The sequence below is a fragment of the Camelus dromedarius genome, chromosome 8, assembly GCF_036321535.1.
Source record: "Camelus dromedarius isolate mCamDro1 chromosome 8, mCamDro1.pat, whole genome shotgun sequence".
Classification (NCBI taxonomy): Eukaryota; Metazoa; Chordata; class Mammalia; order Artiodactyla; family Camelidae; genus Camelus; species Camelus dromedarius.
Genome location: NC_087443.1, coordinates 9,133,841 through 9,381,504, shown reverse-complemented (window position 1 = coordinate 9,381,504; position 247,664 = coordinate 9,133,841). Strand labels below are relative to the sequence as shown.

At 41.3% G+C, this 247,664-nt stretch overlaps 1 long non-coding RNA gene, 1 other non-coding gene and 4 pseudogenes across 5 annotated transcripts; 4 read left to right on the top strand and 2 right to left on the bottom strand.

Moving 5' to 3' along the window:
* Positions 1-50,441: 50,441 nt before the first annotated feature.
* LOC135321891 (formin-2-like) lies at positions 50,442-109,378 on the bottom strand (annotated as a pseudogene).
* LOC116156177 (U6 spliceosomal RNA) lies at positions 56,142-56,250 on the bottom strand. The gene has a single exon (XR_004140021.1). It is a non-coding gene; the product is annotated as a U6 spliceosomal RNA (small nuclear RNA).
* On the top strand, positions 73,301-74,123 carry LOC105102561 (protein sprouty homolog 2-like; annotated as a pseudogene).
* Positions 109,379-126,345: 16,967 nt separating the features above from the next.
* On the top strand, positions 126,346-241,153 carry LOC116156055 (uncharacterized). 3 transcript variants are annotated; one of them, XR_010381847.1, is made up of 7 exons: positions 126,346-126,574; positions 163,796-163,856; positions 167,714-167,806; positions 168,867-169,380; positions 237,510-237,746; positions 238,652-238,799; positions 240,785-241,153. It is a non-coding gene; the product is annotated as an uncharacterized LOC116156055 (long non-coding RNA). The 3 variants fall into 3 exon arrangements; XR_010381846.1 differs by lacking the exons at positions 238,652-238,799; positions 240,785-241,153 and having other exon boundaries at positions 237,510-237,917; XR_010381848.1 differs by lacking the exons at positions 163,796-163,856; positions 238,652-238,799; positions 240,785-241,153 and having other exon boundaries at positions 237,510-237,917.
* On the top strand, positions 192,261-200,403 carry LOC135321785 (cyclic AMP-dependent transcription factor ATF-5-like; annotated as a pseudogene). Its single transcript, XR_010381842.1, has one exon. The product of XR_010381842.1 is annotated as a cyclic AMP-dependent transcription factor ATF-5-like (transcript).
* LOC135321786 (cyclin-dependent kinase 16-like) lies at positions 203,251-210,987 on the top strand (annotated as a pseudogene).
* Positions 241,154-247,664: the final 6,511 nt, after the last annotated feature.

Genomic DNA, 247,664 nt, shown 5'->3' with positions numbered 1-247,664 from the left:
TTCAATTGAAATGTGACAGAGGGTGTATATTCTGTTGAGGGTTAGGAAAATGAAAGATTTGTAAAATCTAAAACTTAACATCGATACATTTCACTATTTTTTACTTTATATAGATCTAAACACAGAAGAAAGAGGTAAGAAAAATACCATTGGACAGTAATGGAGAGAATGACACTTTGGTTACAACCGTGCCCTCTGACACAGCCCCTCCCCCACACACTGGGTAACTGACCAATCCAGGATGTCAGTTGCTGGTTGGGTTCCAGGTGGAATGTTGGGGTGTCCCTCTGGGCTTGTTGTGGCTGTTGGGTCCACAGTAACTGGGCAGCGGCCTGGGTGGGTCAGTGCCATGGAGGGGCTGCTGTCTTCTGTGGAGCTTGGTTTTGGGCTGATCCTGAGGGAGCTAATTGCGGTACTGGTGTCCCTGCTCCCTGATGGCCTGTGTTCTCAGTTCATCTTCCAGAGCCTCCAGTGGGAGGCAGTGTTGAGTTTCCCAGTCTTCACCTCTTTGGTGGGTGTCTAATTTACCTGCAGACTTATTCAGTGTGTTAGAAGTCACCTTTATCAAAGCTATGAAAAGCAGCAGGCTGAAACACTGGCTGCCCAGATCGAAGTGAAGTGCCACCTCACCGACCAGCTGTATGCTGCTAAACAGGAGTGTGCCAGGATGGAGACGACTTTAAAGAACGCCGGGCTAGAGAAGGAGCCAGTAAACGTACCCAGCGTCGCTAACACTTACAGACAGTTGATGACGGTCAACCTGAGTTCGAGGAAGGAAATCAGTTTTCTCGTTGAAGAACTGAGGAAAGAGAGAGCCCTGCAGTCTATTGAAGCAGAGGTGGCGGAGATGCTGAAAGGGCGCACGTTCCTGGAGGAGGTCACGAGAATCAGCACATCACAAGGGGCTGTTACAAACCAGCCAGGGGACTGAGCACCAAGCCTTGCTGGTCCCTTTCCCAGGAGTGGGCCCTCGTGTTAAAGCCATGCTGTGCCCTCCGCTCCACCCAGGCCTCCCAAGTTGCCGGGCTGCATGCACTCACTCGGTCAGATCCCCACCTGCGCCGCAAGGAGGCCAGTGGATGGAGGAGAATCCCCTCCTTCGGACCAGAGTCCCTCCAACTTTAAAAGTGAGCACAGCAGTGAACTCCTTCATGGTCAACATCTCTCATCTAAAATATACTGGAATTCCCAGAACACAGCACGAAGTATGGGGCTTTTTCTATATTCAGCAAATGTGTGGATTCTCTCTTATTCATTTGAAAGAAATGCTGTAACTGAGACTGATCTTCTGCTTAGTTGGAATCTACATTAAGCCTCATTTCTCAAGACAGTTTGGGTAACTATTATATATCAGCCATGTAAGAGAAGTACACATAGAGTTATTCTGTGCACAAATGTTACATTATAATTTGAAATTGTATGCAACTTGTCAATATAAACTTTTAGATGGCCATAGCATTTATTTCTAGAGTTTAATTCTGAATTCATAAGTTTAAGTCGAAGAGCCTTTTTTTCACCTGAGTATGTATAGTTTTAAAAAAACAAACGTCTTTAAGATGAAGTTAAATTGTACTCTTAGAAAAAATTTTATAATTTAAGTTTTATATTCTGCTATAACAATATCCATATTAAAACTGAATTTGATAATTATGTGAGATTGTTTCATTTCTCTCCCTGCAAGAAATCTGCAACATGAGTTTCTGATCAAGAAGAATTTCAACTGGACAATTTGGAAAAATCATCACATCCCTGCCCCTCCTCTCTCATTCACCATCCTGCACTCAAACTTTGGTGGAAAACTAGGGCAGGGAGGTTTTTTTCATACAAAATTTAGTCTGAGGCCCACAATTACTATCTTTGTTTACACATCATGCACTCTTCTAAGGCAATGAGCACAAATTGGTTTTTACTATGTCAGAAGTGAAGGAGACACAATAGTTTTGTAACTGGAGGGAATCACATGAATAAATGATAGAGGTAGTATCATAAGATATGTCACATTTCCTAAAATTGATAAATGTATGGTGCTTGGGCTGGGGAAGATTAATTAAAATTAAAAACTATGTCCATTTCTTTGTGGTACTGACACTGAAAGGAGGAAAGAAAGATTCTAAAGAGGAAAATTAAAGAGAAGATATTGCCTGTCAGGACGGCATAAGTTGTGTAAGAAATAGAAACAGGGAAAGAGGCAGCGGTGGAGTGGGGGCTGGTGGTCTTGGCAGAAGTGGGACTGGAAGGCCCCTCCGAGGAGGGGACACCTCAGCATGGCAGACACCTGGAGAGACACCCTGTGGGATGAAGGCACAAACAGGAGATACAGTGCTGATCATGCTGGGCGTGAAGACCTGTCAAAATCTAGCCTGGCCAGAATGCAGTGAGTGAATGGCAGAAAAGGGGGTAAATGCCACCAGGCATCAGAAGATGGAGGGAACTGTCACCACAATAAATAGCTTGATTTCAAGTAAATTGGTCTTTGGCTGCCACTCTGGAAAGAGGATAAACCGAGTGTGAGAAGGTGACAGTGATTTGAGGCTGAGGACAGAGATGACTGGACCCAGTGGAAGCAAAAGAAGTGGAGATGGAGAGATGGAATCAAATCAACCAGGGGCCCTGCAGGCAGGGAAAATGTGATAGATGATGGTTGTGGGTTTGAGGGAAGAAAGGAGTGGGGATGAAGACAGAATTCTTATCTGAGCATCAAGATCAGAACCAGTGTCTTCCAGTGAAATGCAGATGAATTCAGAGGGGTGTATTGGGAAGGGAAATTGAAATGTGAGAGTTTGGAAGGAGACTTTTGACAAGGTTCCATGACAGCAGAGTAGAAATAAGATGTTCTAATGGGGATGCAAGGGTCTTGGGGTTACAGCGTAACCAGAGAGGCAGCTATAAATATGAAGGGTCATTGGTGTGTGAAGTTACTTTAGCAGAGATGGAGTCCAAGTACTGGGTTGACGTCACTGGATAAACTCCATGGGCCTGTTTGTGTTCACAGGTCAACTTAGGTTTCCCAGGATCAAAAATAAACCAGTGATCACAGTGGTGGTCTTCTTCAGTCTGTACACATGTTGGGGCTTGAGTTGTGCATAACCTGGTCCCCAAACTGGTCCCTTTCCACCACAAGGGATGGGACACCTCACGTAGTCACAGGGCTCTGAAGAGAAATGAGGAACCTGGCTGGAACCATCACACAAGAGTCATGGTACACAGAGTGCTTCTCTTGTCTTTGGCTCTTGTAAAATGATGCCAACCTGTTTTTGAGCTGGAGGCTCAGCCTGTGATTGGGTTTAGAACTCTGGGATCTGCCTCCAGGTACCCTGTTCCCCTCTCTATCAAGTGAACTTCAGATCCTAAGAGATCCTAACTACTCTTGTGCTTCAGGAGCGTGAATTCAGGCACTGTCATCCTATGAACCATTGACACCATCACCTCCCACTTCAGAGCTGGGGTTCAGTGCTCTTTGGCTAGAAAGTCAGAGCCCATACAGGCCACAGGAGCCCGCCACATCTGCCTAGCACTTAGCCAGAAACTGCCTAGCCTTGCTGTGAGAACAGATTAGAAACATACTCATTATTTGCATTATCCCACTCCACCCTCGTGAGGACAAAACAAGGCAGTATCTGCTGTGGCCTCATAACACCTTGGTGGAAACTGAGATACAGGAAAGTTCACTCATTCCTAACTCGCCAAGAAAGGGCTGATATTCACAGGGCTGTGTGATGAATACTCTGCATGTGAATTCTGAACTCACGTATCCAGTGGGAGCCGATGGAATTAAAAGCGGTGAGAGATTTTCTAAACTACCTTGAAAAGTAAAGTTGGCATTAGAAGCATTTGTGATTATGTTGATTGGGTAACTGAAACTGATATATGTACTGAAGAGTGCATTTGGGGAATCCTTTTAGGGAGCGTAAATCCAGGTTGTTCTGTTCAAATTCTCGCAATAGGCCAGGACATTTCTTTCAATGCTGGGATGGAGAGCTGCAACTGAGTGTAACAAGCCTGTTGGTGGAAACTTCTGGATGACTGGGCAACCTTATTCATATACATATTATGTGTATATATATATCTGTACATGAATATATACACACATATATGTAATATATAGAGTGTTGTATGTAAACAACAGTGTCATTGTATAAAATACCTTCTCTATTTTCTTGAGATATATTGACAGATCATTTATTTCATGTTTTCCTATGATCTTTTCATTCTTTTCTGTTCCTTTGTTACCTCACTTCAATGAAGTTTTTTCCTCCATTTTTCATGCTAGAAGACATGCTCTCATATCACATAGTCCTACCCTGCCCTTACATGTTTATGAGATGCATAGAAATCAGCTGCACATGACTTCTGTGTGCCTGCGTCTCTCAGTGTTCCTCCCTGCGTTACTTACGGGCTGCACATGCAACTGTGAGGCTTTGCCTTGGATGGCCCCCGATGTCTCAACAAGTGGTCCGTGATCTTCTGCGGCAGTGTCGGGAGAGTCTGCCAGGATTCTGGAAGCTGACCACGGAAAGGGGAGGTGAGGATTCAGGTTACAATCTGTAATGGAGGCTCTTATTTTCAACAGGACAGCATGTCCTGCCACCTCACCATTGCTCTCAGCATGATTTTAATGAGATTGTACCATTTTGTTGTATTATAAAGCTGTGAACATATTAATCATGTGTATTCCAGTTTAAAACTTTAGATGGCTGTACAACGTCTATGTATTCTCCCATCGTAGGATATTTAGTCTGTCTCCAGTTTTGGAGGGAATGAAAAAATTATCTACTATAAATATCTATGGACACATTTTTTGTTTACCTACTTTTTCCTTGAGCAAAATCCTGGGGGCAGAGTTGCCTGTTGATGCGGAGTTTGTGCGCTTAAATTGATTTTTTCCAACATGTTTGTACCATTAAAACATCTCATCACCAAGACAAAAACTCAGATTGCTCCATACCATTCCCAATGCTTGGTGTTTTTCCTTCTTAGCTGTTATAATGAATCATGTTGTTAGTCTTATTTAACATAAAAATGAGTATGTTACTTTTGTTTTTATTGTGTTTTCCTCAAGAAAAAATACTGCCCATTGATTCATCTACCGGGATCAGGGAAGTCTTGATGACAAGAAAGTGCCCCATGAGCAGGGTTGAAGCCCAGATGAGTTACTTTTTGGTTCTCCAAGGTGAGTACAAAGAACGAAAAACAATTGGTTGACTCTGTCTTCTTAATTTTACTCTTCGCTGCTAAATTACTGTTTCTGGGTTTTTCCTACATTTAGAGGCAATAAGCTCATGTCCATTACTGGCAAAAATGGTTTCAAGGGGTTTTTTTAATTATTATTTTTGATAAAATTCAATATATAACTATTTTAAAGTATTCAATTTGGACATCAAGGCAAAAGCAGAACTGGAGGCTCCTGACTCCCTCCTCCCATGATATAATAAATAAAGTGCTACACAAGAATCAATTTCCTGTGAGAGGAATCTAAAAATGGGTTGGTTCTCCTACACACTGGATTACAGGCAAAATACTCACATGTTAGGAAAAGCCGACATACACGAGGGCCATAAACCCAATGCCCAGCAGTGGCCCTTGCATTCAGGATGTAAACCCTGGCTCTCATCTTTATTCTAAGAAACACAGGATTTGGACAAGACATCTAGGGCACCAACATTTATAGGTGCCTTCTGAGGTCCCTAGATCACCTTGTTCTTGGAGGTCAGAGGGCTCAATATTCATGAGTCACCCAGGGACCACAGGTAATAAAGCGGTGATGTAAAACAGGTGCGCAAGGTCCTTCAGGGGTTATTTCTCCTATCTGAGAACAGAGGAAGCGGGCAAAAACACAGCTCCCATTTTCTCCAGTGCAGGGTGTAGACTACACACTTAAGTCCAATGTTTAGAAATGCTGCCTGAAAGTCAGACATCAAATGACATTGCACATGGGAGCACTTCCTGTCAATCCTTCCTCCAGTGTGTGTGTGTGTGTGTACATGTGTGTGTGCGTGTGTGTGTACAGGCTGGGATCAGGCTTTCAGGTTTCTCTAGGAGGAGGTGAACTATATATTACTCTGACTGTTTTGGCTGCCACCTGAGGGTCTGACTTCTAACTCACCTATTTTTTTCACTGTGAGCTCATGACGCCCTGCGCTCACTAGGATGCTCAGTGAGTACAGAGAACAAGTCAGCGGTCTCTATCAGTCTCATGCCCTCTACGTGACTCCCTTCCCCGGCTCACGTCTGAAGTAACTCCAAGATCACAGCCCTTTCTGGGAAGACACTTCCCTTCACCACTGCTGCAGCAGCGTTTCCAGCTACTGAACGAAGGGGTCTCTCCCAGTTTGTCTCTCTCTGGAAATGATGAAAAAGACAACCCCCAGTCCTCTGATAACTTTCATGGGCAGGTGAATACTTAACGCAGCTCCTTCCCCACCCAGCTCCACAGATAGACCCCAGCCTCCAGCTACCCCACCCACCTCTGAGAGCCGACAGAACCCAGCAGCCACCAGATTCCTGGCAGTGACAAAGTGCAAAGAAACGTCTTGAAAGAGTATGTGGTCTGAACAAAAGTGCAGGCATTTTCCATAGGTCCTGCCCCCAATTTAGTGTAGAATGTATAGGAGATAAATTCCAGTTCCCTGTAATTAAGGGTGAGGAGAAGAGAAGATGGACGTCACACAGGGCATCAACTTTTCTGGCTGCTACTGAACAGAGAGGTGTCTATCTCGTTTGCTAAGGATACTGGCAGTACTTGGCACAACCTAGTACCCTGTGCACACTATGAACATAGGTGGCCATTTGGACAAACACTAAGCTTTGAGGAAAGCAAAATTCATGGACTAGCTGATTAGTGAGGTTTATCTGCCATACGAGGCCAGTCCGTGAACATTTGAAAGGTGGTTACTTGTCAAATGTACAGAAACCAAAACAGAGATTTATAGAAAATGAAGAAACAAGGAAATATGGCCCAAAGAAAAGCATAAAGTCAATCTTCAGAACCCAATTCTAATAAAAATGGTGATAACTGATTTAACCAAAAGAGAGTTCAACATAATGGTCATAAAGATGTTCATCAGAATCATGAGATCAACACATAAGCAAAGAGAGAAGTTCAAATGTAGAAAGAAAATACTTTTAAAACACCAAACAGAAAAGTTACATAAGCATCATGGCAATGTGATTTGTACATTTTGTTCTTTCTCCTATGATGTAAACAGAATGGGACATCCATAACCAAAAAATTGCCTCCACACAGCACACAAGGGAGCCACTCACCTACAGATCCTCAAAGAGGTAGACGGGACCTCAGCATGTACTGGAGAGAAGGGGCGTGGCAGTGACGGTGGCAGCAGCACAAGTGGAAGCAGCAGGCGGCAGTGGGACAGCTCAGCCTTTCTGGGAAAGCAGGTGGAAGGGGAAGCTGGGGAGTCAGAGGTCAGCTGTGCATGCTGCAGCTGGAAGGATCTGTTTCTCTCCATAGGAGAGATTGCACCACACTGGGAGAGGAATGAAAGGGAAGAAGGCAGACAAAAAAACTGAATGAATACCCTCCTGTTCACCCTTGGATGATCCCAAAGGTCATCCCATTGGCTTCTGGGACCACATCCCCAAACTAGGATTTACCTATTGGTATGTGGGCACATCCAAAACCCAAGCCCCAAACACACATCTTCCTACTACTGAGTAGCACCCCCTTTTGTTTCCCTCCATGAGCTTTTTTTTTTTTTTACATGTTCCCACTCTTAGTAACAAATCACTTCTAGTAAGAGAAGCCAAAAATGTATGCTACAGTGAGACTTTGGGAAAAAAAGGTGGGGGGAACTACTCCTTACCAAAACACAAAATCCCAGTATCAGACGGCTTCACTGGAGAATTCTTCCAAACATTTAAAGAAGAATTAATACACATTCTTCTCAAATTCCTCAAAAATATCAAGGGACAAGGAACACATCCAAACTAATTCTACAAAGCAAGAATTACTTGAATACCAAAAGTAAATAAGGGTACCACAAGTAAACTATAGAGCAGTATCACTGAGGAATGTAGATACAAAATTTCTTAACAAAATAGTAGCAAATCAAATTCAAGTACATCTTAATAGGATTATACACATTACCCAAGTGGGATTTCACCCTGGGATCCAGGGATGGTTCCACATATGCAAATCAATAAATGTAAAATATTGTATCAATAACTGAAGAGTTAAAACAACCATCTCAGTTGATGCAGAAAAAGCATTTGATAAAATGCAACAGCCTTTCACAATAAAGACCCTTAACAAATTAAGGATACCTCAACATCATAAAGGGAATATATATCAAACACAGAGCTGGCAATATACTCAGTGAAGAAAAATTGAAAGTGCGTCCTCTAATAACACGAAAAAAAATAAAAAAGGATGCCTACTCTCACCACTTCTCATCAATAAATATAGTACTGAAAGTCCTAGCCAGAGTAATTAAGCAAGACAAAGAAATAAAAGGCATCCAAGTCAGAAACAAAGAAATAATATCATCACTATTTGCTGATATGTTGTTACATCCCAATGAGCCAAATAAAGCACTGTTGGAATTACCTAACGATTTCAAAAAAGTGGCTCAATACAAACATCAACATACAGAAACCAGATGTATTATTTCGTATTAATGATGCAGCAGCTGAAAAAGAAATAAAGGAAATGATCTCATTCAGAAGAACAAATGAAAAGAAAGCAAAACAAACAAACAAAACCAGTAATGAGTAGAGAGATTACTTTAAGAGATTAAATATCATAGGGGTAAATTTATTCAAGGAAGTGAAGGATCTATACAACAAAAACTACAAATTTTCTGAAAGAAATACAAAAAAAAAGTAACAACAAAAAAACAACATTTATGTATGTAGAGCTGGAGAATTAATACTATTAAAATGGCCATAGTACCCAAAGCTAACTACAAATTCACTGCAATCCAAATCAACATAGAAAAGGCAATCATTACAGAAATAGCAGAGTTTTAAAGTTTGTGTGTAAATGTGAATGTCCCTCAGGAGCCAAAGCAATGCTTAGAAGAAAAGGAAGCATGGAGGTATCATGCTTCCTGACTTCAAACTATCCTACAAACCCAATCTACTAAAAACAATACGGTACTGTCAAAAAAAATTGTCACATGGACAAATGGAATAGGAGATGCCAGAGTTAAATCTGGCTATATACGGTCAACTAATACTAGACAGGAAAACCCAGAACACCCAATGAGGCAAGATAGGCACTTCAACAAAGGTGCAGGGGAAAACTACACAAATGCATGCAATAAAAATATTGAACGCCTGTCCCACACCATTCGCAAACAATTAACTCAAAATGGATTAAACACTGGTATCATAAAACTCCTTGAACACATTTTAAGAACCGCATTGATATTGTTTTTTGCAAGGATTTGTCTTGACATAATGACAAAAACACAAACAGCAAAAGCAGAAATCAACACATGGGACCACATCAAACTCAAAAGGTTTTGCACCACAAAAGAACAAGTAAAAATTCAAAAAAGATAATCTACAGAATTTGAGAAAATTTTTGGAAATGTGTATTCAAGAAGAGGTTAATATCCAAAATATATAAAAGCTCATACAACATAAAAACAAGAACAAGGAACAAACCCACCAATTCAATTAAAAAATAGACAGAATAAATAAATAGATATTTTTGCAAAGAGCTCCAAAAGTCACATGAAAAGATGTTCAATATCTCTATCGATCAGAGAAATACAAACCAAAGCCAAAATGGGATATGACCTCACACCTGTTAGAATATCTATCATCAAGAAGACACAACAGGTGGGGCAAGAATGTGGTGAAAAGAGAACCTTACAAATTGTTGTTTGGAATGTAAAATGGCCCAAACACTTGGAAAACAATATGACTGTAGCAAAAAAATTAAGAACAGATCTACTATACAACCTAACATTTCCATTTCTGCATATATATAACCAAAGAGTATGAGAACTTCGATGTGCATTTTGGTGAAGTATATGCATGCCCATGTTACAGCATTATGTACAACAGCCCAAATTAGGGAAACGCAAATGCCCATCAGCAGATGAATGGATAAAAGTATGTGGGATGTGCACAATTGGACAGTGTGCATCCAAGAGAAAGAAGGATATTCTTCAATTTGCTAAAACATAAATGGAGTTTAAGCACATTATGTAAACGAGATAATTTGGAAATAAAAGACAACTGGTATATAAGATCAGTCATGTGTAGAATAATGGAAACATCATGAAAATAGATATAAATATACTATATATAATACACATGTATAAAATATATATGCAATATCATATAATATGAGGGGTGAAAAGGTAAATTTTATCATTACTTTATGCAAGTGACGTTCAGATGTTACCAGCTTAAAATAAGCCATTGTTATAAGACATTTTATATAAGAACCTTGGTAATTCCAATATAACTGCCTACATCATTTTTACAACTGAAAAAGATACAGGAATCAAAACTTATCCATGCAAAAACAGTCATTAAACACAAAATAAGACAGCAAAAGAGAAGAGGTATAAAGAATACAGGACAGGGAACAGTTAGCAAAACAGCAAGCTCAAAACTTTTCCTATAAATACTTACTTTAAGTGGAAGTGAATGAAACTCCCCAATAGAAAGATAAAGCACAGCTAAATGGATAGGGGAAAAAAAGAGCCAACTGAACCCTGTCTTCAAGAAACTCACTGTAGATTCAGGGACAAATAGATCAAAAGTGAGGCGATGGAAATTTATATACTATGCATATGTAACTGAGAGAAAACAGAAGTGGATATATTTATAACAGAAAATATCAGCTTTACATGAAAAACTGCCCCTAAAAGAAAAGAATGTCATAACATAAAGATAAATGGGTAATTCAACAGGAAGATAAACAGCTGTACATATAGATATACCAAATATCAGAGCAAACACATATTTAAAACAAATGCTGACAAATCAGAAAGGAAAAACTGTCTGCACTATAACAGTAATAGGAGACTTCAATGCCTGACTTTGAGTCATTGATAGTTTATCCAGATAGCAAGTTCATAAAGAAACAGTGGACTTGAACTACACTATAGTGCAAACAAGACTGACTAACATATACGGAAGTTTCTGCCCAATAGCAGAAAAATACACATGTTTATTATCAAGCACACACAGAATGTTTCCCATGAAAAAATGTATGCCAGGTCACAAAACAAGACGTAACCATTTTAAGAAGTTTAAAAACATTCCAAATATCTATTTTGGCCACAACAGAGACAAAGCAGAAATTGTTAGCAGCAAGGAAACTGATAAAAAATTATCAAAACATGGAAACTAAATAACACACCCTTGAACAACAAAGTGTCAAAGACAAAATCAAAAGGGAAAGTTAAAAATGCCCACAGACTAAAAAAGATGAAAACACTACTTACCAAAAGTTATGGGATGCAGCAAAAGCAGGATGTTTATATGGATATTTTCTTATATTATAAAAAGAAGAAATGTCTCAAATAAATGACGAAGGTTTACACTTATGCACTAGAAAATGAGAACAAAATATACCTGAAGTTAGAAGGAAGGAAAATGTAAAGATTAGAGCAGAGACAAAGAAAATAGAGAAATCAAAATGTCAAAAAAATCAACAAAATTGAGGTTTTGGTTTTTTTGTTTTTAAATAAACAACACAGAGAAAACTTTAGCTAGACTGTGAAAAAGTGAAAAGTCTCAAATAAATAAAATCAGAAATTAAAAAAAAAGAGAAATTACAACAGATGCCTCAAAAAGTGAACAGTTATGCAACAACAAATTAGAGAACCTACAAGAAATGGGTAAGTTCTTAGTCTCATACATCCTACCATCCTACCTTTTTTTCTGAATAAAGAAAAATAGAGAGGCTAAACAGCCCAATAAGAAAGAAGAAGATTGAAATCAGAATAAAAAACTTCCTAACAAGAAAAGCCCAGGTCCATAACGTTCATGGATGAAGTCTCAAAACATTCAAAAAATAATTGTCACCAATCAAATAGGATGATAATGGTACACAATCAGACACAAAAACCAATGGAATGGAAGAGAAAGCCCAGAAATAAGTGCACACATTTGATCAATTAACCTATGACAAAGGAGGTAAGAATATATTATGGAGAAAAGACAGTCTCTTTAATAAATGCTATGCTGGGAAAACTGGACAGCTCCCTGTAAAAAATGAAACTAGAGCATCTCTTAACACCATAAACAAAAATAAACTCAAAATGGATTAAAGACCTAAGCATAAGACAAGATGCTCTAAAATTCCTAGAGGAAAGCATAGGCATGTAAATCACAGCAATAACTTTTTTTTCCCCAACAGTGCCTAGCGTAATGGAAATAAAAGCAAACATAAGCAAATGGGACCTAATTAAACCTAAAAGCTTTGCATAGCAAAGGAAACCATAAACAAAGTGAAAAGACAACGGACAGAATGGGAGAAAACATTTGCAAATGATGAGGCTGACAAGGGATTAAATCCAAAATATATGAGCAGCTCATACAACTTAATATAAAAGGAAACAACCAACCCAATCAAAAAATGGGTAGAAGACCTAAATAGACAGTTCACTAAGAAGACACACAGATGGCCAACAGGCAAATGAAAAGATTCAAAATATCGCTAATTATTAGGGAACTACATATCAAAACTACAATGAGGTGTCACCTCACACCAGTCAGAATGGCCATTGTTAAAATGTCTACAAAGAATAAATGCTGGAGAGAGTGTGGAGAAAAGGGGACCCTCCTACACTGTTGGTGGTAATGTAAATTGGTGCAGTCATTTTGGAGATGAGTACAGAGGTTCCTGAAAAAACTGAAAACAGAGTTAATATATGACTGAGCAATCCCACTCCTGGGGATGTATCTGGGTAAAACTATAACCCAAATGGACACATGCCCCCCAGTGTTCACAGCATCGCTCTTTACAATAGCCAAGATATGGGGGCAACCTACATGTCCATCAACAGATGAGTGGATAAAGAAGATTGTGTGTATATATACACACAATGGAATATTACTCAAGCATAAAAAGAATGAGATTATGCCATTTGCAGCAACACAAGTGGACCTAGAGATTATTATATTAAATGAAATAAGTCTGACAGAGAAAGACAAATGTTATTTCATGATATGATTAGTGCTATCTAAAACAAAATGACAAAAGTGAATTTGTTTACAAACCAGAACTAAACTCACACACACAGAAAAAAATAATGGTTACCAAAGGGAAAAATGGTGGGGGGAGGAATAAACTAGAATTTTGGGATTAATATATACACACTACTGTAAATAAAATATAAACAAAAGGGCCTGCTGTGTAGCATATGGAACTATGTTAAATATCTTGTAATAACCTATAATGGAAAAGATTTGAAAAAGAATATATATATATATATATGTATATATATAATTGAATCCCTTTGCTGTATATCAGAAACTAACACATCATTCTAAATCAAATATACATCAATTTTAAAAACTCATGATAATTATTCTAAACAAAATAGTTACAGGATAATTTACCTTAACAAAATTAAGGACCTTTATGAAAGCCCAATTTAACATTTCCAACAAAGAGAAAAAACTGCATACTTTCCCTCTAAGTTCTGGTAGATGGCACAATGTCCACTCTCACCACTTCTATTCAATCTAGGAAGTCTAATTTATAGCATTTTAGAAATAAAAAATAATAAAATGAACCAAATCATAAAGGAGGGAATTGCAAAGGGAATCCTGTATGCAAAGGGAATAATCCTATATAGAAAAAAATATATATATATATAGAACCACCAAAGACCCTAAATCCTTAAAGCAATTCTGAGCAAGAACAACAAAGATGGGGGGATCACGTCTCCTGATTTCAGATTATATTGAAAGCCATCATCCTCAAAACACGATTTGACTAGCACCAAAACAGGCAAGGGGACTCACAGAATAGAATAGAAAGCTCAGAAATACACCCAAGAATAGACAGTCAACTAATTTTGGCAAAGGTATCATGAATACACAACGGGGAACCAATATTCTCTTCAATACATTTCATTGGCTAAAGGGGGAATATACACTTGCAAGAAAGTTGAACCCTATTTACACCACACACAATAATCAACCCAAAATGGATTAGAGACTTAAACATCACAACTGAAAGTACGAAACCTCTTGAAGGAAACGTGCAAAAAGCACACTGACCTTGGATGCCTCAGGTGGGCTCTGGAACCCAGGGGGGGCCGCGTGGTATCCCCAGCCAGGCTGGGTCCAGCCCAGGTTGCTGTGCGCTGTGCTCTGGGTCAGCGGGGACCCGGCCTCAGCCTGCCTGCGCAGCTGCCACTGGGAAGCACGCCGGCCCAGGTCAGCAGGCGTCCAACGCTGCCAAGCCCAGGGCCCAAGGGCCCCCCAACTCCAGGTAACAGAAAATGTAAAAATACACCTTCCGATCAATGTCAGAAGATCACAAAGACCCAACAGTATAGTGAGAAGACAACGCGAACAACAAGAAAGGCCAGGAGGCTGAGAGACCTTCTGAGAGGTAACTCACCCGAAGCAGGGCCAGGTGAGAGGATCCCAGCAGCACTGCAGGGCAGGACGCCAGGAGACAGGGCCACCGGGGAGGTGACAGCGCTCCCTTCTGCGGGAGGGTCCCAGCCACCATGGTAGCTCCAGGTGACCTACATCAGCCTCCACTTTCAGTGTCGTCCCCAGGTCACCACCACCCAGCCAGGCAGGATTCTGATTGGCTGCGTCTTATCTGACGTCACCTGTGCGCACTGTGTGCCGCCTGAGAGTCAGCAGTGCCTGTGATTGGCCGCCTCCCTGCCCTTTCCCAGCCAAAGTCACTCCACACATCCCTTTAATCAGTCCCCTTCTCTCTCCCTGGCCCTAACCCAAAGGTCCCTGCAGGAGCCTGGAAAGAAAAGCATCCTTATCCAGTTCTGGATCTTAGGGGATTAGAAGTTTTTACCATTAACTGTGCTGTTATTAGCTGCAGACTTTTTCTTTTTCTTTTTGTTAATCAAACTATGGAAGTTCCCGTCTGTTCCCAGTGTATAGGGTTACATTATGATTAGATATTGAATGTTGTCCTATTCTTTACCTGCAACTATTGTGATAGTAGTATTCTTGTTCTAAATACTGCTATATGGTTATTATATTCATGTATAAATATCAACTCGGCCTTTAATAGTTGAATTTTCCCTATTAGGTATGGAATTTTTTGTGGTTTTTGTTGTTTTCATATTGTTTTTCATTATAGGTTTCTACAAGATATAGAATATAGTAACTGTGCTATAAGGAAGAAACTTGTTTATCTGTTTTATATATAGTAGTTAGTGACTCCAAATCTGGATTCCAATTTGTCCCTTCACATCCCCTTAGTCCCCAGGTAACCATAGTTGATGTTCTGTCTCTGAATCTGTTGCTGTTTTGTAAATAAGTTCATTTGTGTCATTTTTTTTTTTTAATTTAGATTTCACATATGAGTGGCATTTTTTTTTTTCTCTTTCTGGATTACTTCATTTAGAATGACAATCTCCAGGCCCATCCATAGTGCTACAAATGACATTATTTTATCCATTTTATGCCTAAGTATTATTCCATTGTATAAATATACCACAATTTCTTTATCTAGTCACCTGTCAATGGACATTTAGGTCATTTCAATGCCTTGACTATTAAATTCTGCTGCTGTAAACATTGGGGTGCATGTATCTTTTCAAAATAGAATCCCCTTCAGAAATATGCCCAGCAGCGGGATTGCTGGACCATATGTTTAAGTCTATTTTTAGTTTTTGGAGGAATACCCATATTGTTTTCTATAATGGTTACACCAAACTACATTCCCACCAACAGTATAGGATCATTCCCTTTTTCTCCACACCTTCTTTGGCATTTATCATTTGTGGATTTTTAATGATGACCATTGTGACAGGTGTGAGGTTATATCTCACTATAGCTTTCATTTTGATTTTCATTTTGACAATTAGGGATATTGAACATTTTTCATCTGCCTATTGGCCATTTGGCTTACTTCATTGGAAAATTGCTTCTTCAAGTCTTTGGTTCATTTTTAGACTGGATTGTTTGTTCTTCTGCTATTCAGCTGTATGTGCTGTTCTTATATTCTGGAAGTTAGGCCCTTGTCATTCCCATCATTTGCAAATATTTTCTCCCATTCCATAGGTTGTCTTTTTGTTATGCTTATGGTTTCCTTTGCTGTGCAAAAGCGTATGAGATTAGTCAGGTCCCATTTGTAGTTTTTTTGGCTTTTATTTCTATTGCCTGGTGGATTGTCCTGGTAAAACATTGCCAAGATTTATGTTAGAAACTGTTTTACCTATGTTTTCTTCTATGAAGTTGATCATGTCTTGCCTTATGTTTGTAAGTCTTTAAGCCATTTTGATTTTATTTTTGTGTATGGTGTGAGGGAGTGTTCTAACTTAATTTACATGTCACTGTCCAGTTTTCACAATACCACTTGGTGAAGAGACAGTCCTTTCTCCATTGGATATTCTTATCTCCTTTGTCAAATATTAATTGATTGTAGGTTTGTGGCTTTATTTCTGGGCTGTCTATTCAGTTCCATTGATCCATATGTCTGTTTCTGTGCTAACACTACACTGCTTTGATTACTGTATCTCTGTAGTATTGCCTGAAGTCTGGCATGCTTATTCATCCAGCTTCATTCCTTTTCTTCAGTATTTCTTTAACAATTCTAGGTCTTTTGTGATTCCATATAAGTTGGCAGATTATTTGTTCCAGTTCTGTCAAAAATGTGCTGGGTAATTTAACAGGGATGGCATTAAATTTGTAGGTTGATTTGGGTAGTATGGTCATTAGCAATATTTATTCAAATCCAAGAGCATAGGATATCTTTCCATTTTTTTAAGTCTTCTTTAATGTCCTTAATCAATATTTTGTAGTTTTCTATGTGTAAGTCTTTCATCTCCTTGTCAGATGTATTCCTAAGTATTTTATTTTATTGGATGTGATTTTGTTTTATTTTATTTTTTATAGAGTTATAATCAGTTTACAATGTTGTGTCAATTTCTGGTGTAGAGCACAATTTGTCAGTCATGCATTTGTATATATGCATTCATTTTCATATTCTTTATCACCATGAGCTACTACAAGATCTTGTATATATTTCCCTGTGCTATATAGTATAATCTTGTTTTTCTATTATATATATACCTGTCAGTATCCACAGATCTATAACTTCCAGTCTGTCCCTTCCCATTCACCTCCCCTGTGACAACCATAAGTTTGTAGTCTATGTCTGTGAGTCTGTTTCTGTTTTGTATTTAAGTTCATTTGTTTGTTTCTTTGCTTGTTTGTTTGTTTTTTAGATTCCACATATGAGTGATATCATATGGTATTTTTCTTTCTCTTTCTGGCTTACTTCACTTAAAATGACATTCTCAGGGACATCTATATTGCTGCAAATGGCATTATGTTGTTTTTTATAACTGAATAATTTCCATTGTATAAATATACCACAACTTCTTTATCCAGTCATCTGTTGATGGACATGTAGGCTGTTTCCATGTCTTGGCTATTGTAAATTAGTGTTGCTATGAATATTGGGATGCAGAAGTCTTTTTGAATTAGGGTTCCTTCTAGACATATGCACAGGAGTGGGATTGTTGTGTATTTTGGTAGGTTGATTTTTAGTCCTTTGAGGAATCTACATACTGTTTTCCACAATGGCTGGACCAAACTGCATTCCCACCAATAGTGTAGGAGGGTTCCCTTTTTGCTACACACGCTCAAGCATTTATTACTTGGCGACTTTTGAATGATAGCCATTCTGACTGGTGTGAGGTGATACCTCATTGTAGTTTTGATTTGCATTTCTCTAATAATTAGTGATATTGAGCATTTTTTCATGTGCCTATTGGTCATTCATATGTCTTCACTGGAGAATTGCTTGTTTAGGTCTTCTGCCCATGTTTGAATTGGGTTGTTTGTTTTTCTCTTATTAAGTTGTATGGGCTGTTTATGTATTCTGAAGATCAAGCCTTCATCAGTTTCATCTTTTGCATACATTTTCTCCGATTCTGTTGGTTGTCATTTTGTTTTGCTTATTGTTTCCTTTGCTGTGCAAAAGCTTATAAGTTTAATTAGGTCCCATTTGTTTATTTTTGCTTTTCTTTCTTTTGCTTGGGTAGACTGCCCTAGGAGAACATGGCTGAGATATATGAGAGATAATGTTTTGCCTATGTTTTCTTCTAAGAGGTTTATTATGTCTTATCTTATGTTTAAGTCTTTAAGCCATCTTGAGTTTATTTTTGTGTATGGTGTGAGAGAATTCTAACTTCATTGATCTACATGCAGCTGTCCAGTATTCCCAACACCGTTTGCTGAAGAGATTGTCTTTATTCTATTGTATGTTCTTGCCTCCTCTGTCAAAGATTAATTGACCAAAAGTTTGTGGCTTCATTTCTGGGCTCTCTATTCTGTTCCATTAATCCGTATGGCTGTTTTTGTACCAATATCATTCTGTCTTGATTACTGTACCTCTACAGTATTGTCTGAAAAATGGAAGGGTTATTCCTCCAGCCTCATTCTTTTACTTCAGCAATACTTTGGCAATTGTGGGTCTTTTGTGATTCAATATAAATTTTAATATGCTTTGTTCAGTTCTATGAAATACGTCCTGGGTAATTTGATAGGGATTGCCTTAAATCCACAGATTGCCAAGAACATTAATCATTAACATTATATTCTCAATTTTGCCAAGGATGGTCCTCAGCTAGCACCAGTACAAACAATGACTGCCTTATGGCAGTAGGACTCAACTGCCTATTTTAGAGCAGAGATGAGGGACATTCCTAAGAGGTGTTTAAGTGGAGGCCATAAAATCTTGGCTTGACTAAAACTGGGAAGACAGGGAGTGCAGAAGTGGGTGGATCAGTGGATCATAGGGTTAGATGAAATCTGAGACTCTTGGAGTGTGGTCCAAAAACCACATAATAGCTTAGTTACAAGAATAAGAGAAGTTTCTATTATATTTCGGAAGCTAATGAAATGAAAATATCTGGTACAGTCTTAAATTGTAGGAGACATTGTTTAGTTTTTGAAAATGAGGTGCATTAAAAAAACTTTTACAGGGGAGGGTATAGCTCAGTGGTAGGAGGTCCTGGGTTCAATCCACAGTACCCCCATTAAATCAATCAATCAATAAACTTAATTACCTCCTCTCCAAAAAAAAAAAAAAAAGGATTTATAAAAGCATAAATATACCTCTGTAAGGTAATTTGAGCCCATAGGTTACTGTAAGAAAACTACTTCAATACTGCAGAAAGTCCAGTTGGAACCAAACATTTGGCATATATTATTTGTACTAAAGTGCAATGCTTTTTTTACTATATAAATTTAATTTTAGAATTTTGTCCTGATGACTAGATGAAATATGGGACAAAAAAATTGGCTACATTCCTAGAGAAATGTATTTTGAAATCCATTGTTTTCATTATATGTCACAGAACACAGGCTCATGAACAATGATGTTTAAAGCTGGACTGGTTTCTTTTTCTTCCAGATTTTGGACACATTTGATCTACATAAGTTTTTCTACAGGATTGCTGCTGTCATTATGTCTTTCAGATAACATACAACATATGGTCCACTGAGACACATACATTTTCCTCTTCACTGCTCTAACTCAGTACCACAAAGAATGTCTGGGCAGATAGTAGGCATTCAAATTTTTTTCAATGAACATATAATCACAGAACACTTAGAGTGGATTAGGGAAGAAATAAAAAAGCAAATGAAGAGACATGAAGACTCATATAATTGGGGCTAACCTAATGGGAAAAAGGTGAAGTATTTCATACCTGTAAGAATATATAGGTTATTTCCCTTATAATAGTTACAGTTTCGTTTGTCATGGAGAGTTATAAGAATTACTGACACCTCAATTTCATAGTAAAGTGGTTAAAATATCTTCATGGAAGACCATTAAAATATGAATAAATACTTATCCATTTACTATGGCCAGATATGGCCTTCCGTGCAAGTGAATCACTAGACAAATCCTGAAGGCCTATGCACACCCTGGGAGTCATTATGAATGATTTCCAAAGGTATCAGATATGGCTGACCATGTGTGGTATGTAAGCACAATTCCTAAATTCCAGCTAGGCTGCAAAAAAAAAAAAAAAAAAAAAAGTGAGATAGAATCAAAAGATAATTTCAATGCCTGGTCTGAAAAATACAGATTCAAAATATTATATAATATACCACATATTATGTGAACCATATGAATGACACACTCATTAATGTTTTAGATGCAAAACTCTAGCAAATTCTTTGACTTCTTTTTTTTAATGAGTTATAGAATTAAGGAGTCATTTCTACCCTTAAGTAAAAAAGAATATTTCACCCTTTCCCTATATAGGTTGCTAAAATTACATGTTCTTGGTCCTAAAACCCCACTGGATGGAAAAAGCAAGACTCATTTGTATTCAGTATTAACAGTGGAGTGAGCTTACAGGATCCTCTAATATGTAACTACAGGACACTGACTTCGGTCAAGGACTATTTAGGACTCAATGAGTAGATTTTCCACTCTCAGTCATGAGGACCTCAGAATGTGGAAATGAAAATCACTCTGATTTATGACTGACCAAATTTCTGTTTCTATCTTCATGATTATCTTAAAAGATTAAATGATATTTTCCCAACTAAAAAAGAGCTGTGCTTGACATTTAATCAAATTCTGGTATAACTGTATAACTCATTCATTGTGTGTATCATCATTAATGACACTTAAACAACCTGTAAAAACCACATCCTAATAAAAGGATGGAGCCAGTCTTCAGAATATCATTTGGCCTCAGTCTCATGCAATGTCAGCCTCTAGGAGAAGTCCTGAAATAGCAAGAACTTTCCCAGAGCCTGGGATGATACTAAAATCTGAACTTCAGAAGATATGTAACATTCCAAAGCAGATATGTTTGGAGTAGTAAATGCTCTGATATAATTATAAGTTTCAATGATTTCAAAGAGAAAGGCTTTTAATAGATTTTTTTCTTTTAAAAATGTCTTTTGATGCTTTAATATTATCTGAAATTTCCATCCTTGCTTATTTCATAGGAATATAGGAAGAATCAATAAAATAATATTTATATAGCTTTTAAAGTTACTGGAAAAATGTGTTAAATATCCAGAGAAATTTATACTGCCTATAAAAATAAGATAGAATGTTTTAAAGATCTGAAAAATATCAATATACTTTGTTTTGGGGCACAATGTTTTGAGAAAGCAAATAAATACCACGTTGAACTCAAATCATAAGTGTAGACAAAAGTTACAAGAATATCTAACTTTCCATCAAAAGCATAACGTTTTGATGCCTTTATAAATTTATGCTATTTTAACCAATAATTCTTGTATTTACTGTCAGAAAAAAACCCCAGTAATTATGAGCAAAATCCACAAAATAGCATGTTCAGCTAAATGCTAGGCTCTTGAAACTCTGTGATTCATGAATAAACAATTTGTTTTTCTGTGATGTCAGAATAATCCTTTTAAACCAATGCCTATTTTTAAAAATGCCTCCTAACTTTCTGCTGAAAAGAGGGGGGAAACGCAACATTTCACTTCAGAATTTATCTTCAATAATAAATTGTTCCGTGTTTTCTTTGAAAGGCTGGATGTGCCCTTTTGAGGATACCTGGTACACTTTCCCTACTTCAACCTCACAGGCTGAAATTAGAAAGAGACATTGTGCAGAGTGTCACACTGTTAATGGTGCATTTAAAACAACTAAAACATATATCAGAGTTAGAAAATCCTGTTAATCCCAATAATTGACATAAGTCCAGACATACTTTGGAAACATCCAAATACTGACAAAGAAAGCCTATGAACAAGACTTCATCTTTTAGGGGATTGTAAAAATACTTTTTTTTTTTAAAGAAATTAAAAATATATTTGACATACAACATTGTGTTAGTTTCAGGTGTACAACATAGTGATTGGACATTTATATACATTATGAAATTATTACCACAATAAATCTAGTAACTGTGGCCATACAAAGTTATTATAGTATTATTGACTATGTTCCTTATGCTGTATATTAGAGCCCTATAATTTATTTTATATTAAATATAAGATTGTACCTCTTAACCACTTCAACTTTTTCAGCTGTATCTGCACCCCTACCCCTGGCAACCATGAGTTTATTCCCTGTATCTATGAGTATATTTCTGTTTGGTTTTGTTTGATCATTTGTTTTGCTTTTTAGAATTCATGTATAAGTGACATCATGTGGCATTTGTCTTTCTCTGTCTGACTTATTCTCCTTAGAATAATACCGTCTAAGTCAGTCCATGCTGTGGCAAGTGGAAAGCTTTCCTTTTTATGGCTTAGTAATATTCCACTGTGGGTGTCTGTATATGAAATATATATATGTAAAACTAATCTTCATCCATCCAGCTGTGGTGGACACTTCATAGGCTTTCATATCTTAGTATTATAAATAATGCTTCAATGAACAGAGTGGTGCCTCTATCATTCCAAATTACTGGTTTTATTTTTAAGGGGTGAAATACCCAGAAGTGAAATTGCTGGGTCATATGTTAGTTTTATTTTTAATTTTGAAGAATCTCCATGCTGTTTTCCATCGCAGTTGCACACATTTACATTCCCACCAACAGTGCACAAGGGATCCCTTCTCTCCACATCCTCCCCAATACCTGTTATTTCTTGCCTTTTTGATAATAATCATTCTGTCAGGTGTGAGGTGACATCTCATTGTGGTTCTGATTTGCATTTTCCTGATGAGTAGTGATGCTGAGCATCTTTTCATGTGTTTGTGGGCCATCTTTTTGTCCTTTGGAGAAATGTCTATTCAGGTCCTCTGCACAATTTTAAGTCAAATTCTTTGTTTTTCTGATATTAAGTTTTGTGATTTCTTTATACAATTTGGATATTGACTCTTCATCAAGTATATTATTTGCAAATATCTTCTCCCATTCAGTAGGCTGTCTTTTCATTTTGTTGATAGTTCCCATTGCTATGCAAAACCTATTCCTTTCATATTGTCCCATTTGTTTATTTTTGCTTTTCTTACCCTTGCCTGAGGAGACAGATCCAAAAGAAAATCCCTAGAACTAATACCAAAGAATGTCCTACCTATGGTTTATTGTAGTTGCTTTGTGATTTCAGGTCTTACATTTATGTCTTTAATCATTTTGAGTTTATTTTTGTGAATGATGTAAGACCGGTTTCAATCTTTTGCATGTGGCTGTCCAGGTTTCCCAAAGGCATTTATTGAAAAGGCTATTATTTCCCTATTGTACAGTATTAACTCCTTTGTCATAAGTTAATTGACCATAAAACTATGGGTTTATTCCTGGGGTCTCCATTCTGTTCCATTGATTTGTGTGCCTGTTTTTCTTCCAGTACCATACTGTTCTGATGCTGTAGCTTTTTGTTCTACTCTTTGTACGATAGTGACAGTTTTACTTCTTCCTTTCCAATTTGGATGCCTTTTATTTCTTTTTCTTCTCTGATTGCTATGACTAGGACTTCTCATACTAAGAGGAATAAAAGCGGTGAGAGTGGGCATCCTTGTCTTGTTCCTGATCTCATAGGAAATGATTTCAGCTTTTTACCATTGAGTATGATGTTAGCTGTGGCTTACTCATAAATGGCTTTCATTATGTTGAGGTATGTTCTCTCTATGCCCACTTTCTGGGAAGTTTTTATCATAAACAGACGTTGAATTCTGTAAAAAGATTTTTCCGTATATACTGAGATATCATATGTTTTTTATTCTATTTGTTAATGTGATGTATTACATTGACTGATTTGAAATAGTGCAACATCCTTGCATCTCTGTGATAAAATCCACTTGACCATGGTGTATGATCCTTTTAATTTTTTAATGCTAGACAGCCACAGGCATAAGATTTTTACTGTTGAATTCAGTTGGCTAATAGTTTGTTGAGAAATTTTACATCTATATTTATCAAAGATATTGGCCTACAGTTTTCTTTTTTTGTGGTATCTTTGGCTTTGCCCAGTAACTCTGGCCTTGAAGGAGGACCTTGAAAGCATTTCTTCCCCTTCAATTTTTTGGGAAGAGCTTGAGAAGGATAGGTATTAACTTTTCTTTAAATATATGGTCGATTCCCCTGTGAAGCCATCTGGTTCTAGACCTCGGTTTCTTGGGAGTTTTTTGATGACTGATTCAGTATCATTACTAGTAACTGGCCTGTTCAGATTTTCTATTTCTTCCTGATTCAGCCTTGGAAGATTTATTTATTTATATACATATTTATATACATAAGTAGAGTTAGTTTACAATATTTCATCAATTTGAGCTTACAGTACAATGCTTCAGTCATATAGGAACATAAATATATTTGTTTTCATATTCTTTTTTGCCATAAGTTACTACAAGATATTGAATATAGTTCCCCACATTATACAGAATAAAATTGTTGTTTACCTCTTTTACATGTATCAGTACAAAGAAATCTTGAACTACCAATTTGTGCCTTCCCACCTGCTTTTCTCCCTGGTAAGTTTGTTTTCTATGGCTGTGAATCTGTTTCTGTTTTGTAAATAAGTTTACCTGTCTCCTATTTTTTTTTAAAGATTCCACATATAATTGGTAAAATATGATACTTTTCTTTCTCTTTCTGGCTTAATTCATTCACAATGATATTCTCCAGGGACATCCATAGTATGGCAAATGGCATTATTTTACTTTTATGGCTGAGAAGTATTCCATTGTATAAATATACCATAAATTCTTTATCCATTCATCTATCAAGGACATTTGGGTTGTTTCCATGTCTTGCTATTGTAAAGAGTGCTGCTATGAACATTGGGGTGCATGTATATTTTCAAATTAGAGTTCCCTCTGTATATTTGTCCAGGACCTGGATTGCTGGATCATGTGGTAAGTCTATTTTTACTCTTTTGAGGAATCCCTATACTATTTTACACAATGGTTGCACCAAACTACATTCCCACCAACAGAGTAGGAGAGTTCCCTTTTCTCCACACCCTCTCCAGCATGTACCATTTGTGGACTTTTGAATGGTGGCCATTCTGACTGGTGTGAGTTGATACCTCATTGTAGTTTTGATTTGTATTTCTCTGACAATTAGTGCTATTGAGCATTTTTTCATGTGCCTGTGGGCCATTTTATGTCTTCATTGGAGAATTGCTGGTTTAGGTCTTCTGCCTATTTTTGAATTGGGTTGTTTGTTTTTTCCTTATTAGGTTGTATTAGCTGATTATATTCTGAAAATTAAACCCTACTCAGTCTCATCTTTTGCAAATATTTTCTCCTATTTTGTAGGTTGTCTTTTTGTTTTGCTCATGGTTCCCTTTGCTGTGCAAAAGCTTATAGGTTTAATTAGGTCCCATTTGTTTATTGTTGCTTTTATTTCTATTGTCTGGGTAGACTGCCCTAGGAGAACATTGCTGAGATTTATGTCAGAGAATGTTTTGCCTATGTTCTCTTCTAAGAGGTTTAGAGTGTTTTATCTTATGTTTAAATTTTTAATCCATTTTTTAATTCATTTTGTGTATGTAGTGAGAATTGTTCTACCTTCATTGATTTACATCCAGCTGTCTAGTTTTCCCAACATCATTTGCTGAAGAGACTGTCTTTACTCCACTGTATGTTCTTACCTCCTTTGTCAAAGGTTAATTGACCAAAAGTTTGTGGATTTATTTCTGGACAATCTATTCTGTTCCACTGATACACACAGCCTTGGAAGATTGATATTTGTAGGAATGTATCCATTTCTTTTAGCTAATTCAGTTTCCTGGCATATAATCCTTTGTAGTAATCTCCTATAATCCTTTGTATTTCTGTGATATCAGTTGTCACTTTCCTTGTTTTAGTTCTGATTTTGTTTATTTGGGCCATCTCAAAATTTTTGTGATAAGTCTACTTAAAGATTTCATTTAGTATTTTTTTTTCTGAGATTCTATCTTGGTCTTTCATGTGGAGGGCATTCCTTTTTCTCCTCATTTTGCCTAGTATCAGTTTGTTTCTATGTATTAGGGAGATCAGATACAATTTCCAATTTTGTGTTGAAGGTGTTATATGTGGCCAGGAGCATAGTCCCCCATGGTTGCCAGAGCCAGGTGCCCCAGGAGTGTCCCCTGTGAAGGCTGCAGGTGCCTTCCTGTTCTGGCTGGGATGTACTTGCTGCAGGTACACTGCTGTGTGAAGACAGAGCCACTTTCAGGGGCACTGGTGCTGGCTAAGGATGCTCACTGGCCTGGCAGGGCTGGGAGCCACTCTGGAGGAGTGCAGGCTGGGTTAAGTCTGTAGGTCAACCTGCATTGGGGCGAGGATGCTGTTACTTCAGATGTGTGAATAAGAAATGGTGCCCACCAGCACTAGTCCAGCTAGATAGAGGGCAAAAAAAAGACAAAAATCACCAAAGCCCCAAACAAAAAAATGGCACATATCAAAGACAGAGTTCCTGGAAAACCTGTGTTACAGTCAACTCTAAAGGCTGTTGCTGCAACTGAGTAATTCGAATCATGCTAGATTTTGTTTCATTTAAAGAACTTTCTGATCCAAAATGGTTATGTAGTATGTTAAAAAGGTAAGCATGAGTTAGGCTTCCAAATACAGAGAAAAATCCAGCCAGAGGATAATAAGAACAAAAATGTCTCAGGCATTCCCAGTGGAAAACTGGTTCCAATACATGAATGCCACCATATTGGCATGTTTAGGGGGACAGAGCAAATACCGTCTCATTAATATGTCATTAAAGCAGGCGCACTGCATGTGCATGCCATTCTCCGAACTGAACCATTATCATGAGGAGTCTGATTGCTTTTTAGGGAATGGAAGTATCCCAGCTCTAACATCTACAAGTCTCCAAGTTCAGTCAATGTTTGTAAGTTTCCAGTCAGTGCTTTTCTGTGAGTTTCCAGATCATTGGTATCTATAAGTCTGTCCCCAGCACATTTGAAGGAACCACATAACAGACACAAAAAACAATGTTGATTATATCAGAAATTATTTCGTCAAAAAACAAATTGTTTCCCATGAGAAAAATACAATTCAAAAAGACACATGCATCTGAATTTTCATAGCAGCACTATGTACAGTAGACAAGACATGGAAGCAGACCAAATGTCCATCAACAGATGACTGGATACACAAGATGTGGGGGGGGGGTGTATATATACATACATACATACATATATATATACACACATATATATCATATATATACTGGAATTCTACTCAGCCATAAAAATAATAAAATACTGCCATTTGCAGCAGCATAGATGGACCTGGAGATCATCATTCTAAGTGAAGTAAGCCAGAAAGAGAAAGAAAAGTACCAAATGATATCACTTATATGTGGAATCTAAAAATAGGACACAAATAAACATATCTATAAAACAGAAACAGACTCACAGACACAGAAAACAAACTTATAGTTACCAGGGGGTAAAAGGGGTGGGAAGGGATAAACTGACAATTTGAAAATTGCATCTCTTGGGGAGTGATGGAAATGTTGGTATTCTTAATTGTGTTAGTGGTTTCATGGGTGTAGACATCTATCAAAATTCGTGAAATTGTACATTTGAAACATGTGTAGTTTACTATACAGGAACCATACCACCATAAACATGTTAAAAAATAAGTTAATGATGAACTCAAAGAAGAAACTAAAAAATACCTTGAGAAAAATGCAATGAAAGCACCACCACACAAAATCTGTGGGATGCAGCCAAAGTGTCCTAAGAGGGAAGTTCATAGCAAACCAGGCCTTCCTCAAAAGACAAGAACAATCTCAAATAAACAACCTATCCCACTGCCTAAAACAATTAGGAAAAAGAAGAAAAAATAAAACTAAAAGTTAGCAGAAGGAAGGAAATAATAACGATTGGGGGGGGAATAAATAAAACAGAGATTTTAAAAAAATGACAGAAATAAAATCAATCAAACCAAGAGCTGGGTTTTTGAAGAGTAAACAAAATCAACAAACCTCAGCCAAGCTCACCAAGAAGAAAATAGAGAGGTCAAAAATAAACAAACAAACTAAGAACTGCAAATGGAGAAAATGCAACAACACCACAGAGATACAAAAATAATAAGAAAATACTATGAGCAACTATATGGCAAGAATCTGTACAACCTACAAAAATGGACAGGTTTCTAGAAACATAGTCTGCAAAAACTGAAGTGAGAAAAACTAGATAATTTGAACAGACAGATCACTAGAGGTGAAATCGAATCAACAATAAAAAACTTCCCAGGAAACAAAAGTCCAGGACCAGATGGCTTCACTGGGGAGTTCTATCAAACATACAAAGAACTCATACCAATCCTTCTCAAGCTTTTCCAAAAGACTGAAGAGGAGGGAACACTGCCAAACTCATTCTATCAAGCCACCGTCACCCTGATACCAAAACCAGACAAAGACTCTATCAAAAAAGAAAACTATAAACCAATATTATTGGTCAACATAGATGCAAAACTCTTCAACAAAATATCAGCAAAGAGAATCCAACAACACCTAAAAAAATTATACACTATGATCAAGTTGGATTCATCTAAGGGACACAAGCTTAGTTCAACTTATGCAAATCAATCCCCATGACACACCACATCAACAAAAGAAAAGGGAAAATTTACATGATCATCTAAATTGATGTGGAAAAAGCATTTGATAAAATTCAACACCCACTTATGATAAAAACTCTTACCAAAGTATGTATAAAGAGAACATATCTCAACATAATATAAATTATTTATGACAAACTGACAGGCAACTAATACTCGATGGTGAAAAGTTGAAAGCTTTCCCACTAAAATCTGCACAAGAAGAGGATGCCCATTCTCACTACTTCTATTCAACACAGCACTGGAAATCCTAGCCATAGCAGTCAGACAAGAAAAAGAAAAGGGATCCAAATTGTAAGAGAAAAAGTAAAACTGCCACTAAAGGCAGATGACATGATACTATATATAAATAACCCTCAAGACTCCACACAGAAACTACTAGAGCTAATAAAGAATTTGGCAAGGTAGCAGGACACAAGAGTAACATACACAAATCAGTCACATTTCTTTACTCTTACAATGAAATAACACAAAAGAAAAGAAACAATCCTTTTAAAATCATATCCAAAAAATAAAATACTTCAGGAACAAGTTTGATCAAGGTGGTGAAAGACTTATACACAGAGAACTACAAAACATTGATTAGGAAATTAAAGAGTACTTAAAGAAATGGAAAGATATCCCATGCTCTTAGATTAGAAGAATTTTTGTTGAAATGGCCATACTACCCAAAGCAATGTACAGATTTAATGTGATCCCTGACAAATGACCCAGGACAGTTTTCACAGAACTAGAACAGATTATCCTAAAATTTATATGGAATCACAGAAGACACAGAATAGCCAAAACTCTACTGAAGAAAAAGAATGGAGCTGGAGAAATAACCCTCCCAACTTCACATAATACTCTAAACTACAGTAATCAAAACAGTGTGGTACTGGCACAAAGACAGACATATGGATCAATGGAACAGAATAGAGAGCCCAGAGATAAATCCATAGACTTATGGCCAATGAATCTTCCACAAAGGAGGCAAGAATATACAGTGAAGATCATCTCCTGAGAAGTGGTATTGGGAAAGCTGGGCAACTGCATGTAAGTCAATGAAGTCAGAACACGCCTTCACTCCATACACACAAATAAACTCAAAACAGCTTAAAGATGAAAATGTAAGACACCCTAAATCTCCTAGAAGAAAACATTAGCCAAACATTCTCAACATAAATGTCAGCAATGTTCTCCTAGGGCAGTCTACCTAGGCAATAGAAATAAAAGCAAAAATAAGCAAATGGGACCTAATTAAACTTATAAGCTTTTGCACAGCAAACTAAAACATAAACAAAACAAAAAGACAACCTATGGAATTGGAGAAAATACTTGCAAAAGATGACTGACAAGGGCTTAATTTTCAGAATATATAAACAGCTCATACAACCTAATAAGGAAAAAATAAACAACCCAGTCCAAACATGGGCAGAAGACCTAAACAAGCAATTCTCCAATGAAGACACACAAATGGCCAATAGGCACATGAAAAAAATACTCAGTGTTGCTAATGATCAGAAAAATGCAAATCAAAACTACAATGAGGTATCAACTCACACCAGTCAGAATGGCCATCATTCAAAAGTCCACAAATGGTACATGCTGGAGAGGGTGTGGAGAAAAGGGAACTCTCCTACCCTGTTGGTGGGAATGTAGTTTGGTGCAACCATTGTGGAAAATAGTATAGAAATTCCTCAAAAGTAAAATTAGACTTACCACATGATCTAGCAATCCCAGTCCTGGACAAATATACAGAGGGAACTCTAATTTGACAATATACACACACCCCAATGTTCATAGCAGCACTCTTTACAATAGCCAAGACATGGAAACAACCCAAATGTCCTTGAGAGATGAATGGATAAAGAATTTGTGGTATATTTACACAATGGAATACTTCTCAGCCATAAAAAGAATAAAATGCCATTTGCCGCAATATGGACGGACTTGGAGATTGTCACTTGAAGTGACATAAGCCAGAAAGAGAAAGAAAAATACCATAGGATATCGCTTATATGTAGAATCTTAAAAAAAAGATACAAATGAACTTATTTAGAAAACAGAAACAGATTCAGACACATTTATGGGTAAAAGAAGGGATATATTGGGGGCTCGAGGTTTGCACACACTAAGTACTATATATAAAGTAGATAAACAATAAATTTCTTCTGTATAGCACAGGGAAGTATATTCAATATCTTGTAGTAATGTATAATGGAAAAGAATATGGTAAGGATTATATATATATTTATATATATATATATATATACACACACACACATATAAATGAATCATTATGCTGTATATGAAAAATACAACATTGTAAATTGAGTATACTTCATTAAATATATATATATATATATATTCTCCCATTTTCTAAATATTTATCTTTTCAATGGTCAACAATGCAATCAAAAAGGTAAAAGCATTACAAAACACAACACTTCTCGGTGTTGGACATTTGCTTTTCCCTAACTTCAGAAGGCAACGTGATCCCGCTTAAAAATAGATGTTTTGCCACATGTTTCCTTCAAAGGTACATATATAAGATATTCACATACTTCTGCCACTAAAATGGATCATGCGTCACCTATACTATGAGAAAAGAAATGAAAAAAATTATCTACAAAATCAAAAACAATCTATTTATATTTCCATCACTGTGCCTGTTCTGAATTACAACCATCAGCAAACTAGCCAAAGGAAAGGTCTTAAGGAATTTTGATACTCAACAATAGAGCTCTATACCTAAGTTCATGCATAAATTCAACTTAATTTTTTTAAAATAATGCTGCTTTTTGAATACATTAATGTGATGAATCATGACATAATGTGTCACTTACTAAAGACTGTTTCCTACTGAAAATAGAATAGGACTATTTCTAGCCATTTCCCTTTCCAAATCATATGGCTCTTCATGGGAACAACTTTTGATTTCTGAGAATAAACAAATTGTTAAATAAACATTACTATTAGCTCAGAACTTCTCATAGGAAAGCAAAATAAATTGTAGAAGTTTACAGGAATTCTAAAGATGAGACTTAGAGACTACAAGGAAAGGTAAACTGGGTTTTCCTATAAACTTAAACTTTCCTATACGCTATAACTATAATTAATTAGTTAATACTGATGAATGCTTCTCATAATACATTAAAGACCAAAGTAGCTTAAAATGGAATTAGTTATACCAGACTTGTTTAAAGAGATGTATACACAAGAATGACAAGCTTCAACCAACAGAGAAGGAATAAGGAAGTTAGAAGTTTTAACAGATGCTCAGTCTAGTGGGTGAAGGAGGATGAGGACAGGGTATTTAGATACCCTCAAAGAATCACCACACAAGTGATTTACTGATTCTAAATGGAAAAAAACATAACTTCATAGTGGAGGAACAGGCAGACACCACCTAGACAAAGTGACCAAAGTGTTTATCCTCATTAGCAGGAATGAGACCGACAGCCCTCGGACACAAGTCAGCCAACAGACAGGACACGGATCGCTCGGCAGACAAACCCAGAAGAAGAGACGTGTGTGTACAAAACAAGCCGCTGTGCGCGCCCCGATGGCACCGTCAGAAAGACAAAGACTGTGGAGCTGCCACAGGTTCAAGAGGCCTCAGGAGACGTGACAACTAAACGCGATGTGTGATCTTAGATCTGCAAAAACAGCTATAAAGAACACTTCTAAATGCGGGCTGTGGATGAGATAATTGATCGACGTCAAATTTGTCCAATTTGATCATTATACTGTGTACATGTCAAAGGACATCCCCGTTCTCAGAACATATGCACCAAAGTATTTGGTGGTTAAGGAGCATGGCATCTCTGACTTGCTGGCACGTGGTTCAGGAAAAAATCATGCACAGCTGCATATGTACATACCAGCACGCATACATACAGGTCTGTATGTGAGGGAGGGAATAGTAGAAAAAATGGGAAATAGGAAAATTAGGCAACTGGTTGTCCAGGTAAAGCAAATAAAGGATTTCCAAGTCCCAGCTTGCAACTTTCCTGTAGGCTTGAGTTACATCAAAATAAAAAGCTATATACAAACAACAACAGTAAATAACAAGGAGTCCCAGTTTGTCTAACCTGGAATTGTACTAATTCTAATGAAAGAAGCCGAGGCCAGGGCGCTGCTACAGAACTCCTGGTTTAGAGTTAAGGGCAGTCAAACACACCTCACAGACAGTGTAAGGCTTGGCTTTCATCTGCATCTGACTTAAGTTTTACAGGCTGAAGGTTCTGTAGCTGCGGAGACAAGTATCTCTTTAACTGATGGTGTGGCTGCCACTTCAGAGCGACAGCAGACACACTGGGAAGGCATAGTATGAAAGATGATTTACAAGCTCAACTCTTCTAAATAAGTAAAAATATTCAACTTTCCTAAATTGGTTGTGAAAAGTTATTACTTCATTGATTAAAACCATATTTAAGATGACATGAAACATCTTACAATAAAATAATAAAAATGTTCTTGTCACATACGAACTTGCTGGTTGTAACACTTCACATATGGATCTAGAATTCTTCAAATACGTCCATCCTTAACCATAATATATTGAAAAGTTAAAAGGTTGCTCTAACATTTAGGACTTGTACAAATTAATTCTTGGTTAAAATCTACAAATAAAACGGTATAATGCTTTGAGTATCAGAGTGATTTGTATACAATTGAAAATATTATACAATATACACCAGCACACTACATATATAAATTTATTCAAAGTGAAGCCTCTGACATTTTCTAAGGGTATCACAAAATTAACTTCTATGACTAGGTGATAATGCTTACCAAGGGCAGAAATGACTATCCCAGAAGCTTACACAGGCTCTTCATAATACTGGCCAGGGGCTTGGCCACATACTGGCTGCCCCTAAAATTGTCATTAAATAATGACTTAAAGTGTAATTGCAGGCATCTCTGACTGGCCTAGAAACCTCAAGAGACGCCATCAGAGCTTCTGGAGTAGTTCTGTCACTATAGATGCCAATATCTTCCAATTCTGAAATACACTGATGCTGGAACTGGAATAAATATTGGACCCAGCAAGTTTTCACTGACCTAAAGGAGTTTAGTAAATGTTCCACACAATCAATCAAACGGCAATGAGCAACACCCATCAACTGAAAGAGACACCACTGTTATTTGCTTCACATGCCCTGATTTCAAACTGTATTACAAAGACATAGTAATCAAAAGAGCATAGTATTGGCAGAAAAATTTAAACATACATCAGTGTAACAGAATTGAAAGCCTGCAATGAAACTCATACCTGTATATGCAATTAATTTCTGACAAGAAAAGAACGTACAATGGAGAAAGGAGAGTCTCTTCAAAATCATGTTAGAAAAACTGGACAGCCAGGTTTAAAAAAAAAAATGAAGCTAGACACTATCTCACATCATGCACAAAAATCAACTCAAAATGGATTAAAATCTTCAATGTAACGTCCGAAACCATAAAACTTCTAAAAGCCAATATAGGCACTATACTTTGGACATACAGGTGGCCAACGGACTCTTGAAAAGATATTCAACATCACTAATTATTAGGGAAATGAAAATCAAAACCACAATTGCCTCACTCCTATTGGAATGGCTATTATCAAATAAATAGGAAATAACAATTGTTGGTAAGAATGGGGAGAAAAGGGAAACCTCATGCACTATTTCTGGGAATGAAAATTCATGCAGCTGGTATGGAAATGAGTAGGGAGATTCCTCAAAAAATTAAGAATAGAATTACCATATGACCTATTCTACTTCTGGGTGTTTATCCTAACAACACAGAAACACTAATTCAAAAAGATACATGCAGCCCTATGTTCACTAGCATTACTTATAACAGCCAAGATATGGATGTAACCTAATCACTACCAATACATGAATGGATATAGAAGATATGGTACATATATACACAATGGAGTATTACTCAGCCATAAAAAGATGAAATTTCACCATTGCCAACAACATGGATGCATCCTGAGGGTGTTCTGTGAAGTGAAATAAGTCAGTGCAGAAAAACAAATACTGTATGATTTCACTCATATGTGGAAAATAAAAAAACTAGCAAACAAAAAAGCAAAATAAATGAACAAACCAAACCAACTAAAAATAAACATGTAGCTACTGAGAACAGAGTAGTGGTTACCAGAGGGGAAGGACAAAATGGGTAACGGTGGGACAACTGGATAGTGACACACGGAAACTATTTTTGGTGATGAGCTCACTGTAGGGCATCGAGAAGTAGAAGTACAATGTTGTATACATGAAACTTACATAATGTTACAGACCAATGTTAATTGGATAAAAAATTTGAGAAAAGAAATTTCAGTGAAGTTGCAACTTTTAGGACACAGCACAAGAACTCTAGATGTTTTTGTGAAATTATCAATTTCTTATAAAAATTGATGAGGGCTTATCAGAAGCCATGAGTTCCAACATATATACATTCAAAGCTTTATGATACAGAAACAAAGACAACATGTAGCACAGAAAGGTGGCGAAGGTATAATAAGAATGACCTGCAAATCACGTGGACAATTGAGTTAACAAGTAACTATTACTAAAACTGAAGAGGATGTGGGTTATGGCTACATGAGGTGTGCTACTCAAACAAGCTCAGCACCTTTCTACTGCTCCAGACACTGGTCAGAATCCTCCATCCGTGCTCTGTTCTGACTTTTTCTTCTCTGAGTTTTGGCAATGGGTATGGTCATCTGTGAGGCTGTCTAAAAAGCAACAATGAAAGGACTAAATAAAGTGTAAAGATAACACAAAGAACTGTTAACCAGGAGATGACAAGGTACAGTGCGGTGTAAGTATCACCACAAGTGATGCATTTCTTCCATTTATTCTTAACTTTGAGAACCAAAGAGAGACAGGTGGGGTCACATTAGAATAATGGAAATAAAAATGTAAATTAAAGAATTAAAAACAGAAAGAGACTCACAGACATAGAAAACAAACTTATGGTTACCAAAGAGGAAAGGGAGGGAGAAGGGATACACTGGGAGTCTGGGATTAGCAGATACAAACTACTATATACAGAATAAATGAACAACAAAGTCCTATTGCAGAGCACAGGGAGCTACATTCAATAACTTGTAGTAACCTCTAATGGAAAAGAATATAAATATGTGTGTGTGTGTGTGTGTGTGTTTGTGTGTAACTGAATCACTATGCTGTACACTAGAAACTGACACAAGATTGTCAATCAACTATACTTCAATAAAAAGGAAAATAAAAGAATGGAATAAGTAGTTAAGATATTGTCTTTTAACCCCAAACTCCCTTTCTGTACTAAGGCCTGGGATGCAGGTGCTAGGAGTCAGCCAATTACCTTTGTCCTTTGCCATCTGGCTCCCTGACAGGTTTCACCAAAGAGGAGGGAAGAGAGGGCTTGGAGGAGGGGAGGGGCAGCAGAGTGGCTTGCTGCTCTGGTGAGCTCTGCTCCCAGACACTTCTCACAAATCAGCAGGTGGCTCTGGTTCCCCGCTTGGTTTTACAGGCCCAAACCCAGCATCAAAGCACCCTTCAAAGTACCAGCACAGTCAGTATGACCTCCTCAAAGCTCCCAGGCTCAGCTCTGCGAGGCTCATTCTCTGAGCTCCTGGGGCACTGTTTGCACAGGCAGCATCGTCTCCACAGACGTCTGGGTCTGAGCCCCACGGAACACTCTCCCTCATGCCAGGTTCCTGGAGAACTCCAACCTCTTCATCTCATTCCTCTGCCCTAGGGATGATGGCGCTCCCAGTATTTACCTAAGAGTTCCCTTTTTGCTCTAACATGTGGTAACCTAATTACCTGTGTAAACTGATTTCTGTTAAACTAACAAATATAGTTTCTGTTTTCCTGACTTTACTCACAACTAGTAGAAACAATAATCCATTAATCTAATGGATTATATTTTTCTAAGTACTCAACAGCTTTCTGACACTAGTATTTAATTTTGCTTTTATTTAACTGCTTATACATGATATCTGTTTTAACTGTTTACCAGAAAATTTGCCAGTTTTTCAGGTTACTATTTCCCCAAAAAAGGTTTTACATATTACTACAATTCATATGCAAATTTGTATTTAAAATCTTCTTAAACACAGTTTGTTCTAAACGGTCCTTAATTGTATTTACTCTTGAATATGCTAAGCTGTACAATTTCTTCATAAACAATAAAAAAGGCTGAAGTGGTCACACATTCTAAATTAGTAAGTCCAATGATTAGATTTCAACTCTAATTCAAACAGATTCTTGGATGGTTGCCTAATCTTATTTCTTCTTAAATACAAAGATTAAAGAGTTATATGCACAGAGGAGCATACATAACATGTATACAACATATACCCAATTTCCAACTTAAGAAACAGAACATAATTAGTACTTTGGAAGAGTCCCATATGCTCCTTACATCCCACCCTCAGGCCTAGAGACAATCACTACCTTCAACTTTGTCTTTTTCAGCCCCTTGCTATCCCTAAACAAGTAATTATATATACATATATTTAATGTTGAAAATTGAAATTATAGTATTTGTATTTTCCCATGCCTTGTTTTTCTCCAGATTGTATTAAGAGTTAACTATTTTTAATTCAGATAAATGCAGTGTAATCAGTTTCACTCTTCAACAGATGTTCTTTGAAAGAAGGTATTTATACAGCAATTATTTTATTGAAAAATATATGAGGGGTTTTGATACTGCTGCTGTAAATATAAACAGCTATGTAGTTAGCCTGGTACCTCTGCACTGGTATATACATCTAGGGACCAAATGCTGGGTCAGAGAATATGAACTTTTAAAACTTAATGAGATATTGCCAGACTGTTTCCCAAAGAAAGTGTGTCAATTTATATTTCTGTTGTCAGTGTAAAAGAGTTCTCACTAATTCAGATCTTTGTCAATATTTCACATTCTCTGACTTTTAAAATTTTTGAAAAATACATTAATCAGTAGTATTTCCCAAGATGAAATCCTAGGTGTAATTTGAAAAAGTATTGATATTTACACCCTCACTTTTAACATATTGCTTGTCATTCACCTCTGTAAATATCTACTTATAAAGCTACAGGTGTATTTTTACCAATGTTCTTCTGAAGGTCAAGTTCATCCAGACAGCTTTATTGAAAAGTCACTCTAGCTGAGTACAAAGGGTGAGCAGGAGTATGCAAATGGAAAATGGAAAAAGAAATAATCACAGGACCTCATTCACAGAGAATGAAACATTCACAAAGAGTACTTTTAATGACTTGAATCCCATGGTGACAGTTTACCCCATATGTGAAGATGATACTTTCATGTGATAATTTGTTTATTGGGTCCCTGTGTGAAACAGCATCTTACAGCTTTGAATTAATCCAAGTTGATTATTGCATGAAAAGAAAACACTTTTGCAAAGTACACATTGTAACACAATCAGGGATAATTTCTAAAATAAAATAAGTCTTCATTTAAATGTCAGATAAATAATCACCATTAATTATTGTGGTTTTTCTCAAGGCAGTCAGGTCCGAAAAGCAAAAGATTAGTGAAAATGAGGAAATACAACTTACTTTTTTTTTTGTAATGTGAATAAATGGCATAAAATCTTAAAATTAAATGACCAATGACGTGATTTTCTTCTCATTAACTCTCCGTTCCACTAGCAAAATTACCACTGAAAGTAATGAGAGTCAAGAGATTTACAGCATAAAAAGTCTAAACATCCTAGAAAATGTTTATCTGAATTGAGTACATGTTCATATTGGTACAGGGAAGGGGAGGGAAAATGAGAAGAGAGAGAAAGATAATTAAAGCTTACTGACTTTGGAAAAAAATCACAAATTAAAATGTTTCCTTCAAAGCTTATGTAAAGGCTTTTAAACATCTCAAACAGAAAAACTTTACAGTAATCTAATGTTCACCTGGAGGAAATTATGGAGCGATCAAATTTTTAAGAAGCAGTTATATATTAGCTTCTACACAGAAACATTTAAATAGTTTATACCACCCTCACTGGCCCTAAAATTGGAATCATTTTTTAAAGTTCTTTCCATCTCTTCTGTCCCCCTCCTTTGTCAAAATGATTATCATCTTTTATTTGAGTTTCTTACCAACATGTCTCTGAAATTCTATGCTTGCCAGAGCAGTATTTTCAAGACACAAACTATATCACTCCAATTCCCTAAACAGAATTCTACAGTGGCTGGATATTGCATTTGGAATAAAATGTAAATCCCTTCTAAAGCATATGAACTTGTGTGTTCTGCATGATCAGAAAACTTTCTCATCTTATGTTTATTGCATTCTATGAATACAGGGGTATCTGGACTATTCATTCCTCCTGGATTCCCTTCTGGAATAGTATTAGCATCCAGCCCGGTATACAAGCTATTAAAGAGTCATCTTATCCCTATTCCTTACTCTCTGTATCTGTTTGCTTAGAATCTTGTTGTAATGCATCTCCAAGTACTCCCAGATCCTTTTCATACTAACACAGGGACCTCAGCTTGTGCCCTCAACGACTGACTGTCTAGGTCTGCTGCTTCAAGTCTCCCCTCTAAACCATCATTCACAAGTGCCGCATGATGGCCTTTCAGAAACGCCTATCTGAGTGCACTGCGTCCTGGCCTAGAAGCATTCCCGTGGCTAAGCAGTGATTGCAGAATGGAGTCCAAACTTTTCAGTAGGTCCTTAAGACCCTTTGCAAGGATGGCTTGTCATCTTCTGATTCCATGTCCCTGAGCAACTTATGTTCTAGCTGTATCAGATTTTGCAATCCATTTCTTGTCACTTTTTAGGTTACTTTTCAAAATCCGATTTACATATAATTTTCCAAGAATATTTAAACATTCCTTTTCTGTGTTTCTATATTATCTTATTTACATAACTAAAAGTACCTGTATACTGTATAGTGGTTATTCACATAAGTATTGGTCCTCTTATTAGTCTATGAACTAGAAGGAAGGGTCTATGTTTTTATTTTTTATTTTCTATTAATTTAATAAAAGTTGTTGAATGATAGGTATTAGACTATAATATCTCTGAGATTCCTTACTGATCTAAATCTCATAAATTTTATTTTTCAATTCTATTTTATGAGACATCCCACCCTTTAAATTCACAAGTTGCTTTTCTAGAAGGTATTTGGGTAATAAAAATCAAGAATCTGAAAACAAATATACATTGCCTCTGATCCCATAATTATCAGAATCTATATTAAAGAATAATCAGAGCTATAGTAAAAAGACTCTCAATAAGGATGTTCAACACAATGTTTCTCAAGAGCAAGGAAAACTGGAGTCTAATTTCTTACAAGAATCAAATGACAACTAAATTACAGCACAATCATAAGATGGATTATTATGAAATCATCTTAAAAAGTTTTTGAATTACATTAAATGACACGGGAAATGCTCATGTTATAATTTTCAGAGGGAAAAAAATGTATAAAAGTGAATAGAGATATCCAGTCAAATGGAATGATAAATTCATAGGCTGAGCCTTTGTGCTGCTGAAAACACATAGCAACGAATGAGAACGTAAAGAGAGAAAACCAAGCCACGCAGTGTGCTTTAAAAAAATGATAGTATCTCTTTGGACCAGAAATAGCAGAGAAGCCCAAGTTAATAAGCAGTGTGGAGGTGAGAGGTTACTGGAGTGTGCACAAGGAGGAGAAGGTAAAGATCTTGGCTTATGCAGAAACTGGTAGGGGGAGAGGTCACACAGCAGGGAATGGAACTGGTCTCACTACTGGAAATACAAAATGTGACTGGGCTCCACATTCATAAAAGGAGGGTCAAAACAGCTATGGTCCATACACAGCTGTGTGCCTAGGGCAGCGAGGCCCAGTCCCTCCCTCGGCCTCTGTAGAGGCGCCCTCCGCCCAGCCTCTGCAGACGCTCCTGGCCATTGTTTGCAGGGGACGCCTGTTAGAATGCATTGTTTCGGCTGTTTCCAACTTGCCCTGGCCCCTCCGGGGCAATCGCAGAGGACCCCATGCCGGCCCCCTCTGTTCCGCTCGCCCCCCACAACCGAGTGGGCAAACGGGGAGACCTGCTCGGAAGAGCCACCCAACTTTTCAGGAACAGCCTCCCACCCAACCACCCACGCAGCCCCCGGGCTCCCACCAGCGGGCCCCTCGCTCCCGACACGAGGAAGGGGTTGCTCCCCTGCCCCCAAGCCATCTAGACTGTTTCCAAGAGTGAGTGTGATGGTCAAACACGTCTGTACACACCAGGGGCTCCACGGACACCTGCTGGTGGATTTGCTCAGAAGATGGGTGGGGAGGGGCCGCCCTAGAGGAGCGGAACACATAGTATGGATGGGGGGCTGGGGGGCGGGTAGGACGGCAGGACCATCCCGGGGGACTGGGCGAGATAATGAGTTCCGGAGACTCGAGGGCGGGCTCGCAGGACGCCAGAGGGGACAGGCGAGGCGCCACCTGGGACCCCGCGCGGGCGAGGGGCGCGCCCACTATACCTGCGGCTCCGGCTCCATGGCCATTTCCTAGCTCAGACGCGCCGGGACTGAACTGACACCATCTGAGCGATCCAAGGCCAGGTCTGAAAGAGGAGGGAGCAGGCAGGAAAGGGAGGGGGCGAGGAAGGCAAGAGGGAGGGGAGGCGATGGGGAGTTTGTCTTGGCCTTTTGTGCGGACACCTCCCGGATTCCGCACCCGCACTGGCCTCCCAAAAGAGACGTGGGGCCACTGAGCGAGGCACGAGGCCGTCCCCCAGAGCACCTGTCGGCCTCACGCCTTGAAGTCCACCCAAAAAGAGCAGCCCCCTCCCCCACCCCGCCTGGAGGAGTTGGGGACCGGGCTCACCTCGGGGAGGGAGCTAAGGTGAGCTGAGCGGGGCGGGGGTGCTCTACTCGTCCGCGCGAGGACAGTGCAGGCTCGGGGTTCCTAGAGTAGATCTGGCGCGGCTTGTCCAGAGCAGGCGAACTGTTGGGTCAGAATGTGCTCCTGTTCCTCTATTCTTCCTTTACTGCCTTCTTTTGTAATGGATGGATACGTACATTAAGTAGATACTTAATTCGTTTATACTTTATTCACTATTTTAGCCCAAGTACTTTATACAGTAGTTGAGTCTTCTTAGTGGTTAGTCTAGGGCTTACAATATTTATTTTAATTTATAAGAATCTATCTCATATTTATACTGACTTAATTTCAAAAATATAGAAACTTTACTCCTCTATAGCTCCATTCACTTCCCACCTTTTTATGTTACTACTGTTATACAAACTATGTGTGTGATTTATATATGGTACAAACTTATAATTATTAGTTTATATAATCATTTGTCTTTTAAAGAACTTGAGAGAGGAGAGAAGTATATTTATAAACTATATTATATTAATCTTATTTACCCTTTATTGTTCTCTTCATTTTTTTTCTGTAGATTTGAATTACCATATGGTGTCACTTCCTTACTCTAAAACAAATACAGCTTTTGTTTCTACTAGTTCCTTTGTTCTCAAGTATATTACATGTCTATATGTCACAGGCTCAATAATATACATATTGTTTTATGTACTTCCTTTTAAAGTTAGTCAAAAGAATAAAGAAGAAATGTGCAGCTGTATTATATTGTGTGTAGATAAAAATTATGTCTACCAGTGATTTGTGTGTGTGTGTGCATGTAATTTCAAATTATGGTCTGGTGTCATTTACTTTCAGAAATATAAATTTATATTTTGGTCTAAATAAAAAAGTTTTAAATTAAAAACTAGGGATATAAATAAGAACATTAATTTTTCTTCTAAGTCTTAACTTTGTGTCCTCAAATAACTGGAGCTATTTTTCAGCTTAGGTCACACAGAGGCACACTGTGAGCAATCAGTCTAGTGTCACCAGCATCACCTCCTACAGGCAGAAGGTAGGAGCTGTCATAAATGTAACTACACTTTAAAACCAAAAAGAAATAAAGTTCTCCTTTGCACTGGAATAGTCCAAAACCCTGTTGCTGTCTCTAGTAAAGAAACATACATTCCACTATGTAGAACCAAGACATCAAAATTAACTTCAGGTCTAATTTATCTAAATTTAATTCTCAGTCTTATGTCTAATGTGAAAAACCTAAAGACTTTTGCTAGGAGGACAAGAAGGAGACACATTCAGCTAAGGGAAATGAATACCAACAGCCTGCATTCACATTCCTGAAACCATCACACGGGAACGTCCCACACACAGGAGAAGGCTGCTACTCTGCTGGCTGATTTACTATGGTTTTAAATAAGACGCAAGGAAATCTTTGCTCACGGTGCTATCTTCAAACGTAATCCCTTACTATATTTAATTTCTTGTAACAACATATAACGGAAAAGAATCTGAAAAGAAAATGATGTATGTACGTATGCATATGTATAGCTGAATCACTTTGCTTTACACCTGAAACTAACACTGTAAATCAACTACCCTTCAATGAATTTTTTAAATTCATCCTTTAATCCTCTGTACATATCTAAATAAAATAAACTCTTCAAGGCCCACTTCAAGTTTCATCTCTTCCAGTCTCACCCTAAGTCCAGCTGACTCGTTCTATTCAATTCCTGACCACAGGCAGCACATTTTGTGACGATTAGATAATGCTGGACCCCATGGGCTGTTCTGTAATAAATTAGCCCTCCAGAGAACCTCTCTGACATGGCTCTCCCTGACAACGCTCCTGCTTTTCTCTGCTGTTCTCCCTGCAGAAATGGATAAACCGTGTTCCCATCAGGTCAAGAAAGGGGTGCAGCCCTGAAAGTAATTGGGGCCCCCTCTCTTTCTAGTTTCCCAGGTTCTCTGCAGTAGCTGCGTCACTCCACATTAGCAGTATTGACAATACACACTCCCATCATCTGAACAAATCTTCCCTCACTTTTGCAAGGATGAATTTTAGTTTCCGTAAAGAATTTTAAAAGACAATAAATCTTAAGTAAATTTCCCCCAAGCCCTTTTTTTCAATGCTGATGGATCTTAATAAACAGAACACTTCATCTGTTGAAAATTAATACCCCTTTCTAATACATCTAGTCCAGCAGAACTTAATATCATCATATTAAATGTAATATAAAGTCCAAAAGAACTAAACATCACCATCATTGTTAAATTTTTTGCAATTCCAAAGTACAATTAATTAAATATAATTTTCCTAATACATCTAGCAAGGTCAAGGATCATCAGCCTAATTATATTTCCTTTTTAATATGCCGTTAGGCTCTTTGCTTGTTCAGTCTTTAGCCATTTATTTTGAAGTATAAAAATAATATTCTGGCTGAAAGAGAATTTTTTACAAACAGGTTATTTTTGCTGCATTCTTTGAATTGATTGGGTATGCTCTATAAATAGTTACAGGAAAAGCATCTTCAAAAAACAGTGATTTTTCAACATCTAAAACAGACTCAGATTCCACAAATCATGTGTTCATCTAACTTATAGCCTTGTATTTTGATGTGGTTTTCCATGTAAATACATTTTAAGGCTTGCAATAGGAATGTATTCTATTAAAAATAGATGTTATTGTTAAAAGTTACAAAGTACCAAACATTTATGATGCATTCCTCAAAACAAATCTAAATCGTCTTACTATAAAATGTTTGCTATTTCACACATTCTTTTAGGTCTAAGAGACAAATAGCACTGGCCAACCCAAACACACCCCTGCCAGCTACAACAGGACAAATGAACACCAATGCACAACACTAGACTTCTGCTACTCAGAGTGTCACTCAGGCCATCATCCTGTGAGCCCTGAAATACCCACTGATTATGATAAGACATATTTTTAATCTAAAAAATAAACATTTTCAATAAGTAAAAGTAAGCAGATTCACAGATAAAATTCATACCCCTCTTTTCCTTTTCCGACCAACCAATCTTACAGCAGCAGACAACATTTGAAGTACAGCACACATGATCTCCCAATGTCCCAACATAATAAGGGGAAGCTTTTTAACAGCAAATACTATTTCAGGTAAGAATACTTAGAGGCTTTACATTATACACTCTACATAGGAACATTTAAGCAATGAATGCTTCTTTTCCCATTGTTATTATGAACTTTAACAACACACAGAAAAGCCTTTCTGGAAGTTAGATGAGGGGGTGGGAAGGGATAAATTTGGGATTTTGAGATTTGCAAATGTTAACCACTATATAGAAAAATAGATAAAGACATTTCTTCTGTATAGCACAGAGAACTATATTCAATATCTTATAATAACCTTTAATGACAATGAATATGAAAATGAATATATATATGCATGACTGGGACATTATACTGTATACCAGAAATTGACACATTGTAACTGATATACTTCAATTTTTTAAAAAAGATTATGTTTGTAAAGTTCTGTATAGACTGGAATGTGCCAAACAAACTTAATAATGATAACCAATAAAAATAAGAACAACCAAAAAAAAATACATAAATAAACATTTGGCATATATGAAAATCAATACAAATTCAAATTATTTTTAAAATTATCTATTCTCATTCTGGTTTCCATATGAATAAAATACCAAACTTACACGCATATATAACAGGCCACATCCATACCTATGACTTCATGATTAAGAGAACAGACTCTGAAGCCAGATGGCTGAAGTCTGCACCCAAGCTCCACCCTCTACTCTCCTGGGAACACTGTGATCCCTCTGCAACTTGGTTTTCTGGACTATACACCAGGGACAATGGTGTCTACCTCACAGGATTATGAGGATGAAATGAGCTAATATTAGATTGCTAGGACAATGACTGGCAGGTGGTAAATAAAGCCCAATAGCCTGGAGGTTTCCGTGGTTGTTATGACTGTTGTTGTCATAATTACCAGTATGATTATTTCTGTTGCTGAAGCAGCTGCTACTACTACTGCTGTGTTTACCAAAATATATTTGCTCATGACCTCATTTGGCATAGGATGAACCAGAAACTTCTCTTTGAGGCCATTCTTACTATCTAAATCATTCCCATGTAAATTCTCCCATTTTCCTGCTCATAGGTCAGGTTAAATTTAATCTTTATTTGGACATGAAAGATCCCAAGCTGACTTAGGATCATTATCAACATTACAGTTAGTGAATTACCCTTTTGGGTGAGAGGAGACTCGGCTACATGTTTACTAGCTCTAGGGTATTCCTTCAAAATGGGCAAGTGAGATAAACAATGTTTCGACTGTACAGCACAGGGAACTATATTCAGTATCTTTCAGGAACCTGTAATGAAAAAGAATATGAAAATGAATATATGTATGTATGTGTATGACTGAACTATTGTGCTGTATGCCAGAAATTGACACATCGTAAACTGACTATACTTCAATGAAAAAAAGTTAGACATAAAAAATGGGCAAGTGTATACGTGTGTGATGTTTTAAGCATGGACCTCATATGAGACTGGTTTTCTATCTTCTTCTTGATTCCTTAAGAGACAGGGTTACTGTTGTGCCAAGTTAGCAGGTTGGTGTTTAATTCTGATCTGAGTCATGCTCGTTTGCTAAAGGAGAACTGTGTCAAATCACAGTCTGATAAACTCCCATATGCCTTCCCAGCTAATCTCATTATGCTTCATATACCTCAAAATGCAGAAGGGTAAGCTAAGAAGTCATCACAGAACTCAAATATAGATTCTATGAAAAGTATGAAATCCTCTGTCTTTGGTTCCTTGGAGGAGAAAGGGTTTAGAAATACAAGAGATCCATCATCGTTGCTACTCTAGGCATCCAGAGAACAACCTCTTCCTCCTGCCGAACAGCAGTGTGTCCAGCTAAGCAATCTTCTGTTATCGCACTGAAAACATCTTTTCTGAAAGTAAAAACAGCACAGCCACCTCCTTAAATAGCAGTGCATTCAGCCACAGTCTTACTTTCAAGAAGAGGACAGATCACAGAAAATTATTTGGCTATTCTGAAATATCTAAAGAAAACCAGAATTCATAGCTTTCATTGTATATAAGAATAATAGCTTGAAATACTTCTATAAACACATTCCAAGGCATTAAGGCTATTCATTTCCCTGGAAATGGGTCATGAGGTACTAAAATGTTTGCACATGAAAAGAGGAATTACAGGTCACACAATTTGAACTGTGCAGGTCCACTTACACACAGATGTTTTCCAGTAGTAAATTCTGCAGTACCACACGATCTGAGGTTGGTTGAATCTGTGGACGTGGAAATGAGGATGTGGAGGGACTCCGTACATGAAGGGCTGACTATAATTTACACAGAACTTTTTGACTACACAGAAGGCTGGTTGGTGCCTCTAACCTCGTGTTGCTCAAGGGTCAAATGTATTTGCATGCATCCTTTAAAATCTCAAGTAGATATAATGGATAGATTTTTATTCCAAATACAACACAGGTAAATAAAACTAGCTTTCTTCAGCAATATAACACTTTGCAGCAGGTTTTTCTCTCGCCAACATATGGAAAAAAAAATTCCTTATCTCTCCAAAAACAGACCTGACAGAGCTGAGTACAAGACCCAGGCCAAAGAGACGCCGAGCAAGCTCATCACGAGTCATGACGGAGACTGTTCCACAAACCCTCTCTGAGACAGAAGGTCAACAGCAGTGTCACCATCAACAGGTGTACATTACAGGACTGGCAAAGTCTTACCCCCACTTTATGAAATGTCCTAGTGACAGGGTTAGGCGACTGTGCTGAGATGATGTTCAACACAGACGCACTGTTCGTATGCTAAGACGCCATCTCATGCCAACTAGTTGAGTTTGAAGTCTTAATGATTTGGACATGAATCTTATTTCAGTAAGCTTAGAAATGGAATGTCAAAGAAATCATGAAATCCTATTCTCATGGACAACATATGAGGCATCCACCTTATTTCTGTTCACTTAACAGGAAAAGTGTGATGGGAGGCGGGAAGGGCATGGCTTGCCTTTTTGAGAATTTCATCTCTAAACAAGAGACATTTCCTATCATATCTGCCAGCTCGTCAGGTGACAACCCGGCTGCTTCCCTCTTCATGATGCCTGTGCTCCCCGCCTGTATTCCTTGCCCAGACAGATTTTCCATCTCTGATACAGCCCAAGAGAAGAGACATGAAGACTCAGCCTAAGCGTGCTATCTGCAATACACCGTAGAAAAGATTTTTTAAATGTTTCCCTCCGGCAGAAAAATGTGGTTTTCCATTTACCTTTATTCCACCAACAAACTCACCTTGGCCATATTGATTATTATGAGATGAATGTTTTTTTTTATCTTTTAATCATTATTGGGCATAGTCACTGATATTTATAAAGTCCTCCTCCTGCAGTCAGCTGGCTTATTTGTTCAACAGTATTTATTCAGTGCCTACAATATGCCAGGTTTACCATAGTTTCTGATCTAAATTCACCAGCAACCAGCTGTACCACAGTAAATGGTTCTGAAAAACTGAACTGCATAATATTTGGATTTGCATCATTCTCAGATTAACAGAAATGCCTGGGGTGAACCTGCCCACCTACTATAGAGGTTCCATTCGAATCCATCCCTTCCTGGCTGGATTTTGGAGCATCTGTCTGGTAGGGGTTGTCTGCTCTGAAATAAAATATTGAGAGGAAAGACTGTGGGTCACACGTCTAGCTACAGATTCCAGGTTAGAGGCAGAAACTCAAGGAATCACATCACCCCATTAGTTGTGGCTCATCTGGGGAGACTGCGCCAGGAGAACACTGGGGACTTCAGGTCTCACTTCTCTCCCTTTCCCTGACCTGAAAAATCTGAACTGCTTGCCACTCCTTCCTCTGTGCACTTCCTCCTCCCCTGCAAAGGTGAGAAAGGCAGCTACTCCCCATTTCAAGGTGAAGGAGGGCTGCCAGTAGCAACACCTTCCATCTGGGCTCATTATTCTGGGATTTTACTACATTTTCCTGATGGTTTACTAAGGACTGGGTTCCTTGCTTGGTTTTGTTTGTTTGTTTTTGCTCACTGTTACCTTTCTTTCCATCCATACTAGCACTCAGGTGGATTTCATTCAAGTGACAATTTATTTCTAGACAAGGTATTCTAGAAATAAGCAACTTCTGGAACTTTGAAAATAAGCTTTGTGAGACTAAGAATAAAATAGTCAGAATATTGACACTTGGTGGAGATGATTATTTGTTGTTTTATTTGGGAAGCTCTTACTTAACCACATGCTGTAAAATTCTATCCTCTGCACAGTGCTTACGGACTGTGCAGGTTACAGAGCCCAGAAAATGATTTCAAAGATTTTCTGTAAGGAAAGTTCACACTTATGCCCCAAATACTGTCCAACTTCAGAAAACACATGGGTACTCACTTGTTTAGCCTTGGTCTTTGTGATGGTATCAAAAATAATTTCTTCCTCTCTTTTATAGTAGTTTTGGAAAATAATTCCTCAAATCCATGACAATCTATGTATGGCTCTTCAATTTTTTCCCAAATAAGTGAAACACTGGAGTCTCTAAAGTTAAGCAAAAAACCAGTGAGAGAGCCATCAAGCCAAACCCCAAGACATCACGGGGAGCATGAACAGAAAGGACAAGGAGGAGAGGGTGGAAGAGAAAACAATAGTAATTTTGGAAAGAATAATTTCCAGGAATTCTCAGTTATCAAGTCATTATGTAAAAACATAAATGAAAAACCCCTCTCAGGATGGCTATCAAGGCTGGAAATGTTTGCTATCTCACAATTTCAACTTGACTCATCAGCTTTGTGGATTACTCATGGGCTAAAAAGCAATCATTTTATGACCCACAGTGGTCCCCTCCCTGTTTCTACCACTGCCCATCATTCCACGTGACCTGACCTTTCAATGACTGCCGACTCACGTGGTACCACCTAAAAAGGGTAGATCCATTTTTTTTAAAAGCAAAAGAACAACTAAACGAAACAACTTCATATAACGCATATGGATGAAGTGAGTTTGGGTCACAGTTTGAAATGATGTATCAGCATATATAATTGACGTGGCAAATTATTCAGAGAATGAGCTGCAAAGCATGAAGTATTCAAAATATATAGATTCTTCCCCTCAGAATGATTCAGTGAAAATAAATATGAGAAATGAGAATGAGCCTGGTAAATATCCTATTTCTAAATCTGTGCCACACCAGACAAATTTCAAAGAATCCTGAGAACTTAGGACAAAGACGTCCAGTAAAATTTAAAGTGCATGTTTTGTCTGCCACCAGCACATTCCACACCCACGTCAAAGCACTGTCCCAGAGATCAAGAACACAGGCTATGGTCTGTGCATTGATAAGCCATAAGCCAGTGGCATACCTGGTGGGAAGCAAAATGTAACTTTTATAAAAATCATATAAATGTATAATTTTATGACCTCACAGTGTTGCTGATCTTCTGTAGAAGTGCCACGAAGTGCTCAGAACTAAATCATTTCACTCATGGAGTGTGGGTGTGTGTATTTTTGTTTAGCATGTTTCCGAAAAGACTACTGCAAACAAAATGGAAGAGTAGTAATGTGCCTTAAAAGGGATGCAGAAAGCATCCTCAAGACTCAGTTTGTCTAAGGATTTGATTCACTTTTATAAGCTATTTGTCAGTGAGGTTCTGCAACTAGGCAACAGAGCATGTGTGCTAAGAAAAATATATCCCTCTATCTTTAAAAAGTCAATCAAAAACTAGACAGAAATCTGTACATTGATATATGTCATTTGTTTTATCCTTTGGATACTTCTGGGAAAAAGTCGAAAATTTTAAATAGCAGATTGCTTCATGGAATATTGATGTAAAAATCCACAGACAAGCTTTAGAGTGGTACTTAGAAACACATTAAATTGCCACTTTCCCAAAAGTTTGAAAGGAAAATGCTTCCTTCATATTGACAAATTGTGCAAAGACAGACTCCCATTCGTGTTACCTTTTACTGTGTAGCTGAATTCTGGTCCAACAGAGAGGCTTCATTGGCCGACAGGGTTCTACTGGCTGTTTCCTACTCCCTTTGTCCTGGTTCATCCCTAATCCAAACAAGCCAGTTGGCAATGGAGGACGAAGGAATCCACACACTCGTGGTGCTGGTAAAGTGCTGCTCCCAGCTTGTGGTGGGAGAGGGAGGCCTGGTCCAGGAAGCAGAGGGGCTGGTGGGGGAAGGGGGATGCCTGTTCCAGGATGGGGGTGGGGGAGGGGCTGGAGGAGGTGGAACCCCCATACATGGCAAAGGAGGAGGTGGGGGATTCCCAACTTCAGGAAGAGGAGGGGGAGGGGGGATCCCCACTCCAGGAAGTGGCGGGGAGGGATTCCCTCACCAGAAAGTTGGGGGGGAGGGCATGGCAGCATATCTGTGCCAGGCAGAGGAGGAGTTGAGGGGCCTGCTGTACTGGGCAAAGCAAGCCCTGTCATGCCAGAGCATATCCCATGTCATGGGAGAGGGGGGAGTGGGGGCCACTGGGGCCAGGCCAGGCATGGAGCTGGAGGACTCTGTACAAGGCAGAGGTGGTGAGGGTGGGATGTCATGGCTGTTTTCAAAGGAGGAGCAAACAGAGTGCTCACGGCTGGCTTCAGACTCAGTATGAAGAGAAGGATGGGAAGGCTGAGGTCCGGCCTGTCCTTGACCATCAGACCAGGGAAGTGTGGGAGTGGTGGAGTCTGGCTGGACTGATGTGCGTCGAGCTGTACTGATATTCGCCTTGGAGACACAACCACAGATATCTCTGAACAGAATTTTGTCTGAGGTCCAGAAGGTGAGGACGGCACCGCTGAGTCTCCACTTTCAGCCCGAGGTGGGCCTGGGGGACACTCAGGTGGGGCACTAACAGAAGGCAGCGTCAGTGTCCTGCCCTCTTCTGTCAGGGACGTCTGGATTGACTTTGCCTGTCAAACCCTTTTCTCCTAACCTGAGAGCTTCCAGACAGACGTCTTCTGAAGGTGCCACTCCATTCTGAACCCTGTGAGGGCCAGCTGCCACCTCCATGTCCACAGCAGGGTACTGCTTCTCTAGTTCAGCTATTTTGGTCCTCAGATCCTCAATGGTCTGTTCCAGCTGCTGAATGACAGTGGCCTGACCCTCAGACTTCTGCCAGAAACTTCCTGAGGGGCAACAAAGACATTAGAGATAAACATAAAGTAAGGAATACTCAAAATACCAAAAAAGAAAAAAAAAGGGGAAAAAAAGATAAAATTAAGCAAAATATATCTGTTTGGTTATAATACTTTGAAAAGATCCCTCCGTGGGAAGATACTATCAGCATTTCTATGTGTCGCCTCTTCTCCACCCTCGGATTTCAGAGTGGGGACACACATTACCATAAAGTCCTAAGGTCCTTGTCTAATCCTTGAATGAAAGCATGGAAGACAAGTAGACCCCTGAGCAGAGGGGAGACAATTCTGAGTGATGAACCAACTTACTTCCAAAATACGCTACTCGCTTCCCTGCCCGGTAACACCTGGTAGTAGAATGTTCCCTTAAGACACTTTAAATTCTAAGTTCTAAAGTTAATCACTTCCTTTAAGAGGTAATCTCTAAAAAGGTCTTCAGTAAGATCATGCGAGATACTTGTGATTTATATGGCCATGGGCGTATGTCTTATGTGCATGAATACAGCTTATATTATGTTCACTGTGATTCAAATTTTGACCCGAGGCATTTCAGAAAGTGGTACCCTGGACTCTTCACAATTTGTCAAGATAGCTGAGAACAACTGTGCCAACGTATGAATCACCCTCACATCCAAATGGTGCCCAGCCCTCCCAAGGCATGCAGTCGACCAGGAACAGTTTAAGGGAAAGAATGCTTTGCTACCCAAATCAAAGGGAAAAGCCCTATGGGTAAATTAAATAGGAATAATAGATGAGTAAAAATAAAAGAGAAGAAAGAGGAATGGGTAGAGAAAAAGGAGGAGAACAGGAACAAGAGAAGGTACCAGAGAAGGCAGCACAGACTCCAGCTGTGAAGCTGCAGTGTCAGGCAGCTGCTCACACAGGCTGGGAACTAACTGCTCAGTGGGGGCTGGACTGAAAGGATGAGAGGGAGCGAGTTCTCGTGCTGCGAACTGTTTCTCCAGAGCTTCCCAGGGCTTTTCAAAGATGATCCCAATAGAGGCCGCCGTAAAGAGCCACAGCCCACAGACACAGACATTACTATCTTCCCCACGTGGGAGCCTGAAGCTGACCCTGCAGACCTGCTCTTTATTTACTGAGGAAGAATAATTAATAGGTAATATAAAGATGATATGAAGTGTAAAACTAAACTTGTATCTTGCTTGTCAAAAACTAAATCAAAAACAAAAAACAAACAAAAAAACCTTATCAAATCTTTTTCTTTACTATTTATAAATCCAAAACAAGTACTTAACCCATTTGCAGTGGAAAAGCTACAGGCAGACAAGACAGAAATGCATATATTTACTATAAATGAAGTATTTTGGTGCTATGGGTATATTTGTTCAAAATCTTCAGAAGTAGTTTTTTTTTTTTTTTTAATGGGAATAGGAAAGGTATAAGCTTAACAGTCTTAAACCTAACCCATTACCTCTTCCCTAAAAACGCTGTATTTACTACAACATTTCACCTGCTGAAGGTCATTTATGCTGCTCACTGAGAGCTAAAGAGAAGCTGCACCTTCAGAGACACGGCCCTGCCAGGAGGCCCTTACTGCCCTGTAATCAAAGAACAGCAGGTAGCTCTTACTGTACAAGGAAGCTGCAAGGGAAACTCATTTACTGTTCAACTAATTAAGGAATATAACACACCTTACACAGGCAAAATTGTGAGGCTCTTATCATTTATATGTAAATGTAGGTATTCATACATATATTTAAAGAAAATCTAAGTCACTATTTCTCACCAATGTCTACACACAAGACTACAGTATTACAATGCATAGTTTGGGAAATTAGGCCATATATTCTCTAAATAGTCCATAGTAAAAGGAATAACTTTAATAAACAATCACTAATATCCTGAGAGTTAATTCCACTCTCCAATTACAATGCTACAGGAAATCACAAGCCAAAAATCTAGCTCCCAAATTCATCCAGAAAGTACAAATATTCAAAATTTCTTCCTGAACCTGCATTAGTAAAATATATAGAGTATTTGCATTTTTCCAGAATAGCCTTAAAAGTGACCATTAAGAATTAATAAGTATTTTTTGAGTTATCCTAGAATGTAAATAATGCTCTCATTTTCCCTTTTATGGGAACATATAAAAAATTACTTGAGGAAACACATTCTGTAAATTCTAGTAAAGTTTTCCAAAACTCAATTTAAAAAAATATTTTTATTGAGGTATAATAAAAATAGATTATATAAGTTTCAGGTGTACAACAGTGATTCACAATTTTTAAAGGTTATGTTCCACTTACAGCTATTGTAAGATATTAGCTATATTCCCTGTGTTGTACTATATATCCTTGTAGCATATTTGTTTTATACATAGTGGTTTGTATCTCTTAATCCCCTAAAACTATTTTGCCCCTCTCTACCTCCCTCTTCCCATTGATAACCACTAGTTTGTTCTCTATATCTGTGCTTCTGCTTCTTTTTATTATATGCATAAGTTTGATTTATTTTTTAGATTTCAAGTATAAGTGGTTTCATACAGTATTTGTCTTTCTCTGACTTATTTGAATAAGCATAATAAATTCCAGCTCCTTCCATATTGTTGCAAATGGCAGAATTTCATTCTTTTTTATAGTTGAGTAATAGTCCATTGTGTGTGTGTGTCAGTGTATATCATATATGGATGCTGAATTCAGTCAAAAGCTTTTTCTGCATTTATTAAAAAGATCATATGGTTTTTATTTTTCAGTTTGTTAATGTGTATTACACATTGATTTGAAGTTATTGAACCATCCTTGCATCCCTAGGATAAATCCTACTTGATCATGGTTCATGATCCTTTAAATGTATTGTTGGTTTCACTCTACTACTATCTTGTCGAGGATTTTTACATCAATATTCATTAGTGATATTGGCTTATAATTTTACTTTTTGTGTGATATCTTTGGTTGTGGTTTCGCGGTGATGCTGGCCTCATGGAACAAGGTCAGGAGTGTTCCTTCCTCTGCAATTTTTCAAAATGGTTTGAGAAGAATAGGTTAACTCTTCTCTGAATGTTTGGTAGAATCCACTTTTGAAGCCATTTAGTCCCGGACTTTTGTATGTAGGGTTTTTTTTTTTTTTTCCTTTATTACTGACTCAGTTTCATTGCTGGTAACTGGTTCTGTTCATATTTTCTATTTCTTCCTGGTTCTGTCTTAAAAGATGGTACATTTCTAGGAATTTGTTTACTTCCTCTAGGTTGTTCATTCCATTGGCATGTATTTGTAGTAATCTCTTATGATCCTTTGTATTTCTGTGTGTCAGTTGTAACTTCTCCTTTCTCATCTCTAATTTTATTGATTTGGGCCCTTCTCTTTTCCTTGATGAATATGGCTATGGCTTTATCAATTTTGTTCATCTTTTCAAAAACCAGCTCTTAGTTTCATTGCTCTTTTCTATTATTTTTTAACTCTATATTTCATCTCTTTCTGCTCTCATCTTTATGATTTCTTTCCTTGTACTAACTTTGGGTTTTGTTTGTTCTTCTTTTTGTAATCCTCTAGGTGTAAGGTTAGGTTGTTTACTGAGATTTTTCTTGTTTCCTGAGGCAAGTTTGTATCACTATAAACTTCTCTCTTAGAACTGCTTTTGCTGTATTCCAAAGGTTTTGGATCATTATATTTTCCTTTTCATTTGTTTCCAGGTATTTTTTTAAATTTCCTCTTAGAGTTCTTCATAGATATATTGGTTGTTTAGCAGCATATTGTTTAGCCTCCACATATTTGTGGGTTTGGGTTTTTTGTTTTTGTTTTTTTTTTTTTTTTTGGTAGTTTTTTCTTGTACTTGATTTCTAGTCTTGTAGCATTGTGGTCAGAAAAGATACTTGATATTTCATTTTTCTTAAATTTACCCAGACTTGTGGCCTATCATGTGATCTATCCTGGAAAATGTTCCACGTGCACTTGAACAGAATGTATTATGCTGCTTTTGGATGAAAACACTCTTTTCCATCCCCCTCCCTTTCAGTCTGTGTGTCTTTAGATCTGAAGTGAGTCTCTTGTAGGCAGCATATATATGGGTCATTTTTGTATCCATTCAGCCACTCTATGTGTTTTGATTGGAGCATGCAGCCCATTTACATTTAAACTAATTATTGATATGTATGTCCTTAATGTCATTTTGTTAACTGTTTTAGGGTTGTTTTTGTGGGTCTTTTTTTGTTCCTTTTTCCTTCTTTTGTTTGCTTCTCTTGTGATTTGATGACTATCCTCCAATATTATGTTTGGATTCTTTTTTTTTAATGTACCTATTATATATTTTTAGATTGTGATTACCATGAGGTTGTTTGTTTTTTTTTTAATTGAAGTATAGTCAGTTACAATATGTCAACTTCTGGTGTACAGCCTAATGTCCCAGTCATGCATATATATACATATATTCATTTTTATATTCTTTTTCATTAAATGTTATTACAAGATATTGAATATTGATATTCCCTGTGCTATACAGAATAAGTTTGGCTTTTTAAATCTATTTTTATATATAGTGGTTAAAATTCACAAATCTCAAACTCCAAAAAATATGGAATGCTTCACAAATTTGCATGTCATCCTTGTGCAGTAGCCATGCTAATCTTCTCAATATCATTCCAATTTCAGTATCTACATGCTGCCGAAGTGAGCATCCATGAGGTTTTTATTTAGCATGCAATATATACATGTGATTGTTATAAGTTTGTTGACCTCTTAATTTCAAATGCATTTTAAAAATCCTGCAGTTGTACTCTCCTCCCCTCATGATTATTGTTTCTGATATATGTTACATCTAATTACTGTTTGTATCCCTTAATTGCTTATTGTGGATACAGGTGACTTTACTACTTTTCTCTTTTAACATTCCTACATGTGTGGGTGATTTCCTACCTTTACTGTATGTTTGCCTTTACTGATGAGATGCTCACTTTGTGGGCAGTGTATCCTTAGTTGTAGGTTTTTCCCTTTCATCAATTTAAATGTTGTGTAACTCCCTTCTGGCCTGCAGAGTTTGTGCTGAAAAGTCAGCTGATAGCCTTATGGGAGTTCTGTTGTTTGTTATTTGTGGATTTTTCCTTGCTGCTTTTAATATGATCCATTTATCTTTAATTTTTGTCATTAATTTAATTACAGTATGTCTTGGTGTGCTCCTCTTTGGGACTCTTGTGCTTCCTGGACTTGGGTGACTGTTTCCTTTCCCAGTTAGGGAAGTTTTCAGCTAGTATGTCTTCAAATATGTTGTCAGTCCCTTTCTCTCTCCCTTCTCCTTCTGGTACCCTTATAATGTAACTGTTAGTGTGCTTGATGCTGCTCTAGAGGTCTCTTAAACTATCATCATTTCTCTTCATTCTTATTCTCTTTTCAGTTAAGCATCAGTGATTTCCTCTGTCTTCTAGCTCACTGATTCCTTCCTCTGTATCATTTAGTCTACTGTTGATTCCTTCTAGTGTATTTTTCACTTCAGTTATCATATTCTTCATCTCTGTTTGGTTATTCTTCATATTTTCTAACTCTTTGTAAAAACTCCTTTCTTGTTCTGTGAATCCATTCTCCTCCTGAGTTTCTGATCATCTCTACCATCATCACTCTGAACTCTTCCTCAGGTAAACTCTCTATCTCCACTTCACTTAGCTCTTCTTCTGGGGTTTTATCTTGTTACTTTGTCTGGAACATGTTCCTTGCTGCCTCATTTTGCCTAACTTTCTGTTTTTATTTTTATGTGTCTGGTACAGTAGCTGCATTTCAGGACCTTGCAGAGGTGTCCCTCTGCAGGAGACATCCTGTTCCAGCAGCACACTCCCCTCTCATCATCCAAGCTCTATGCTGTATGTTCCCTCTATGAGGGATGGATCATTCTACTGTGGTGGGCTGGCTATGTGGGTAGGTTTCATTGATTCCTGGTCCACTTAGATGCCAGGTTCTGCCTTGTACACAGGCTGCTGGCCACTGGTTGGCAGAACTGGGTCACAAGAGAGCTGACTGCAGAAGCTGGGGGAATGCTGGGGCTAATAACAGCTCACTGATGAGCAGAGTCAGGGTCCAGGTGGCCCCAGGGTTGTTGCCCACCAACTGGTGGGTGACCAGGTCCTGGGGCAAGTACCAGAGGAAAGATGACAAATCTATTTTATTCAGCATACTAAGTATTTTATTTTATATATCACCAAATTTGACATTATATTTTTTAAATATTGCTTCAAACCCATAAATTAGTATAAGTGGTAGAGTCTGCCGTCTACTTTGGCTGAACAATTGTGTACAATAAGTCAGCCAAAATTCTTTCATTTCTGTATAATCTTATATGTGTGATGTTGGTTATTTCTTATAAATTGCTTGATCACTTGAATATCACAAAATACAAGCTGCCATTAAAAATAATACATTCAACAAAGTATTTTCAAAATAAAGATTATCTGGTTCCCAGAAAAAGAAACATTACTATAATATTAAGGCCAAAACTGTCAAAAAGAAAGCTAAGATATATTCACGGAAACTTCTGCTGAAAAGTTAAATTTGCTCATCTTTGAAACTTTACTATGTTTACTATGTAATTCATTTTCTTTAATATTCAGATTTTCAAGTTCTGCAAAATTCTAAGGCCATGTTACTGGCAAGTTAGGATACCTCTAGATAGCTGTAAAATATGAATTCTACTCTTCACAGACACATACTTATTTCTTAACTCTTTATTTCTCAAGCTCTAAATTCTGAACAGTCTAAGGTTTTGGAGAAAACCTGTGAGATTCCAGATTTACAATAAGCTAATACATGCTATTATTCTATAGGAAAAGAAATCCAGATTTTAAAATAGAATAAAATTATGCACAGAAATAAATTACAATAAATTTCAATTTTTGAAAAGGATTTGCATTTCTCTGATAATTAGTGATATTGAGCAGTTTTTCATGTGCCTATTGATCATTTGTATGTCTTCCTTGGAGAATTGCTTATTTAAGTCTTCTGCCCATTTTTGGATTGGGTTGTTTGTTTTTCTTATTAAGTCGTATGAGCTGCTTATATATTCTGGAGATCAAGCCTTTGTCAGTTTCATTTGCAAAAATTTTCTCCCATTCTGTAGGTTGTCTTTTTGTTTTACTTATGGTTCCCTTTGCTATGCAGAAGCTTGTAAGTTTAATTAGGTCCCATTTGTTTATTCTTGCTTTCAAAATGTAGAATAGATAAACAAGATTATACTGTATAGCACAGGGAAATATATAAAAGATTTTATGGTGGCTCACAGAGAAAAAAATGTGACAATGAATATATATATTTTCATGTATAACTGAAAAATTGTGCTCTACATTGGAATTTGACACAACATTGTAAAATGATTATAAATCAATAAAAAAAAGTTTAAAAAATAAAAATAAAAGTCTCAAAGGTAAAATTCTTAAAAAAGAAAAAGCTACAAATTCTTGGGAAAAACTCAAATTATCACAAGGACAAAATAAATAAAACTTTCCTTGGCAATTCAAAAAAAAATTTCAACTTTGAAAAGGAATTTCAAGAAATAAGGGAATATCAGTACATATGGTAACTGGTAAAAAACATACCCAGGATGCCTTAAATGAGAACATTTTATGGAAAATCATTTCTCACAGAGCAGTAAAATAGCATTTCTGGAATCCTTACAATGGAAATGATGAGCTATTGAAATTGTAATATTTTTGAACTGGAATGGAAATGACAAATCACTTCCGAACCATTCACTGCCTAGATGAGAAATGTGAGGTGGAGAGGAGAGGGATAAGTCAGAAATCATAACTGGCTGGGTAACTTTAAACACCTATGGCAGTAGTTGATAATTTGATTGATGGAAAGGTTAAAGTCACCATCATTAGTGAATGACCAGAGTGGAGGTAATAAACAGCATGTTTAGGAAAGGAGTCAGAAAAAAATGGAAATAAACAGTCTTTTTGGTTCCCTCACATCTTCTGAATTTTCTCTCCCATGACCTGCGTTGTGGCAAGGTCCTGCACTATACTCCAAAGCAAAACATTCCTTAACTGTCCCAGTTCGTGCAAGGAAGAAAAACAGTCTGTCACAGCTTCCCTTCGTTGATGATCCACACAAACAACACAGCTTAGTGTCTCACCTCCCAGCTGCCTCCCTGCGTCAAAACCCAACTAGCCTCCAACATCATTAAAGTTCCAAACAACAAAGCTCACAGAAAATCGAATGCAATGGCTTGGGAATGTTACTCAGAGGGGCAGAGCTGTACCTTCTGACCCTGCTGCCACTCGGCTGGAACTGCTGTCCTGGTGACCCTCGTGTTCTCACTGCCAACACTACAGCTCCAACCTAGACTTTGTAAAGGCTGCGAAACTATTTCTCACTCCTTCCTTCTTAAAATCCTCTCCTCACTTGGCTTCTATGATTTTACACTCTCTCCTCCCCATTTGCTTTTCTCTTCTCTCTTTTGAATTTTTTTGGAGTACAGGACCAAACCTGAGTAATTCCCAAGACTCTGTCCGTAGCCCACAATCCTCTCTCTCTGTGCTAGAGGAGCTCAACAATTTTTTCATCTTAAATCTCTCATCTCTGTCCTGCAGATTTGCAAGTTTTTCCCTCTCAACAATACTTCACTTCCATATTGAGACTGCATAGTTATCATTGCTATTTTGTTAAATTTTATCTTTTATTGAGGAATAATTGACATAATATTTCTATTTGACTATTTTCCTTTTTCTTTATATTTAAAATGCATCTTATCCTATAAATAAATATCACCTCTCTGCCTTGCACTTTCTCAAGGCTTGGCAGTAGCTTTGATTAATGTTTCTAATTTATTAGCTCTTAAACTTGATGTGCAGCAGAATCCCCTGGAGGGGCTGTTTACACAGACTGCTGGGCCCCACCCCCCGCGTCTCCAGTTCAGTAGGCCTGGGGCAGGGCCCGGGAATTTGCATTTTGCATTGATGCTGATGCTGTTCCTCCAGGGACCACACTTTGAGAACCACAGCCTAAATTTATACTCTAGATATGGTTACCAAATCCATTAGTTCAGCCTTTGGCTGCTACTTTTTCTTTATCACATCAGCACTTTAGTTCAGAATCTCCCCACTTCATAATTGAGAGTTTTAGGATCTGGTCCTCCTGATTGGTTCTAGTCTCCCTCTTCTTATCAATACGACATTCTCTCACAAGGTCCTTAAACATGAGTTCATCATGGTACATCCTTGCTCAAAAACTCATGGCTTTTATGTTGAGCATAAAACATTATAAATTCTCTACCTGGCTCATAAGGTCTTTCATAGCCTGTAAAAAAGTGGATACCCTAATTACCTCCCCTGCCTACTGCAAAGGGCTACTGTGAGGGTTCTGTGGGATACAGTCAGCTCCCCTTATTCAGTTATGTTCTATGAAGTCACCGAGAACAATGAATTAGTGAGCACTGAACCGCTGCTTCTGGGGAAAAAGTGTCCAGTTCCCACAAGCCTCCAGTTACAACATTTTCTAAAGTCACCTTATTTAATATAATAAATATATTTAAATTGTATTAAATGTATACATTGTATGTAACACACACTTTCCCTATAAGGCACGCCACAGCCCTCCTGCACCTAGGACACTAAACAGCACTGCAGCCCTATGCTTGGGGGCATTTTAAATAGCAAAGTCTTCAGCAGAAAGCACAAAAAGGTGGAAAATGTGGCACTAAATAGGCAGCAGAAAAGACATTTATTTACAGAATTAGCTGAAGCAAGAAGGCAGAGTGTTCCTTCATCCCACCGTGGCTGGGGAAGACGCACGCCAGGTGACGCCAGTTTTTCGCCACTTTGCGCATGTCTGCAAATGAAGTGAAGGGCCTGCAAGCAGTGGTTTCAGGGCTGTAAATAAATTCTAGCTAGTTGTCAGGCTTGCAAATACAGAATCTCTAAATGATGAGGATCTACTGCACTAAGAAAGCAACTTTGGAAGCCAGAGTACTGCTCAGACATGACAATAATAATGACAAAATATCATCTAACAATTTGAGCACCTACCATGTGTCAGGAGCTCTTCTAAGCCCTTCATGAAAACTAATGTATTTAAATCTCACAGAAACCTATGAGACAGGAGTTATTATTATCCCCAGTTTGTAGATGAGGAAATTAAGGCATAGAGAATAAAAAGCATGGCTGAGGTTCCCCAGTTAAAAGTGGAATAACTGGGATTTGTGCCCAGGCACACTGGTTCAGAGCCCGATGCTCAATCACTATGTTGTGAATATAAGCAAAATTTCCACCTCTCCCCAATAAGCACCTCTGCTTGAGTCAGCGTGGTCTCCAGTATGTTTATTCATTCATCAAACATTTTCTGATCTGCCCAGAAATGTCAGACACTGTGTTAGATACTGGAGGGGCAAACAGAATATGGATAGTCTTAGCTCTAAGGAGCCCTACTGCCTCTGAGACATGCATGAGGCACCAATTATGGGAAAGTAAGGCAAGTGCAGGGATCCCAGAAGAGACATCAAAAGGAGTCTCTAGACTGAGGCCTCTCTGGGAAAGTGTCTAAGAGGGAGTGAAGTTTGACATGAGTTTAGATTAAGAAACAGAAATTCAGTGGATTAAAAAGGCCACTTGGAGTGCAGAAGAAAAAAATGTAAAAAGCAGACAGGAAGAATGCTAAAGTTTTCAGAAAACCTGACTGTCTTTTCAAGGCTAGAACAAACTAAACAGGCAGGAAATAGTAGGGGGTAAGGCTAATGGCAAGGGAAGGCAAGGGAAAGCCTTGCACATCAAACTCCGGAGTCTGACTCTTCTCTCAGACCCTATGAGCAGTCATCAAATGGGTCTGAGAAGACATCAGATACAAATAAATCTGAATTTCAGGAAGAAAGTTCTGGAGGACTGTGGGGGAAAGATCAGGAGGGGTTGGGACTGGAAGTGATGAGATCTGCTGGGAGACAGCTGTGGTGACCCGACACGGCTGAGGCTGGGCTGGGGCTGGGCTGAAACAGGGCTGTGGGGCTACGGGGTGGCAGGACAGGCAGGAGCACCAGAGGGGGACTGAGATGCTGGAGGAATGGAGTGAGCAGCCTCTCATGTCCCCTGGACCCTTGCACCTGTCAGTGTCTTCCCTGCCTCAACACCACATTCACTTCTACTTCTATATCTTCACTCTCTTCTCCATCTGCAATACTCTCTCTTCTTCCCTCCCTCTGTCCAGAAGTGATGACTTTGAGGACTTGATCTAAGTTGCACCTTTCCTAAAAAGCTGTCCTTAATTACAATTTCTCAACAGTTCCCTTTTTTTTTTTTAAATTCTGTAGTGCAACATACACTAAATACCTTGACAAAATCACATTACATCGAGCAAATCATTTCATATATACAGAAAAGCCCAGGACCTTACAATTCTTTGTATTTCCTTCTGTACCTATCACAACTACCTTGCACATAGTACATCAACAGATGTCCAACAAAGTTCAGTAAAAGATAAACATCCTTTATAAGCTAAGAACCTTTATCGGCCAGTTGTCAATTTAGATCAGCTGCTTGAACAATTTGCCTTTCTCCCCAGATCATTACCAACGTTGCCCAACGGAAAGGAACTTCATACCTTCTAAGGCTCTGTAGAGCAAACACACAGCTTCATTTCACGGTAAGCCCTATGGCCCCAGAGAAAAGAAAAACGTTGTGTGACCTCTAATGCTTCTTTCATATTCTCATCTCAAGTTGTAGCTGCTTTCCAGGGGCCTGCTGCTTTTCATTCTTAAAATTGACAGAATAGTTTCTCTTATTTCTTTATTTCTAACACTAAAATGTCTAATTTTTTTCTCTTAGAGTTTCCATAAAATAAATACTTTTCAGAAAAATCCTGTCTCTTTCTTAATGCATTATATTGAACACTTTGCCAAAGTGTTACCCATTTTCAAAACTGGTGCCTCCACAAGGGTGTCCTTGTGTCTCTGCCCTCCCCAGCCACACCTCGCCCTCCCCACACTCACTGAGCCAAAGTGCTTATCAAGCACCTAAGAATGAGCAGAGTCTGAGGTAAACTTCAAGGAAGAGTAACCGTGTTTTGGGGCCTCAGCCACGCCTTTGCCTCTCTTCTTGAACCCCTCTGTTTCTTACTCTGGTCTATATTTTAGCTGTATGCTTGTCTTGTGAATTGTGGTTTTGTGGTTTTATAATTAAGTTATGTGAATTCATATCCTTTTTTGCCTTAGAGTTTAGCAGGAACTTAACATTAAACAATGATTTTTCCAACATTTTGATATATCTAATAAATTCTAATAAAATTCAAGTGACTTGTTTTCATGTCTCCATTTCTTTTCTTCAGAATTGTGTTCCCCACACCTTTCTTTTGATCTGAACAATTCTTTTTTTACTCTTTGAACCTGTCTCTGCCAAGACACATGTGAGTAGTCCCTCAAGTACCACTGACTAGGCTGCTCCTCATCAGTCACATGCGTTTCCTTGATTTGTTCCTAAATAAAGATGTTTCTGAAACTGATAATACATTGTACTGAGGGGTCGTTGTATACAGAGCCCTATAGGAGATACTTTAAAAGGAATACCAATAGAAAAGAATATTCAATCCCTCAATTAAGTCTGCAGCCCAGTTAGGCACTGGGAGGTTGAGAGGGCCCAGGGGGACTGAGCAGAGCAGGACCCCAGGGTAAGAGTTTAAAGCCGATTTCAAATGAGGTTAAAACTGGAATGAGATAGGATTTTGCCACTCCCCTCAAATCAGAAGCATTTTTCTAACCTTTGAGAATGTATTTGCATATAAACTGTACAACATATGCGATAAGAGAGTATTGATCTTATTTAATTTCTTTTAATTATCTAGCACTTTGTCATAGATGTGGCTATTCACAATTAATAAATATCATAATGTGTGGGTAGACCTAACTTTAAATTGCTTGATCTTATCAATTCTTGCCCCAAAGCTAGAGTTTTTAAAGATCAAACTTTATTCTATTTACCTTTCAACTAGTCCATTTACATTAGAAAGATGCTAAGAGTTTTAGGGAAAAACTTGAAAGCACACATCTTATATGTAATTTCAAAAGCAAAAAATAAATTAAAAACTGGGTGGTAACCAGTTTTGCTACCATATATTTATCTTTAAGGTAGGAGCAAAACTTTCTAGAGAATGACATTTGGCTACAATATTTATATACTGTAAAAATGTAAAAGAATTTTCAGTTTATAAATGGTATTTCAAATGCCAAAGAATAAAAAACAGAATTGAGAATCCTATTTCAGTTTTATGAAATAACTCTTTAGACACAGCAGATTTTCAGAGCAAATTATTTAAAATTAAAATAATCCATAAATGAGGTGTAAAGAAAATAATTTTAATTAAAAACTTCCTAATTCCATAGGTGCATCAGTAAAAGCACCCAAGGAGCAACAGTAGTTCTCTCTCTTCGTGTGAGTGCTGACTGGGTTTGCTCTGAGCATCACTGCAGCCTTTGACTCCTTTCAGCTGAGGAAAGGCTTTATGAGTCATGTTTCTTCCAGGGATATGGAGCTCTCAGAATTATTAACTACAATGAGAGAGTCAAAGTCAAAACCCATTCAACAAATATCAGTGTGCTGCTCAGACTGAGAGAACAGGTGCCTGAACTGGCATCTGAAGAAAACCCCAGAGGGAGCCCGGCACCGGGCTCCACGCCCCGGCTCGGCAGTCCTGGGGTCTCGCGTTGCATCACAACTCAGAGAGGGCAGGCAGCCCTGGAGGTCACTGAAACCTCTCACGTTCATTATTCACACAGAGCAAATGGGCTTAAAACCCCCATTTCCTTCTGCAGGGGCAATTTACAGAGATAAAGACTGTCATCTAGCAACTAAGAAGCAAGGTGCTTTACAGGAAAAACAGAATTGTCAGGTTTCTTAAACAGTAATGAAGCGCCAGAGTTAGCACAGCAAAGTTCTGATGAAACTTAAACATGGACAGGTGACCTGACCGGTTTCTCTCTATGCCTCTGAAGCATCTTGACATCAGACTCTTATAAATGGTATAAATAGAATAGAATAACATAAACTTGTCACCTCATCCTTTGATGATTTTGGCATGAGACGGTATTCAGCAGCCACAGGGCAATGACCCATGTAAACATATAACTTTTATCACAGTGGAGACAACATGAGGTATAAAGTCAAACAGATCTATGTTCAAATCCTGGCTCTTACCCTTTTATCAGTTTTTTGACCTTAAGCTAGTGATATCCTGTAAACATCATTTTCTTATCAGTTAAATATTATAATAATTACTTTAAAGGATTATTCTAAGTGTTGCATAAGATAATACAGTAAAAGAATAGGTGCACAGAAGATTGGCAATTAATTCTGCTTTCCTGAACCCATTTTATGGCCAGTTATTCAGCCTCTTATGACACAGACAAACATCATCTAAAGAAAGAACGAGTCCCTAAGTAAACTTATGACAAAGAGTCAGTGATTCCAAGAGTAAGTGGAATCACTGCTGAGTGCTTGACCTCAATTACTTCCAAATACTGTCACCTCCCAATTAGTGTATTACATTTTCTAGCTTCCAGACAATTCACTGGCAACAAGGAAATGAGAAGGTGTGAAATTTAAATCAATCTATTTCACCATTGCATTTCCAAGCTGTAAAAGCAGCTGTTTTTAAATCACCCAGTTCATCAGGTTTTCTGCTTATTATTGGTTCGCAGCTTAAGAAAAATAGAAAATCACTATAATTTGATAGACACGAGTATCTACCTTGAATTATTATAGCTGGAATCTTAATATATAGAGCAATGTTGTATGTGTTGTATCATTGTTGATTGTGTAGAATACTTTTTGTCCAGGTTTTCTTTGGCATTATCATATATAACAGAGAATTCAGTAAGATATGGCCTGGAGATGAGAACTAGAAAAATCTAATACGTTAGCTCAGATTAGAACTTAGTCATGTTAGAAAAAGTGTCACAAAAATAATGAAAAGATATTATAAATATTTTTCTTAATTATATCTCACTTTATTTCTCTTTACCGCTCTTTATTTTTCTTCATCATATTCACTATCAGCTAATCATTACACAGTAATGAACATTCAGCTGAGCCCACCACGCCTCTCCAAGTCCCCTAGCATGATGTAGGTTTCTGCTCTAAAAAAAGAAGCTGGGAAAACCTGTTTTATGACATTACCCTTAAGAAAATCTTTACTCTTATGATAATGACCAATCTAGCCATATTTCTGAAAAGCACAGGAATGGACATATGAAATGAAGTTCTAAACTAATGTTATAGTCTTATTTCTCCTCCAGGAGGAGCAAACTTTCATGTATGATGCAGGGCTGCTTCACTTGAAGAGGGACGTCATTTTATATTTGGAAAAAGTCTCAAAAATCAGCAAACTATTTGATTTTACAGAGATGAACACTATGCCCTAGATGGCCTGAGTATGTTATCACAAAATAACCAGAAACAGACCTGAGCCTGGAACCCAGGAATAAACTGTTTCATTTTCTGCTTAGACCACACTCCAGAAAACATTCTTCTTATTCGCAATTTCAAATGCTAAGTTATTTTCAAAAGTATAGTAGGAGTATGTGTAAGTAAAATTTGCAAATGATTTTATACTCAAAAGAGCAATTGCTAACCACAATTATAAGTGTTTCCTATTATTGTAGGAGGTGCATATTTGTGCAGGGAAGAAAGTCATAAAATTTGGCCTCCTTATTAACAGAATAAAAAAATTTTGTGGAAATTAAACTAACGCTTTATCCAACCAAAGCAACTGAAGAATATTATTTGATTTTAGGAAAGCTCTAACACATTAAAAACATCTTATCCATGTGACTGTTAGCTCAATCAGGCACATTCTCCTGCACAGAGCGGCCGCTGCTCACTACTGGAGTGGCTGCTGCGGGCTCAGCTCCTTGGCTGGACACACAACGACACAGATTCTGAGACACCTGTATTCAGTTCCACCTCAAGGCTGACTTTCTTGGCAAAGTCTGAATAGAAGAAAGCATCCGCTTCCACCTGCCTGGATTCCCCTGCAGGCTGAGAAACAGGGCAGCCTAGCGAGCGGGCAGATGGAAAGGGAAATCACTTTGTCACAATTTTAAGACAAATAAGAGAGAAAGGGATCTGACATCCTAATCAAATCTTCTTACCTCCTGAACAGCATCTGATTATTTTTTCAGAGTTTCTACAACAGCAGATTGAGATTCTGGGTTAGAAAGGAAGAAGACAATATATTTAATAGCAAATTTTCTCATTTCTTTGATCAGAAAACAAAACTAACTAAAATATATCTTTTAACCATAAGTACCCAAAATATGCAGGTTATCTCCCAGTTATATCTCCATGTTATAAGACAAGACTGCTTTTCTGCATATTTAACACACAAAATATATAACCCTAATGTCACCAGTTATTTTTAAAATCAGATTAGCACTATGCCCTTCTTTACACATCAATCATGGTTATTTCCCTCAATTGCTAGTTTGTTTTGGGGCCAGGAAGTACCCTGCAAAGACATTCACTTTTTATATTAGCCACTTAAGTTTGTACAATGATAGAAGCCAACTCACCAGTCCTGAAGGACGGAATGATGAACGTCTTATCTGACTATTTGACAATCCACCTTCCACTTTAATGAGAGAGAATGAACACTCACCAAGAGGCACTGAGTAATAAGAGATTTTGCTCCTTTAAGTTTGTCATTTGAGAATCTACAAGACTGCAAATTCTTCATGTTGGAAAACCTAAAGGACACCCAAGTCCACATTTTGGTTTGGTTTTTTTAATGGTTTGGTTTTTTTAAACTCAGGATACTTTCTTCTAAGTGAAGCTTGTATGGTAGTTTGAAAACAAAAACATAACAGAGCCTCCAGGAACCCCCAGGGCTGCGTGGATCAGTCTGAAAATGACTCATCATGTCCATCCTGGGCATTTGCAGTGAGAGACCAGAGGCCCAGAACACAAGCATCTGGGCCAGATGAAGACTAGAGTCTGTCTCCTGTCACATTGCTCCCCACCACAAACTGGCACGCAGACCAGACACCTGATGAGACACAGCAGTCTCTCTTGGGGACACTTTAGACATTTCCACTTTAGTAGAATTTTAGTTGATGTATGTGACAATGTATAGGAAAAATAAGAGGCACTTATTTAAATCATACAGTATATTGTTAAACTATGTTGAAAGTTTTCACTTCACGTAGATTAAAGCACCATCTCCACACGGGCCCAAGGGCCTTCTTTCGTCCACCCGCACCCCGACCTCTCTAACCACCTCTGCTCCAGCCGCACGGCCTTCCTGCTGCCTTTGGACGCACCAGTCACACTCCCTGCACCAGATCTCTGCAGCAGGGGCATCTGCACACCCCTGCTCCCTGCCCCCTTCCTTCCGGGCTCTGTGCAGTCCTCCTGGGCCCTCTATTCAGCAGCAGCCCCGCCAGCTCCCCAGCTCTCCCCATTCCCTGGTGATTCCTTCAGTGTGGCTCCTCAAATGAAATACAACTCAATTCACTTGTTTGCTGATTTATTTATCAAATCCTATGAAGACAGAGATTTTGTAGATTTTTTTTCCCCTTATTGAACCCCTAGCATCAAGAATAGTGCCTGGCACACAGCAGATGTTTAAAGTATCTGTTGCGTACTTGTAGGAGGGAATGAGAGGTCAAAAGAATGATCCAGTGATTCCAACCACGGAATTGGGAGCCACCAGGAAGAGAGCGAGCTGAGCAGGGAGGGAGGGGCAGGGATCAGACAGAAGGCACAGGCACCACCTGAGCTCTGAGTCTCTTTCAGAACAAAAATCACCGAGAAGACCAGGAAATAGTCACTCACCAACAGGCATCACTGTGGCACAGAATTAGCAAGTGGCCTTAAAATACAAGCCCTTTCGCAGACAAATACTGTTTCACTGAGTTAAGTAAAAGGGCTTCTTTTCTCTTATACTGACAAATCTCGACTCTGAAATTAACACCTGAGTTAGCCAATTTGGAAGAAAGATCATTAACAGCAGGGCTAGGAAGAGTTAATATTAAATCCTGTCCAGACTGGAACATTTTTATTTTCTGCTGTTTTTAGTCACCTCCAAATCCTCCCAAGTACAATAGACTTGAGAAAAGGCCCTGGGGCTTTGCACTGATGAGAAAGTGTTCCCTTCCTCCTCTCTATGTGGATAGTGCAGGAGGAGCTCACAGGGTCCCCTGGTGGAACACTAACAGCCCTAGACCTGGTGACCTGCCCCCAAAAGCAAACTCCTGGACTCTGACGGTGAACAAGAATGTGTAAAGCTGACCAGAACAATGAACTAGAAAGATTTATCAGTCGATATTTTGAACACTGACATCTAAACAGTGGATTTCCCTCTGAATCAGTGTGACCTGAATTGAATTGATTTTCCCATCCCCATCCCTTTCACTATACTTCTTATTTCCTTGAATCAGTGTGTTACAACATCTAGGAGAATCTTATACATGAAAATATTCTCTTCAAAATCAGAAGCTGAACTATAGGAGTTCTAGAGGGTCAAGATTTTAAGGTGAAAGAAACATACAGAATAACTGTACTACAAAGTAAGGGGGGAATTAATGAGAATAGTCAGAGAAGAAAGAAAAATGAATGTTGAGGAGAAAGAAGATAGTAGAGAGTAAAAGTAAGAAAGAGGGAAGAAAAGGAAGGGAAAGAGAAACAGTAAAGATAAGATTGAGAAATTGCAAAACGTGGAACAAGCAGAGAGAAGAGAGCATGCTGGGGGCCGATGACCAGGAAGCTGGCTTGAGTAACGGCTCAGGTCTGGAGTAGGTGGGCAAGAGTGTGTGAGGAACCCACTCAGCTCTACAGCATCCTCGGGATCCTCGCCCCTCATGCAGACTCCCACGTTCTCCTCTCCCAGGGCCCAGGAGCACTTTCGGGAACTGCCTTCTACTCCAGAGCCGGCAGCTGGGTCCCATTCATTAACTAGGATGGTGGCTTTTAAAGAGTAACTGGTGACCTTACAGGGCAACATCTGCCAACTCCACTCTCCCTTCTTAAGAATCAGGAAACAAGCCTGGTTTGAACAAACATTACTGTGACACAAAGTAAGAGAACGAGCAGCCCTGACAGAACATTAAATGTTCCATTTCTTTTTTTTTTTTAAGTTCCCTCACAAAAATGCCTGGGCCCCCCCAACAACTCCAAATACGTTTCAGAAATGATTTCTTCATCACCACAAATAAGCCTATGACTTACAAAACAAAATGTACCTGGATGAGTTTCACATTTGCAGAGAGGACAGCAAGAAAAATGAAGAGGATGGGCTGTTCTGCAATGAATGGAAAATAAGCCACCCCTTTAACATATACAAATTATACCTTATGAAAATGAATGACGCAGTCTCTAACAAGTTCTACTTTTTTTTTTGGATGAAGCAGAAAAGAGTTTTATTTCTTTGCCAGGCAAAGGAGCTCACAGCCGGCTAGTGCCTCCAAGACAGTGAACCTGCCAAGGATAGAAGGAAGGGGGTTTTACAGTAAAAGTTCAAGAGTTCAAGGGGCGGCCCTAGTTTCCATAGAGACCGCATACAGGGTAACAGATTGTTGCAATGTTGTCCTTGTTTTGCAGAAGCAGCTCTTACTTCCATCAGGCATGTTGTTATGGGCATGTTTACCTCTGGCCTTGGGAATCTCCTAATATTGTTGTGCCTACAACAAAGGGTATTTAGGAAGGGAGCCTATGGAAAAGTGCTCTAGAGAAAAACTTGTGCAGTTTAGATGCAGATTGATATATGTTTCTAGGACTGAAGTAGGCTGAGACCTGGGCCCTCTTGCTGCAGTCCCTGCACCTCAAGTAACGAAATACAAAGAAACCGCAAGAGACTACAAACAGTTGCCGGTGTGTGCAGCTGGGGTGGGTTATGAACAGTAATATACAGAAAATAGAAACTCAGTTGCCTTTTCTGAGGTGTTGGGGGCAAAAGCACACAGCACCACCAGGGGACTGGGCAGACCACCCAACCACCCCCTCCTCTCCAGCCCAACCCTTGTGGGCCAGAGCATGAGGAAGGCCGTCTAAACCCTTGAACACTTAAGCAGTTATAAATACCAGGTGGTCAGTGATGGCAGTATTTCCCACTCTTAATTCCTTCCACATCTATGGAAAGTAGGAAACGGGCATCATTCTCTCCTAGCTGCTTCCTGCTGAACTGGGCTTTCCTCTGGGGTTTTTCTGATGGAAAAATGCACGTGTTCACGCTGTTTAGCAGGGGGGTGTGTTAGAGACGTCACCGTAGTTTTACAAAGGCAGGGAACACAGTGCACCGTAAGCTAGAAAACATATAAAACCTGGAATAGTATCGATGAGCATAAGCAATAGTTGAAATAGCCCTGAAAACACAGAGCACAGCCTTTAGGAATCGAAAACAAACTTGAAAACCAGTGAGGGACATCAAAGAGAACTTCAGGGCCGTGTGTGTCAGCACCATCAACATTCTGAATCTGGCTTTTCACATCATCAAGAAGGGTAGAGACATTTCCAGATTCATCAGGGATGTGAACACAGCACGTGGCGGGAATAGCCACACCAGTTTCTCCCTGAGAAGCCATCAGTGTGTCTGATGCCACTTGGTTCTGTAAATCTGCCTCCCACATTAGGGGGAACTCCATGTTCAGTAGTGTAAAACTGCTGATTATCATTCAGGGCTTTCCGTGTGAAGTTAGCCAAGGCCTCTAAGTCAGGGTCACACTCTCCAATCTTATATTTGGGACAAAGAAGTTGAGTAGATAATCACACCACTTAAGAACAGATATCCTCCATCCGGTATGGATATAAGGTAGGCTAGCAAACTTTACTGTGGTAATGTCACATATCAGTGACCTTGTGCCCAAGGAAAACCCAAGGCACATCTACCAATCCTGGTGGTAGCCAGGGCCAAAGGCTAACCTGCAGGCCCAGTGGGCTCCATCTGGGGCTCTCCAGTAAATTCCTGATCAGTGAGTCCAGTCAGTGGCAAACCAGTCACTGCTGTTTAATATTACAAGATGATGGCACTGTTCAGTCCTTACTAAAGCCCATATATTGGGTGGAATTTGGCCAATGTTGGAAGGAGTGATTCCTTTGTTCCCAACATAAAGAGGCCAAACCACGTGGCCTGCCATAGTCAGGAGTCAACCAAATGACCCCATCCCATACCTGATTAAGCATTCTAATGTGCGGCACAGAATCTGAACAAATCCATCTTACACCCAGTCTGCACTGCCAAGAGCTGTGCACTGCAGCACAAGTGAGGAGAGGGGCTGATGGAGCACACAGCGCCCAGGCCCCCCACCCCCAACCTGGCCCAGCCAGCCACCCCGCACCCCCTCACTCTGACATGGCCACATAACTTGGCCACCTGGTTTTAGGGACTTTGTAAGGTTTTCTTTTTTCATTTGCTCATCTGTCAGGAAAAGAGACTCACTATTGGTTCTTCAGCCTCCAACTCACTGAGAAAAAAAGAGGAAATACTCCCAGTGCACTTCTAGAAGAGGTGCTGCCTTTAGTCCCAAACCCTGCAGAGTGTTCATCATCTGGGGACTTGCTCCAGACTTTCCTCTCCTTTTCTCATCTCATCCTGCCAATTGCCCAGAAGACAGACTGAAGTAGAGTTTGGATGGTGGGGGAGGGAGTCTGCATCGGGGCTGAGTTTATTTGCACATTGCAGAAAGAAGAGACTCCAGTGGAGAGAGGTTGGTGCAAAGCCACAATCACAAATTCAGATGCTGTAAGTCTGCTGGAGGGGCCACACTTACATGGCCTGATGGAGGCCAGAGCTCAGAGTGGCAGCGGGTCCCAGCCCTGTTGTAGGCACCCTTGATGGTGGCAGGCAGCATGGGGAGCCTGACCCCAGAGACACCCTCACCTAGCAGTTATGCATGCTGTCTCTGGATCTGATCAGAGACATCCAAAATACCAATGAGGACACAGAGGGCACTACAGTGGTCCCCAGATGGAGCTCAAGCCTGCTCCTTGCCCTCCACTCAGGAGAAACACAAGAGATTCCATGGACTGCCTGAGCACCACCAGTCCCGGGGCTCCAGGGCTCACAGGCCCAGGCTTCTGTGTGGGCTTCTCTGTCCAGGCCCATCAGTGTGGTCAGCTCGGGGTCTCAGAGCAGCATGAAGACAAGCACCAGAAGCAACCCCTCTGCACAGAGGTGGTTTAGATCATCCTCCTCCTTGGGATAATCAGGGCACAGCCCAAATCAGAGCACAAGCCAGGTGAGCTTAAGCCGCTGAGCAAGGGAGATTCAGGGCTGCACACCTGCAGGTGGCAGGACTGCAGCAAGTGCAAGTGTGAGGGGTGCACCCACCCAAAGCCTCTGCCGTCAGCCTGGATTTGGACAAGCGGTGCCTGCACCTGGAGCAGATCATGACTGACTGAGGGACCTGTGTGTGTGTGTTGTTCCAATGATGACGAGGACAACCTGCGTTCCTACAGCCAGTCTCACCCCTGCGCATGCTCGTCTGCCACAGTGTCATCTCCCTCTCCTTGTCCTGTCCATGGTGTCAACTTTCAGCAAAGGTTGCCCCAAATTGTGCCAGGGATGCTATGACCTGGTGAACGTGTCTGCGATGCTGTAAAAATTCACACAACTTGCTGCAAAGTTCCCAATGTTTTTTCCAGAGATGATGCACCATATCTCTGTATACACAACACCACCTGTGTCTGAGAAAACCAAGTTGTGCCCCACTACACAGCACAGTCACAAAACTTCACGCAAATATGTTACACATTCAGAAGAATGAGGACCAATCAGCCCATTTTCAGACCATATCCTGCCCCATGGAAGGCTTCACTGCAAGACACTGATGTCCCTTTGGACCCCATGTATAACACACAGTCACAGTAAAATTCAACCCATACTTTCCAGGCTTCTCACACATTGCTCAGTGCAAAGAGTATCTACATGAAGATCCACCACTTTGTAAAAAATGATTTGTTTTAAGACACTTTTTTAAGTTTGGCCTTGCTGGAACTTCTTATAAGGGATCTCAAGCTGAACTTTTGAAAGGCCTCCCAAGGCCAGGAAAGCCCCACCGCCAGCCCCCACCTGCAATGCCTGCAGACCCAGGTGCACTTTTCTCTTCTCATTTTCCAAAATATCCTGAGGTTCCCGCATCTGCCATGAAATGGCCTTCCTTATTTGCTTGGAAAGGCTCCTAGGAACCTAAGAGTTTCCAAATTCTGAATGTCTCAAGTAGGAAGAAAAGATAAAGGCTTCAGTTCTGTTTATAAAGGTGCAATTTACCAAATCACTGTAAGCCACAGTTAGCTTAAGAGGAAGGGCCCCTTACATCCTAATTCTGGCCAGGGGTCATGAGATCTCTGATGCTACTTTTCTTCTCCAAATAGCTTCCACGCAGCAGGGATTCCAAGGGGGTGCAGCTGAGAGGAAAGGGAGTGTCCCTGAAGTGAAAGTGGCTGTGGCAGCTGCTGGGGCAGTCCCTCCTCCCTTCCCCACTCCCATCCCAGAGTCCCAACCCCCAGGGACAGAAAAGTACATGACAACTACGGAACAATGGGAGACAAGGGCCCTGGCAGAGGAGCCTCTCCAGGAGCCAGGCCCATCCAGCCCAGCGTGGCTCCCCAGGCCCCCCTGGGCACACCAAGGTCAGCGCTGCCGCTACTCACAGCAGCCCCCTCCCCAAACTCCATGGCGCTGGGGCCACTGACAAAGTGTATGAGTGGGGACGTGGGCCACCACAGAGGAGGCTGTGACTGAAGAGCTGAGCTGATGTGGGAACAAACTTTACATTTTAAGGAAATATGCACTTACATAAAATTATTAAACTACAGCTTCTTTAATGGTACACGTTAATTTGATTCAAATCTAGTCAATTTAATTGAAAGAGACTTCATTAAATTTCATTTAAACAGCATGACTTATGACTAGCTGCCTAACAAATGGTGGAGGTCTGTAATTCTGGTATACCACATCCTTCCACAAAGGAAGATGGGGTTAAACATGTAATTTCCCTAAAGGGGGCCAAACTTGTATTCTGCTTATTTGATTATTTAACAGTATGGATCTGCTGCTCATTGCCAACAAAGGATAGCCACACATGAGGTTTAGCTTGCATATATAAGGGGGAAATTTGGGCTGATTTTTTAAGAAATTGAACATGGAGAACCATTTATAGGAGACATGGCTGATCTGTTCTACAGCATTTTTTCCCCTTGACCATGCAGTAAGTTGAGATGAATGCCATCAAACATGCCCTTGGCCCCTTATAGAATTTCTGCATTACCTCCATTAAACATGTGTTAGAGCACTGGGACTAAGCTTGGAAATGGGGTGATGATGCTGTATTTGCATTTCATCCCACAGAATCTCTTTTATTAAGAACCAGTAGAAACACTTCTTTTGGATACAGGAGGCCAGAAAAGTTGTTCTTCTGAGACTGTTGCTTTTAATCTCACAGACACATGGCATGATATAGAATTGTTCCCTCTCCCTTTCTACTTTCAACCTGAGAGATAAATTTGCAACTACCTTTAAAAACTGCTAGTCCTTCTGAAATACATTCTGCTTCATTTTATTGTTCCATCCTAAATTCCTTTCATTTTAATCTATTTTCCTTTATAATTCTTTTGGACACTTTACATATTCATAAGCTGCTCAAACCCCCCCCCCCCCCGCCTTTTTTTTTCTTTTTTGGAGCCAAAGTAGGTAACAATTCTTTCAGCCATCATGTAAATACAATTTTTAGGATTTCTACACAAAAAGTTTGTCATGTTTCTACCAACTCTCCTTCCATATTTTCCTCCAGGATTTTCTGTGCCCAAACAGCTTTTCTAAAATCAGCCCTCTGTTCACTCTCTTGATCACTCATATTACTAAAGATAAGGGCCTTGATTTTCCAAAGATGCACCCAGAATGATCCAGTCTCTGTTCACACCCAGACATCTTGATTGTGATCTCCATGAATTCATCAACTAAAGTTAATTGTCTGTTTGTATAAATCTGTTGAGTAATCTTTGAAACTTGGTACTGAGCCTTTAAAATGGTCCATGGGATGTTTCAGCACACACACAAAACTCAAATACTTGCATTTATGTGCTGAGTAGATATTTTATTTATTTACATCTTTTTCAACAAAAGATCCTCAATTATTCACTCAAATATTTAAGTATATGTGTCCAAAGGTCTTAAAATGTTGGGAGTCTACATAAGAGACAGATATGTAGAAACAGATAAATTACATACCTAAATAATTCAAATGACAGAAATATAAATAAAATGGCATGGGACTTCAGAAGAAAAAACCACCATAGCAGGGAGGTGGGTTGAATCAAATACATAAAGGAAAAAGAAGAGAGAGAAGATGAAGAAAAACGATCATTGACAAGGTTTTCTTCTTATTAATGTTTCTGCTGTGAACTTTTGGAGAACGTTGCTTCCTAACTTCCTTATTAGTTCTTCCTAACTTGCCTTGTCCTTCCAGGAAGCATTCTACAGACCACAGAGGGTCACTATTGATACCTTATACTCCTCTGTGAAGACAACACAAACATGCCTTAGGGAGCAGGGTGGCAGCAGAAGATGCCCAGGAGTCTGCAGCCCTTGTGCAGCTCACTGGTGGGAAGGACACAGAGGCTTCACCTCAGCCTGCGCACTCAGAGTCATTTAACAGAGGGTCATTTTCTTCATCAATATTTGAAAGTAGAGAAAAACTCGTTTCTAAAAATGGATCATGAGAAAAATGAAAGACAGGTCCATGACAAAGGCAGAAAATGCAGCACCGTGGATCTGAATTAGCTGGACATATAAATTAGAAACCAATATTAAGAAGAGTTGGAGGACAAAAAAAAAAGGTAAAGAAACCCAATCTTCTAAGATGAAACCATAAGTCTTTCTTTTCCAAAAAAAAACCAAAAAAACAAAAACATTGAGTTCTTCTACTTTAAATTAAAATTGAAAAGGACCACATGTTGTGAATAGTGATTTTAGCCATGATGTCACTGCACAATATTATGCACCAATATTGTCAAGTTTATCACTATTCACAATCATGTTATCAAAGCTTGCAATTCATATCTATTTTTTAAAAGCAGTAGACTTTATGCAAGGTTTTCACTATGTTATTAACATTCTCACTCTTACCACTGACTGCTTGCCTAGGACAGGGAGGGTAGGTATTGTGGCCCCCACATGACAATGCCCCCACAGAATCACAGCAGGAAAAATTTAGAAAGGGACACTGGACAATTTGGACAAAATAGCTGTTGGGCTGTTGGATTTATACAAGATCAACTGGAGAAAAACAAGTCACTATACTAAACTATTTTCTACTTACCTCCATCATCCTCTTCAAAATGCATATTTTAAAAGGAGACAAGTTATTATATTAAAAATTGCTGCTCTGGCATTTTGCAAGCTATGTCAAATAAAAGGAAAAACTAGGTTACAAACTTTCTGGCATCAATTTCAACTATTGTCTTTTACCAAACTGAAATCCAGATTATCACTAATTAACTTTCCATATAGTGTTCCTCTAGTATACAACAAAATCAATAACATAAAATGTTTCATAATGTTAAAACTGCCCTAAAATTTTAAAGGTTATTATAAATGTTTTGATTAGAAAAGTTAAGAAAGGGTAGACACACTAGGGAAGAAAAAAATGGAAACACCTCCCTAATCAATGATGTAAAACATAAGATATAAACGACTGTTAAAAGAACTCAGTGAAATTGATCAGTCTTACAATATCTGCACCTGGCTATTTCCAAACCAGGAAGTAATTTTTAACATAAACAAATAAAATAGTGTATTTAATGTGATCAAGACTTTTAGTTACACGCTTTTCCTTTTAAAGCTAAATATGGTTTTATGTCCTTAATGTTTTTTCAGGTGTCATTATGGTCAGAACTCCCTCAGCCTTGAAGACCTCTGCATTAAGGAACCCTACCTTGGCCTTTGATCAACTGTACTCTGTACCACAAGAGACTCAGAGCTCTACATGGAACAATGTTTCCTACATGGCATCTCTCATTTTTTGTTCATTTCAGGGGGTAAAGTCCACCAAGAAAACACGAAGCCGTGTTTCAAGAGCACTAAATGTTAAAAGAGGGACGTGCAGGGTTGGGTGTGGGCCCCCTTTTAGTGTCTCAGTGCAAAGGAAAAACAGGCAAACACATCACTCCAGGACTGGGATAAAAACAGGAGGTTATGAGCACCAGGCTCCCTCTGCAGACCTTTAGGCAGGAGCCTAGAATAAAGTCATTGATGATGTGGGTCATTGTTGGTTTTAAAGGAAACTCATGAGGAAGATAATGACTCCGTTCTAAATGCTAATTCTATGCTTTAACATATAATTCTCACAATATCCCAGTGCAGGAGATGTTATTCTTATCACCATTTTATAGGTGGAGAAACTGAGTACAGTGGTTTGGAAACTTGCTCAAGGTTTCAGAGCTGATAAGCGGCAGAGCCCAGCTCCATACTCTTATGCTGCACCCTTTTTTACAAGTCCAGATCAAGCTTCTGCCCACCGTCTTTCTCTCAGTAAGCCAATGGGGTGGAGGAATCAAAATTCTTAATTCCAGCACCAATGCTACCATTTAGGAAAACTTGGCGAGGGAGAGATTTCTGAATAGTGACAATGCTCTGCTATTTACTCATCACTTAATGGGTCAGATGTCAATATTCCTGATCAGTCCACCAAAAAGCAGCTGGGAATTCATTATGCCAAAATGAAAAAAGAAAGAAATAATAAAACATCCAAACTCCATAAAAACATCATTACAAAAATGTGATTCTATTTAATACAATCAAGTGCTTTCCTAGTTTTGAGCTCCATATGTAGCTGATGTTAACCTCATGCAATCTTCAAAATACTTTAAAAAATTACACAAAATACTTTAGGACAACACAAGGTACAAAGAGAAAAAAAAACCAAAATTTTTTTAGAAAAATAAATATTACGTCTGAATGTATAATTTTTAAGATTCCTTAAAATTTAGATTTAATAAAATGTGTATCTCTATCTTGCCTCTCCCAGTTATCCCTGAAGGCAAAGGAAAACTGAAGAAAAGCACAAAGAAAGCAGTAAGGGAAGAGACATTGGGAAGAGGTGGCCACCACCTTTGAAGCCAATAGACCAGAATTTCCCTTCCAAGCTCTCTCAGCCCACACAGGATGTACAGCTTCTCCCTGGGGGGTGGCCACAGCTGGACCCTGAAGTGGTGGTTCTCAAACTAAGTACACAAGGTAGTAACTGGACAATTCCAGTGCCCCATTCCCCAAAAGTCTAACTCAGCATCCTTGAAGATGCAGCATAAGGATTCTCAATTTAACAAGCTTCCCAGTGACTTTGCTTGAGTTAATCTAAGAAATGCTTAGAAGAGAAACCCAGACTCACTACCCAGTGAGCACCACACAGATACTTGCTGTGACCTTCAGAACATTCACTCTTCCTGGGGGCCTACCTGTGTCAGCATCCCTGGGCCTGTGTTCTTCATCAGGAAGTTTAGATGGTGGCCAAGCCAAGCAGACGGGACTCACCTGGGAAACTCCCCGTCTATATAATCCAGTGAGCGTGTGGGTTGACTAACTGCAGCCCAGGTGTGAAGTTGATCTTGCTATATTTCAAAACAAAAAGTTTAAGCTATTTTAATTCAATCATGAAAGCGGAATCTTCCTGACTGATATATTGCAACATTATTTCTATCATAAACATACATGTGTGGTGGGCATCTACATACATACAACATTAAACAGCATTTTATACTATTCAATGTAGATTCATAACATAAACATTCTTTCACACAGTCATTTCATTTTCATAACCATGTGTCTCGACTTCTTTTTTATGGTAAAATTTAGGTCTCTTTCTTTGAGTGTAAGAGGCCATGTAGGCCTGTAAGGAATTACAAGGTCAGAAAATCCACTCAATCTCAGAGGTCCCTGACCAGGCATCTTCAATACCCTGGACTTTGATGTCCCTTTGAAATCTGTTAAAAATTTGAGGCAAATTCAGAGGACAGGCTGTGCTGGGCATCACAGGACAATAATGGCTTCCTTGCCTTCAACAACAAAAAGCCCGGGAAACTGATTCATCCTGAGTCCAGGTTGGGAACTGTGTGGGAGAGAAACTATGAAAAAGTAAATGAGCCTGCCAAGAAGAAAAGAACCGGGCAGGAATCTGGCAAAGAAAGCTCTTCCCGGCTGCAGACCAGCAGAATCTGGACAGAATGAGAAGCAGGCTCATAACTACACCTCGTGCCAGGAAGCAAAGTGGAAATCTCACAGAGGAGGCCACTCCGAGGCCTATAAACACCTCGGGAAAGTGCTCATTAGGATTTCACTGCTTCAGGATCCACGCGCCCAGTTATACACGCCCTCGGTTCTCTTCACGACATTTTCCTTACTTACAGATCCACCTCCTTAAACCATTTGATCAACATAAAGTAGAGCAGATAGAATAACAGAGTGGTAGAAACAAAAACAAAAAAGTTTACTGTAACCACCACACTGAGGCTGTAAAATAAACTGAGTTAACCAATGGACAGGCATTGCTATCTCTGTAGTTTGTTTAACAAATTGATTTAAGAAATTCAAAAAATATTCTTCAGCCTCCACAGTAAAATACAATGTATAGGTCAGGTAATTGAAGCTTTACCTTTGGGGCAGTTTAGGCCCAAACTGAGAACCCAGATTCCCCAGTCAGCTAGTATTGAGCCAGAAAGGTTGCAGTTGAAACCTCGACAAGCATTTCAGAATCTCTTTCAAGAATTCATATCTTGATTGACACCAGAAGGTTTGCTATTTGGCATACTAAGTATCAGGAATAGCTTTTCATTGTCAAAATAGGTGGTTTAATTAACATGATATTAGAAATGAGCTCTCATTGGTAAAACTAAAGGAATTTAATGAAGTGGACCAGCAAAAACAAATCAGAGAATATCCTCATTCTTACAAGAACAAGGTAAGACTTGGGCGAGGGGCGATGTCCAGGCTTGATGCCTGGATGGTGCTGCACTGAGCCACTGGTTTAGGAGCTGTCTCTTAGGCTGCTGGTAACCATTAGGCACAGAATCCCCCCTTCTGCATGTCTGCACCACGTGAACCTTTCACGGAAGGAGTCGTCAAGCAAGTGCCAGGGTAGCAAGCTGTACCTTCCCTGAAACGGGGACTCTCACTGAGAAAGCTTCAGCACCCCCATAATAAAGCCACTCAGCCTCTGACTTCATTTGCTCCACATAAAAGAGGCAGCTTCAGCAGCCAAGGGGATAAATGGTTTGACTCAGGATTTCATCATTCACCAAATACAAGGTTTGCTCAAAGCACTCTCTACAACCTGACGGAAACCAAAAGCAACGCCGGCCAGCGCTCCAGGCCTGCAGTCACAGCCCAGGACTGGGGTACATTTCAGTGCTGTGATGGAAACCTCAAATCCTCTCCCTCACTCTACGGCTCCACTAGCAGAAAATAAGCAAAACACAAACTTCTTGCATGTCTCTCTAACCTCTACAGAATCCAATGTCCACTCTTCAACTTGTCCTTTAAATGTTTCTGTGTTCCTTCCAATCATCCTCCCAAATTCATCTGTCCGTGTTTCCTAAGTGAAGCCCCACTCCACCAGCACGCCCTCCCTAGTCCTCCCCACTCACGGAAACCGGTCAGTTATGAAGTTGAGCTGATGCCTCACCTCACCGCTCCTGAATCACAAGGCTGACCCAGCACGCCTGCCTCCCCTCATTCTGACAGTTCACAGCGTGCTGTCCAGAACGGTGGCTTAACACTTTCCTGAATGCATCTCAGCTTCCTTCCAATTGACTGAAAACTCCTTCATCACATGAGGAATGTACACAGGTCTAGTATTTGGCAATGTTAACACGACTTCATAAAAGCCACCTCATGTTCATTGAATTAACACAATTGTCAGATAATTGCTTTGTTTTGTTTTGTTTTTTGACAAAAGAGATGGCTTGTCAATCTGAGCAGTGGCTGTAGCTGGTAATCTCATTTTCCTCATTTACTTAACAAACTACCAAGGGGTACTTTGTGTATCAAATGGAAAGCAACGTTATCAAGCAATCCATTATCTCTAAACCTACTGGCGATTTTACAATACAAAGAGAAATACGGAGTAGACAAAACTCCTGGTATATAATCAGTGCTGCACACTAGACAAGTCTCATAACTTTGTGAGGTCTCAGTGTTCTCACCAGTAATTCAGGAAAAATGCCTGCTCTGGTCTTTTTTACAAGATTGGTGTGAGGTGGGAGAAAATGCCATGTGGAAAGAGCCAGGAAAACCACACGGTCTTATGCACGTGTAACCGCCGTGATTACCACTTGTTTTGATTTTCTTTCATCTCTGTTTGATTAGAATAGTCACATATTTCTTATACTTTAAAAACTCCTTTTTAGAGGAATTCAAAATTGTCATCATACATATAAAACACCTTCACAGAACCAGCACCAAATCTCTGCTTTATGATGAGAAGCTAGTTGATCAAACTTTAGTCTGCAAAGTCTCCTTGGCATTTGTGCTGACTGTCACTAAGTTTTGAATTCAGTGAGTAATTCCCTGTGGTATTTCCTCAATCATCCATGTTTGTCTTTTTCTCTATTGTTTTTCTAACATTTTGGAAATGTATTTGCTATTTTCCCAAGTACGATATATAAGCTCCTTGCCACCAGTTACCAACCATATCCTATGTCCCCTTATTCTCCCCTGGATGTTATTCTGTATACATAACAGATACACAATGAGTATCAAGGAACTACACGGGTCAAGATCAATAAACATTGTCTTTTAACAAATTAAACCACAGTTTTACATCTGAGTTAAAGCAGGGAAATTTTTCCCTGGCACTACTGCACTTTCTTAAACTCTTAAATGTTTGACTTTTGTTGAACTGGATCATTTCTTACTGTAAAGAAAACAGATACAAGCTTTCTACCATAGGCAGATTAGAAGATTGAAAATCACAATCTAAAAGTGGCATAAATATTTCACAAGCCTGCTATTTCAAAAAAGAAAAAATGGTTTCTTTTAGCAGATATTTCCCCATCTTTTAACTGGCCTATAAACAATAGCCCCCCAAATAACTCAGCTATAATCCACAAATACTCTATTTGAGAGGGCCCACAAGAAAATCATGATGATCAAAGTCAGGGACTCTAAGAGTGCTGCACTGAGATCCTTCTAGTGAAGATGAGGGTTTGGTTGTCACCTTAAAATATTTCAGGTTAACACTTTTTTGATGGTGCTATCTACATACAAGAAAATTTCATTGTCCTCAGTCTGTTTATTAAAGCAGAATCCTAATGACTCTCTGAGAGGCATGGTGCCCTTCCCATCTTCCCACTGACACTCCTATGACTCGTCAGTAGGTGGAGATGGGCGGTCCACACATGTGGGAACAATCAGTCTGGGTTCCTCACTTCCTAAGATGCCCTCAGCACCACCCCAGCTCAAGTGTCCATCAAGGCCCAAGGATCTATATTTGAGTGCTAAAATACAGTCAGTGCATCCTAGACAGTCCAGGAAGTACAGTCTCCCACCAGATATCCAAAGTGTGACTGAGGGAAAAAATGTAAAACATTGCCCCACAGTGTGCTGCACACCCGTTTCTTTCCATGTACTCCATCTACCCTGGAGGGCACAGAGGACTGCGTCTCAGGCCAGCAGAGGGCTCTTTGCCTGCACCTGCTCAGCTGGCCTCAAGACCTGGCTTGGGTGTGAGCCCTGAGGAAGGAGTCAAGGTCCCCCGGGAGTAGCCTGCAGGGCACGCCCATCCCCTCACACAGCACTGTCTGCAGGAGGGTCTGCAGGTGAAAGTTCTTGTCTTAGAACTTCACAGCTACATTTGAGGAACTAAATACTTGGATGGCATTTTGAGTTTATTTGTGCTGTTTTCATCTTACAGATGAGATGTGCTTTCCGTTCTGGCCATTAGAATATTTGAAGTAAGTACACGGCCCGCCCGCCTCAGGCCTGGGGTCCGGAAAGCGTGTTTCTGGTTAGCCGTGATCCCAGCTCCAGCTCATGTTCCTCCCACAGTGTTGCCTTTTTTTCCATTTTCACTCATAGCTGATTTTTATTATCTTATGTTATGCTGTCTTACTTTCTTGCTAATTACTGTAAATTCTTTTTGGAATAAGGTGACAAATACACTAGTATTAGGGAAATGATGGAAGATCCATTTCTACTTAAACTCATTTGAACTTTTTCTAGGACGACTGGCTGAATAAAAGGTAGCTTCACTGGATAACAGACTAAATTGTACTCACAACATTTTGGTTTGCACTGACCTTTTAATTATTAAAAAACTACAGCACAACTGTACAGAACTGCTCTGAAACAGGGGAGATAAAAATAAGTAATCAGTACCACACACAGCAGCACCCACTGGGTCTGTTCTTCTTTCTCTGACTATTTTATGTGGGTGTAATCATACTGCACGAGCTTTTATAATAACATAGTATGTACATTTGTTTAATTATTTGATCATTTTCACACTGATAATTTATATCGCTCCCACAATCTTGACACAATTAACATTACACTGTAGCCATTTAATCAGCTCTAGACAGAACACGAAAAAGTGACCAAAGCACCCCTGGTTCATATTTAAATAAGTTATAAACCTGGAAGGGTACACAGGACCTTTGAATGATGCAGGTTTGAACTGTGAGGGTCCACTTAGATTTTTTCAGCAGTAAATACTACAGTACTGCTCAGTCTGTGCATGATTGAATCTGCAGGTGCGGAGGAACAACAGCTATGGGGCCCAACTCTACCATACAGGTGCATTGACCCCCACACTGTTCAAGGGGCAACTGAGTATATAAAAATGAGAAATGCAAATGAATACTAAGAGTAATATCAAGAAAACTAAATCTAAAGTTGAGCTGAGGTCTTTGAAATTGTTTCAGGATAATATAAAAGGGTGTTTTCCTAAATATGTGTTCAAAACAAGCACTGACATTACCACTACTGAGACTGCAAATTCATGCCAATTTTGTGGAAGGGAATTGAGTATCCAACGAATTTAAATACTGATCCCTTTGGAACCAGCAATTCTACTTACAGAGTTTTCTCCGAGGAAAAAGTAAATTAATGATATGTAAAAATATTCATATATTAGAATATATTTATATCAGTTATTTATGTTTTAAAAAGAGAAAAAAGCAAAATTTCCAACAACAGCAATACGGATAAACAATTATGGTAGGTACAAGTAAGCAAGTCATTAAAATCACATCACATCAAATGCCCTGTAACATTTTCTTCATGATATATGTTCATCGGTGAAAATAACAGGATACAAACTGCATGTGCATTGTAAAATTAATAACCTGAGGTAATGACAGAAGAGGCCATTAGAACCACTCTTGCTGGAGACTAGAAAAAATGACATATATGTGTATATATGTGTGTGGTATGTGTGTATATATATGAATATATACATTTACATGTGTATTTATTCTGCTGAAAGGCAAAGCAGAAGGGAGTATTAAATTGAGAAACTGAAAAGCAAGAATCCAGGGGAGAACACACACCTAGGAAGTGGACACTCATGTTCACTTTTTTTCCCTGAGGGTTTCTGTGAGAATCTGACTGCAAGTTATGAGGGAAAGGATCGGAGGGCGGTGATTCTGACACCTTCACTGTATGTTAGAATTCAAGAGGCCATCATACTAGGAATAAAGGCAAACTAGAAGTAGACCAAAATTCAACTTCAAATCATCTAAATCCCTGAATATAATTCAAGCTGATCCTGGAATGTTAGTGTCCCAGATCCCTCACAAAACCAAATACAAATCCTATCTGTAAAAAGGTTATATCACTTCAGGTATCTACACAGCATAAAATAAAAAATAACTGGAAGCATGCTGACACAAATAAAAAATTTCTAAAAATCAATAGAAAAATAACAGAAGACACACAAGTGCATCAGATATTATCAGACACATATTTTTAAATAATTATATTGAATTGTTTCAAGAAAATAAAAGACAAAATGTAGAATTCCAATACAAAACTGTAAACAATTAAAGAACTGAGAAATTCTAGAATTGATAAAATAACCAAAATTAAACTAGGCAACAGATGTGTTTAAGGGTAGATGAGAAGCAGTTGACTACAGAGTTAGTGCATTTGAAGAGAGATCAACAGAAACCATTTAGGATGAAACAGAGTCAAAAGGATCGCTGACCACAGAGAGAGTAAGAGACATACAGGAAACAGTGAGAAACTATAACCCATGTGCAACTGGCCTGACAGAAGGAAAGGAAAACAGAATAACACTGAAGCATCATCTGAAAAGAGGCCATGGCTGATGCCATTATAAAATGACAGAATACATTCGAGTCACTGATTTATGAAGCCCTATGAAAACTAGAAGAATAAATATAGAGACAACCACACTTAGGTACACTTGGTAAAACTTTTAGGGAAAAAAGGTAAAAATAAAATTTTAAAAGCAGCCACAAAAAATAGATTAACAACAGAAAGCAGTAAATAGGCTATTTTTCTTAAGGAGTCAGTGTCATCGGAATCTATAAGATACTGGAATGGTCTTACTGAAATGCTGAAATGGGCTCAGTCAAGGTGGTGGAATAAGAAGATGTGGAGCTCACCTCTCCTGGTGAACACATCAAACATACGTCTACATGTGGAACAAATCTCACTGAAAAGCTAACTGGAAAATGGCAGAAGGACTGGCGTACAACCAAGGCTGTCAGAAAGATACACAAGTAATCGTGTAGGAAGGGAAGAGAAGTGATGGGGTTGGGACCTGTGTTCCTGGGAGGGAACTGAGTGCAAGGGAGATCATATGGGTGGAGCGCCTCCATGCAGAGTGAGCAGTAGAAACCACAGATTGGTGGCCCCAGTCCTGGGAGGCTATGTGGGGGAGTCAAGCCCCCTTGGTTGGCTGCAGGGGTCACAATTATGGGGTATGTGGGAGGTGGGGTAGTGTGGGGACCAGGGAGAGTAAAGGTGGGGAAGAGGGGGAGGGAGGGGGAAGGGGGAGAGTGGAGATCCTGGATACAGTCATGCTGTGCACTAACTTCACAGGACACGGAGCCCTCTGTGAGATAAATCACACCTGGTCCTCGTAAAAGTGAGTCACAATGAGCAGGGAAGGGGAAGTGAAGGGACTAATCAAACACACACCCCTAATTCCTGGCACTGTGAGATTAGGAGATCCAAAGTGATCCAACAAAGGTATGGATTGCAAAAACATGTGATCTGATTAAAAAGAAACCAACTCTAAGTTAAGGGAAGAAGTAAAAGGAATTTTTTGAAGGAAAAAAGTAGCTCAGTTTATCAAAAGGGCACGTAGGTTCAGACGGGGCCTGGAGGAGACAGATCAGGACTGAATTAGATGGAGGGGAGTGTGATGTGTGAGTAAATGTCAAGGCTCACGGTGGTAACCACCCTTGAGAAGAAATAAGAAAAGAGTGCTGAGAGCAAGGGCTAACTTGGACCAGTGCCATTTATTCAAAAGTCCGCTGGTCCCTCTGAGGGTACCGCACACCCCTGTGTGGTGAGAGACAGATCTCTGCTCATTAGCATTCAGTCTCATAATCAGATACTCACAAACCTCAAGCTGAGGGGGAGAATATCCAAATGCCTGTAATGGCACTTGCTTCACTAGAGGAAGTATTGCAGGAAACTGCATTTGTGGTTTTTCAAGGCAGAACTCCCCTCCCTCGGAATCCAGGCTTCACACACCACAGCCTAGATTTTCTCAAAGGTTTTAGCTGAAGGTGAAGTTTGACAATTTGCTTCAGGAAAACAGAGACCAAGCAGAAGCAGCACATATGTTAAAGCTGCCTGCTGAGTCTCTTTCTCAGAAAAAGAAGTTTAAATAAAGGGTCAGACTTAAAATTTATCATTGACCATGAGTAGCAGCCTGGAAGTAAGGTAAAAATCCATAATGAGCTCTGCTACTTACACACGAGGGTGTGGATGGTGCTTCCAGGGAAACTGATGGGACAGCGAGCAGACTGTACCGCCATCACGGCCACAGCTGTTATCACCATCGTTCAAAGACAAGGCCTGTGCTCACACGTCACTCTCCAGAGCTCAAACATCACTACACAACACAGAGGCTTCAACAAGCCACTTCTAAAGACCAAGCACTCATACTAATGTACCAGTTTATCCATATGATCCATGTACAGTCCCCTGGGAAGACAGTTTATTAGCTCAGTCTTGTTTCTACAACATATTACTTATTTTCTGAAGTTATTAACAAAGGAAGGTTCCTGTTAGAACTTGTGCATTTGCCTTTGACCATACTTGTGAAACGCTGTTATGTTTGTATTCATAGACTAACGATTCTAAAACACATTCAAAGACCTCTGCATAACAGTGACGGTGGTTAAGAGCAGACATTTCAGAGTTCAACACACTGAGATGGGAACCATTTCCTACTAATTACAATATCCAGTCTCCCTCTCTCTAAAATAGATATTAATAATTAATACCTCCCAGGGGTGTTATAAGGTGTTATAATGATCAAATGACATATGTAAAATCCTTAGCAAAGTAAGGACTTCAGAAAATGTTATTGTTATTTAAGATCATTAGAGGTCATGGAGTTGGACATCATTTACCAGTGAGGTAACACAGTAAGAGTTTAGAAACAAAATCAATTTTCATCACCTAGGGCAGTACTCTTTAGATGGACTTTAATATCAAATTATGATTAAACATCACAATAATATTAATTAAAGTCATAATCCAACAAGGTTCTGAGAAGGATGTGCCTTAATTGTGTTTTGCTTGGTCTTAACTTGTGAAAACTTTCCTCACACTTAAAGACACTGCTTCTTGTTTGTAACTAAGGGGAACATGGGATGAACTGATGTCTTGTTTAATCAGTGGTCATATTATGCTGGGTGCAGAAGAGATTAACCGGTTTCCGTCAGTACTGCATGGACCATGTCTGATGGATGGCTGACCTTAATCTGCATTTGTAGCCCATCACATCTGTAAGAGTCCATGATCTTTATATCTTGACATAAACTCCTTAAAAGTGAAATAATATTTCAATAAAAGTTAATCCTTTAGCTAAAGGACATAGTCGTTTAGTAAATTCAACTTAGTGAAAATTGTTTTATCTAAATAGGAAGGTGTGTTTGTTTAACCTAAAACTCAGCTGAAGGGAGTTATCCAGAGCTTTAACTGAGAAAGCACTGGGTCATAAGAGTACAAGAAACCTTTAATTTCATCAACATCACCATTCAAAATATTGGATTATTTTCTCCAATATGATTATATCCTTAACTGTATCCATATTTGTTTTCATCTGTACTTGGAGAAAGAAAACTACAGTTACTATTTTCCTGGCAATGTAGAAAGCAGCTTCCATTTCTCTCCAATTTTAAAAAAAATTGCTAAATGAACAAAATTTTTTAATTTTAAAAATCAAAACTATTACAATTAATTTTCCAGTGAGTATATCTTGTGGTGCTGAATTTTAAAATGTCTTCCAGTCACTCTGTAAACTTGGAAATTATACCTGACCCTTAAACTACATGGGTTTGAACTGCATGGGTCCACTTACATGCAAATTTTCTCAACAGTGAATACTGCAGTACTACCAGTTTGTTGAACTGCAGATATGAAGAGCTCACTATAAATTATATGCAGCTTTTAGACTATCGGAGGGTAGACCCTCACCCCCACATTGTTAAAGGATCACTGCGATCCCATTCTGGGAATTCTCTTTCCATAATTTGAAATGACCAGAAAAGGGCAGAGCTACACATCTGATACTTGGATCCCTGTGCATGAATAAAAAGAAACTTTCAAAATGAAGCTGAGTTCTATTTTTGACTGAAATTTAGCACCTCAATGGCCATATTTGCTGAGCATAGAGACATGCCAAGAAGAAATGGCAACCTAATTTCTTTTCTGCACAAATAGGGGAATAAAAATTAACAATGCAATAGAATAAATGCTGTAGAATAAATGTAGTAGAAATGCTTGGCATTAGCAGAAAAAGAAATGGAATAATCTGACATTAATAGTACCTTGCTCATTTTATGCATACACAGAAAATGTGTGTACCAACAATTATGTGGTACAACTAAATCGCTTACAAATCAAATCAGAAATACTTGGTATGTGTGATAAGGGTAAAGATAAAAAATGTGTAAAAATAAACCTATAAAAATAACTTTATCTCTATCTGTATATGCATTCCATAACAACTTCTTAATCTAGAATACATACCCTGTAGACAAGATTATTAAAGAGGTTGAAAATTTTTTCTCTCTGATTGTTTGAAAGTTTGATAAACTCATAATTATTTTATTCTCAGTCTTAAATATTCTGTAACTTCAATATTCCATAACCCCTTAGCTTCAAAAGTAAAATTCAGAAGAACACGCTTATAAATATATAAAGAAAGCAGCAAAAGGAAAAAATATCCCAGGGATTAGGCCTGGGGCCACAGTGAATACTGAGTAAGATTATATTTGATATACTTTTTGTTAAAGATAGGGATTTATTCAGTACATTTCTAGGTTTGAATATCTGCATTTTACACCTCAACTTTTTTCAAATAAGAATAATGAAAGTATTAAACAGAGAAAGTCCCCATAAGAAATTACAGATGGCCTTAGCTCTATTGAAGATTCTGTCAACTGCCTGGAGACCAACTGCCTCTCTCTCTTTCTCTCTGTCAGCTGAGCAGTTTCTCAATCATACACAAACAGTGGACCAAAGCCTTAATGAGCAGTCTGGGGAAAGTGTTCTGTCATTAAGCTGAGTTCTAGCACAGCAGCTTTCATTAGCTGAGCTAAAACTCTTTGAGAATTCAAAGGTAGGACCCCCTTGGAGTCAAAGGAAGAAAGGCAAAATGCAGTTTGCACATCTAGGCAGCAACTAATATTCACAGAACAGATTTTCTAGAGCGAGGCTTTCCCAAACCTAACTGATCAAAAACTCCTATAATCCAGAGTCCCGCCTCAGACCCAGCCCACCACACTTTCCAAAAGCAGAGCCCCAAAAGGAGAATTGTAGAAGCTCTCTGGACAGCACAGCACCGTGGCAGAGAGGAGCAGTGGCTGAAGGTGCAGACCTAGCCAGGAGGTGGCTAAGGAAGGGCCTTGGGAACCATGAACAGGAGCTTTGGGGTTGCCCTCAGGTGAGGGTGAAGCATCTCCAGCAAGTGTGATGTGATCACTCCTTTGCTTGGGAGAAGCTGGGGTCGGGGGACCAGAGTGAAACCATGGAGCCTAATTAGGAGACATTACATTTGTCCAGCGGCACAAAGGTTACTTGCAGCAGAGTGATGACAATGGAAAAGAAACAAGGCCAGAGTTTCTAGACCCTTGACCATTGAACAACGCAGGTTTGAACTGCACAGGTCCACTTATGCACAATTTTTTTTCAATAATAAATAGTAGTAGTACGCGATCTGCAGATAGAACCGTGGGTGCAGGTGGACGGCCACCTATAACCTATAGGAGGATTCTCCACTGCACTCCCCTGCGTTGTTCAAGAGTCAACAGCATCTTTGAATCAACAGGCTTCGGCAGCAGACGGGCTATGAAAGGTGAAGAAAAGGCACGAGATGTGGAGTCAGCTTTCTTGGGTTTGAATTCTATCTCTGCCACTTATGACTTAGCAAGTTACACCAAGTCTCAGTTTTCACATCAGAAAATTGAAGTAGGATTAAATAAATTGTTTAAATTAAAATGAATCAATTTAAGTGATCCATGTGAAACACTCAGCACAGTGCTTGGCCCTTAGTAAGCACTGACAAGACGTTGGCTGCTGTTCATGGGTTTTGTCATTAACGATGTTGTTGTAAACAGATAACCACCGAGACCTACTCTGGGCAAGGCATTGCTCAAATAAAAAAAAAATTTTTTTTTGAAAGAGGAAAACAAGCTCCCCTGATGACAAGTATGGAGATCCAAGACCACTTTCCGTTCCCCCATGACAGCTGCTGAGGTATTTACTTACTTATTTTTGCAAAAGAGAGAAGTGCTTAAGCGTGGAAACAATTTAGTTTTGTTGCTGTAACAGAAAAGAACAGATCTGACTCCACATTAGATCTGTTCATCTGGCTTTAACCCTGTGCCCTGTTTTCTAGGCTTCCTTTTGCTAGCTCTGCACATTTTGTAAAATATGTTGCCTTTAGTCTGAAATATACAGGAGAGTCTATTCTCAAGGCTCTGACCTTTAAGGATATTGACACTTTTGCACTTCTATAAAGATGACAAGTTGCAGAATAGAAACTAACATTTGTTTTGTTAGAGGTTTTAAAGGGGCACCATGACCTGACCCAGGTGGGCAGCTACAAAAAAAAAAGAATTCCTACCTCAAGAAGTTTGTAACAACCAACCACACCTTCTCCCCTTTTTAGTAAAAGGAGCCTGAATTCTGACTTTAGGATGGTTCTCCAAGACTTTAGTCTGCCATCCTCTTGGCCTGCCAGGTTTCTGAATTAAGTCGCTATTCCTTGCCCCAACACCTCGTCTCCTGATTTATTGGCCTGTCATGTGACAAGCAGAACGAGTTTGGACTCGGTAACATTACCATGATCCTCAATGCCACAGATCATTGCAGTATGAATATCCTGGCATAAAGAAACAAGAAATAAGTTTCAGTTTTCTGACTCTCTCCTCCATGCCTACCGACTGGACTGGCAGAACCAAATTAGACCCATGTGGATTCACATAATCTGCATTTGCCACGGGACTAGTCACTCCCTCTCCCATTCTCCTGCTTACACTGGGGAGAGCATCACCCACCCACAGGTCTTCACTGCTATGTCCAAAGTGAGTCTGAAGCTCCTGCTTTGTCAAGATACCACTTTAAAGGGTGTGCCTATAGCAGTTCTCAATGGCACTGGCACAATACTGACACAGATTGGTGCCCTATAAATCTGGGACAGGTTCTTAAATACCAAGGCAATATATCCTACAGAGAGAGTAAATTTTTTATTACACAGGAAACCAGATGTTATACTTCTCAGTATATGCTTTCCCACATACTTTGAAAGTCAGCTTACACAGACAACTCTCTTTCAGTTTTGTAACTTACAGCTGGGAAGGGGAGGGACTGATGGACCAATGGTGGCCCCGCAAAGACCTTCTGCTACATCGTGCACAGATCTCAGAACCTGTGTCCTGAATACCCTGTTTGCAGAGTATTATGCCAAGATCGGCATTCTAAGGTACATAACACCCGATTTCTCCTCAAACCGTGCCTTGGCTTCTACTGCCATCTATTCTGAATCTGAAAATCACCTCTTATTACAGTTGTATTTGCATTTGCAGTAGAATGCTAGAAATAAAGGCTTTCTCCTCTGCATCGTATGATCTGGGAACTCCATCTCCTCTTGTCAGAAGTCCTCTTCCCCAACCACCTTCAGTACATATATAGACAACATACAACCAATATTTACTACAAAATGGGGTGATTTTCAGACTCCAAAAAGTTCCACTAATGCCAGTTCCCAACCTCAGTTATATTTTGGCTTTGCATATCAGATGCTTCTTTTTCAAGGATATCCTATTTTTGTGCCCCTGAAGGAGTCACTAGGGCCTTCAATACAGCCTAACTACCTTGAGAAGCCTGGCCTTAGAACATGATGGTGACGACAAGCAGGCACCTTACTCCTACCCGCAGGCTTAAATGTGGGCTTTCTCCAGAATCACAGACAGTGGGAAGCTCCAACTCATTTCTGATCTGCACCCAAGGTGCGTCCCTTCAGCGCTAATCAAAACTGCCCTCCTCCCAGGCAGCTGCTCCCGAGGGAACTAGTCATGCCAGGGCCTTCACATGGAGCATCGTGGCAAAAATTCTCATTTTTAAAGTTCTCATTTCAGAGCAGTATTTAAAGTACATCTTCAGGACCTTATTTTTCATACAGATTTCTCAGGCTGCTAATACTGAGCTCCACATTTCCTAGGCTGTCTTCCATCTTTGAATCCCTAATATCTACTGATAAGAATCCCCAACATCCTTTTCAAACATCTTTAAAAACAGCCCAAGATTCTTTACAGCACATTAACCTGAGCCGGAATTAATATGATTAATTTGTTAAAGAAATACTCATTACCCAATTACATTTAATGAACGCTCTGGACCATTAACCAAAAGAACATGGGGAAAGTGGAAGAAGTGTTCCCTTCTCTAACGGAGGCAGTATGGCTTGGGGAAAAACAAATTGACATGAGTGTACAGGTAAGTCATTTAACTTTTGTGTCAACTCCGCTCCCAAGCCAATATCCTCAACTCCCCCCTCACTAACCTTCAGATGTATCCATCCCCATGGGTAAAACATCAGCTTGAGATCAGCGCACTGTTTTGCTGTTACCACATCTAATGCTGGGGCAAAGCCAGCATTAACCCATCACCTCCCACCTCTGCCTCCACAGGCACCCCTTCATTCCTCTAGTCAGCCTGCAGTCCTGGTTCTGTGGTATCCAAATGAAACATTTTCCACACCACCCGGCCTCAGAGACCTCTACTGACCCAATGCAGAAGTCAGCATCTCCCAGTTTGTAGAGAACACTGAATCCATCAGCACACCCTCACTTCCCACGAGCCACCTAGAAAGCACTGCAATCCTCCTTTCCATGTTTGTTTTCAACACAGGTGCTCCTATTCATGTCCCTGGCCAACCCCCACCTGCAGGGGTTGCTGTGCATCCTGCCCCTTTTGGCTTTCTCAGGACCATACACTACCCATTCTCCTTTCTGCCCTAAATCTGCAACATTTCCTGCTCTGTTGGAGCCTTGCCATCAGCATCTACACAGGCTCGAAACACTCCCAAGCTTTTTTTAAAAAAATAGTTCTCCTTCCCCACTCATAAACCACTCAGTTCTTCTCTCTGACACAAAACCTCCGGAGCTCATCCCACACCCACGCTGACCCACCTCCCACCTCCTCGGCCTGGGATACCCGGCCAGTGCCCACTGCAACACACTCCAACTCCTCTCTATATCTGCAAGGTTATTGACAATAATTTTTGGCAAATGCAATGACTACTTTGCAGTCTTACTCTTTCCTGACCTCTTGGCAACATTTTACATCACTTAATATTCCACCTGATTTTTTTAAAATCACCGTCTCTGACCTACCTCTCTGACTGCTCTTTATCTGTCTCCTCATGACCTCCTCCCTGCCCACTGCATAAATGTTCATCTCTATGTCAGGCCCTTCTTGATTCTCACCACAGGCACTTTTCAGTGTGTAACAGCTTCAGGTATCAGCTACACGATGAAGATTCCTCAATCTCTCTCCCCGAGGCTGTCTCCTGACCCCTAGACACAAATAACCAATTACTTTTACATCTCTTTCAGTAGATTATCCTCAATTTCAGTAAGACCTAAAGTGTGAACTAACACTTCTCCCAACCTGCTCCTCTGTGCTTTACACAGTAAACAGCATCCCCCTCTACCCTATCGTTCAAGCCAGAAATCTGGGCATATATCCTTGTTTCTGCCCTCTCACTCACCTTTACACGATCAAATCCCCAGGGCTTGTCATTTCAACCTTCTAAGGTAGTGTTTCTCAAAATGTGGTCCTCGGACCAGCAGCATCGGCATCACCTGGGAACTTGTTAGAACCACAAATTTTTCAGCCCCACCTCAGACCTCCTGACTCAGAAACTCTGGGGGTGGGGCCTGGCAATGTGTGTTAACAGGCCCTCCAGGTGATTGCAATGCCCGCTCGAGTTGGAGAACCATTAATCTATCGATATCATCAGAACTGCCCTTTATTCAGGCCCGCCACCACTTACATGGTTAAGAGAAGTTCCTCCCCTTCTCCTGGATTACCGCAACATCTCAGAATCTTCCAGCCTCCGAGTCATACCCACAGAACACCCCTCGGCCCACACTCCACAAACACCCAGAATGCTCCCTCTAAAACACAGATCTGATCACATCACACTCCTCTGCCTACAGCCCTCCAGTGGTTCCCTGCTGCTCTCAGGATTGAGTTCCGATTCCTAGACCCAGGTTCCAGAAGCCTCCATAAATGGTTATGTGCCATCCAGAATCTTTGCCTCAGATGCCTCCTCTGCCCCTGCCCCTCCCACTGTGACACTCTGCTCCTGCCACACTGACCACTCAAAATGCAGCTCCTGTCCCCCCGTGAAATACTGTGCCACTGCCTCTGCTCATCGAGGAACCCCTTTGACAATAAGTGACACAGCACAGGGAGAGGCATCTGCATTTTTTATGGAAAAATTCAGTAAGTATTATGTGACTGGCTGGTGACCAGGCATGCGTAGAGACAGGAAGAAAAGTCATATAAACTGACCCAATAAGGTTACCTCGTGCTCCAACACTGCTGGTGGGAGCACAGTCTGGCACACCATTGTGGAAAACAGTATGGAGATTCCTCAAAAAACTAAAAGTAGACTTACCATATGATCCAGCAAACCCACTTCTGGGTATATATCCAGAGGGAACTCTAATGCAAAAAGATACATGCACCCCCAATGTTCATAGCAACACTGTATACAACAGCTAAGACAAAGAAGCAACCTAAATGTCCATCAACAGATGACTAGATAAAGAAGTTGTGGTATATTGATACAATGGAATACTACTCTGCCATAAAAAAGAATAAAATAATGCCATTTGCAGCAACACGCATGGACCTAGAGATCATCATTCTAAGTGAAGTAAGCCAGAAAGAAAAAGAAAAATACCACATATCACTCATGTGTGGAATTTTAAAAAAAGGACACTATGAACTCATCTACAAAACAGAAACAGACTCTCAGACTTAGTAAACAATTCTATGGTTACCAGGAAAAGGGGATGGGAGGGGATAAATTTGGGAGTTTGAGATTTACAAATGTTAGCCACTATATATAAAAATAGATTTAAAAAAATATTTCTTTGGTATAGCACAGGGAACTATGCTGAATACCTTATAATGACCTTTAATGGAAAAAATATGAAAATGAATATATATATATATATATATATATATATATATATATATATACGTATATGCAAGACTGGGACATTGTGCTGTATACCAGAGATTGACACATTGTAATTGACTGTATTCAATAATAAATAAATAAAATTTTAAAATTAAATAAAATTAATTAATTTAACACATATATTACCTATGTATATAGACCAGGGACCAACAAACTGCAGCCTGCAGGCCAGAACTGGGCAGCTGCCTGTTTCTGTAAATGAATTTTTGTTAGGAAATAACAGCCATGCTTGTTCATGACACACCATCCATGGCTGATTTCACACTACAACCACAGAGCTGAGTACTTGTGACAGAGACAGTGAATCATTTACTAAAGACTAAAGTATCTCCTATCTGGCCAACTTTAAAAAACTTTGCCAACTCCTCATCTAAACAAAAAAGATAATATAAAGGAAATGAATCTACTTTCAGATTTCCAAACTCTAGTAAAAATCTGGGGGGGAAACCCTCCAAGCTCCTGGCTAGGTGGTGTCTTCTCAGTCCAAGTTACCACCATGGGTCTACACTTCTTCTGGCTCTTGACGTGAGAGAAGGAAGGCCCTGAGAAATGCAAGTCACATCAGTAGAGCTAATTAATATTCAGCCAATATCCAGGAGAAAGAGAAGAAAAGAAAATCAGGATGGAAAAGTTGGGCTGGGTCACCCATTTTGATAAAAGTCCATCATAGAAATTCAAAATGAATTCTGTATGACCCACTGTTAGCCAAATGGATGATAAAAAGCACCAGCTGTGAGAGCCAGAACAGGTGTCTGAAATATCATGCTCTTCTTCAATGAGGAAAGACAAGTCACAAATAAGAAGTATGTCATTAACTTAAAAAGTGTGACTGCTACAAATGAGTTTTTAAAAATTTATTTTCTAAACTTCAGTGAACTTTATGGTCGGGGATTATCCTGAAATCTATAAAAGTACTGGCAGCATTCCCGCTCCGCTCAGCACACCGTGTGGTGCGGGGATAACAATCAGCACTGTTGCTACTTTTGCAACAAAACACTTGAATTGCGCATAATGTGGGGGCAGGGATCACCTGTTTTGCCTTCTAAAATCAAATACACAAAAAGCAGCACATGTTAGAAATTTACTAAATGACATATCAGGTGGAAAAAAAATAATCTCAAAATATATGTGCTTCAATTCATACCCATAAAAGCTTGGGTACCGATTACCACAGGATCCAGCCATAAACCATTCAATTGTAAGATTAGAAATGAATGTGACAGAGTCCTCTTTAAAATGATGGAGCCCAGAGAAATAATAATTTTCAAAATGTATACTAAAATCCTTCTATTCCACGTTGAGCTGTATGACGACAAACACGGGGGATGGAATCTGACCCACCGTACAATCAACCCTGTGGTGAAGCAAGGTTACTAACACAACCATTTAAAAACCATGCACGTGCACAGCCAGCAAAGAAAGAAACCAAGTTCGAACTTCTTGATACACATCCACTTATTATATTCTTTAGGAAGTAATCTATTTTTTAACTAAAAGTAAAATTGGATGAAAAAGATGCCCCTTGGAGAAAACTAAGAACAGTAAGCAGATTTCTTCCTGTTTGTATTTACTGACTGTTCCCTTCAATAATTTTATCCTACAGGAATTATCCAACCTAGAAAATCAAACATACTCCATGGGGTGAATTCTTGGAGGGAGAAGAGCAATGCTGTGCAGCAAACCAAGCTCTGGCCCTTTCGGTTCCTCTGCCTTCGAAATTCTGTGTAAAACAGAGGCCCTTATAGAAAGTGGTGCTTTCACTCGTTCATGCCACATTATCTACAAAGTACGCCAGACACTCATACACGACAGAGCAAAAAGGACCGTGAAAGATTTCAGTCTAAAATGGGACTGGAGGACAGGGAAGGGAGAATCTCAGTCACACGCCCCTAGAAAAACAGAACTAAGAACTGAGAGGCTGATTTGCCATAATTACAGAAGATAGAAACCTGTCTCCTGACCAATGAACAAACGTCCGTCAAGAATCCCTCCCCATACTTGAGCCAACGAACTCACTGCCTGGGCTCTGGCTGGACCTCCTCCTCTTTTCACTCCCTGAGCATAAAAAGGGCCACCCCAAACCCTCAACGGACTTCCTGAATTACAATTCCTCTGCTATTCCTGAATAAATGCAATTTCTGGTCATTTGAGCTTGCCTCAGTTTACCTCCTTTGTTTAGGTTGACACTACAAATAAGTAAGTTATGTGCCAACATTTGCATGGAATCCTTTCCCAGGGAAAGCACGGAGCCGTGACGTGGTCATGGACACACCACCAAGTGGCCACGACGGTGTCACCTCCAAGAATTGGCAGTTTTCTGACCCACAGCTTTTCCTACTGTCTCCACTTCCATTCCACTCCATCCAGAAAGATGTGGGGAGGGAGGGCTGGGAAAAGAATGTGCTAATTACACCAGTAAAACCAAGAGTAGCAAACAGATCAAGAAAGAATGGCAATAAGCCCGGAAGCACACATCCCACAGAGTCGGTGCCCCAGCCAAGTAATTCCCGAGCTAATCCACTTTCCATCCCATCCTCTACCTTCTTTCCCTCCAAGTGTTCATAAGATTATTAAATACAGGTAACTCCTGACCGTTCAAAACAATTCACTTAGTAGATTCTTCAGGTCTTCCTTTCCTCAGTTACCCTGGCTTTCCTTCCAGCCCTCCTCCTCATGAAACCAAGGCGTATTTATTGAATGGCTGTGCTGGGTTCTGTGATAGAAACGGGAAAGATCTAAACAGTCATCACTAGTATTCACTGGGTACTTACTACATGCCAGGTGTTATGCTAAATGCTTTATCAATTCATCCCATTTAATCTTCAAGATAACCCCCAGAGGTAGGTACTGTTATTATACATGAAAAACTTTAACCTGTGACCTTGAATAAATGTCCTAATCTCCTAAATAAGTGGAGGAGATGGGATTGGAATCCAGTTTAGGACGAGAGTGCTCCAAACCGCTCTGGGGAGACCCAGTCTCTGGGGAGACTCGGACGCCTGTGTTCATCACAGACCCGTGTTTCCATGGTAAACACGGGGACACAGCACACCTCCACATAACATTTAATTTGCGTGGGGACATACAGGGCATGCTGCCTATTATGATACATGTGTTAGGTCCTCTGAGGGAGAAAATGCAGAACTGATGGTCAAGGAAGGAAGGTGTCTGAGAGGAATGTCATCTAACTCTGAACAGCATTCTAGGAGAGAGTAGAGCTTAGCTGGGAAATCACAGTTCAGGAGCAGAAGCAGCAGTGCGCACAGAGCTCCGGGGTGAGACAGAGCACGGACAGCTGGGGGAACTGAGGTCTTCAGCAGGGGTGAAGGATGGGGTTTGGAGGAACAGAAAGAAAAGTGGGTCATGAGCTCAAAAAGAATGAAAGTGTTGAAGGCAGGAGGCAGATGATGGAAGTCCAAGGAATTTGGACTTCAGTAGGACAGAAAAAACCACTAAAAGGCTTTATGTAGGAAAATGATACATCAAATGTGCAGGATTTCTCAACTGCTGACACTTGGCACTCGCTAACTCTTTGTTGGGGCAGAGGTCCTGTAAAATGCTTGGCAGCATCCCTGGCCTCCACCCATTAGATGCCAGCTGTACCCTCCCCCCATTATGGCAACCAAAATTGTCTTCAGACATTGCCAGATATACCCTGGAGGGCAACACGGCCCTGAAACGAGGACCACAGGGCTAGAGTAAGGAGACTGGACTGGAGACTGGTAATCGACAGACCCAAGATGATAACTGGAAAGGCTGATGTGATAAGCCAAGCAAGTGATGGCTGATCAGATAGGAGATTTTCCTGATTCCTCTCATATAACATAGCCTCACAATCTGACCCCCGAGAATCACCTAGAGGACAGTCCAAGCCCACCCTGTGCAGAATCCTCTCTACCTCTGAAGCCCATCTCCCCCAGCAGTGCCATCATCTCCCCTCCCCAGCACGGACCCTGAAGGCCTCATCAGCACAGCCTTCCTCTCACTCTATCACATGGTCCAGTGCCTGCTTCCCAGCACTTCCCCCACAATCCCGGGGGACAACAAATCTCAGCCAACACCCTGAGCTTCTCAGTTCTAATCACTCTGTAGACTGGACTTTGGAATCAGGAGCCCAGCCCCACCTCTCAGATCTTAAACACAATATCCTCTGGCCACAGCCACCCATGAATCCATTCTCTCTCCATGCTCACTCCACCCACTCTTCACTGTCCTTAAGAACTTTAATCCCAATTTACTACTCGCCACTTTATCCTAATTTACTAGATTTATATGCTTGTCTTTTTAGCATATAACCCATGGACTATACTGGTAGTCCCTGTTCCTTTGCCCTCGATCAATTGCCACCATGATGTCCCAAAGGATCACAAATTCCAGAAGTCCAGAAGAAAGTGATCATCTTGCGTGAAACCTGCTCTCACTTCTGTATTCTGACGCTTACTAGAGTATCACCATCCACCCAGACATGTGAATCAGAAACCGAGGAAATCATCGACTCCTTTGCTTCTCCACATCCAATCGGATATCAAGTCCTGACAATTCTAAATCCTAAATATTCCTCAAATCTATCTCTTCCCATCTCCACTGCCTCCATTTCAGTGTAGGCACTTTTACTGAACACCCAGACACTCATTTTAAATTTCTTCAATCCACTCACCATTCTGCCACCAGAATAAATTTTTTTAAATAAATGCCAATCTGTTTATGGCTTAACTACTCAAAATTATTTAAAGCACATAGTATGACATCAATGTCCTTGTTTACATGTCTGGCCTCCTTTCCACCTGTCAGTCTCCCAATTTACAATCTAGAAGTTCTTATAAACTATGGTCACCTGCATCTCCATGCCTGGTATACATACTTCTCTTTTTATAGCCGATCCCTGCAAAAAACTCCTAGGTGTCTCTCAAGGTCTTGCCCAAGTGTTATTCCCTGAGCTACCAAGGAGACTCAGTTACCCCTTCCCTTCCCTTTTGCTCCCCCTACATGCACATCTCCACTGGGACCCGAAACATGGTTATGACCTGGGGTGACAGTTTACATACACTGAACACTTATCATATACCCCATACTGTGCGAAGTGTTTTACTTGTATTCATGCTTTCTTCTTACTCAGAAACCACTATATTACTCCTCATTCTACAGAAGAAACAAACTTTGAGAAATTAAGCCATTTACTTAAGTTTGCACAAAAATGGAAAATCCAGGGCTCAAATCCAGAACAGTCTGACTACAGAGCTGACTTCAACTACTAAATTCCAATAATTTGTTTATATGTCTTATGTAAGTCAGTGTCAATCAGTAAGATATTTAGAATACAGAGAGAAAAAAAGAAAGGAAAGTTATATGTTTCTTCTAAGAGGAAAGAAAAGAAAGAAAGGGAACGGAAGGGAAGGGAAGGCAACCAAAAACTTTGTTGTGCTGGATGTGGGCTCCCTTTGTAAGAAAGGGATAAACCAAATGAAAATTAAATTAAATATAGGATACTTTTGAGTGATTGTTTATTCAGATAACAGGATCCATTTGAACTTGACCCCATGACCATCCTAGTTTGAGTGGTCTGGGCACTGTGATGTTAAGGAAATGAAATCAGAACACAGTCCTGCCTCTGCAGGGCAATATTTACAGTATCCATATCTTCTTCAACTTTTGCCATAAATGTATCAATAAAACATTAACCCTAAAAATATACCCTAAGGATAAAAGTGAACCTACTGGGAGATGGAACAGTCCAGGCTTGGACTAGATGGAGGGGACGGTAGAGGCACTAACAACAGGCGAGGTGGCAGGAGATAGGATGTGAAGTTGATGGAACAACAGCAGCAAATCAGAAAGCTTACTATTTAAGTTTCAAAGCAGATTACTAAAGGGAAACCAGAAAAACAATATTAACTATACTGGGAGGAATGGGGAGGGGCAGGGAAGGCGGTACCTAAATCCTCACCACGACAGCCAGAAGGTGGCAGTAATGTTGACGACTGCATCTGCAAACTTAAAAATACCAGAAGTCAAAACCAGCTAAACAAGAGCAGGGACAGCACATGGGGGAGACACTGACAGTGGGGGGGTGGGGCGAGGAGCAGGGCTGCTGCATGACTTCCAGCCTCCCTGCCTTTCACCAAGGTCAATGTGGTACTTTAGATCTTTTAAGTCTCTCAAATTAAAAAAAAAAAAAACTATACAAGTAAAACTGAGAAAGGATTACAGCTTCAATCTTCTTTAGTTACCCTTCTTATAATGGATTTATGCAGTGATTACCTAGGTAAAGGAATGGATAGAAAACATGGCTACTAAATGAATTTCAGAAAATGAAATCTATTTTGCTACTGACCTCTAAGTGGACATTAGAGATAAGTCTGCAGAAAAAAGAAGTATATCAGCTAAAATGATTTTAAAAGCTGATCTGGAAATTAAGTATAATTTTAACACCACAAATAAAACAACTTTTGAGAGTTAATACTGTACATAATGTTTCAAAAGTAAAAATAGAGCCCTGCACACACACATGCTCTTCGAGCTGAAAGACACGTCATAGCTTTTATTGCTTCTCAGGAAAATACTTGTGTAGGTTTGACTAAATAGCATCTGAGTATTCTTCCTGCTCTGAAAAAAAAAATGAATACAAATACAAATGATCATTTCCATTGGTCAATCAAATCTCCACTCTCACTCTCGAGGACAGTTGAGTAGAGTGCATTCCATTCATTTCCTGGGTGTGTCTGCTCTTGTTATTGATTAATGACATCTTTCAACAGGTTCGAGATCATGTTTCTTTTATTCTTTTTGGCCTGAATTTTTATGTCTTCCTCCTCTTTAATTTTAGCCTCACTAACCCAAACACTCATCCAAACCTACGCCCGCTTACATACACACCAAGGAGCTCCTGCCCATGTGGGCAGCATGCAGACCACTACATATACAGCAAATTGGCACATCTGCCAAATTCAAAATAGCCCAGCATCCAGAAATACTCTACTAAAAAGATATTTAAGGTCAGTTCTATTGGATTAAGTGGATATAACCATATAGTCCTGCCAAAATGCTTGGGCCAAGTAAACTTGCTCTTTTAAATTTTTTAAATATATTTTTATTGAAGTATAGTCAGTTTACAATATGTCAATTTCTGTTATACAGCATAATGCTTCAGTCATATATGAACATGCATATATTTGTTTTCATATTCTTTATCCCCTTAAGTTACTACAAATAAACTTGCTTTATTTTTTGTGACGTAAAGAGTTGAAGTGAAATCTGACATAGTTAATGATTGAAGAAATCCTAGAAGAGCTCACTAATGGATAATCAACAATTATATAAGATAATTTAGTGGTTTGCTGAAAACAGGTGCTGATGAATATGACCCAGAAAAAGGGATCTCAAAATGAATAAAGGCATTCTAAGAAAAAGTATCTTAAGGGACCACATACTAATTCTTGCAAAATGACCTCCATCCACACCTAACAGGCAATGAGCCAGGGTCCGAGGTCCACAGTAGGCTGAGGACTGGTGATACCTCGTCCACAGGTTGCAAGCCAATGGCCTGAAACTTCAAATTACGTGATGTGTCATAATAGTGAATGTTTTGCTATTTCTAAAGATTTAGAAACCACGGTAAATATTTCAGGAGAGATTTTTCCCCACACTTGAGAGAGATGACTAGACCAGGTTCCAAAAGGAAAAAAATCTTTCCCCAGACCACAAAAAATACCATGATCCACAACCCAGCGGTACGACCTACCAGGCTGCAAGCACGAGCACGATTCATATGTTTTCCCCGACTGTCTTCAGAACTGCTCTAGCTTAGAATTTTGTTTGAAACATACAACAAAAACAAACCAACAAAGCAAAAGGCAAATGTGAGGATAATGGGCAATGCTACTCAGCCATTAGAGGAACGCAATCTTTCTCATCTCTGAAAGCAGGGCTACAAAAAGGGCTCTCAGCCCTTTTGATGGCTGAAATAATTTTAAGTGTCATGGCCCTAATTTTGATCAGCTAATAAAGTGAACATTCCACTCAGCAAAAAGCAAAAGCTAATGTGTGTCAGGTAATATGCTAGGTATTAGTTTTCTCAATAAACAGAATTTTATTCAAGAAAATATAGAACACCATATACTTCTGTCCTTATAATATTTTCCTCCTAAAATTGACTTGTCTTCTCTACCTCAGTAAATGGCACTACCATCCACCCAGCCACTTAAAATCAGAACCAAGGAGCCATCTTTGATTTCCTTTTTCCATTGCCCCCATTCGAGACCCACCAGAAGAACCAGCAGCTCTGCCTCCAGAATTCATCCCACACCCACTGACCCTCTGTCACCTCCACCACCACCACATCTCGCTCCACTCCTGCCATCGGTCCCTCTGGTGTTCTGGCTTCTGCTTCTGCTCCTACACAATGCTGCCCAGAGACCAGGCCATGAGATCCACGTGCAGTATGGAACAAATACGTACTTACCCCGCACAAAGCCTTCCAAAAGCTCCCACTTGAAAAAAAAATCCATTTTCCTTCCATAGCTTTCAAGACCCCAAGTGTTCTGGCTCCTGAGGCCTTTCTTTCTGTCCTCATCTCCCAAAACAGCAGCTACAGAGGCCTGCAGGCTGTGCTCTGCTTAGGTCATGCCTGCCTGCGCTCCCTGAGCCCTGTGCACCTGCCCCGGGGCTTCCTGGAATGACCTTCCCTCCAACCTGACCTCATGGCTCCTCACATTACACGTGAGACTTGCTTCACTCCACATTCACCCCACCCCACTCCCATTCACTGATCACAGTACTTGAATTTATTTCCTTCATAGTGCTTATTAGAATCTGATGGAAGTTCATTACCTATGCTTTCATTTGTTTTTGTTTTTGTTTTCGATCTGTCTCAGCCCACTGGGAAGAGGATATAAATTTCAGAAGAACAGAAATCATATTTCTCTTGCTCATTAATGTATCTCTGGAGCCTGCAACACTGCCTGGCATGTTGAATGAATTCAGTAAACATCTGTGAGTGAATTAACATTATCACTCAAAGCTCTTTGCCTTTCAGTATTCTTGAGATTTTAACCTAGTCAAAATGTGAGAGAAAATGTGAAATCCTTTCATCTTTTCTATAGCATTTCTAAAGCACAATCTTAGGCCCTAAAAATGTATACAATTCCATGGACCTAAATCAAAAGGGTTGACAGAAGTAGGCTAAACTGCATGAGTAAGGTCTCCAGATCAAAACTCTAGTGCTCTTATTAGGAGTGTAGACAGAGATGAGGAGGGGAGGGGAGGGGAGGGGGAGGTTTCTTCTCAAGAAAGGGAGCAAAGCTGGGGTGGGGAGTGCGCCGGTTGTGAGCTCTTCCCACAGGGTGTTCTGTCTCAAAGGGCCACCGTCCTGGAGAGAACTGTTGGTTAGAAGTTCTCTCAGCAGTGATTTTCTGGAAACCAGCAGAGGGGCTAATTACCAGAAAGTTCTCTCCCTACAGAAAAGCGCCTGCCTCCCCACTGCCCCACTAACACCTCAGTTCACATAACTCCCTGTGCTGTTACCTCTGCTGGGCTTTGGAGAAAATTCTTGACTATGCGAACCATAAATACACACTTCTGTGCTGAAACGCTATTTAAGTGTATGGAATAACATCTGTTACTAGAGCACCTTTAATTTCATATTTGTTTTGGATTAGGTTGGATTAGGTTTGGATTTGGTAGAGAGAAAGTACAGAGCCAACAAATAAAGGAAGGAGTAAATGCAGTCACAAAGCTGGGGAAAGGAATTCCCCGTTCTGAGGAAATTTCTTCATACCATCGCTAAGGGACTATGTATTTTGCTTTTCACTCTCCATGTCACACCCAGGTGCCTTCCAAAATGACAAGTGGGAGGGGTCACTAGTCTAACACAAGAATGGAGTGAGGTGGGGGGTAAGAAACAGACTGTTTCTTGATTCAGCGATTTTTAAAATGGAGGAATAGGATTATTCTATTCTTTTCAGCTTATTCCAAGTCCACATTTATTGACTGATAAGACTATTTCTGTTCTTTTTTTAAACTTTTGGGGAGGGGGCAGTAATTAGGCTTATTTATTTGTTTTTAAAGGAGGTACTGGGGATCGAACACAGGACCTCGTGCATGCTAAGCATGTGCTCTACCACTTGAGCTATACTCTCCCTTGAGACTGTTTGAGCTCTAAAGGAGGAAAATGCAGTCAACTTGGGAACAGTTTTAATCAAAAAGCAATTGTTAGGGGGAGGGTATAGTTCAAATGGTAGAGCACATGCTTAGCATGCACAGGGTCCTGGGTTCAATCCCCAGTACCTCCTCCAAAAGTAAATAAATAAATAAACCAAATTATCTAAACCCCCGCCCCCCCAAAAGCAATTGTTAGACACGGCTAGTGTTTGCCTTTGTACCGTATTTATTTTACTTCCTAGTTGCAAACTGATATATCTCCTAGAACACAGCTCCATAAAGCTTTCAGCCCACCACATTCCACAGGTTCTCTCTATAATAACACACACCTCTCAAAAAGGAAAAGGGAGGGAAAAAAACTTAGTTGTTAATTCTTCTCATAGGAGAAAAAGATCTACCAAGCAGTGATTAACTCCATGTCATAAATGAACAGACAGGTCACTCGATCAGTCTTAAGAAGAAAGCGTCACAAGTCACAGTACATCCTGAGGAACCTTCTTTCCACACGGGAAGTATCAAAAAGATCTCACAATATTTTATGTGACTTACGTCCCTAATACCGAAAGGAGACCGCAGTTACGACGGATAAAGCAGAGGAATTAGAAAAGCAGACACATACAGACATTTTATTATTTCCTGTCACTTCCTGATCCCAGCCAGGGCTCATTCTCATTGTCTTCCAAAACGCACATTATCGCCCGTCTCGTTCAACAGCGGCTCCACGGAGAGGAGACCGGCGTCAGAAGCCCTGAGTAACCGGAACTAACCCGCGTGGGTGAGCCAGCGTTCTGCCTCCCAGACACCGGGCGCCACACGAGTGAGCCGCGCAGACCTCCAGTTGCCTCACGAGAATGTCCTATGTAATAATTCTTACACACGTGGGTTTAGATGCACACTCATCACAACCTCCCATGTCACACACATACCACATACCTGAGAAAGGTTAGCAATACTCTGACCTGAAAACGATAATCCAGCTGCTCTGTTATTCATTATGAATTATGAAATGGCTTTGGAATTACTGTTCGGCAGTATTAGCGCTCCTGGTGAATGGGAGCCGGGGGAGAAAGCAGACAGCGCTGCTTCGTGTCACCAGTCAGTACACAGACGAGTTATGAATACACTGAGATCGCATTCCGGGCCCTGGGAAACCCCCCGTCCACGGGGAACACAGCTCTTGCCCTGTGGAGCTGCTTCTGAGGGCACGTCTGTGACCAGCAGAGTCAGAAATACTGGCCCAGAACCACCTTAAAACCATCGGGCTAGCAAAGTGTCAAGAGTGGCCATCTGTTAAGAAAAGGGCGTTTGGCAAATGTACTGACGAAAACCCTAGTGAAAAAGGAAACAAACCAGCTGAGCGGCAGAGGGGAGGAGGGCCTGCGTCACATACGGGTTTTTAAATTATAGGCTGATTGGGGCCGACCCACAGCACAGTTGCTATTCCGACTGCGGTGGGCCTCCGAGCCAGTGAGTGCTGTGGAGTCTCCTACTTACGTCAAACGGAGCTGAGCTGGACTGGGCACTCTGCCCGCACGGTTCCCCAAAGCAGTCACTGAAAGGAAGGAGGAGACGCATGGCAATGATCCGCGAGCAAAGCTGCTCTGCTTCTTCTGGAGGCCCGTTCTCCTGCTGGCTGAACAGCTTCTCCAACAGAGTTCGTCCTGCGGGTGAGACACGGTCATTAGGCGGGAGCACTGGCATGTCCCCTGGCTCAGAACTCCCCCGAGGAGAGGCCAGCAAACACAGCCTGTGGAACACTGTTGCCAAGGCTACGGACTTGCGCAGAGAGAGCTCTGCAGTCAGGTCTGGGACACCACACTGGACAGGGGAGCTCTGGTTCACTCCCCCATCCTCCAAAACAACTCCTACTCCCAAAAAGGATGGGCCCCGTTATGAGTCCTACCTCTTCTTGTACCTGCAGAAGCGCCCGGCCTTCTGGATTTCATTGGAAACCCCCCTTCTGCTCTGTGTTATCCCTGCCCCTGGCTCTCTGAGGAAGAAGTCAGTAGCCACCATTTGGGCTAAGAAATGTCAGTGGCTAACATTCAGTCTGGGATGTGGCAATGGGGAGGGGGAGGAATAAGGTAACAGGGAGGTAGGTACCAGCCTCCGAGTAGGGGAGAGGGCTGGCCAGAAGGAAAATTCACCCAGAAGAGGAAAATGATAGAAACGCAAAATTTTCTTATATGCACCTCAGAAACATAACTCTAGGGTAGGTCTACACAGCAGGTTTTTATTATTTCCCTAAAAGAGATAAGAAAAGAGAGGCACAAGGAGAGCAGGACACTGGCTGAGGACCGGGGCCCACCTGTCCCACGGTTCTCGGTCCCGGTCCTGGCTGTCCCTCAGACTCACCTGAGACCAGAATGAAGGGGACGGGGACTCCGGCATCAGTACCTCACTGGGCACCAACTGATTCCAACCTCAGCCAGAGCTGAGAGCTGAAAGTCCAGTCCCTCATCCATTTCTGAAGCTACTCACTCTGACTTATCATCCTTTGGGAAGTTAGTCAGCAGGTGTCTGCACTAACCGTCTGTGGTAGGAGAACTACAACGTATCCCCGGTCCCGTCCAGGGCCACCCGCGGGTCACTCAGCCCCGGCCCTGCTCCCGTCCGCCCTCCCACCAACAGAGTCAGTCCTCAGACTTAAAGTCACTTATCCAGAAAAGCTTCCAGTGACCCCCTTCCACACTCTCGTGGCATCCTTCAAAGCTTCTTTGTGTAATTATTTTAGTTAATTATTTGTGCAATTATTAATTTAATGTCTGCCTCCTTTACTAAAACAACCTCTCTGACAGCCAGCACACATCCTGCAAATCCAGCCACTTGCACATAAGAAATATCAAAACATATTTTTAGGATTTCTAAATGAATACAATGTTACGATTCTCTGATGAAGATTCATTCGCGCCATGGTCGGAAGTGGAAATGATCAGCAAACTTTCTCTGTACAGGGTCAAATTGTAAATATTTTAGGTTTTACAGGCCATGTAAGGTCTCTGTTGCACATTCTTCTTTGGCTTTGTTTTGCTTTGTTTTCTTTTTAACAACTTAAAAAATGTGAAAAGCCCTCTTAGCTGGGGGCTGCACAGAGCCAGGCCCAGGTCTGTGCATCAGTCACAACATTGAAATTTCAAACGTGTAAGTGCTCAGTCCTGCGCAGTCTAGGAGCCATGCAATTTTCATGCCTCCTCCTATGTTTGTTTGTAAAACAAAACTAAACTCCAAATCTACCTGTGACATGTAGAACGTCAGAGCAGGGCAAAGGAGTTGTTCTCTCCACTCCTGCAGGTCACTAGAGAACACATGTTGGTCTCCCAGGACTTTTCTAAGGAGAAATAAAAGATTTTTTTCCCTACAGAACTTAAGCTTGCCTGCAAACCTGACTGGACCCAAACACCTAGGAAATCACATCCCTCAATCCTCAAGTGATTAATTATCATGACAGTGCACCCACATTATACATCTTACAGCAGGCCGGAAAACAGCCAGAGAACTAGTGAGTTCTTTTCTGAAACTCAACATTGTATATGACAGAAAATAAGGGATATAGGATCTTGCCTGGGGGGTGTGTGTGTGTGTGTGTGTTCGTATTTGGGAGCAAATAAATGTATATTTGTATATCGAGTCAAAAATTAACAAAAGTGGCTAGGGAACAGAGTGGAAGAGGGGGCGTGCAACCCCCAGAGCTTCAGTTCCCTGAGGAGCAAACACCCCTACATTGGGAGCTCCTCAGCCACAGCTCCCCCTGGGCCGGGCCACCTGTGCTGGGGGCGGTCCAGCATGCTGCACCCTGACCCAGACTCCCGGGATGCCCGCAGCCCCGCCACAACTCCTCTGGTTCTAACAGCCTGATGTGTCTCCAGACAATGCCAAACGTCTCCTGTGTGGCAAAATGGCCCTGGATTGAGAACTCCTGCCTTAGCCTCTCTGAAGGGAAGTCCACCTCCTCGCATTAACAACAGCCTGGCTGCCCTGGAGACTTCCTCTTACAGACCTCTCAGATGGAGACGTTTTATGTCAAACCCCACCTATCTCAGCGACCAGAAGTCAGTGGTGATCTCTGATCCCCACCCGCACTTTCAAATAGTTTGACTCCTTCAAACCGATCAGCTCTCTTGAAACTCTTGCCACTGGCGAGACCCCCTGCCATCCACAGCCTTCTTGTCCTCCCCTCCCCTTCACTAACCCTTCACCCCCTGACTCACTGCCCTCGTTTCCACCTTGACTCCTCTCATCCTTGTCTCGGACACTCAGAAAGATAACTCACCTGTGACCTTGAATCCTGCCTCCTGAGCTTCCTCCACCCCCCGCAGGGACCCGCTCCAGTGCCAATACCAGTACCCGCACCAACATCCAAGGCCACTCCCACCCTCCAGGGCTCCCCATCACCCTCAGAGTAAAGCCCTGACTGAGGAGCACCCCGGCTGCCCAGCACCTCCTGCTCCGCCCACTCCAGGCTCCCCTGCCGGCCTCCTCCTCCTCCAGCACCCTGACTCCCCCACCTCGGAGCTTCTGCACCAGAACACTCTTCCCCCAAATACCTGAATGACCCACTCACCCACTGTCACTTCATTCACGCTTCTGCTCAGTCGTCACTGCCGGAGAGGACGTCCTGACCACCCTGTCGCCCTTTTCCCCTTACTCGCCTTCGCCCTGCAGAGAGCTCCTCCCTTGAGTTTAGGTCCATCTGGGGCCGACTCCTTCCCGTGGAGGGAGACCCCGTTTTAGCAGATGCGCTTAATTTTATGAAAAATCTCCCGGAGCCCACATCCCTCCCTACTCCCAGCTACTGTCCCATTTCCTAGTTTCCTTTACATCAAAACTACCAGCTAGATCATCAAAAAGTCTACAAATAAATGTTGATGAAGATGTGGAGAAAAGGGAACCCTCATACACTGTAGGTGGGAATGTAAACTGGTGCAGCCACAATGAAAAACAGCATGGAGATTCCTTAAAAAACTAAAAATAGAACCACTCACTATATGATCCAGAAATTCCTCTCCTGAGTTTATAACCAGAAAAAAACAGAAACTCTAATTCTAAAAGGTAACATGCATCCCAATGTTCATAGCCACACTATTTACAACAGCCAAGACATGGAAACAGCCTAAATGTCCATTGTCAGACGACTGGATAAAGAAGATGTGTACACACACACGATAGAATATTACTCAGCCATAAGAAAGAATGAAATATTCATTTGCAGCAATGTGGATAAGCCTAGAGAATAATTTATGCATAATGAAATAAGTCAGACATTGAGAAAAGAGAAACACAAATACTATATGATATCAGTCAGATGGGGAATCTAAAAAATAATACAAATGAGTGTATACAAAACAGAAACAGACTCACAGACATAGAAAACAAATGTGTGCTTACCACATAGTGGGGGGAGGGACACATTAGGGGCATGGGGGTAACAGATACAAGATACTATAAATAAAATAGATAAGCAACAAGGATTTACTGTAGAGCACAGGGAGTTATGCCCAGTTTCTCGTCATAACCTATAATGGAGTACAACCTGCAAAAATACCAAATCGCTGTGCTATGCACCTAAAACTAACACAATATTGTAAATCAGCTATATCTCAGTTAGAGAAGACGACTGGCTGGAATTACCTATACCTGCTACCTCGAGCCCCTCACTCCGGACCCAGCCCACTCTCATCTGACAGGTCTAATTTGACTTCCACCCCCACAAAGCAACAGAAACTGGTAGCCAGCATGGTACCAAAAACACTTACGCCTTTATCTTACTCAATTTCTTAATCTCTCCAAGAACACTTTCCAGGCATCTTCCTGATGCTGCCCTCTGTTTTCTCTACCTCCCTGGCCACTATCTCTCAAGGCCTATATACTGGCTTCTCTGTTAAATGTTAACATTTGAGTGCATCTGGGCTCATCCTATGGCATTCTCCCCACTCTCCCCATATCCTCTCCTGTGGTCTCTCTCAGTCTATACTCCTCTCCCTAAAACTGGGCAAGCTTTTGTGACAGCATCAACTACATGCAGCAGAAGCAACATGGTGCTTAGAAGGCATGCGGCAGCTCTATGAAGATCCTCAAGGCTGTAGCATAGTGGCAGGAGGCCTGGGGAAGAAGATGAGAGTTCAAAAACCCACCAAACCAGCGTGAGATTTCTTCCCCCAGTATCCCTCAACCTGGACTCAAGGACCCAAAACCCAGAAGTGGGTATCAGCACTGACTGGGAAAGAAAGCTTTAGGGGGCAATCTGGCAGTGTGTGTCAATAATCTTAAAAATTTCACCCCTTGACCCAAAAATTCAACTTTGGAAAATCTATCCTAGGTAAATATTCAGAGGTATGTTCAAAAAGTGATGCATCACAGGATTATTGTGAAGATTAAATGAGATAATGCATGTAAAGTGCTTAGCACAGTTCCTGGTACTGTAATAAATGGACAGTTACTAGGGAAAAAAATGAAAGAAACTGAAATGTCCAACAATAATGACATAGATTTTTTTAAAGATAGCTGTATATATATGATGGAAGGATAAATTTAGGAGTTTGAAATTTACAAATATTAACTACTATATATAAAAATCAATAAAAAAACAATTTTGTTCTGTATAGCACAATTCAGTATTTTATAATACCTTAAATGAAAATGAATATATGTATGTATGTGTATGACTGGGACATTAGGCTGTACACCAGAAATTGAGACATTGTAACTGACTATAGTTCAATTTAAAAAAAAAAAAGAACATATATAAATGATGGCCTACTATACAGCCATCAAGTCATGTTGTTATAAAAGGAACAACAACTTAATTAATGTAAACACATTGAATATATGGAAAGGAATAAGAAAAGTAACACTCAACAGGTATCACTGGAGAACACCAGTGCACCAGTCATCACTGATAACAGAATTAATGGGAAATAAATAAAGCATTTAACCTGCCTTTCCTGGTATGAACTGTATTTTAGGGTAATAAAACATACCTAGTGATTAAAGAAGTTCGCAGTACAGAAAAATTCCCGCCAAAAAATGCAAAGAAACGACGATATTAGAAAATTGCAATCTGTAATGATTCACCTAATGAATAGATGGGAAACCCATTAGAAAAAAGAACAATTGAAAAGTTTGCAAAGAAGAGATCAAAGTGTCATCTCCAAACCCACAAGTCCTTCACAGAGTCAACACAATTGACACAGGCAAACATGGTGACCCTCTTGATGGGGGGGTTATAAAGTCCACAGGGCTGCCCATCAAGCACACGTGCTGTCCCTCTGGAAAAAGCACAGGTCAAACCATGTCAGATTGGACCTAACCTCTTATCTCGGGTATCAGAGAGTTGTGTGAATGTGCTGATTAACAGGTAACACTAAACGAATTCTATACGCATTCAATATAATAATGAAGTTATGGCATATTCAAAGTACATTTTTGAGATGCATTCTTAAGCATTTGAGATTAATAACTCAAATTAGTTCATAAAAGAAGGGTGGGGGGTTGGGGGACAGAGGGAGATGAAGCTATTGTGGCATCGATAATGCTGATAATTACTGAAGCTGGGTACATGGGACGTCATCATAGCTCTACTTTTATGTATGATCAAATTTCACAATAAATATCTTAAATCATGCTACTAAAAAGATTTAAGGACATGGAAAATGTGTCACAAATATTATGTGAAATAATCAAGATTACAAAGCTCAGCAAGGCACGGTCCTGATTCTGCAAAAACAGCAGACGTGACTTCGCTTATTAAAGAGTCAAACCACTGTGGTGAGAACATGGAAAGTTTTCATTGTTTCTAGGACCTGAACACTAGCTGGACTGTACTGATCTCCCATTCTGACCACTGAAGGTAGTTTGACCAGAGCAGGGAGAGTGGACAGAGACATGACCTTCTGTTCTGCTTCCGACACTTGATGACCAGGGATTTAACTGGGACACACTGGCCCTATCAGACATCAGATGTCCTGCATCTCAACTGGGGAGAATGGGCTGACCTAAGGCTTCTGAACCAAAGCTTACTTCTTAACTGAACAAACTAGCTGGCTGTGACAAGGAAACAGAGGCCCCCAGGTTCCCTCTGGCACCCCCTTCCCTACCCCACCACCCACCCCACACTGACAAGCAGTTCAGGGGGCCCCCCAACTCCTGGGCCTTCTACTCTGCTCCTTGGTCAGAGCACCTGTTTCTAGACTGGATGTGTCAATCACACTAACAAATGAAAATAATTGGCCCTAGAATATGCATAAGCATAACTTTTCTAAGTGCTCTGCTATTTAAACCATTTTACTTCATATTTTCATTCATTATGTAATCAACACTTACAGAGCTCTTACTATATACAAATCAGCATTAACAGGTTGGTATAAACTCCATAGGCACCCAGGAAGCACCTTTTGGTGAATCTACGACTCCAAGTACGTGGGCAGGAGAGGGGTGCAGCTTCTCAGGCTCTCCCTTCCCTGCCCCTCCCTCCCTTCCTCCGAATAACAGAAGACCCAGTGGGAGGGACAGTCTTTCTATTCTTCAAACCCAGCCTCCAACTGTCACTTTATAAATTAGGAAATGCAGGCCCAGGAATGCTAGGTCACACTGTCTTTACCTAGGAAAGCTCGTCTTACTAATCACATACATCACATACCTAATGGATGGCTGAAGAATTCTAGGGGAGTTCTTTCTCTTCTTTTATAGAATGGTGTCCTTTCTGCCCATCCCTTTCCACTGTAAACATCTGTCACTAGATTCCTTGAGGCCATCCAGACAAAGCAGCGCAGCCTAGGCAACCAGGGGCTTAGGCTGTGGAGCCTCTGCTTGGGGCCTCCTGATGCTGCCACCGCCCCAGCTGTGGCCTCAGACAACTGACTCGACCCCTCTTAAGCCTCAGTTTCCTCGCCTATACCTGGAATAATTATCCTCACTGCCTCCTATGACAGTTTTTAAAATTAAATTAAATAATTTTTGTAATGGGCTTAACATAGTGCCCAGTAAATGTTATCTATTACTTTTTTTTTTCCTCAAAGGCTCTGTACTTGGATAAATAAAAATTTGTCTCAACTTAATGGAAGTCATAAGTAAATAATGGAATCATAAGAATGTACCCACAATCTAAGAGAAAAAATGTAAGCAAGGTTATCACAGATTAAAATATCTTCAACCATTAAGTGTTTTTTTTTTTACATTCAGTGTATGTTAATTATATCAACAAGGTAAATACTTATGACTTTCCTAGCTAGAATTCTTAACTTCTGTTTAAAAAAAGATGCTTTCATTGTCTGTTTTACTATTTTATTAAATTAATGATAAAATCATATTCACCCAATGACAGGGAACTTACTAATCATTAATGCTCTCCAATTATTTCTGCACTAATTCCCTCTCCCTCCTCCCACATACACTTACACACTATTAGCTTTAGCACTTGGAATCGCTTTGCAGGCTTAAGCTACAGTTGTCCCACAGCATCTGTGGCAGATTTGTTCCAGGACCCCCTCAGATATCAAAATCTGCAGATGCTAAGTCCCTTATATCAAATGGCTTAGTATTTTCATATTACCTATACACATCCTGCCTTAAACTTTAAATCATCTCTGGATTACTTATAATACCCAATACAATGCAAATGCTCTGTAAATAGTTGCTGGACCCAGCAAATTTAAGTTTTGCTTTTTGGAACTTTCTGGATTTTTTTTTTAAATTTTTGACCTGCCGTTGGTTGAACTGGTGGATACAGAGACCCTGTAGATACAAAGGGCCGACTATATCTATAAATACTCCTCTAGCACTGGTAAGCAAACATCACAGGGCTAGATAAACATAGAAACAACAGCCAGGGGACAATCTGAAAGGACTATTTACCATCACAACACACGCAGTGATCTTGCACAATGAAGTAAAATCATCAGTCCCTACACTGGAGTGCTGTTGGGTAAAGAAGCAGTGACATTATATAAAGCAAGAAGCCTTCTATATGAATAGAACTATACAATGTAAAAGGCATATCCACAACTATTGTCAGCTTTGTAAAGCAGAGCAAGAGTTTATCATCATGATTTCACATGGACTCCAATGTTCACAGCAGCACTATTTACAATAACCAAGACATGGAAACAATCCAAATGTTCATCAACAGATGACAGGATAAAGAAGTTGTAGTATATTTACACAATAGAATACTACTCTGTCATAAAAAAATAATAAAATAATACCATTTGCAGCAGCATGGATGGACCTGGAGATCGTCATTCTAAGTGAAGTAAGCCAGAAAGAGAAAGAAAAATACCATATGGTATCACTCATACGTGGAATCTTAAAAAGAAGACACAAATTAACTTATTTATAAAATAGAAACAGACTCATAGACATAGAAAACAAACCTATGGTTACCAGAGGGGAAAGGGGGTGGGAAGGGATAAATTCGGAGTTGGAGATTTGCATATACTAACTACTACATGTAAAATAGATAAACAACAAGCTTCTTCTGGATAGCACAGGGAACTGTATTCAATATCTTAAGGTAACCTACAGTGAAAAAGAACATGAAAATGAATATATGTATGTATATATATGAGTGAAGCATTACACTGTACACCAGAAATTGATAAACATTGTAAACTGACTATACTTAAATAAAAAAGATGAGTATTTCTAAATTCCCAAAAACCAAACCAAAAAAAAAAAAAAAAAAAGAACTTATCATCATGATTTCAAAGAAACCAAATGAGGAATGAAAAGATTCTAGAATCTGCCTGATGTCATAGACTTGGCAGCACCAAAACTGGGCACGTACTCTGCTCTCCTAATTTTTATTCTAAGCATCTTCCACTTCTGTGTGGGCCGGCAACTCTGGGAAAACTTCTGACCAACATTCTGTACTAAGATATAAAAGAGACCATGAGGTCTGTGCCCTGCAGGGGCTAACAACTAGTCACAATGACCAAAGCTTAATAAGGAATACTTTAAGTGCATTCTATTCAGAACATACTATCTTAATTTTAAACATCTCTAGTGGAACTGGGGGGCAGGACATAGCAAAGACAAGATATAACCAAGTTCTTAGGGGTCATCATGTGCCGAATAATCTCCTGGGTTCACCAAAGGATATCATCGTGAGGAAAACATGCTCCCTGTCCTTAACTAATGACAATATAATAGGACAACGTAGGCAGGACACTCTTGTAGAAGAGATGTAGACAGAGTATGGGCTCCTGACCAGTGGTAACACAGAGCAGGGAGAGTCCCTGGCTCCTTCTCTGTCTACTGGAGACTATAAAGTGAACAAACAGGAAGAGAAACTTTCCATACTGATACTTGCTCTTGGAGACAACAGGAGACTTCTTTTCCCACTAGCCTTGATGATACATGCAACTTTTCTGTTTTTATTGGACCCAAATACTAACAATTTTTTGTTGTTACTAGGATTAATGACTCAGTGATAATCAACCACTTAATTTTCAGTATTTTAGAGCCAGAAACCTGAGAGATTATTTGGCTTAATACTCTAATTTTTCCTGCAAAGAAATCAAGATCCAAATATTTGGGTAACATGTCCCAGCTCATACACAGAGGAAGGTTAGGTGTGAGTTTTGGGTTATTTTATGCACCATAATATCATTAATTTTTAATAGTCTGTTTTCAATTTATACTTTAACAGCCTAGAAACATATAATGGATATTTTTTCCTTTTGGATATTTTTTAATGGTTGAAGGATGAATATAATTGCTATATTTTGAAAGGTATCAATATAAGTTTTTATTTCTACAGGTCACATCTCTTATGCAAAATGAATTAAATAAGTCTCATGACGTTAATCTTTTCTGATATCATAGCTCAGACATATCTATTTAATAAATTTCTCTTGAAATCCTATATTATCTACCAATTTAAATCATAAGAGGAAATGCAGTTGACCAGCAAATCCAGAGTTAGACATTAATGATGATTCCTTAAGTTCATGATGTAGAGAATAGAGAGAGATCACATATTATGTATCATCATATACTGATGGCCTATGCTGGATAAATAATATAAACAGACAAGGCCAATTACAATCACATGGAAATTAACATGTCTAATGTCAGATCCAAAGCGCTGCAAGTTTTACAGTGGAAGAGTGGCTCTTATGAGAATAAACATCTGGCAATTTCTCAAGAAAAGAAGGCGAGTGAGTGGTCAAATGGCTGGATGGGTCATGGGAGGAGCAAGGACCCAAATGGGCCCCACCTGCAGAGATGACACCCACAGCTCAGGAAGGGACTCAGCACAAGGGGCCAAGCTCCCTGCTTCCCAGGGCTCAGAACCCACTGGGCCCATGGCTGGTGCTGATCCAGACACTCTTACAGCAACACTCCCACACTCGGGCTCAAAACTCCAGAGAAAGAAGGAAGACTTAGATATTTTAAACTTATAAAATGCAGATGGGGTACAGATGTGCTGGTTTTCTTAGTCCTTAATAGTAAGTGCCCATAATGTATCTTCATAATAGTTTTGAAGAAGGTGACTGCTCTGTCTAAAGAACCAGGACTCACATGTGTTGCATTTTTTCTTTTACCTGAACTAAGAATATGGAGAAAAAGTAGCAAAAAAAGTGTTCAAAATCAATTACAATAAAACATCACACAGAGACAGAGCATTCAAAAAGTGACCTGATAGAGGGAGCTCTGACTACAGTCACTACTAAAATTTGTAAAAATTTAAAGTTCAATTTTGGCATCCATGAAGGCTTTTTTGGGGGGAGAAAGAAAAGAAACCGTGAAACTTCAACTGTATATAAAATAGATAAACAACAAGTTTCTTCTGTACATCACAGGGAACTATACTCAATATCTTGTAATAATGTATAATGAAAAAGAATATGAAAACAAATATATGTATATATATGTATGACTGAAGCATTATGCTGTACACCAGAAATCGACACAACATTGTAAACTGACTATAACACAATAAAAAAGAAAGAAGAATCTATGAAACTTCAATTGATCAAGGAATAAAACATGACAAGAACAAGCTGAGAAATTTACTCTAATGAATCTAATAAAATTGCCCAAGGAATATCCTAGAACATGTGTGACAATGGCCAACAACCCCTCTCAGGACCTATGTTAGATTATGGATTTCTCCAGTAATTTCTTCTAAGATCATGAAACAAATCAAAGTTCAAAGAAAACAATATAAAAATGTCAAAAGGAAAATGCCTTTAAAAACTTCATGTCAATCTATTAAGTAAATCCGTAAAAGCAAGTCTAATAAATGTCAGCTTTAAAATAACTCTGAGTGAAGGGTTTTTCACACATTTAAAGCAGTCTCGTAAAAGGAATGAGACACACTGACCATAGTTGCCACTCAACATTTGAACTCAAACATCAGATCGACTCTTGCAGTTGGAAGGAAAGTCAGTGGTCAAGTTCAGCCTCTCCAGGGTTGTGGTCATCTCAGTAGATCTCCAGCCAGTCTCTGAACATCTCCAGTCAGTCTCTGAACATCTCCAGTGAACAGTGTAATCACTCCTCCCGGGACCAGCCATTCCAAGGCTGGACACCCTAGGATGGATGCCTCCCTTACGCTGTATCGAATCACAAACTGTTAGCAAATCCATCACCTCCATCCTGAACACATTCAATCTTCTGCTTGAACATAAATCTCAGGTTTAAAATTTGTCCTGGTAGTTAATGGAGAGCCATAGAATAATTCTGAGAAGAATGTTAAAAATCTACCTGGAAAGGAGGAGATGAGGTTTTTGTTTTTGTTTTAATTTTGGAGGTAAATTTTAACAGGAAATTAGTGAAATTGGCTAGCTGGATACAAGAAGGAAATGTGAGGAACTTACTAAGTTGTACACATCCCAGATTTTTGGCAGAAGAGACTGGGTAAAGGATTGTGCAGACGCTATTACCACCCACCAGGGCAGGCAATGAACAGGGGAGCACAGTGGGTTTGGAGAAAAGGGAAGTTCAGTTTGGATCACCTCCCATATCCATACAAAGAATTTTAAAAAGCAACAGGAAATTTGAATCTGGAATTCACAGAGAGATCTGAGCCAGAAATTTGAATCTGGAGTCATAAAAACACAAGGAAAGGGTTCCTGAGGATAGATGTTAAGATAGACTAAGCATGACGCTTAGGGGAAGTGGCATTTAGTTAACAAGGGTCAGGTGGAAGAAAAGGATGAAAAGAAGATACATAGAAGCCAGCCCAAAATATAGAAGGTAAGCCAGAGAGAAGTAAGTAACAGAAACCAAGAAATTAGTGTTTCTCTATTTGGATTAAATATACATTTGTTTAAATGACGCTTTTGAAGAATTTTAAATAATTAGAGATTTTTATTAATATTGAGTGTAAAACACAACCTACTAAATTAAAATATTAATAATGTTTCTGGATTTTAGGATTATAGCTCCCCCAAAAGGGCACAGATTCACAAAAACTGATCCTACATAAGGTCAAAAAGAAAGCCACAGTAATTTCAAAAGATTCTACAAAGTGTATACTAACTTCTCCTCTGATTGTTTTAATTATTTTGCTGTAAACAAATAAAAATTTTGCTTTTAAAATCCTATATGACTATTGTGATATTGTGATTTATAATAAGAAATATGTCTTTGGTCTTTGACCAATTTCTGGAACAGATCTCCTAAACCTTTGGAATTTCATAAGTGATTGAAGTAAAAAAGGTGTCTTGATATTCATAACAAGCTATACCTGAGTTTATGTTAATGAGGTGACTTGCAGATAGCATCTAAGGATGGGGTTGGTGGTCAGGAGAACCAACCGAGTCATTAGAGAGTTGGAAATTTCAGTCCCACCCCCGACCTCCAGGGAGAGGAGAGAAGAGCTGGTGACTGAGTTCAATCATCAATGGCAATGATTTCATCAGTCAAGACTGTGTAATGAAGCCTCCATAAAAACCCAGAAGGTTGAGTTTCAGAGAGCTTCTGGGTCAGTGAACATGCGGAGATTCAGGGAGAGTGGCACACAGGAGCTCCACACCCATTCCCCATACCTTGCCCTGTGCATTTCTTCCATTTAACTATTCCTGAGTTATATCATTGTATAATAAAATGGTAATCTGGTGATTAAAATGTTTCTCTGAGTCCTATGAGCTTCTCTAGAGAATTAATGAAACCCATGGAGGGGACTGTTGGAACCTATAAGCTGCTCAGTCACAACTTTTGATTGGTATATGAGAGCGGGCAGTCTTGCAGGACTGAGCCCTTCATCTGCGGGATCCAACACGATCTCCAGGTAAACACTGTCTGAATTGAGTTGAATTGTAAACACCCAGCTGGTGTCACAGAGAATTGCTCACTGGTGTGGGGAGAAATCCCTAACATCTCAGTTAGTGTTAGACTCTTTTAACTATGAAGTATAGGTATTATTAACTAAACTTTAGGTTTAAAAATATTTATAAGGGAGATCATATAATTCTTACAACTGAAAGACACTGAAAACATTTCTTTACTCTCAAAATAACTAGAAATAATACAAAAATAAAATACCATTCCCATTAGCAATGAAGCATATGAAGTACCTAGAAACTAGCTCAGCAAAGAAAACACAAACCTTCTTTAAAGAAGTCTGAAACTCTAAAACTCTATTAAAAACACATAAAAGATGATCTGAGCAAACGGAGATATTTCATAACGGAGATCTTGGATAATATTATTATAATACTTATAGTCCTCAATATCATTTACAAATTTAATAAATTGAACAGCATCAGGATTTTTTAATAAACTTAACCACTTATTTTAAATTTATATAGAAGACAGCAAGGTCCATCAAGAATTAAGTCTTAATAATGTTGAAACTTTGAAAACTCCCAGTTTATCCCTCCCCTCAACACTTTCCCATTTGGTAACCATAGTTTATTTGCTATGTCTGTGAGTTCAACTCTAGTTTGTAAAAAATTTCATTTTTGTCATTATTTTTTGATATCACATATATATGATATATGGCATTTGTCTGTCTCTGTCAGATGTAATTCACTTAACATAATAATCTCTAGGTCTATTCATGTTGCTGCAAAAGGTGTAATCTCATTTTTTAATGGCTGAGTCATATTCCATTGTGTATTTATATACCACATCTTCTTTATCTAGTCATCTGTTCATGGACATTTATCCTGCTTCCATATCTTGGTTATTGTAAATAGTGCGGCTAGGATCACTGGGGTGCATACATCTTTTCATGTTATGGTTTTACTCAAATATATGTCCAGGAGTGGAATTGCTCAATCATACAGTAACTCTCTTTTTAGTTTTTTGGGGGAACTTCCATATTATTCTACATATTGGCTGCACCAGTTTACATTACCCACAACAGTGTAGGAGGGTCCCCTTTTTCTCCATACTCTCCCCAGCATTTATTCTTTGTAGACTTTTTAAGGATGGCCATTCTGACTGATGTGAAGTGGTATCTCATTGTAGTTTTGATTTGAATTTCTGATAATCAGTGATATTGAGCATCTTTTTATGTACCTGTTGGCCAGCTGTCTGTCTTCCTAGAGAAATGTCTATTTAGATTTTCTGCCCATTTTTTATTGGGTTGGTTGTTTTCTTTTAAATCATGTTATATGTGCTGTTTGTATATTTTGAAATTTAATCCCTTGTCAGTCTCATCATTTGCAAATGTGTTCTCCCATTCTGTACATTGTCTTTTCATTTTGTTTTTGGATTCATTTGCTGTACATAATCTTTTAAGTTTAATTAGGTCCCACTTGCTTATTTTTGCTTTTATTTCCATTACACTATGGAGGTGTTGGAGAAAATATTAACACAGTCCATAATTTGCAATGTCTTGGCTCTTGCTTCAGGATACAAAATAAGAAAAGGTCCTCACTGAGGACCCTCACCAGGACACAGCCAGGAAGAGCCAAATGTACAGCTGAGGGGGAAGAGCCAAATCCTGGGAAGAAGTACAGGCATTTGAGACCCAAGCTAGACTTGGATCCTGCCCGCAAATACCAGAAATATGATCTGTGGCACAATGTATAATGAATAACTGGAGCAGATTCTTATATGATTCTTCCTTCATAATCTGAATTTTGAGTATGCAGGAAATGTCCTTTGGTGACCCCCACATCCCAGTTCTGTCGTCCACGGGAGAGCCAGTGGCTTTCTCCCAGTTGTGTCCCAGGGAAAGACAGACACTCCCAGTAAACTCCCAAGGACTGAACCTGATTGTCAATCTACACAAGGCCAGGCCAGGAAAGAGCAGAAGCTGATACTGACAAGCCTTCCAGAACTGTGACCTCCCAGACTGGTCACACATGCATCCATGGACATGCAAACTCCCTCACACTCAGAGGGGAGACACAGTGGCAGAATATGATGCTTCCCAGTAACTACCCATCCTCAAGCTTCAATCAGTTCAAGTTGCACCACTGGTAGCCACATTTAAGTCTTTATTAAGTAGTTACTTATTTATTTTAGCTTTTCCTCCATTATTTTCTATTAAATCTTCCAAAGCCAAAGGTTACTTCCCATGAAAAATGAAGAAATTAGTTTTATATCAGCCAACTAAAGAATGACTGAACTATGCTGGCATATACATTCACATGCAGATTTGGAAAAAGTTATAGGTTTATTAAAATAAAGTGAAATATATTATTGATTCTCATGCAATTCATTCTTTCATTTGCATTCATACTGCATTATGTAAAGTGAATTACATTTGGGATAAAGCAGTAACAAACTGGTTAAAAAAATCCTTTCTGAAATTCCAATTCAGTTAAGAATTAGACAATTCACAAAAGACTGTACTTTACATGGAAATGGTAATAAAAGCTTGAAGGGAAATGAGGCAGGGAGGTGGAAAGGATGGTGATGCATGGGACTGTCATCATTGTTCTTACTGGGTGATCACTACAAGGGATCCTAGGAGATCTTACTGACAAGCAGGCATTTGAGCTGAGACCTGAAGGAAGGAGGGAGACCACCACGTATGTGTCCAGGGAGGATTCAACGCAGAGGGAAGAGCTAATGCCAGGCCCTGGGGCAGGACATTCTCAAGAAAGTAATGGACAACCCACAGAATGAGAGAATTTTTTTTTCCAAATCATATTTCTGAAAAGAGCCTTTTATCTAGAATACATAATTGCTAATACATACTGCTCCAAAGAAGATATACAAATGGCCAACAATCATACGAAAGAAGCTCAATATCAGGGAAGCGCAATCCAAAACCACAAGGAGATGCCACTTCAGAACCACGAGGATGACTATCATCAAAAAGATAGACGATAACAGGTGTTGGCTATAATGTAGAGATAAATTGGAACTCTCATAATCTACTAGTGGAAATATGTAAAACGGTGCAGCCACTTTGGAAACAGCCTGGAGTTTCTAAAAAGGCCACCCACAGAGTTTCCTTATAACCCAGCCATGACAATCTCAGGTATGCAGCTGTGAGAAATAAAACCTAGATCCCAAAAAAACTGGCTTACAAATGTTCACAGCAAAATAATTCCTCATAGAAAAAAAAATTGAAAACAAATAACGTGGACAGCAGTTCACATAACCTGTCTCCATTCTGAGGCGCAGCCCCGCCCCCAGACCACAGGAGCCAATCCGCGCGCGCGCTTCCCGGCCCCGCCCCAGAGCCCTCCTGAGCTGCGCCCCTCCCTCCGCCTACCGGCCCGCCCGTTGGTCAGGCAGGGAAGCGGCAGCTGGCAGTTGGTCCGAGCGTCTGGCCGTTCCGACGCCCCGCAGCTCCCCTGAGGCTGCTGCTGTGGTGGCGGCGGCGGCGCGGTCCCTCCGGGAGGAGCGGCGTGGGCCGGGCGGCGGCCGCGGAGTGTTGAGCCCAGCACGGCGGCAGCAGTGGAGACGGCGGCAGGCGCGGGCCCCAAGCTGGTCCGCGGGCAGGTGTTCGACGTGGGGCCGCGCTCCAGCAGCCTCATCCGCGAGGGCTCCTACTGCGTGGTGTGGTGAGTGTCCGTGTCCCGCGTGCCGGCCGCGACCGCCGGCTTCCCGCTTGACCTCGCCTAATGCGGCCGTTGCGCCGGCCCCGACCAGCGACACCGACCCTGGCCGGACCGCAGCCGGGCTGCCCCGTCGTCCGGGCGCCGGGGGTCTCGGGCGGGGTTGGGCCGCTCGGCCGGGGGCGTTACTCGCAGCGCTTCCGGGGCGGCCCTCGATGGCGCACGCAGTGGGGGAGGGGCGCGGGGGTCGGAGGCCGGGACCCAGGGACCCCGGGACCTCAGGACGGGAACGGACCCCCACCCCAGGGTGCTCGCCTAGCGGCCTTCCTTTGACGTCCCCATAGTGAAGCCGTGAATTACTTCAGATGCTTGAGGAGGCGGCTGTGGTCTGGAAAGCGGTTCTCAGCGGCGGGTGTGCACAACCTCGAAGTCATCGTCTTGTTTTCCCCCCTCCCCTGCCTTTTCCGCGGTCGGCTTTGGTTCAGCACCTTCCGTGGTGCCGGGGTGCTGTCCTGCGCAGGCTTTCTAAAAGGCATGAAGTGGCACCATTGTGGGTTTGGAATGTCTCCATCTTGAAGTGTTTAAATGGGTTTGGGCATGGTACTGTTCGCGTTTCTGGAAGGATAAGTCAGCATCGCTGTTGTGATTTATTTAAGGAGTCTTTTGGAGTTGGCCCAATTTGACTTTTCCCCCTTTATACCCCGTTTCAGCTCTCGTACTAGCATAAAGACATCCAGAGGTTTTAGCACAATGACTGTGGACTTTTCCTGTTAAAGCTTTAGTGGCCAGTGTGTATGTCGCCCTGATGGAGTTCTTGCAGAACCACATGCAGGCTCCCTCGTCTGGCTCCAGATCCCTCAGAATTGTTCGTGAGATGGAGGTGATGGTGGGTTTTTTTTTTTTTTCTTACTTTTATTAGAACCAACTACCTGTGGTATTTTGTGCTGATGGAGTCTTGTGGAGTTGTAGGCTTCCTTACACATAAACCTTCATGTGAGTGTGTCTTTTTTGTTGAATGAAGGAAGCAGACTGTGAACACTTCGTGTCAGGTACTGTGCTGTGTACCTTATCTCATGTTACCTGAACAGCCACCTGCAGAGAGGGAAGGGCAGTGCTAGCTCTATTTCAGATAACAAAGTGTTTTAAGGTGAAGCCAGTTCCTAAGGTCGCACAACTAAACAGTCAGACTTGAGATTGTAGCCTGAGATCCTGTTTCAGTTGCCAGAGCTCTTTTCATTACTCCCTATTTTCCTTAATTAGTATTATTAATAATTTTGAAATTTTAGCATATTTTACCCTTACAAGCAAATTTATTTCAGAAACGTATTCAAATTTGAATGGTCATAATTTTAGAAATACATAGAGGGAATATTTTACCACATATGCTAGCTAGGTAAAAACACTAGTTAATATTCTTTAAAAAAATACTTGAATATTTGCATTCTCTTCAGGAGCAGAGTGCTTCACAGTACACAGTTGTGAAGATTCTCGTGAACTCAGTAGGTTAGGAGCTATAAGGAATTAAATTAGGTCAGGCCTAAAAGAAACAAGGTCCTAGAAGGTAACAGAAAGACAGTACTGCCCACAACATCACTTACCTGGTGTAGGTCTGATTGCTGTGCACCTGCTGGTATGTGTGCTAGTCACCAGGTCTCATTGTGAGGGGCTTGGAATTGCCCGTCACATCCTTGGGCCCTTAGAAAAAATTAATGCTTTAATGTGTACTGAGAAAGTCTAATTTTATGACATCTCAGTCAAAAGTTAGTGTTTTTGTTTTTGTTTTTTTTAAGTGATGAGAATTTTTCCTAGCCTGAAGATGATTTAGATCTGGTAACTTTCAATCTCAGCTGTGGACTTACGTGACTTAAGTCTCAAATGTCAAGTCCACTTACTGTATTTTGTTTTCCTTTCTTAAGTAAAATCCAAGTACAAATATTATTGGAATTAGAATCCTGCATCTAGATTATAGCTTTTTTTCTTCAGGTTGATGATACTTCATATGAGAGTTTAATCTACATTGTGCATTATTAGTATTTAGTAAATGTTGGTTATCAATGCTGGGTTTTTGAAGGATTTCTTGATTGAAATATTAATAATATTTGAAGAACTGATATTTTAAAAAGCTTAATGTTTCCAGAAGGACTTTAATTTTAAGGAAGAAAACAATTTTGTTTAATTTTCTGAATCTGTTCATTAGGAATTTTGCCTTTTCCATGCAAAGTCCTTTCCTAAACATTAAGTAGGGGATATGAAGAGTGGAGTTTGAATTGAGCCTTTCTTAGTGGTGTGATTTTGATAGAAAGATAATAGGTGTGAGTGACAATCTAAGCTACAGAATCCAATCCTGGAAAAGAACTTAGGTGGCAAATTGTGGAGGACTCTGTAGACAGAATGGAGTTTGATTTTATATTTGTGTAATGGAGAAGCATCAGAGTTTTTGAAAAGAGGCAGGCACATGATCAGTTTTGTAATTTTGGGAGACTGTAGATCAACACTAGTGGAAATGACAGGAGAAAACTGAGGCAGGGAATCAGCTTGGCTTGTGACCTTCTAAAGGTGAAGTGATGTAACAGTGTGGAAAATGGAGATGTTAGAGTCAATAATGGGCTCTTGTCAGAGGAGTGGTGGACTTTTCATCATGGCCGGTATGGGAGGCAAAGGATGATGAGGTCTTACAGGGTAAGAGGCTTAAGAGTTGGGTATTGGATTTGGGAGAGATTCTGAGATAGGGCCTGGTGATGTGGTATGGGGAAGGTTGTTAATTGCAAGGCGTCTAGCTTGGGGACATGGTGGTGCCATTATTAGGGGAGGAATACTGTAGGCAGAGGAGGTTTGTTAAGGAGAAATAGTGAGTTCTGGTTTGGACTTCTTAAGTTTATGATGCAAGTAGGTCCTTTAGGTTGTATCCGCAAGGCATCCTGAAAATAAGAGGGATGTAGAATCTGGAGATGGAAATTTGTGTAAGTGGCAGTCTGGTGTACAGCAACACAGATTCTTATTTGAGATCATTGGTTAGGTGAAATTGCTTACATACATTCTGTGTTTATCTTTTTAGTAAACAATCCATATCATTCAGTATATTTTCAAAGGGTTCATTATCCCAGAGAAGTTAGGAACCAGTGAGACAGAACAGAAAAACCAAAGAAGCCTTGGCAAGCAAGTAGTTTTAAGAGGTGGGCAAAGGAAGAGGAAGCTTAGGACTGGTGAGATGTATAAGACTCCGGAGAAAAGGAAAAAATTGATATGAAAGAGAGAAGTTGAAGCTGTATGTTTCATCATCTAATTAAGATAACCATCTGTGTTGGATAAATTCAGCTTGAAACATTTTCTGAATGTGACTGAGAGGTCTTGGGGTCATCTCCATAGAGATGATAATTGAAGGCTTGAGAGGGGATAAGATGAGAAAAAATGTGTGAGCTGAGCTGAAGGAATGCCTGACTTTAGGTGTCCTTAGTGTGCAAGCTACAGAAGAGGAGGAAGAGGTGTGGTCGGAGACCAGAGACCTGGGAGTCCGCATTGTCGGAGGAGCTGGGGACATAGTGGTCACTAGGGATCGGTCCTGAGGACTGTAGAGAGCAGGGTGCAGCTGGAAGACAAGCTGTTGGATTTGTTGACTTTCAGCTCTCCTCAAAAAAACATAGTTTTACCAAAAATTTTGTCTTGCTCATATTCCTGATGGCGCAGTATCTGGTCCTGTTAATGTTTCTGTGATCACAGCAGGCTGGTAAGAACTACCATTTAGTCAATGTTTTCTGGTATTTTTTAAAGTATATGTTCATCAGTCCTCTTAACCACACTGCAGGAGTGGTTCCTTTCAGTAATTGGGAGTCTGAGACACAGCGAGGTTACTTAATTTGCCCACAGATACCCAACTAGGAAGTGGTAGAGCATCTGTGTCTGCTTCCTAAGTGATACTCAGCCAAAGATTAGAGTTGAGAAAATGCATGCTTTCAATAGCAGAAAATATATATTGTCTGCTTTTTGCATGGTTTGCTTTTTAGCCTTTTAAAAACCTTTCATGCAAGGTCGCTCACTTAGAATTCATTCAGCACCAGTTCTCTGCAAGGACTCACGTGGCACCTGCCCTTCAGTAGCTCTTGTTCTAGACAGTGGGGTACAGTTGGGCAGGAACACAGAAGCCCCTGTAGAGTGCTGTAGGTGACAAAGGCCTGAGTGGCATGCGGCTGTCCATGTCTGGCTTCACAAACCTTTGCGCTGGGTGTTGGTGTCTGACTGGGAGTTTGCCGTGAGACGTGCACTCTGGGTAGAGGAGAGTGCACACACCGAGGCACAGAAGTCTGAACATGGCACAACCGGTCTGGAAAACCAGGAGTTGTCTGAGAAGTGAGGCTGTGCGTGGGTGCCTTGGGGAGAAAGCTGGAGTGGAGGCAGCTGGGATGGGTGGGGCCGAGTTCTGAGAGGCTTTGTTTCCTAAGCAGTTGGGACTTGATTTGGTAGGTCCCTGAAGGATGCCCTTTTTCTGCTGGTTCCTCATCAGATTTTGTGTTTCCCTCTTTGTCTCTCTTTGACTTTCTACCCACTGTACTTGTCTCTTCTTTCTACTTATTTAGGGCTACTACTCAGCGTGTGTGATTCTTATCCAATCTCCAGGGGCATTGAAATGTATGTGGGCTATGTTTCGCTTTTTGTTGTTGCATTGATTGTAGGTGTTATTGGCCTCTGGTGTGTATGTGGTAGAGGCGGACGTGCCAAACGACCTGCATGCAGTTTGCGTGCAGCACATTCAGTCCCTGCACCAGAGGAGCATCCTGTTTAGATGCCAGTGCTGTTTCCCTCCAGCCCATCCCCAAGAAGGGCTGGACCCTAGTCAGGTCCTGCCTTCCTCTGAGATTCATCTCCTCCATCAACTTGTCCTTATTACTTTCAGCTCTAGCCCTCCCTTCCATCCCTCCCTGGGACTTTGCTGGGTATTGGTACCACCTGTTTCAAAAGCAGGACCAGGAATGATATAAGTCATCCACAGAGGCTCCAGACCAGATTCCTAGTTGTGCTGGTTTAGCTGTTAATTTGACTTTTAATAAAGAAGTCTCTTGTATGGTTTTTGGAGCTCTAAGATGGGAGGAGACCATCTTACATGAGCAACAGAAAACCCAGAGTTTCTGAACAGTTTTGAGTGCATTAAAATGCAAAGAAAATTCATTTTCATATTAGTAACATCCCTAATAATGTGCTCCTGGTGGTTAGCGATAATATATATGCCATTCTGATGAATTTAATTTGTATGTTTTCAATTCTCAATTATTAATAAAAATGCTTTAATGAAAAGCATCCTAGTTGAGGTTCCCAGGAACTATGTATAGTTTATTCCTCACCTTGCTCGCAGTTAAGTATCTGTTAAGTAAAAATCACGTGATTCCCCAAAAAACATCTCAAGCTACCCCACCACACATCCATCCTGCTCTCCCTGCTCACCTGCCTGACCCTGAGATACTGTTTCTTCCTTTTTGCTTGTCTTTTCTCTTTCACTTCTTGAGGCTCCCATACATTGGAAAGCCAACAGGATAGATGGTCTCCAGGGTCTCTCAGATGCTCGGTCTTAGGGCAGGCTCTGGGCTCTGAACCCATCCATGGCTGGTAGGAGCTGGGGCTGGGGTGTAGAGGTGAGGTCTGTGTGGACTTCACCATGACAAGCTGACTAACATTAGTTGTAAGCTTGCCTTCAGTGCTATGGTTTCAGAATCATTTTCATCCTCACCTTTGAGGTTTTTTTTTTTTTTTTTCACTGTACAGATGAGGAAACCAGGCCTCAGGCAACTTGTCCAGGGTTCATAGACAGTAACTGCATAGTAGAACTAGGATTTGTCTAGACCTCAAAACCTGTCATTATTCTTTTTTTCCCTAAAGTACTGTAGACTTTCCTCTCTTGTCACAAGTTACCTGGAAACATGCTTTTTCCAGCCTGGGTTCCTGAATGTACTGGCACCAAAGTATAACATGATGATTGTCATGGCAAACTTGGGCCTGTTGTGGGGTTGGAAGAGGGAGGAAGCAGAAACTTGGAAGGGGTGAGGAAGGTAGGGTCAAAGCAGCTTCATTTTTATCAGAAGGGTGTTTATCAGTGTTGATCCTTCTCACTCCTCCTACGTACCTCCACCAGTTTCTTGATTTTCATTCATTTAGTAATGTTACTGAGCGTGTACCTGACCTGTGTGCTAAGCAGTAGGATTGAAGTGGTTTTTCCTTTTTTAGTGTTTACAGTCTAACAGGAAAGTAATCACATTTATTGAATGATGAGGTGCAGAGTGCTACCCTTTATACCCATAAAAAGTGGAGCAAAGCTTTGAGGGCTAGTCTGGGCTGGCTTCCTGGAGGAAGTGTTGTTTAAGCTGGGACCTGGAGAATGACTTAGAGCTAGCTGAGTGAAAGATAGGGGAGGGTGCTAAAGTGTTTCAGGCACTACTTGTGGCAAATAGGTTGTAGAAATTGGGGAGTTTGTGATTAAGATCCAGGAATATTTCTCTTGGTGTTGCATAGACAGAAGGAGCAGTTAAAGCTTCAGGTATGGATGTAAAACTAGATCGTAGGAACTAAAAGATGGTAGGAAGGTAGGAACTAAAAACTAGATCAAGGCAGCAATTCCCCACCCTCTATACATTTACAGAATTTTCTTGCACCCTGCATCTCTGCACAGCTGGGTTTTTTGTTTCTTCTCTTTTCACTTTTACCACATCCCCATGCACTTGGCAGAAGAGAGCTGACCCTCACTTCCCAGAGTTATGTGTCTTCAGAGCACTCTGACTCCTGGGGGAGAGAATCTGATCCAGCTTGGGCTAGTGTCCAGCACTGGTCTGGGCAGTGAGGCCCAGGTGGAGTCACCTGATAAGGCTGTACCTCTCTAAGGTGGCACAGTGACGTGGGGATGGTATTCTAGTGTCTCCCGCTGACCTCTGACACTTACCAGGGTAGCTCTTGGTGCTGCTTCCCTGGCTCTTCTTGTGCTGCGCTGAGGCCTGCTGATGGGGGCTGGGGGGGAGGAGAAGAGGGGAGGGCAATGTCATTTAGGCAGGAGAGCGGCTTTGGGCTGCTTTTCGGGTGCTTCTGCTTTCCTGTCTCTGGCAGTATGGGGGTGGCAGCAAAACTGGGTGGCGTTCTTTACAACATATTTAATATTTGATACATATCTATCATGTAAGTTATGCAGCCTAACAGTAAACACCCAAGAACTCACCACCCACTGACTGACTTCACACCAGATTGTCAGAGGCCCATGTCCTGATCTCTGGCTGGGAGTCTGTACAGTAGAGCGGGAAAGAGTGTGGGCTCTGGGCACCTGTATGTGATCTGAGCTTGTTTTTTTCTCCTGTAGAGAGGGGGTAGCGATAACCACCTCAGGGTTGGGAGGATTGAATAAAACACATAGGTGAGCGCTGAGCCCTTGGCCTCGGGTTAGTGCTCTAGTTGTTACTCCCTGGAAGTGAACGGGCCTGGTGAGACCAGTGTCCTCCCTCCCCTCAGTCTCTTGGACATCATCCTGGAGTGTGAAGCAGAGTCTGCAGAAGTGAGACTGTTAGACTTGGGTCACACGGTTGTGTGGTCTAGGGCAACATCCTTTCCTGGTGGGATTTATCACTTAGAGAATCTTCTCTGCCTGGCCCTGGTCCATGTTCCCACCCACCCTAAGGAATGCTGCAGGTGGTGTAGGAGACAGACTGATAAGGAAATAAATTACTGTGTCACTTGGTGGAAACACTGATACGAGATAATTCTGGACAGAGCTGCTAACTCCACCTGGGCTTTCCAGTTCCTAATTAATTCAGCAAGTGGTGTCGGTATGCACTAGGACACATACTAACTGTTAAGCTACTTCAGTGAATAGAACACGTATTCCCCAGGCAGCTCATGGACGGTGGATTCCTGGCTTAGAGTGAGCCCATTCCATAGGTTGTTGTTTGGTTTTGCTTATATTTTCCTTTACTGGGCAAAAGCTTGTAAGTTTAATTAGGTCCCATTAGTTTGTTTTTGCTTTTATTTCTATTTCTTGAGTAGACTGCCCTAGGAGAACATTGCCGAGATATATGTGAGATAATGTTTTGCCTTGTTTTCTTCTAGGAGATTTATTGTGTCTTGTCTTATGTTTAAATCTTTAATCGATTTTGAGTCTACTTTTGTATATGGTGTGAGGGAGTATTCTCACTTCACTGATTTACATGCTGCTGTTCAGTTTTCCCAACAGCATTTGCTGAAGAGACTGTCTTTATTCCATTGTATGTTCTTGCCTCCTTTGTCAAAGATTAATTGACCAAAAGTTTGTGGGTTCATTTCTGGGCTCTCCATTCTGTTCCATTGGTCAGTAGGTCTGTTTTTGTACCAATGCCATGCTGTTTTGATGACTGTAGCTCTGTAGTATTGTCTGAAGTCTGGGAGGGTTAGTCTCCAGCCTCATTCTTTTTCTTCAGTACTGCTATGGCAATTCTGGGTCTTTTGTGATTGCATATAAATTTTATTATGATTTGTTCTAGTTCTGTAAAATATGCCCTGGGTAATTTGATCGAGGTTGCATTAAATCTGTATGTTACCTCAGGCAGTATGACCACTTTAACAATATTGATTCTTCCAATCCAGGAGCATGGGATATCTTTCCATTTTTTAAAGTATTCTTTAATTTCCTTAATCAATGTTTTCTAGTTCTCCATGTATAAGTCTCTCACCTCCTTGGTTAGATTTATTTCTAGGTATTTTATTACTTTGGGTGCTGTTTAGAAAGGGACTGTTTCTTTACTTTCTTTTCCTGTTGATTCATTTTTAGTGTAAATAAGTGCAACTGATTTTTGTACATTAATCTTGCATCCTGCTACCTTGCTGAGTTCTTTGATTAGTTCTGGTAGTTTTGTGTGGATCTTTTAGGATTTTCTGTCTATAGTATCATGTCATCGGCATATAGTGACACTTTTACCTCTCGTTTTCCAATTTGGATCCCTTTTATTTCTTTTTTCTTGCTTGATTGCTGTGGCTAGGACTTCCAAGACTATATTGAATAGGAGTGGTGAGAGTGGACAACTTTGATGGCCCCGGATTTTAGTGGGAAAGTTTTTAGTTTTTTACCATTGAGTACTAAGCTGACTGTAGGGTTGGCATAAATAGTTTTTATTATATTCATATCTGTTCCCTCTACACCCACTTTGGTAAGAGTTTTTATCATAAATGGGTGTTGAATTTTATCAAATGCTTTTCCTGCACCTATTGAGATGATCATGTGGTTTTTGTCCTGTCTCTTGTTGATGTGGTGTATTATATTGATGGATTTGCTTCTGTTGAACCATCCTTGAGTCCCTGGGATGAGTCCAACTTGCTCATGGTGTATGATCTTTTTTATGGGCTGTTGGATTCTGTTCGCTAATATTTTGTTGAGGATGTTTGCATCTATGTTCATTGATACTGGTCTGTGATTTTCTTTTTTAATAGTTTCTTTGCCTGGTTTTGGTATCAGGGTGATGGTGGCTTCATAGAATGAGTTTGGGAGTACTCCCTCTTTTTCAGTCTTCTGGAAGAGTTTGAGAAGGACTGATAGGAGTTCTTCTTTGTATGTTTGGTAGAATTCTCCAGTGAAGCCATCAGGTCTGGACTTTATTTGTAGGGAGGTTTTTCTTATTGCTAATTTGATTTTATTACTAGTGATTGGTTAGTTTAAGTGGTCAATTTCTCTTTTTTTAACTTTTTTTTATTGATTTATAATCATTTTACAATGTTGTGTCAAATTCCAGTGTAGAGAACAGTTTTTCAGTTATACATGAACATATATATACATTCATTGTCACATTTTTTTCTGTGAGCTACCATAAAATCTTGTATATATTTCCCTGTGCTATACAGTATAATCTTTTTCTTGATTCAGTCTTGGTGGACTGTATATTTCCATAAACTTGTCCATTTCTTCTAGGTTATACATTTGTTTCTATATAGTTGTTCATAGTATCCTCGTATGATATTTTATATTTGTATGGTATTGGTGATCCTGGATTTTTGTTTGTAGGAAGTTTCAAAATTTACTGATTCAGCAAATCCCCTTACTAGTTATCAGTCTGCTTTGGAGCTCTCTGGGCTTCCTATAACTGAGTGTCTGTTTACTTTCCCAGGTTAGGAAAAGTTTTCAAACCTCATTTCTTCAAATATGTTTTCTGCCCCTTTTCTCTTCTCCTTCTGGAGCTCCTATAATGAGAATGTTACTCTGCTTGAAGTTGTGCCATTAATCTTGTAAGCTGCCTTCCCTTTTTTTTTCCTTCCTTTCCCTTTTTGCTTCTATGTTTTAGGGAGTTCCCTTCACCTATCCTTGAGTTCACGGATTCTTTCTTGTCCTTCATCTAGTGTATTTTTAAGTTCAATTATTGTATTCTTTAGTTCTGTGACTTCTGTTTGGAACTTTGTTATATTTTTTAACTGTTGACGTTCTCACTGTGTTCATCCATTTTTCTTCTGAGTTCAGTGGGCTTTTTTTGTGAGTGTACTTTGAATTCTTCATCAGGCAAAGTACTTATCTTCATTTCATTAACGTTTTCTCATGAGGTTTTATCTTGTTCTCTGATTTGGGACATTGTCCATAGTCTTCTGTTTCTTCATTTCACTTGACTCTCTTTGTTGGTTTCTATGCATTAAGTAAAACAGCCACCTCTCCCAGTCTTGAAGAGTTGTGTGGGAGATGAACTTTGTCAGTTAACCCTGCCTACGCTTGGTTGTCAATGAAACTGTGATTATCCAAGCAGCTTATTTTATTTTACCAGCTCCCAGAAGTTGAGGGTGTGCCAAGTCCAGTCAGTATCCCAAAGGGGAGGCTCTCAGTCAGCACCAAGATTCAGGCTGATTGGAATCCAAACCTCCCAGTAAGAACTTTTAAAGAATACAAATATACTGAGTCTTGGGACTGCAAATGTAGGCCCTGCTGGCCCCCAGAGCCAGGAAGTCTGGTGTCCCCTGGAGAACAGTCACAAATTACAGGGCTTCAAATAGGTGTACAAGCTCCTTTCTGGGAAATGTCAGTGAGCTGTAGCAAGGCAGACTGAGAGTGTAATGATGGCATCCCCAGCCTACCTTACCTGAGACCACCTCAGTAGCCTCCTGATGTGTGCCAAACCTGAAGCTGCCTCCAAGTCCAAAGCTCTAAGGCCAGGACGAAGACCTTTTTTCACATAAAGGCTGGGGGTGTGTCTCAGTCTAATGTGCAGGGCCCTGAAAGTGGTAGCCTGCCAAGAAGTGTCTCTCCAATTGTTACAGTCACATGGGACCCAGACATGCAGTCGGTCCTGGCCTCCAAGACCAGGTGATCAAGGAGCAACCCCTGAGTGGAAGCCATGAAAACTGGGTCATCAGTGTGTAGACATTCCCCACTTGCAGATACTGGCACTCTGGAGCCCGTCAGAGGGAGAGAGCGAAGATGGCTGGAGTGAGCCAGTGGGAGAGTGCAAAGACGGCACCTTCTGAATAAAGGGGAGCAGAAGAACAAAAAAAGAAGAATAAATACAGCAAGACAGAGGGAGAGCGGGGAAGATGGCACCTGCTGGCTGGAGCATGCAGTTGGCACCCAAAGGGAAGGGAAGAAAAAATAGATGGGACCTGCCGGTTTTATTAAGGCAGAGGGAGAGCAAGAAGATGGCACCACCACCAGCCTCAGTCCCTGTGGAGTAGCCCAGCAGCCCCTGCCCCTCAGACCAATGCTTCAAAGTTAGGAAATGAGTCTCTTTCAGACAAAGTCTGGGTGCTTTGCAAAGGGCTGCTTCTGCACTTGGCCCTGGGACCACGAGCACAGGCCCTTTAAGAGGGGTTCCTGAATTCATCACAGCCCAGCGGGTCTCACAGGCATGTGCCCTGAGCATCTTCCAAGTTGGATGCTTTGAGGGTTTCTCTCAGTTGTCAGTCTTAAAAGTTTGAGTCCCCAGTGAGGGGGTACAAACCGTTCACACCTCAGGGAGAAGTTCCATGTTTTGAGCTCCCTCCTGAGTGTGTGCACACCAGGGGTGGGGTTTCTGGTGAAACTGTGTCTCAGCCTTTCCCACCTGCTTTGTTGTGGTTTCCCTCTGGTTTGCCTGATGTGAAGGGGTTGCTCCACCATTTCTCAGGCTTTTCCAAAGGAAATTGTTCCACATGTAGCTGTAGATTTGGTGTGTTTGTGGGAGGAGGTGAGTTCAGGATGTTTCCATGGCGCCACCTTGAACTGAAACCTATTGTATGTGTTTTAAACTTTGGTTTCCAATTGCTCAGGTCACTGCTAGTATATGGAAATATGATTAATGCTGTGTATTCATGTTTATGTATGGATATCATATTCTGGGATCTTGCTAAAGCCATTTATTATAATTTATTGTGAGTTTTCTTATCGATTCCTTGGAGTTTTCTCCACAGACAATGATGTCCTCTGTAAATAATGATGATTATATTTCTTCTTTTCTAGTCGGTATGACTTTTCCTCTCTTGCTGCACTGCACTGACTAGAACCTGTAGTGCTAAGTTGCAAACTAACAGAAGAGAGCAGACATCCTAACATTGTTTTCGAACTCAGGAAAAGCACTTATTCTTTCACCATTATGATGTGGGATGTGGGTGTTTTGCGGATGTTCTTTGTTAGGTTGAGGTAGTGCCCTTCTGCTCCTAGTTTCTGAGCATTTTTATATGAATGGGTGTTAAATTTTGTTTAAGGCTTTTTCTGTATTAATTGATGTGACTACATGGGTTCTCTTCTTTAGACTTTTCATAGGGTAGGTTACAGTGTTGATTTTTGACTATTGAACCAGGCTTGCATTCCTGGAATAAATTCCACTTGGTGATCGTCTATTCATGTGGATTCTTATGGTAGGTGTTCTTGTGGATTTCTTGTTGTAGGCTAAATTATGGTTCCCCGAAGGGGTTCATGTCTAATCACTTCTATGACAATATGCGAATTTAACTTGTATGCAGAAGGGAGTTTGCAGAAGTAACTAAGTTAAAAATCTTGAGATGAGTTTATCATAAATTTTCTGGGTTTACTTAATATAAAAGGAGGGACACAGGAACTGAGTCAGAGAGACCATGAGTTGATAGAAGCAGAGAGTAATGTGATGCACTTTGAAGATGAAAGAAGGGACCAACTGCAAGGCAGGCAAGCATCCTCTGGAAGCCAGAAAGGGAAAGGGAACAGATTCTCCTGTGAGGCCTCAAAAGCAATCAGCCCTGCTGACACCTTGACTGACGTCAGATTACTGACCTGCAAAACATTACTGTAATAAATTTGAGATATTTTAAGCTACTAAATAGTAATTATTAATTTAACAATAGTTTGTAATTTGTAATACTTTATAATAATTTGTTGTAACAGCCAGAGAAAATGAACAGACTTACATTTTGTTGAGAATTTGTGTGGGTGTGTATCCATATTCCTGGGGGTATTTGTCAGAAATTTCCTTTTTTGAGCTGTCATTGTCAGGTTTTGGTGTTATGTTATGCTGGCCTCATAAAATAAGTTGGGACATAATCACTTTGCTTCTACTTGAGGGAACAGATTTTGTGGAATTCATATTACTCTCTATAAATGTTAGTGGTTTTCAACGAATTTACCCATTTCATGTTTCTTTTCCCTGTGTGTGTAATTTTTTTTGAAGTGTAGTCAGTTTACAATGTTGTGTCAATTTCTGGTGTGCAGTGTAATGCTTTAGTCATAAATGAACATACATATATTTGCTTTCATATTCTATTTCATTAAAGGTTACTGCAAGATGTTGAATATAGTTCCCTGTGCTTTACAGTATAAACCTGTTGTTTATCTGTTTTATATATTGTAGTTAGTATCTGCAAATCTCAAACTCTCAATTTACCTGTTCTCACTCCCTTCAACTCTGATAACAATAGTTTGTTCGCTCTGTCTGTGAGTCTGTTTCTGTTTTGCAGATAAGTCCATTTGCGTCTTCTCCTTTAGATTCCACATTTAAGTGATATCATATGGTATTTATATTTCACTTTCTGGCTAATTTCACTTAGAGTGTCCATCTCCAAATCTACCTATGTGTTGCAAATGGCATTATTTTATTCTTGTTTATGCCTTGAGTTGTATTCCATTGTGTAAATGTACCACAACTTATTTATCCCGTCATCTGTCGTTGGACATTTAGGTGTTTGTATGTTTTGTCTATTGTAAGTAGTGCTGCTGTGAACATTGGGGTGCGTGTATCTTTTCAATTAGCGTTTTCTCTGGATATATGCACAAGAAGGGATTGCTGGATCATAGGGTAAGTCTTTTTAGTTGTTTGAGGAATCTCCGTACTGTTTTCCATAATGGCTGCACCAAACTATATTCCCACCAACAGTGTAGGGGGTTCCCTTATAGGAGAAACTGTTTCATATGCAAATACAAATCTGTGTTGACACCAGTCCACACACAGGTCCAGCCGTGGGTGGGAAGGGAACAAATAGTAATTGTGGGGCGCATTTGCAGACTCGTTAGTCCCTAAGGCCACAGCAAGATGGGTCATCCTCCCTCACCTGGACAAGATGCTCCCAAATCCCACAAATCCCACAGCGATGCTGGCTGTCATTCCCCTTTTACACACCTTTAACAGGCACCCCGTGAACTTCCTCTCAGCCCATTCCCCTTGTGTCCTTGGGATTAAGAGGGAGCTGCCTCCACCACTCCCCACATTGCAATAATCCCAGGAGGCTCCCTCTACAATGGTGCAGAGGGGCAAAAAGCCCTGTCTCTCAGGCCAGGTCTTCCCCTCTGGTCAGGACACCCTGGTCTGTCGTCTGGCCACCTCAGGGAAGCAGACTGAAGCTCCCCAAAGACAAGGGCTGTCTCCAGGCTCCAGTCTAGAGAACTGGTTAGTGTCCAGAGGGCTGAAAGGCATGAAAACATCTCTCCATCCCTAGTCTGCTCAGGGATGCAGATGATGGGATGCCCCACAGGCCTGTGGCCAATCAGGCTGGAGGGAAAAGGACAATGCAGGGGTCCCTGGGGGAAAGTGAGAGCCGCAGGCTCCCAGGAGCCGTCTGAGGACCCCGTGTCAATGTGGAGGAAGATCCTGTCAGCCACCTGTGGATCCGTAGCTCCTGGGACCTTCTCAGCCTCCTCAGGACTTCTCTCTGTAGAGCAGTGCAGACATGAATAAGACTACAGTGGTCTGAGATCATTTCCAGACAAAAGTGTCATTATTCACATTTTACATACATCACCCCAAGGTGCTGCTCCCACCCAGACCCACCTCCCCCCGCCTCTAACTCCCCACCAACCCACCCTGGCCCTGATGGTCCCCCCTCCTTCCCTGCCCTTCTCCCTGCCCCTCACATTACCTAGGGTCAGCACTGAATGAGGAGGAGCCCCTAAGGTCCCCTGGGGACCCCCTGGGGCCTGGCAGTGGAGGGCTGGCCTGCTGTTCCCTACTGGCTGTTTCTCCTCCTCCTCCTCCCTGCGACAAACAGGTCACACCTTCTCTTTTTTGCCTGTTAGGGGCGAACCAGCCCCAGAGTTAAGGCTGGCCTCCCAGAGACCCTGAGGTCAGGCTTGGGCAGGGACAGCTTCCCAGCAGACACTGGGCCTCCACTAGAGCCCACTTCCTCGACTTGACAGCTGGTGGAGGTGCTGGGCTGAGACCATTTCTCTGAGAGGAGGGGGCCAGGGGAGCCCCCCGACCTCCAGGGCAGACAAATCTCAAGGGCCCTGGGGCAGAGCTCTGGGACATCGCCCAGGGCCACAGGCTGGACTGAGAGGTTGGGGAGCCTCCCCTTCTCACTGGGCCCATCCCCTGGCCCTGGGGCCTCCCTAAGAGGAGACGTCTCTCTGAGAACTGAGGCATCCCTGGGTCCCAGGCTCCGTGCAGTGCGCTTTTGACCCCGGGGAGGAGAGGGGCTGTCCAGCCTGGAATGGAGGGAACCCTGATGTCCTGGAGAGAATAAAGCATTTGGTGCTGAACAGGCCACTGTCTGCTCGGTAGTGCCTTAGAAGTTCCTCAACATCAACATCTGGTGGGCTGTCTTTATCACTGACCCCTAGCTGGGTGCCTTGGTCACACGTCTGGGCATCTTGGCCAACATCAGACTCACGAGGACTTGAGTCCAAATGGGATGCACTGTGACTGGTGGGTGCCCACACACCCAACTTCTCCTTCAGGTCCAGGAGTCCTTTCTGCACCAGCTGGTAGGAGGAAGGTGGACAGTGACTGGCCCCGCATACATGGTGAGGGGAGAAGGAGGGCTGGGCAGGGGGATGATGGCATTGGGGAGCAAGAGGGGGGATGTCGCCAGGACTCCAGTCAAAGTACAGACACTAGACCACTCCTGCTGTCCTCCTGGGCGTTATTCCCAGCTGTGTGTCCTTCCTGTCCCTCTGGGCCCCCATCCTCTCCTTCCTGTGGTCCTGCATCGCACCCAGTCCCTAGCAGGCTCTCCACAAGGCCAGGCCTTCCAGACAGGGGAGGGATGAACAGAGCCATGTGGGCCTCCTGTTCTGCGGTCCCATCCCTCCCCCAGCTAACCTGGGTCCTTGCCTCCCTTGGTTACCTGGGTGTCTCTCGCCTTCCCTCTTCTACCTGGGGTCCATCCCCCTTGTCTCCCTGAGTGTCCCTGCCTCCTCTGGCTCACCTCTTCAAGGGTGAGTCCTTCCTCCTGTTCCAACTCCTCAGATAGGACCAGGAGGTCCAGCTGTGGCCCTGGGGAAAGCAAGTCTGCCAGGAGTCGAGGGTGAATGACTGCCTCTCCCTAAGAAGGAAGGAAGAGGCTGTGAGTATCCTTGGCCTGGGGTAATTTGTGAGCCATGAATACCAGCAGGGAAAGTGAAAAAGAGACCCACCCCATTGTCCTCCATTAGGTAGCATGTTTTAAACCACCAAGGCAGTCAGCTGCATGTGCGCGTGCATGCGCACGCATACACACAACCCCCTCAGGGACAAGGTTCAGAACTTAAGTACCAAAGACCCAGCAGAACCCCAGTCCTGGGTGCTGAGAGTGCCAGTCCCTGGAATCTTGCAACCCCCAGGCTCCAGGCCCAGCCCACCTTGGTGATGCAGGCTTCCTGGGAACACAGCTTGCCAGAGTAGCTCAGGAGATCCGGGTCCGTGCAGGTCCCGTTCTCTTCCTGCTTCAGTTCATTTCTGTCCTCTTGGAATTCTGCATCTAGCCCCCCAGTGGCTGAGGGGACAGGCCCCGCCAGCTCCTCCATGGTGTCCACATGCTCTTTCACAGCCTCAGGTGGCATCTCCTTAGGTGCCCTGGTCTCCCAGGGACACTGGGATGTGTGTAGCTTCCTGGGCACACACACTGGGGCAGAGCAGGAGGAGGAAATAAAGGTGGGGGGCCCCTGCGTCCAGCTCCTGACCACACAGCACACATGTCGGTTCGGAACAGCGTTTGGACATGGACGTGGGTGTGGTTGGATTCAAGACTGCCTGCATCTTCACCCACAGTGATGGGGAATGAGGAGGGAGAGATAAGGGGGAGCTTCTAAGAGAGTCACATGTGAGGAAGTGTGGAACTTCCAATTTTCCAAGTATCTCCCCATCCAGCTCACTTCTCAGGCACACTTTATGGGGTGCCCTTAGACAGGGAGGTGGGAATTTTGTAACTGACTGTCCTTAGAGAGGTGGGAATTTTGTAACTGACCAAATCAATACCCCAGGGTGACAAAGGGCAGCTGAGTCCCCCTTGATGGCTGTTGAGGTGACCCCCTTGAAGGAAAAGGACTGATGTGGGCACAGTGGCCATCCCTAAGCCCCTGTTACCTTTGTGTTCAGCTCCAGTGGGCACATGTGTACCTGGCTGAGGGCCCACTTTTGGGGCTGGGGGCCCCCAAGGTTCTGGCTTTGGTGGGGCTGGAGGAGGCAGGCCCTGTACCCCCTTCATCCACTGCTCCTGCTGAGTCTGCATCTCCTCCTTTGCCTCAAACTCCATGAACCTGAGGGGTGAGGGAGGCACAGGCCATGGTGAGAAAAAGTCCTGGGCTCTGGAGCCCACCAAGGGAGCAGAGATGGAGGCCTCAGAAGAGGTTGTGCTGGGGACAGTCGAGGCCTGTGAGGTACTGTCCCCAGCAGGGAGCTGCTTCTGGGCAGATACCAGATCTGGGGACACCGCTGCCTCCCAGCACTCGATGGTGTTCAATAGCATAGACCCAGGTTACTGAATTGAAACGGGCCTGCATGGAGGGCCTAGAGAGGAGACCAGGAAGGAGTCACGTGGACTGTACTGAGAGCACTACCTGGATGTGACGTCTTGTGTGAGTGTGACTTCTGGGAGAACGGAAGCCCTGGAGGGCAGGGCTGTTGTCTGCTGGATGCATTAAATGATGGTTGTTCCTAGGAAAGCACCTGTCCCTAGTGGACCTTCCTATTTGAGGAATGAATGAGCCCAACCAGCCCCAGCACACAGATCTGAGTGGACCTGGGACCCCACTTCTCCCTCCCAGGGGTCCCTGCTCTCGCTCTCCTAGGACAGGGACAGCTAATGGACCACAAGTCCCCTTTCAAATGGGAAAACAGTTCCACCCAAGTCCAAAGTCCCAGTGACCCAGGAGGCAGAGGCTTCCTCATGGGCAGGAGGACAATGACCAATTAGCCCAAACACATCCGTTCCAGCTGACCTCTCCAGGGGCCAGGGCCCCAGAAAGCACTTTCCATGAAGGGCCCCCTCTATTCCTACCCTCCTAGGGCCTGATCCTCTCTTGACCCCAGCGTGCAGAGGGGCAAACTGAGGCTCAGAGAGGTAGAGTGACAGTCCCACATGTGACTGCTAGTAAGTGGCTGAGTCACCAATGTTCCATGAGGACAGAGTGCTCACCTTTGGAACGGAAGGTCCAGCTCCTGCTGGGCAGTGCTGAAAGCTCTATAGTTGCCCAGGAATGTGTGCAGGTAGGAGGAGTGGCCGCCCAGGACGGCAGGCACCAGGTTCATCACCAGCTTCTCCAGCCTGTGTCGCTGGAGGCTCCACACCCTGTAGGTCTCATCCCTGCTCCCTGATGGTCCATCTCCCCCCTGGGGTGGAAAGAGGAGAGACATGAGTCAGAGGCAGCACCAGGGACCCCCAGGGGGTTTCAGCTGGAGCTCAGACCAAATGCTCAAGCCACAAGGTCTTGTGCCAGAGGTGGAAGAAGGGAGCCCTGAGCAGATTCACAGTTCTCAGCATCACCTGAACAAGGGGCGGAGGGCGATGATTAAATGCATTAGTGTCTCAGATCATTGTGTCAGCACAGCAGTAACAGCACCTCCCTGCACCTCATCCCTGTGACTGCTGTCACATATCCCATTCTAGAGATGAGAACACAGAGGCTGATCCCTGGGTGGGAGGGATCAGGATGGTCTGGCCAATGTGGACACGTGGGGATGGAGAAGAAACAGGACAGTTTGTAGAAAAATGCAGAAACACCCTTGGCTTAACGTGAACTGAGATTCTGTCAATGTCTCTTAGATTCCGACTCTCATGTGGGCACTGACTTTGCATCTGACCAAGGCAGGGCTTGGGCTGAGAGGGCAGGTGGGAGAGATGGGGAATCAGATTCCTTTGCCAGCAGGTCTTTTAAGAGGGAGCCCAGGGAGGAGCAGGGCAGCTCTGGGACCCGGGGCTTCCTGGGTGTGGAGTATCCTCACTCGCACTCAGGTGTCATGGGGCACCTGCCCTTCCTGCAGGAAGATGGAGTGGGGGACTCCATGGACCAGGTCCTGTCCCATCTTCTCTGTGGAGTCCTGCAAACACAGTGCCCAGCGGACAGGCAGAGACCTCAGAGCCCTGTCTGGCTCTCTCGGCTGGTTCTCAGACCCATAAGACATCTCCACTCCAGACACACACACGCCACCCTCTGCACGGACCTCCATCAGGGAAAAAACTCTGACAACCTGAGGGCCTTGGATTCCCATTGGCACAGATTAGAGGCCCCTCAGGAGTCCTCTTTACCCCCGATGGCCCTGTCCTCGGGTGTGGCCATGACAGGACCACGAGGTTACCATGTGTTCAATGACTCATTCCTGCCCAGAGGGGCCACCTCCCCTCAAGTCCCCCTTCCCCCACATGGAGACGAGGGGAAGTGAGCCTGCCCAGGGAGGGCTCCCAGAGGAGGCTGGGCCAGGACTGGCCTGTGCCAGGGCACCCTGTGTTACCTTAGGTGATCTCCTCATAAAAGACCAGAAATATAGGGGTTGAGGGTTCAGCCAATGCCTACGGCCTCTCAGAAACCTCTCACTCCACGGTTTCCTGGAGGAGAAGCCCCAGGAGTTTGTGAAACAGAAAGAGAACATGTTTCTCTGTGAACTGTCTCCAGCTATGTGAGCTGGCTCTGGCACCATCACTAGAATGTGGTTGCCTGGTAACCAGGTTCTATTTCTGTTGGGGTCTGTGGTCAAAGAAGTGATGTCACCTCCTGGGGTCCAATTCCTTGAACCCCCTCCTCAGACAACACCCCCACACACAGCCCTCTGCTCACCCCCTTCTCCATGCAAACCCACCTTTTCCACAGTTACAGCAGCCCTGCCCTCTCCACGGCTCCCGGGGAGGCTCTGTGTGCAGCTGTGAGGAGACAACCTGGCTTCCAGACTCAGCAACTCATTCTTACCTGTTCTCCATCTTGGATTTATACTGGTGTTTCTCCAGGATGGTCTCCCCATCTGCACAGTGGGGCTGATTCTAGCTCATACTTCTAGGGATGTTCTCAGGTGCATGTGGGGTAAGACCTGAAAAGTGTGGGAGTGTGTGATTTGTAGGTGATGCCTCCAAACCCATGACTTTTTGTCTTATTACCACCCTCACATGTGTTCCTCTCCTGATCCCGCCCCACAGTCCTTATGTAATGTCACTGTGCACGTGTGTCAGTGTGTTTGTGTTTTTGTGTGTGTGCTTGTGCGCATGCGTAAGCCAGTGCTCACTCTTTGTGTGGCCAGCAGAAAACTGCCCCCACATGGGTGGGTTGGGCAAGAGCTTCCTGAGGTCTGAGGGTTTCTAATTTCCATAGCAAACCTGAGGAAAGGTGTTCAAGCCTTGGCCAGCAGGTCAGAGCCCCGTGACCCCAGGCCATGCAGGCAGCAGGGGCTGGAGCAGGGATCACAGACTCACACAGTCTGGTTCCACTGTCCACACTCAGCACCACAGTGCTGGGGGCAGGGAGACTGTCCCCTTCATGGGCACACAGCCTGGCAGGGTCATCTCTGGCTGGACACACAGTGGTCCAGTGACTGACGGGCAGTTGAAGGGTTGCTGTCACCAGAGAGATTTGACAGTCTCATTGGGTGCTGCCTCTATGTTCCTGTCCTCACATGCCTCTCCCCAAGTTCCGACCCCAGTATAAACCGACACCTTCCCCAGGAACAACAGGATTTTTATCCACTGGAGTAAGAAGACCCTCAGTCTCAGTGGAAATTCCCTGGTAATCAGCTTCTCCCAGTGATTTCATGAGGAAAGTGTATCAGATTTGATCTAATCTCAGAAGTGTCTAAGGTTCAGTTAGCCCCAAACTGCCTTCTGAAACTCTCCTCCCACCCATTCCCCTGTCCATGCTGCAGCTTCATCTCCCCACCTGATCAAACCAGAACCTGGGGCCCTGTCTGCTCCCTCTTTCCTCCTCACCCTACATGCAGCCAGCTCCTCCCCTGTCCCTGGGTCCCAACCCCAAGTGCATTCATCACCTCTCTGTATCTCTGTCCCCTCCCTGTCCAGGCCACCAGTGACACTATCCTGGATTCATGCTCTTTGCTTCCCTTTCTCACTCCCTCTGACCCAAGGGAGGGATGTTTAAAAGACATATCTGTCCCTGTCACTCTGCTAACACACAGGGAACCTCTTAGAGGCACTTTGGGGAAAAGCCCCCATCCTCAGCCAGACCTGAAGGCCCTCCTCCTGCCAGCAGCCCACCTGGCCTTGCTCCCCTCAGTCCAGCCACTCTGGCCTCTGTTCTTCCTAGAACCACCCCCTGCCCCACCTTCAAAAGCCCTAAGCTGGGAGCACATTGAGCACTTTACCTGGATGACTCCTCCTTCAGATTTAGCTCAAATGCTGGGTGTTGGTTTGCCCTGGGTCTTCAGTTCCTCCCTCAGGGCTCTTTCCATCAACCAGGGAGTCGTTATTGTAGTCTGCTGGGCCCATGGTTGGTTTGGGGAAATTTCAGGAACCTAAGATCCTGGGCAAACTCCCAGTCCCTAGCCCTGTGACTCCTCCTGCCACTAGCTTGCAGGTGACCCAGAGGGCTGTCACCCCATGTCAACCTTGGAGAAAAGGCCCTGGAGCCCTCCAGAGCCCCTCCCTGCTGGGTTTCCAAGGGGAATTAAAGGGAGGAGCAAGCCAGAGCAGTGGGTGGGGCTTTCAGATCCTGACCTTCTCATCACAAGCCCAGCTCTTTAGTTTCCTAGGTTGGTCTTCCAGGGCTCAGGTCTCCTAGTCTCACCTGGGTGCAATCCTCCCTTCATTTGTTTCACAATGTGGCAGGTACAACTTGCCTGGCACTATTCCAGGCACTGGGAATACTGCAGTGTATGAAACCTACAGAGCCTGCCTGCTTTTAGCTTACAGTCTAGCGTGGGGAGAGTGATCACTAATATGTTTACATCTCTGTTGGCTCTGACCCCTGCTCCCTCTCTCCAGCTGCTCCCCCATCTCTCCTTCCCTTTAAAGCAGACACTGTCAGAGGCTTGTCTAGACTCTGCTCTGACTGCTCTGATGGAATTATCTGTCTGTGAGAAGATTATTCTGAGTGGAGCAAACCGCAAGCCACAGGGGTGTTCAAGGGATTCAGATAGTCCAGGGTGCTGGGGTGGGTGGCAGGGCAGCAGGGATGGGGCCTGGGAGGGAACCCTAGAGAGAGGTGTGCTTCTGCTCTGCATGAGGGGGAGGCAGGAGGGCTCTTGGCCCAGGAATGACAGGATAGGTACTCAGTAACTTGAGTCCCTGTGGCTGCTGTGGCTGAGAACAGACTGCAGGGGACAAGAGAGGAGTCCTAGGTCCAGGCAGGGGTGATTGTGTTGTCAGGAGACCAGGGTGGTGCTGGTGGATGGGTGAGAAGAGGTTGGATTCCAGGTCTCAGCTGAAGCTAGAGAGGTTAGGATTTGCTGTTGGAGATACTAAACGGGGTTATATAACATTGTGAATATGCTTAATGCCACGTACAAGTAGAATTTAAAATATTAAAAGATTCAAAGTTTAAGGTAAATTTGTATCACAGGATAATTTAGTGTATATAACGTAAAAAATTTATTTTTTAAAAAAGAAGGAATTACAGGGAAGGGGAAGGACGTCTCCAGTGCTGCTGCTGGCACCTGGGGCAGCTCAACCCCCGGCCCTGAAGGCACTGCGCGTGCTGGAGCTCCTTGCTGATCGGGTAGCAGCTCTAGGTGTATCCGGGGAGGACCTGGCTCTAGCACCTGAGCAACTAGGAGAACTGGGTGTGTCGTGGTCTCTGATCTAGAACTGGATAACCCTGTGGGGTCACAGCTGGGCCAAAGCACAGTGGCGCCCCAGGGCCGGTGGGGGAGCTCTTGCTGAGGTTGGCTGAGGCTCTGGATGTGAGGCCGGGCAGGCGGCTGGCTGAGGTGGTAGAGGAAGTGCTCGAGCAGCTTTTCCTGATGTTTCGGGCTCGGAGATGGAGGACAGCTGTTGCCTGAACCTCCTCTAGAATTGGAGCCTGTGCAGGTGCTTTTCCTGGCTTTGAACTTAAATGAGAGCTGGGGCGGGAGCAGGCTCTGGCTCTGGATTTGGAGTTGGTATATCCCTTCATCTGGCCCTTAAACTTGAGCAAGGGCTGTGGCTTGAGCTTGTTCTGGCTCTGGAGCAGTCCTGGGCAGGAGAGGTGCAGCAGGCTTTACGTCTCCAGGTGTTTCCAGAGCTTGCTCTGAGCTGGTGCTGTGGCTCTGAGAAGGGAAACTCTCATCAATAATTGGACTGCTTTCTCACTTGTATCCCAAAAGTCAGGAAAGTTCTCACTGCCAATCAGTGAAGTCTCAGACCAGGGTCCCACTCCCAGGAAGACTTCCCAGACTGAAATCCAGGGGAAAAGTGATCTGAGCCTCCACATCGCTCCTGGGCCAGTTCCAGCCTGGGGAGGCTCTGCCCTGCGTGGTCCAAAGCCTTCCCCTCTCCACTCACCACATCACTCACCCTGCATCCTCCTCACCATCACCCTCTGTCTCTGGGAGCTTCAGCTGTGCCAGGAGAAGGTGGGCCTGGTGCTCCAGATCTGAGCCAGGCATGCTGAGCTCTAGGTAAGCTAGTACCATCTTCAGGCAGGGAAATTCTGGAGGCTGGTGGAAATCCTCTGGGTGCTGGAGCAGCCAGGTGCCCAGGACGGAGGACATGGCCCTGGGGGTAGTAGTGGGGAAGCAGAGTGACAGACCTGGCCTTGCCTTCCATGCTGTGCTTGCATGGCAGCCCTGCGGGGACATGGCCACTCTGCCCTTGGCTCCTGCCCATCCAGAGGCCAGTTCTGCTCCATGTCCCATCTCACTTGGCAGTCTGGGCAGAGGTGGGCTTAGACACAGAAGAGGGGCTTCTACAATCCTTCTGAAGGGACAGCCTTTGGTCAATGGTATGACTATCTCTCTACCTTTTCGAGGATGCCTGTCACACTGCTCTGTCCATCTCCCAACCCCTCCCCACTGGATGGCACCTCTGTGAGGTCAGGCAGGCTGTCTGCTCTGGGCACTGCCGTCTCGGGAACACAGGAGCTGCTCTATGAGTTTCCAATCCAGGAGTGAACAGACAGGTTGTGTCTGCCACCCAGGCTTCCCGTGGGCCTCCTCACACCCCAGACTTTAGCTCCTGCCCCTGCCACTCACCTCCCACAGGGTGGGCTCAGCTGTCCCCTGAGGCTCACTGGGTCTCCTGAGCACCAACTGAGTGCCCACCATTGAGGCTCCACCAGATGGTTGGCAGGATGCTCTCCACCCCTTGTGTTCTGGGTCCCAGGAAGGGGGTGGGGGCAGGGCTGGGATGGAGAGGGGATGGCTGTGGGTTCACTTAGGGGCTGACTCTGACCTCTGACCTCTCAGATGCCCCTCACAGCACTACAGCCCCATCCACAGCTCTATGGGTCTCCTTTCCTGTTTGCTAGGAGAAGCCCTAAGACTTCTGCTGTCAAGCCAGAATCAGAGAATGTGTGGGATCCATGGTTCTGCCTGCCCTGCCCATCCTCACAGTCCAAAGCTCCACATTATTTTGGGGAAGGGAGACCCTCCCTCTTCATTCAGATAAACTCACTGTTTCAGCTGGTGCAGGGGTCCACCATCCTCATCACTATAAGGTAGGACACATCCATATCTAGACGAGGCCAGAAAGACATCACAAGGACTGTACTGAGAACAATACCCAGATGTGATGTCTAGTGTGACATGTGACTCCTGGGAGAACGGAAGCCCTGGAGGCAGGGCTCTTGTGTACTTGATCCATTAAATGATGGTTGTTCCTAGAAAAATTCCTGTTCCTAGTGGACCTTGCTATTTATTTGAGGAATCAATGACCCCAAACTAGCCACATCACACACACCTGAGTGGGTCTGGGACCCCACTTCTTCCTCCCAGGGATCCCTGCTCTCACTCTCCTAGCTAATGGACTCACAAGTCATCTTTGAAATGGGAAAGCATTTCAACCCTAAGCCAAAGTCCCAGTGACACAGGAGGCAGAGGCTTCCTCATGGGGAGCAGAAAATGACCAATGAGCACAAACACAGCCCCTCCAGCTGACCTGTCCAGGGGCCCGGTCCCCCAAAAGCACGTTCCATTAAGGACCCCCTCTATTCCTACTCTCCTAGGGCCTGATCCTCTCTTGACCCCAGTGTACATAGGGGCAAACAGGCTCAGATTGGTAGAGTGACATTACCCCATTTCACTGCTTGTAGGTGCTTGAGTCACCAATGTCCCGTGGTCATTGCTCACCCAATTTTCCCAATGCTCACCTTTGGAACAGTAGGTCCAGAACCTCCTGGGTTGTGGCCAAAGCTCTATAGATGCCCAGGAACATGTGCAGGTAGAAGAGGTCACCGCCCAGGACAGCAGGCACCAGGTTTGCCACAAGCTTTTCCAGCCTGTCTCTGTGGCTGCTCCATGCTGTACAGGGCAAATTCCTGCTCCTGGATGACGGATCTTCCTTCTCGTGTGAAGATGAGAGACATGAGTCAGGGCAGCTCCATGGACCTTCAGAGGGGGTAGGGTTGCAGCTCAGACTGAATTCCCAAGCCTCAGGAACTTAGACCAAGAGGTAGGAGAGGAGAGCCCTCAGCAGAATAAAGGTTCTCAGCATCAACAGGCCAAGTGCCATTGGGTGATGGTTAAATTCATCAGTTTCTCACATTATGTCAGCACAGTAGTGACAGCACCTCCCTGCATGAACTACATCATCCCTGTGACCACTATGAAAGCATCCCATTGTAGAGACGAGAACACAGAGGCAGATCCTCGGGTGGGAGGGATCAAGATTGTCAGCCCAACATGGGCATGAGAGGATGAAGTAAAAACAGGAAATTCTGTAGAGAAATGTAGCAACAACGTTGACTTAACATGAACTGAAATTCTATTAGAGTGTCTTCCTGAGATTGCTACTAATGTTTGGACATTGACATCGCATCTGGCCAAGGCAGGGCCTGGGCTGTGAGGGCGGGTGCGAGAGACAGGGAATCAGATTTCTTTGCCAAAAGGTATCTAAGAGGGAGCCCAGGGGAGGAGCAGGGCAGCTCTGCTCCCTCACACTCACCCTGACCCCGTCCTGGGCTTTGTTGATGTCGTCAGGCACCTGCCCCTCCTGCATGGAGATGGAGCAGGGGACTCCATGGACCAGGTCCTGTCCCATCTTCTCTGTGGAGTCCTGCAAACACAGTGCCCAGCAGCCAGGCAGAAACCTGAGAGCCCTGTCTGGCTCTCTCAGCTGGTTTTCAGACCCACAGGGCATCTCCACTCCAGACACACACACACCACTCTCTGCACAGACCTCTATCGGGGACAAAAAAGCTGAGAACTGAGGCCCTTGGATTCCCATTGGCACAGATAAGAGGCCACTCAGGAGTCCTCTGTCACCCCCACCAGCCCTGTTCTTGGGTGTGGCCATGACAGGACCACCAGGTTTCCAAGTGGTTTTAACAACCAGTTCCAGCCCAGAGGGGTCACCTCCACTCAAGTCCCCCTTCCCTGACATGGAGACGAGGGCAAGTGGGCCTGCCAAGGGAGGGCTCCCAGAGGTGGCCGGGCCAGGACTGGCCTGCTCCAGGCCACCTTGTGTTACCTTAGGTGACCTCCTGGTTAAAAAACAAAGGCATCTGGGTTGAGGATTGAACCAATGTCTACAGCATCTGAAAAACCTCTCACTCCAGGTTTTCCTAAAACAGAAGCCCCAGGAAATCAGGACACAGAGAACACCTTTCTCGGTCAACTGTCTCCAGCCAAGTGAGGTGGCTCTGAGGCCATCACTAGAATGTGGGTGCCTGGTAACCAGGTTCCATTTCTGTTGGGGGTCTCTTGTCACAGAGGTGACTTCACTTCCTGGGGCCCACTTCCTTGACACCCCTCCTCAGACAACACGTCCACACACAGCCCTCTGGGCTGCTGCCTGCTCACCCCCTTCACACAAACCAACCTCTTCCACAGTTACAGCAGCCCTGCCCTCCCCACGGCTCCTGGGGAGGCTCTGTGCACAGCGGTGAGGAGACAACCTGTCTTCCAGACTCAGCTCTTCATTCTTACCTGTTCTCCATCCTGGATAAGTCCTGGTGTCTGTCCAGGCCTGTCTGTCTCCCCCCCTGCACAGTGGGGGTGATTCTAGCAGGTACTTCTAGGGCTGTCCTCAGGCGTATGTGGAATAAGGCCTGAAAAATGGGGGAGAGGTGTCCCATGTGGGTGATGCCTCCAACACCCTTTTTCTTCCTTTTACTAACTCCCCTGTGCATGTTTTTCTCTTGTTCCACCTTATAGCCCGTATTTAATGTCAATGTTCATGTATGTGTGTGTGTGTGTGTGTGTGTGTGTGTGTGTGTGTGTGTGCGCGCGCGCGCAGCCTTTTAAGCCAGTGCTCACTCTCTATGTGGCCATGATAAAACTGCCTGCACGTGGGAGGGGTGGGCAAGAGCATCCTGAGGTCTGAGTTTCTAATTTCCAAAGCAAACCCCATAAGAGGTATTGAGTCCCCTGGCTCGGAGGTCAAGGCCATCCAAGTAGCGGGGGCTGGAGATGGAATCACAGACTCAAAGACAGTCAGGCTCCACTGCCCACACTCAGTACCGCAGTGCTGGGGGCAGGGAGACTGTCCCCTTCATGGGGCACACAGCCTGGCAGGCTGGGCTTCTCTGGCTGGATGCACAGTGGCTCAGGGACAGACAGGCAGATAATGGCTGCCATCACCAGACAGGCTTGTCAGTGTCATTTGCTGCTTCCTATATGTTCCTGTCCTTAAATGACTCTCCCAAGGTGTAGGCTGCCTGTCAGCTTTTATCCAGGTCCAAACCCAATATAAACAGAGTCCAGGACATCAGGTGCAGAGTATTTTTCATCAGCCGTGTACCGCCGCTTGCTTGAAACCCCCTGGGAAGCAGTTTCTCCCAGTGACTTTATTATAAAATGGTATCATTTTTGTCATTTGTTTAGATTCCTCATGCTAATTATACCATATAATATTTGTCTTTGTCTGACTTAATTCACATAGTATGATAATCTCTAGGTTTCCCAGACATAGACCTCAATGTTTATAGCAACTCTATTTACAACAACCAAGGCTTGGAAACAAAGTAAATGTCTACCAACAGATGCATGGATGAGGAAAATGTGGTATACATACACCATGGAACGCTACTCAGCCATAACAGGGAATGGAAGAATGTTATTTCCAACTCAGTGGAATAGAGGTAGATGTTACCATACTAAGGGAAGTAAGTCAGACAGTGAAAGGCAAATATATAACTTACATATGGAATATATAAAAAAGTGATAAATATGCCGTTATTTATGAAACAGAAACAGACTCACAGACATAGAAAACAATCTGTGGTTACCGAGGTTGGGGGGAATGGTGGTGGGGAGGGAGAAATCCGGAGTGTGGGATTACAGATACACAGCAGTACATACAAAACTGATCAACAACAAGGACCTACTGCAGAGCACAGGGAACTATATCCAGTAACTTGTAATAACCTATAGTGGAAAAGAATGTGAGAAAGCACGTATATGTGTGTAACAGAAGCAGTATGCTATTCTACAGCATTGTAAATCAAATACACTTGCATGAAATAAATGAAGTGCATCAGAACTGATTGAATCTCATGTGTCCAAGGTTTAAGTGGCCCCAAGCTGCCTTCTGGAACTCTCTTCCCACTCTTTCCCCATCCATGCAGGAACTCCATCTCCCCACCTGCTCAAACCAGAACCCAGGGCTGTGTCTGCCCCCTCGGTCTTCCTTACCCCACATGCAGTCAGCTCCTCCACCGTCCCTGGGTCCCAACACCAAGTGCATTCATCACCCCTCTGTATGTCCCTCCCTCTCCCTGTGCAGACCACCACTGACACTGTCCCAGATTCATGCTCTTTGCTTCCCTTTATCACACCCTCTGATCCAAGGGAGGGGTATTTAAAAAGCATCTCTTCCTCTCACTCTGCTAACACAGAGGAAGTCTCTCAGGGACACTTTGGAGAAAAGCCCTGATCCTCAGCCAGACCTGAAGCCCCTCCTCCTGCCAGCAGCCCACCTGGCCCCTCAGTCAACCACACTGGCCTCTGTTTGTTCTTCCAAGGACCACCCCCTGCCCAGCCTTCAAAAGCTATAGGCTCCGAACCAATTGAGCTCTTTACCTGGATGTCCCCTCCTTCAGGTTTCCCTCAAATGCTGGAGGTTGCTCAGCCTTGGGCCCTCATTTCTTCCCCCAAGGTCCTTTTCATAGCCACAGGAGACCAGGCCTCATGGGCCCCAGTGCTTGCCTGGGAAGTGGCAGGAAGCTGGGGCTCTAGGCCCCCAGGCCCCGAGTCCCATGACTCATCCTGCAGCTGCCTTGTAGGTGAGCCCAGAGGGCTCTAGAGCCTGCTGTTGACTCCATGGGAAAAGGCCCCTGAAGCGCTCAGGAGCCCTGCCCCACTGCTGGTTTTCCAGGTGGAATTTAGAGAAGGAGAAAGTGAACCAAAAGTGTAGTGACTCAACCGTATGGTTTTGGCATAGAAACGGTTGCACAGATCAATGGAACAGAATACAGAGCCCGGAAATAAACCCACACATGTATGTTCAATAGATTTACAATAAAGAAGCCTGAAACGCACAGTAGTTGAAAGGACAGTCTCTACAATAAATAGCGTGGGGAAAGCTGGACGGCTACAGGCACAAGACTCCCACTAGACTGCTCTCTTACATCATCCAGAGAACAGAAGTCAGAATGGGTTAAAGCCTTGAATAGAAGGCCTGAAACCATATAACAAGAAAGACTAGGTAGTGAGCTCCTTAACATCAGATTTGGTTTTTAATTGTTGGCTCTGAGTCCAAAAAGCAGGAGAAATTAAAGTAAAAATTAACAACTGAGACTACATCAAACTGGAATGCTTCTACACAGCAAAGAAAACCATGCACAAATAGAAAAGGCAGGGTATCAAATGGGAGAACATAACTGCAATTCACATCTGATTGGGGGCAATATCCAAAATGTGTAAAGAACTCAGAGAACTCAATTCCAAACAAACAAACATATCAGTCTCATTAAAAAATGGGCACAAGGTCTGAATAGACATTTTTTTCAAAGATGCCATACAGATGGCCCACAGGCACATGGAAAGATGCTCAACATTGTTAATCATCTGAGAAATGCACATCAAAACCCCAATGAGGTATCACCTCACACTGGCTAGAATGGCCATCATTAAAAAGATCACAAGGAACATATGTTCATGGGGATGTGGAGTAAAGGGAGCCCTGGTACAGCGTTGATGGGAATGTAAATTGTTGTAGCTTGTATGCAAAACAACATGGAGTTTCCTCAAAACAAAATATGTAACAGTCATTTGATCCAGAAATTCCACACCTGGATATATATTTGAAGACTAGAAAAGTACCAATTCAGAAAGATAGTTGCAACCCAATATTTATAACAGCATTATTTACAATAGCCCCAAAATGGAAGCAACCTAAGTGTCCAGCAATAGATGAATAAATAAACCATATATATAATGTATTTTATTTGTGTGTGTGCACATGTGTGTGTGTGTGTGTGTGTGTGTGTGTGTATATATGAATGATTGAGTACTACTCAGTCATAAAAAAGCATGACATTTTTCCACTTGAAATGATGTGGAATGACCTAGATGATATTGTGCTTAGAGAAATAGATCAGACAGAGAAGATAAATACTGGATGTTATCACTTATATGTGGAATCTGAAATATAAAACAAGTGAACATATATAGTAAAACCAAAACAGCCTCACAGATATAGTGAACAAACTAGTTACTAGTGGTGAGAGGAAAGAGGGTGGGACAGGAAGGGGTAAAGTATTAAGGGACACAAACTACTAAAAATAAATTAAATAAGCTCTGTGTCTATAGGAATTTCTGCTTGTATGTTTTAAACTTAAACAAGCCCCAGTTTGATCCTGGGGAAGCTAGTGGATGCTGGGGTGGGGAGAAGCTACATTTGTAAAATGGTTGCCAAGCTTTCAAACAACTCAAAGGCATCAGCTCCTCAGGCCACCCTGAGGTGAATGTGTGACAACTTTTACAATTCTTTCAAGAAAGAGAACTGTTAACACAGTTTTTATATTTTCTAGATTTAAGTTTGGTAACCTTTGTTTTCCAGAAAATTATTCACATAGCCTAACATGGCCAATTATAGCTATGAAATTGTACATTGTCTTTTTTAGATTTTTTTTTTTTTGCTGCAGTATTTCTTGTTTTAGTCATAATAAACTAACTTTTAAAAATTGCCTTTACAGGGCTCATCTATTTTCAGTTAGAAAAAGAATAGATTACTTTTGCAGAAACCAACATTTATTTGTACCCATCAAGAAAATTGGTTTGTTTCCAATTAGTAATTTTAAGTTTTGTGTATTAAGTTTCTCCTCCATTTCCAAAGTTCATAAATTTGACTTCAGTTCCTATGTTGAATGCATGCTTTGTTTAATTTCAGTCTTGTTAAGTAAAGAAAACTGTTTATATTTTTTCTTAGAAAATGGAAGCACAGCTGCCATAAAGGAAAACAGACATAAGAAACAAAGTTATACTGAGAGATACAGAGAAGAATACATTTTCAGCATCGATAAAACAAAGAGTTAACCTCAATCTCATATAAAGAATACCACAAATTAATTTAAAATGTAAAGAAAAACTGACACAGGGCATAACACATCTGAGGAACTGCAATACTCAAATGAATATCAAAAGAAATACCTGAATTTACCTAGTTTTAAGAAAAAAAAATTTAATGACTTCCAATCACACCACTACATGTATATAAATATTAAAAAATTCTAGTTTGCCTTACCTGGCATTAAAGTCACCTTTTTTCACAACAGAAGCCAGCAAATACCCTTCAAGATGAAAAGTTAAGCACAGCTCTTTACGTTCTTTTATAGGAGGCGGGATCCTGGTTGGATCATTGCAATAACCTGGTTCTCACGGGGAGCCACTTCCCCCATTGGCTTAGCTTTCTCCCAGGTTCTCCAATGATTTAAGATGCTGGGGCGCTTTGAAATTTCCTTCAAGGAGAGACTGGTGACAAATCTTGGTTACATGGTAGTTAATGATCATGTACTTGTGGGAAACACCAGGAAATCAAAGATCTGTTTCCCCCTGGCTGTTGCTGGTAAAGCTTTGTTTGGCTTCACCTGATGATGGTTTGGTCAAGATCAAGGAAGGCTCCTTCTCTGCTACCACTGAGTTTCCACCGGTGTTTCCTGACTTCTCTGAGCATGAGAGTTCCTGGGACTCTTGTGGAAAGCACAGTTCACCTGGTGCTTTCCAGAGGGCTCAGTAGTAGGACCAGGAATATGGATTTTCCACGGCACCAGGGGCTGCTTAACACCAGCAAAGGTGGGGGAAATATTGCTTCAAATCATTCAGTCTGTGATTCTTTATTCACAGCTTCATGGGTAGACAGGTGAGATACAAAACGCAGCACAAATTTAAACTGTACATTTCACTGAGTTTTGACATATGTATATATCTATAAAAGCATCAGCCTGATTAAGAGAAAAATACAGACCCATCTCCTTCCAAAGTTTCTCCATGCCCATTTGTAATCCATACCTCCCTCCTCCTGTCCTCAATCTGCTTTCTTCCACTGTATATAACATGGCATTTTATTCATTTATTTATGTATTTAATTCAAATATAGTTAGTTACAATGTATCCATTTTTGTTGCAAAGCATGTTTCAGTTATATATATATTTATTTATTTCCATATTCATTTCAATAAAACTTAACTACAAGATATTGAGTATTGTTCCCTGTGCCATACAGATTTTTTCTTAAATCTATTTCTATATGTAGTAGTTAACATTTGCAAATCTCCAACTCCCCATTTACCCCTTCCCACCCAGTTTCTACCTGGTAACCATTGGATTGTTTACTACACCTGTGAGTCTGTTTTTGTTTCACAGCTGTGTTCACTGGTGTCTTCCTTTTTCTTTTTTTAGATTCCACATATGCGTGATACCCTATGGTATTTTTCTTTCTCTTTCCAGCTTACTTACAGTGACAGTTTTCAGGTCCATCCGTGTTGCTGCAAATGGCATTGCATTCTTTCTATGGCTGAGTTATATTCCATTGCATAAATATACCACAATTTCTTTATCCAATCATCTGTGGATGGAAATTTAGGTGGCTCCCATATCTTGGCTATTGTAAGTAGTGCTGTTATGAACTTTGGGGTGCATGCATCTTTTTGAATTAGTATTCCCTCCATATGGTAAGTCTATTTTTAGTTTTCTGAGGAATCTCCATCTTGTTTTCCATAATGGCTGCCCCAAACTCTATTCCCACCAACACTGTAGGAGGGTTCCCTTTTCTCCCCACCCCCTCCAGAGTTTATGGTTTGTGGACTTTTGAATGATGGCCACTCTGGCTGGTGTGAAGTGATACCTCATTGTAGTCTTGATTTGTATTTCTCTGATAATTAGTGTTACTGAGCAATTTTATGTGCCTATTGTTCATTTCTATGTCTTCACTGAAGAATTGCTTCTTTAGGTCTTCTGCGCATTTGTGGAGTGAGTTATTTTTTATTATTATTATTAATTTGTATGAGTGGTTTATATATTCTTGAACTAAACCTTTGTCAGTTGTATTATTTGCAAATATTTTCTTCCATTCCGTAGGTTGTTGTTCTGTTTTATTTATGGTTTCCTTTGCTGTGCAAAGGCTTCTAAGTTTAATTAGGCCCCATTTGTGTATTTTTTGTATGTGTGTCTCTATGTGTGTGTGTGTGTGTATAATTGAAATATAGTCAGTTTACAAAGTTGTGTCAATTTCTGGTGTACAGCATACTACTTCAGTCATGCATGGACATACATATATTCATTTTCATATTCTTTTCAACCATAAGTTACTCCAAGATATTGAATATAGTTTCCTGTACTATACAGTATGTACTTATTATTTATCTATTTTATATATATTAGTATCTGTAAATCTCAATCTCCTAATTTATCCCTCCCTATCCCATTCTCTCCTTGGTAACCATTTTGTTTTCTATGTCTGTGAGTCAGTTTCTATTTTGTAAATAAGTTCATTTGTCTTTTTTGTATATTCCACATATAAATGATATCCTATGGTATTGTTCTCTTTCTTTGTGGCTTACTTTCACTTAGAATAACAATTTCCAGGTCTATCCATATTGCTGCAAATGACATTATTTCATTATTTTTTATGGCTGAGTAGTACTCCATTGTATAAATACCGCAACTTCTTTATCCAGTCATCTGTCCATGAACATTTACATTGCTTCCATATCTTGACTATTGTATATAGTGCTCTTATGAACACTGAGGTGCATATCTTTGCAAATTATAATTCCCTCCAGATATATACACAGGAGTGGGATTATTGGATCATATGGTAAGTCGATTTTTAGTTTTTGAGGAATCTCCATACTGTTTTCCACAATGGCTGCACCAAACTACATCTACACCAGCAGGGTTTGAAGGTTCCATTTTCTCCACACCCTTTCCAGTGTTTATAATTTGTGGACTTTTGGATGATGATCAGTCTGCCTGCTGTGGTGATACCTCACTGTAGTTTTGGTTTGTATTTCTCTGATAATTAGCAACATTGTCATTTTTTCATGTGCTTATTGGCCATTTGTATGTCTTCATAGGAGAACTGCTTGTGAGGAATTCTGTCCACTTTGGGTTCGGGTTATTGGTTTTTGATTATTAAGTTGTATGAGCTGTTTATATATTCTGGAAATTAAGCCCTTGTCAGTCTCATCTCTTGCAAATATTTTCTCGCATTCTATAGGTTGTCTTTTAGTTTTGTTTATGGTTTTCTTTGCTGTGCAAAAGCTTATAAGTTTAATTAGGTCCCATGTGTTTATTTTTGCATTTACTTCTATTGCTTGGGTTGACTGCCCTAGCAGAACATTACTGAGATGTACATCAGATAATATTTTGCCTATGTTTTCTTCTAAGATTTTTGCTGTGTCTTGTCTTTTATTGAAGTCTTTAAGCCATTTTAAATTCATTTTTGTGTATGGTGTGAGGAAGTGTTCTAACTTCATTGATTTCCCTTCTGCTACTCAGTTTTCTCAACACCACTTGCTGAAGAGACTGTCTTTTTTCCTCTGTTGTGTATTCTTGTCTCTTTTGTCAATGATTAATTGACCAAAGTTCTGTGGGTTTATTTCTGGCTCTCTATTTTGTTCTATTGATCCATTTGTGTTTTCTCCCAATACTCAGCTCTTTTGATTACTGTGGCTCTGTAGTATTGTCTAAAGGCAGGGAGACTTATTTGTTGAGCTTTGTTCTTTTTCTTCAGTATTGCTTTGGTGATTCTGGGTCTTTTGTGATTCCATGTGATTTTCAGGGATGACTTGTTCTAGTTCTGTGAAAAATGTCACGAGTAATTTGATAGGGATTGCATTAAATCTGTACATTGCTTTGGGTGCTATGGGCATTTTCACAATAATGCTTCTTACAATCCAAGAACATGAGATATTTTTCCCATTTTTAAGTCATCTTTAATTTCCTTAATCAATGTTTTTTAGTTCTCTGCATCTAAGTCTTTCACCTCCTTGGTCAAATTTATTTGTATTTTATGTTTTTGAATGTGATTTTAAAAGATATTGTTTGTTTACTTTCTTTTTGTAATAATTCATTATTAGTGTAAGGAAATGTTACTGATGTCTGTATGTTACTCCTGTATCCTGCAACCTAGCCATATTCTTTTATCAGCTCTAGTAATTTTTGTGTGTTGCTTTTATGTTTTTCATATATTGCGTCAAAAAAAGTTTTCCTAAGCATTTACTGTCTACTCTTTGTCTGGCATTGATGTTAATTATCTCATCAAATTCCCATTTTTTTAAATAAACTGAGATAGGTATCCTTCTCATTTTGATAAATAAGAAAATCAAGTTCCCCCAAATGATGCATTTCATGCCTAAAGGCATTCAGATAAGATGATAGACAATATGTGGTCAATGCCTAGGTTCTAGCCCAGGAATTCATATCATTTCTATTCTGCAACACATGGTCCAGTAGGAACCTGACAATGTTCATCTAAAGAAGACATGGTGTTTTATATGAAGGACATCTTTCTGTAACTGGCTGCTTTGACTCAGTATAAATATTTTCAGATAGATAAATGAACAAATATGCCAACTACAGAGATACACTGTATACTACAGGAAATATGCCCCATATTTTAAATAACTTTAAATGGAGTATAATCTATAAAAATTTGAAACTATTTTGTACACATGAAACCAGTATAATATGTTAAATTAAGTATGCCACAAAAAAAGAACACTCTTTTAACCTCCATCCAGGCCAAGAAATTGTCCTTTTCTAGCCAACCCCGAATACCCTCCCTCTGCCCCTTCCCAATCTCAACCAGCTCCCTATTTCCAAAAGTACTGCCTGTCCTGATTTTTACAGTCATTAATGTCCTTGAGTTTCTTTATTCTTACCACCCAAGTGTGCCTCTCTAGACCCTATAGATGAGGCTTGCTCATTGTGTTGATGTCTTTAAATCACTTTTAGTCTGTACGTGCCTCCTCCATTCCTTTCTCTGTCTAAAACTGTATCCATGGAAAATCCTAAGCCCTTCCCTCTATAGTTTTTTTCCAGGATGGACTTTGCGGACTGTGTACTCATGACACAGTTCAGCACATCCCTCTCTTCTCTCCGTTTCCTGCAGATTTCCAGCTGTCTTCAAGGCTTGATCAGACTCAGAGTAAGGATGTTTGCTGAGACCCGAGGTAATATGTGCTCTTTCATCTTCATCAGGGGCCACATAACGTCTGGTTGTTTGCCTTTTTTGAGATGTGAGCAGGGATGATATTCTATGCTTACATTCATCAATCCATTTGGAGCTGAAAAATGATCACACCAGTTATTTTTCATTTGTCAGCATCTTTAATTTTATAAAGAGACATTTCCCTTCATCTACTGTTGGGTCACCCGTTGAAACAGTTCATAGAGGAAAGGCAGGTCAGATGGGTCTTTATTTTCATTCATTTATCCATCATCAAGATAATGATGATTCCTATGATTCTCCAAAGATGATGAAATAATTTTTAAAACATGATGAAATCAAGGCTTAAAGTACATTTGATGGCGTTTAATACATTGAGTTATTATATCTGTTGATGTTCAAACTGACTCATCTTTAACCAGGTGGGGCCTCTTCAGGTTCACTCCTAAGTCCTTTTAATGTGACCCTAGTTGTCAGAATGCTTCCTTGATGTCTGGTTTGCTAAGATGTTTCCAGCTTATCTTGTATATTTCCTGCCCATGATTAGAATCAATCATTTCTCTAGAAATGTTGGTTTCTTTTAAAGTGGGAAGTGATATTGAATATTTACTACTGAACATTGGAATCCCCCCTGCTTTTGGCTGGAGCCAGATATTAGATACGTGATAAAATACTCAATAGTTGATAGAGGTACAGTCAATTCAATTGGTCAACTCGAAGATTTTTACTGAATCTCTTTTGTTACATCTATATCTCCTTTCTTCCTCACTGGGAAAGCTGCTTCTCAAGGACACAGGGACTCTGAATTAAAATATCCAAGTAGGTAGTCATTTGTTTCATCTCAACTGATGCACACTAAAGCTCAGATGAACACTGTCCATAATACTTATAAGTCATCAATGAGAGAAATTGAAAATAATTGGAATAAATGGGAAGATATTCCATCCACATGGATTGGAAGAGTTAATATTTTAAAACTGCCCATATACCCAAAGCAATCTATAGACTTAATGCCATCTTTAATAAAATCCAATGACATTCTTCACAAAAATAGAACAAACCATCCTAAAAATTGTATGGAAGCACAAAAGACACCCAATAGCCAAAGCAATCTTGAGAAAGAAGAACAAAGCTGGAGGCATCACATTCCCTCATGTCAAAGTATATTACAAAGCTATAGTGATCAAAACAGTATGGCATTGGCATAAACACAAACCCACAGATGAATGGAACTGAATACAGAGCTCAGGAATAAACCTATGCATATATCATCAGTTACTTAAGTCAATTTACAAAATCATGGCTAAGAATATACAATAGGGAAAGGACAATCTCTTCAGTAAATGCTGATGGGAAAGCTAGACAGCCACAAGCAAAAAAATGGAAACAGGGCCACCATCTTACACTATCCACAAAAATTACTGAAAATGGATTAAAGCCTTTAATGTACGATCTGAAAGTATAAAACTCCTAGGGAAAAATAAAGGCAGTCAGCTTCTTGACCTCAGCATTGGTAATAATTTTTTTGGATCTGCCTCCAGAGCAAAGGAAACAAAAGCAAAAATAAACAAATGGGACTATATGAAACGCAAAATCTTCTGTACAGCCAAAGAAACCATCAAAAAAAAAAAAAAGGTCGATCCAAATGGGAGAAAATGTTTGAAAATCATAACTGATATGCAGATAATATCCAAAATATAAGAGAAACCATACAAGTCAGTAGGAAACAAAAAAATAAACAAGTGCTATGATGAAAAATGGGTAGAGTGGCTAAATAATTTTTTTATTGAGTTATAGTCAGTTTACAATGTTGTGTCAATTTCTGGTGTACAGCAGAATTTTTCAGTCATACATGAATATATATATTCATTTTCATATTCTTTTTCACCATGAGCTACTACAAGATCTTGAATATATTTCCCTGTGTTATAAAAAAATTATTAAGATATACCTGTGGCCAATAGGTACTTGAAAAGAAGCTCAACATCACTAATCATCAGGGAAATGCTAATGAAAACTGCAATGAGACATAACCTCACACCAAATACAATGGCTATCAGATATATAAAAAATAAATATTGGAGAGGATGTTGAGGTTAGTAAAGCCTTGTGCACTATTGATGGGAATGTAAATTGATGCAGTCACTATGGATTACAGAATGAAGTTTTCTCAAAAAATTAAAAACAGTACTACCATACAAAGCAGCCTTCCACTTCTGGGGTTTATCCAAAGAAAAGGAAAACAATAACATTTTTTTAAATTGAATGACACTCAGTTACAATGTGTCAGTTGCTGGGGTACCATACAATATCCCAGTCATGCATATAAGGAAAACACTAAGTTGAAAAGATATATGCACCCCTATGCTCACTGCAGCATTATTTACAACAGCTAAAATATAGAAACTATCCAAGTGTTCAATGACAGATGAGTGGATAAAGAAATGGTGATATAGGTGTACAATGGAATATTATTCAGCCAAATAAAAGGATGAAATCTTGCCATGTGACAATAGGAGGGACCTCAAGAGCATTATGCTAAAAAAAAAAAAAAAACTTGGAAAAAGGCAAATACTAGGGGATCTCACTTATATGAGGAGTTAAGAAAAAAGATCCAAGCTTATAGATACAGAGAACAGATTGGTGATTCCAGAGTCAGGAGGTGAGTGTGGTGAATTGGGTGAAGGTGAAGAGGAGCACTAACTTCCAGTTTTAATACAAATAACTCATGGAGATGTAAGAAGCAGCATGGTGACCATACTTAATAATAATAGATTGCATATTTGAAACTTGCTGAGAATTGACCTTCAGAATTCTCATCAGAGAAAAGCATTGTTTATGTCTGTATGGTGATAGTTGTCATCTAGATTTGAAAAAGGAAAGAACAAACCTGACTCAATATTGATCTGTTTCTTTGATTTTAACCTTTGTGTTCTATTGCTTTTGCTACAAAGTAATCACTGAAAGAATGTTGCCTCCAGCCTGAAATGTACAGGAGAGCCTATTCTCAAGGTTCTGACCTTTAAAGAAGAACAACTTCCCTTTCATATAAAGAGGGGAAAAAAACTGCAAAAGAGAGAATAACATTTGTCTTGTGGCGATTTATAGGAATATTGTGACCAGATCTACAGCAATGATCAAAGGATTCAGGCACCAGGAGGTTTGCCCCAACCAACCATAACCCCTCCCCTTTCAGTATAAAAGAAACCTGAATTCAAACTTGGGTAAGAAGGTTTTTGGGGACACTAGTCTGCTATTATCTCCATCTGCTGGCTTTCTGGATAAAGTCACTATTCCTTGTCCCAACAACTCCTCTCTCGATTATTGGCCTGTTGAGTGGCAAACAGTACCAGCTTGGACTCTTCAACTGACTTGTTGTGGTGATTATTTCACAATATGTACAAGTATGGAATCATTATGGTGCACATTTGAAACTAACCTAATGTTGTGTGCCAACTATACCTCAAAAAAAAAAAAAAAAGCTACAGTATCCTAAGATAAATATAAAATAGATGAAGCTGTGACTTCTGAAAAGTTAGAACTTTAGTTGCATCACATGTCAGTTCTCTCCTTCCCCTTCCCTCTGTTTTGTTTGTACCATTTCTACATTCTCAGAACATAAAGCCATTAGGAGACAGTCTGGGACCTGGATCCCTTTACCCGAGTGCTCATGTTGATTTTGTGGCAGAAAAGCCCAGTGACACCATGTCTGCTATGGGGCCAGGTACTGTCTGTCCTCTGTCTAGGATGTGTGTTTCTGTATTTCAACTTTTCTTTATAATTTTTAATTTTTAAAATGAAGTAATTTTATCAGGAAGCAAAGTAAGGTGGAAACAGTTGATCTTTTTCTCATTTCTCCAGTCTCCTACAATCGCTGTATATAGTGCCAGACATTGGAACCATCCAGACTCAGAACCACCTGGGCCACCAGGAGTAAAACCTCAGAGTGTCACAGTAAGTGAGCTGTACTTTACAATTTCATGTTTGTGCAATGAATTGTAAATTAATTAATCAGTTGCTCTCTTCACTCATAATTTGAGAGTCTCTGGCTTTTCTAATAGTTTATTTTTGACTTCCTCTCTAAAATTTAGTGGCTTTAGTTTAATTCATTGGAAAAGTAAAGATTGTGGACAGAATAACAGAAATGCTGGTATTACTAGGTTATAACTGAAAGCCTTAAAAATGTTGAATGACTGTATTTACTCCTAACCCACACTTTATGGAAATGCAGTATTGTATATTTCATGTTTACATTAAGAGCTATATTATAAATTACATTGAACTTAAAGTGGCTTTGAGTGATTAATTTGCTTTTCAGAGTAGAACTTTCCCCTGCATTCCAGTAATATCTTTCAATTCAAAACACATTTGAAAAAGATTCTTACCAAATTATTTTCTTCAGAATGACTGATAGGACCATACATTAATACTTCTCATTAATGGTAACACCTCAGCCATCTGGAGCTGTCAAAGAATGAGTTCTGTTTAACAACAAAATAGGGGTAGAAATCATTCTAAAATACAATGTACAGTTCCTTGTCTTCTTAAGTTGATAAATTACACTCCTGTTGCTAGTATAGAACCATCACTGTGCATATGATGGCTATGTTTTCCTGCCCTAAACTATGATGCCTCTAGTTAAAAATTCTTTTGTTCATTTGTTGTACTTTTCCTGTCCATCCTGAGCTGCTTATAAGTGCTATTTATGTGTGTAATTGTGGTTGTTTATTCCTCCTAGTGGTCCTGGGGACAAATAACAAGTTGTATGAAATGTAAGTTTTAAAAGACCAGAAGGAATTCCTGAGTGGTTCTTTTGTGAATGAAACATACATGAGGCTTACCTTGTAGTGCATGGAATTTTTAAAGTATCCCTTATGACCTTTCAGAGGCCTCCTCCTACCTTTAGCAGAGAGAGAGGGGGTTATTATTATTAAGCTAAATTTGCCAAGTAGATGACATGTTGCTATTTTTATATATTCATTTAGATCAGCTAACTTAATACCTTTATTAATAGGTGAGGCTGTCTTCAAAGGAACCAAATGAAAAAGATGATGGAGTTTTTAAGGCTCCTGCACCACCACCCAAAGTGATAAAAACTGTGATAATACCTACTCAGCCCTACCAAGATGTAGTTACTGCACTGAAATGTGGAAAAGGAGACAAAGAAGTAGGCAACTATGTGCAGTTTTACTGCACTTAGATAGAATTTTGTGTGTTATCCAGCCTTTTAATGTCCTGAACACACATTAGTACCCTGGTTCTCAACTTTGAACCACGAACTTATCCTACTACTACCAATGTTTTACAGCATTTCTTTTGGTTGCCATCTGATAAATAGAGCCCAGGAAGCCCACAGATTTAAATACGCTACTTCAGAGTTACAAGGAAGGGGACTTTTGTTTCCTTGGCGGTTATATACTGTTGTTCAGGATTTGAAGCACTTCAGTGATGTGGTGGAATTTGGTGAAACTGAGTACTTGTTAAGTGGCTTGAAGAGCTCTCGGGCCTCTAAACACACTTTGCCTTAGGTAAGATCTTATTTTTATATTTGATAATCGTATGCATCCTCTTTCTCAGTAAAAAATTCTAACTGGCAAAGCCAAACATTTATGATTTTGTTATCATCGGTGTAGGTTATAGCCAGTGATAAGTTAAAATGTGATTGATTTTTTTAAGGGACTTGATTATACATGGATGGAGGGAAGTTGGATGATGTAGTCTTTCATAAGGATAGAATAGGATTCAGCTTCCAGATGCTTAAAAAAGTGTTATGCTAAAGAATCTTTTCAGCTCTTTCTTACCCCAAATTTTACATGTACAAATGATAAATTTGATTGTAGTATGATTTGATTGGAATCATCTTTTACATACTATAATGGATTTAATATCTTGATTTGATTGAATTATATAGACATTTGGAATATGTCCAATTAGATATTATTTATAACCTTTATGAATGAGAAGCATTATGAAAGGTAGCTGAGATTACTTTTGCTTTTAATTTAATGGTAGTAATAATGTAAGGAATACACTGAAAGTGATCATGTTTTATTTATATTTTTTAATGTAATGTGCCTAATCACATACTATGCATCAATAAGTTTTTAATAATTTGGTTTGCTCATTTTTTTTTATTGTGATCTGTATGGACGAAGCTTTGACACCACCCATCCCCACCCCACCGCTTGTCCTTTTGCTTGTTTTGGTACTACACAATCAAAAAACGAATGCACTAGGTATTTTAGTTCCCCTAACCTAGTCTCTTTTCTTCTAGTGTTACAAGCTTGGCTACTAAATGTGCCATGCCGTTTTTTAATGTACCCAAGAGCACATGAAATGCTAGCTATGTTCTTTATTTTTTTTAACTTTTCAAAATTGAGTTATAGTCATTTTACAAAGTCATTTTACAAATTTGTGTCAAATTCCAGTGTAGAGCACAATTTTTCAGCTATACATGAACATATATATATTCATTGTCACATTTTTTTCGCTGTGAGCATCCATAAGATCTTGTATATATTTCCCTGTGCTGTACAGTATAATCTTGTTTATCTATTCTATATTTTGAAATCCCAGTCTGTGCCTTCCCCCCCTCACCCCCTTGGCAACCACAAGTTTGTATTCTATGTCTATGAGTCTGTTTCTCTTTTGTATTTATGATTTGGCTTTTTTTTTTTTTTTTGGATTCCACATGTGAGTGATATTATATGGTATTTTTCTTTCTCTTTCTGACTTCACTTAGAATGACATTCTCTAGGAACATCCATGTTGCTGCAAATGGCGTTATGTTGTTGGTATTTATGGCTGAATAGTAGTCCATTGTATAAATATACCACATCTTCTTTATCCAGTCATCTGTCAATGGACATTTAGGCTGTTGCTGCTATGAACATTGGGGTGCAGGTGTCTTTTTGAAGTAGGATTCCTTCTGGATATATGCCCAGGAGCAGGATTCCTGGGTCATACGGTAAGTCTATTCCTAGTCTTTTGAGGAATCGCCATACTGTTTTCCACAGTGGCTGCACCAAACTGCATTCCCACCAACAGTGTAGGAGGGTTCCCTTTTCTCCACAGCCTCTCCAGTATTTGTCATTTGTGGACTTTTGAATGATGGCCATACTGACTGGTGTGAGGTGATACCTCATTGTAGTTTTGATTTGCATTTCTCTGATAATTAGTAATATTGAACATTTTTTCATGTGCCAATTGACCATTCGTATGTCTTCCTTGGAGAATTGCTTGTTGAGGTCTTCTGCCCATTTTTGGATTGGGGTGTTTGTTTTTTTCTTATTAACTCGTATGAGCTGATTGTATATTCTGGAGATCAAGCCTTTGTCAGTTTCATTTGCCAAAATTTTCTCCCATTCCGTAGGTTGTCTTTTTGTTTTACTTACGGTTTCCTTTGCTGTGCAGAAGCTTGTAAGTTCCATGAGGAACTTTGCCACATTGTTGCCAATGTGGATGACGGCACCCTGGTTGGTGGCCCAGCTGGGTGGGTGGCTTAGGAAGCAGGCAGCAGCAGCAAAGGAGACACCAGCCAGTAAACCAGCTAGAAGGAGTCTGCCCTGCTCCCTCTCTCTGTTCCTCCTCAAGGGAGAGCTGGGCCAGAATGGTGAGGAAAAGTCACTGCCCAATGCAAACCACATTCCTAAAATCCATGAAACTCAAAAGTTGTGATCCACTACCCTAGGCTGTTGATTGGCAGTTAAAATGTTACTGTTGTAAAACTCATTTGGAGTCTCAAACACAAAGCCTTGCACCTTTCTGCCAGGGTACCTTTAAAGACCCCCTCAACATCCTTTCTCATCACCATGTTTCCTGCCTGAGTTTCTGGATGAATCCCTGTGTTTGCTTTTCTTTTTCTCTTTCCCACCTCTGCCTGGGCTGTCCCATTGACTGAGCAAGTGGGAGAACCTTGATGGGTGATGCACATGTGCGTTTGGCAGAATCAGAAGGTCTATTTTCTGGTAAAGACCACAGAACATTCAGGTCTGAGCTCTCCACTGTCAGAAATGCCCCCTGGCTTGTTAACCCAACCAACAGAGAAACAGAGTCTCAATAAAATTAGGAAGTGATCTATGAGTCAGAGTTGATCAAAGTGACTTGGAGAGGATATTAAATGTGGAAGGCACACCGACATGTTACTTTGACAAACAAATTATAAAACTGACAATATCTAGATAAAAAAATGACGCTACTGGATTTAACCAGCATCTTTGCCTGTTGCCTCTTCCTTGGTCAATCAGAGCAGTAATTGACCATTTGAACAGAGATGGGGTCAAAGTTAATGAGGAAATACTGAGGCTGCATTTAATGCAAGGCTTGGACATTTTAGCTCCAACAGACACAATAGGTTTTTTCCTTTCTTTAAAAAAATCTGGTCTAAAATATAATTATTATTCATTAAGGATTAATTTTAGATCATGTGATCCTTCAAAATTTGGACTTAAGTGACATTTATATATATTTGATTGGTAAACATTTACTTTTTAAGTCAATTAAATAAAGTTCTTTTACAAATTCACTTTGATGACACCCTCTGAAGGTAGGGACATATCATTTATAACACATGCACAGACAGACATCCATCCAGGTGGACACAAACAGAGATCTTACAGTTTTCCTGCTTGAGTTTAAAAACTTCTTTCCTTCTTTTTTTTTTTTTTTTTCTCCCTTTCCCTTTCATTATATGCTAGTTAAGCCAAGGTTATAGTCTCAAGTGAAGGGCACTGTGTGTACGTTTCAAGGACATGTGAAGAGTTACAACTTCAGTCTTTCTTCTAGGAATACTTTTGTTCTCTCAAGGTCAGCATTTTGAAAAGATGCCTTATCAAGTCAGTTTTATCTACAGTTTTGGAATGTCAAAAAAACTCCATCTTAGCATTTCAGAGTTGAGCTCTTGCCAGTACTGGCTTCATTGCAGTCACACAGGAAGCCAGCCAGAGATCCAGGCTCTCCAGGAGCTGTTCCAACTTTGAGGTAGTTTCCAATTATTAACTTTGTCTCCTAAATCAGTTATGATGTGAACAATGTTCTCAGGGCCCAATGATGGATCCAAAGTGTGCTGCTTCTGAGTCTAGTTCCCCAAGAAGTCACTGTTGGTCTCTCCTACTTGTCTTGGTTTCTCTCTGTGGCTGAAACTGCATGGGGATTCGGAGCACTAGGCAATCCACCTTATGGTGCCCACTGTCCAGCAGAATTAGCATAATTGCTATAGTGGGATCCCCTGCAGAACCAATAACCATCAAGAGGACTGATCCTCAGACACTTCCACTAGGTTCTCCATTGCCTGAGAATGCCTGTGGCTGGAGAAAGCAAATGTCCCTCTTCTTCAGAGATGAGCAGGCTCAATCTCTCATGTCACTAGCAAAAAGTTCATTCTGATCACATGTACATAATATTTCCAATTTAAGCTTAGTGTTCAAAAAGACAGCCAACCTAGTTCCTCCCAATTTTCCCCCTGGGTCCCTGCCTAGGAAATATACAAGTACCCTCTTAGGACTTCAAATCCTAACAAAAACAACTCCAATAAAGTTTAGGACATCATTTAAAGCAGTGACATCTCAATATCAGGAGAACCCATCAAACCACCTAGAAAGACCAAGAAGCTGGTGGAATTAGAAAGACCTGTGCTGGTACCAAGCACCAGTTTGGGGTAGGCTCCAGCTGTCCTCTGGCGGTGTTTCTAGTCTATATGAAGAATAATGCTTTTCTTTCTGAATAAGAACACAGAATGCCAGAAAATACACCATCTGCAGTCAAAGAAAGGAGTCATTTCTCCTGCAGGCATCTCCCCTGTACTCGGGACTGGGGAGACAATGCTGGCCTTCCCAAGGCCAGGACGAGCTGGCTAATGCACCGTGTTTCTCCAGCTTCCTCTCACTGTCAACCCTGGCAGTTTCCTTGCTGGTCTTTTTGTCTTGAACTCTAAGTCTCTCCTTACACCTGTCTTTGTCTCTCCTTTTCTTGATCTCAATCTCTGTCTTTGTCACAGCCTCTCTCTCGCTCTCTGTCTCTGTCCCTCTCCTCTTTATCTCACTTGCTCTCTTTTGCTCTTCTTGTAGGTAAACATAACTTCTATAGCAATTAATGTTTCATTATTCTATTTCATTAAAAATGATCCAGACATTCAGTGAATTTCCATCATTTAACTTGATTTAGCAGAACTCTGAATTTTCATGTTACTCAAAATCTGGAGGAACTGTTTTTAGGTAGATATACTATAAAACATAATTATTTTTAAGATTTAACCCAAAAGAAATTAGGCAAGAAAAATAAATAAAAGACATTAGATTAGAGAGGAAGAAGTAAAATTATCTTTATTCAATGATTCCATATTTGAAAATCCAGAAAGAGGACTTTAGATTTATAGTCAAACAGCCTTCAATAAAGTACCATGATAATTCAATGAGCAAATATAGTTTTTTCAACATTGGTGCTGGGACATTGAAAATCCCCTTCCAAAAAAAAATAATTGTGTACCCTACCTCACAGCATATACAAAAATTATCTCAAAATGGATTAAAGACCTAAGTTTAAGAGATAAAATTAGAAAACTCCTAGGAGAAAATATTGGGTTCAATTTATGTGACCTTGCATTAGGCAAAGACTTCTTATACATGACACCATGAGCAAGCAAGATAGGAAAAACAAATACATTGAACATCAAATTGAAACATTTTGTGCTTCAAAGAGATAATCAAGAAAGTGAAGAGATAATCCACAAAGTGGGAGAATATATTTGCAAATTGTAAATCTGATAAGAAATTTATATCTGGAATGTTAAGTAACTTACAACTGAATAATAGAAAATAACCCAAATAGAAATGAGCAAAGGCCTCGAGTGGACATTTTTCTGAATATGATACACAAATAACCAATAAGCACATGAAAATGTGCACAGCGATTTTAGTCATTAGGGAAATACAAGTCAAAACCAAAGTGAGATGCCACTTCACGCCTTCTGTCATTACTATAATTTTAAAATGGAAAGCAGCAGATTCTGGCAAGAATGTGGAGAAATTGGCACCCTTCTACACTGGTGGGAATGCATATTGGTGCGGCTTCTTTGGAAATAAGTTTGGCAATGCTGAAATATCATTAACACAGTTAACATCACTTTGAATTTTAGATAAACACCAAAGAGAAATGAGAACAGCGATCCATGCAAAAACTCATACACAGGTGCTCATAGCAAGAATGGATACAACTCAAATGTCTGTCACTGGATTAATGGATAAACAAACTGTGGTTAAGTGAGAGCTGAGAACACACTGGTGTAGGTAAGGAAAGGGACAACTGTCCAGCACTTCACCTGGTGGGATCTCCTAGTGTCTAGCACCTGGGCAAGTTTCTCTTTGCTCTAAATCATCCAAAGAGACTTTCCCAAGCTCAGGAGAAGGCTCTTCTTAGTGCAGGACCCTTCCTTCACTGAGGAAAATGTAGGGTTTTGACTTCAACCTTGATTCAGCGTTGCTATTTACATTCCAACACAGGAGACCTTGTTCTGGGTATGATGAAGGGCTCTCGATGGTGGGGTGTGGTTTACAGATCCTGATAACTTAGAGCAGAACAGCTGAGGCTGATAAAATGGGCTCCAGTGGTCTCCATCAAAAAGATGTGTGTAATTGAATTACATGGATTGTTCTGGAATGTTCTCACCACCGACTTCTTGGGGAGATCTCTGTCTTAGATAATGAGAGAAAGTGGCCATGAACTTGTGTCCTACATCAGACTCCATGAGCCTTTATCTGTAATGATGGTAATAGGAATAGCAGCCCTAGAAACTTCACAGGGTTATTGTTGGGATTGATTGGAATAATATATATGGAAAGACTGGACATTAAAGCATTAATCATATGCACTTACTTGTAAATAATGGTCTTCCAGGGTTTTGCTTTTGGTAAGTAGCCGTTCCATGTGGTTGGTACTAAGCTGGCAGGGAGGGGGCAGGCCATTCCTTCTCACACTATGCTGGGGAAGATGAGTTGCTGTTGGCCCAGGAGGGACATGTAGTGGGGAGATGGGATGAGAGGAGAGGCTCTCTTCCTCCTCTTTGGGGTGCTGTGCTGTCAGAATGAGGATGAGGAGATGTGATGGGAAGACAGGATTAGTGAAGAGATGGCACTGGGGATAGTGAAGAGGCTGGTTGTGTATATTATGGTCTTTCTCTCCTGAATACCACAGTGCCTAGATGATGAGTATGTAGAAGTTGAGACTCATCAACGATGTTTAAAAAGTGAGTGTGACTTTTATGTGTTGTTGGCTTGCAATGTAGGCTTGCTGAGCACAGGGCCTAGCCGGTAGCCTGTCTGTTCAGTGTAGTGAGGACCGGCGTTGGTTGGCTTAGTTGGAGAAGGTGGCCCTGATGGTATGGGTGATACTCCTGCTGTTGAACCTTACTGGGCCCGCCACTGAGCTGCCAGGCACTCAAAGTACCTGAGCTTACTGGACCCTCACTAGGCGGCCGTTATCCTCTTTTATACTTAAGGAAGCAGAAATCTTAAGCAGTTTATCCAAGGTCATGTAACTAGTGACTGTCAGGTATTTGAGTCAATATTTTCAAAGCCACATTGCTTCCTAAGGCTAGTTTTAAAAATTTTATTCCTCAAATTTGGACTAGCCCAGAAAGACTATAAGATAGTCCTCAGAAAGCTTACATTTCCACTAAGGCATGTGAGACCATGGAAAGAAATGGTGCCAGGTATTGCAGACATAATTGTGTGCCTGGCTTGGAGCAGTCCTGCTCGTGGTCTTTTCCAGGCCTTCCTGTGGGCTGTCAGAACAAAGGCCTCAGGACTCCTGGAAAGTAACACAGGGCCTATTTTGAGTGCAAATGAGAAAGATTAGCTTTCATGAAAATGAACACTTCATCCATTTGGCCACCCAAGAGGACGTACATCAGGTTCCCTGACTCCTGCCTTTACTGTCCCTTTGTTGTGTGACGCACAGGTGATTTCCCCTCCTGGTCCCAAACCCCGAGCAACTCCTGTTGCGTTAAATAATCACAGTGCCGTGTACCGCGTGCTGTTATGCTTACCTGCAGACTCGAACCCCTCCCCCTCCCAGAAAAGAAGTTATGTTGCCATTTCTGCAGAGCCTGTCACTCACCAGAAGGAAGAAGACGCACATGTCACTCTTTTGTAGCCAGCAGTCTAAGTTGTGAGATAAACATACCTTGAAATGTGGCTTTTGTACCTTTTTTTTTTTTTTAATGGTCTTGTGGTTAAAGTATGATCCATGGGCTGGCCTGGTGGCATCAGCATCGCTGGGGAGCTTGCTGTAATCTCAGGCCTGATCCCAGGCATATGGAGTCAGAACCTGCATTTTGATGAGATCCCTGGTGATTCCTGTGCATGTTTAACATGAGAAGCACTGGATTTTATGGTACTCACCCCCCTCCAAGTTAATGGTTAAGCTTACTGAATGGAGGTTTTTCCTTCTCTGCAAAGCCTGTTTCAAGGATATAATCTTATATTTTTAGAGCCAGTCCCTAAAGAACAGAAGTCTCAAGCACAGCTGTGTAGCATCAAAGGGGTCTTTTACCATTTCTAGCAGCATCTTATTACTTATTCAACTTCGTAATCACTCCAGTTTCCTCCACTTGTGATGCAAAGCTAGTAGCGCGTTCCTTTATCTGGGGAGAAGCATTGATCTTGGCCTCTTAAGAGTATAAAAATCAGAGCCCAATACAAATACATCTGATGGAGCTATCATTGAAGATAGAAGCCCATTAACTAATCATATCCTCCTCCTCCCCCAGCATGCACCCCTTTTCTGCTGCCTCACTGAGTGTTCTTCCTTGGAGGGGAGTGTGAGGTGAACACGGAGAAAGGTGCTCCACACCATGCAGTTCGAATCTCTTCATTTATTGTCCTTGCATCTTGCCTTCTCAGCGGTGGGGCTTAGGCAACCTGGGCCTGATTCCTGTCACTTACTGGCTTTGTGACCACAGCCTCAGTTTCCTCACCCTCAAAATGAAGGCACTGGATTCCAACACTCCAGAGATGCTCCCAGCCCATTTCCATCCTCTCCAACCAGCTCTTCATGACCCAGGGCCACTTCTGCCCCTGCTTCTAGCACCAACCCCCCTTTCTTCTCTTCCTCCTCCACCCTATGCCTTACCTTCTGCTCAGCTCCTTCTGCCCTCATGGACCTCCTGAAACTCCAGAAGAGCATAGAGGTGGCCCTCGTGGGGTTTTTGTGCACTGTCATTAACTGTTCAAGGAGGAGTCGGATTCCACGTCCAAGGACTTGGAGGTGAACTTGTGACTGCACTTGGATGTATATTGCTGCTTGGTTGATAATGGTGCAGCTCCTTGGGGGCCCTTCAAACAGAAGATGCTCCTTTTTGAAATACTACCTTTCTTTATCCTCCCATTTTTAGGGAGGAGGTTTCCCTAAATCCTCTCCAAATTCAGAGAATTAGGAAATCTTGGATCATTTTAGTATTATCCAATTGTGGCTTGTTGTCCAGTGAGCCCTTGTCTGAGGGGACCTCATTATAGGCAGTGCTCTATAAAGGTGACAGGGCCACTCACATGTAAATGATCTAGCTACGCGTAAATGATCTCGGAACCAACTGTTGAGTTTCACTTGAAAGCCTATGAAGCGTCTAATTGAGGAGCAAATAAGGATGTCAGAGAAGGATCCAAAATCCTGGATTTTTGTTATACTGAGGTAAGTTTTATTGGAATGCTAGAAGATTGTTTATATAATAAATTGCTGTTTGGAAAAGTAGCAAACAACAAAAAGTTAAATTTTCAGTTTTCTTTACCTGTAGTTTAAGTTAGAACCATCCCATAGGTTGGAATGTCCAAGTAGTTTGTATTACTTATTTATTGCTAGGGTTCAGATTTGAACTAAAATATTTTTAAAGCACACTGTACAGTGGTAATAGCTTTTCTTTGCAGGATGTTTACTCATCTTGATAAGCCTTTTACTATTACCTAGGCAGAAAACAGTAACATCTTGGAATGTTTGTACACTGGTGCTTGAGACCCTGGAAGTAAACTGTTTTCTAACTACTGTTATGTGTGTGGCCCAAGGTTCAGTACCTCTCCACCTTGAGTCTTGGATTTGAAATGATCTCATTCAAAATACTGCCTTCTCTTCTTGAGGTGTAGTTGGGATTTTATCAGTGTTAAGTGTTATAAACATAGCTGCTGTGTAGGCTGTGACATGATTGCTTATTAGATTGGAAATATCATAAGCCATGTGCCTTTTATTATGTTTAATAATGTGAGACCCAGAATTGCCTCCTATATATTTATTTAATGTTTCATGGCAAGACAGTAGGGGTCTGCCATCCCTGTTAAGCAGTAAAGTAATATAAGGAATTGGAAAATAGGACTATTGAAATTGAGAAGAAGGAGGGAATAACTTAGATTCTTTTCAGTTATTAGAAGTCTGGTTTCTTGACTGTGCTAAGCACTGAAGAAAGCCAAACAAGAGTAACGGAGTTTTAGTCCTTTAGGACTTACATCCAAGGCAGGGGTCACCTGATGCTACAGTTCTAGTTGCAGAATTGGAGCTATTCAGAAAATGTTCCTGAGGAATGTAGTAATCAGGGCAGGCTTCTGGTTTAGTCTTGCTTCTTCCCTGCTTTGAATGCCATTCTAAAAGAGAGTGTTCTTTGTTATGGATCTTTGAAATACAGATTGATCTGCTTCTTTAGAAAAATTAAGATAACTCCCTGGAAGACAATGTAGGTCTAGTTCACAAAACAAATTGTGCAGTGGGCAGGAAGCAGCTCTGTGACCTGAGTTTTGATTGAGATATATATAGATATATATATATCTATATATATATATATATATCTATATATATCTATATATATATATATATTTTTTTTTTTTTTTTAATGGATGGCAGGTACACAGGTTCTCACATTAGTTTGTCCACAGTTTGGTCATCTGAGGGCTGTTGGAGGAGGAGATGGGAGCAGGGTGAAAATTACATGAGGTGGGGATGGCACACTGTGATGCCCCCTTCTGGGAAGGGTGAAACACATGTGAATGTGGTGGGTGGAGATTCCAGTTTGTGAGAATTCAGGCTAATGTTTTATTTCATTTAATCTGCTTGCAAAGCTTTATTTACTGAGCTTTTGTTTCGCAACCAAACATTTCAAATAACCTTTCCATAGTTTTAAGTTACGTGCTGTCCTCAGGAAAGAACATAGAACCAGCAACCCTTCTCCTTACTTGTTGGCAGAGGGTCTCTGTGCTTCTCTGTGGATTTGCGGAGCGGAAGTGGTGGGCTTCTGACGAACTCCCTGAGTAGTCCTGCTCTCTGCTTGAGACTGCTAGTCCTTTTGGCCTCTGTTCTTCCTCCTTTCACCAATCATGCTCCAGCCCTCCAGAGGTCTTCTAGAATCTATGTGTTCTGTTTTTAGCAATACCTAACACCATGAAAACCAGAGGGAATAAAAGGAAGAAGGGAGTGGACATTAAGTAAAAGGATTTTACTGGGCTACTTATAAAGAGGAATGTTAAATGAAAAATTGTCACATGCCAGGCAAAACATTTAGTTAAATTAAATCTATTCCAGTCCCCAAAGCACTTTGGTTTTCTTTAAAAAAAAAAAAAAAGAAGAAGCTGCACAGAAGGCCTTAGTACAGTTCTCAGCGTGGTGTTTAAACTGGATTGGCGTTTCAACATCTCTCCTCATCCTCATCACTTCATTCCCAGCAAATCTAAGCCAATGTAACAAATCTAGACTTTGAGACTGCTGGGATTAACCTCTGCTGAGGAGGTGGAAAACTTAACTTTGGCTTTTGAATGTTCTGGGTTTGTGCTGCTTTTGGTTCATCTTTAGATTTTACTACCTCTGGGTTTGAGTTCCTGTGTTCTAGCCCTTGCTAGGTTCCCACTGAGGAGTACAGGTGCACCTTGCTCTCCTGTGCTTTGCGTATACCGCATTTCTCACAAACTGAAGGTTGCTGGCAAATCCTGTGTGGAGCAAGTCTGTCGGCACTGTTTTTCCAACAGCATTATTTTAAAATTAAGGTATGTAGATTTTTTTTTGTTTTTTAGACATAATGCTTTACTTTTGCTCTGGAAGGGGTGGGCATTTGGATATGTTCATTTTGGAAGGAAAGCTCTTTTAGGGACAGTAACTGCCGGGTGTCATTTTGTAAGACGGGACCCAGGAGTCAGTAAGGAGAGGATTTCTCTGTTTGTGGCATTTAGGCCTTGGTGTAAATACCTCTCATAGTGTTTTGTTTGCATCTTTTAGCTTAAGATGTTATTAGATGGTACTAGTCTAATCCAATCCCTTGTTTTGTGAAAACAGGTTTTTTGTTTATCCGAGGAGGCTTCTTCTCTGTCACTGTGCTCGAGTATTCATTCTGGGACAGAAATGATGGTTTTCAAATCTGTTACATTTTCAGACTTGCTGGAGGGGTTGTTAAAGAACACCGCTGACACAAGGAGGAGTTGGGTAAGGGCCATAAGCAGTAGGGGGAGAGAGGCTGCCACGGGACAGGACTGCAGACTTTTGCTAAAATTTACTTCTCGCTTGCAGATTATGGCAAAAGAGTAAGACCTGTCACTTTCCAAATTGCTCATATTTGCATCCTCATCTTGTTGTTTCCAAGCACCCCTCAAACATCTTCTGCTTCTGGTCTGGTCCAGTCATGCTCTGGTGACCAGCCCCAGGGGTCTGGCAGCAACTCCAGCCAGCTCAGAACAGCCAGACCCCTCACCTGGGAACAGTGGCTCCCCTGCAAACCTCTGTTGCTGACACACGGAAGCACGTTTCTTCTTTCTTAACTTCCAGTTAGAGCCACCTTGGTGGGTTTGAAATGTGTTCTGAGACAGAATAAACTCGAAGGATTCTGTTAATCTATTCCGATTTATTTAGGACGCAGCAGCGTTCGTTATGTGACTTATGTTACTGGTTAATTAACCAGCCTGGAACATGTTTCCTTTTTACAATTTGAATGCTGAGAGAGTAACGAAGACCAAATATTTTACAACAAGATCCTTGAGTTTGACTCTGAAATACATATTTTATTTTGCAGCAACTTCCAGTTTTAATGATACTGAAATACTTTCTATTATTAGCAAGTTTTGAATTTTAAGTAAATTAAAATGGAAATGAAGAGTTGTTTCTAAAAATAATACTAACTCTGCTTAGGTAATTTTTTTTTTTATTCCACGTCTTTGTTGGTGAGAAAGGCCTTGACTGGGGAGAAAATGTAAATTTCATGCCAGTCTCTTGTGTAGAGTTAATGAGACTTCTCTGGAACTGTTTCTGAGAATGGATGGGAGTGTCTGAGGCTCCTTTTATTGTCAGGTACTCTTGCAGTGGTTTCTTGATGATCTCTCCTGACTGACAGATGGGCTGTTTGCATCAGCAGGATTTCAAAGCCATTGTCTTCTTGACTATGAGGGGCCTGCCCTTTGTCTTACCGAGGAAGGCTCCTTTGCGCATTCTGAGTTCTCCAGAGAGGGTTTGGCTGAGGACTGCTCTGATTAGGCTGGTGCCTTCTACCAGTGGGGGTTGAGATTTGATGACTAATGGGAATAATCATACTGCCTCCCAGGTCTTTTTTAGTGGGGTCTTCTTGGGGTGACTTTCTGGCTTGGAGTAAATTTCCCCCCAAATCTTGTACATTCAGTCAAATATAAGGATGAAAATGTATTCCAAAGCTTAAAAGTTTGGGTTTTTTTTCCCTTGAACTTTGGGATTCTGTGACCATTGTTTGCTTCTGCTAGTGAGGATTGTGGAGGGTTTAACACGCTCATTTTTCACTGGGATTTTAGCTAACTCAGTGAAAAATGAAAAGGAAGGCAGAGAGCTTTGTTTTACTCTGACGTCACTTGGCTTACCCAGATTCAGCTGAGTCAAGGCGTGGTAATGAAGGTAGAGGCCCTTTCTCCAGGTGCACCTGACCTTCCTGAGAAGTATAGTTCAGGGAGTCATAAGGAGAGCCTGTCTTAGGAGCACACTGATGGTTTGGAGAGGAAGGGTGGGAGTGTTAGTGTTCCCTTAATCCTCCACTCTTGGTTTCTCTAGGATTAAATTAACATTTATTTGAATGTAGGCTTCTGTTTACCTGAACCCCTGGCCTTTTGTTAATTGAATTTAGTTTGTGAGATTCTGGACCTTCTGCGCCATGGGAGATGTGGGGATATGGAACTTGATACAGTATTCTGTACTCTGCATTATGTAGTTTGAAAAGCACTGTCCTAACCTGAAAAACTTTGTCCATTTATTCTCTTTGGTATGGAAGAGCCTATGGTTTGCTTGGAGGTCAGCCTACGTAGCAGAGGCAGAGACTGGGAGTTCAAAATCTGTAGATACTGACAGGCGTATGCAGCATAGATAAACAAGATTACACTGTACAGCACAGGGAAATATATACAAGATCTTGTGGTAGCTCACAGCAAAAAAAAATGTGGCAATGAATATGTGTATGTTCATGTATAACAGAAAAATTGTGCTCTACACTGGAATTTGACGCAACATTGTAAAATTGTTATAATTCAATAAAAAATTTTAAAAAAGAGAGAGAGAGACCCATTTCCACTGCCAAAGCCCTGGCCGTTTTCAAAGACAGGGAAGGGATGCCGTGAATGCCCGCTACAGCACTTTAATTGGATGGGTTTCATAATTAATGTGTCTTTAAGCAAAGACTTTTGTTTAATTTGCCTTTCCAGACTGTTTGGTAGAAATTGCAGAGGCACGGGGAAGACCAGCGCATCGTCATTGGCAGTCAGTGAGTACAGACTAGGAAGTGCTGGCACCTTTGTTTAAAGGTGGCTGTTTTCCTCAAGCACTTAAAGGAGATTTGGTTTTTGTCTAGTGAGTTGTGCTATAGGTGCAGAAGGACTGCCTTTGGGACCATCCTACTAATTATTAAGGTTACTACAAGTTCCTCCCTCCATTCTTGAGTCTCTTTTAATAAAAATGATGTTATTTTACGAAGGTACCCACCCAGCCTTGGAGAGGAGATGAAATTTGGATAAATATTTTTTAATTTGTATTTGCAGGGAAGAGTAAAACCATTCATATAAGTAACTGTTTGGCTCATCTGGAGTTTTCCATCTTTTTTGTGTTCTGCATCTTGTGGATAATGGACCATTCACTCCTGCTGATGCCTGGGGCCCTTGTCACCCTGGCCTGCTCTCACTCTCTTTTTCTTCTTCATTCTGAGCCTTCCCCAGGCAGAGGAGGTCAGGCAGGTACACGTGCATTTGGGAAGGAGGTGGTGGAAAAAATATGGAATAATGAGCTCTTCTGACTTTGGATTCGGCCCTTTAGCATTGGTGCAGTAGGTGAGGTTATTCTTGGAGCCCCAGTTTGAAGATTGCTGTGCAGAAACCCAGCTGTGCCGCTGGCTGCCAGCACTTCTGGTACAAATACTGTCATTTGCTCTTGAGGCAATCTGCTATTTCAGTCCTAGATGCAGTTTTGTAATCTGCTGGGCAAAATAGTAAAGAAAAATATCCTAAGTGGTGGCATAATCTTCAGTTTAAAAACACTTTAGCAATGTTTCCAGTAGAGGATTTGTTCAGCGTGTCTTCTTTTCTCCTTTCCTTGGCTTGTAAACATAATCTAAATTCATTTTTTCTCACTTGCCTGAGCCACGGTTTCCTTGTGCTGACTCTGCACCCACACAAAGGAAAGATGGAGACTTGAGTAATATTTCTTTAAAATCACACTCTGTGAAGGCTTGGCATATCATGTTTGTTCTCTTGATAAGAAACTAACTCACCCAGAAGTTACTTGGTTAAAAAACACGCTACTACACCACGCTTTCCCAGCCCATAGTCTTCCCTGTCCAGACGATGACTCATTCCACCTTGCAAGGAGCAGGGAAGAAGGCCCCTCTGTTGCCTGCAGAGTGGGGGCTCCCTGAGGGTTTGGGAGATTCCAGAGACCCTGGGATGGAGCTGTGCTCTGCTTTAACCGGATTCATCATTAGGACTTTCCTAGAGAGGGAAGCGTGTCCTCTGGGAAGTACTACATTTCTTTCTGTTTTCGTGGCTTTCTTATTTTTTCCCCCAGCCTGATACTTAGTAAGAAACCCATTTTCCAGTATGACTCCGTGTACATGTGCACACACAAGGTGTGACAGTTTTACAAAATAGACAAGTTTCCTATTTCATTGATAAAAAAAAGCTGGCCTCATTGATTAATTTCACAACTTTATAGATTGTAATTGAGTTTTTATCCTGAGAGCTTTCCCACTTTTATTCTTTAAAGACCTTCACATCACAGCAGCAGCCTTGGATTTAGGGGAGAAGCGGATGCAGCATATGTGGAAGACTGGCCCTTGGCCGTGGGATGCGGAGGAGAGTTCACAGATCACTTGGGCACACCCTGAAAGGAGCCCCTTTTTGGATTGGCCTCATCTCAAACATGGAACTTGTCAAAGGTGTGCACTAAACACCTCCAAAAGATGTTTGATGTGGTGTGAACCTTGATGTGATGGACCAGCCAGGATAGTTTCACACTTACCTAGGCACCTCTGTCATATAGATTTTGCCTTCAGCCCTTGGAAACTACTGGCTGCTGGGGTCTGTTTTGCCGGATGGGATTTCACGCTCCTTTCCTTCTGCGTTAACCTGAGTCAGGCTCACTTGACCGCCTCTCAGCTCCGCTGTGTGCAGAGCCTTTGAGCCCATGAAAGTACATTCCACTGTTAATTTCCTCAAGCAAGTGTGAAGTCCACCTCCACCCTGCGTCAGATGGCTTGTCAGAAATGAAAAGGAATTTGAGGTGACATCAGTGTTTGACAAGACATGATTACCCTTTCTCTGCCAAAGCAGGAGCCGTGGAAGTGGGTGCAGTCAGGCTGCAGCAGGGCTCCCCCCACTGAGTCCCTGGCTGGCTTTTTGGTATCTGGGGCAGTGATCTTGTAAAGCCTGCATTGTGAAGTTGGCTGCGTGTGTGTCCAAAGGAAATACTACGTATTAAATAGGAAAGCAGGGGTGGAAAGTTCCAGGAAATTGAAAGGTGAGGTTGACACATCCTTTTTCACTAACGATGCTTCTGTTTTTCTTTCTGAAAAACAATGATGATTTAAAATTTGATCTTAGAACAAACTGGCTCTTATCCATAACTTTATATTTTTAAACATCCTTTCTTAACTACTTATTAAATAAAATCATACTAATAAGTTGCCTTTTATTATTTGGTGTTAATGACCCCAAGGCACCCTAACACAGCGTTTCTCAAACTTGCCTGTCAGATGAGGTACTTGTTAAGAATATTCTGGGACTTTGCCCTTCTCGTATTGAATCAGAATCTGTATGGAATAACACAGGTGAGTGATTTTCTTAGAATATGAGAACTGAAAGAAATGTTGGGTGTGGAGCTAGTCCCGGTGTTCCCAAGCCTGGTGCCTCTCATTGTTATGACCTAATACAGGGAGTCTGGGCCCCACTCCTTACCTGCTGGATCCCAACCTCTGCACCAGGGGCTTTAGGGTTTTAGTTTTCAACAGGCTGGTCATTAGTCTGGAGCGGTAACGCACTCATGTTTTCAGATTCCTTCAGGAAAGGGAACTTGACCCAATGTGCTTGATTATTGGGCTAGGAAATAGCAGCACAAGAAATCCTCTTCTGACAGATATTGATTGACTCAAATAATATTCACATTTCAGGTCCTTAGCATGGGGAGATTCAAGATGAGGGAGCAGGGCCCCTGCCCTTGAGGCACATGTACAGTTACTCAGCCTTTCTCAATGGATGAGTTTGGCAGTGGCATGTGCCCTGCTACCCCAGCTCTCAGGTGGGCGTGTGCCTGGGTGGGGTCAGAAAGCATAGGGCGCCTACTCTCCTCACCTGTTGGCTGCTGTCACCCTCCATTTGTTTTTCTCCTAACAACTTTATGAAATAGTCCCAACATCTAAAAAAGCACAGAGGCGAATATAATGAGTAACCACGTGCCTCCACGTGGTTTTAACAAATATCCCCCATCTTGCTTGAAACCTTCCTGCCTCCCCAGAGTCACTGATCCAGAGGCGGGGTGTTGGGGGCTCCTTTCCTTAGAGAAGCCTGCCCCCTGCTTGGCTTACTGTGTGGGTCCACAAATCCTACATAGTCACATCCCCTTTACATTTATGTAAATGGTGTCAATGGGTATCATTCAGCAACTTTTTTTTTAAGTCAGCATTATGTTTTTGAAATTTGTGCATTGTTACCACGTGACCTGACATGGCCCCATACTTAAGAGGAAAATCAGGAAATTGAAGCCAGACAGATTGAAAACATTCTTACTGGAAAACATGCAAGAAGATGTGGGTGGGAGACCATTTCTGTTGAAATTTTAATAGAGAACATTGTCATTTATGGGAAAATAGTTGATGTGAATTAGGCACTATTTTGAATAGCCCAGTGTCAACTTAATGAGAATTAGTTGCATGTTGTCTGAAAAGTTCATTGTTTTATTTACTATGGGTGTACTTACTGCAGTTTGGTTCCAGACAAGTGAAAGTTAAGATCTGTGGCATAACATAGGAAGCAGAGGGAGGCTAATTAAAGTTCTGTTGATGATAAAAGGATGACTGGTCAAGGAGCAGCTGGCTTCCCAACTTAAACACAATTTGTCCTATTATACGAGGACAGCCCTCCGCAAGTTCTCATGATTGTCTTTCAAAGGTGAAGGACCTGTGTTTCAGCAACAAGTGTGAAGGCTGTTGCACTCTATTTTTGTTCACCTTTTTGCCTTCAAGCATTATGTCTTCAGGGTTTACCCAAGATAAAGAAGGGGGGTCACAAAACCCGGCTAAGGTTTTCAGTGGTGCTCAGTCCACTCCAGCCATTTACTACACCCTGGAAAAGCCCAGCTCCCTTTCTGCTTTCTCCAGGGAAGTGCCCAAGCATTTGATTGTATTTTCTATCTTTTTCTTATTTTTCCCAACACCCTCGCCTGATGGACTCTAAAATGTTGGTGCTCAGGCCATAACCCAGCAAGGCCCCTGTGTTGCCTAACTAGACCGCCCTGTGTGTGTGTGTGTGTGTGTGTGTGTGTGTGTGTGTGTGTGTGTGTGTGATGGCTGAGTCCTGCTCTGGTCCTTGAGCTTCTGGCTGAACTTATTTTGCTTGATTGTGCCCTGGATGACTTTCACCTTCAAGTGACAGCATCTCTTGTTGCTTCTGCTAATAATGGTTGGATAAACATTAAGACCCAGCGCCCTGGATGTGTTTTGCCTAAAAAAACATACCACAACTGTGTTCTCTTCAAATTTGTACTGGGTGGGAACATGAGGTCACATGACATTTGACTTACCTGGAGCCAGAGGCTAGACGTGGGCTTGACATTTTGTATTTGCAAGTGCTTTGTGTGTTTATCTCATTTTAATCCCTATAAAACCCCCTTGAAGTGATGATGATTATCCGCATTTTGCAGAGGAGGCGATTAAAGCATGGAGAGTTTGTGATGCAGCCAAGGTCACTTGTTCACTGGGTGCCAGCAGTGGGTTAGAATCCAGGTTTGTCTGACAACAGGTTCATGATCCTCAGCCACTATGTTCTACTGGTTTTGTGTAAAACTACCATCAAATGATTGTTTTTTTCCACTTCCTGCTTAAGAAAAAGAGCTGTTGTTTCCTGGAAAAACAAAAATCTTAGGATATCGTTTGTGACTTCGTCTTATTTGATTATGTAAGTATTTATATGTGTGTGTGTGTGTGTGTGTGTGTCTTACACACACTTGGGAGGAAATCAATGTTTTGAATGAACGCATGAAAAAGGAGTAAGTATAGGTCTCCCCCCACCAGGGAAGCAGCTTCATTCTGATTTTAAAAGTTACACACGCTCTTTGTTTTAACAACAGCAAACAAGACAACATGCAGCTAGAAAATAAAAAACCCCAGTGCCTTCACCATCAAGAGACATCATTATATTCATTGAGACTGTCTTGTTAAAGAAATAATTGACCATGTAGATTTCACGTAACTGGTAATAAAGGTCACTATTTACTTTAGCTACAAATAAAATGAACCAGAGGTTTCGGGGGCATCATAATTGAGACTCATTGTCACATGTTGTATATAAATAAGCTGTCCAGTCCTCGATGCTATTTTTGCCCAGTCTGGTTCTGCACTAGTTCTGCTGCACAATGTGCTGATGTGGAGAGCCCGTGTGCAGGTTCCTGTCCTCCAGGCTCTGTTTCCAGGACCCTGGAAACTGTCCCCCTACTCACAGTGCAGTTGACACAGTGTAGTGCTGTCACGGCCAGGGCTGGAGTGTTTTCCTGACCAGTGTCTCAGGAAACATAGTCATTTATTTCATTCTGCTGTTTTCTGAGCAAATCAGCCTACCACACTCTCCTATCTTCCCCTCCCCTTCTCTCCCTCCTGTCCATTGCTTGCCTGCTTTCCTCTCACAGAAGCACTTAGGAGGTGGAAGAGATCTGAGAATGAAATTTGAGTGGGCCCCTTCTCCCCTGGTAACTCTGCCGTGTGTATTTTTGAAGATACTGATGTGGGCTGTTGCTGTGAGATGTCGGAAGAGGGTCCTGTACAGGCCCTGCTTCGTCCTGAGTAACCCGGCCTGGCTTGGAGAGCCTGCGTCTCCTTCATCCTTCAGAGAAGAAGAGGGCACAGTTCACGGTTCACAGAGCACCTGGGCTTCCCAAGGTACCGGGGACAGCTGTGTTCTTCGCTAGGAAGCTTGGGCAGCCTGCAGCTCTCAGGCAGCGTGCCCTTCTACCCTGGACACCATCCTAAAATCTCACAAGTGTACTCTATGCTTTTTGAAGCAGTTCTATCCATTGCAATTCCTCTATGAGGCAGTTAGCACAAGCGTTATTTTCCCCACTTTATAGATGAGAAAGCTGAGATACACAGCATATAAAAGTTGCCCTAAGTCACACACTCAGACATAGGGCCAGACCTGGGTCTTCGACCTCTTGGCCACCGTCTTGCCGTCAGACCGGCATTTCCCACAGTGTGTGCCGCTAAACGTTGGTTTCACAGTCTGGTCTGTCAACAAGTGTCAGAGACGTGAGGGTTCATGTTATCACACCCACAAAGCAAAACACAACACTTGAATTAATGAAAGGCACTGTGTTTTGCTTTGCTTTACTTTGTATATTAACATGAAGTTAAGTGTAGTAAAGGCTCAGAAAATTACAAAGTTGGAAATCCTGTCAGTGTCGCCACTGAAGTGTACTTCCTCAGTGAGCTTTCAGCCCAGGAGGAGCCATTATTCTGGAGGATATGTTGGAGATGCTGTCCTAGGCCCAGATGTGCTGTCTTGTCCTGGGTTTACTTTGGAGGTGCTCCAGGAGACCTCAGTGGTTAGGGGAAAACTGAATCTTTGGAGACCTGCAGGGTGAGTGCACATAGACAGTGGCTGGAGATGCTTCAGGAATGGAGACTACCCTGGGAGTCAGGTGGGAGGCTGGCCCTTGGGAATCCTGTCGTCATGTTATTGTCGGCAGTTCAGCAGGAACTCTGTGGAGTAGGATTTTAACCAGAAGACAGGAAGGTTCTCCATCAACAGGATCAGCATTCGAGGACCGGTTGTCAGAGCTGTTAGGTCAAGCTTCATGAGCTGTAGCGTGAGTGACAGCTGCACTGTGTGGCAAGGATGGACGTAAGAAATTTGGACCAAGGAGAGCACGCTGCTGCATCTTGGCTGGTGTTGAACCAGGCACTTTCCCGAGTGAGGCTGTGTGTATCAACCACCCCTGCCCCTGCTCTTCTTTACTATTTAATATTCAACTTTGCTGCTTTTGTTACACTTACCATGGGGAGGGGGTGTTTGGTGAAGGTGCGAGTGGCAGCTTCTGCCTCCATTTCATTTGTCAGCCCTCCTACTTCCTTTAGGAGAAGCAGAACTTTGTAACAAAACTCTTACTTGGAAGTAAATTGTTCCAACCAGGCATAAATGATTTATTATTTTGCACTGAAATCTCAAACAAAGGAAGCAGGTCCAACTTCTCAGAACTGACCTTGGCCATTACAGTTGATCTTTTGTCTTTTGTCTTGTCTTGTCTTAAATTGCCTTGCCTTGCTGGGTCATATGGTAAGTCTATTTTGAGTCTTTTGAGGAATCTCCATACTGTTTTCCACAATGGTTGCACCAAACTGCATTCCTATCAAAGTGTAGGAAGTTTTGAAAGTTTGTACCTTTTGACTCCCTTAAGCCATTTCACTCACACCCCTACCCTCTGCTTCTGGCAACCACCACTCTGTATTTATAAGCTTGTTTTTTCTTCTTTTTAAAATTTTAGATTATACATTTAAGTGAAATCATATTTTTTTCTCTATCTGAATAATTTTTCTTAGGATAATTTCCTTAAGGTCCATTCATGTTGTTGCAAATGGCAAGATTTCATTCTTTTTCATGGCTTAATTTTATATATATATATATAAATATATAAACACACACACATACACACACACATGCACACACACACACACATACACTTTATTACACATATATATATACACATACACTTTATATACACATACATACACAATTAGATACACTGTGTGTGTATATATATACATACACACATACACATATTTACATGTATATTTACACATACCTACATATCTCCCATTCTTTATTCATTCCTCTGTGGATGGGCATTTAGGAGGTTTCTACATCTGGGCTGTCATGAATACTGCTGCTGTGAGCATGGGCTGCAGATACCTCTTCTAGATCCTGATTTTAATTCTTTGGAAAATATACCCACAAGTAGGATTCCTGGATCATATGGGGATTTTATTTTTAATCTTTTAAGGAACCCCCATACTGTTTTTTATAGTAGTTGTATCAATGTACGTTCCCACCAACAGCACATAGTGTTCCTTTTTTCCACATCGTTGCCAATAGTAGTTCCTGTCTTTTTGACAAAAGCCACTGACGGGTGTGAGTGGCATCTCACTGTGGTTATGATTTGCAGTTCCCTGATAATTAGTGCTGTTGAGCATCTTTTCATGTACATGTTGTTTAATTGTACATATTCTTCGGCAAAATGTCTGTTCAGATCCTCTGCCCACTTTAAATTTGATTATTTGGGGGGTTTGTTGTTGTTGTTATTGAGTTGTAGGAGTTCTTCATATATTTTGGACATAACGCCTTATCAGATACATGATTTGCAATTATTTTCTCTCATTCCGTAGGTTGCCTTTCCATACTGTTTTGATTAGTAGAGCTTTATAGTATATTTGAAATCAAGGCTCATGATCCTCCAGCTTTGTTCTTCTTTGTCAAGACTGCTTTGGTTATTTGAGGTCTTTCATAGCTCCACACAAAGTTTAGAATTGCTTGTTCTATTTCTGTGAAAAATGCCATTGGGATTTTGATCAAGTTTGCATTGAATATGTAGATTGCTTTCAGTACTATGGACACTTTAATAATGTAATTTTCTAATCCATGGACACAAAATATACTTTCATTTACTTGTCTCTTCTTTAGTTTCTTTCATCAGTGTCTTATTGTTTTAAATATAAAGCGTCTTTTACCTCCTTGGCTAATTTTAGTCCAGGTATTTTATTCTTTTTGATAAAATTGTAAATGGGATTGTTTTCTTAATTTCCCTCAATCTGAGTTTGTCATTAGCCTATAGTAATGCAATGCAGCAGATTTCCATATATTGATTTTGTATCCTGCAACTTTAGTGAATCCATTTATTGATTTTATTTAACAGGAAGATATAAAATTCTAAATTTACCTAAAAATATACTGAGCAACAGCTCTCAAAGTTAAAATTAAATCTAAAATCATAAATGGAGATTTAAAAAACTCTCTCAGTAACTGACAGAACAAAAATATCAGTAATGCTATAGAATATTTATACCATATATTTAAAAATGTATGCATAGAACACTGCATCCAACAGTCATAGAGTAGTTTTATCCTCTAGTGCACATGGAACATCTAACAAAGTTGATCACATGCTGACCTTAAAAAAGTCTTATCATAGTCTTAATAACAGACTTGACAAGAATATTACCAGAAAAAGGAAAATTATGGAATAATCCACCTGATAAATATAGAAACATAAAGCCTCAAACAAAATATTGGCATATCAAATAAGGCATATTTTAAATAATACAAGTTAGCTTTGTCCAAGGAATAAAAGGTGGATTTAAGATTCAAAGTCAATCAATATAATTTACCATGTTAAGAAAGAAGAGCAGAAAACTACATAATTATAGCAAATGTGGGGGAAGAATCTCATAAAATTTAGCACCTTTTCATTAATAAAAAACTAACCCTAACCCTAACCTCCTACACTGCTGGTGGGAATGCAGTTTGGTGCAGCCACTGTGGAAAATAGTACAGAGATTCCTCAAAAGACTAGGCATAGACTTACCATATGACCCAGGAATCCCACTCCTGGGCATATATCCAGAAGGAACCCTACTTCAAAAAGACATCTGCACCCCAATGTTCACAGCAGCACTATTTACAATAGCCAAGACATGGAAACAGACTAAATATCTATCAGCAGATGACTGGATAAAGAAGATGTGGTATATTTCTACAATGAAAGACTATTCAGCCATAAAAATGACAACATAACACCATTTGCAGCAACATGGATGTCCCTAGAGAATGTCATTCTAAGTAAAGTAAGCCAGAAAAAGAAAGAAAAATACCATATGAGATCGCTTATATGTAAAATCTAAAAAAAAAAGATGAAGAATAAAGAAAGAAAAAAACAAATGAACATAAATACAAAACAGAAACAGACTCATAGACATAGAATACAAACTTGTGGTTACCGGGGGGGTGGGGGTAGGGGTGGGAAGGGACAGACTGGTAGTTTGAAATTTGTAGATACTGACAGGCATATGTAGAATAGATAAACAAGATTATACTGTATAGCACAGGGAAATATATACAAGATCTTGTGGTAGCTCACAGTGAAAAAGAATGTGACAGTGAATATATGTATGTTCATGTATAACTGAAAAATTGTGCTCTGCACTGGAAATCAACACAACAGTGTAAACTGACTATAACTCAATAAAAAAAATTTTTTTTAAGAAATACTTAGTAAAATAAGGACAAAAGTGAATTTCCTTAATCTGAACTATAGTAACAGCAACAACAAAAAAATCTCAAGGAATCATCATATATGATGATGAGATACTGAAGTCTTCCCCCTGAGATTAGGACTGAGACAACTACCACTTCTATTTAATTTATAATGAAGGTCTTATTCACTGTAATAAATCAAGGAAAGAAAAAATACATAAAACCAGAAATAAATAAAACCCTCAACCCCACAGATGATGTTATTGTTTATAAATAAAATCCAAGAGTGAATTTACTAAAGTTGCCAGATACGTAACATACAGAAACCAATTGTATTTCTATATGTAGCAACAAAAAATTGCAAAATAACAGTTTTAAATAATAGTAGTCATAGTCTCATCAGAATACAACAAATAGCTAGGGATAAATCTGTAAAAGACACGTGAAACCTCTACAGAGAACACTGCAGCACATTGTTGAAATAAAAGACTATCTCAGTTAGCGTGGCAGAGCATCCTATAATCACATATTAAAAAAATTCAGTATTGTAAAAATGTCAGTTCTTAAATTGATCTACAGATTCAGTGCAGTTGCAATAAAAATCCTAGCAGGTATTTTTTAATGGAAATTAATAAGCTGATTCTAAAATTTGTACAGAAGTTTAAGTACCAAGAATGGCCAAGACAATCTTGACAAATTACCATAAAGAGAATAGAGATAATAGAATTAGAGAATATACAGGAGTCAATACTTACAAAGTTAAACGATTGGGCAGTTTGTGCAAGAACAGATAAATAGCCCAATGGAAAAACATACCATTTTAGTTGGATCCAGCTTCAGGAAGCCGTTTGATTTGTGATAGAAAAGTAACACTGGGAGGAGTTCAATGACTAAGTCCATCCTCTTGGCCTTATACTCTCTGCTCAGCAACCTGGGGTAAACTGGTAAGACTGTGGCTTGTCTTCTGTAAGCTCATGGCTTGTATATGAAAACAAAGCTAAAAGATTGAGAATCTGAATGCATTGGATCACTTTTGGTAGAAGCAGTGGATGGAGAGAAATCTACGTGTCATTTTCCATTACCTTTTTATGTTGAAATAATTGAAACCTTTCAGTAAAGCTGAAAGTATTGTACAAAGAAGTACATACAGTTCATCTCAGTTCCCCAATTGTTAACGTATTATCACTTTTTATTTTAATATTCTCTCCAGTTTTTCCCTAAATTATATAGCAAACATGCTGTCTTCTTACTTATATTTTAGTGTGTATTTCCTAAAACCAAGGACACTTTGTAATGGGTTCAACTGTTTCCCCTAAGTCCATATGTTGAATCCCTAACCCTCAGCGTCACTGCATTTGATAACACAGCCATTAAGAAGGTGATTAAGATTAAAGGAGGGCATAAATGTGGGACCCGAATCCAAAAGGACTGACACCTTATAAGAGGAGGAAGAGAGAGCAGGAGCGTCCATGCTCACTGAGGAAAGGCCTTGTTGGGGGCACAATAAGATGGATGTCTGCAAAATAGGAAGAGAAGTCTAACAAGAAATCAGCCTTGCTGGCAACTTCATCTTGGACTTCTGGCCTCTAGAACAGTGAGAAATTAAATTTCTGTTGTTTATATCTGTCCCCAGTCCCCGGGGCTGCCTCTTCCCCATCCTCAGATGAAGGTCTCTCCTCCTGCTACCACGACACCGCCTCCGCCTGCACAGCCCCGGCCATGGCTCTGCAGCTGCGGCCCCTCTGCGCCCCAGGCCAGTCTCTACGCTTGCGTGCCTGTGCTCGCGGATCCTGCCTTCTTTCTTCACCTGAGGCCGCCGCTGCCTCTCCTTTCTGCAGCCATGGAGTCCTCCACTTTTGCCTTGGTGCCTGTTTTCGCCCAGCTGAGCAACTTCCAGAATCTCCTCCCAGCTGTTGGCGCAGCCTCCTTCATTGCCATCCGTGCCCAGCACCCGCACCACAGCCATGTCACTCCTGGCGACCCTGGGGCTGGACCTGGACAGGACCCTGGTCCCAGCTAGTGGGCTGGGCTGGCTCATAGACTATGGGAGCCACCCCCCCCCCCAGGCCCCTGCCCTCCTGGGCCCCTATGAGGTCCTTGGGGGAGCCCTGGAGGGCGGGCTTCCGGGTGGGGGAGCTCCCCTGGTAGATGATGGCTTCCCTGGCTGGATGACCGAGCTGGTCGACTTTACAGCCCTTCCCCCTTTGGAGCCCCCTTGCCCTCAGGTGCCCTCCCCTCATCTTCCCAGATCTAGAAGCTATGCTTCCCTCCTATAAAGGAACTTGAGCAGATGGAAGACTTCTTCCTTGATGCTCCCTCCTCCCACCATCATCCCGAAGTCCTAAACCGCTGCTGCCACCGCCCCTCCCCTTCTCACCATTGACCTCCCCCAGGCCCCAGCCCTGGATACCCTTGACTTGCTAGCCATCTACTGTTGCAGGGAGGCTGGGCCAGGGGACTCTGGGTTGGCAACCCCGCCCCCATCCCCACAACCCCTTTGTCCACCTCCACCCTCTCGCCCAGCCCCCTACCCCAATCCTGCCACCGCCCACGGGGACCACGAGCAAAAGGAGAGGGACCAGACCACATCAGCGGCTCTGAGGTACCTGCCAAGGAAGCGCCCAGAGGGCGAGGCCCTGGAGGGCGGGTGCCAGGGGCTGAAGACTCGGAACCGGGAGCTGAGGGAGACGGCTGAGTAGGCGGAGTGGGAAATCCAGTATGTCAATGGGCTGCTCATCTAAGTGTACAAGGCTTGAAGCAAGGGAACCCGGAACAGCTAGCCAGGCAGGGGCTTTGTGCGGTAGGGGGCGCTGGTCTTCCGCTCTGGCTCCCTAGTCTTTCTGGGGCTGAGGTGGGAGGGTCCATCCCGCTGTCATCCCCCTGCATCCAGCTTCCCATCAAACCCTTCCCTCCCTCCTCCCACCCCCCTTTCTCTCTCCTCTTTGATCCTTGTCTCCTCTCGTTTACATTCTGATTTGGCTCCCCTCTTCTCTCCCCAGAATCAAGGCATGTTTGGCCTCAGTCAACATGTACATCCTTATGTAACAGCTGAGGAACAGAGCCCCACAGGGAATTTGGGGAGCAGGGGAGAGCTTGGAAACTTAGTCTCCCAAACAGGGAAATGAGGCCAGGAAGCTCTGCAGAATGACGATGCATAGGAGGACAGGGGAACCATCTGGGGACTAAGCCAAGAAAAGTTCTAAGAATGGTGCCCATAGAATGTAAGCCAAACAAGCCAGGTGACCTTGGAGAACTACATTTGGGGGATGGAACCAAAAGGTGGCCAAGTTCGCAGAGCAGATGGATATACAGGCAGATGGGGAGGTGGGCTGGGTGGAGAACAGCCGTTATTGGTGATTGGGTGTTCATTTTAGCTCTGGGAGAAAATCAGTGTTGTGTGAAGTTGTTGGGGTGAGGGCCACATCAAGGTGAGGGAGGGGTAGGGACTGATCATTTTTGGGGTATTGTGAGTGGAAATAAAATGAAGCATTTCCTCTGGGAAAAAAAAATCTGTTGTTTAAGGAACTCAATCTGTAATATTTTGACAGTAAATTATGACTGTACTAGGAGACTAACACACTCCCCTATTACAGCACAGCCATTAACATCAGGACATTATTAGTATTCATACAGTACCACTATCTAATCCACAGAGCCATTCAGGTTTTCTGATTTCCCAACTATGTTCTTTATAGCAAAAACAAAACAAATAAACAAAACAAATAAATAAAAATGGACTTCTTTTTCACCCTTCTGTCTCCATTCCAGGATCCAATTCAGGATCATACATTGATCTATTTGTCATATGTTTTTAGTTACCTTTACTTTGGAACGATTTCCCTAATATTTAATTATCTTTTATGATCTTAACATTTTTAGAGTTCTGGCCATTCATCTCATATAATTTCCTTTGATTTAGATTTGTTTTATATTTTTGTATGATAAGATTAAGCATATGCATTTTGGGCCAGAATACTAGAGAAGTCAACCTGTGGTCTTTTCAGTGCAACATAATAAAGACCCATGATATTCATGTGTCTCTGACTGATGATGTTAACTTTTATCACTTGACTAAGATGATGTCAGTGAGGTTACTCCACTTTGAAGTTAGTTAATAAGTATTTTTATTTATTAACTGATATGTGTAAGTACTTTATCAATTAATGAGTAATTAATCATTGTTTTCTGGGGCAAAACTTTGACACTATGTATAAACCCTGTTTCCTCAAGCATTTATCCATTAATTTTAGCATCTCCTGATGATCTTTCCTGAATCAATTAATATAAATAGTGATTTTCTAATCTATCATAGAAAATCTAAGCAAAGAAATGGAGGATATAAAAAATCAAATAGAAATTATAGAACTGAAAAGTACATTAACCAAAATAAAAAAGCCACCAGAGAGGCCAATGATCAATATTCAGAATTACTATCACAGGGCAAATAATAACGGAACTTGAAGACAGAAGAGAACAGTGAAAATAACCCAAACTGCACAACAGAGAGAAAATAGACTGAAAGAAGTTAATAGAATCACAGGGAATCATCTGTAGAAAAATAACAAAAAATTTAACATTTGTATCAGCAGAGTCCCAAAAGGAAAAGAGAAAAATGTGGGACTGAAATAGTTTTCAAAGAAATAATAGACATAAATTTATAGGTACAAGGAGCTGTGTGAACCCCAAACAGAAATACATATCAAGACACATCAGAAATAAACTTCTGAGAACTACAGATAAAGGGAAACTCTCAAAAGTAGTAAAAGAGAAAAGATGAACTAATTACAAGGGAGAACAGTAGCTATCTCAATTGAAACCATGGAACCCAGAAGGAAGTGGCACACCTTTAAAGCAATGAAAGAAAAAAATATATATTACTCCAGATTTCTACATCAAGCAAAGCTGTCCTTCCAGAATAAAGGTGAAATCAAGACATTCTCAGATGAATGAAAACTAAGAAATTTTGTTGCCAGTAGAGCTGCTCGTAAAAATTCCCAAAAGAAGTTCTTCAGGCAGAAGGGAAGTGACACCAGAAGGAAACTTGAAATACCAGGAGTGAAGAAGGAATCATAAAAGGAGTAAATATGGAATGCAACACAACTAATATTACATTTCTTCTGATACTGGGACTTAAGAAGCATCACACCTTCTGCTTTCACTCTTTTAGAATCTTGAGGCCTCCAAGTTTTGCAGAAGTTCACACTAGCTTTCTAGAAGAGGAGAGGCCTCCTTGGGGCACACACAGTGATGGCATCAACTTCTAGGTATGTGAGTAGGTTGTTTTGGGTGTTTCATTTCCATTTAAGCCATAGAAGTGACCCTAGGCAAGACCAGGAGGAAAATCACCAAGATTTCAAAACCACAGAATAGAGAAGTAATAAATCTTTGTTGTTTTAAGCCTGTTGCAAATAATTCTTAAGAAAATAAAGATAAGCCAGAGATTTCGTGAGAATATTTCCAAAACACATATCTGATATAGAACTTATATCCAAAACATATAAAGAACACTGATAATTCAGTAAGAAACCACTCAGCCCAATACAGAGATGGGGGGTATTTTTCTATCAATACTTCAACATAGAAAATAAATGAATGTCAAAATATATATGAAAAGGTGGGTAAAATCATTAGTCGTGGAAATTAATTACTACTTAGTAATAAAATGAAATCAACTACTGACACATACAATAACATAGAGGAATCAATATATGATAATGAAAACCAGAACAGCGGTTTTTCTCTCTGGGTGCAAGGCAGTAACTGGAAAAAGAGAGAAGTGAACAGTTTTTGTTGTAGAAATGCTGTGTATCTTAATTAAGGTGGTGGTTACATAGGTGTATACATTTGTCAAACCCATCGAACTTTAAACTTACCAACTGTGTTTTTTCAGTAAAGGTAAATCACAGCCCCCAAAAAAGAGAAATGGAAAAAATAAATGATAAAACAAGCTGAAAACGTTAATATAAATTATGAGCAAATACATAATTTTTCTCAAAATATAAAGTACTTACAAAAACTGAAATCAAAATTTGTTATTTATAAAGACAATCTTCTAAAACAAAGCATTATTCAGTCAGTCCTTGAACACTGTGGATTTTAACTGCATGAGTCCACTTATTCAGGGATTTTTTTTCAGTGTTAAATACTACATTACCAAATGACCTGAGGTTGGTTGAGTCTACCAAAGTGGGACCACATATGTGGAGGAACCAAGTATATGGAGGGCCAACTCTGAGTTACACACAGACTTTTGGCTGCAAGGAGGATTAGTGCCCCTAACTCCTGCATTATTTGAGGGTCAATTATAATCAACTTTTGAGTTGTGAGCATATATTTGTGAAAAAAAATTAACCATTGTAAAACTCTTCCTGCTACTTTAATGGGAGGAACAGTGCACAGTGCATAGATACTTACAAGCTAACTACAGAAATTTCTCCCTGACTCTAATGTTCAAATAACTTTATCTTTTGTTTGATAACAGTGAGGAAACTTCCAGAAAATATTGAGTGTTTTCCAGGGGTTGGTGTTTCTATTGATAGTGAATTGTAGTGTATGTATTTATATATGTGTATGTGTGTATACACACACACACACACACACACTTTTATATCCTGTATTTTCATGATGTTTAGATGGAAACGCCAATGTAGGATCGCTGGGATCAATGTCAGTACTGTCATGAACATATATTCCACTTGCTCAATATTTCTCTGAAGAAAGATTTTTTCTTACAATAGAAGTTTTGTTTAGCCAATCACCATTTCCTTATTTCTCTTGATGATTTCAGTGATATCAAAGAATGCTTTGTTAAGAAGGACCAACTTTGTTCAATTATAAATTATGGCGCAACATATAATTCTGTGTCCGTCACAAGACATAATGATTCAGATTTATGATTATCTTATAATACTGAAATAACTGTATTATGTTAAGGAAACCTATTTGGCTGAATCAAAATTTATGTGATGTTAAGGACTGTAAAAAGCCAGCCAAGAAGTCTCAGTGGATTACTGAAATCATACATGGAGAGGAGGATAATACCGTATCTGTGAATTCTGGTCATTAAAAATGTGTTTGCCTAGTGCTTCCAGGGCCACTGAAGGAGAAAAAAACCCTGGAGGAACAATGAGTGGGTTTTTATTAGAAAAATGCCCCTTGGAATAATTGCCAAAGTGTTCACAGTAGCTGGGGAGAACACTCTGCAGGCCACCAGATGGAGAAGGCAGAGGTGAAAGACACTTGGGGCGCTGTCAGCCCTTCGCACCCACCATTTATACTTCGCTTTCCCTTCCTGCACTGCGCACAGCCACTCTGGGTGCTAGTCACAAGACTTATTTCAAGCATGGAATAACCAATTCAGTAAGTCCTCACAATTTGACAAGCAACCCACATGCGGACCACACCCTTCCCCTTCATTCTACCAGTACCAGGCAATTATTAACTCCCTATTTACAATGGTTCCCAAATTTTGCGTACATCAGTATCACCTAGGGGGCTTGTTAAAACACAGATTGTGGGGCTGCACCTGAAGAGTTTCTGATTCTATAGGTGGGACTCAAGAATCTACCTTTATAACAAGTTACTAGGTGCTGTATTGCTACTGGTATAGGGACCACACTTTGAGAACCAATGTAATATTTCATTCCTTTGACATCATTCCAGTTCTCTTCTGGGAGGAGTATGTCAGTCTTTCAAGAAGATTAGCAGTGAGGGAAAAGAAGCTGAGGAAATAATAAGCTGCTTTACATCCAGAAATGAAGTGGAATATAATTAAATAAATCTAGCAGGAAGTACGCTCAAGAGAGGGGCTTGTTGGAATTGAGATGTTTGTAGGAAGCACAGATAGAAAGCCTGAAGAGGCAGAAGAGAGAGGAAAGAGGAAGTTTATTTACATTTCCCTACTTTGTGTGTAGCTGGCTCTGAGGGCCACAAGCAGAGCTAGCTAGTGGAAACTGTGATGGAACATTTCCAGAGAATTTCCCAGGGCTGCTACACAGGGAACTTGTCATCCTTGAACACCACGTGTAAGGAGCTGCACACAGAAATTCTCTGTGTACTTCAGCTTAAGATAAAAAGTAATAAATTTATTTTCTAGCTTGCCAGTCACTCTAGTGATAAATTAACAGGTAATTAATTTGTTAGCGAGTACTTCTTTCCATTATTTACTTCAACTTGAAAATGTTTTCTGTGAAACATGCCAATGGGAAATCATAAAATATTGCCTTGTAATCTTGTTGATGTTCTAATTAACCAACGCAGGACAGTAGTTACCAGGCATTTCCCCCAAATCTCAGTGAGTCTGCCCTTTGCACTTGGAGTGAGGCTAGGCAAAGCAGTTACAAAATAAAAGGAATTAATGTCATTTAATAACACAGTGACTGAGTGTTAGGCATTGAATGGGGAAGAAGGAAAATGAGTCAAGACCAGAAGTATTCAGAAACTAGAAGGCCAAGATTGGGTGCAGGTAATATGCAGAAATAAAAAGTAAATAAATAATTGTGGGAGTCAGTTCCAGGTAAGCTGGAGAAAACACGTTCCACCGTGTCTGTACCACTGAGTGCAGCTCTGAGACAGAATGCACAGAGCAGCTGTTAGAGAACCCTGCAAACTGAATAACATCAGGAGAATTGGAAAGAAGACCAGAATTTAAAGTACCACCAAATCCCTGGTAAAGTTACCCTGTTTTTCATCCTCTGGTCCTGTCACCTCTTGGTCCCAAAAGTAAGCAGCACAGAATAACTAAGGCCCTGTGTTTCTGAATACAGAACCTGAGAGAAGTACTCCAGGGACATGAAGTGTACTGGGGAGGTTATGATGAGGGCAGACCTCATGAAAGAAATCTCAGTAAATTTTTAAATAATCTTAGGAAATTTAATCCCAAACTTTGTGTGCATGGCTGGATCTGATGCTAATCAGTGTAATAAAGACTTGTAAAACCTGATTATCAGAAAGACTTCTGGTCAGACCCGGACAGCCGCTGGACGTGCACTTGTGGGGCAGATCTGAATAGCTCTGCAAAGGTTTTGAAACTGAATTGACATTCAACCCGGAGCCAAGGAAGATGGGCTGAAACCTGTGGCCTGAATTTAACCAGGTAAATTTCTTGCCGAAACAAACATACCAACTTTATTCAAAGTATTAAAAAAAAAAAACCCTCAGCGTATGAAAGCCTGATATAGCAATCCAAAATTCCTCAGCATTTGAAGAAACAGGAGACTCTCAATTCTTACGGGAAAAGACGATCAAGAAACATCAACATTGACATGACAAAGTTATTAGAATTACCTGACAAAGATTTTAAAATAGTAAGTTATTTAAAATATTCTAACGAGAAATTGCAAGCACTCCTAAAATTAATACATAGGTTGGAGGACTCAGAAATGAGGTATAAAGAAGGATCAGAAGGGGGTCTGCCGCGTCTCCGCCAGCGGTCGGCCCTGAACCGCGCGCCGCCGCGAGCTCTCGGACTCGAGCCAGCGCCGAGGAGCCCGGGGCCACCGCCCGCAGCGGCCGAGCTCAGGGCCTGCTGAGCGGGACGCCGCCGCCGCTGCCGCCGCCTCCTCCTCCTCCACAGCGGGCGTCGGCCCGGGCCCGGCAGCCACGGCCGAAGACCCCCTGGGACGGGCGCCTGCGGCGAACAGGAGGGGAAGCAGGAGAAGGAGGTCGCGCGGCCTCAGCCCGGGCCGCCGCCCCAGGCGCCGCCCTGCCGGCCCCGCGGCGCTGAGGTGGCTCGCGCGCCCCCGCCGGTCGCCACGGATCCGCTGAAGAAGATCAAAAGGCGGCTGTCAGTGACACTCCGAGGGCGCCGAGGTGTAGACAAGGCCAACGGTGCCCCTGAACAGACAGGCCTGGGTGAGAGCGGCGGCGGCGGCGGTGACCGTGGAGGGGCCCCCACACGAGCTGCCGCTGGGGAGCCTCGCTCTGGACGGGGCCCCTCAGCTCCGCACCAGAGATTATACACGAGGACTGGAAGGTGGGGTCGGCCGGGGAGAGGGACCAGGCTTCCGCCGCGCCCTCGCATGAGGTGCGGTCACCAGGGAGAGTGCGCATGCGCAACCCCCACCCCATCCCCCACCCCCCTACCCCCGCGCAAGATCTCCACGGAGAACGTCGACAAGCGCCCATCACTACCAGCCGACACCCGGCTGCCCGAGGGCTACCGTGAGAAGTTGACCCCCAATATCCCCATCTTTGACAAGCCCCTCGGCTGCCGCCTCCGCCGTGTCAGCCTGCCTGGGATCGACTTTGGGAAACTGGAGACCTACATCAAGTTGGACAAGATGGGAGAGGGTACATATGCCACCGTCTGCAAAGGCAAAAGCAAGCTCACAGACAACCTTGTGGCGCCAGGGAGATCAGACTAAACATGAAGAGGGGGCGCCCTGCACCGCCATCTGGGAAGCGTCCCTGCTCAAGGACCTCAAACACGCCAGCATCATCCCGCCACACGACATTATCCTCAGAGAAGTCGCTCACCCTTGTCTTTGAGTACCCGGACAGGGACCTGACGCAGTACCCAGATGGCTGTGGGAACGTCATCAGCAGGCACAATGCGAAACTCTTCCTGTTCCAGCTGATCCGCGGCCTGGCCTGCTGCCACCGGCAGAACGTGCTACACCGAGACGTCAAGCCCCAGAACCTGCTCATCAATGAGAGAGGAGAGCTCAAGCTGGCCGACTTCGGCCTGGCCCGGGCCGAGTCAATTCCAATGAGGACCTACTCCAATTAGGTTGTAACGCTGTGTACCGGCCCCCAACATCCTGCTCAGGTCCACGGACTGCTCCTCTCAGATTGGCATGTGGGGTGTGGGCTGCATCTTCTATGAGATGGCCACGGGCCGGCCCTTCTTCCCGGGCTACACGGTGGAGGAACACCTGCAGTTCATCTTGCGCGTCTTGGGAACCCCCAACTGAGGAGACGTGGCCAGGCATCCTGTCCAGTGAAGAGTTCAAGACATACTGCTATCCCCAGTCCCCTTGTCCTTGCTGCAGACTTGACAGAGGCGGGGCTGACCTCCACACCAAGCTGCTGCAGCTTGAAGTTCGCAATTGTATCTCCGCAGAGGATGCCATGAAACTTCTGTTCTTCCTCAGCCTGTGGAAGCGCATCCACAAACTTCCTGACACTTCTTCCATATTTGCACTAAAGGAGGTCCAGCTACAAAAGGAGGCCAGGCTTTGGTCTTCATCAATGCCTGACTAAGGCAGGCCAGCTTTCTGAGTGGTGGACACCGAGTTCTAAGCCACAGACTGAGGCCCCAGCAGGCAGCAGCTGGAGGAATGCCACACCCCTCACAGGGCAGCCCCCAGCTGCATCCTTCCTGCTTGCTGCCTGCCTACCTGCCTGACGAACGCTCACCTTCCCACGTGTCCCTGCTGCCTGTGCGAACACCTGACCATTGGCCTGTCAGCCCACCCATTGGCCTGTCTGCTGGGTGCTAACAAAGCTCTCATCGCTCCTTAAATTTAAAAAAAAAAAATCAAAAGGAAATATTTGAACTGAAAAATAAAATAACTGAAGTATAAAACTCACTAAATGAGCTCAAAAGCATAAAGTGCATAACAGATGAAATTGTCAGTGAAACTGAAAAATAGATCAATAGAAACTATTTAACCTGGAAAAAGATATTGAAGACAAATTAACAGAGCGAGAGGAACCTGTAAGAAAATAACAAAAGGCATAACATTCTTGCCATCAGAGTCCCAGAAAGACAGCAGAACAAGTTCAGTACTGAAAAAATATAATTCAAGATATAACATCTCTAAACTTCCTTAGTGTGGCAAACCACATAAACCTATCCCTAAACAGGATAAACCCAAAGAAATTCCATGCTTAGACCAATCATAATCAGACTGTTGAAACTAAAGTAAAAGAAAAACTGAAATCAGTCAGAAAAAATGGCATATTACCTGTAAGAGAAGAACAATTTGAATGACTAACCAGAAACTACAGAAGGAAGTGGCATATTTTTCAGTTGCTGAAAGAACAGAACTATCAGCTTGAAAATCTATATTTATTAAAAATGACCCTAGGCATGAAGGTGAAATGAAAGTGTTCTCAGATGAAGGAAAACCAAGAGAATTTGTTGCCAGCAGATTTGCTGTAAAGGAATTGCTAAAGGAAGTTCTTCAGATTGAAGGGAAATGATACCAGAAAATAATAGTACCTTAGGGATAGTAAGCAAGAGAAATGGTCATTGTCATGGTACATATAATAGGCTATTCTCTTAAGTTCTTTAAAATGCAGTTGATGGTTGAAAGCAGAAAAAATAATAACAACACTATCTGCAGGTTTTTTAATGTGTACAGATGTAATATATAATACAACTACAACATAAAGGGGTTAAATAGATTCACATGGTTTTAAGACAAAATTCCACTTAAGGATAAAAGTATTCATTTCAATGAGACTGTGAAAAGTTAAATATGTAAACAGTAATTTTCAAAGAAACCATCAAAAACTATTTATACAAGACATACTAAAAAAAACACAGTCAATAAAGTTGAATGATAAAAGTATTCAAATAACTCAAAATGAAGGCAAGATTTGGGGAAACAAAGGAAAAACAGAGGAAAAACACATAAATCACTTAATAAAATGGTAGATCTAAATCCAAACATATCAATAATTACATTAATTTTAAATGACCTAAACTCACCATTTAAAAGACAGACTCTCACAATAAATATGGTAAGATTCTACTTATAAGAGTTATCTAGAGCAGCCAAACTCTTAGAAAAAGAAAGTAGAATGGTGGTTGTCAGGAGAGGAAAGTTAGCTTCCTAATGAGTATAGAATTTGAGTTTTGTAGGATGAAAAAATTCTAGAGATGTGTTACATAACAATATGCATTTGGTTAACACTTTTATACTGTACACTTAAATGGTTAAGAGGATAAACTTTATATATCTATAACACAATAAAACATACTGAAGTTGTCAAAATAAAAGAAACATCCCTACAAATAAATAAAACATAGTCAAACTATATGTGGTTTTTAAGAAACCAATGTCAAATATAATATCAGTGTTTATAAATGAAAGAATGATAAATGATATAGCGTACAAACACTAATCAAAATAATACTGAAGTGAATATATTAATACAAAGAAGTATACTTCAAAGAATGAAAATTACCAAGAATAAGAACATTACATAATAAACTTATCAATTTACCAAGAAAATGTAGATCCCTAAATGTACATATACCTAACAAAAGAGTTTTAAAATGCACAGAATAAAGAGGGTGGAGTTAAGGAGAAATAAACAAACCTACAAATATAATTAGAGACTTCAACTCTCCTCTATTAGTACTGGATTCAACTAAGAAAAAGAAAGCCAGCAGGGATGTGGAAGAACTGAGCATCACCATTAACTGAAAAGGTAAAATTTACAATTACAGAATGCTTTACTGAACAATAGCAGAATATATATTATATATATTGTATTCAAAATTTACAAAAAAATTCAACAATAAGAACATAATCTGATTTAAAGTGAACAAGAGATCTGAACAGACAACTACTGAAGATTTTCAGACAGTAAATAAGCATGTAAAAAGATGTTCAACACCATTTGTTATTAGGAGAATGAAAATTAACAAACCGATGGGTTACCTCTACACAGCTTTCAAAGAGACTAAACCAAAAACTGACAATACCTGTTGTTGGTGAGGATGCAGAGTAACAGGAACTCTCATGCAATGCTGCTGGGAATGGAAAATGGTAGAGCCACTTTGGAAGACAATTTAGCAGTGTTTTACAAAGTTCATTGTATTACCATAAAATCCAGCAACTGCACTCCTAGGTATTTAAATATTTCAAAGCTATATAGATATAAAATTCAACACCTAAACGTTTACAACTGCTTTACTCAATACTATTAAAAACTAAAAGCAACCAGGATGTCCTTGAGTACATGAATGGGTAAGCAAACAGTGGTACATCCATACAATGGAATATTACTGAATAAGAGAATGAGCCATCAAGACATGAAAATACACAAATGTATCTTAAATGAATATCACTAAGTTAAAGAAACCCATCAGAAAAAGCTACATACTGTACAATTCTAGTTATATAGCATTCTGAATAAAGCGAAACTATATATATAATAAACAGATCAGTGGTTGCCAGGAGTTCAGGGAACAAGAGGAAGGGATCGGTTTCCTAGGTGAAGCTTTGAAGATTTTTTAGCTTGGTGAAACCATCTGTATATTTTAAAAACAGGTACATGTTATATGTATGTCAAAACCCACAGAACTTTACAGCATAAAAACCAAATATCGATGTATACAAGTTACAAATAGCTAGGAGATCAGTGTATCCCAAAATAGAATGTAGAATGTGACTAAAGAATCTAACTATATACAAAGGTATGTAAAACCTCACTGAAGGGAAAAAGACCTAAGAAACTTTAATGTGAGTGGAATCTGTGAGATTAACCCAACACAATTAACAAAATGGTAATAAGAATATACGTATTGATAATTACATTAAATATAAAGGGATTAACTGCTCTGACCAAAAAATATAGACTGACGGACTGGATACAAAAAGAAGACGCATGTGTATGCTGTGTACAAGAGACCCGCTTCAGACCTAGAGACACATGCAAGCTGAAAGTGAGGGGATGGGAAAACAAAAATTCCTTACAAACGGAAACCAAAAGAAAGCTGGAGTAGCAATACTTATATCTAACAATAGTGATCTTAAAATAAAGACTGTTATGAGAGTCACAAAAGGATTCTACATAATACTCAAGGTACCAATCCAAGAAGGTATAACAGCTGTAAATATATACGCACCCAACAAAGGAACACCTCAATATATAAGGCAATTTTTAACGAACATAAAAGGAGAAATCAACAATAACACAATAATTGTGAGGAACCTTAACACCTATTTTTATCAATGGACATCCAGACAGAAAGCCAGTAAAGAAATACAGACCCCAAATGACACGTTAGACCAGATGGGCTTAATTAATATCTAAGAGCATTCTAATTGAAAACAACATAGTACACATTCTTCTCAAATGCACATGGAATAAACTCCAGAATCAATCACATATTGGATCACAAAGCAAGCCTCAGTAATTTAAGAAAATTAAAATCATACCAAGAACCTTTTCTGATCACAAGGCTATAAGGTCAGAAATCAACTACAAGAAAAAAAAAATGCAAAAACTACAAATACGTGGAGGCTAAACAATATGCCACTACACAATCAATGAATCACTGTAGAAATCAAAGAGAAAATTGGAAAATACTTTGAGAGCAATGAAAATGAAAACACAACAATCCACAGGTTTTGAGATGCGGCAAAAACAGTTCTAAGAGGCAAGATTATAGCAATACAAGTCTACCTCAGGAAACAAGAAAAATCTCAAATAAACAACCTAAACTTAAATGTAAAGCAGCTAGAGAAAGAGGAGCAAAGAAAACCCAAAGTTAGTAGAAGAAAAGAAATCATAAAATTCAGAGCAGAAATGAATGAAATAAAGACAAAAAAAAAAATCAATGAAACTAAAATGGGTTCTTTGAAAAGATGAATAAAACTGACAAACCTTTAGTTAGACTCATCAAGAAAAAAGGGAGAGGGCCCAAATTAATAAAATAAAAAAGGAGAAGTCACAATCAATATCACAGAAATACAAGGGCTCGTAAGAGGCTACTATGAGCAACTATATGCCAACAAAAAGGACAACCTAGGAGAAATGGGCAATTTCTTAGAAAGGTACAATTTGCCAAGGCTGAATCAGAAAGAAATGGAAAATATGAGTAGACCAATTACCGGTACCAAATTAAGTCAGTAATTTTAAAATATCCACAAGCAAAGGTCCAGGACTAGTTGGCTTCACAGGTGAATTCTAACATAAATTTACAGAAGAGTTAACATCTAACCTTCTGAAACTATTCCAAAAAATTAAAGAGGAAGGAACAATTCCAAATTCATTCTATGAGGCCACACTCACCCTGATACCAAAACAAGACAGATACCAAAAAACAAGAAAATCACAGGCCAATATAACTTACGAGTATAGATGCAAAAATCCTCAACAAAAAACTAGCAAATGGACTCCAACAATGCACTAAAAGGATCATATGCCATGATCAAGGGAGATTTATCCCTGGGATACAAAGATTTTTCAGTATCAACAAATCAATCAATGTGATACCTCACATTAACAAACTGAAGAATAACAACTGTGTGATTATCTCAATAGATGCAGAAAAGCTTTTGATAAAAGTCAATATCCATTTATGATAAAAACTATCCAGAAATGTTGTGCAGATGAAACATACCTCAACATAATCAAGGCCATGTATGACAAACACACAGCTAATATCATACTTAATGATGAAAAGCTGAAAGCATTTCCTGTAACATCAGAAACAGGACAACAATGCCCACTCTCACCACTTATATTCAACATAGTTTTGGAAGCCCGAGCCATAGCAATCAGAGAAGAAAAAGAAATAAAGGGAATCCAAATCGATAAAGAAGAAGTAAAACTGTCATTGTTTGTGGATGACATGGTACTATACATGGACAACCCTAAAGAAGCAACCAGAAAACTACTAGAGCTCATCACTGAATCTGGTAATGTTGCAGGGTATAAAATTAATATACAGAAATCAGTGGCATTTCTATCCACTGACAACAAAATAGCAGAAAAAGAAATTATTTAAGAGAACTCTGGAACAACATGACGCTTACTAATACTCGCATTATAGGGGTACCAGAAAGAGAAGAGAGAGAGAAAGAACCTGAGATATTTTTTGAAGAGATACTAAACCCAAAGAGGAATACACCAAGGCACATAGTCATCAAGCTGACAAAAATTAAGGATAAAGAGAAAATATTAAAATTAGCAAGAGAAAAGCAACACATAATATACAAGGGAACTCCCATAAGGCCATCAGCTGATTTTTCAGCAGAAACTCTACAGGCCAGGAGAGAGTGGCAAGATATAAGTAAAGTGGTGAAAGAGAGAAACCTACAACCAAGAATACTCTGCCCAGCAAGGCTCTCATTCAGATTTGAAGGCAAATTCAAAAGCTTCACAGATAAACAAAAGCTAAAAGAATTCAGCAGCACCAAACCAGCTTTACAACAAATGTTAAAGAAACTTCTCTTGTCATCAAACTATAAGAAAAGGACAAAAAGAAGAAAGGGGGAAAAAAAGACCTTCAAAAGATTGCTTTGTCAGTTTAGAGTCTTTTATGGTTTCATATACATTTTGGAATTTTTGCTTTAGTTCTGTGAAAAATATTCTGAGTACTTTGACAGGGGTTGCATTGAATCTGTAGATTGTTTAGGGTAGTACAGCCATCTTGATGATGTTGATTCTTCCAATCCAGAAGCATAAGATATATTTCCATTTCTTTGTATCATCTTCAACTCCCTTCATCAATGTTTTATAGTTTTCAAAGTATAGGCAACCTCCTTGGTTAAGCTTATTTCTAGGTACTTTTGATGCAATGGAAATGTTTATGCCAGTTATAAAATTCTGGTTTTTGAAGTGGAAAAAATGTCAATGAAGGGCTGCAAAAGGCAAAATACCTTTCATTCTTATGGGTGATCTGTATTCCATTACATATATATGCCGCATCTTCTTTTCCCTTCGTCTATTGATGTGCATTTATAACGCTTCCATACCTTGGTAATTATAATTGGCAATTATAAAAATAATGTTGCTGTCAATAGCAGGTGTATTTATCCTTTTCAATTAATTTTTATTTTGTGGATGGCTTTATTCCTTTGATAACTATGTAAGTTTAAATAGCTAAAGCTCTAAACCTTCTTACAAACAATGAAAAATACATATATGTAAATTTAAAAACAAGGTGCAGTATTTTGGGTATATGTATTTACATGCAATACATTGTATATGTGCAGTCAAATTGTAACAATTCTACCTAATAATACTGAAAAATGGGAAAAAACAAATTAAGGAAATAATACCATTTACCATTGTACTAAAACATATAAAATACTTAGGACTAAACCTAACCAAGTAGACAAAGGACCTGTATTCTGAAAACTATAAGACACTGAGGAAAGAAATTGAATTCACTTAAGTGATGGAAAGATATAGCATGTTCTTGGATTGGAAAAATCAATATTGTTAAAATGGCCATAATACCCAAGGCAATATACAGATTCAGTGCAATCCCTATCAAATTACGAATGACATTTTTCACAGAGTTGGAGCAAAATAAATTGTTAAAAATAAATTGTGTTAAGAAACACAAAAAATGCCAAATAGCCAAAACAGTCTTAAAAGAGGAGAATGGAGCTGGGAGAATCACCCTCCCTGGCATCAGGCTATCATACAAAGCTACAGAAATCAAAACAGTATGGTTCTGGCACAAAAACAGACACCTGGATCAATGGAACAGAATACAAAGTCCAGAAATAAACCCTTGCACCTACAGTCAATCAATCTATGACAAAGGAAGCAACAACACACAATGGAGAAAAGACAGTCTCTTCAACAAGTGGTGCTGGGAAAACTGGGCAGCTACCTGTAAAAGACTGAAATTAGAACATTCTCTTCACCATGTACAAAAGTAAACTGAAAATGAATGAAAGACTTGAATGTAACACTGCATACTATACAATTTCTAGAGGAAAACATAGGCAGAACACTCTTTGACACAAATCACAGCAATATTTTTTATGACCAGCTCCTAGAGTAATGGAAATAAAAGCAAAAAATAAATAAATGGGATCTAATTAGACTTAAAATCTTTTGTACAGTTAAGGATACCATAAATAACATGAAAAGACAACCTACAGAATGGAAGAAAATATTTGCAAATGTTGTGACTGACAAGGGACTAATTTCCAAAACATACAACCAACACATACGGCTTAATATAAAAGAATAAGCAACCCCATCAAAAAATGGACAGAGGACCTAAGTAATCATTTCTCCAAAGAAGACATCCAGATGGCCAACAATCCCATGAAAAGATGTTCAATATCACTAATTGTAAGAGAAATGCAAATCAAAACTACGATGAGATATCACCTCACGTCAGTCAGAATGACCACCTTTAAAAATTCCACCAATGATAAATGCTGGAGAGGAAGTGGAGAAAAAGGAACCCTCTTATACTGTTGGTGGGAATGTAAATTGGTGCAGCCATTATGGAGGACAGTATTGGGAGCAGTCAAAAAAATTAAAAAAGACTTGCCATATGATCAAGCAATCCCACTCACGGGCGTATGTCTGGAGAAAAGTATATGTTGAAAAGATGCATGCACCCCCAATGTTCACAGCAGCACTATTTACAGCAGCCAAGACATGGAAACAACCCAAATACCCATTGACAGATGACTGGATAAAGAAGATGTGGTATTTATATACATATACATACATACACACAATGGAATACTACTCAGCCATAATAAAGAATAAAATAATGCCATGTGTAGCAGCATGGCTGGACCTGGAGAACATCACTCTAAGTGAAGTATGCCAGAAACAGAAAGAAAAATGCCATATGATAGCACTTATATGTGGAATATTAAAGGACCCAAATGAACTCATCTACAAAACAGAAACAGACCCACAGACATAGAGAACAAATTTATGGTTATCAGAGGATAAAGCTTTTGGGAAGGGATATATTGGGAATTCAAAATTTGCACCTCTTGGGGAGTGATGGAAATGTTAGCTATCTTGATTGTGGTAGTGGTTTCATTGATGTTTGCCTCTGTCAAAATTCATCAAATTGTACATCTGAAATATGTGTAGTTTCCTGTACAGGAATCATGCCACAATAAAGGTGTTAAAACAACTACAGATGTATATCTTTCATGAATATAAATACAAAAACTTCAATAAAATATTAGCAAATTAAATCCAAAACTATATTAAGACAATATTAAACCAGGGTTTATCTAAGAAATTCACACAGTTCAATATTGAAAACCAATAAACATAATGCACAATATTAGCAGACAAAAGAAAAGCCACATCATAACACCAATTGACGCAGAACAAGGATATGATAGAACTCGACATCTATTCATGATGAACATTTCTTAATAATCTTCCACAACATAAAAAAGGGTATTTTAAAATACTTTCACTTGACATATTTAATGGTGAAAGGCTGAGTATATTTTCATTGAGTTCAACAAATCAAGGATGTCTTCTCTCACCAACCCTATTCAATATCATACTATAAGCAGCCACCAGTATTAATAATGTTACAAAGATAAATGAAAGGCACACAGATTGTAAAGGGAAAAATAAAACTATGCCTATGAGCAGATGACATGAATGTATTCATACAAAACCCAAGGAACCTACCCTACTGAAAGCTTCCTAGAACTGATACATTCAACAAGCCACAGGGTACAAGTTCAACACTCAAAAATCAATCATATTTCTACATACTAGCAATATGTATTTGGAAGCAGATATTTTTTAAAATGCCATTTACAGTACTTCAAAAGTATCAAATACCCAGGAATAAATACAACATAATATGGGCAGGGTTTGTTTGTTGAAAATCACAAATTGATGATGAAAGAAAAGAAGACCTAAATAAATACTGTGTCCATGGATTGAAAGAATCAATACTGTGAAGGTGTCAATTCTTAAAATTTAATTCAATTTCAATAAAAATCTCAGCAAGATTTATACTAGATATAGACTGATTCTATAATGCAAAACATTATAATGCAAAGGATTAGAACAGTTTAAACAATTTTGAAAAAGGAAAATAAAATTGGACATACTACTTGATTATAAGAATTACTAAAAAACCAGAGCAATAAAGACATCATGGTATTGGTAAAGATATAGACATACATCAATGGAACAGAATAGTGAGTCCAGAGATGGACTCATTCAAATATGGTCTATCGATTTTGTGAAAAGTTGCAAAAGCAGTTTAATGGAGAAAGGATAAACTTTCAACAAATGGAACTGAGGCAACTGCGTATCCATATGAAAAAGAAAAAAAAACCTTAAACCTAATTCAAATCAGTCAAAATGGATTATCGATCGAAATGTAAATGCAAAGCTATAAATCTTTTAGAGGAAAACCAAGGAGAAATTCTTAAATTCTTAGGGTTAGGCAGAGAGATCTTAGATATACAATATTTATCGATTGACTCCAATTCCTCCTTGATTGAGGGTTGCTCCCTGGACATGGGGCTTGGCGGGGTGGCGATGTGTTAAATCATTCACAGACTTCTCCTGACATTGGGATGAGCAAGTTCCTAGAACACCAGAGAAAGACTTTGGGTACAGAAGGAAAGAGATGCACGTGCTTGAGGTGGGAAACAAGTATGGGAAAGATCTGCCACAGCTGAGAGCAAACCCAGAACTGGGATGAGAATCTCCTACAGGAAAGAGGTAAAGGCAAAGTGGTAAGGGATGCAGCCGAACAGGTGGGCCTATCGTTGCCCACCAGTGTTTCCTTCTGTGACTCTAGCGGCTCTCAAGGCCAGAGCCATGGAGTCTATGATCTGCTGAGGATGACTCTGTATAAAAATACTGTCAGGACCTTTGGAATTCTCTTGCGTCTGGGAGGTGAGGAGGGGTGTTGCTGAGATTGCTCACTGGAGGGAAGACATCACACGCGTGTTGTCCTCTCTCTGTTTTATTGTTGTCTACACTAAGTAAGAGTAGAGTAGACCTTGGCACAGTACCCAGTGACATTTAAAGCAGGCATAGCCTTAGATGGAGCAATCGCACCTGGGAGATGCTTCCTATAGAACGTAAGGCCCAGTACATAGGAATCTATGTGCAAAGATTTGTGTCCCAGGCACAGCGTCCACACTAGTAAATTGTTGATCATGATGTGTATTTCCTGAGGCCATTGTGGGGATGAAAGCTAATATATAAGAAATTCACTTTGCCAATCAGTTATCAATATTAAAACACATGGCAATGGGGAAACACTAAGATTTCCAAAAGAGGACTTCATATCCACTACTCTGATTCCTCACACGTCATCCTCTGCACTTGGTGTCTGTCACAGCACAGCACTCAGCAGAAGGAGCAAGGGAAACAGCGGAGACGGATGTGACAGTCTAGCGGAGGGGCCTGTGCTTCCTCAGCCCAGAATGGAGTCACCCTGGAGGGCTACCTCCTGGAACTCTGGCTCAGTAATTTTCCGATCTTTCTCCTGTGTATTAGTTACTCCCAGAAAGTCTGTGGTAAAAGCAAAAAGAAGGTTCTGGAACTTGGAGATGGAGATTGAGCCCTGGAAACATCCTCAGGGACCCTGGGCTTTGGCCATTACCCGCCTGTCTCTACGGGCTTTTTATCTCATGGAAGCAGGTCTCTCAGTGAGTGCTCATCGGGAGCTTGAAGGATCAGGAACAAGTTTTCAGGAAACACTTCTGGCCATAGATTATTCTAGGAGCCTTTGTTAACTTCCCATAGTAGGTCAGAGACAGATGGGTTCCAAGGGAATTATGATAACTAAGAGGAAAATCTACAGGCTGGAGTGGGGGCGTGCCAGGGGAAGTGGAGGCCCCAGAGGACTGTCCGCTTGGGGAACAATATGCCTTTGTGCTAATGATGCCCCGGGTTAGTGAGCAGGCTTTGGCAAGAGGCTGGTCTGCAGACTTAGAGTACACGCTGTTGATTAATTGGGGATCTTTTGAGTTTATAGGGCCTTCTTCCTCAACTCTCATATAACATTTATTTGTCTTACTTTATCTCCCATCTCTCTCCACCACTTCTCTGGCTATTAGGATGACATGGCCCCTTGAAAAACTGAAAGACAGAGAAAATGCTATGAAGTTAGTGAGATGAGATGAGATAAACTGAACTGAGCTGGAGTTAATTTTATGAGACCCTGTGTCCGTACAGAGAGGCAGAGAGATGCAGTGGGTATGGAGTAGGACAACTGAGGACAACTCTATCACTTTTTGCATTTGTGTCACTGTGCTCACTGGCTTTGCCTCTGACGTCTGTCTCATGTGAAGTGGCTTGAAACCGCAGAGGAGCCTAGCACATGTTTGTCCCCTTTACCTTTGAAATAAAGGCTATGATTTTAAAAGCTGATATACTGGGCTTTATCATCTGGCTAACATTTTCAAATAAAAGTATTATAATTGAACAGAACAGAAAAAACAGGTTTGAAATAAACTCTAAATATTTAATAAATTAACATGTAGTAAATATAGCTTTACAAACAAGTGTTGTTATTTAAAGTGTTTACAAAAATACCTACTTAGCTCACAATAGATTATAAAATAAATTCTACTTGAATTAAAGAGTTAAATATGGACAATAAAATCCCAGAAAAGTATGATGACTAACTCATCTTTTAACGGCAAATAACTTGAATACAAAAAAGAAGAAGAAGGAAGTAAAGGAGAAGAAGAAATAGTGAGATAATAGATTTAACTATGTAAAATGTTCTACTTCTGTATATCAAAAACTATTGGGAGTATATGAGAGAAAAAATAATATCATTAATATGTAAAATAGATCATCCACGTCAACAAGTAAAATATAAACACTGAAAGAAATATGGTCAAAAGGTAGGACTAGATAAGGATGAATGAAGAATTTCAATCAAAAATACACATGATAAATCCAATTCATTCTAATACATTTAAAAGAGCAAGACTCAGATGTTGCCTATACAATGGCAGAGTCCCAAATGTGCACTAGTATCCAGTACTGATGAGGGTGCAGAAAAATGGGCCCCATAATGCACTGCTTTGAAGTTGGGGGCACAAATGACCCCATGGTAGGGACCTGCCACTGGAGAAATAGAGAAGAACCGTGGGGCAGATCGCTTCTAAGAGGAAGTGGAAAGAAAGGAACTGGGACATACCTGTCAGCTTTTCCTTCAAAACTCACCAATAACATAGGTCATCCCCAACCCACACCTCTGTGGGAGAGCAGTGAATGAGGTTGAAAGAAAGAAATGTGTTACAACTACAGGAGACTGCATAGAAAGAAGCATCAGGAATTGGGAAGAAATCCCTCATTTCAACAACAAGCATATTTGTTTCAATTGGATAACTACTTGTATTAAATTTCTATTGCTGAGTGACTTCTGTTTTGCAATAGACAAGGCCAAGAAAACAAGGATACAAGCAACAGATTGGGAGAAAATATTTGTAAAAGACACATCTGATAAAGGACTGTTATCCAAAATATACAAAGAACTCTTAAAATCCTAAAATACAAAAACAAACAACCCAATTTTTAAAATGGGCCGAAGACCTGAACAGATAACTCACTAAAGAAAATGAACAGATGACAAATAAACACATGAAAAGATGCTCCACATCATAAGTCATCATGGAAATGCAAATTAAAACATCAGTTAGAGACACTACACAGCTATTAAAATGGCCAAAATCTGTAACACTGGAAATATTAAATACTAACAAAGATGATGCAGAGTAACAGGAAATCTCATCCATTGCTGGTGGGAGTGTAAAATGCTGTAGCCACTTTGGAAGATAGTCTGACAATTTCTTATTAAACTAAACACTCTTATCCAATCCAGAAATTGTATTTAGCCAAAGAATTTGAAAACTTATATCTACACAAAAACTTACATGCAGACATTTAAAGCAGCTTTATTCATAACTGCCAAAACTTGGAAGCAACCAAGATGTCTTCTAATAGGTGAGTAAATAATAAATCATGGTATATCCAGACAGTGGAATATTATTCAACACTAAACAAATGAGATGCCAAGCCATGGAAGGACCTTAAATACATATTACTAAGTGAAAGGAGCCAATCTAAAAAGGCTACTTACCCCACAATTCCAACTATATGACATTTTGGAAAAGGCAAAACTATGGAGAGAGTAAAAATAGCAGTGGGCTCCAGGGCTCAGCAGAGGGGAGGGATGACTAGGTGGAGAACAGAGGATTTTTAGGGCATTGGAAATACTCTGTATGACATATTTCACTATACATTTGTGCAAAGCCATAGAATATACAACACCAAGAGTAAATGGTAATATGAACTGTGAACTTTGAGTGATTTTAATGTTTCAGTGCAGGTTCATCAATAGTAACAATTGTACCACTCTGGTGGTGAATACTGATAACAGAATATGTTATGCATCTGTGGGGGTATATGGGCGGTATCTGTACATTCTCCTCATTTTCCCTGTGTGGACCTTAAACTGTCCTAAAGACAGGAATTCATCATTTTAAAAATAAAATTAGAAAAATATAACAAAGCCAAGGTTAAATATTTTATAGATTAATAACACTGTATGTTTCTAGAAACATTGATAGATTGCTAGAAACAAAGATAAATGCAAAAATAGATTGCAAAGAGAGACTGATATCAGAGACCGCAGCCCACTGTCAAGCACAGAAGCACCGTCACAATCTGGAAGTGGTAGTGGGGAGATTTACTTCCCTGAAAAGCAGCCCTATCAGAGCCAATGGGTAAGCATCTCTCCTGGTGGCTCTCACACAAGCAACTGGAAGAGACACTGTATAAGTTCCTCTGAAGGTTCCCATGGGATCAAGTTTTAGTTGCCCTCAGTCTTTACTCCTTCCATCATTCTTGTCGCAAGTCTGATTCGGCTGGTATAACAAACAGCCATAGGCTGGGTGGCTTAAATGACAAACATTTATTTCTCACAGCTCTGGAGGCTGGGAAGGCCAAAAATCAAGGCACTCAAAGATTTTGTGTTTGGTGAGGACCCACTTCCTGCTTCATAGATAATCATCTTCTCTTGTGCCCTCACGTGGTGGAAAAAGAACCAGAGAGATAACATGGGTCTCTTTAAAGAGGACACTGGTCCCACTCATGAGAGTTCTGCCCTATGACATAATCATCTCCCAGGGGACCTAACTGCAAATAGTATCACATTGGATATTAGGCTTTAGAATATGAATTTTGGGGGCACACAAAGATTCATTCCATAGCAGATCTCCCAGAGGCCTCCTTTCCACTATCTGGGATTTTTTCCAGCAAATTACCTATATACATGTTCTTACTCAATCTCTGCTTTTGACAATACCCCAAGTGAAATTAAGTTTAATCTTCCTTTTTAATTCCAGGAGAGAATTTCCTTTCCACTACTCTGCAGTATTTGCTAACAACCTGAATGACTTGAAAGCAGATTCTTTCCCAGACCCTCCAGATAATAGCCCGGACTGGATGACAACTTGAATTTGGTCTGTGAGACCCTACACAGTAAACCCTGTTGAGCCCATGCTGACTTCTGATCAATAGAATTGTATTGTTTTAAGCCACTAAATTTGTGGTACCTGCTTTTCTCAATGATTTTGAGTCAAGGAACAGGTTGAGAGATACAACTTGTTCTTAATATCCTGCCAAAGTTCATGTCCTCAGAACCTCAGAATGTGACCTTATTTGGAAGTAGGACCATTGCAGGTTTAGTTAAGATGAAGTTATGCTGAAGCAAAGCAGACTTTTAATCCATTATGGCTGGTGTTCTTATGAAAAGAAAAGAAACACAGACACACAGGGAGAAGTCCATGTCAAGATGGGTGCAAAGTTTGGAGTGATATATCTACAAGCCTAAAAGACCAAGGACTGTCAGCTACAACAGAACCTAAGAGAAAGGATGCAAAAAACTCTCCCCCGGAGCCCTCAGAGCAAGAACATGGCCATGTGCACATCCTAATTTCGGATTTCTAGCCTCCAGAAATGTGAAAAAATAAATTTCTGTTGTTGAAAGTCACCTGGTTGATGGTACTTTACTACAGCAACCCTAGGAAACTAATAGAGAACCTGTGTTTTCCTGCCTTTTTAAGGTGAACTTTGTTTTATTTTTTAATTGAAATATAGTTGATTTGCAATATTATATTAAAGTGTACAGCATAGTGATTCAATATTTTACATAATATATCCATTAAGAATTATTACAAAATAATGGATATATTTCCATGTGGTGATCAATATAACCTTGTTATTTATGTATTTTATACATAGTAATTGGTATCTCTTTATCTCATATTCCAACCTTGCCTCACCCGCCTTCCTTCACCCCACTGGTGACCACTAGTGTATTCTCCATGTATCTGAGTCCATTTCTGCTTTGTTATATGTATTCATTTGGTTTTTAGATGCCACACGTAAGTGATAACATAGGGCATTCGTGTTTCTCTGTCTGACTTATCTCACTAAGCGTAACACTCCCTAGGTCCGTCCATGTTGCTGCAAACGGCAGAACTGCACTGCTGTTACGGCTTCTCCGCACAGTCACGAGTAGAGGGGTGTTTGGAGAGCTTCTGTGTCTTGGCTCCCTTAAGTAATGCTGCTGTAAACATGGAGGTGCATGTATCTTCTGGAATTAGCTGTTTTGTTTTCTTTGGACGTACACCCAGGAGTGGAATTGCTGGACCGTGCATTAGTTCTATTTTCAGTTTTCTGAGGAACCTCCATGCTGTTTTCCACAGTTGCTGCACCAATTTACATTCCTTCTAAGAGTGTACATGTTCCCTTTTCTTCACATCTTCACCAGCATTAATTTTTTGTTTTTGATGACAGCCATTCTGACAGATGATTGATGCTCTGTGATGCTGAGAATCTTTTCATGTGCCTGTTGGCCATCTGCATTTCTTCTTTGGAAAAAGTATATTCAGATATTTTGCTCATTTTTTAAGTGGGTTTTTTTTATATTGGGTTTTATGAGCTGTTTATATATGTTAGATATTAACCCCTTATCAGTCAAATTGTTTGCAAAGATTTTCTCTCATTCAATAGGTTGTCTTTTATGTTTTGTTAACATTTTTCTTTACTGTGCAAAAACTTTTAAGTTTGATTAGATCCCATTTGTTTATTTTGCTTTTATTTATTTTGCCTTAGGAGACAGATCCAAAAAATTATTGCTCTAAATTTATTTCAGAGTATGTGCTGCATATGTTCTCTTTTAGGAATTTTATTATTTCAGTTCTTACATTTAGGTCTTTAATCCATTTTGAGTTTATTTTTTGTACATGGTGTGGGGGCAGTGGTCTAATCTCATTCCTTTGTATGCCCCTTTCCAGTTTCCCCAGCACTACTTATTGAAGAAACTATCTTTTCTCCATTGTACATTCTTGCTTCCTTTGTTGTAGATTAATTGATCATCACTGCCTGGATTTTTTTCTGTTTCATTGATTTGTGTCTGTTTTTGTGCCAGTACCATGTTCTTTTGATTACTGTAGCTTTGTATTATAGTCTGAAGTCGGGGAGAATGATAGCCCCAGCTTTGCACTTTCTGTTTTTCAAAATTGCTTTGGCAATTTGTGACCTTTTATGGTTCTGTATACATTTTAGAATTATTTCTTCTAGTTATGGGAAACATATCATGGGTGTTTAAATAGAGATTACATTCAATCTGTAGATTGCTTTGGGTAGAATGGATATTTTAACAATTCTAATTCTTCCATTCCAAGAGCATAGGATATCTTTCCATTTCTCTGTTATCATTTTCAAATTCCTTCATCAATATTTTATAGTTTTTAGAGCATAGGTCTTTCACTTTTCTAGTTTATTCTTATGTATTTTATTATTTTTAATGCAACTGTAATTGGACATTTTCGTTAATTTCTCTTCCTGAGAGCTCATTATTAGTGTATAGAAAAGCAACAGATTTCTGTATATTAATCTTGTATCCTAAAAACTTTACTGAATTTGTTTATTAGTTCTAATATTTTGATAGATACTTTAGGGTTTTCTCTATATATTGTGATGTCATTTGAAAATAAGGACAGTTTTACTTCTTCCCTTTCAATTTCTATGTCTTTTCCTTTTCTTGTCTGATTGCTGTGGCTAGGACTTCCGGTACTATGTATGACGCAGGAGGTGAAGTTCACAGGAAAGAGCAGCTGCAACATGGCTATGTCACTCCCAGAGGGATGACACTTATCAGGGTCTGGGTATATGATAATATGGCTCACAGATATCTTCTGGGTGTGCCTGGTGTGCTGGTACAGCTGGGGGTTTCCTAACAAACCCTGGTAGTTCTCCAGGATGTGAGATTTTCTGGAGGAGGAAAGGCACATTGTCACCATCATGTCTGAGTGTGAGCTAATTCTCTTCCCCTGAATCCTCATCTAACTGCCCACATCCCTCTGGACCCCTCTAACCCACATGATGCCAGGCAGCTTTTGCCTCCCCATTTTTAATGGTCAGGAGTCCTTCTTTCCTGAGGCTAATTGAAACTCTACTTACAACCTCAGCATATGGCTTCTCCATCACACCCTAGAATTGGAGGAGCATTTAATCTTAGCGCTGGATGGCGGGGAAGGGGGGGTCATCAAATGAAGGCCTTGTGCTTGTACACAGGAGGAGTTCTGGTTCAGTCTCAGCTCTGACTTCACCCTTCCCAGGGCTCCCCACATTCCACCTTCAGGCCCCGCACTTTTCCCGACCCCTCCTTTCTTTAAACATCTTCCTGCCCAAGGGCTGCTTGTCCACTAGTTATAAGCACTCACAAAAGATTTGTTAAATGAGCAAATGAGGACAGGAAATGGAACCTTGCCTTGTTCCCTGAACACAGGTGGTGAAAATTCCCACCTCCCTGAGCTTGCATGCGTGGCTCGTCCACCCGGACACCCTCCCCCCTGCCCCCTTCCAGCAAGCCCCTCCCTCTCCACTGGCGCGCAGGGCTTCTCCTGACCTCCCCCCCCCCACCGTGCAGTCTGCCCTTCTCACTCATGTTGGGCTTTCTCTTCTGACAGGGTGGGGACAGGGTGAGGTGGGGCCTTGCTGCCCCCGATGCCACAGAGAGGTGTGCATGGGGCGTGGCACAGACTAGGCATGACAGGACTCTGGGTTGTCAAAGCTCCAGCACCTGGACCTGGGCTATGATGCCCCTGCTCCCTGGAGACCGCTCCTCATCCATTCAGAAGCTGAGCACGGAGCCAGGCCCAGGAGGGGCAGTGAGTTAGACTCCTGTCATTCCAGGGAGCCCCATCTCCCGCCTATGCAGCCTGGCAGCAGGGGCCCCCCACTCACACCAGTGACCACAGCTCCTCCTGGGAAGTCACTTTGCACAGGTAAGAAGAGTGGCCCAGCTGCTGGCCATACACACAGTTCCAGTTCCCCGCCTAGAGGCTGACAGCCAGGAATGTGGGGACACTGAGAAGCAGCTGTGGTCTGAGGCTGGTCCACACCACACGGCAGCCAGGACCGACACTGCCACTCTCCTCAGGCACATCTGTGTGGGGGGACGGGCACGAGGGCTGAGGGCACAGCATGAGGAGTATCAGACAAGCGAGCGAGGAGGACAGTCCAGGTGGAGGGCGCAAAGGTCAAAGGCAGGGATGATGTGCATTTGAAGGCCACAGACTGCCCCAGAGGACTGCTGTGGGATGCCCATCACCCCCTTTCTCCCCTTCCCCTGCACACCCCTCCCCTGCCAGCACCTCTGCTGGCACCGTAGGAGAACGCACTTGAGAAGGCAGTGGGCGGCAGCAAACAGCCAGCGGGAGCTGATGAGGGCGGCCCCACAGACACGCGAGCCCTGGCCCAGCGGGCGGGCTTGCCACGGCCTCGGGCCCGCCACCGTGTCCCAGCCGCCGTACATCCTCCCTGTCACCTTGGGCTTCCCGCACACTGTGGAGATGCCCCTGTCTCCTATGACATAGACACCGGTAGTGCCCCAGGTGCCACTACCAGGGAGGTCCCGTCCACTTCATAGATGGGAACCCAAGGCCAAGTGTCCAGAGGCCTGGCCACAATGCCAGGGTGCCACTGAGAACTGGACATCAGAGCACAACTGAGCAAGCCCTGTGGGGATGAGGGCTCAGTGGCCCGGTGGGCAGGGCAGGGGGAACAAGGGCAGCCACAGCAGGTGACAGCAGCATCTCCAGGGTGACAGACATCCCTGAGTGAGCCTGCCAAGGGCTGGACCATCACAGCCATCGCATCCCTCACTTAGCACACCTCAGGGCCTGCTCTGCAGGTCAAAGAACTACAGGCCTCGTAGCTTGCCAATATTACTTGCTGAAGGTCATGGCTGCTAAGGGCTCGTGCCCCCTCCATGTCATCCCAGTATCTCAGGGAAATAGGTTCACAGGCAGAAGTCTGTGTATCTGTGTGACCTGAGGAAAGTCACTGCCCCTCTCTGACTCAGGAACCTCCATTTCTAAAAGTGGGAGAGGGCTAATGAAGACAGCCCTGGCTCTAGGACCCACACTTGGGAGGGCAGGGCTGCGCCCCGGCCCCGTGAGAGTGGGCCTCCCGGCCTAGGGCCTGTGCTCCCAGGGCTCCCAGGGAAGTGAGACCCCCAGGCCCACACTAAGGGCCACTTATTCAGCAGTCCTGGTGCTTTCCTCCAGCCAGCCTCCCAGCCTCAGGGCCGGACCCTGCTACCTGCCCCATTCCACAGCCCCACGAAGGTCCTGGGGAGGTGCCCACCCAGAGGCCCCACGGTGGGGGCCTCTGACTCGCCTGTGTTGAGGGGGTCTCTGGGCTGCCTGGTTGGAGGGAAGGGCAGAGAGAAGATGAGATTCAGTGACTCAGGGCACCCAGGCCCCGGTCATAGCCACGCCCCCCTGAGACCCTCTTGTGTAGCCCGTTTGAGCCCCACCTTGAAGGCCCAATGCACCTGCGGCTCCAGGAGCGCAGCGCTGCCCATCGGGAGTCAGCGCACCACCCTCCACCGGCCTCCCCACATCTGGAGCGCGGCCGGGGCAGCCGGGGCAGCCGAGGCCCTGGGGGAGGGCCCTCACAGCTCCAGGGTGGCTGTGGGCGGCAGCAGCAGCAGCCAGAGGAGGGCCCCAGGCTGGCCTCATGCTTTGGGGATCCACGCCTCCAAGCCCATTTCCAAGGCTGCTGACCCCCACCTGACCCTGGCCTGACCCTGGTCTGACCCAGCCCTGAGTCTGGCCCCTGAGCCTGGGCCCTGACCCTTCCCTGACCCTGGCTTTGACCCTGCCTGAGCCCAGCCCTGATCCCATTGTGACTTTATTAACTTTTTAAACAGCTTATTGAGGTATGATTTATATACCATGAAGTTCACTTATTACAAGGGACAATTCAATGATTTTCAGTACATTTTATTTTTTATTTTTATTTAAATAAACTTGTTATTTTAGAATCATTTTACATTTATGAAAAAGTTGCAAAGACAATGCAAAGAGGTCCCATATCCCCCTCAACCAGTTTCCCCTAATATTAAGATCTTATATTTCTATGGCCCATTTGTCGCAACTGGTGAGCCAATAGTGATACATTATTAACTGAAGTCCATTCTTTCTCTCTCTTTTTTTAAGTTTTTAAAGTTTAAGGTGTACATTGATGGAGAAATCACAAGCTTCACAGATAAACAAAAGCTAAAACATTTCAGCACCACTAAACCAACTTTACAAAAAAATGGTAAAGGACCTTCTCTAGTCATCAAACCATAAGAAAAGAGAACAAAAAGAAAGAGAAAAAAAAAGACCTACAAAAGATTGCTTTGTCTGTTCAGGGATTTTGCGGTTCCATAAAAATTTTGGAATTATTTGTTCTAGTTCTGTGAGGAATGTCACGAGTATTTTGATGGGGGTTGCGTTGAATCTGTGGGTTGCTTTGGGCAGTGTGGCCATTTAGATAGTGTTGATTCTTCCAAACCAAGAGCACAAGAAATCTTTACATTTCCTTGTGTCATTTCAGTTTTTGAGTATAGGTAACCCCCTTGGTTAAGTTTATTTCTAGGTATTTTATTGTTTGTGATGTAATGGAAATGTTTATGCCAGTCATAAAATTCTGGTTTTTGAACCAAAAAAAAAAAAAAAAAAAAAAAGGGAATGAAGGGCCACAAATGGCAAAATATCCTTCTTACTTATGGGTGAGCTGTATTCCATTACATATATATATGCTGCATCTTCATTATCTGTTCAAATATTGGTGTGCACTTAAGATGCTTCCTCATCTTGGCAACTATAAATAATGCTGCTGTTAATAGTAGGGTGTATGTATCTTTCTGAATTAATTCTTATTTTCTGGTTGGCTTTATTTCTCTGATAACTATGTAAGTTAGAAAAGCTAAAGCTCTACACATTCTTAGAAACAATGAACAGTACATACATGTAAATTAAAGAAATATATGTGCAGGGAAAAAAAAAAGAAATGAGCTATCAAGCCATGGAAGACATGGAAGAAACTTAAAAGACATATTACTAAATGAAAGAAGCCAGTCTGAAAAGGCTACCAACTGTACGATTCCAACCAAATGACATTCTGGAAATGGCACAGATACAGAAACAATGAAAAGATGGCGGTTTCCAGGGCTTTGGGGAGAGGGAGGGAGGGATGAACAGGTGGAGCACAAGGGATTTCTAGGGCAATGGAATTATTCTGTGTGATCTACAGTGGTGGCTACGTGTCATTATGCATCTGTCAAAACCCATAGAACGTCCACCATCAGGAGTGAGCCCTACTGTAAACTGTGGACTTTGGTTGATAATAATGTGCCCATGTTGGCTCATCGATTGCACTGAATATGCCACACTGATGGGGGACCTTGAGGGGAGGGGAGTATACACGTGTGGGTGGGGAGGGCTATGTGGGGACTCTCTGTATTTTCTGCTCACTGCTGGTGTGAAACTGAAACTGCTCTAAAAAAGTAAATCCTATTAGTAATATACATATAAACAAAACAAAACAAAAAGAGAAAGCTTGCTGAGATTTCCAAAAGAATTGCCTTGAATCTATGAGTAGTTTAAGGAAAACAGGCATCTTTACTGTGTTGAGGCTTCCAAATCATAAAAACAGTGACTTTCATTTCTTTAGCACCTCTTGGTCTCTTTCATCGGCACTTTACAGTTTCTAGCATACAGATTCGGTAAGTATTTTATTAGATTTACACCTAAGTACTTCCTTTTGTTCAGTAATTACAACTGGTGTTTCATTTTTAAACTATGTGTTACGAATATTTGTTTTTATTATTTACAAGTGCAGTTGATTTTTGAATGCTATTATTGCAATGTTACTGAACTCATTTATCAGTTCTAGAAGTTTTTGCAGATTTTTTTGGATTATCTCCATCTACGTAGATACTCACGTCACCTGTAATAGCAATAATTTTATTTTATTTCTTCCTTTAGAACTGGTATGACTTTTCCTTGCCTTTTGCAGCATCGATAATTTCCAGTACTATAAGGAATAAGCATTATAAGAGTAAACATCCTTGCCTTGCTCCCAGTCTTAGGGAGAAAGCATTCAGTCTTTGATCATAAGAAATGGTTTTAATTGTAGGTTTTTTGTAAAGGTTCTTTATCCATTTAAGTTGGGTTCAACCTAGGAATACAAGGATGGTTCAACATACACAATCAATGAATGTTTACACCACATCAACAAGAGAAAGGACAAAAACCACGTGATCATCTCAATAGCTGTAGAAAAAGCATTTGATAAAATTCAACACCGATTCATGATAAAAACTCTTACTAACGTGGGTATAGAGGGAACGTATCTCAACATAATAAAAGCTATTTATGACAAAGTACAGCCAGCACAGTACTCAATGGTGAAAAACTGAAAACCATCCCACTAAAATCTGGGATAAGACAGGTTGTCCACTCTCACCACTTCTATTCAACTTACTCTTGGAAGTCCAAGCCACAGCATTCAGGGAAGAAAAAGAAATAAAGGGGATCCAAATTGGAAAAGAAGAGTTAAAATTGTGTCTATATGCAGATTGCATGATACTATATATAGAAAACCCTAAAAGTTCCACACAAAAACTACTAGAACTAATAAAAGAATTCAGCAAGGTAGCAGGATTCAAGACTAATGTACAAAAATCAGTTGCATTTCTTTATGTTAATGACAAATCAATGGGAAAAGAAAGTAAAGAAACAATCCCTTTTAAAATAGCACCCAAAGTAATAAAATACCTAAGAATAAATCTAACCAAGAAGGCAAAAGACTTATACATGGAGAACTACAAAACATTGATTAAGGGAATTAAGGAAGACTTTAAAAATGGAAAGATATCCTCTGCTCCTGGATTGGAAGAATCAATATTGATAAAATGGTCATACTTCCCAAGGCAATCTACAGATTTAATGCAATCTCTGTCAAATTACCCAGGGCATATTTCACAGAACTAGAACAAATCATAATGAAATTTATATGGAATCACAAAAGACCCAGAATTGCCAAAGCATTACTGAAGAAAAAGAATGAGGCTGGAGGAATAACCCTTCCAGACTTCAGACTATACTACAGAGCTACAGTCATCAAAACAGCATGGGACTGGTACAAAAACAGACATATGGATCAATGGAACAGAACAGAGAGCCCAGAAATGAACCCACAAACTTTTGGTCAATTAGTATTTGACAAAGGAGGCAAAAACATACACAATGGAATAAAGACAGTCTCTTCAAAAAATGGTGTTGGGAAAACTGGACAGCAGAATATAAATCAGTGAAGCTAGATCACTTCTTCATACCATACACTAAAATAAACTCAAAATGGATTAAAGACATAAACATAAGACACAATAAACCTCCTAGAAGAAAACATAGGCAAAACATTATCTCACATACATCTCAGCAATGATCTCCCAGGGCAGTCTATTCAAGAAAGAGAAATAAAATCAAAAATAAAAAATGAGACCTAAATAAACTTAAAAGATTTTACACAGCAAAGGAAACCACAAGCAAAACAAAAACACTCTACAGAAAGGGTGAAAAGTTTTGCAAAAGATGAAAGTTGACAAAGGCTTGATCTCCAGAATATATAAAAAGCTCATATAAGTTAATAAGAAAAAAAAATCCAAAAATGGGCAGAAGACCTAAACAAGCAATTCTCCAATGAAGACATACAAATGACCAGTAGGCATATGAAAAAATGCTCAATGCTATTTATCAGAGAATGCAAATCAAAACTACAATGAGGTATCACCTCACACCAGTCAGTATGGCCATCATTCAAAAGTTCACAAATGACATGCTGGAGAGGCTGTGGAGAAAGGGGAACCCTCCTACACTGCTGGTGGGAATGCAGTTTGGTGCAGCCACTGTGGAAAACAGTATGGCGATTCCTCAAAAGACTAGGAATAGACTTACCATGTAACCCAGGAATCCCGCTCCTGGGCACATATCCAGAGGGAACCCTAATCCAAAATGACACCTGCACCCCCATGTTCACAGCAGCAGCATTTACAATGGCCAAGACATGGAAACAGCCTAAATGTCCACTGACAGATGACTGGATAAAGAAGTGGTGGTATACTTATACAATGAAATACTACTCAGCCATAAAAATGACAACCCAATGCCATTTGCAGCAACATGGGTGTCCCTGGAGAATGTCATTCTAAGTGAAGTAAGCCAGAAAGAGAAAGAAAAATGCCATATGATAATCACTCATTTGTGGAATCTAAAAAAACACAAAAAACAAAAGAAGATAAATGAACTTAAATGTAAAACAGAAACAGACTCACAGACATAGAATACAAACTTGCGGTTGCCAGGAGGGAGGAGGGTGGGAAGGGACAGACTATGAGTTCAAGATTTGTAGATACTGACAGGTATATACAGAAGAGATAAACAAGTGAATACTGTACAGCACAGGGAAATTAATTCAAGACCTTGTAGTAGTTCACAGGGAAATAGAATATGAAAATAATATATATATGTATATATTCATGTATGACTGAAAAATTGTGCTGTATGCCAGAAATTGACAGAGCATTGTAAACTGTCTCTAACTCAATAAAAATAAATTTAAAAAAACATAAGAGGGTCTTTGATATTTATTTATTCAAGGCATATTCATGGAGCATCATCCACTGAGTTATGTCAGAAGCCGTTCTTGATTGGGAAGCAACTGGAACTACCGCTGCCATGTTGGCGGACACAGCACCAGCATGTGTCACACCACGGCGAAGAAAGGCATTGTCAGTTTAATATGCTTCACATGTTTGCAAGAAGCAGCTCTTCTAACATATAACCAATTCAGAAATGCCTTATTGTAGGACATAGCAATGTTGTGAGGGAAGGCAGTGACAGAAGTTTCTGGTGCACTCTAAAAGTGACTTAAAAGGGAGAGAGGAAGGGTAATGTTTTATCAGGGCTTACACAAGGATGATACTAGTTCGTGGTATTATAGTCATTAGAAAGTTATACTCTGTAGTGAGTTGGCAAAGTTGTATGTACTGTGTAATGGGTTGGCAGTAATATCCCAAATGTAGGAAATATTCTGCAAAACCACTCAGTTCCCTTTGGGATTACCCACTCACGTGTCTCAGTGGTCTAGGTTCTTTTTTTGGTATCAAATTAGAACACATTATCTTGACCCACTATAAAACTGCCTTCGTTGAATTATGCCTAAGGCTTATGCCCTCGGCGTTTACTGAGGGGCAGCCTTATGAATTTCATTGCTGCATCTGTCACAGAAATAAGGACACTGTCTAACATCACTCATCCCTCCCTCATGTGACACTCCCTCCAGAAACGTCCCCCATTTCTTCCTCCCTTCCCTCCTCCTTTCTTTCTTTCTTTTTCCTTTTTTTTTAAACAACTGAATGCGGTTGATGTAATTAAGTTCTGACATTAACTACATGGAACCCTGTCCATCCTCTCCCCTTGACTTTCCCACTTCTTTTTATAAGTCCTTCCTTCTAATTTATTTTCACTTGTGTTATTTTATTTCCTCCTTGTATTTTTTGGTAACGGGTCATTTGCTCTGACTTCAAATAATATTCTGATAAATTACTGCTTCCTAGGTATTTTGTTATTAGGAAGAACAGCAGTGGCGGGAGGGTTTCATCTTGCATGCCAGCACCGGGCGATGGCGACGGCTGCCTGGAGCCTGGTGTGGAGAAGGAAAGGCGTGCCATGCTCGATTAGCAACATCTGCGACGAGCATGTTAGGAGAACTTGTTGGCGCTTCTACCAGGTGTTTGACATCTATGTCTTAAGTAGAATACATGACTATTCTAATAACAAGAAAGCATAAACAAGTGAATTAATGACTTTCTGACATAAACCAGTGACTTGTAAGTTTCACCAGCCCACATCCATTCTCCAAAGCACGATTATATTTACGTGAAATGGAGAAAAAAAGGGGGGGTCCTAAACTGCGATAAAAAAAGAATAAAATAGTACAAGCCCCCTGCCCAGGCTCTGCTACGATCTGGATGCCCCGATTGTAAACATGCAGAAACTGAACCTGGAGAGGATGGAGGGCTGCCTTCGTCTGCCAGCCGGCCCGCGGGAGGAGAGCTGGGTGCCAAACCAGGCCCGTCTGCGGAAGGAAGTGGGCCAGGAAGCCCAGCCCTGCGCGGCTCCTTTGGCAAGGGGTCCGCCGCCGCCGGGGGAACTTTTCGGGACTGCAGGCTGGGGCAGGGGCCGGGGGGCGGGAAGCATCCAGACTGGGAATTAGAGGGGAGTGGACCCGGAGGAAGGGGGATAGTGGCGATGGCCGGTTTAACGCCATGAGTGCCCAACGTGCAAGGCGCGATCCAACGGCCCTTCCGAAGGGAGGCGGTGAGGGGGGCGCGGGGAGGTCTGGGGCCTCGGGCGGGCTGGGGGGGGGGCGGGGCGGGGAGCGCAGACCCGGGCCGGGGCGCGGGAGTCGGCGCCGGGGCAGAGGCCCCGGTGGGCCCGGGGGTGGGCGACTCACCCCGGCCGCCGAGCGGCTCCACGGCGAAGACGCCCCGCCGGCCCCGCGTGGCCCCAGGCCGGCCCCTGCACGCCGCCTCGGCCGCGCCGCTCCCGGGCAGGCGGGCGGGCGGCTGGGCGCGGCCCCGGGACACCCCGAGCCGGAGTCGGGGAGGGGCGGGGGGGACCGGGGGCGCGGTGCGCAGGTGAGCGGGGGGCTGGGGGGCCCCCAGTGCCGACCAGGAACAGGCCCCGCCCTGCTGCCCTTCGCGCCCCCAGCCTAGGAGCGGGGACCCCCGCCTGCGGAGGCCCCGCCCTCGGTCCAGCAGCCGGTCGGCCCTCCCGCCGCCAAAACGAAACCGGGCGGAGGGTGAGGGTGGGGGGCGGCAGCGACCAGACAGGAGCGCGGAAGGAAGCGGAGCCGCACGTGCTGGCGGTGGGAACAGCGGTGACCGGGACGTCGGCGTCCCCGCGCTCCCAGCTGTGTCCCTTGAGACAAGTCACTCAGCCTCTCAGAAACCTGGTGAGATCGGAGCGGGAAGTGATTCTCAGCACAGGGAATCCCTTTCCAACAACTGCGGAGAGCCTTGTGTCCTGGGCCCGATCTCAATCCCGCCTTGGCCCAAATCTCTTCCTCACTCGGGTATCCTAAAGCTGGGGGGGACTTCAGGATCTGAGGAAGTGAGCCGGGGGTAGGGTGGGGGGGCAGGGGAGCAGCCCAGAGGCGGTGAACTTATCAAGGCTTCCCTGTCCCCACCCCCGCTGTCTTTCGGTCCCTGGGATACCACCACCCCTGACCCTGAAGGGGGCCCTGACAGCTGCTAAAAGGGAGGCAGCCTGGTGACCAGATGGGCTGGTGGCCTCTAAGGTGACCTGGCTGGAAAAATCCCAGCAGGACCCAAATTCCCTAGAGGAGACAAGGGAGCTGGTGGACATGCAAACTTGCACCTGAGCCTCTGGGGGAGGGGCTGGAGCTGGAGGCCTGAGGAGCCAAGTGGCTATTAACTGGGAGGCAGGAGGCAGTCTGCCCATCTCCTGCTCCCTCCCACCCTTCCTCCAACAGCCAACTCAGGAGCCCTCATCAGTCAGAGAGTCAGGAACTGCAAGATTCTAACTTTCTAAGTTGGGGAAACTGAGGCCTGCAGCCAAGCCTTGGGAAGAATGAGCCAAGTGCATGAATTACCAGCCATTTTTAACTCTTGATTTTTCAGGCCAAACCCTTCCCTGCCAGCCTCCAGTCCTCTGGGTTGCCCCTTCCCAACCCTATCCTCCTGGGCAGCAGCTGCCCCCCATTCCCCTCTCCCAGGTACAGAGGGCAAACTGCTTTAATTCAAATCTGACAGGTTATGCAGATCCCAGCCTGGGTCTCCCTAGAGAGAAGGGGAGGAGGGCTGGCTGGTCAGGTGGCTTCCTCCCTGAGAAGTGAGAGGATGGGAGGTAAAGGGAGGGAACCTTTGCCAGATCTCGTCCTTAATTTGGAAAGTGTGGGACCAAATTCCACACACACACACACACACACACACCCCACACTCCCCTCTGGGCCACTACCCACTCCCTGTGCAGATATGGCAGAGACCTCTGGTGAGGGGATTGGGATCCCCCTTGCCAGGGGCCACATGCTGCCCTCTCTTTTGCCTTCTGCCGCCCTGACTGTGGCAGCCCCGTGCCCAGAGCTAGGCCAGGACTTCAGCGCCCAGAGGGTACTGAGGCGTGCATGACCCCCTCTGCAGTCCCTTCTTTATCCTGCCTTCCACTGGAGGGGAATCATCTTCCTCTGAGTGATGCTTGAAGGAGTGGAAGGGGCCACACAGCTGCCCACCTGAGGAGCGAGCAGCTGCCATGAGTTCCTGAGACACATGGCCGCCCCCACAGAGTCACCCCTCAGGCTGAGGCCGGGGGTGCCTGTTGCTGTCAAGCTCCACGGGGAAGCCCCAGCTTCAGGAAGCACATTTTCCACAAACTCAGCACCCAGCTAAGCCCTGTGGGAGGAAGGGTAAAGCCAAGAGCCTGGGGCAGCTCCTGCCAGACTAGAGATGGCTGGAAGCTGTGGGCGCCTCTCTTGTGGCCTGGAAGGCTGCCTCTGGGGATGGAGGGTCAAAAACACCCCAGGGCAAGCCAGAAATCCAGGAGTCAGCCTCCTGGTTCCATTCTCAGCCTAATAACTCCAGCTTCTGAAGAAGTTCACCCCCAAGCTGGGCTGGCTGTGTGGCTGCAGAGCTCTGATGTTGAAACCTCCAGGCCCCAGGGAGGAGAGCTGGCTGCCACAATCAGAGAGGTGGGTTTTAGCCTGAACTCACCCAGCCTTGGAAAGGCGTTCAACAGCTCCCTGGCCTGCCTGTTTCACATGTGTCTCCGCTCCTGGTTTGTTCTGCATTCCTTCGAGCAGTGCTGGCCCTGCATGGTTGTCACAGGTGGGATCTGACCATGTCAATATTCCAACCCACCCTTTTCAACCTGTCACTTCCCTGCTGAAAGTTTTCAAGTATCCCCAGAACTTTAAGGTGAACTTCAAACTATATCTTCCAGCATTCAAGGCGCCCATCTTCCTTTCCAGTCTTATCTTGGTTTCCCCTTCAGCCACTGCTGTAAACTGAGCACCCCACTTGCACTCACCCCCTCACTCTGCATTTCCTCCTCCATCTGTCCATGTCTTGTTCATCCTCTCACACCCATGGCCCCAGCTCTAAACTCTCAGGATGATCCAGTGTGTTCCACACGAGCTCTTCGTGCTCACTACCATGTAGCATTATTTCACTCATGCCAGCTCAGTCACTGCCACTTGACTATTATCTTTAGGAAGAAAGAAAAGTGCTCTCTCTACTCCCATCGTGCCAGGACCCAAGAATTTAAGTAGGAGGTGGGCGAATTCCCTTTTGTGAGCATTCTCCTCACCGACGGCTGTGCCTGACACTAGGTGGCGCCAAGGAGCCCATCCCACTCGGGCCCGATGTTCTGACCTGACAACTCCTGAGCCACAGACACCCTTGATCTTTCCTATGAAAATAAAGGCAACCATCCAGGCAAACGGTGAGACAATGATATCAAGGTGTGAATTATATCCTGGTGCCTGGAGGCAACACACAATCTCTGCCAAGATTCCTTCCAAAAGGAGACAGCACAAAAGCACCCGCTGAAGCCCAGCTTTGATCTTTCCCTCAGGCTGACTGGGGCACAGGGTGGGTCTAGGGCACCCAGCAGCGCCCATGCCCCTTTCTGACATGGCCTCTGGGATTAGGACTGTGGGTGACGAGTGAATCAAGCCAAAAATCTGGCAGGCGGCCACTGCCTCCTGCCTGATTCAAACATACCCCAGGGCAGGCAAGCCTAGCATCCATTTCCAAATCAACCACCAATGAAGCCAGCTGGAGCTCCCAGGGAAGGGGCAGGCAGACCATCGCTGGCTTGGAGGCGAGGCCCATGGTGGGCGGTGGTCCTCAGGGACAGTGCACTGCTGGGTTGTCCCTCCCAGGCAAGGCTAACTTGCAGCCCTGTCCAAGGTTATTCCTGGGGGTGACCTTTCTCACATGGGTACAGACAGCCTCAGGTGAGTACAGGAAGTCTTCTAGCTGTGGCCCCCTCTCCTGCCCACCCAGCTCCTCTGGGTAAGTCAGCAGGGGGTCCTGGCAGCATCCACACCTAGTAGAGCAAAGGGCACACAGCGCCAGCCCAGCAGGTGCCGGCAGAGCACGACTGTCTCACGGACACAGGCCTGGGTAGCAGGGGGCTCGGAGCCTGCCTCCTGTTTACTGCCGACCCTCTAGCATCCCTTCCCCTGTCCACATTGCTCTACCGGGGATCATCCCAGTAAAACAGGTATCTTTACAGAAGGGTCCAGGAAGAGCAGGACCCGCCCCTAAAAGAAGCAAGCCTCAGGGGAGGGTAAAGCTCAGTGATAGAGTGTGTGCTTCACATGCACGAGGTCCTGTGTTCAATCCCCAGTGCCTCCATTAGAAAATAAGTAAGTAAAATAGAAGAAAATCATGCCATTTGCAGCAACATGCATGGACCTGGAGATCATCATTTTAAGTGAAGTAAGCCAGAAAGAGAAAGAAAAATGCCATATGTTATCACTCATGTGGAATCTGAAAAAAAAAGAAAGAAAAGAAGACACTAATGAACTCATCTACAAAACAGAGTCGCAGACATAGTGAACAATCTTATGGGTTACTGGGGTAAAGAGGGTGGGAGGAGATAAATTTGGGAGTTTGAGAATTGCAGATATCAACCACTATATGTAAAAATAAAGAACAAACTTCTGCATAGCACAGGGAACTATATTCAGTATCATGTAATAAACTTTAATGAAAAATAAAATAGAAAACAAATATATGTATGTATATGCATGACTGGGACACCGTGCTGTACACCAAAAATTGACACATTGTAACTGATTATACTTCAATTTAAAAAAAAGAAAAGGAAAGGAAATCTTACAATGGAGAACCAAAAAAAAAAAAAAAAAAAAAAAAGAAAGAAAAAGAAATGGGCACTGCTTCATGCATAGGTAAAATGGGGTTCTTCCTAGAAGGGGAGATTTAAGGAACCTGATCCCTGAATCTCTCTCCCACTGGCTTTTCAATATATGAAAGTGTACAGTTAGAGATAACTTTTTTAGGTTCTAAAAGCTAATGCTTAATGACTTTTTTGCTAAAAGACAAATAGTCCTATAGAGGGGTAATACTTTAGCTCTTTCCAGCTATTTAATTGGTTGACTACTAGTTAGGAAGAAGATGGAGAGTGGGGATAGGAGATACTTTAGGAGGGTGTGCACAGCCAGAGGAAGGAGGGGCGGCAGAGCTAGATTTTGCTTATTTCACAGTCTAGCCTGGCTTAGTCCAACAGCCCACTTGAGATAAGCAGTGAGTAAGCTTACAGATGCATCATCACTGGTCCTAAGAATGAGGCACGCTGTAATTGTCTAACTAGGAGTTGAAAGGAATATACAGACAACCATTAATTATGCAAATTACAACTTATATACAGATGGAGAATTCTTACGTTTTTTAGTAAATAATTTACTCAAATTCTCTCAAATCCAACAGACATGTTTCTGGGGGGAGCTGTTTTTTATTATTTAATTAGCATAATAGGAGAAATGTGCACTGCCATTAATTTATTCATTCATTCTTTCTGTGGATAAACTGACCAATATTCCTTCTGTGCTTACAGGAGTCTGGTACAGGGCAATGCTATTCAGGATAAAAAAGTAATGGAAGACACAGTTCCTGCGTTGAAGAGGTTACTGTGTTGGGAGATGAATGATACATACACGAAACAACTGGGGAAAACACCAGGCTGGATAAAATCAAGTGTTCGGGTGCTTGGTTCAGACTGCAAGCACTGTAGAATTTCAGAAGCAAGAAAGATCACACAAGAAGAGAAATCAAAGAGCAGTTACTCTGAAAGGTATTTCATGAAGCTGCTCTTCCTGTCTCAGATGTCAGCAGTAAACTCTGTGTCTCTTATCACCCGGGGGAAAGTTGAGATCAAGACTGTGTGATATTCCACACCTGCCCTGGACAGATCCAGCACAGCCCACTCTGAGAACAGCCTGCCAGCCACCCAGAGAAGGAACTCAACCACGGACTCTTGAAAGTTCTAAAATGATTTTTAAAAATGAAAAATAAACAATTTCTATTCTTGGTGTGTAAGTTCTTTGTGATGAATTATGAACTTCACTATACTGGTCTGTGGATTGTGATTTGGACCTGCTACATCCATAGACAAATTCAGATTCATTTTTGTTCAAATTTAGGAAACTGTTGTCACAATTCCATAATCTAATGTGCAATACACATTTGAATGTACAAGCCAGCTGTTTGGTAGAATGTCCCTCAGTTTGAGTTTTATCAATTGTTTCTTCATAATTAGTCATTTTATGCCCCAGAACCCAACTTAATTTCTGTTTTATGCCTCCACCAGGCCAGTCCCTTGGGTCAGGCAACTGAGGCGGTCATTTCAGGCCCAAGCTTGAGGGCTTGTCACAGGCAAGCCCTTACCCATGTTGATGAAGCATCATTGAAACTAAATTTCAAATTTTCTGTCTTTAACAGTCTCTCAAAGAGCCTATGAAAGACACTAACAGCATGGACCCTTTCAAATGCCATGTCTTTGTTGTTATTCCCAGGATCCCTCACCCTTTCAGGGATGGCCCTGGCCCTCTTCCTACGTAGTGGTGAGAACAATCTAAGTCCATTTGGACATGTCAGCCCTTTCCCTCAATTCTGGTTCAGTTCTGGAGGCTTCTGAGGTGCTAACTTGTCAGGGTCCGAGGAGGGGAATCTGCCTGATGAACTCATCTCTCCCCGCAGGTGTCTACTGACGTGTGACCACTATGGTTGGTGCTTGGGCCTTGATTCATGCAGGCCCCTTGGAAGAATGTCTCCCTGGCGCTTTCTGGACTGCTGGCCTTTTCTGCTAATTTCCTGCCACTCTCAAGCATGGGCAGCAGGAAACTTGGTGAGCGAAATACAATCCCTGACTCGCTAGGCTTTGCTGCCTCCCCAGAGCACAAAGCAGACAGAGCCATTCTCAGTGTAAATCATTGACACGTGAATGTAGTCGTACCTCTTCTCCCATCCCCCACCCACCCTCAAATCTCTCCAGAAAATCCTTTTCTAACCTGAAGTCTTGCCTTTACTCAAATCTTTTATGTAGACCAGTGGTTCTCAAAGTGTGGTTCCTGGTCCACCAGCATCAGCATCACCTAGGAACATGTTAGCATGCAAAGTATCTTCCACCCCAACTGGCCCTACTGAATCAGGAACTCTAGTTTAGAGTAGGGCCTGGTAATCTTTGCTCCCCAGATGATTTGGATGCTAGATAAAGAAATTTGAAAACTACATATCTACACCTTGAGCTCCCCAGATGATTTGTATGCTAGATAAAGAAATTTGAAAACTACATATCTACACCTTGAGTTCGTTTTCTTCCCCTGGTGCATTGATTCTCAAATTATAACATACAACAGAATCACCTGGATAGCTTGTTAAAACAGATTCTTGGGTCCAACCTGCAAAATTTCTGATTCACCAGGTCTGAAGTGAGGACTGACAATTGGCATTTCTAACAAGTTTCCAGGTGATGCTGATGCTGCTGGCCAGGGGACCACATTTCAGAGAACCATTATTCCTAGAAGAGGCTTTAGCTCCGTAATTCTCTTCCTTCCATCTCTCCCCGTAAGATCCATCTAACTATTATTGCTAATGTAATCAAATATATTCTCTAGAAATCTGCTCACATGTAGCTTTTTCCAGTCCAGAACCATCTATCACAACTTTGCCAAGTTTACTTATATTTTTGAAAGCCAATATCTGATGTTAGACCAGCAGAGCTTAAGGCTTTTCATCCCAGGTTCCTCTCCAATTCAAGGGCTCCCATGGCTAATCCATCTGTAGGACACCCCACAAGATTCAGAAAGAGGAAAAATGCCTACTGTTCACCTTGTAAGATCTGTTTTACAAATAGCAGGTCAGCGTTTCATTGGCTTCTCCCCAGAACCCAGAGACTGAGCAAAATATGCTTCCTGGGGAAACACAGAGGAGTCAAAGAAAAGGGGATGGACAGGCAGTTGGAGGGGGCAATGAATGAGCAAATGCTTTGAGAGTCATTTACTTACTCTTTGAGGTGAAGGGGTTTTATCATGGTTTGGGGAAGAAGAGAGAAGCAATTTAACCTCATGACATCTTGCAGTTTAATTTTTGGTTTCAGTATCCCCAGATTTAAGGAAAATAAAAGTGGCCAACCCCACTTCCTGCTTAGTTTTGTTTAAATCCACTTCTCCCCTGCAGCAGCATCAGGGTCCCCAAAGCCCCTGATCCCACTTATTTTTCACCTGGTATCCTGAAGAGACACCAAGTCTTTTTTGGCGTAATTACCACAGAACAATTACTTTAAGTCTGCAGGGCACAGTCACATTATTAGCTAGGCAAGGAGCCACTTCAGAGAACTGTTTCTTCTAATTTGATCTTTTTTTGTCATAAAATTCTATTTTGTTAAGTGACCCACATGGTTCTGAATGAAAGCACTGACCAAAGAACACATTGAATATTAGTTACTACAATTATTTGGATGGTTCAGCATCATTTATTAATAATTCCAAGCATTGTAATATTAGGGCAGTCTTGAGGGTGCCCTGCACATGAATAGGACTATTGCACATAGAGCAAAGTTGCAGAGACTTTTCTGCTGAAGCAACGCTCCTATTCGCACTACAGGGACAGATGCGGATTTGTTTCCTTATGCTTGTGTCCAAAAGAATGGGACTGCTTGTGTTTTTCAGACATTTGCTATGGTTTTCTACCACCATCTTCTTACCCTCCCTGGCATTAAACACACCATCTCATTCCTTGCGGTGTTCAGTAAATATTTATTGAGTTGAAATCTGGAGACCACCAATTAAAGATTGGGATCAAGGCTTTTCTGTTTCACTCTTCTCTTCACAGTGATGAAGCCACTGTGGAAAACAGTATGGAGATTCCTCAAAAGACTAGGAATAGACTTAACATATGACCCAGTCATCCCGCTTGTGGGCATATATCCAGAAGGAACCCTACTTCAAAAAGACACCTACACCCCAATGTTCAGAGCAGCACTATTTACAATAGCCAAGACATGGAAACAGCCTAAATGTCCATCGACAGATGACTGGATAAAGATGTATATTTATACAATGGAATACTATTCAGCCATAAAAACCGATAACATAACGCCATTTGCAGCAACATGGATGTTCCTGGAGAATGTCATTCTAAGTGAAGTAAGCCAGAAAGAGAAAGAAAAATACCATATGAGATCGCTTATATGTGGAATCTAAAAAAAAAAAAAAACCATAAATACAAAACAGAAACAGACTCATAGACATGGAATACAAACTTGTGCTTGCCAAGGGTTGGGGGGGGAGGGACCGACTGGGAATTCAAAATTTGTAGATACTGACCAGCATATGCAGAATAGATAAACAAGATTACACTGCACAGCACAGGGAAATATATACAAGATCTTGTGGTAGCTCACAGTGAAAAACATGTGACAATGAACATATGTATGTTCATGTATAACTGAAAAATTGTGCTCTACACTGGAATTTGACACAACATTGTAAAATGACTATAACTCAATTAAAAAATATCAAAATAAAAAGAAACCAGCAAGTCCGAAACAACAATAGCACCTCACAGAGAAGAGCATCAGATAAGGGAGGAGCAATGCCAGGGAGCAACAGTCTATGAGGGACACCTGTCAACTGTGGCGATATGTGGACCAATCACAGGGACTTGGCCAGAACGGGCACATGCCTTGGCAGGTCTTGAGGAGCACACGGACTTCTAAGAAGCTGGCCACGTTGAGGGCCAGACCATACTTACTTTCTTGTATCAGTAGGTCTGGCAGGGTGGAGGTGGGCTTTTGGGAGTATCCCAAACCCAGTCTAGCACCATAGAGAGGCAGGAGATGCAAGGCTAAATGAAAGTCTGTGTGGACCTACCATTGCTACAAGAGGCTATCAGTTTAATGGGGTAAATGAGTGAATGAGCATAAGTGACAATGAGCTCAGCTGCTGCTGATACTAGATAAAGAAAATAATCAGGAACAATAAACACTAAATTACCATACCAAAACAACATTGCATATAGGAGACAAGCAAACTTTCTGCTTATCCCAAAAGTGGTTCTAGAACGTTAGACTTTGAGAACATGCACTATGTACATGTATATGGTATGAAAGAGTGAGGAAGTCCTAAGCCCAAGCTGTCTTTTGTTCACTACTCAGTTCACGAACCCTCCCTGCACAGCCTTTCCTAATGAATTGATCCAGAAGGAACTGGTCCCATTCAAAATTGAGTAATAATCAGAAAGCAGCCACAAAGAAAATAAAAAGTACATGACAAGCAAAACTCAGGTGGTGGATATTCACCAGATGCAGACATGCCATGGAATATGTTTCCCCTTAATTATGAACTAAGTTAAAGAAAATGTGGTCCCTAGAAATAAGAAATTAAAGGAGAGGAAAGTATTCAAATATATGAAGGAAGGAGCTGATGAGTGAGTAGTCAAAGCTTTGGAAAGGATGAAAGAATAAAATAAAACCATTATAGAACCAGAAGCCACAAGAAATCAATAATAAGGGAAAGAAGGCAAGAGAGAGACAAACGTGAAAGACAATAATTAAGCAGACTCTGAGACAAAAAGGAGCATACAGAAGACAGAGGAAAACTACCCTTACTGTATTAGGGAAAAGAACAAGTTAAGTAGAAAAAAGTGCTAAAGGTATAATAGAAAAAGATTTGGAGGATGCTGAAGGCTTGAATCTCTTGACCTCACCTCCTTCAGGACATTGCTTGAATCTCACCATAATAATAAGATTTTCCCTGATGACCATAGTTAAAATATCCACCTGGATTCTATCTCCCTTCCCTACTTTATTTTTCTCAGTGCAATACCTGAATTATAAATTACACTGAATGGGATTAACAGTAGCTGAGACACCACAGGGAAAAGACATAACATCAAATAAAATGCAGAAGGGGAAAAACCTGAGGACAAACTGAATGGAACATCAATGTTGTGAGATCATATCAAGCAGTTAAAATATGTGTAACTGGAATCCTGGAATGGGAGAGGAGAGAGAAAACATATTTGAAGAAATAATGGCTGAAAAAAAGTCTAAATTTGATGAATACTCTCAACTTGCAAATGTAAGAAGCCCAATGAACCACAAAGAAAGAACAAAGAAATCACACCAAGACACATCATGATCAAATTGTTGAAAAGAACTAGCTATAAGAAGAAAATCATAAATGCAGGTAGGGGTGAGGGAGGACACAATAACAGAGAGGAAAATAAAAATACGGCAGACAGCAGACTTCTGGTCAGAGCCAGAGGACAATGAGGTGGTATCTTTAAAGCACTGAAAGAAAACAGTGCCAATCTCGAATTCAATAAACTACAAACATCTTCAAAAATGAAATTTAAGTACAGACTTTTCAAAGGTGAATAAAAACTGAGAAAATTTATTGCCAGCAGGCCTATGCTACAAATAATGTTCAAATGTACAAAGAAATTCTTCAGACAGAACGTGAAACCAGAAGAAACTTGGATCTACACCAAAGAATAAAGAGCACTGAAAATGCTAATCTGTGATTAAACATAAGACACATTTTCCGCACTTTTAAAATCTCTTTAAAAGATATTTGTTTAGAGAAAGCAAGCATATGTTGTGAGGTTTACAACATACGTAGAACTAAAATATGAGACGATAATGCATTTTTTTCAGGGGAGAAGTATCCTGTTATAAGGTTCTCAAAATATATAGGAAGTGTTATAAAATTATTTGAAGGTAGACAATGATAAATATGTATCTTATAAATTGTAGAACAACTGCTACAAAAGAAAAAGGGGCTGTATCTACTAAGCTAATAGTGGGTAAAATGGAATACTAACAAATTTTTAAGTAGAAAGGGAGAAAAATGGAGCAAAGGATAGATGGGGCAGAGAGAAAACAAATAGCAAAAGAGTGTGTTTAAATCTAATATTACTCATAGCATTACATGTAAATGACATAGGTTTCTACAAGCAATCCACTTTGCATATAAAGTTACAAGTAGGATAGAAGATAAAAAACACCGATGTAAAGAATTCTACATTAATATCAGACTAAAGAGATTTCACAACATGGAATGCTGTGAACAGGAGTAAATCATACTCTTTAATTTGTTGTGTGTTTTGGTTAATTTGTATAGTTTGAAATAATAGTTTTTCTTGACAATTTTGTCAAGTTTTATCACCGTTTTCTGGGGATAGTATTTTCTGAACTGCTCACTCAGGCATTCTGGAAGTTACACCCCTTACCTGGATCATTATAGGAATGATTACTGAATTCATTGTGTCTTTTTAAGCATCTTTTGTATGATCCGATTTTTCCCTTGTTGCTCTAACAGATTACTTTGATAGATTTCCTAATACACAGCAGCCTTTGCACTCTTTGAATAAATCCTAATTATCCATGTTGTTTTATTCTTTAGTTACACTGCTAGATTCTATTTGCTTTTCGGAAAAGAGATTACAGTTATCTATTTCTTCTTTACAAAGTTCTGGTGTAAAACTTTGTGCAGTAAAGTTGAGTGGGCTTTGTCAAATGAATCAGGAGCTTCTGGATTTTTCTCTCTGGCTTAGAATCATTTAAATGACATAGTAACTATATGCTCTTTAAAGGTTATTTAGATTTCAGCTATAAAACCAGTAGGTAACATTTTTAGTGAAAGGTCTTTTTGAATTTTCCAATGTCTTCCGTGGTAATTGGTTTATTCAAAATTTTTCATATCTCCTTCCTAGGTTAATTTTGGTCATTTATATTTTACTGAGAAATGACCCATTTCCTCTAGATTTGCAAATTTGTTGCCATGGAGCTTCATATAATTCTGTCTTACAATTAAAAAAAAAACTCTCTTATATTGTAATTTGTCTCTTTACTCATTCCTAAGTATTCATATTTTTCATTTTTCTTCTATTTTCTTAATCAAGTTTGCACTAGGTTATGTATTTTATTGTTGTTTTTAAATACAAGCATTTGGATTCACTAACTATTGTACTAAATTTTTTTTCTCGTCAGGTTCAATTTTTATCTCCATAAATTCTCTCTTCCTAAATTGCAAAAAAAAAAAAAAAAAAAAAGTTTACTAATCTTTCTAAAATTTCCTAGATAGATAGCAAATTTCTTCATCTTTCATCTCTTTTTTTAGGGGTGGGAGTGGAGGTAATTAGGTTTATTTACTTAATTACTTTTTGATGGAGTTCCTGGGGATTGAACCAGGTATGCACTCTACCACTTGAGCTGTACCCTCCCTCTGTCTTTTACCTTTCTTACTTAAATTAAAGCATTATGACCATTACGATTATTTTTTAGCTCGGACTACATATTTGGCCCATAAGTTCACGTGGGAAGTGTCCTCCTTTTTCATTGCTTTCTATAGAGTTTATCATTTTAGTTTGAAATCTTCTTGACCTAATGTCTATTTAGAAATATATTTCTTACTTTCCAAGTACTTAATGTTTTCTACTTTTGGTCAAAATTTTATTATTTATTCTTAATTTTATTGGGTTATTAATAACCTTAATTTATACTGTTTACTTTTTGGATATGTCTGTTACTGATTTCTGTAAATACTTTTTGGTATATAAAGACTGGCTTTTCCACTGGAGGTTTCCAAAATTATTCTAAAGATTTATTAATTTGAATTTGTTGATACATTATTCAATCTCTCCTTGTCTTTATTTTTGAGTACCAGGTTCTCTGAGTCTAAAAGAAGTGTACTGATGTCTCCCACTCTAATTACATTTTAAATAGGTTCTAAAAGGTTTGCTGTATGTATTTAACTCCTACTTTATTAGGTGTAAGAAAGCTAATGGTATTATAACTTCATAAATATTGTGCTTTTTATTCATCACATTATATTCATCTGTATCCCGTTCAGCACTTTTACACATAGAAACGTGCATAAATCATAAGTGCACATAGTTCGCGGAATTTTACAAAGTGAACACACGTCTGTAAATACTACCCAGATCAAGCTATAGATCAGTAGTTCTCAGGCAGAGGTTGCGGTCCCTCGTCACTGGCAGAGGGTGAAGGAGGCGGCAGGTCTTGTTCCTCCCGGCTTGGATGGGGCCGGGAGGAGGCCACCGCCCGAGGCCAGGCCAGATCAGGGGCCTGGATTCCGGGGTCGGGGTCGGGGCTGCCGCCGCAGCTGGGAGGCAGAGGGGCGGCTGCCGGGGCCGGAACGTGGGGCCCGAGTGCGCCCCGCGGTGCCGGAGGCGGTGGGCGAGGCAGGCCCCCCTCGGCCCTGCCCGGCGGCCATTGTTGGGTGATGTACGCGTGGGGGGTTCCGGCGGGGGCGGGGGAGGGGGCGGAGGACCCGCCACCGCCTCTGCGGCCGCCCCCACCGCCGCTGCTTTCGCTGGAGGGCGGGCGGATGCACGGGGCGGCGGGGCCCCCAGCGCGAAGCGCCTCGGCGCCTGTGGTCTCCTCGTTGCGGCGGCCGCCACCGCCGCCGACGGGATCAGTGGAGAAGGGGCTGCGAGCGACGAGCAGCCCCTAGGGCTCCTGGCCGAGGCCAAGGGGGTCCTGGGCGGGGGCAGGTTATCAGTCCCTCGGGCGGGAGGCCGGGCAGGGGGCGGGGCTGCTAGGGAGATACGTGCCTGGGGAGGAGGCGTGGATGGCAGGGCACAGGGCCAAGGCGGCCAGGCCTGCTCTCCGCTCATTCTGCAGGCTGGAGTGGCTGCGAGCGGCTGCTGCGGTCATGGGCACGACTTGCGTGTACGGTGGTGCAGCGCATGACCAGGTCCCGCAGCTGAGGGCATTTGCCTTTTGACAGTGTCTTTAAATTGACATGCATGCTTTGGGTACTCCTGACTGCCGTAGTCCTCTCTCTTAGTCCTCTGTGGTGCTTAGAATAATGGAAGATGTAGGTGGGGAAAAAAAGAAAAAAAAAAAAGATACAGAACACTATCAGCACCCCAGAGTCCTACCTGAAGCCCTTCCGAGTCCCTGACCCCCCAAAGTTAACCAGTATTCTGACTCCCATAACCGTACTTTAGTTTTGTCTATTTTAAATGTTACATAACTGAAGTCATATAATATGTACCCCTTTGGGTTTGGTTTATTTGGTCGAACCTTATGTTTGTGTATTTTTCCATGTTTGTGTGAGTAGGAGGAGTTTACATTTTTATTGCTGCATAGTATTCCATGGTATAAGCACACTAAGGTGTCTTTATCTAGCCTATCATTGATTAATATTTAGGTTATTTTCACTTTTGGTGGTTACAAATTATGTTGCTGTAATAATTTTTGTACAAGTGTTTCTTGTACATATGTATGCTTGATCCACCATTTCTATTCCTAGGTATGTACCCCACAAAAATTCATAGAGCTACACACTTTTGATATATAATTTTCTGTGCATATGTTTTACTTCAGTAAAATGTTTACTTAATACAAGATAAAAGAGAGAATATAAATAAGAATCAAAACTAAAAAGCAAAAATGTCAGCCTCAACAAAGATTTTAAAAAATAAAGAGTAATATCTAATAGCATTAGAAAACCTATATATAATAGACAGATGCCAAGAAATCACAGGATGTCAAAGTTGGCAGAGAAGAAATGGAGAACTTAACTATTCCAGTTAAATTCCAATAATACTTAATACTTAAATATCAGTAATTACTAGCTGAAATGGTTTCTAAAAGACAAACCATCCCCTCAAATTTCAAGTACAGACTGTTTTACACATTAGTGTTACTAACATCTCAAGGAGTAGTCAATTTCTGTCT